Raw genomic sequence first — 243,793 nt, 5'->3', positions numbered from 1 at the left:
ATAAGTATGCGAGTTTAACTAGCTTGGATGCTGTTGTGGGTTTTTGTTTTTAAGAAACAGGCTACTTAATTGAAATGATTTATTAATACACGGCCATCAGTATTTTTCCTTTGCTGTAGTACATTAGCACTGTATGATCTGTTCTAACATTGAAGGGTTCAACACAGTATATAAGAACATTCCATAAGAACTACAGCCTGAACTGAAAATGATTCTGTGTTAATCAAATCTAATATTAATGTGAGTGAGTCCCGATAGAGGAATCTTTACTTAAATTTGCTTCCCAGAGAAGTATGACTTCAGTACAGAGCTCACAAAAGTAAATAGATTTGAAGGCAAAATGTATATTGTTAATATACATTTATAATATATAATATAGTCTTTATGCAATTATGGTTCTCAATGTACCTCAGATTTTATGGGGAAATACCAGATTTAACACCTGAAGTGCATTAGGAATAATAAAGTTAGCAGTTAACTCATCCATCTCCATGATGAGACAATGAAATGGGCAGCTTTTTTTCTTGTTTCCTATTTTGTGGGATTATCAATAGAAAACCGCATCTAATTAATGGCAACACAGATGTTTCCTATCCACTCTGTGATGCATTCCTGCTGTGTTAAAATCAGGCTGAATTTTCTCACAAAAGTTCAAAAAGAAATTGCACTGAAACAAGGGAAGTTTGGATGTAGCTGTTAAAATACATAATTACTAGAAATTGATAAGCTATTATATACCTGGCTGGAAGCGTGGCTGTGCTAACTTAGCTCACTAGGCCCTAGAGAGATGTTGATAAAAAATGAGCATCCTTAACATTGCTTGGCTGGAAGATACGTAGGGCCTAAAGCATGTGCATAATAAACCAGAACAAAACATGTGGTCCTCAGGACTCTGATGAGGAAGAGCTCCCAGAATGGTGGGGGGAAAAAAAACCCGCTTATACTTTCTTGAAAACAATATTAGAATAAAAGACAAATAAACACCGGTAATAGCATTTATCTGCTTACAATTCCAGTTGAATGTACCTTCCTTCACAGTGCTAATCTTGTTTCTTAAGATAATCACCTTTTTATAACAAAGGACTGAAGTCTTTAATTTTTCTTTGTGGTAGTGGAAGCACTAATTTTACCAAAAAGCAGCCAAAAAAATAAAGTATTTTAAGGGCTCTTCAATATACAATTTTTGGAGGCCTCTGCTAGAAATGGTTGTTTTCCTTCTCAACACCCCGTCTCAAAGGCCTCATATCAAGCCAATTCTTTCTCCAATAAGAAGGACTGGACACTGCTACCTCTAGAATTCATCAGCACTATTCCTTCGAATGACCAAAATGTGCAGCTAGAGATGCAACACATTGGCTTACCGAGTTGCTTCTACAGAACTCCCCCCAGCCTGAGATCTCACAATTGCCAATAGTTTGCTGGGCAGGGCCACAAATGTACAACTTTAAGTGACCCACGCATGCCATTAAAGTTTGGGTAAATTATTTCGTTATCTGTTCACCCGTCACCCAGCAGCGAGATACTTGATACAGTCCTAACAGTGTACTTCTACAATTTTAAGAATATCAAAAGGATTATTGATAAGTATAGTTCAATCACTAAATTTTATCCAGGTGCATCAGAGATCCTGTTTATCTCCACCTATCACAGTGGAGTCAGAGGTAACGGGAACCTTATTCATTTCAACAAAAACAGACTCAAATGCATCTTCTTGCTCCTCTAAAGTATCCGCATCAGTGGCTCCTCTAACAGGTGTTGTGTTGGTAAAAGCCGGCTGCTGCTCTGTAATAATTTCCAGCTCCACTGTTTTCCGACCTCTTCGTTTACCCAATATTTTGATGTAATTAGCTGGCACAAGTCCTGTTGTTTGACCATCACGACTAGCCAAAAGCCAGCCACGTACTTTGGGTTGTTGTTCTGATAAGAAAACTAAGCTATAGTTACACAGCAATTCAAAATGCATAACAGTTATACCTTAAAACACTTTCATAGAGTTTGAGATCTCACCAGACATTATACAGCAATCTAATTCAAAGCTCAGCAGAAGCATGGGAGAACACTTGCTATTAAGTCAACAACTAGTCAGTCACATGACAAGCCAGATAACTGTTCATGTGGTGTTTATAGTGCTAATATTTATAGAAAATCAAATATAGACGTTTATATATTAAAATTAGGGCCCTACCAAATTCACAGTCCATTTTGGTCAATTTCACGGTCATATGATTTTAAAAATTGTAAATTTCATGATTTCAGCTATTTGAATCTGAAATTTCAGTGTTATAATTGTAGGGGTCCTGACCCAAAAAGAAGTTGCGTGTGTGCGTGTGTGTGGGGGATCGCAAGGTTATTGGAGGCGGGAGTTGCGATTCTGCTACCCTTACTTCTGCAATGCTGCTGGAGGGGTGCTGCCTTCAGAACTGGGCGTCCAGCCAACAGCCACCTCTCTCTGGCTGCCCAGCTCTGAAGGCAGCACAGAAGTAAGGGTGGAAATACTGCAACTGCCTCTAAAATAACCTTGCAGCAACACCCTGCAACTCCCTTTTGGGTCAGGACCCTCAATTTGACAAATACTGATCTCCCTCATGAAATCTGTATAGTATAGGGTAAAAGTACACAAAAGACCTGATTTCACGGTCCATGATGCATTTTTCATGGCCGTGAATTTGGTAGGGCCCTAATTAAAATATATTAAAAAAAAAAGTAGGGCTGTCAATCGCAGATAACTCAAGCAATTAACTAAAAGCAAATTAACTTGATTAAAAAATAAATCATGATTAACTGCAGTTTTAATTGCACTGTTAAACAATAATAGAATGCCAACTGAATATTTATCAAATATTTTTGGATGTTTTTCTACATTTTCAAATATATTGATTTTAATTACAACAGAATACAAATTGCATTAGTTAGTGCTCACTTTATATTATTTTTTATTACAAATATTTGCACTGTAAAAAAGAAAAAAAATAATACTTTTCAATTTACCTCATACAAGTACTGTAGTGCACTCTCTTTATTATGAAAGTGCAATTTACAAATGTAGTTTTTTGTTGTTGCTACATAACTGCACTCAAAAACAAAACAATGTAAATCTTTAGAGCCTACAAGTCCACTCAGTCCTACTTCTTGTTTAGTCAATTGCTAAGACAAACAAGATTGTTTACATTTATGGGAGATAATGTTGCCTGCTTATTTACTATGTCACCTTAAAATGAGAACAGGCATTCGCATGGCACTATAATAGCTGGCATTGCAAGGTATTTATGTGCCAGATATGCCCCTTCGTACTTCGGCCACCATTCCAGAGGACTCGCTTCCATGCTGACAATGCTTGTTAAAATAATAATGCGTTAATTAAAGTTATGTCTGAACTCCTTGGGGGAGAATTGTATGTCTCCTGCTCTGTGGTTTTATCTGCATTCTGCCATATATTTAATGCGATAGCAGTCTTGGATGATGACCCAGTACATTTTGTTCGATTTAAGAACACTTTCACTGCAGGTTTCACAAAACGCAAAGAAGATACCAATGTGAGATTTCTAAAGGTAGCTACAGCACACGAACCAAGGTTTAAGAACCTGAAGTGCCTTCCAAAATCAGAGAGGGAGGTGGTGTGTAACATGCTGTCAAAAGTCTTAAATGAGCAAAACTCCAATGCAGAAACTACAGAACCTGAACCACCAAAAAAGAAAATGAACCTTCTGTTGGTGGTATCTGACTCAGATGATGAAAATGAATGTCTGTCAGTCCGCACTGCTTTGGATCATTATCGAGCAAAACCAGTCATCAGCATGGAAGCATGTCCTCTGGAATGGTAGTCGAACCATGAAGGCGCATACAAATGTTTAGCTTATCTGGCACATAAATACCTTGCAACACTGGCTACCAATACTGCCATGCAAACGCCTGTTCCCACTTTCAGGTGACCCTGTAAATAAGAAGCCGGCAGCATTATCTCCTGTAAATGTAAATAAATTTGTTTGTCTTAGTGACTGGCTGTATAAATAGGACTGAGTGGACTTGTAGGTGCTAAAGTTTTATATTGTTTTATTTTTGAGTGGAGTTATGTAAAAAAAATTGTAGATTTGTAAGTTGCACTTTCGCAATGAAGAGATTGCATTACAGTTCTTATATGAGGTGACCTGAAAAATACTATTTCTTATATTTATCTTTTTCACAGTGCAAATATTTATGATAAAAAATACCGTATATACTCGATTACAAGCCGGTTTGTTTGTAAGACGACCCCCCCAAGATGGATAAGTAAAAATGGAAATTTTTTATGACCCATTCAAAAGCTGACCCTATAATTCAGGGGTCGGCAAAATTTGGCTCCCGGGCCATCAGGATAAGCTGGTGGCAGGCCAAGATGGTTTGTTTACCTCGAGAGTCTGCAGGCACGGAGGTAAACCTAAGTAAACAAAATGTCTCAGGCCATCAGCGGCTTACCCTGATGGGCTGGGGGACAGCAACTTTTTCTGGGAGGCGAGGGGGAGAAGCTGGGGTTCAGGGGAGTAATGCCTGTGACCATCCCCCACATGACCCCACCCCTAGCCTGGAGCCCCACACTCTTTCCATCCCATCGCTTCCCATCTTAGCTGGGGTGGGCCAGGTGAGGATCTCTCTGGCCTGGCAGGAGCTGCTTCGGCAGGTTGGGGAGAGAGCAGCGTAGTCAGAAGCGAAGAGACTCTGGCCCCGCCTCTTCCCTTCTGGCTCTGCTGGCTGTGCTGCCTCTCCTTGTCCCCTTTGTTGGGGGGGGGGAGGGGCTGTGTCCCACCTCTCCCTCTCTATACCCGTTCATAAGCTGACCTCCTTCTCTGGTGCTTCCCTTTTTTACTAAAAAAATGCGGCTTATGAACAAGTATATACGGTAATATAAAGTGAGCACTGTTCATTTGGATTCTGTTGTAACTGAAATCTATATATTTGAAAATGTAGAAAACATTCAAAAATATTTTAATAAATGGCATTCTATTATTAACAGTGCAATTAAATCTCGTGATTAATCATGATTATTTTTTAAAATGGCATGATTAATCACAATTAAAAAAAATCACGCGATTAATCACAATTTTTAAAAATCATTTGACAGCCATTAAAAAAAAAGATACAACAGGATTTGTCAATTCCTGTTATAGCAGTCCAGTTAGAGGCTAAAAAAGGGTACACCCCTTTTCCAAAGGATACAAGATATTTTCTGCAGAGGAAAAAGGACTTCGAAAGTCTTTTTGAAGATCAAACCCTTCACTGTAATTAACTACATGCAATTGATTACACAAAGAATAAATACAAAATGTTCTAAGAAATTACTGTTAGTATATTTCCAGGTATATCTTTTTTTGGCCTACACATACTCAAAAGATTGGAATATTTGCATTTATCTACAGGATTCAGTGTGCTGTATGTATGTGAGAACTACCCTCTTCTGAATAACACAGTTTCCTCAGCGATTATTACAATGACCACATTCTGCCCTCAGACGCACGTGTGTAGATTTCACTGAAGTCTGGTGGGAGTCGGGTAGAATGCATACCAGCTCAGAAAAACTGACTTTGTAATAAGACAGAAATGCAAACAATATACCTGTCTCCAAAGGATGCCATGAGGATTAATGTTTGAAGTGTTCTGAAAATGAAAGTGCTGCACAGATCTAACTTTTGTTACAGCACTGTTGCATGGCCCATAAGGAAATATGAGGAGTACAGTGGTTGGTGAAGATGCACTGTGTTAGTGATCTTTGGGCATGTCTCAAAATGGGTTACTGTACTGGCCAACATTTTAGGGAAATTAAGGAAAACCCACTCAAAAAGATTGGACATGTTGCTTCTCTAGAGCGTCCACACAATCACTGGCCTGTTGAGTTGGGCCAACTAAAATACATCTCTTTTGATCTCAAAGGGCTGTCAATATGACTCCATTCACAAGCATTAAAAAGTCATTGGAATTTAGAAAATAAATCCACAATAAATCATAATCTTACCTTTGGGTGCTAATTTTAGCATGTCACCAGCACGAAAAGAAATTTCTTCTTCTGAAACAGCAGTGAAGTCATATTCTGCTCTTCCAATTACATGATCATCATCTCCGTTTGCCCAGTTACTAGACACTATTTCACAGAAGAGTTAAAAAGCAGCATAATCATCTGGATCTTTAAAGTACTTTATAACAGAAACTGAATTTTTCCACAAGTATGCATATACTAAATATAATGGTTCACAGAAACATTTATGTAACACTTTAAATCTTAAAAGCATTATACAAACATTTATTACAGGGCCATACACATATGGCACTATACAATTACCAACATTTTCAGGTGCTTCAAGTTAGACTCCTGAATCCACATTTAGGTCTCTGCATATAAGTGTCCTGGTCTGCCCAATTTTCTATTCCAAGTCACCAGATTGATGGATTGACTGAATAAAGCAAGCGCCCAAGTTTTCCCCCCAAGTTCAGTAAAGAACATGTTATTAGTAAAGTGCTATATTGTAATACCTAGTTGAATCTTGCTGCCAAAGAAGAGTTTCTTTCACATAAGAAATCTGATTCTGCAGTTGTATACCTATGAAGCATCTGCAGAACTCAGCCCTAAAGTTTTACCTTCCCTAGAAGTAGAACCTCTTTGATAGAGAACTGAATGGATCAATTAACATGGCATCAAAGAATAGGCTATTCTAATACCTTAATCTTCAACTCCCTGTTGAATTCAGCATTTTTAGGGTATGATTTACTAATTTCTTTGTGGCAAGAACATGAATAGTTTATTTTTTAACCTACACTCGCCTCAATTTGCTGATTTCCTTTACCTGTTTCTTCATCACTGTACGTGGAGAGCAGCTTCCAGATGAGGTAGGGACCCCCAAGAATAACAGCAAAGAACAAGAAAATCGGCCAGGATTTTGCTGAGTTAGCTGCCCGGTCCTCTGGGCCAATGCGAGCCACAGTTCCTTCACTTTCAGCCCACAAATCCTCATTCTCAGAGCTCTTCCGCAGACCCAGCAGTCGCTGCATCCGTTTGTAGAAGTATTTGATAGTTCTGACTAATGCAAAAGCTGAAAACACCTTTGTGAAGTGTATTTTGAGTCGGGAGAAGTGATTGGCTACATCCAATACAGCCCTGAAACTGTTATAAACAGCTGAAAAGGTAGCATCCATCATCATACTGACTGAGGCAAATGCATGCACAATACTTTCAATGGACTGAAATGCACCTCTGCTGCTCTCTTCAGCCTGCTGAACAAATCTGCTGGGAGGTAGATCGTCTGTACGAAACCGGTTATAGCCCATACCACCATATCCATAACTGTAAGGGCTGTAGTTTCCATAAAAGGAGTTTCCATATGTGCCATAGCCTGGAGAAAAGGAACTGCTGTATGCAGGTCTGAAATTGCTCAGGCTACTGTTCCCTGCCTGCTGTGATGGTCGTGGCAAAATAGGCGGAGGTACTCGTGTGAGTGTGGGTTGTCCAGGCCTGGTCAGCAGGCTGGCACCCAAATCAGCAGACCTAAATAAATTCAGAGGTTCAAGATCAGTATCCATAATCATTTTATATTAACATTATCCCAAAAACTTCACAAACTGGGGAGAGGGGGGCAGGCAGGGAAGCAAAGTCCATGTCGCTCTCTTCCCACGGGTGGGGGAAGGGGCCTGTGGCAGGAAGTCTCATAATCCCCCGTGGAAGGAGGAACGGGGCAGGGTCCCTGGGGTGGGGTGGGGAGGTCTGTCCCCTCCCCGTGGAAGGAGGAACGGGGCAGGGTCCCTGGGGTGGGGTGGGGAGGTCTGTCCCCTCCCCGTGGAAGGAGGAACGGGGCAGGGTCCCTGGGGTGGGGTGGGGAGGTCTGTCCCCTCCCCGTGGAAGGAGGAACGGGGCAGGGTCCCTGGGGTGGGGTGGGGAGGTCTGTCCCCTCCCCGTGGAAGGAGGAACGGGGCAGGGTCCCTGGGGTGGGGTGGGGAAGTCTGTCCCCCCCCCGTGGAAGGAGGAACGGGGCAGGGTCCCTGGGGTGGGGTGGGGAAGTCTGTCCCCCCCCCGTGGAAGGAGGAACGGGGCAGGGTCCCTGGGGTGGGGTGGTCTGTCCCCCACGGTGGAAGGAGGGACGAGGCAGGGTCCCTGGGGTGGGGAGGTCTGTCCCCCCCCCCCGTGGAAGGAGGAACGGGGCAGGGTCCCTGGGGTGGGGAGGTCTGTCCCCCCCCGTGGAAGGAAGAACGGGACAGGGTCCCTGGGGTGGGGAGGTCTGTCCCCCACGGTGGAAGGAGGAACGGGGCAGGGTCCCTGGGGTGGGGAGGTCTGTCCCCCCCCGTGGAAGGAGGAACGGGGCAGGGTCCCTGGGGTGGGGAGGTCTGTCCCCCCCCATGGAAGGAGGAACGGGGCAGGGTCCCTGGGGTGGGGAGGTCTGTCCCCCCCCCATGGAAGGAGGAACGGGGCAGGGTCCCTGGGGTGGGGAGGTCTGTCCCCTCCCCGTGGAAGGAGGAACGGGGCAGGGTCCCTGGGGTGGGGAGGTCTGTCCCCTCCCCGTGGAAGGAGGAACGGGGCAGGGTCCCTGGGGTGGGGAGGTCTGTCCCCTCCCCGTGGAAGGAGGAACGGGGCAGGGTCCCTGGGGTGGGGAGGTCTGTCCCCTCCCCGTGGAAGGAGGAACGGGGCAGGGTCCCTGGGGTGGGGAGGTCTGTCCCCTCCCCGTGGAAGGAGGAACGGGGCAGGGTCCCTGGGGTGGGGAGGTCTGTCCCCTCCCCGTGGAAGGAGGAACGGGGCAGGGTCCCTGGGGTGGGGTGGTCTGTCCCCCACGGTGGAAGGAGGGACGAGACAGGGTCCCTGGGGTGGGGAGGGGAGGTCTGTCCCCCCCCGTGGAAGGAGGGGCAGGGTCCCTGGGAGGGAGCCTCTCTCCCCCTGCATAGGGAGCGTGGCAGGGAAGTTTTGAGGCTGTATCCCGGGAAAGGAGCCTGTGCACTCACTGGAAGGCCGGGGCCGCGGTTCCCGCGAGGCGCCGGTTCTCCCAGGGCTTGGGAGGTGGCGGCTGAGACGCCATCTCCTCCGTTCCGGCTCCGCTGCGCCCTCCCGGCCGAGCCGCCCCAGCCCAGCCTCCGCACCTGATCGCAGCCTTGCCAGGCCTGACAGGGGGAGCGCCGAGCCGTTCATCCGCCGGAGGGTGCGCCGACTCTGGGCCAGGCCGCGCTTGAGGATCGATGTCTCTGGCTGCCGCTGCTCAGGCCTTCCCCAGCTCGGCGGGTGTGCTGTCTCCGCGGTCCGGAGACCTTCCCTCCCCCGGACTAGGACTGAGGGTCACCGGGAGCTGTTTGTGTGGTTACACCGGCAGGATTGTCAGCGGCGGGCGGGCGGAAACGGGCACGCGATGCGGAAGAAGCGACCGCCGCCTCCTCGGAGCCCGGGCTGAGCAATGGCAGCGGCGGGCCCGGAACCTTCCTGCTGGAACGCCTGTTTCCGGGGGGACGGGAACGCGCGCCACGCTGCGCTCTAGGGGCAGAGAGTTAATGCTTCCCCCGGCCTCAAGGAAGGTTCCCGTTGCTTGCGCCGGGCGGAGGAGGTAGGAGGCGCTCCTGGGCCCGGCGTAGGGTCCCCCCGCCATGGGGAGAGGGAGGGTCTGCACCGCGGGTGTGTAGCTCCCTCAGCCCGTGGCAGAGGCTCCCCCGCATGCGTGGTGCTGAACGGGGACATGCGGGGCCCCGGGGTGTGCTCCTACTAGCGGGGGCGCTGCGGGGTGCCTCTTGTGTGCCGCAAACAGCACTTCCGTGCGGGGGTCTGCAGCCCTGCCCGTAGGCATGCCCTTCAGCGCCCCCGGGATGTGCACGCTTTCCACTGCCTTCTCGTTGTGCGTACTCGTCTTGTACAGGGCGGGGTAGGGTCATTTCCCTATAGATACACTTATACGTGTGTTCCCCCCCCCAATATACCTACATACACATTGAATGGTTAATTGTGTTAGGGTTTCCCTTTCATGTATGATCTTCGCATGAAAGAACTTATTTTCCTTAAACATGCATTCAGATGTCCCCCTATGCAGTTGAATGGGGTGGATGCTGTCAGAAGGGATACTCCTGGGGGAATTCGGCACCGCTGTACATGTATAGAATTCATGTCCCCTCTCCCTGCCCATACAGAATAATACTTTCTGGTAGGGGAGGAAAGGGAAGCCGCCAGAGGGCGCCACTCCCTGGCAGCAGACCTCAGCAGGCATGTTGGTTTGGCCAGGATCATCTATTGACCTCCTGCACATTGTAGGCTACAGAACTTCACCAACTCACTCCTGTAATAGATCCTAACCTCTGTCTGAGTTACTGATGTCCTCAAATCATGATTTAAAGACTTCAAGTTACAGACCATTTATTCTAGTTTAAATCTGTAAGTGACCCAGGCCCCATGCTGCAGAGAAAGGCGAACCTCCTCTCCTCCCCTCAGGGTCTCTGCTAGCCTGAGCTGAGGGAAAATTCCTTCCTGACTCTAAACATGGTGATTAGTTAGACCGGGGCGGGCAAACTTTTTGGCTTGAGGGTCATGTCAGGTTTCCGAAATTGTATGGAGGGCCAGTTAGGGGAGGCTGTGCCTCCCCAAACAGCCAGGCATGGCCCGGCCCTCGCTCCCTATCCGACCCCACCTGCTTTGTGCCCCTTGACGCCCCCCCCCCCCGGGACTCCTACCCCATCCAACCCCCCTGTCCCCTGATGGCCCCCCCAAAACCCCCTGCCCCATCCACCCCTCCCTGACCACTCCCAGATGCCCCGCCCCGACTGCCCCCCGCCGCCCCCATCCAACCCCTCCTTTCATTCCTGACTGCCCGCTGGGACCCCTGCCCCATCCAACCACCCCTTCTCCCTGACTGCCACTGGAACCCCTGCCCCTGACTGCCCCCCGCTGCCCCAGCCAACCCCGTCTCCTTCCTGACTGCTCCCCCGGGATCCTTGCCCCAATTCAACCTCCCTGTTCCCCACCCACTGACTGCCCCGACCCCTATCCACACCCCTACCCCCTGACCACCATCCCGAACTCCCCTACCCTCTATCCAACCCCCCCCGCTCCCTGCCCCCTTACCACGCTGCCTGGAGCACCAGTGGCTGGCGGCGCTACGGCTGCGCCACCCAGAGCACCAGGACAGGCAGCCGTGCTACCCAGCTGGAGCCAACCATACCACTGTGCAGCACAGAGCACCGGGTCAGGCCGCAAGAGCTGCCTGGGCCAGGAGCTCAGGGGCGGGGCAGGAGGGTCCCGTGGGCCGCCGTAGTTTGCCCACCTCTGAGTTAGACCCTGAGCATGTCAGCAAGACTTATCAGTCAGACACCTGGGAAAGAATTCTCTGTAGTAACTTAGGGCTTGTCTTCACTACTACACGAAATGGGTGTTGCTGCAGTGCATCTGGTGAAGACGCATTATGTCGATGGGAGAGCGCTCTTCCATTGACCTAATTACTCCACCTTAACAAGGGGCGGAAGCTGTGTTAGAGGGAGAGCGTTTCTTGCTGATATAGCATGGTGTAGACCAGTGCTAGGCAACCTATGGCACGCGTGCCGAAGGCGGCACACGAGCTGATTTCCAGTGGCACTCACGCTGCCCAGGTCCTGGCCACCAGTCCGGGGGGCTCTGCATTTTAGTTTAATTTTAAATGAAGCTTCTTAAACATTTAAAAAATCTTATTTACTTTACATACAACGATAGTTTAGTTATAGATTATAGACTTATAGAAAGAGACCTTCTAAAAACGTTAAAATGTATTACTGGCACGCAGAACCTTAAATTAGAGTGAATAAATGAAGACTCGGCACACCACTTCTGAAAGGTTGCTGACACCTGGTGTAGACACTGCTTTAAGTCCATGTAAGTTATGTGGTTCAGGGTGTGGTTTTTTCACACCCCTTAGGGACATCGCTTACATCGACTTAAGCAGTAGTATAGACAAGCCCTTAGAGGCCTCTCTATCTAGTGTCCCATCTCTAGCCATTGGGGATATTTGCTAATAGCAGTCACAGATGGGCCACCTGCCAGTCTAGGCAGTCTCATCATACCGTCCTCTCCATAAATTTACCAATCTCAGTCCCGATTTTTGGGTCTTTTTCTTATATAGGTTCCTATTGCCCCCCACCCCCGTCCCAATTTATCATACTTGCTGTCTGGTCACCCTAGGGCTCTGGGAGGGAGTTTGGGTGTAGGAGGGGGGGCAGCTCCTGAAAGCGACTGGCACATCTCTCTGGCAGTGGCTCCTAGGCAAGGGGCCAGGGGCTCTTCACGCACACTGCCCCTGCCCACAGGCACTGCCCCTGCAGCTCCCATTGGCTGCAGTTCCCAGCCAATGAGAGCTGCGGAGTCTGCACTAGGGGCGGGGGCAGAGCGCGGAGACCCTCTCCTGCAGGGGCTGCAGGGATGTGCTGGCAGCTTCCAGGAGCAGTGTGGAGCCAGGGCTGGCAGGGAGCTTGCCTTAGCCCCACTGCACCGCCGATTAAAATGTCCTGGTTTGGCTTCAGGAGCCTCTGAAGGATAGAGGGAGGGAGAGGAGTTGAGGAAGGGAGGGAGAGGGAGGAGTTGATCAGTGGGGTCCGTAGACCCCTGGAGTTCCCTTGGGGACCCCCAGGGGTCCGCAGACCCCAGTTTGAAAAACGTTGAACTAGATGATCACGATGGACCCTTCTGCCCTTAGTGTCTATGAGTCTATGTATTTTCTCCCAAACAGCTATGACTACTAGCCTTCAGCAGCAGAGCTATTTTCTCTTGGGTCAATAATCCTGTGACTACAAATAATGAACAAGTGTAATGTGCAAAGTGGTCACTAGGAATAGATTAACCTCACCAAACAAATGATGCTTCTGACGTAAGACAAAACTTCATTCAAGCCTTATGAGAATTATAAACTGGTGCAATGATCCCCAGTACTGTTCTGGTGTGTGAATCCTTGTACTCTTTGTACCAAATGATGTTTATTCTAGGGAGGGTTGTTTGGGTGATGATGCGGATACCTCTAACTTTGTTTTCTTCTATGCAGATTATGTTTAGAAGTGAAACATGAAAATCACTTACTAACCCTGTTTTATTTTATTTTTAATTAGGATTATCCAGAATGTTTGCATTGACAGAAAAGAACAGATCCATTGCTCAGCTATTACTGAATACTGGCACTTGCCCGCGATGTGTTTTCAGATTCTGCTGTGTGGGGTTACAGGCATCTTACAGGCATCCATACAAGGTTTCCTGTTTTATTTTTAATTAAAACATATGAACATGAAGGTGTATTTAAAAAAAACAACAACAAAAAGTTTTCTTTAGGATAGTTCCAACTTATTGATTCAAAATGCAGATCCTTTCACAAGATACATGCCTGTGAGGAAGAATTATGAAAAATTAATACTACTAATCTTCTGATACTATGTAGCTTTATTGATAGACTATTCATCAGAATACTGTTGATATATTGTATAGCCAATTGCTTGACCACACTTCGGTATATTATGAAATATACAGAAGAGACCAAATAACCAATATGAGTCAAGTTTATTGCTAAAAGTGAATAATAGTATAGTACAGGAAAATAGGTTCAATACGATACCAGTTTCCAGGAAGTCATCTCATGCAGCCTTGTTAAATTCACCTTACATAAGTATTTCTCCATTACTAATCATGAAAAGCTATTAAATAATATATTCGTAATTTAAAGCATTATTTTTTACATTTAAATTGGGTCCAGAACATTTAGTTGTAAATCATTCTCTCTATGCATATATTTAAATTCAAGCTTACTGTCAGTAGATGGAAAAGTTCTTAAATGGAAATAGCCTTAATGATATAGTGGTGTCCCTCAGGGGTCTGTTCTGGACCAGTCCTATTCAACATATTCATAAATGATCTGGAAAAAGGGGTAAACAGTGAGGTGGCAAAATTTACAGATGATACAAAATTACTAAAGATAGTTAAGACCCAGACAGCCTGCGAAAAGCTACAAAAGGATCTCTCAAAACTGGGTGACTGGGCAACAAAATAGCAGATGAAATTTAATGTTGATAAATGCAAAGTATTGCACATTGGAAAGCATAATCCCAACTATACATATAAAATTATGGGGGTCTAAATTAGCTGTTACCGCTCAAGAAAGAGATCTTGGAGTCTTTGTGGATAGTTCTCTGAAAACATCCACTCAGTGTGCAGTGGCAGTCAAAAAAGCGAACAGAATGCTGGGAATAATTAAGAAGGGGATAGAAAATAGGACAGAAAATATCATGTTGCCTCTATATAAATCCCTGGTACGCCCACATCTTGAATACCGTGTGCAGATGTGGTTGCCCCATCTCAAAAAAGATATATTGGAATTGGAAAAGGTTCAGAAAAGGGCAACAAAAATGATTAGGGGTATGGAATGGCTTCTGAATGAGGAGAGATTAATAAGATTGGGACTTTTCAGCTTGGAAAAGAGACAGCTAAGGGGAGATCTGATTGAGGTCTATAAAATCATGACTGGTATAGAGAAAGTAGATAAGGAAGTGTTGTTTACTACTTCTCATAACACAAGAACTAGGGGTCACCAAATGAAATTAATAGGCAGCAGGTTTAAAACAAATAAAAGTAAGTATTTCTTCACACAATGCACAGTCAACCTGTGGAACTCCTTGCCAGAGGATGTTATGAAGGCCAAGACCATAACAGGGTTCAAAAAAGAACTAGATAAATTCATGAAGAATAGGTCCATCAATGGCTATTAGCCAGGAATGGTGTCCCTAGCCTCTGTTTGCCAGAAGCTGGGAATGAGCAACAGGGGATGGATCACTTGATGATTACCTGTTCTGTTCATTCCCTCTGGGGCACCTGGCACTGGCCATTGTCAGAAGACAGGATACTGGGCTAGATGGATCTTTGGTCTGACCCAGTAGGGCCATTCTTATGATATATTAAATAATACTGCTGTTCCCATACCCGCACCACTAAAATGCGGCCACCTCTTGGGTGTAAGGGGACCATTAACTGGCACACATCTCTTTTGTCCACACAGACTAGAAAGGATTTCTGGTTTTTAAATCTTACAAATGATCCCATATATAATAACATGTATGGAACTCAGTTATCAAATTCAGAGGGATGATGGGCATAGCTGACCTTAGAGGATTTGAACTTGTAGTCCATTGGGATTATTGGGATTTCAGTATGACGCTTCAAACTTTAAACCAATGGTTTCCATCTTTTTAGCTTAAGGGCCAAATATTTTATTTCAAAAAGGTCAGTGGGCCATAATCAGTACTTTGGCACAAATAGAGTAGAACAGGCCAGAGGATCTGCCCCACTTAGGTAGCCCAGAAAGAGCTCAGGTCTCCTGATGGAGATGCCACTAAGTAATGCTCTAACTAGTGCAGGGGCAGAGAATCAAGGAGCTGTAACTAATTGTTAGTTCTCAGCTTCTCATTTCCATCCCCCTTGTGGGCTGCACTGGGTGGCTGCATGTGGGCAGGGTACTTACCCTTTGTGACACACTCTCCTAGGCTCATGCAGAACCAGTCAAACTCCTATGTTGCTCTCGCTGGGGCTCCTGTAGGAAAGCAGGCAATGGAGTAGCTAGAAGTGCTCTCTCCTATTTTCCTGGCAATGCCGTAGGTGGCCAGTTTGGGTGCTGCTGAGTAGCTGCAGCAGGGAAGGGACAGCAATTCTCAGCGTACCAATGGCTCATATCAGAGCTGCTGCAGGGGAAGAAATAGGAGGCAGCACCCCTTACGCCCTCCTTGTAATGGTGGGGTTGATTGAGGAACTTTAGTTTAAATATCACAGGGCCTGGTTTGGGGACATACTTTCAGTTTGTCATCAAACACACATTCTTCGAACGTCTGCCTGCCAGGCCCACAATTTAGAGTCTCTGTGGCCACAAGCTGGACACCACTGCTCTAAACTACCCTCTTTGATGGGATCTGTTCTCTTCTGTTTTTCCTCAGTTCTTACTGGCTATTCCATCAGCCTTTTCTCTTATGTCTCTTCATCCGCATCTCTGTTCCTGTTTGTTGGCATCCCTCTGGTTCTGTGTTTGGCCCTGTTCTCTTTTTCTCTATACGGTTTGTCTCAGAGAGGTCATCCCCTTCCCTGGTAGCTTCCATATGCGGGTGATTTCCAAATCTACCTCTCCACCCTCACACACTCCTCCTTTTCCCAGATTTCTCTGTTCCTCTAGGACAGTGGTTCTCAACCAGGTACATGTACCCCTGGGCATATGTAGAGGTCTTCCAGGGGGGTACATCAACTCATCTAAACATTTGCCTAGATTTGCAACAGGGTATGTAAAAAGCACTAGCGAAGTCAGTACAAACTAAAATTTCATACCGATTACATTGCTACAGTATACATTGCTCTATATACTATACACTGAAATGTAAGTACAATATTTATTTTATAATTATATGGTAAAAATGAGAAAGTAAACAATTTTTCAGAAATAGTGTTCTGTAACACTTTTGTATTTTATGTCTCATTTTGTAAGCAAGTAGTTTTTAAGTGAGATGTAACTTGGGGGTACACAAGAAAAATCAGATTCCAGAAAAGGGGTACAGTAATCTGGAAAGGTTGAGGGCCACTGCTCTAGGATGTCTGACCACTCAGACTCTCCAAAATTGATCTTGCTTATCTTTACTTCAGCTCCAACTCCACCATCTTTTTTTTCTCCTGCTGATAATAGCCCATCTTAATTGATTACTCTCATTATAGTTAGTATGGCAACACCCATTTTTTCATGTCCTCTGTGTATATATATCTTCCTACTGTATTTTCCACTGCATGCATCCGATGAAGTGGGTTTTAGCCCACGAAAGCTTATGCTCAAATAAATTTGTTAGTCTCTAAGGTGCCACAAGTACTCCTCATTCTTTCTTCTCATCTCCCTTCTGTTTCCATTGACAACTCCAGGATCCTTTACTTCAGAAACTCACAATGTTGGTGTCATCTTTGAGTTTTCTCTCTCCTCTTCTCCCCATATCCAGTCTCTCACTGAGTTCCAACACTTCTTCCCTGTCTCTGCTCCTGCAATATTTGTCCATGCATTAGTCAACTTGATAACTAATCTTTCTCTGTACTCCCCACCACTCTCCCCTCATCTCAGTCCAAAATCTAAAGTCATCTTCCACTTCTATTGCTCTGACCTTGTCATCATCACACACTTGAATCTCTAATTTGGCCGCCTTTCTCTTATCATATCAAACTCCTCCTCCCAAGATGGTTTGATTTAAATCAAAGCAATTTAAATCACTGATTTGACTCATGATTTAAATCAGCAAACAGGAAAACTTCACTTAAATCATAAATTTTAATCATTTTGCATTTGTACTTTAGTTATTTTCCAAAAGAAAGGTTTGATTCTCATTGGTATTCATTAAAATGTGGATTTGCAACTAAATATAGCCTTTACACTAAATTTGGTGCGTCTCTTTGCTAACTTGGAAGAAACACTATATCGGTACATATTTACTTAAGCAATTATATAGATATTCAGATTCTTAATTTTTACATTTTTATTATTTTAGAAAATGGTGAATGATGCATTTCTTATTTACTAAAGGATAAATCATAAATAAAAAATTGATGTCAAGCTGTATTTGGATAGAAATTAAGATGAAATTAAAATGCCCCAAACCAACATTTTAATTTTGTAATTAAATAAAACTACCTTAAATGTGCTGTATGTATAAGAAAAGTTTTATCATAAAATTATCATAATATGTTTTGTGTTTAAAACTAATTTATTTAACAAAGAAAATATTATCTGTAGTTAGTGAATTGAACTGATTATTTCTGATCACCATGTCCTTCAAGATTTTAGAACTACTAGATCTCATCCTCTCACACCTAATTTTTATTCATAGTTTGGAAGAGGAAAACAAGCTTTCCAGCTTTTTCATCTTCTAATTGGCTTCTTAACTTTGAACGAATTAGTCATTGAATTGAACTGGTTGAGTAAACTGAAATAAAAAAGAAAAATACTCCCTGCACCTGCACAAGAAGTTATGGCTGTCAAAATCTAGTTTAGTGCTTCAGCAAACTCTGGTTCTAGGTGCTCAGCCAGGGGCTTCCATCAGTTCAATGGTTAGACTTTCTTTAAAATTTGACAGCAAACATACTGCTTAATATTGTTTTTGTATTTACTTTAAGTGACTTTAACAGATTATAAAAAGTTTAGGCCTTAACTCAGGTTGTCAATTTCAAATTTAATTGTAACTAGATTTACTTCTATTAAAAATAAACTTTTATTTCATTTAAATTTCATTTAATTTTAAAAAAAGATGTAAATAAAATAGGATATTTTTTATTTTAAAAAATCATTGATTTTTATCCACCCTGCCTCCTCCTTGTCTACAAAGTCTTCTCATTTGCCCTCCGCCTACATCTGTGTTCATTTCCATCTCCTCTAATTGTTCTACCCAGCTTTTCTCATAATCATCTCTCATTACTACTCCCTTGTATTCTCCCACTCCAAGATTAATTCATGCTGCCCCTCTGCTTGAAATAGTTTTCCACTTCTTGTCTGTTAGTTTTCTCATCTCTCTCTTTACTTTTCCAAATTCCTCCTTAAAACCCAATTTGTCAAGGAATCCTCTACTTCCCAGTGCTGTCCACTCCCTCCTTTATCTATGCTATTGTCATGTGTCATATCTGTCTTAAACTCTATTGTGGTTCTCAATACTTAGGGCAGGTCTTCACTATGGGGGGGGTCGATTTAAGATACACAAATTCAGCTATGCGAATAGCGTAGCTGAATTCGACGTATCGGAGCCGACTTACCCCGCTGTGAGGACGGCGGCAAAATCGGCCTGCGCGGCTCCCCGTCGACGGCGCTTACTCCCACCTCCGCTGGTGGAGTAAGAGCGTCGATTCGGGGATCGATTGTCGTGTCCCGACGAGACGCGATAATTCGATCCCCGAGAGATCGATTTCTACCCGCCGATTCAGGCGGGTAGTGTAGACCTAGCCTTAGTTCCTAACAACAGTAGATCTCAAAGTGCTTTACAAAGGAATTCAGTGTCATTATCCCCATTTTACACATAGGGAAACTGAGGCACAGAACAGTGAAGTGATTTGCTCACAGTCATCCAGTAGGCTAGTTGTAGAGGCAGGAGTTAGAACCCAGGTCTCACAAATTCTATACAGTGCCCAGTCCTCTGGGCCACATTGACTAGGTGGACTACTGTGCCTGCACACTATCAGTTGCAGGATCAGGTCCTTAGAAAATTAAACTGTTTGGGACAAGGAACATGCCTCACTCTTTGAAGTGCCATGTAAGTTTATTTCACTATATAAGTGATTAATGATAATAGTTTTAGTTAACGACGTTTCCGAGAGAATGACCCTAAATCTTTAAATTGAAAATGTTATTGTTCCAAGAGAAAGTTGTTTTTAGAATTTAAAGCCACCAGTTTGTCTCTCTTAAGGTAGCATTGTGGAGGCAGGACTCTCCGCCCCTTGACAAAAGTCTGAGCACTAGGGAATATAAGATGAGTCTGGGTCAGATGTGTGTATTTATAAAATGTAGCCTATAGGGCTGGCCTGCTTGCTTGCCTATATATATTTTCTTATGGATTTCTTATTTTCTTATGGGTTTGAGTATTTTGTTTAATATAAACCTATAAATCTATTATAATAAAAGTATTTTGGCTGTAACGCAAGGGACCTACAGGCTACATCCTGTATGTTGAGCTAAAGCAAAATTAGCATACATATGTCTGCGACCTTTCACCTATATAGGTGGTGATGAGAGAAAGCATAAGGTCCATATATGTCTGCGACCTTTAACATAGATAGATAAAGGATACGTAGAGGTAGGTTGGCATGGTGGGCTTCCTAAGTGCATACCCTCTGTAAATTTAACAGGAACACCACAAGAAAAGAACCAAAATAACCGGGTAGGACAGAAATAACAAATGTGAGAATGATCTAATGTCATTAATATGTATGTACACCTCTACCTCGATATAACGCGACCCGATATAACACGAATTCAGATATAATGGGGTAAAGCAATGCTCCAGAGAGGCGGGGCTGTGCACTCCGGTGGATCAAAGCAAGTTCAATATAACGTGGTTTCATCTATAACGCGGTAAGATTTTTTGGCTCCTGAGGTCAGCGTTATATCGAGGTAGAGGTGTATGTCATCAGTACGTACAAACATACCAGCGTATGGTACCCTAACATTTTGTGGGTGAGGAAACTAAGTTTGGACATAGAAGGAGGGCCTGAGTACTCAAGCTCTGTAAGAGCAGTGACTCACCATGCCAAGGAAGCTTCTAAGGTTCTAAGCTTGAGGGTTTATGAGCTTCAAGTTTCAAGCCTTCTTTGTTTATTAGTCCATTAGTCTGTTAGTTCTTAACTGTAAGTTTTAAGTCAGTTAGTTAAGTAAATAAGTTAGCTCGATAGCTTTTAGCTCTTTAGCTTCTCCTAAGCGCTGCACCTCCCACGCAAGAATTGAGGAAGCTGGACCAGAACTCTCTTGGCATGCCAGAGGCAAGGCTGGTCCTTTGTCTCTTATGTCTTTGTCTCCAGTGGTGCAGTCAGTTAGCATGTGGTACTTATGGGGGGGGGGGGGGGGGGGGGGGGGGGGGGGGGATAGCTCAGTGTTTTGAGCATTGGCCTACTAAACCCAGGGTTGTGAGTTCAATCCTTGAGGGGGCCATTTAGGGATCTGGGGCAAAAATCTGTCTTGGGATTGATCTTGCTTTGAGCAGGGGGTTAGACTAGATGACCTCCTGAGGTCCCTTCAAACCCTGATATTCTATGACCAGGTTATCAAGGAAGGGTGTGAGTATATTAATCAAAAGCTTTATAGTATATAATAGCACATATATCTCTAGAATAATATTATTGCCTTTGTAACTCTGATTATTTTACTATTTGATTATTATTCCATTTATCTCAATAAAAGTCTTTAAGTCTACATTTGTCTCAGAGTGTGTGACCTCTCATACATCCCAATGGTCCTTGCAAACTCTGTGTAGCCTGATTCTGGGACAAGAACCTTGTTATATTTTGATCAGATTAATTGGCGAGCCTGTAACCCATATTATCCAAATTAATAATATTAACTTCCTAAAATCAGGCAACAAAAAACACACACAGGAAGTATGGTAGCTATGTCAGAAAATGTATATCAATCAAGATTTCCAAGTGCTTAAAATAATTAAGCCTCACAACTCCACTGAGTTAGGACTCTCTATTTGCTAGTATTTATAACACATTGCAGATGGAGACGTTGTGACACAGGGGAAGTTAAGTGACTTGGTCAAGGTCACACAGCAAGTCAGTGGTTGAACCAGGAATAGAATGCGGAAGTTCTGACTCCAAATCCCATGATCTAGCTACTGGACAAAATTGCATTTCTTCCTCATGAAAGATATGGCAAAACCTTGCTAATTCACTGCCCATGTAAATGTTGGGAATTAGTGAGTAAGCCAAACTAATGTGATTTAAAAAAAATAAATTAATGATACTGCATCTCAAAATACAATTTTATTGCAAGGGTTGTTTAGTTGCAACTATGTATGTAGTAGATTAGTTATTGCACATAAATACAATTTTAAATTTTTTGAAGTCTGAGCGAGATGAGACCTCATTGCAGCACATATTATTTCACCTTTATTGAGACTTGCATGAGTCTGCTAATTTTTTCAGAGGGAATTATTAGGTCTGTAGATTAACAAACTGAGAATTAATGAGCTTCTACTGTAATTATTGGACAATGAAATGGAGATGTTAAATGACAACATAATCTAAGTTACACAGGGCTTAGTTTTCAGAAGTGGTGAGCACCTGCAGCTTCCGCTGAGTTCAGCTGGAGTTATGGATACACAGGACTTCTGAAAATCAGGCCCATAGTAAAGTGCTTCTACTGTTATTTACATACTATAAAGAAATCTGTTGTCTGTTCAGCAAAATTTAATTTCTCTGTGTACCATTTACAGTTGTAATATTTCAACTTGAATTTTTTGAATTCTGCAAATAAATCTTTCAACACAGATTATGAAAAGCTAGTAATTATAAGCACTATTTAAAGCTAAACTAGAACAGTTAATATCACTTTTTGGAACTGGAGTTATTGGTGCTTGTCGTAGGACCGCCTGCATATATGAGTCTTACACATAGGAGGGAGAAGCTGTGTGTTAGCTGTGAAGCAAACGCACACATTTTACTGTTCATTTCTTTATTGTTTAGGATTTGCTTAGAGAGCTGCATGAATTCCTGGAGTACAATAAAGAAAAAGAGGACAAATTTTGTTGTGAAATAGCTGACCCCCCGTGTAAGAGAATCAGACTTGAGAACATGGGAGAAGGGGCTGAGGATTTGAATCAAAATGGGGCCCTCCAGCAGACCCCTGTGGCAGATGATGTAAATGTTACTATGGAGAACTCTACTCCGAAGGTTTGCAACGTGTGCTTGGGAATTCTTCAGGAGTTCTGCGAGATAGATTTTGTTCAGAAGGTAAGTGATCTTTTCCTGCTCTGTAGACACATTTTTCTATGAGCTGTTAAATGTGTGTTTGGTAGAATCCTACAGTGCAAACCCTGTGATCTAGTTGTTGTTTTTTTAAATCATTAATCAGTTTCAGTCCCATATGTAGCTGAGTGGCTTCATCTAGATTTAAAATACTCCGTGTAACTTAAATCAAGAGCAGATGGGGAAATGCTTAGGTTTGTTTCCTCATCTGCAATTACTGATTTAACGACTTAAATAACACCTATTGGCGTGGTGTCTGGGTATCTCATGTACAGTCAACAAAGGGGAATTACCCGTGGGTTGCTCCAGATCTTATTTTACCCTGGCCTTGCTATAATGTAACTAAAAAAGCCTGAGAAAACAGGTGAACCTTCAACTGTCTCCTGAAGTTAATCTAACTAGACCTCAGACAGACCTCCGTGATCATGTTTCAAAAGCAAAGGGCTGACAGCAGTTCCATGGTACATGCATACAGTACTACTACAATGTGGTTGTAGATGGTGAGCCCGTCTTTATTTATGCTTTGTGACTGGAGAATAAATAAGGGATGAAATGCAGTTGATGGTGCTGTGCAGTTCAGGATTTCTCTTAGGTGCTTATTTGAAAGCAGCATGAATCGCCCTTATAATGTATTCTTATCTTTAGGAAGCCACAGACTAAGGAAAAATGTTAAGTAATTTGGTGGTACAAAAGACTATAAGCATACAAGTTATCAGAGAAAATATGACTGTGAATTAGGGGAAAAGATAGTGTGAAGAGCATTATAAACACCATATATGAAGGATAAAATTGCTAGGGTAACAGAGTGAAATGTGAAGGGGGGCTTTCAAAACTGAGTGGAAGCTTTGATGTTAGTGTTGATAAATAAGACTAGTTGATTTAGTAGAATGAACATTGGATTCAGCATAGCCAATAAACTGGGACCAGATAGAATTGTGCAGTTTCTATTGTTACAGTGCATGAGTTTGTTCCTTTTTCATAGGCAAAATATATTCTTCATTATGGACCAGATTTTTAGTGTTGACTTTTTAAAGTTATGCCATTGAGTGGCAATAGAAAACCTGACAGCAATTGGTTAAAAAACAGCCAAGACTGATTCTTTCCTAAGAGAAACTCCTTATCCTAACAGTGCAATTGACATACAGTATTGATTTTAATTGGAATGCTAACACTTGTTTTTAGAGAGACATGGTGAGTGAGGTAATATCTTTTATTGGACCAGCTTTTGCTGGTGAAAGAGACAAGCTTTCAATCTACACAGAGAAGCTCTTCAGAGCCCTTCAGCAGAAATTGATCCAGTAAAAGTTATTACCTCCCCTGCTTTGTTTCTCTAATATCCTGGAACCAACATGGCTACAACAACACTGCAAGCAAATATGTGTTTTTAACAGTTACCAAAATATGTGGATTTGGGGACAGTGCCCCCAAATATGTTTGTGAACTCCAGCAGAGGTGTGTAGCTAACAGCTCTGTATTACACAAGCCAGTGCTTAATAGGAGTTAGTTAAATATCTGATGCTGTGTATTTAAGTAGCAGATACAGACTGAAGTTCTCAAGAGTCTGAATTAGGGGTTAGCTTAGATTCTGGAAAGACTTTGAGTATCAAAATAACTCATTTTGATTGCTCAGTATGTCTCCCTGTCTACCTCTTTACTCATTCATTCCTTCTCCTTCCTCCCGCTCCTTGGACTTACCTTCCCTCCTCATTCATTCTGTGCTCCATGTTCATTATTGCCTCCTTTTCACCACCTATCTGCTCCCTTTCACACTTCATTTCTCCAGAGGGAGGGACAGGTAGGGACAGCTCAGAGAAGAGCAGCTCCCTTCTGCAACAGGCACATGGTTGTGTACAATGCCTGCCAGCAGGTTGCATGGCCATATAACCGTGCAGCTTAGAGGGACCCTTGGTCCTCATTCTCCCTTCCCCTCATCCCATCTCTATTCCCCAGTACCTGTTCCCCATCCCCAAACTGTTACTGCTTCTCTCCCAATAATCAGATACTCCCCTCTCTGCAACCAAAGTTAGTTATAGCCCTGCTCCCAAAAATCAGTTGCTGGCATCCTTCTTCCTTCCCTACGTCAACTAGTGCTTGTCACACACCTCTGCATGGTGTTCTGTTGTAGTGCTCTCCTGTTCCTGCTGCTTTCCTAGACATCAGGAGATCTTTGCACAGATGGGTGGATAGGGTGGCGGAGAGGCAGCGGCAACCCTGAGGGCTCCAGCAGCAGAAGGATAAGAGAAAGAACTGAAAATGTATTATTTTTAAGACTTTCTCATGATTTTTTGGGAGCAGACTCATGGTTTTCTAATACTTAGGGTTGGCAGCACTTGAGGGGAGAGAGGAAGGGTGGTAGGGGCCGTGACCGTTACGTGTGGGGGATGGGTAGGAGACGTGCAGGGTGAGAGGAGAGGCAGCAGCAGCATTTGCTTTTGATTGCTGTTGGGATTTTCACTCCCTTCTTCAGGCCTGGGCGTTGGGGAGCAACGCTGGGATATTCTTTTCCCAATTTGCGGGTGGGATACCACTGGGATTTTCACTCTTCCCACGAGGAGAAGCAACAATGGTAGTTGAGAGGAGAGGGAGCCCACCGGAGGCGAATAGATGCCTCCTAAGGAAGGAGCTCACCTGTGCAACAGGCTTCGCTCAATGCGTGGGGCCTGCCAAAGGAGGTAATGGCCATATATTCTGTACCTATGGACATACTGTATCTGGGTAAAAAAGGGAAAGATAGGAAAGACAAAGTCTGCCTGCTAGTTTTTTTGGGCTCTGATGCTGCCTCTTATATTTGTAAAAATTACACACTAATCTTGAGATAATGTAGGCATTTGCTTTTAAAATAAAAGAGAGAGTATTTTATCTCAGGTAATTCATAATCTTCAAAGTAATAAAGTAATATGTTTGTGACTGTACTATCCTAAGGACTTCTGCATTTGCGTTATTGTAGAATTGCAACAGCGAGAGATGGAATTAGACTATATTTGTTTCATTCCTCTACCACTGTGGGGTTGCTCCCTTCAATAAGTGTTATTTAGGCTTGCAAGGATTAGATTTTTTTTTGTAAATGTCAATTTCACTGTATACACATAAACCAATGAAAAAATATATTCATTAATAATAATCTAAATTTACAGATAGGCAAAGTAAGAAAAATGCTGCTTGAGAACTTATTAGAGTTTAATTTAAGGATATTAACTCTGTATATTTGTGATGTGATGTTGACAATTTGTGTTTTAATAGTTACAAAGTTTTAACTTTTTGAATTGCAGTGTCTACTGCCATTAAATAATTACCAAGTGTTGCTCTGAAATGTTCCTCTAAATGAATATTCTTTCTTAATTAATAGTAATATAAAAATAATGTACTGTAAGCAGTCACAGTAGCAAATTAGGCCATACTTTAGGCAAACCTAATTTAATGCATCAGAATTTTTTTAAATTAATCATAGCTTGTACCTTAAAGTAGACCTAGTTAAAGTTTTAGAAGATTACCATGTTTTTGCTCTTCCTTTCCAAAACTGGGTGTTTAAACAAGGTTTAAAAAAGGTGGCCATTAGTGAAAAGTGAATGGAGTTCAAATAATTTAAAAGTCTATTTTACTAGGGTGCCTTGTGTGGGGCAAAATAGATTCAAAGCATGGAAGCTCCTTCACTGGAGGTTTTCAAAAGGAAGCGGCTGGATAGCCATCTGTTTTGGATGGTTTAGACACAACAAATCCCGCACCTTGGCAGGGGGTTAGACTAGATGACCCTTGCGGTCTCTTCTAACCCTGTGATTCTATGATTATCTGACTCCCCCTTCCCCCCCCCAGTTTTACACAGCTTTGAAAAATTTAGATCACTAAAAATTGAAAAAAAAATATTTAAACATAAACATCTATATTATCCCTTGAAATTATTTTAAAAAATCTAATTCTGCCAAGCCTAGTCTTATTTTTATGATTCGCTTCAACATAAAATATTGAGTTGGGTTTCTTTTATAGTAGCATAACAATGAGGGTTTACTGTGACAATAATATAAAATCTGCCTGCAAGTTACAGTCCTTAAAGAAACCTAAAAAACCCTAAAAAAAGAACAGGAGTACTTGTGGCACCTTAGAGACTAACAAATTCTTCAGATCCGAAGAAGTGGGCTGTAGTCCATGAAAGCTTATGCTCAAATAAATTCGTTAGTCTCTAAGGTGCCACAAGTACTCCTGTTCTTTTTGCGGATACAGACTAACACGGCTGCTACTCTGAAACCTAAAAAACCCTGTCTCTAACTGGTAGGATTTAGTGAGCTTATGGTCATTTTATATGTGAATGTATACCAAAAAGTGATGTTATAGAACGTTTGCACTAGAATAAAGAATATCATAAAAGATTATCAGTTTAACTCCCTTACTGAGGATTCATATCCTTCTCTTTTAGGTGTGCCAAAAGGTTAATTCTGCTGAGTACCAGTTCACTAGCTTTGTATTTTCTGTGTCGCTCCCACCACAGTTGTCTGTTAGAGAGGTAAGTGTTTACAGATACTTCTATTGACCATTGTAACTTAAATGTGTAAGAACAAAGAATGTGCCCTGGGAACATAAGAAGTGGAGAAGGCTTATATTTAATTGATTTTGCTTCAAAATAAAATAGTACCTTTAAATATGCACTAAAAATAAAGAATAAGTTAAGCAATGCTATTTTTAATCATGAAGTCTTTTTCAGAAATGATTAGAGAAAGACTGTAGTCTTTTTTAAAGTCTATCCTCCCATTCCTCCTGCCAAGTATTATTTTAATTAAAAAGATATCTAAATGACTCCAGTATTCAGTGGATGAGTTTCTTTAAATCTGAAAACTAAAAGGAGTTTCTTCAAAACCTTGGTGTATAGTTCCCTTTGGTGAAGACTCGAGCACTACAGTGTGGATTGTCTCGGGGAAGGAACAGCACAGCTGGTACCTTTCCTGAAATAGATGGTAATTGGTAGTGCAGAATACAATGAAAGAATTTGAAGATGAACTCTAGCTGTGTAACATTGTAAAAGAGGTAAAAGTACATATTTTATTTTAGTAGACTTCCTGGCTACTTGACTCATGCTTTGTTGGAAATCTAGATGAATGCAGTTGTGAAGTACTAAAATTTGTGGACAGTCTAGTCAAATTTGAACTGTTTACATTCCTATCCTCGTGTTTAGAAAATAGCAGAATATGGACAGATGTGACACTGCAATAATTTTGGGCAAATCAACAGATTACAATATATAGTGGTAATGAAAACTATTGCTGTATTAAGTATATTAGTTACAACATGTTTTATAGTGTGCATCTGCCTTCTGTTCTAAACTGGCATTGAGATTAACTGTTGTGAATGGCAACCTATAAATACTTAAGATAAATCTCTTCTTATCTAAGGTGGAGTACAATTTTTCAGTAAACATAGTGGGATGAAGGTCCTGGACGTTAGTGATCATTAGAGAGCCTGTGGCATTTTTACTAAGATTAAGGGTGTTATTTCTTGTATCTTGGGCAAATTCCAGTGTAGGTAATTACATAGGTCCAGAGCCACAAAGGTACTTAGGTGCCTAAACCCCAGATTTAGGCACTTAAGTATTGAGTTTAGGCAGCTAAATCCCAGTTTTGGCTCCACTGCCTTCCACAAAACTCCTGCCAAACCCAGTAGGCATCTAAACTCATTCAGCACCTAAGTTTTCAGGGTAAAAGTTCCCTAGTTTCTTCTTTGAGTAGATGCAGCAGTGTGTTCCGCTCAGGTGTTTGCGCGCCCAGCTCACGAGAGCCAGAAAATTTTGCCTAGCAGTACACATAGGAGACGGTGTTTGTGCCTCATGCTCATAACCCCTCCCCTGGCTATCTGAGATGGTGCCACCTTTGCCCCCCGCAGTTCCTTTTTACCACCCGTGACTGGAGTCCAAGCTCTGTGTGGTTCTTAACATCACAATCTCTCACTATCTTAGGCCTAGTCTTCACTTACCGGCTGGTCTGGCGGCACGCCATCGATGTTCTGGGATCGATCCCGGAAGTGCTCACAGTCGGCGCCGGTACTCCAGCTCGCCGAGAGGAGTACGCGGCGTCGACGGGGGGAGACTTCCGGCCGCGTCTGGACCGCGGTAAGTTCGGACTAAGGTACTTCGAATTCAGCTACGTTATTAACGTAGCTGAATTTGCGTACCTTAGTCCGAAGTCCGGACTAAGTGGGGACCAGGCCTTAGTGTTTTTTTCCTAGTTGTGTATAGTTAGCTAGCACCATTAGTGTTAGATTTAGTGTTAGAGTTAGTTAAGTTTTTGCCTGGTGACTCACTCACCAGGGTTTAGACATGATCCATCCTGTGGAGAGGCGATCCCCACACTTGGTGCTTGCTGTGCTTGGGCGTTCCTGGTAGCGATAACATCTGTAAAGAGAATCTGAGTTGCAGGCTCTGATGGCAGAGCCTCCTTATACACAATTCTCCAAAGACAATGTAAATTTATGGCCACACCCAAACTTTTGTCTAAGGTGGTTTCTCAGTTTCATTTGAACCAGGTGATATATTTACCTGTGCTCTTTCCTAAGCCGCATTCATCTCTGGAGGAGTGGCATCTCCAAGTGTTAGATGTCAGATGATGTCTGACTTTCTACTTGGATATGACTAATCCGTTTCATGCTTCGCTTAGCCTGTTTGTGTCATATGTGAATCATATGAAGGGGCAATACTTCTCTTCACAAATGATCTCTACATGGATAACATCCAGTATCAAGACTGCATATAAAATAGCTTTGGCTATACCTCCTCAGCGAGTGTAAGCTCATTCTACGAGAGTGGAATCTACGTCAATAGCGTTCCTCCATGACATCTCCATATTGGACATTTGCAGGGCTGCCACGTGGTTATCCATACATATGTTTATGAACCATTATGCCATTACTGCATCATCTAGGCGAATGCTAGCTTGGGTAGAGCGGTCCTGCAATCCTTGCTTAGATAGACTCCGAGCCCCACCTTCTAGGATGGTAGTGCTTGTGAGTCACCTAAGTGGAATACATGTCTGCATTTACTCAAAGAAGAAAAAATGGTTACTTATCTGTATTGTTACTGTTGTTCTTCAAGATGTGATGCAGAGGCATATTCCACGGCCCACTCTCCATCCCCTCTGCATCGGAGTCCAGTCTCTGGGCATTCAGTGAGGGGTAGTTGAGGCTGTGCTGCTTCATATAGCCTGGGGAGGAGCTATGAGCACAAGGCGTGAGCACCACCTTCCATGGGTACCGGTAGGCAAAATTCTCTGGTTCTGGTGTGCTGGGCATGCACACACCTAAGCGGAATACAAGTCTGCATCACATCTCTAAGAACAACAGTTACAATATAGGTAAATAATCTTTTTTTCCTGTGTTTCTGCTTCTGAGCGTGTGCTCTCTCTGAACTGCCTCCCTCTAGGCATCCGGACACACTTAAGCCCACAAGCAATTCATGAGCTAGGGAAGATAGTTATTCGACCGCATGCAGGACCGATCCGATACGTGTGGTCAGAGGCTGCTTACTGGATTGGGTCTCATTCAAAATCTGGTCAGACGAGATAGAGGTGGTGCTGGTGCCCACTTCATAACTTTTATCTCATTGTTAGAGCACTCTTCTTGCAGTGAGGAGAGAACTGAATCTGGGTCACATCCTAGGTCAATGCTCTAACTACTGGGCTGAATGTTAAGGTGGGCAGCACCTAAGTTCCCTCTAAGCTGCGTGGCCACGCAGCTGCCTATTAAGACCTGCACAGGGGCTCAGGGCTGTGGCAGGGACAGGTGCCCCTCCCAGCCGGCCCCAGCACAGACCTGCTGTGGCCGGGGGAGAGGCGCCCCTCCCCGCTGGCCCCAGCGCGGACCTGCTGCGGCCGGGGGAGAGGCGCCCCTTCCCAGTGGCCCCAGTGCGGATTTACCACAGCCAGTGGAGAGGTGTCCCTCCCCCAGCCCCAAGATGGACCTGTCCCGGACTTGCCATGGCCAGGGGAGAGGTGCCCCTGCCTGCCGGCCCCAGTGCGGATTTGCCATGGCAGGGGAAGAGGTGCCCCTCCCCCAGCCCCAACATGGACCTGCTCCGGACTTGCTGCGGTCAGGGGAGAGGAGCCCCTCCTTTGGCCCGGCCCAGGCCTGCCAGAGCTGCCATAGCTGGGGAAAGGTGCCTCTCCTCTTGCCCCGAGCTGCTGCAGGGTGGAGTCCTCTCTCCCCACTGCAGTCCCAGGGCAGCCTGCACCCCCAAACTCCTCATCCCTGGCCCCACCCCAGAGCCCGCATCCCAACCCTCTGCCCCAGCCCTGAGCCCCTTCCCGCACCCCAAACCCCTCATCTCCGGCCCCACGCCAGAGCCTTCACTCCCTGCACCCAACCTTCTGCCCCAGCCCTTAGCCCCCTCCTGCACCCTGAACCCGTCATCCCTGGCCCCACCCCAGATTCTACACTCCTACCCTCGGCCCCAGCCCTGAGTCCCCTCCCACACTCCGAACCCCTCGGCCCCACCCCCGCCACATGAATTTTATTATGTGCACCAATATGAAGGTGATATGTCACATAACAAAATTCAGTCCGCACATGGACGTAAAAAGTTAGAGGGAACACTGGGCAACACCATCTTCATCTCCTCCTCCAGTTGTTTTGTGTGGAGCAAGGTAGGCGCCTCATTCCCATGGGAAACACCTTAGGCATTTAAGCCATCTGACTTGAGATGGTAGGTTCTCGTTTGTGGATTGCTAAATTAATATAGACTCCTCCCTGCAGCTAAGACATTGGTACCTATCGCTGAGAGAAAAGTGAGGCTTAGCAAACCCCCATCCGGGTGGCATCTCCCATTGGCTAGCTTAGGCGGCTCTGCACCTAGCGTGCTGGCTTTTGTGGATCCCATTCTAAGACTCCTATCTCTCCCCATGCATTGCTTAGGTGCCTAACTCAGGCTTTGTGGATTGGAGCGTTGTTCCTGTGATTTTCTTGGCACCAAAAAATTAGGTGCTGTGACACTTAGTGTTGCAACACTTAAGTCCTTTTGTGGATCCCACCCATTCTGCCTACCTAAAATCCCTCTGAAATTCCAGTTGGCTGTAGGATTCTTTTTCACTTCCCATTCTAAATGGCCGAGTTAAGGTCAGTGTGTACTGTCCAACAGCTGCCGTACCTGGTAGACTAACACAAAAACAAGTTGTCTTGTAATCTTGTTGGCCTGATTTCTTCCTCTGACCTTTGCATGGTCCTGTTATTATACTGAAAGGAGATTACTCAACAAGCATTCTACAAGATGGTTGAAAATGGGAGCACGGATTTATCCAAGCAGGTTCTTTGGATATCTGTAAAATGTCAGGCACCTTGGCTAAGATTTCTGAAAAATGGATGCCTGTAGGTTGGCTCCTAAGTCCATATTTAGGCACTTAAATAAGGGGCCTGATTTTCAAAAGTGTGGTGTACCCAGTAATTCCCATTAACTCAGCCCTTTCCCTCTCCCTCATCTGCCTTCCATGCCCCATTGCTCCTCACTCCAGTAACTGTCTTATCCCTCATTGGGACAAAAATAAAGTGATGGGCTGAACTGGGGGTTAAAATCGCAACTCTTGCTGTTATGTCATCAGGTCCCTGCATCATCCACTAAAATATATTATTCAAAGAGCTACACACAGCTTGGCAGCTCTAGTTGAGTTTAGTTTGTCTTGTCACTCAAAATCTTATTTAATGGCTCAACTATATAGAAGAGCAAGGAAATGATGCTGCTGTTTTTTTCTTATGGGTCCTTGCAATAATGCCTCAGTAGAGGGCATCATTGCATTGCAATTCTGTCTCAGTGATGCTTTGACATTAGTTTAAGCAAGTAGAGTAATTGTTGCAAAGCAGATGGAAACAAGCTTGGCTGCAAATGGGAAAAAAATAGTTTGTACTCACATGGGTTCCCTTTGTTGACTTGAACTGCTGCATGCTGTCTAGTCCCCAGTACACCAAGCTTACAGTCGGATGCGAGCTGGGGAGATTGAGTTGGCAAATCAAGAATTCAGACCAACAAATGTGTATCTTTCCTTTTATGATGTTATAGTATTTTGTAAGTCATATTTCCATTAAAGATGAGGTATTTTAGGATTATTTTATTTATATTGCATTAGCATGTATTATTCTGGAAAGCAGCAAATACCATAACATTGTCCATACCAGAATATTTTGTGCTGTAAAGATGCAATTCCTCTCTCAATTCTTCTTTCATACTTTACTACACAAGAACATAAATTGTTTTAGGATAGAAAGACACCTACAGACATCCTTCCTTTTGTTAACCATTTGTGTGGCACAGAATGTTTTCAGCATGTAAAGTTCTTTTCAGACAACTGCTAAAGAAGTTTTCAGGTGCTGCCTTTTGATAATATACTAACTGTAATTAACCACCATAGTTCTCATCCTGCCAAGGATAAAACATAGGACAAAGGCCCAAAATGAAGGACACAAAGCAGTGCCACAAATTTGAAATTACATAGGATTAGTATCTTTAATACACCTCTACCCCGATATAACGCGACCCGATATAACACGAATTCGGATATAACACGGTAAAGCAGTGCTCCGGGGGGGCGGGGCTGCGCACTCCAGTGGAACAAAGCAAGTTCGATATAACGCGGTTTCACCTATAACGCGGTAAGCTTTTTTGGCTCCCGAGGACAGCTTTATATCGAGGTAGAGGTGTATTAAAAAGTCTTCGCTACCCTCAGTTTCATGAATCAGCATTCCTGTTGCAAATAAATCAGGAGTAAGAACGCCAGGTTTGTGGGGAACAAATATGTTTGAATAGGAAATGAATCATGCCTTTTCATAAGGGAGAAAGTTAAAATGTTAATTGCTCCTTGTGTAAAAAATTCTAGAGAAATTATCATCTGGCCCTCCTCTAGCTTAAGTTGTGATCCACCATCCTGGCACATGACATTCATGCAAATAGGCTTGTCATATCTGTAGTCATTACTCCCTACAGAACTGTGTATACCTCTTGGAATTTCCCTGCTTCATCTTTTTTCTAATAAGGTGGCTGGGACTGGGCACAGTATATCATATCTGGCTCCCATAGTCCCTGAGACAGTATTAGAATAAAAATATTCATGTTGTAATCAACACAATAAACTTTTGGCTGCCAGGCATGTGCTCAGACCAGACACCCTTGTCTCTCCATCTACCTGAATCTCTTGACTAGTGGTCCTCTTAATTGGAACAGGCCAGCAGCAGAGAAGTTGGTAACTCCTAATTCTGGTGCAATTTATTTAAGGCTTTCACTTTTGAAGTCAGGAGAGAAGATATGAAATTTGACTCATGATAGCACTTAACATAGTTAACTCCCTTGGGAAACTTTCTTAGAAACCACTAGCTTGTAATTTTTTACATTTTCTCCCCTATTTTGGAGGTGCAACTACAATTATGTGAATGAATAAAACCCCAGAAATACTATCTAAAATGAGGATGTGTAAATCTGTATCTAACAAGTGCTGCAGTACAGTATTCTGCAGTCAACATATTCTCTCATTCAAATGTATATTCTTCATTACTATTGTAGACTGTTTTAATTTATAATTTAACATGAGTCATTATGCAAACAATATTAAGATGTACTTCATGTATCTTGTGAGGCACTCTTAATCATATACTATATATATACACAGTATAATGAATCAGACGGTGTGTGTTCAGGTAAACAATATTCTATCAGTACAACTACATTTTTCTTCAGTAATGATTTAGTGGGTGCATCGGTTAGTACAGGGGTCGGCAATGTTCGGCACGTGGCTCGCCAGGGTAAGCACCCTAGCGGGCCGGGCCAGTTTATTTACCTGCTGACGCGGCAGGTTTGGCCGATCGCGGCCCCCACTCGCCGCCGTTCGCCGTCCCGGGTCAATGGGGGCGTCGGGAAGCGGCGCGGGCTGAGGGATGTGCTGGCCGCGGCTTCCCGCCACCCCCATTGGCCCGGGACGGCGAACTGCGGTGAGTGGGGGCCACGATCAGCCGAACCTGCCGCGTCAGCAGGTAAATAAACTGGCCCGGCCCGCTAGGGTGCTTACCCTGGTGAGCCGCGTGCCGAACGTTGCCGACCCCTGGGTTAGTATATTGTGTGTCTAACAAAATCTTAAGCATTCTTATTCCCTACTCCAATATTTCTTGCATTGGTTTAAAGATCCCTATTTCATGACAGGCCAAACTCTATGCTTGTTCTTTCAGAAAAGCTGAGGGTAGGCCTAACTAAAGGATGTAAAGGGCATTTATATTATTCAGTCCATCCACCACTGTGTGGGTGAAAGTGACCTATGAAATCATTCTTTCCATCACTGAGGGAGTGATACATCCTCTGGCAAATATTATACTGACCTGACGCTTGGTCTTAGCCAAAAGGCCTACCAGTCCTGACCGTGTCCCTTTAAGTTTGATATACTTTCTCAAATCCCTTTATTAGATTTTTTTTGTAGGGAGTTTTTTCCAATAGGGACTGGTTACTTTATTTTACAAAGATTTTTTTAAAACACCATATCCAGATATTAAGTCAAGAGAGCCCAGGAGAGTGACGAGAATGAGACAACTACAGAACTGACTTTAGATTTTCCCCTTCCCAGCAGAATTTGTCAACAAAACTCTTACTGAGTTTGGTTGGAGCTATGCCCATGAAAGGACTACAAGATTGGGCCTCTAGAATTTGTATTGATACAGTGGGTGCTTTTAGGTTGAACAGCTGTTTGCTTAAATCCACTTTCTTCTCTTCCCCACTAACAAAAAAAAGTATGGCTTATTAAAATTGACCATCATAAGAACATAAGAACGGCCGTACCGGGTCAGACCAAAGGTCCATCTAGCCCAGTATCCTGTCTATCGACAGTGGCCAATGCCAGGTGCCCCAGAGGGAGTGGACCTAACAGGCAATGATCAAGTGATCTCTCTCCTGCCATCTATCTCCATCCTCTGACAAACAGAGGCTAGGGACACCATTCCTTACCAATCCTGGCTAATAGCCGTTAATGGACTTAACCACCATGTCGTTTATCCAGTTCTCTTTTAAACGCTGTTATAGTCCTAGCCTTCACAACCTCCTCTGGTAAGAAGTTCCACAAGTTGACTGTGCGCTGCGTGAAGAAGAATTTCCTTGTATTTGTTTTAAACCTGCTGCCTCTTAATTTCATTTGGTGACCCCTAGTTCTTGTATTATGGGAATAAGTAAATAACTTTTCCTTATCCACTTTCTCCACATCACTCATGATTTTATATACCTCTATCATATCCCCCCTTAGTCTCCTCTTTTCCAAGCTGAAGAGTCCTAGCCTCCTTAATCTCTCCTCATATGGGACCCGTTCCAAACCCCTAATCATTTTAGTTGCCCTTTTCTGAACCTTTTCTAGTGCCGGTATATCTTTTTTGAGATGAGGAGACCACATCTGTACGCAGTATTTGAGATGTGGGCGTACCATCGATTTATCTAAGGGCAATAATATATTCTCAGTCTTATTCTCTATCCCCTTTTTAATGATCCCTAACATCCTGTTTGCTTTTTTGACCGCCTCTGCACACTGTGTGAACATCTTCAGAGAACTATCCACGATGACTCCAAGATCTTTTTCCTGACTTGTTGTAGCTAAATTAGCCCCCATCATATTGTATGTATAGTTGGGGTTATTTTTTCCAATGTGCATTACTTTACATTTATCCACATTAAATTTCATTTGCTATTTTGTTGCCCAATCACTTAGTTTTGTGAGATCTTTTTGAAGTTCGTCACAGTCTGCTTTGGTCTTAACTATCTTGAGCAGTTTAGTATCATTTGCAAACTTTGCCACCTCACTTTTTACCCCGTTCTCCAGATCATTTATGAATAAGTTGAATAGGATTGGTCCGAGGACTGACCCTTGTGGAACACCACTAGTTACCCCTCTTCATTCTGAGAATTTACCATTAACTCCCACCCTTTGTTCCCGGTCTTTTAACCAGTTATCAATCCATGAAAGGACCTTCCCTTTTATCCCATGACAGTTTAATTTACGTAAGAGCCTTTGGTGAGGGACCTTGTCAAAGGCTTTCTGGAAATCTAAGTATACTATGTCCACTGGATCCCCCTTGTCCACATGTTTGTTGACCCCTTCAGAGAACTCTAATAGATTAGTAAGACACGATTTCCCTTTACAGAAACCATGTTGACTATTGCTCAACTGTTTGTTTTTCTATGTGTCTGATGATTTTATTCTTAACTATTGTTTTGACTAATTTGCCCGGTACCGACGTTAGACTTACCGGTCTGTAATTGCCGGGATCACCTCTAGAGCCCTTTTTAAATATTGGCGTTAGATATGGTAGTAAGTCATTGATAGCTTTTCTTTTCCAAAGATGGACTGACTTCCTGCTAGAAGCCTAGTCAGTAGAACTCAGTCTTTACAAGACTGTTTTTGGAGAGTCTTGTATCTTCTTGTGACTGTAGGCCTAATCCAAAAGAGCCCAGTGGAAAGATTCCAGTCGATTTCACTGGGTTTTTGGATCAAGTCGTTAGTGATGTAGTCGTTTACCTGTGGTGTAGAAAATGGGATTCACGGTGAATGGGAGCATAGGCAAGATTGAAGGTATAATGTGTTAAACAATTATTGCAATCTGTTTATCCAGTAGAAAGACATGTCACACCAGTAAAGGAAATGGAGTCCTAGGGGAATGCACCTCGAAAAGTGATCAGCTTATTTTACTGATGTTTAGGAAAGGGATGCTTTTGGAAGTTTGAGAAGATTGTGGCATAAGCAACTTTGTTCTGCTTTGAAGTCCTTCAGTTGATGTATTGCTTTCAATCAGATTGTAGGCACATGTATTTTATAGATGCTCCACTGATTTCATTAGTGGTTGATCTTCTCTTAATGATGGAGAGTGGTCAAGTGCCCAGGCTGATTCTTTTATCTCTTTTGTTGACTTTTGATACCATTGACCATGAGGTCATGCTGACTCTACCTTGGACTGTGACTTCTTAGCTGGAAAACACAAGGTGGTGGTTTTGGATATTCTGCCCTGAGAAGTGACTCTCTGATCCAGGGAACGGCTAAATTATCCTAGTCAGTGTATGTGAGACTGATGGGGAGGGGGCCTGGGGTTGTTGTTATCAGCAGCATACAGATGCCGTGCAGCTCTCTCTCATTTTGGGGAGAGGTTACTTAGTGCAACTTCTCAGTAAGTGGGTACGTGTAGAGCAGCAGAACCTAGGATCCACAGATCTGTATGGAGCAACTGAAAAGATTATGGTGAGCAGATAAAGGAGAGGTCTTACTCAAATCTCCCCATCTGCATACCTCAACACTCAAGGTGCAGATCTGAGGGGAATAAGTGAAACATTTATGTGAACCCTGAAATATTCTGTATTGCAAAAGCACCTGTGGCTTCTAACCAGCATCACTTGCTCCACTCCCCAGCCTTCTTCTATCTTCACCCCATCCCCGTCCCACAAACCAGCAGTCTCAGCAGAAAATATGTGTGGTTTGACAAAAGGAGGCATGGCTTGGTGGGAGGATTAGGGTTTGGTGTCTGGCTAGGTATGCGGTTTACATCACATTTGTACACCTAGACGGGGATGATTTGATTTATTTTAAACAATGTAATGTATATATAGAATTAGGTTTAATATTCCATCAATAAAATTTTAGATATATTTGATGATTTTTGGATGTTAAGTTTCTTGTGATTTGCATTTGATTTGGATAGTCTAGGTACACTTCTAATTATAATAGCAGTAACAAGATTTAAAGTGTGTGCAGTCAATAGATGTAGCCTAAATTTCGAAAGTAACAAGACCTCAGCTAGGTATCCAACTTTATACTTAAAGGGATATGAGTTTCAGAGAACTAAATGCTGTTCCATATTATGCATCCGAAGAAGTGGGCTGTAGCCCACGAAAGCTTATGCTCTAATAAATTTGTTAGTCTCTAAGGTGCCACAAGTACTCCTGTTCTTTTTGCGGATACAGACTAACACGGCTGCTACTCTGAAACCTATTCCATATTGGTTGCTTTTGAGTCCCCCCTAGTCTACTACTACATAGATTTGGAATGCTACATAATACTAGCTTATTTTTAGTTTATTTTTAGTCCCCTTCCACCTATTCACTGACATCTACAGAATTTTTGTTCTATCTCTCTGGAAATGTTTGAAATGGGGAACTTCATTTTAACTCTTTATCCTAGAGCCAGTGTTGTCAGATGAGAAACCCGATTTGCTTTTCTCAAACTGAGAGGAATGAGATAGTCATTCAGAAGCTTGTATGTGTTCAGGACATCAGAATTTTCAAATGAGATGAGCAAAAATTCATTACAGTCAGAACTCCTGTTTTGTTTTTGGCCCCTCTTTCCCAGTTATTACTTCTGAAATGTCTTTGGAGACAGCATTTACAACAAAGTCATTTTTACTGGTCTTTCTTTTCAGATCAAATAAATCCAAGTTTCCCTTTATGGGCTAGTGTACCATGGCATTTAGCCATAAGCAAATCCTACACACACAAACCTACTTTATTCAATCAAGTTAAAGGCATTTCCTTCTTAGGCAGAGTTACAGCATCCTCATCAATTACTAATTTCATAAGTTAGGGTTTAACAGTTGAGGGCTTTATGCCCTTTTTGTTGCCCAGCTAATCTTGGGCTAGAAGATGATGGCACAGTATTAGGGGGTGAAAATTGAGGCTGCCAGAAACTCTCACCACAGAAAGTCTGCATAATCCTTCAGATTTTACTGCTCTTTGTGATAAATGCAGATTTTTAATTTCGACAGAAGTGTCTGAAATCAGAGAGGGCCAGCCTCTTGCCCTGAATTATACAGCACGCCAAAATGTGCTAGGTCCTTTAGAAAAGACACAGTGAAATTTCAGATGCAACACAATATGTGAGGGGGACAAAATAGAGGCGTTTGGGATATCAGGAATAGGGTTAAGATAAAGTAGGGTTAAGATTGATGACAGATTATTTTGATAATCTAAAATGTTAGAGATAAGGATAAAAATTTTATTGACTTAATTATTGTAGATATTGGGTAAGAAGTCAGTTTTCAGGCAAGATTTAAGTGAGGGTGGAAGGAGTGGCCTTGCAGACTAGCTCAGGAAGAGTCATATTGGTTATTTAAAATAGCAGGGCCAAAGAGCAAATGGAGGGGAATATCAAGGTATTAGGGAAACAATAGAAGGTTACAGGTTTCAGTGGTAACATAGGAAAGCAAATGTTCATTTTCTAGTGTTTCTTCTTTTCAGATCAAGCCGTTGTGATCCACCTGGATTTTGGTTTTCATCCATTAGTTTTCCCACTGCCAGATTGTCCTGGAACATTATGTGCTCTGCATACTATTTAGTTGTTTAAAAATGCTTGCTTGACTGCCATAAAATCACTTGTTTCATTGTTATGAGAAAAAAAAAAAACATGTGCTCTCTTTCTTTAAGAAATATGTTTTGAGTGAAAGATTTGAGAAGTGTGTACAGTTTTCACACATACTTTATTTAAAAAATTGAGATAAAAGCTCAGAGCAGCATTTGTTAAAATTCCCCCCATAGATTTCCAATAGCCATAGTGAAAATTGATCCAACTAAAAAAAAAATTACCTTTGCTTCTGAGTGCCTGCCCCAGGGGAGATAAGAGCTCTTTATTGGATATGTTTTTGGGACAGTAAGCAGGGGAGAGCTCATACTTAGATAACAGGGGACGACTCCTGCAAAGAGGGAATACTTAAAAAAAATTGATAATCTTCTCTTTAAAAAAAATCAGATGGTAAACCTGTGGGATTGAGGGTTTACTCCTGTCTTATTCTTTCAGTTCCAAAGCAAAATGAAAGTGTAGTTTAAACTCTAATAAGTATCTGGAAATTCTTGGCTTTACAAACATTAGTTTCCCTTTTAGAACAAAGTGATTTGTATTAACAGCACTGTCAGATAGTTTGATGATTGAATGTTGTTGGGGCTTGATTTCACTTGTATTTTTTTTTCTCTTCTTCTTCTGTGTGGCTGATGGCTCATAGCATGCTGCCTGGCTGCTGGTAAAAGAGGAAATGGGGTGAGTAAGTTTTATAGCATTTATACTAGAGAGTACTGGATTTAGTGAATTAAGAGATACTTCTATAACTTTTTTCAGAGTAGGAGCAATGAGGAACTTCTTTCTCTGGAATATTGGGCCACTGATAGAGATATTTATGACTAAATGATTAATACTGTATTTTCCATGTGTAGGAAAACAAAGTGATTCACTTGATAGGTGCTTTAAAAGTGAGAAAGTATCCCTGCTAGCAAACAGCAGCAATCTCTCTGGAGCTATACTCCAAGATTCTTCCTCCCCTCTTTCCCCCCTTACTTACAGTGAACTCAAAATAAACACGAAGCCAGGGAGTAAATGCTTCATTTGCTTTCATCCCTTTGCTGGCAAGCACCTTTAAGCATCCAGGTACTTGAGCAATAGAGCAAGCAAGAAGTTGTTTTATAAGTTTGATATGAAGGCTACTACTTCACTGAATGCTGAGCAGCTGCAAAAGATTATAGTTTCAGCTTTGGCATATGCACATCCTACATTTGCTCCTAAATTGGATGTTTCTTGTTCAGTATGTTCGTTGTGACTGCAGCATCTCTAGGACAATGCTTCTGAGTTTGGGGTGTGGGCTATCCATTCAATGTAGTGTTTTGAAATTAATTTAGTGCTCATGAAAGTTGCCAAAATGACATCACTGGAATCAGAAGTTCTCAGTCTGTCAAATAGATACTGTGAGGGTACATATATAATAGGATAACAGAGCCTTTCACTTTGTCACCACTTCAGAGCCAGCCCAGATCAGTAATGTCCAAAACTGTTACTGTTAGCTTATGGTAAAGAGTCAATCATTTGTTTGGTTCCCAGTAGACAGAAGCCACCATCACAGTTGACTAAGAAGCTGAGGATTGAATGATCAGAGACTGAACTATCCTATCACTCAGAACTGTTCTTTCTAGAGAAGAGCAGAACAGATTGGTGGGGCTGTGAAAGGAAGCATACATAGTCTGTACTATACCTGTTTGGTGACTAAACAGAAGTAATTTCATCTCCAAGCCGTCATGCCAGTACTTTTCATGAACATTACATTCACTTTAAAAGAAGGAGCACAGCACAAGCGGTTTAAGCTTTCCTTCACAGCCTCACTACTATGACTTATTGTCTACATGGGGAGTTATTCCAGAATAGTTGTTCTTGATTAACTCCGTATGTGGATAGTCTTATTCTGGAATAAGAGTGCCTTCCATGTCCAAAATGGACTAAACTAATTTGGAATATGCACTCTAATTCCAGAATAAGAGCAACCACACGAGGAGTTAATCAAGACTAGCTATTCTGGAGCAACTCCCCACATAGACAGGCCCTTAGACTGCCAACAAAAGTACTAATAAATATAATGGTATTCTGTTTTAATAACACTAGGTCACTACAGACTGGACTAAGTCCATCAATTCATTTAATATCAGCCAATGAATTACTATCAGAAGGTAATGTCTTTGTTACTACTGACCTGGGTAGGGATAGGGTATAAAATGGTCATCTAGGTTAATGGTCATCTAGGTTTCTGTATGTCTTAAGGAATCCAGGAGTCCTGTATTTCTCAGCAATCTCAATTTTTGAAGTTAGAGTTGAATTTAGTGCACACTTAGTTTGAAGGTACACAATTTCATCTGTGTTTTAATGATTTTTCCATTTCACTTTTATTATTAGGGTAGCTACTAATGAGGTTATTAACATGTGGCTTTTCATATGCTTTGTGTCAATATATAATATTTTAATTGTATGGTTCTCAAGAATATAGGGTTTAAGTTGATGAATTTACCTTTGACTAGCTGATTCACAGGCTGTTTTCCACTTATGGTGAAAAAAGTATGATTAATATGTATAGTTTGATGACACTGATTATTTGCATTCGGATATGACTGATATATAAATCTACACCTTTTGTGAGACATCAGTTTTAAATATTCTAAAATTCTCCCAATAATGTAACTACATGGGGACATGAATAATTTGTACTAATGGCTAGAGTACCTTCAGTAAGTAATTAATACCTTACAATTTTGGGTAAAGTCTTTGAATCTTATAAGGATCACATTAATTGTGAATAAACTTATGGTGAAAAAAGTATGATTAATATGTATAGTTTGATGACACTATTATTATTTGCATTCAGATATGACTGATATATAAATCTACACCTTTTGTGAGACATCAGTTTTAAATATTCTAAAATTCTCCCAATAATGTAACTACATGGGGACATGAACAATTTGTACTAATGGCTAAAGTACCTTCAGTAAGTAATTAATATCTTACAATTTGGGGTAAAGTCTTTGAATCTTATAAGGATCACATTAATTGTGAATAAACTTATAAGATACTGAGCAGTCTCCAGCAAAAGTATTATTAAGTGAACAGGGTACAAAGACTGTGGATACTGGCTGTAATAGGTATTAAAATATATAGCCAGAAATATTAATGCAGTGATTAGATTAGTATTGAGACCTTTTGTTTATACATCAGTGATTTGAAGGAGTATCTATCCAGTAGGTAAGGAGAGAGTGTGTGCAACCTCTGTGATGTATCTTCTTATCCCAGACCACTCAGAGGGTACCCCACAATATGTGGGAGAGACAGGGACATAATGTCCTCTGCTCACAAACCAATGGGCGAATTCACCAAGAAGGGTATACAGTCTCAGGCTGGGAGAAGAAGAAATTTTTGGAGGATTGGGAGGCAGTGTTGGAGCGGAGGCATAAGACTTCTGCATAGACGACTCTGGTATCTAGCAAGTTTCCTATGATCTGGGAGTTCTGAGGGACAAACTCCATGCCCATTCCCAGACCTTTCCCCATTAAAACTATCTGTTAGAAGCATCATGAGAGGAACACTTTGGAGATTCTTGTTCCCTATGTGGGTTTATCAGTGTAGGGGAACAATTTGGCTCAAAGTTCATTGTTATTGAGCTATCTTCTGATGGAGGCCATCATGCTGGGAAGTGCTATTTGAGATATTGGCAGTATAGGAACTCAGACTTAGAGGTGGGAAAGCAATTTCTATCCTACTTTAATGCTAGTTTAAACAGTAAATTATTAATCTCTAAAAGCATCTTTTTATTGTTTAATCAGCATTAGAGAAGCTTTCACAGTGAGCTCTTATAAAGAAGGTGTGAGTTCTTAGTAAATTGGCCTGTCATTGGCGCTTGGGTCAAGGGTGGTAATGCTATATTTTTTTTAATGAAATGTGCTATTTGTGTGGCAAAGGGTTCTCACTATGTAAGCTTCCAGATTGCTGGGCTGAAAAAAGTGTGTACTGCTTTCTCTTAATATTTTTGACATCTTTGGCTAGTTACACTTTCCACTGCCCTTAATTATTTGGTGTACTGCCTACATACTCTTGTAACTTGAACAAGTATATGCCCTGTCTCACAATGAGAGGGCTAGCTGCCCTTCCGAGTTCACCTCCACAGATCACAGACCTCATGCTTTCACCTCCCCTGGGGTGGGTGATTCTCCTGCTCCTAGGCCTGGTCTACACTACGAGTTTAGGTCGACTTTAGCAGCGTTACATCGAATTAAGCCTGGACACGTTCACATGACGAAGTCCTTTCTTTCGACTTAAGGGGCCCTTTAAACTGGTTTCTTTACTCCACCTCCGACGAGGGGATTAGCGATAAAATCGGCCTTAGCAGGTCGGAATTGGGGTAGTGTGGACGGAATTCGATGTTATTGGCCTCCGGGAGCTATCCCACAGTGCTTCATTGTGACCGCTCTGGACAGCACTCTCAACTCAGATGCACTGACCAGGTAGACAGGAAAAGCCCCGCGAACGTTTGAATTTAATTTCCTGTTTGCCCAGCGTGGAGGGCACAGGTGACCACGCAGAACTCATCAGCACAGGTAACCGTGATGGAGTCCCAGGATCGCAAAAGGTCTCCAGCATGGACCGAACGGGAGGTACGGGATCTGCTCGCCATATGGGGAGATGAATCAGTGCTAGCTGAACTCCGTAGCAGTAAAAGAATGGCAAAATATTAGAAAAGGTCTCCAAGGCCATGAAGGACAGAGGCCATAACAGGGACGCACAGCAGTGTCGCGTGAAAATTAAGGAGCTAAGGCAAGCCTACCACAAAGCCAGAGAGGCAAACGGAAGGTCTGGGGCACAGCCGCAAACATGCCACTTCTACATGGAGCTGCATGCCATGCTAGGGGGTGCAGCCACCACTACCCCAACCGTGTGCTATGACTCCTTCACTGGAGAAACACACAGGGAAGAGGGTTCGGGGTACGAGGAAGAGGAGAATGAAGATAATGTGGATAGCTCACAGCAGCAAGGAAGCGGAGAAACCAGTTTCCCCAACAGCCAGGATATGTTTATCACCCTGGACCTGGAGCCAGTAACCCCCGAACTCACCCAAGGCGTGCTCCCAGACCCTGAGGGCACACCGGGGACCTCTGGTGAGTGTACCTTTGTAAATATTACACATGGTTTAAAAGCAAGCGTGTTTAATAATTAATTTGCTCTGGCAATTGCGGCCAGTACAGCTACTGGAAAAGTCTGTTAACGTGTATGGGGATGGAGCAGAAATCCTCCAGGGACATCTCCAGAAAGCTCTCCTTCATGTACTCCCAAAGCCTTTGCAAAAGGTTTCTGGGGAGGGCTGCCTTATCCCGTCCGCCATGGTAGGACACTTTACCACGCCAGGCCAGTAGCACGTAGTCTGGAATCATTGCATAACAAAGCATGGCAGCGTATGGTCCCGGTGTTTGCTGGCATGCAGACAACATCCATTCCTTATCTCTCTTTGTTATCCTCAGGAGAGTGATATCATTCACGGTCACCTGGTTGAAATGGGGTGATTTTATTAAGGAGACATTCAGAGGTGCCCGTTCCTGCTCGGCTGAACAGAAATGTTCCCCGCTGTTAGCCACACGGTGGGGGGGAGGGGTGAAGTGATCATCCCAGAGAATTGGGTGTTGGGGGGGGGGACAGGGGGGTTAGTTGGGTTTGTGCTGCATGTTAACCTGGGAACCGCAGCCCCTCCTTTTACATTGCAAACCCATTTTAAATGGCCAACCCAATGGGTGCTTGGTATGGGAAATGAGGGCGCTACAGTTTGAAACCATTCCCACATGTTAAGAAGGTTAAAAAAGCCAAAAGACTGTGGCTTACCATGGCTGCCTGCAAGCCGAAATCTGTTGCCTGGCACTGTGTGAGTGATCTCTCACACCAAACAGGCAGGCCCTCAATATAAGAGGAAAAATGCGACCTTGTAACGAAAGCACATGTGCTGTGTAATGTGAACAGCAAAATTTAAAGTGAAAGACTGTACCCATTGTTCTCTAAAATGTGTCTTTTTTAACCACCTCTCCCTTCTCCTCCACCAGCTGCAAATGTTTCTCCTTCACAGAGGCTAGTGAAGATTAGAAGGAGAAAACGGCAGACTCGGGATGACATGTTCACAGAGCTCCAGATGTCCTCCCACGCTGAAAGAGCACAGCAGAATGCGTGGAGGCAGTCAATGTCAGACTACAGAAAAGCACAGTATGAGCGAGAGGAGAGGTGGCGGGCTGAATCGTGGGATGAACAGAGCAAGTGGCGGGCTGAAGATGATAGGTGGCGTCAGCTTGCAGACAGAAGGCAAGAGTCGATGCTCCAGCTGCTGGAGCATCAAACTGATATGCTCCAGCGTATGGTTGAGCTGCAGGAAAGGCAGCAGGAGCAGAGACCGCCACTACAGCCCCTGTGTAACCAACAGCCCTCCTCCCCAAGTTCAATAGCCTCCTCACCCAGACGCCCAAGAACACGGTGGGGGGGCCTCCGGCCACCCAGTCACTCCACCCCAGATGATTGCCCGAGCATCAGAAGGCTGGCCTTCAATAAGAGTTAAAGTTTTAAACTGCAGTGTGTCCTTTTCCTTCCCTCCTCCCCCACTCATCCCGGGCTACCTTGGCAATTATCCCCCTAGTTGTGTGATGAATTAATAAAGAATGCATGAATGTGAAGTAACAATGACTTTATTGCCTCTGCAAGCGGTGCTCGAAGGGGGAGGGGAGGGTGGGGTTTTTGGTTTACAGGGAAGTAGAGTGAACCGAGGGGGAGGGGGGGCGGAGGCGGAGGGTTCATCAAGGAGAAACAAACAGAAGTCTCACACTGTAGCCTGGCCAGTCACAAAACTCGTTTTCAAAGCTTCTCTGATGCGCACCGCGCCCTGCTGTGCTCTTCTAACCGCCCTGGTGTCTGGCTGTGTGTAATCAGCGGCCAGGCGATGTGCCTCAACCTTCCACCCCGCCATAAATGTCTCCCCCTTACTCTCACAGATATTGTGGAGCGCACAGCAAGCAGCAATAACAATGGGGATATTCTTTTCGCTGAGGTCTGAGCGAGTCAGTAAGCTGCGCCAGCGCGCTTTTAAACGTCCAAATGCACATTCCACCACCATTCGGCACTTGCTCAGCCTATAGTTGAACAGGTCCTGACTACTGTCCAGGCTGCCTGTGTACGGCTTCATGAGCCATGGCATTAAGGGGTAGGCTGGGTCCCCAAGGATCACGATAGGCATTTCAACATCCCCAACGGTTATTTTCTGGTCCGGGAAGAAAGTCCCTTCCTCCAGCTTTTGAAACAGACCAGAGTTCCTGAAGACGCGAGCATCATGTACCTTTCCCGGCCATCCCACGTTGATGTTGGTGAAACGTCCCTTGTGATCCACCAGGGCTTGCAGCAGCATTGAAAAGTACCCCTTGCGGTTTATGTACTCGGTGGCTTGGTGCTCCGGTGACAAGATAGGGATATGGGTTCCGTCTATCGTCCCACCACAGTTTGGGAATCCCATTTCAGCAAAACCATCCACTATGGCCTGCACGTTTCCCAGAGTCACTACCCTTGATATCAGCAGGTCTTTGATTGTGTTGGCTACTTGGATCACAGCAGCCCCCACAGTAGATTTGCCCACTCCAAATTGATTCCCGACTGACCGGTAGCTGTCTGGCGTTGCAAGCTTCCACAGGGTATTGCCACTCGCTTCTCAACTGTGAGGGCTGCTCTCATCCTGGTATTCTGTCGCTTCAGGGCAGGGGAAAGCAAGTCACAAAGTTCCATGAAAGTGCCCTTACGCATGCGAAAGTTTCGCAGCCACTGGGAATCGTCCCACACCTGCAGCACGATGCGGTCCCACCAGTCTGTGCTTGTTTCCCGGGCCCAGAATCGGCGTTCCACGGCATGAATCTGCCCCAGTAACACCACGATTTGCACATTGCTGGGGCCTGTACTTTGTGAGAGGTCTATGTACATATCAATTTCCTCATCACTCTCGTCGCTGCGCAGCAATCGCCTCCTCGGCTGGTCCTGGTTTTGCTTTGGCATGTCCTGGCTCTGCATATACTCCAGGACAATGCGCGTGGTGTTCATAGTGCTCATAATTGCCGCGGTGATCTGAGCGGGCTCCATGATCCCAGTGCTATGGCGTCTGGTCTGAAAAAAGGCGCGAAACTAGTATCTGACGGAGGGAGGGAGGAAGGGGCGAGTGACGACATAGCGTACAGGTACAGGGAATTAAAATCAACAAAGGTGGCTGTGCATCAGGGAGAAACACAAACAACTGTCACACAGAATGGCCCCCCCGAAAGATTAAACTCAAAACCCTGGGTTTAGCAGGCCATTGATTTCACGGAGGGAGGGGGAAGCAAATGAATACAGAACAAATCTATTTTTTACATCTTAAGCTGGCAGACGACGGTGCAGCATGACTGATAGCCCTCGGCATCTTCTGGGTGCTTGGCAGAAAATACTGGGCGCTTGGCAGAAAATAGCATACTACGACTGATAGCCATCATCGTCGAGACTGCCCAGGTGCCCATGATTGACAGCCACTGCAGTATGATGACGACGGATACCAGTCGTAATATACCATCTTCTACCAAAAGGCAAGGGGCTGCTGTTGTGTGCAATGCAGCCCCACGTCTGCCAGCACCCAGATCGCCAATGAAGGCTACCAGTCATACTGCACCGTCTACTGCCAAAAGGCAATTAGCTGCTGCTGTGTAGCAATGCAGTACCACGTCTGCCGGCACCCAGAGGATATATGGTGACGGTGAGCTGAGCGGGCTCCATGCTTGGCGTGGTATGTTGTCTGCACAGGTAACCCAGGTAAAATGGCGCGAATCGATTGTCTGCTGTTGCTCTGACGGAGGGGGAGGTGCCTGACGACATGTACCCAGAGCCCCCCGCGACACTGTTTTGCATCATTCAGGCATTGGGATCTCAACACAGAATTCCAATGGGCGGCGGAGACTGCGGGAACTGTGGGATAGCTACCCATAGTGCAACGCTCTGGAAGTCGACACTAGCCTCGGTACTGTGGACGCGGTCCGCCGACTTCATGCACTTAGAGCATTTTATGTGGGGACACACACAATCGGCTGTATACAACCGATTTCTATAAAACCGGCTTCTATAAATTCGACCTAATTTCGTAGTGTAGACATACTCTTAGACTCATCCTGAGGCTATGTTACCTCACGGATTCAGTGCTCACGCCAGCAGGTTTGACTAAGCTTGGCACCTTCAGTTCTCCCCTTCAGGAGTTTGTGGCCAGCGGACCAGACGGCCTTCTTAAACCAAAGTATTATTTAATTTTAAGAGCAGGAATAAAGCATAATATAAGAGAAAAATAATGTTAAACAATGAAAGGTACCATCTATACTCATGTATTTTACCTCAGTCCTCACCCCACCCTCTGTAAGGGGAGTCTAGGAAGGCCTAATTTCTTCATACCCATCAGCCAGGGTCCATGTGAGAGAGTCTGTTCCCACAAACAGCTCCTCAACACACTCTGACCTTTGGACAGAGAGAGTCCTCATACCTGTTTTGTAGTCCTTTTGATATATTGATAACACAAGCATTGGCAGTTGGAACCCAGGCTAAACAAGCTATGTAATTTGGCTGGAGCTGATATAGTAGGATCTTCACAATTAATAGCTCAGGCAATATCTCAAACACACTGAAGTGTTTCCCTGGCGGGTTTTCTCCAGTCATTCTTTTGCCTTCCTTTTTATTTCCTCACAGCCTTGTTGATTTAACCCAATATAGACATAGTAAGCATCCCATATGACAATCAGACAAGTTTATAGTATTCAGAAATTATTACAGAGCAGCACCCTGTCCTTCACACCATGTTCTGTACACTGTATAGTTTTGGCCTGTTTATACCCAAATTTTATGTTAGTGACTGGTCAATTATTTTTAGCATGAAATGTCAGAGGTATGATTGTTTGACTGACTCATATACAAGTTTTCATTGTTTATTTTTTATGATTCAGAAAACAGGGCCTATCACTGGCAAAAGAGGACGTTGTTCAGCTGAAAGAAACATACAAATGGATTATTCATCCCCTGTTCTCGGAGGAGCTGGGTGTTCCTGCTGATGGAAAGGTGTTGTATGAATAATAAAGTTGTTGTTTTCCTGAATTCGTATAAATTACTCATAACATTGATGGGTTCTAATTAGATAGACAAGTCTGTCACTGGTCTTATCTGGTAAACAAAAAAAGTGCTCTTTTACCTCAAGTTAGCTATTGCAAGTAAATCCTAGTGGAGACAAGGCAAGCAGTAGTTTTTATACAAATTAGCTGGTAGAGTTAAAGACTAAGGAGTCTTTTCTTAGTCATGACATATATAGAAACAAATGTCTTTAAACGTTAAAGATAGCAAGAGACCTTCTAGAACACACAAACACTGAGTCCCTCTAGTTATAAGTTTACCATAAAAATAAGTGATCTAAGGCCTTGTCTACACTACACAGTTCTGTCAACAAAACAGTGAAAGTGTACACACGTCAATGCTCTTCACGCCGATGTACTCCCCTGCTAAGCCGACAAAATAAAATCACCTTGATGAGAGGTGTAAAGCTTTTTGCGGCAAAGTTAGATCAACGCAGTGTCAGTGTAGACACTACGCTTGCTTATTTTGCCATAAAGGCCTCCAGGAGGTGCCACACAATGCCTATCCTGACTGCTCTGATCAGCAGTTTGAGCTCCACTGCCCTGCAGCCAGGTATACAGGCATCTGTCCCTCCCCCATTTAAAGGGCCGGGAATTTTTGAAATTCCACTTCTTGTTTGCTCAGCGTGGAGAGCTCACATTGCATCTTTCCAGCTGACCATGGCAGCTCCACACACTAAATGATCTCCCGCATGGAGTACACCGGAGTTGATGGATTTGCTGGCTCTGTGGGGAGAGGAGGCTGTGCAGTCCCAGTGCAAGTAAACAAAGCCTGGGTGAATGCATTACATAAAGACATGTTACTGGGGCTCATTGTCGAAATGCTGCTTCAAAGCCTCCCTGATTCAAATAGCCCCCTGTTGTGCCCCTCTAATAGCCCTAGTATCTGGCTGCTCAAAATCAGCCACCAGGTGATCTGCCTTCATGCTGCATCCCTGGGGAAACTTCTCCTCCTTAGCTTCACAAATATTATGCAGTGTACAATGGGCTGCTATGACCATGGGAATATTTTCCTCATTGAGGTCTAACCTGCCATAAAGGTAGCACCAGTGATAAAGGCACATTCAACGATCATTCTGCATCTGCTCACCCTATTATTGAAGCACTCCTTGCTGCTGTCCAGGTTTCCTGTGTAAGGCTTCATGAGTCATGGGAGTAAGGGGTATACTGGGTCTCCCTGATCACTATGGTTATTTCAACATCCCCCATTGGAATCTTCTGGTCTGGAAAGAAAGTCTCTGCTTGCAGCTTTCTGTACAGGCCAGTGTTCCTGAAGATGTGTGCATCATGCACCTTCCTTGCCCATCCCAGTGAAATGACCCCGGTGATCCACAAGCACCTGCAATACCATAGAGAAGTACCCCTTTCTATTGATGTACTCCGTTGCAAGATGGTTTGGGGCCAAAATAGGGATATGCATCCCATCTATCACCTCGCTGCAGTTAGGGAATCCCATTGCTGCAACACCATCCACTGTTTCACACACATTTCCAAGAGTCACAGTTCTTCTTAGCAGGATGTGATTAATGGCCCTGAAAACTTGCATGAACATAAACTCCATGTTGGACTTTCCAACTCCAAACTGATTCGCGACCGACTGGTGGTAGTCTGGAGTTGCCAGCTTCCACACAGCGATCACCACGTACTTCTCTCCCGAGAGAGCAACTCTCATTTTAGTGTCCTTGCGCTGCGGGGCAGGGGCGAGCTTTGCACACAATTCCAGGAAGCTAGCTTTGCGCATCCAGAAGTTTTGCTGCCACTGTTCGTCATTCCATACCTGCATGACGATGCGATCGCACCACTTGATGCTTGTTTCCCGAGCCCAGTAGTGATGGTCCACCCTGTGCAACTGAATCATGAATGCCAAAAGTAATCTGGAATTGTTTCTTTCCATGGCATGCAGCTCGGCAGGCATCACGGATTCCTGTTCAGATTCACAACTCATAAATACTGCATGATCAGTCGCGTTGTGTTCACAACACTTATTACAAGACTAGAGAGCAGTGCTGAATCCCTGATTTCAGGCAAAGATGGTGGGCGTACTGTTTCCAGGGGCTATTGAAAAATGGCGCGAAATGTGATTAGAAGCCCATGGAATAATGGGACAGAAAAAACTGCATCATGGGATGGTGAACCCATGATGCACTGTGATCCATTCCTCATTCTTACAACTAATAGAGGCAGACGGTGGCGAGTTGCACGGTGGGATACCCATGGTGCACTGCTCTCTCTGTCGATGTTAGAGAACCAGCTGTGGACGCATGCCGCTGACATAGGGAGCATTGTGTGAACATGCACAAGCGATGTTACTATAGTGGTTTATGATCGTCGGCGTAAATTGCGTTAACTTAACTCTGTAGTGTAGACATAGCCTAATGCTTTATAACTTAAAATCATTTAAACATTAGCTAAGCCTCTCAACAGCCTTGTGAGGTAGGTTGGTATCTGAATAAGTGTGGTAATGAGAGAATGATTTGCCGAAGGCAAGAGAACTGTGGGCAGCATTGAGATTACTCTAGAGTTCCTGGTTCTGTCGTCAATCCACTAAATCACATTGCTTTTCTTTTATGGCTTAAAGGCATCCAGTCATTGCAGACTAAGTCCTGGAATGAACTGCTTACAAGGGTGACTGGTTTGGTTTTGTCCCATGATTTGCTAGGCTTAGTGACCATAATAGGTAGGCTTGGCGGAATTTGATTTTTTAAATATAATTTTGACAGATAATATCAATGTTTATTTTAAGCATTTTTTTTCAATTTAAATGTTCACGCAGTCATAGGAAATTATGGGGGAGGTCAGACAGCAAGGGGATCAGATAATCATTTAATGACAGACTCAAAAAAGTTTAATCTTTGTAACTGTTAAACACCAATTGTCAATATCACATGTCAAAATATGCAAAGTTAATATCCTTAAATCCAGCTCAAATATGTTCTCAAGCAGCATTTTTCTTACTTTGCCTATCTGTAAATTTCTATTACCGATTGAAATAGTTTTACCATTGGTTTTTGTGTGTACGGTGAAATCAATGTTTACTGACATTTACCAATAAAGATCTAATCCTTCCAAGCCTAATAGGCTTTGGGCTGTTATTCTCTCTGTGTGCTAGTTCCCCCATGTACAAAATGCTTGTAAAGTGCATTGAGATGGTTGAGTGCTATAGAAGTCTTATGATATATTTCTGAAATGGCTTCTCAGTGACACATTTAAAAGTTTCCCATTTATGCTGCAATTCTATCTTCCTCTTCTCCTCCTCCTTTACTGTTTTTCTGTATTATATCAATAAGGATCCTTGAACCATTTGTTATATATTTGGTTAATAAATTGCTAGCACTTAGTAAAAGGAAATTGTTACCGTTCTTTTTTGTCTTAGAGCTTGTTCGAAGTGAGTGTGGTGTTTGCTCACCCGGAAACTGATGAGGATTGCCATTTCCTGTAAGTTGCAATACAAACAACAAGATCTTTATCTTAATATTGTGCAAATTGTTAGAGTTTGTCTGTAGCAAATGCAATGTCTCCAGTATTTGTGATCTAGAGTTGGACCTGACTCCAAACCCCAAATCCAGGTTCCTCTTTTGCAGCTTAAATCTATGGTATCTCTGAAGGGCCAAATCTGCACACCAAATCCAAACAGCCTAAAGTTTGGAAATGTTTGGATCTGGATTGTCAACCTTAATGTCGGAGTGTGTGGGTCTAGAATTTTGATTTGGTCCATTACAGAGAAATGAAGTCGGGTCAGGCATTTGATTTAGGCCTGTTGTACTGTTCATATTATAATAAACGATGACTTTACATGGTGTGTGAAGTACTTTTGATAACCTGTGAGCATATGTTTATATAATACTGAGGTTTTCCGTTTATTTTGGGAATTTGGGTATGGAGGGAGGGATCAGAAGTGAGTTAGTTCTACTTAAAGACAAGACTTTAAACCCCCCCCCCCCCCCCAAAGTGTTACATAATCACTTGGTCTTGCTCTGCAGAGTGGCTGCCATAGAAATCCTTTTCTCACTGGCAAAGAAATCCAGGATTTCTGGAAATCTGGCTACCATTTAGTCACATCCCTTAACAGCTAGAGGGAGCATGTTGTGAGAAAATGGTCTTCCTGCTTGCTGTTTTTCCCCCCAAAAGCTAGAGCTTTAGGCAGTTTCACTGCACATGTTCCTGGTAGGTGTTAAATCAGAGCATGGAAGGTGCCTTCCCATACAACTTCTCTGACCAGGATACTGTCAGTTGGCAGCTGCTATCTATCCTCAAGATCAGAAACTAGAGCATGTCTCTGGCCTTTCTGACTTCCTTTCATCTGTTGCTGCCCTTACTGCCTTACTTACTCCTCTTTTGAGTGCCTAATTTGTCACTTTATTGCCGCCCACCAGCCACATCCCTCCCAAATCTCTTATTTTAAAGGAGCTTCTTAGCTGACTGAGAGGACTTCACATTAGGAGGTGACCCAGGGGGGAACAGGGAAGAATCAAAGTTCCCTTATTTCGCTCTCCTATCAGCTTTCTGTGGCTTGGAGGGGAAGCCCACAATTCTGACTGCTGGCAGCTGGAGTCCTGCTGGCAAAATAATGCTGTGGTACTGTCCAGGCCTTGCATCTCTGTCCTTATTCCACCCTCCTCGCTGTCCTACCTTTTCCTCCCGAGTCTTTCTTGTTCCCTTCCCTTGTTCTCTGCTCTCTTTTCTTACTTCCTCCCTTTCTGTTGGACACCTTTTGAAAATGTTTATACAGGACAAGTTAGCAGCTAGCAGTATAATGTTGCTGTGGAGGGAGTTGGTGGCAGGGGGAGGAGAAAGCAGTAAAGCAGGGATCTCAAACTCAAATCACCACGAGGGCCACATGAGGACTAGTACATTGGCCCGAGGGCCACATCACTGAAACCTTTTAATACAATGATACAAAAGTATAGTAAAAAATGAAGAGTAATATAGCATGCTATTAAAAGTCAATGTGTTAACTTTTTAAAAACTGTAATGCGAAGAAGGGTTTTAATAAAATATAAACACCTGTAACTATTCCTTATGCAGTCAGTAACACTGATGATGGTCTACACTAACATTCTATCAACATATCTGTAATGGCAGGAACTTTTTGAAGTAACTATTCATACAAAATACATTGCCACTTTTAACAAACATTCTTACCAACTACTCACAGCAAAGAATCATACATGCTGAACTTCATACCTCAGACTGCTCGTCTAGTCCATGAGGCCCTGCCTCTTCCCATCCCTTCCCTGCCCCCATTCCAACCCCTTCCCCAAATCCCTGCCGCGTCCCCGCTCCTCCACCCTCCCTCCTGGAAAGTCCTAAGTGTCGCCAAACAGCTGTTTTGGCGGTGGGAAGTGCTGGGAGGTAGGTGGAGGAGCAGGGACATAGCGCGCTTGGAAAGGGAAGGAGGAAGGGGCGGGGAGTGAGGGGAGCTTGGCTGCTGGTGGAGTCGACGTCTATGGCGGGCTGCAGGAAATAACGCCGCGGGCCGTGTGTTTGAGACCCCTGCAGTAAAGCAACCCTGGGATCTGGATGAAATGCCCACATTTCATCCAGCAGCATGAGGGGCTTGAATTCAGGAAGGAGATCCCTCCACTTGCTTTCTCAGTGCAGCCAGATTGGAAAGCTATGGTGAGACTTTTAGGTAATATAATATATTATGCACTGTGGCCAATAACTCAGAGAACTTTCTCAAGTGATAATTCTCCAGATGTGCAAGTCTTCTCAGACAGAGGGCTGTGTCTAGGGAGGTCTGTGTACACATTTTAGTGCATTTTAGATTACTTCTAATATGACTATGGTAAAATTTGATACCTTAATTATCAGGACTTGAAAACTGATAGTGGATTTTTTGCTGTGGTAAGAAAGTAGGTTCTTGTTTGAGCCTGGAGAGGCCCTTCCATACCCAGTGGTCTTTGGCTACACGACAGCTGATTCCCCTGAACAGGCTCTTTGTGCCAGTTTCAATAATAGAGAACATGGTAAAAAATTGGGGTTTTTTGAGCAGTCTGATTGGGAACACCCTTTTGAGAAGTGTTTCAGGAGCAGCCACCACTGTCTCTTCTGTCCCCTCTCAAACTGCTCCTGTGCTAACACCTGCAGAAGGTGTGTAAGAAAGTGATCTGTTTTGTGTGTAGTACTCTGTGGTTTGAAGTGGAACATTTAACTTGTTTTGTTAACTTATACTTGGAAACTAGATTAAAATAAGAATGATTTAAATTCTGGAAAAAGGAAGTCAATGTACTCTATATTATCTCCCACAAATGACACGTGTAGAAAGTCACAAGGGGTCTGCTGTTACAATCAGTTTCGTTTTACCCTGAAGTAGCCTTTGAGGTGCTGCTGTCATAACCTGAAGAGCAGCAGCAGGAGAGAATAAAAAATACGTGACATGGACAAAAGAAATTATGTTGTCTTACTGCATACATAGCAATCCACTAATTTGTAAACTTCCTTGACAAACATCCAGTACTCAGAAAAGCTTCTAGTGCTAAATGTTTTACTGATTAGAATTTTCACTTTTGTGAATCAGAAAATAAATAGTTTCCTTTTAGGAGTGTTAGAAAGAATCTCAAAGATCTGGATGACCTGATGTTACCTTTTTGACATTAGACTGATTTTTCCTGTTCAGTAATAACATTCAGAGGTGTATTGGGACACCACTAGTCAGGGTGTTGCATTTTAAGCTATGATGCATGGGTTAGGAACAGGAAAAGAACCAATAGAGAGCTAGGGAAGTCAGTCCATCTTGCAAAGGTGCACGGTATTGTCAGTCATCTTTGTTGGCAGTATGAAACGTCATAGGAGACTGATCTCCCCACATACCTCCTCATTCCAGCTCAAAACTGAGGGACATGGGTAGGAGTCAAAATGGGAAAGGTTTGCACAGCCACTACCCAGACTGTACATATTCTGTGGATAATCAGAGGATTTTAGTTTATGTAGGTCAAATAGACTGGCACCTTCTGGCATCAATTTAAGATTGAAAAATCTTAACTCCATCCCCGACTGGAGAGTGATAGAGACACAAAGTGTAGGGCATTGCTGCTCAAAAATTAGATCTGGTACCTGGGTATTTTCATTTTGATAAGTGTCTTTTATTTAAGTGATCATATCAATTAATTTTTTATTTCTATTTAGAGCCACAGTATGTCCAGACTGTTTCAAGCCAGCAAAGAATAAACAGGTAAGAATCCCATATTTGTCATCAGCATCATTCTTCTGGGATCAGAATTCTCATGTCAATGATTAAAATAAAGGAAGGTTTCTTGAAATTCAGTCATTACTTTAATGCCTATTTTTCTTTGCCTCCTCTCTAAAAGGTTCTCCAGTTGTTTCATATGCCTCCTTTTATTCACTCAACTCTCAACTTTTCTTCTGTTTATGATGCCTCTGGACTCCATTCCCAGACCTACAGCAAGAGAGCTATCATTTCAAAAACATTCCCAATACGTACAGGAATTTGGTTTGGATACTCTAAAAATATCAGTATAGCAGGACTACTACCTACTGTCCATGGAGGATATGGCTGAAATAAGGCTTAAAAAAAAGAGAGAGAGAGAATCTAGTCTTAGCAACAGGGGAAAAAATAAAATTGTCCTAGAGCATTTTCCCCTGGCCACCATTCCAAATTAAACAAAACATGTGCAGAATGGTATGCTGCTTTCTGTTTACTACGGGACTACATGGCTGCAGTAGTACCCACAACTGTTGTACACCACCCAACAGAGGGTGTCACCACTGAATCCACCTTTCCTCAGCCCAAACTTAAACTCATCCCTGTAGTGGCATGATAAGAGCACCCGTGAAGCACAGGGAAGGCAGACCCTGTGTGGGTTTTCCATATCCTCGTCCTCTCCTCCCCTTGCCATGCAATGAAGTGCCTGCAGGGAGCAGGACTTGCCTTTTAGTGCCAAAGATGTAACACATGATTTAGGAGATGCAGGAATGGGTCTCAGTCTGTGTAACACAGTGTTCCATCTGAAAGTGTAAACATTACTCTGTACAAGTCACTTTCGTGTGTGGAGCTGAGTTAGGGCCAGTGACTGAAAGTAATTTTTAGAGCTGGAAAAAAATTTCTGTCCAGACTTTTTCTGATGTAAAAAGGCTTTTCAATTAAATGGAAATGTTTGTGGGCAATTTCCATTTTTGCCAAAAACTTAAATTTTTCAGCAACCAAAAACTAAAATAAATTCATTTTTTGATTAGACTTGAAAAATGTTGAAGGAAAATTTTGACAAAAACAGAAGAATAATTGGTTTGAGTCAAAAAATTTCAGAAGAAAAAAGTATTTTCCTGACCAGCTCTGGTAATTATAGTGCTACTTGTGTAACACAATGGAAGAAATATAGTGCAGTGAGACTGTTTGAACTGAAAATAATATTTTTTTAAATACCATCAAGAAGGCTTTTGCTAAGAGACATTATATCTTTGAGATAGGAAATAACAAAGAAACTCTTTATCCAATGATGATAATAACTTACCTGAACTCATATAGGCCAGCTGCGTATTTTACCCTACTGGTCTTCCTGGGTAGCTGTGATATCCCAGAATGCTACATTCTGGTTGTCGCAGTGTAGTTGACAGCATGACTTTGGAGGAGCTAGAAACAGTGGGAAAGTTTCATGTTTAGATAGGTGTTTATGTGCTGACTGAGCCTAGATACCATGGAGATGAGCACATTGAAAGTACATAGACTGCATACCATGGTGTGTAAAGTACATACACTGCATACCCCACTGCACAGGTATAAATAGCAGTGCAGACAGAGAGGCATGGCTTAGGTGAGTAAAGACACACCAGAACCTTAGGCTGTGTACCCTACATGGTTCTCCACAGTGGCCCATGCAGTGCCTCCCACATCTCCGCTGCTATTTTTAGCAGTGTGGTGTCCCACTGCCTTCCTGTTCCCGGAGCCTTTCCCACCGCAGTGAAAGATTCCAGGAGTGGGGAAAGGCCCTGTCAGAGAGAAGGCAGTGTGGAAAGGTTTCAGCGGCTTCCTGATTCTGGAGCTTTCCTCCACTGCCTCCCCCCGCCAGAGCCTTTCACTGCCACATGTAGCCACATACCACAGTGTGAACACAGCCTTTTCACTGCAGCAGGTACATAAGAATGGCCGTACTGGGTCAGACCAAAGGTCCATCTAGCCCAGTATCCTGTCTACCGACAGTGGCCAATGCCAGGTGCCCCAGAGGGAGTGAGCCAAACAGGTAATGATCAAGTGATCTCTCTCCTGCCATCCATCTCCACCCTCTGACAAACAGAGTCTAGGAACACCATTCCTTACCCATTGTGGCTAATAGCCATTAATGGACTTAACCTCCATGAATTTATCCAGTTCTCTTCTAAACGCTGTTATAGTCCTAGCCTTCACAACCTCCTCAGGTAAGGAGTTCCACAAGTTGACGGTGCGCTGTGTGAAGAAGAACTTCCTTGTATTTGTTTTAAACCTGCCTATTAATTTCATATGGTGACCCCTAGTTCTTGTATTATGGGAATAAGTAAATAACTTTTCCTTATGTACTTTCTCCACATCACTCATAATTTTATATACCTCTATCATATCCCCCCTTAGTCTCCTCTTTTCCAAGCTGAAAAGTCCTAGCCTCTTTAATCTCTCCTCATATGGGACCCTCTCCAAACCCCTAATCATTTTAGTTGTCCTTTTCTGAACCTTTTCTAGTGCCAATATATCTTTTTTGAGATGAGGAGATCACATCTGTACGCAGTATTCAAGATGTGGGCGTACCATTGATTTATATAATGGCAATAATATATTCTCCATCTTATTCTCTATCCCCTTTTTAATGATTCCTAACATCTTGTTTGCTTTTTTGACCGCCTCTGCACACTGCGTGAACATCTTCAGAGAACTATCCACGATGACTCCAAGATCTTTTTCCTGATTTGTTGTAGCTAAATTAGCCCCCATCATATTGTATGTATAGTTGGGGTTATTTTTTCCAATGTGCATTACTTTACATTTATCCACATTAAATTTCATTTGCCTTTTTGTTGCCCAATCACTTAGTTTTGTGAGATCTTTTTGAAGTTCTTCACAGTCTGCTTTGGTCTTAAATATCTTGAGCAGTTTAGTATCATTACAAACTTTGCCACCTCACTTTTTACCCCTTTCTCCAGATCATTTATGAATAAGTTGAATAGGATTGGTCCTAGGACTGACCCTTGGGGAACACCACTAGTTACCCCTCTCCATTCTGAGAATTTACCATTAATTCCTACCCTTTGTTCCCTGTCTTTTAACCAGTTCTCAGTCCATGGAAGGACCTTCCCTTTTATCCCATGACAACTTAATTTACGTAAGAGCCGTTGGTGAGGGACCTTGTCAAAGTTTTTCTGGAAATCTAAGTACACTATGTCCACTGGATCCCCCTTGTCCACATGTTTGTCGACCCCTTCAAAGAACTCTAATAGATTAGTAAGACACGATTTCCCTTTAGAGAAACCATGTTGACTTTTGCCCAACAATTTATGTTCTTCTATGTGTCTGACAATTTTATTCTTTACTATTGTTTCAACTAATTTGCCTGGTACCAACATTAGACTTACCGGTCTGTAATTGCCGGGATCACTTCTAGAGCCCTTTTAAAATATTGGTGTTACTTTAGCTATCTTCCAGTCATTGGGTACAGAAGCCGATTTAAAGGACAGGTTACAAACCCTAGTTAATAGTTCCGCAATTTCACATTTGAGTTCTTTCAGAACTCTTGGGTGAATGCCATCTGGTCCCGGTGCCTTGTTAATGTTAAGTTTATCAATTAATTCCAAAACCTCCTCTCATGACACTTCAATCTGTGACAGTTCCTCAGATTTGTCACCTACAGGTGATTCCTCAGGTTTGGGAATCACCCTAACATCCTCAGCCGTGAAGACTGAAGCAAAGAATTCATTTAGTTTCTCCACAATGACTACCTATGGTAGCTACCCATATCTTAAATGCCACCACCAGCGTAGACATGGCCATAGAGAGACTAAGTGACTTATCCAAGATCACACAGGAAGCCTTTGGCAGAGCAGGGAATTGAACCCAGGCTAGCACTATACCTGCTGGATATCTTTCCTCACTACCAGATGTGTGTGCACAAATCCCCAGTAGGCACATGTTCATGGCTCATGAGTCACCTACCTTGTCTTGTGCTGTGCACATCTGACGGTGTTCAGAGCAGGCACCCAGGAATATCACTTTGTTGGTGGTAAATCCAAGTGGAGTTCTGTTTTCAAAGAAATTAAACTGAGGAATGTGTCCTGGGCATGTACTTAAATGGCAAGTTGTATATATTTTTCCTTAGCAGTAGACTGTAATTGTTTCATAAGGGTTTGTTTTCTCTCTTAAAAGTCCTTTCCATCATGGAAAATCTGAGACATATGTTAGCCCAATCATATTTAGTCTTCCATACATAACATCACTTTCTACTATCCATTGTCAACAGTACATATTGATCTATAACATTTGCTACTGTTATTAAGTGTACACTGGGGCCAAGATTTTCAAAAGTTGGAGCCTAAAAATAGACTCGAAAGCCCATATATAGGTGCCTAAATTTGTAGCCTTATTTACAGAAGTGTTGAGCACTCAGCAGCTCCCAGTGAGATAAATAGGGACGGGTGGATGTTCAGCCCTTTTAAAAACGACTTCATTAATTTAGGTGCCTAAATATGGCCTTACAAGTCTAATTTTAGGCTCTTACTTTTGAAAATTTTGGCCTGAACCCTCCAGTCCCCCTGACCTTTTTTTTTTTGCTTTTACATATTCTTTCATATAATCTAAAATGTAGAAAGTTGTTAGAGATGTATCTGGCAGCTCCTTCAGCTTATGGAGGGACTGAACTAGCTATATGTATCCCTGAACCTTTGAAGGATCTGGGATGGGATTTTTCAAAACCATCTAAATGACTTAAGACCACAAGTCCTATTGAAAGTCATGAGACTTGTGCTCCTAGTCACTTAGGCACTTTTGAAAATCCTATCCCAGATTTATAAAAACAAACAGACATTAAATATTTTTGGGGAAAAGTTATGTTTTGTTGTGAAATGATTTGTGGAAGGGAACATATTTTGTAGATATTTTCCACGCTACCTGTCCCAAACGCCAGTATTTCAATTTATAGGAAGTTGAATATAAACCATAGAATGAGATAGAACAAGTAATTATATTTTTTTAATATCTTCTAGAATCAAAGAGATGGGGTAAAAGAAAAGAGCCTAAGTCCCATTGATTTTAATACAAGTTTTCAATGCTTACACATACACTTTAAAAATGTTTAGGTCTCAATCCTGCAGATGCCAATGTTGAATAGCTTTACATACACAAGTCAAGTTACTCATGTGCGTAAGTATTGGCAAGATCAGAGACATACTGACCAGCGTGTATTGTTAAAGAACAACAATCATGATTAGTAGGGTGTCAGCACATGCTGATATTGGAAACATTGTCAGGCATAGGAATATAGGATAATTAAACTTTAGGTATAAAAAAACAATCTATATTGGTAAGAGTATTTTGAGTTCTTTTTTTTCTCAAAATGATGTAATTACCCTACCCACATCCTTTCTTCAGCCTCTCATATTTCCTTGACTCAGATATTTTATTTTTCATTTCACTCTACAGTCTGTTTTCACAAGAATGGCAATTATAAAGGCTTTGGACAAGATAAAAGAAGAGGATTTCCGTAAGTAAGTATACATTGAAATTGTGTGTTTCTTAGTATTGGGCTGCTTCTGTACAGAATCAAGATGGGGAGGAAAATGTTAGAGGGAAATACACAAGTATCGTTAATTGTTAAAAATCTACTGATATATGTAATCATATGTATGTATTGGTCAGGAAATGTTGCATTTGCATGTCTTTTGATGACATTAGAATGTGTCATCGTTATCTTTTAAGAAATAATCTCACAATGCTTCAATGAGATCACAAAGAATTGAAAAGTGAACATGCTGAAAACAGTTCCCCCCTCCCCCAGATTATTTTATGATTGGCAAATTTAGGACTAGATTGTACCACAAGGGCACAACCTTAGATTATTACTGCATAGTCAAACTGCCACAATTCCATCGCTGCTCCCCTGTTGTACCAGCAGTAAATTACTATGTGCTCTGTGCTTTGAATGCTTAAAACTGAAAATATAGTATAGTAGCAATATTGCCAACCTGGGCTATATGAAAATCATGAGTCAGGTCCCAAAAAATCAAGAGATTAAAAAAAATATATTTTAAGTTTTTTATTTGACTTCTGGCTTTTGAGCCTGAGAGTTTGTACTTTCAAGCTTTTCTCTGAAACAGTGAAGATTACTTATTTTAAAAATGATGTTAAGATTCTCACATAATTCCATGACTCTGGGAGCTGGGACTTTAAGAAGAATACCAAATATTTTGAGACTCACAATAAAATTATGAGGTGGCAACATGGTAGCAGAAACTTTCTAATATGCACTTTGCTGAACTGCACATAAATCATTGGTCTTTTCCCCACCTCCTAGCAAAGATTTAATAGTAGATGATGTAGCTAGGTTCTGTACAGGATTAAGAATTTCATTATTTCTGTAAAACGTACTACAATACATTTTGCTAGTAGACTTTGAAGTATACATACAGTTATAACATCAGTTGACAAAATAAATTAACAAAGTACATTTTGCAATGTATTATGCTCAATGTGTTTCATGTTTCTTCCCTTAATGATTCGCAATCAATCTTGCAGTTTTTAATATGAATAGGGAGGCTATATTGTAGTCATACTTTGTTTACATGGAAACAACTGCATGGATTAATTTTTGCTACAATGATTCAGCATCATGTTTTGAAATTGCTTGTCTTTTAATCTCTCTTTTTTTTATTCAGGCATTTTCCATGTTCCCCAAGTTCACCAAAGAATATCTGTGCGGCTCTGGAAATTCAGTGCACTAATGGTGCAATTTTTGTGGCTGGTAAAATATTTCTCTTGCTATTATTTTCTTTAAAATATGCCGTACAGTCCCTACTATGTAACCAAATGGACTCCTGTTATTTATTATTACTCTTGTTATTAAGCATAGGGAAAAAGAAAACAGATATGCAAGAGTAAAGTTCTAATGAACTTCTCTAGAGAGGAAAAGAGATTACTTTTAACTTGCCTTTCATAGTTTCATAGCGTTTAAGGCCAGAAGAGACCATTAGATCATCTAGTCCAGTGGTTTTCAAACTTTTTTTCTGGCGACCCAGTTGAAGAAAATTGTTGATGCCTGTGACCCAACGGAGCTGGGGATAAAGGGTATGGGGTTGGGAGGGGCTCGGGGGTGAGGGCTGCAGGGTGGGGCTAGGAATGAGGGGTTCAGGGTGTGGGAGGGGGCTCTGGATTGGGACAGGGGGCTGGGGTGTTGGAGGGGGTCAGGGCTCTGGACTAGGGGTGCAGGCTATGGGGTGGGGCCAGGGATGAGGGGTTTGGGGTGCAGGAGGGGGCTCAGGGTTTGGAGGGGGCTCAGGCCTGGGGCAGGGGGTTGGGATGCGGGAGGGGGTCAGGGCTCTGGACTGAGAATGCAGGCTCTGGGCGGGGGTGGGGATAAGGGGCTTGGGGTGCAGGGCTGGGGCAGGGTATTGGGACACAGGGTTGGGGCACGGGGTTATCTCAGGTGGCTCCTGGTCAGCGGCACAGCGGGGGTGCTAAGGCAGGCTTCCTGCTTGTCCTGGCACTGTGGACCGTGCTGCACCACGGAAACGGCCAGCAGCAGGTCCGGCTCCTAAGCTCTCACCTGCAGGCACCGCCCCTCCCAGCTCCCATTGGCAATCCGGAGCTGGTGCTCAGGGCAGGGGCAGCGCGCAGAACCCTGTGGTTCCCCCCACCTAGGACCTGGATCTGCTGTTGGCCTCTTAGAATCATAGAATCATAGAATCATAGAATATCAGAGTTGGAAGGGACCTCAAGAGGTCATCTAGTCCAACCCCCTGCTCAAAGCAGGACCAATTCCCAGCTAAATCATCCCAGCCAGGGCTTTGTCAAGCCGGGCCTTAAAAACCTCCAAGGAAGGAGACTCCACCACCTCCCTAGGTAACGCATTCCAGTGTTTCACCACCCTCCTAGTGAAATAGTTTTTCCTGATATCCAACCTGGACCTCCCCCACCGCAACTTGAGACCATTGCTCCTTGTTCTGTCATCTGCCACCACTGAGAACAGCCGAGCTCCATCCTCTTTGGAACCCCCCTTCAGGTAGTTGAAGGCTGCTATCAAATCCCCCCTCATTCTTCTCTTCTGGAGACTAAACAATCCTAGTTCTCTCAGCCTCTCCTCGTAAGTCATGTGCTCCAGACCCCTAATCATTTTTGTTGCCCTCCGCTGGACTCTTTCCAATTTTTCCACATCCTTCTTGTAGTGTGGGGCCCAAAACTGGACACAGTATTCCAGATGAGGCCTCACCAATGTCGAATAAAGGGGAACGATCACGTTCCTCGATCTGCTGGCAATGCCCCTACTTATACAGCCCAAAATGCCGTTAGCCTTCTTGGCAACAAGAGCACACTGTTGACTCATATCCAGCTTCTCATCCACTGTGACCCCTAGGTCCTTTTCAGCAGAACTGCTACCTAGCCATTCGGTCCCTAGTCTGTAGCAGTGCATGGGATTCTTCCGTCCTAAGTGCAGGACTCTGCACTTGTCCTTGTTGAACCTCATCAGGTTTTTTTCTGCCCAATCCTCTAATTTGTCTAGGTCCCTCTGTATCCGATCCCTACCCTCTAGTGTATCTACCACGCCTCCTAGTTTAGTGTCATCTGCAAACTTGCTGAGAGTGCAGTCCACACCATCCTCCAGATCATTAATAAGGATATTAAACAAAACCGGCCCCAGGACCGACCCTTGGGGCACTCCACTTGAAACCGGCTGCCAACTAGACATGGAGCCATTGATCACTACCCGTTGAGCCCGACGATCTAGCCAGCTTTCTATCCACCTTACAGTCCATTCATCCAGCCCATACTTCTTTAACTTGGTGGCAAGAATACTGTGGGAGACAGTATCAAAAGCTTTGCTAAAGTCAAGAAATAACACATCCACTGCTTTCCCCTCATCCACAGAGCCAGTTATCTCATCATAGAAGGCAATTAGGTTAGTCAGGCACGACTTCCCCTTCGTGAATCCATGCTGACTGTTCCTGATCACTTTCCTTTCCTCTAAATGTTTCATAATTGATTCCTTGAGGACCTGCTCCATAATTTTTCCAGGGACTGAGGTGAGGCTGACTGGCCTGTAGTTCCCCGGATCCTCCTTCTTCCCTTTTTTAAAGATGGGCACTACATTAGCCTTTTTCCAGTCATCTGGGACCTCCCCCGATCGCCATGAGTTTTCAAAAATAATGGCTAATGGCTCTGCAATCTCACCCGCCAACTCCTTTAGCACCCTCGGATGCAGCGCATCCGGCCCCATGGACTTGTGCACGTCCAGTTTTTCTAAATAGTCCCGAACCACTTCTTTCTCCACAGAGGGCTGGTCACCTTCTCCCCATGCTGTACTGCCCAGTGCAGCAATCTGGGAGCTGACCTTGTGCGTGAAGACAGAGGCAAAAAAATCATTGAGTACATTAGCTTTTTCCACATCCTCGGTCACTAGGTTGCCTCCCTCATTCAGTAAGGGGCCCACACTTTCCTTGATTTTCTTCTTGTTGCTAACATACCTGAAGAAACCCTTCTTGTTACTCTTAACATCTCTTGCTAACTGCAACTCCAAGTGTGATTTGGCCTTCCTGATTTCACTCCTGCACGCCTGAGCAATATTTTTATACTCCTCCCTGGTCATTTGTCCAATCTTCCACTTCTTATAAGCCTCTTTTTTGCGTTTAAGATCAGCAAGGATTTCACTGTTTAGCCAAGCTGGTCGCCTGCCATATTTACTATTCTTTCTACACATCGGGATGGTTTGTTCCTGCAACCTCAATAAGGATTCTTTAAAATACAGCCAGCTCTCCTGGACCCCTTTGCCCTTCATGTTATTCTCCCAGGGGATCCTGCCCATCTGTTCCCTGAGGGAGTCAAAGTCTGCTTTTCTGAAGTTCAGGGTCCATATTCTGCTGCTCTCCTTTCTTCCTTGTGTCAGGATCCTGAACTCAACCATCTCATGGTCACTGCCTCCCAGGTTCCCATCCACTTTTGCTTCCCCTACTAGTTCTTCCCTGTTTGTGAGCAGCAGGTCAAGAAAAGCTTTGCCCCTAGTTGGTTCCTCCAGCACTTGCACCAGGAAATTGTCCCCTACGCTTTCCAAAAATTTCCTGGATTGCCTGTGCACCGCTGTATTGCTCTCCCAGCAGATATCAGGGTGATTAAAGTCTCCCATGAGAACCAGGGCCTGCGATCTAGCAACTTCTGCTAGTTGCCAGAAGAAAGCCTCGTCCACCTCATCCCCCTGGTCTGGTGGTCTATAGCAGACTCCAACCACGACATCTCCCTTGTTGCTCCCACTTCTCAACTTTATCCAGAGACTCTCAGGTTTTTCTGCAGTATCATACCGGAGCTCTGAGCAGTCATACTCCTCTCTTACATACAACGCAACTCCCCCACCTTTTCTGCCCTGCCTGTCCTTCCTGAACAGTTTATATCCATCCATGACAGTACTCCAGTCATGTGAGTTATCCCACCAAGTCTCTGTTATTCCAATCACATCATAGTTCCCTGACTGTGCCAGGACTTCCAGTTCTCCCTGCTTGTTTCCCAGGCTTCTTGCATTTGTGTATAGGCACTTAAGATAACTCAATGATCGTCCCTCTTTCTCAGCATGAGACAGGAGTCCTCCCCTCTTGCGCTCTCCTGCTTGTGCTTCCTCCCAGGATCCCATTTCCCCACTTACCTCAGGGCTTTGGTCTCCTTCCCCCGGTGAACCTAGTTTAAAGCCCTCCTCACTAGGTTAGCCAGCCTGCTGGCGAAGATGCTCTTCCCTCTCTTCGTTAGGTGGAGCCCGTCTCTGCCTAGCACTCCTTCTTCTTGGAACACCATCCCATGGTCGAAGAATCCAAAGCCTTCTCTCCGACACCACCTGCGTAGCCATTCGTTGACTTCCACGATTCGACGGTCTCTACCCCGGCCTTTTCCTTGCACAGGGAGGATGGACGAGAACACCACTTGCGCCTCAAACTCCTTTATCCTTCTTCCCAGAGCCACGTAGTCTGCAGTGATCCGCTCAAGGTCATTCTTGGCAGTATCATTGGTGCCCACGTGGAGAAGCAGGAAGGGGTAGCGATCCGAGGGCTTGATGAGTCTCGGCAGTCTCTCCGTCACATCGTGTATCCTAGCTCCTGGCAAGCAGCAGACCTCTCGGTTTTCCCGGTCAGGGCGGCAGATAGATGACTCAGTCCCCCTGAGGAGGGAGTCCCCGACCACCACCACCCTCCTCCTCCTCTTGGGAGTGGTGGTCGTGGAACCCCCATCCCTAGGACAGTGCATCTTTTGCCTTCCAATCGGTGGAGTCTCCTTCTGCTCCCTTCCCTCAGATGGGCCATCTAGTCCACTCTCCGCATTAGCACCTGTAGAGAGAACATGGAAACGATTGCTCACCTGTATCTCCATTGCTGGTGCATGGACGCTCCTCTTTCTCCTTCTGGAGGTCACATGCTGCCAAACCTCCTCACAATCCTTCTGTCCCTGCTGCGCCTGCTCTGAATCTTCAGAACATTGTGGCCGTAGAAGCATCTCCTGACGTCTGTCCAGGAAATCTTCATTTTCCCTTATGCAACGCAGAGTCGATACTTGTTTCTCCAGCCCTCGAACCTTCTCCTCCAATATGGAGACCAGCTTGCACTTTGTACAGACAAAGTCACTTCTGTCCTGCGGAAGAAAGACAAACATGGCACAACCTGTGCAGGTTACAACAGCTGATCGCTCACCTTCCATATCACCGTCCTCTTAGGAGCTTCCTCAACTGTTGCAGGAAGTACTCGGAGAAACCTGCAGATGAAAGCCTCAGTGCGCTCTCCCCACGCGAACTCCCAGGCAAACTCCTGCTGTTAGCCTCTGCTGTTCGCCGCTCAGCTGGTTCGCTGCTGACTGCCCTTATATACCAGTCAGGCCCACTCAAGGCCCACCTGGAACAAAGCACTCCCAATTCACACTTTTCAAACAAACAAGCAAGCAATCAAGCACACGGTCAAACTGACCAACTGTCCCAGCAGCAGGCACTCAGATACTCACCAACACAGCCCCCCTAATGCAGCACTTAGCGTACCTCCTCTTGGACAGCTCCCAGGCAAACTCCTGCTGTTAGCCTCTGCTGTTCTTCCGGGGCATAGTGCGGTGTCAGAACAGGTAGGAACTAGCCTGCCTTAGCCGGGCAGCACTGCTCACAGGACTTTTAATGACCTAGTCGGTGGTGCTGACCAGAACCGCCGCGACCCAGTGCCTTACATTCAGCGACCTAGTTGCTGGGTCGCAACTCGCAGTTTGGAAACCACTGATCTAGTCTGACCTTCTTCATATCATAGGCTAGTAAACATCACCCAGATACCCCTATGTTGAGCCCAATGACGTTAGTTAAATGAAAGCATTTTAGTCCTCAGGAGACTAAAGACCGAGAACTGGAGAGATTGAGGTGCTGCCAAAACCTGAGGCCCCTGCAATAGCAGGGAATCAATTAGGTGAGATAGATCCAGATGATCCTAGCAGGTGATCCATATACTCCCTTCCTTCCTGAGCCCCATAGGTGACTGGTTGAAGCCTTGAAGCATGAGATTGCATTATAAGCATTATCAGAATATAGAACTAAAAGTATTATAGGTTAACATTTAAAGGGGGGGAAAAAGGATATAAAATAAAATATTAAAATGGAAAAGTTAACATTCTCTCGGCCAGCTAGCACTTCCATACTGCATATATGTAATATTTTAATTTACTAATTGGGCTGCGAAATATTTATTTTAATGGGATCAAAATAGCCCAAGTCTGTTGGCTTTCAAATATGTATTTGCTGCAAAACACATACATCTATTTTCACTGGCTGCTGCAAAGGTGGGCCTTTGAGAAAATCCATGTGTGTGAGTGTGACAGACTGTCAGTTTCCTGCAATATCCTGAATAAACTTTATTGAATGAAGTTAAACCTTATTGAATTAGGTTTAATACCTTTGGGGGGTCATTGTATTAAAAATGCAAATGTGTATGTGTTGTGGAATTACATATACCTTGTTTACTAGAAGGGGAATGCTAATGTAGTTCCTCCATTATCAGCCCTTTGAAGCCACCCCCCTGGAGAGGTATGCATATGCTAGTTCAAACTGGATTCTCCAGGGACTAAGAGACAAACAAATGATTTTTGGATAAATAGCCTGGTTTTAAACTGGCTCAAGGCCGTCTTCTTGATTCAGCAAATGGACAGGAGACCTTGGTACATGAAGGGCCCCAATCCTTAGTTTAGGCTTGGAAAGACTGGGTCTACTGGGGCCCCATAGCACTGGGTGCTTAGTCTGAGCTGAAGCTATGATGAACTTATAACCACGAGGACTCCCCTTGGATGGAGATTTGAAGGATTGCTCCTGGCAGAATCCATGTTAGGATTGGGGTGTTCCTTGTAAGCTTATTAGTATGCATGTAGGTTCTTTTATTGTTTTTAATATGTTTTCTGTGTAGTGCTTTTACCTTAAGAATAATACAGTCTTGCATAGAAACCTGTGTGATACCTTATAACTGCAGCAGTTATACTTGTTAACCATCTCTGAAGAGAAAACAGTCAGGTTCTGCTTGGGCTGCCTGTCTCTGTTGGGGATAACACAGTGAAGGCAGGGAACTGTGCAGCCTGGAAATACCCCAGTCAGAAGGGACTGAGATGCGGCTCTCCACCCAAGAAAGGCTACGGCTGGACAGCTGGAAGCCCGAGAGTGGGTGGCTTTGCTGCACCAGTGAGGGGAAATATAGGTGCAGTTGCCCTGAACTATGACATGGAGGAAAGAGGGGCTTGGTGTTCTGCAGGTGATCTCATATTGTTTTAATAACTTATGGCAGGGGCATCTACAGCCTTGGATACGCAGCCCTGTTTATTTGTTATATAAATCCAGTAATATACAACGGGCAGGATTCTGTTCTCAGTTTAGGCTAGTGTAAATCCAGAATAGAGCAAAGTCTATAGTGGTGTTACTCTTGTTTTACAGCAGTGTAAATGACAATCAGAATCTGACCCAGTGAGTGGAGTGCATGAGAGTTGATGATGTTTTCAGGACCTTCACTTTTGCATTTCCTGACTCTTAGTAAAAATTTGCAATATTAAGAGGAAACTGTCAAATTGAAAATCGTGTCTATCTGGCTTGGCTTTAGCCTACTATTGTTACAAGTAACACCTAAGTTTATTAAAATTGAGAGAGATGTAGTATTTCTCTCTCTTAACATTTTGATTACTTTGTGCATTTGACAATGCTTTGTGCATATTCATTTCACAGTTTCCCAAAAGAAGCAGTATTAGTCAGTTTCCTCATTTGTTTGTGTGGGGTTTTTCACAGAGCAAGGGGGGGAGGGAGGAACATTTTTAAAAACAGGAAAATGTGATAGTAAAATCATAAAAGCTGACCAGGGGATGAGAGGAAGGTGGTGTACCTGTAACTGCTTTGAACTCTTATGTTTTTAATAAACTAGATTTCAGTTTGAAGAAGTCTCTCTAACTTTATATTAAAATAGGGTTTTTGCACCCTGCAATTCTTCATAGAATCATAGAATATCAGGGTTGGAAGGGACCTCAGGAGGTCATCTAATCCAATCCCCTGCTCAAAGCAGGACCAGTTCCCAACTAAATCATCTCAGCCAGGGCTTTGTCAAGCCAGGCCTTAAAAACCTCCAAGGAAAGAGACTCCGCCACTTCCCTAGATAACGCATTCCAGTGCTTCACCACCCTTCATAAATCAGTTCTTGCCATGACACACACTCTTATTTCTCATAGAAGTGAGAGATGGAAAAGTCCTTTTAGATAACCCAGTTCCATCTCCCAGCCAGTTCAGGATTGTTCCTTGATTGAAGCATTCCTTATGTTCTGTGGGAGGTGTTGTATTAACATGCGATAACATGAGGCTGTGACTAGAGCAGATCAGAGGAAGACAATTCTGTTTTATGGCAGCTTTTGAGATTTCTAAATTCAGCCTTGTTCCACATCGAAACAAAACTAAAACCTTCCGAATGTTTTCATGAAAATGGAATTGTTTTGAAATGCATGTTTTCTGATTGAAACCTGAGCTTTGTGATTTGGGAAATGACATATGGGTAGGTGTTTAGAGTACTGGGACGTGAGAGACTCAGGTTCAAGTCCCTGCTCTTCCTGATTCAGGGGAATGTTTTTCATCCCAAATCACTCTGAATGAGGCCTAGGGATTGAACGTGGGGGCTTGTCTCACTTAAAACGGTACAAACTGCGCCACTGTAGTGCTTAGTCTGCAGAAGAGAAGAATGAGGGGGGATTTGATAGCTGCTTTCAACTACCTGAAAGGGGGTTCCAAAGAGGAAGGATCTAGACCAGGGGTAGGCAGCCTATGGCATGCGTGCCACCGGCACACGAGCTGATTTTCAGTGGCACTCTCACTGCCCGGATCCTGGCCACAGGTCCGGGGGCTCTGCATTTTAATTTAATTTGAAATGAAGTTTCTTAAACATTTTAAAAACCTTATTTACTTTACATACAACAACAGTTTAGTTATATATTATAGACTTAGAGAAAGAGACCTTCTAAAAACGTTAAAATGTATTACCGGCACGCGAAACCTTAAATTAGAGTGAATAAATGAAGACTCGGCACACCACTTCTGAAAGGTTGCCGACCCCTGATCTAGACTGTTCTCAGTGATACCTGATGACAGAACAAGGAGTAATAGTCTCAAGTTGCAGTGGGGGAGGTTTAGGTTGGATATTAGGAAAAACTTTTTCACTAGGAGGGTGGTGAAGCACTGGAATGGGTTACCTAGGGAGGTGGTGGAATCTCCTTCCTTAGAGGTTTTTAAGGTCAGGCTTGACAAAGCCCTGGCTGGGATGATTTAGTTGGGAATTGGTCCTGCTTTGAATAGGGGGTTGGACTAGATGACCTCCTGAGGTCCCTTCCAACCCCGATATTCTATGATTCAGTGTGGACACTACCTGTCGTGCCAGGAGGGATTCTCCCATTGATGTAGTTAATCCATCTCCCCAAGAGGTGGTACATCGGTCAACGGAAGAATTCCTCTGTCAACCTAGCACTGTCTACTTGGGGCTTAGGTCAGCATAACTGCTGCTCAGGAGGGTGGATTTTTCACATTTCTGACCGTAAAAATGACCTAATTTTCTAGTGTAGACCAGGCTTGAGTTTCCTGTTGACCTAATCATCAGGCTCTACACCTTTCTCTCTCCTTCCCCCGACCCTCCTGGATATGTCTCTGTGACGTTGCACTCCATATGTTTATGGAAATATGCTTATGAGTGTGAATATGATGTAACTGGAATATGCTTTATGCAAAAGGTCTCTTATAAGGTATCATTACAAAGCTTATAATCTACTGAGTTTGTTCATCCTATTTGTCTGAATGTATCATTCTTGTATCTGAAGCTAGAAATATGAAGTATTACTCTGAAGTCCTATCGTAATTACGCAAAGTGTGGGCCATTAATGATGGCTTGGAATCTTGATGGCTCCCATTGACCAGGACAATTGGTTGTAAATGGCTCTGTTTATTTGTAAGCCTTCCTGTGTTCGCGAGTCAGGCTGGGAAGAATGGAGGCTTGGGGTCTCACAGGACATGTGACCATGTCACCTGGTACTGGAATCCATCTTAAACCTGGTGCTTTTCCATTTAGAAGAAGGGGTGGGGACCCAGAGAGACAAAGGATTCCCGCCTTGTGCCAAAGCTATAAAAGGGGGTGGAGCAGGACAAAGAGGTTGCCAGTCCTGAGAAATCCCCTAGTTACCACCTGAGCTGGAACTAACAAGAACTGTACCAGGGGAAAGGATTGGGCCCAGACTAAGAAGGCGTCTAGTCTGTGAAAGAAGCTTATTGGAACATCTCTGACAGTGAGATTTACATATATTCAGTTTCTTAAAGGTATTAGGCTTAGACTTGCGTGTTTTGTTTTATTTTGCTTGGTAACTTACTTTGTTCTGTCTGTTATTACTTGAAACCACATAAATCCTACTTTTTATACTTAATAAAATTACTTTTGTTTATTAGTAAACCCAGAGTAAATGATTAATACCCGGGGAAACAAACAGCTGTGCATATCTCTCTGTCAGTGTTATAGAGGGCAGACAATTTATGAGTTTACCCTGTATAAGCTTTATACTGAGTAAAACGGATTTATTTGGGGTTTGGATCCCAATGGGAGCTGGGCATCTGGGTGCTGGAGATAGGTGACTTGCTGAGCAGTTTTTGGTTAAAGTCCGCAGCTTTGGGGGCGTGGACCAGACCTGGGGTTGTGTTGCAGCAGACTAGCATGTCTGGCTCAACAAGGCAGGGTTCTGGAGTCCCAAGCTGGCAGTGGAAAATGGGCTCAGAGGTAATTCCAGCATGTCAGGTGATAGTCCCAAGGGGATCTCTGTGACCGAACCCGTCCCTGAAACATTTTGGCTTTAATGAAATGATGTTCTAACCAGCTCTAACTGTGACCTCTCTGGCACATATCCGCTATCAGAATGGAGAGAACAGCTCTGATCTAGTGTTTTCCTATCTCTGTTTTATTTATGCACAGAAATCAGAAATTCAAAATTGTAATCTCCATAGCAACTGTAATTCGAGAACCCTTGTGCCTGTGTAGTATTTAGTACATGGTGTTAATTTTAATGATTTAATATAGGTGTGCAATATTGCTGAGTTACAGTTGCTGGAGAATCCCTACATTTGAATTCCCTATCCGTAAGATGCAAAGTATCAGCTGTAACAATGTATTAGCATTGTTTTTTGCATTTAATTTCATTTAAAAAAAAGAAAAAGGAAGAGAAATGTGATATGATGCAGGAATACTACACTACTTACATCCAACAAACTATGTTAAAAAGAACAATAAGATGACAAAGTCAAGTACTCAAAAATTCCAGAATTAAGATTGCTGTGGAGCCTTAATTTGGCTCCCTGGAGCAGGTGTATTATCATACAACCTTTAATTACATAATCATATACTATTGTTAACACACGGCCCCTGCCTCATTCAGTGAATGAGAAGTTATTTGATATTTCCTTTTACCCCCCCCTTTTTTCAGTTGTGGACCCCACTTTATTTAACATATATCATCCAAACCCTGCACTGAATAGAACATTCTTAATTTCCTCCTGAGCCTTCCTGTTGTGCTCTCCCCATAGTATGTAAATTATTAATAACAAACATGAGAATTTATCTTTCCCCATAAGACTAGGGAATTTATCTTTCTCCATAAGACTAGGTAAAATGTGCTATGAAACACTAGAACTCAAAGCGCCAGTCCATTATGTGAGCTCAGTGGTTCTCACCCTATTTACCATTGTGGGCCGCATATACAGCACTCTGTGTGTTATGTTGGCCACATCCACACAATATATATACTACCTGTATGGCACTGAGGATGTCACATGGGCCACAGCTGTGTGCTGATTGGGCGGCAAGTGGCCCACCGGCCGCGGGGGTTGAGAACCACTGTGTTGGATGCATTAATGGTAACATACTTGTTCTTTTGACAGGAAGGTACAACAAATATTCAAGGAATTTACCACAAACTCCCTGGATTATAGATGGAGAGCGAAAGCTGGAGTCTTCAGTGGAAGAGCTGATTTCAGAGCACCTAATGACAGCGTTTAAAGCAGATAGTGAGTGTCCAGTATTGTATATCTAATTCATAGTACTTGGGTTAATTTTTCTTACACATCCTGAAAACAACTCCCACAACTGGCCCATTGGGTTACCAGCCTCAATAGACAGGCAAATTGAATGCACGTGGAGAGAGAACTACTCTCTCATCCTTCTCAGCTGTCCTTGCAAGCCAAGGCTGGTCCTTCCATAGCCTATGTTATGCCTGATCATTAAATAATTCAATGCTTGCTTTATTTTGTCTAGTATTACCCTTTTAAAATAGTTCTGCAGCTGAGCCTGATGATGCCAGTGGGTTCAGCATGTATGGTAGTCTGTTTTAACTCCTACACCTCTTTCTTAACAATTTATAAATGAATGCTCATTACAGAAGACACTATTTAACAATTAAGAAATGCTAAAAAGATTAATAACATATTGGTTTATTATCTTATCCTCTGACTATTGCAGTGTGAAAGTGAAGTAAGTGTGAATGTATTCATCCAGTGGTGAGTGGGGCTTAACTCCCAGGCATGGTTGGGGCATGAGCGGTCAAGCCTAGTGTGTGGAGTCAGATCTTGCGGGTTGAGCTGGAGCAAAGGGTCGGAGCCAGAGTCAGAAGCCAGGAATCAGAGGAAGATGAAGGAACAGGGTCTGTCATAGCAGGTGGCTGGGGATCCACCTAGTTGCACAGACAGATTCTTGGTATCTCCTCCAGCTTAACTATTGCACCTGGACCCATCAGGGACCCTGGAAGCAGTGCCAATCAGGCCCCCTGTGGGCAGCACGTCCTGTGGTGCTTGGGCCTGCAAGGCTCATAGCCTGTTGACTGATGCTCTGCCAGAGCTGTTGGGAGGTAGTGTGCATGCAGCAGGTTCTAGAGCTGCGGATCCTCATACTCCCAGCTGGAAAGCCTTGTTTATTAATTGCTTCTATCTCAAGTGTTCCAGAATACCTACCTTGACCCTTTTCTCTTGGTCTTGTTACACTGCCTTTCTGCTGTGCATAGAGATCAACTGTCTAAATTCTAATCAATTAAATAGGAGTTTATCTGTAGGGGAAGGGTGCTTATTGTCCATTTCTTGGCCCCCAGACTCAGGGATAGTGACCATTAGATACAAGGACAAATTTAATTCGAAATTAGCAAAATTCCTTTTCCCCCCGCAGTTGTATATGTCAGACTGGACACTGGGAAAATCCCAAAGTAGTAATCACAGCATACTATTAGGGAAGGTACTGAGAGGCACCTGATTTTAGCATGCAGAACTCCCACAGCTGCTATCCACACTGGTTTGTACATTAATGGTGAGAAAAGGTATGAAGGTCTGCTCCAACCGGTAGCTTGCAGAACCCAAGCAAGGGATCACCTTCCCATTTCTGTTGCTGATGTGGTTAGTGACCTGATAGAACTAGTAAGTACCCCAATGGTTGATGGAGATGGCTGGGTAGACCTCACTGCTTCTGTCCCTCACTCACCTGGCAGTGGAAGCTGAGGAAACCCCATACACAATGAAGAGAGATGTCCAGTTTGTGTGGCCTTCAGGGTTCTCTTAAGACAGCTCCACAAAGCTACTGTCATATCCAGAGTGTGAATTTTTTCCATGTTCTTCCTTGGAGGGATGGAGGTGTGACTGCTCCTGGGGCAGGTTAACTGGGGAAGGAGTCAGAGGTAGGACGTTAAGTACCAATCTAATCCTTACCATATCTTGAGAGAGAAAAAATAAGTCTATTCTTGTAGGTGACACCTGAAGTTCCCTTCCCTTTCTGGCCAAGTGTATGATTAACAGACAAATAGCTTCAGAAGTGAGGAATCTCGCTGAAATCTTGGGAACTCATGAGTGTGTTCAGGATAAGAGTCACGGCGTGAGGAGACAACAAAAGGCTGGAGTCTCAGATTGAGTTCAATCACAACCTTTAGGTATTTAACTCCATCTGGGTAAGAAAAGGAGTAGGGATTAGCAGCGAGTGGGATTCCTTTTAGGATTAAACTGCTCTTTCAAACTTTCTCAAGGTTGTGATGTCCCTCACTCAGGCAGAGGAACTAGGAAGTCTCTATTTGAGGGATGAGACAGTGACTGTCTCCAGTTTTGTTAAAATAGACTGAAGACTACATTTTAAAATAGATTTAAACAGTTTTTCTTCTTTTTCTACAAACAAGCTGAGAAAGCTTTAGATTGATTAAAAAATTTAAAGGTAAAATCTCTCATTCTCTGTTCATATTTGTTTTTAAAGGTTTTAATTTTTCATCCTCGGGAAGAGAAGATGTGGATGTGAGAACGCTAGGCAGAGGTAAGGTTGGAATGTCCCTTCATTAAAGGCATAAACCGAACAAAATGATGTCTTGGAGCTACTCAGACAGATTTTGTTGTTTGTAAATGGAAAACTAGCTTGTGACACAAATGCTACTTTGAAACATTCTCTCAATAATTTTACTGACGTATTTATTTAGAGGCACAGACAGACATTATTTCATAAAAAGAACACTGTGTGAGAGAATAGACCTCACCATAATCTTCTTGGCTGCCCAAATACAAACATTTAGAAATCCATAGCTTGTTATAAATATTCTGTCTTGCATTTCCTAATTTTAATCCATTTATGTCACATTAATAAATATATTGTTTTCTGTTACGTAATTCTGTTTTGCATCTTTTAGTTAGAAAAATGCCTGTTGCTCTTTCAAGATATTCATTTCACTTTCTGGATGTAGCTCCTTTAATCAGCTATGCTAATACTTCCAATAGCTTTCAGCTACACTGAAACAACTGTAGCAAAAAGAGTAAAAATCAATAATGAGGTGTACCAGACGCTGGCTAATTTGTGGTATAATTCCAGGCATTGCATATCCTGGGATCAGCGCTGGCCCAGAGCACAGAAAGTGCAGCCATTTCAACAGATGTTTAGTTGAGGGAGCTGAGTTTAACATCATCTTGCACCTGGGCATTGCTGTAGGTGACAGAAAATAAGCTAATTAACTTTTTTCTTATTTTATTTTTTAATTAGCACAGACTTGTACAAGATGTCTTCTGGGAAGCAGTAATTTGCACTTACTGATAATACTTAGGTTTAGTAGCCAAAAAACGTCCCTTGTTTCTTTCCTTCCATTTGATGGCGATGTCTCTGATAACCTGAAACCCCATATGTGTGTGCATAAGAGTAGACAAATTTTTCACACCTTCCGACCTTAATGCATAAATCCAAACATTAATTTAGAACAACATGTTTTTATGTTTTATGACTCTATGCATGTTGCCAGGAAGGCCCTTTGCAATTGAGCTTGTGAATCCTCATAGAATACATTTTACTGCCATGGAAATGAAGGAACTTCAGCAGGTAAATCATTTGCACTTCATGAAAATCATAAAGCACATGTACTTTTGTAACAGGGCAGCTTTGCTAACCAATTCCTTTTCTGACATCACAGAAAATTAATAACTCTTCAGACAAAATAAAAGTTCGAGATTTACAGCTTGTCACCAGGTCAGTATTTACTGTCTCTGGCAAGGGATTTCAGAACGATGCTTTGGGAATTCTGCAAACATCCTCATTTATACAGCTGTGTAGTTATGCTTATGTGTGATTCATTTCTTTTGTTTAGAGAGGCAATTGGACATATGAAAGAAGGTGAGGAGGAAAAGACAAAGACCTACAGTGCCTTAATATGGACAGACAAAGCAATACAGAAAGAAGATATTGCACTTCTAGATGATATGAAGGTATCTGTATTTTTCTTGCTTTTATAGGTACCTACCTCTTGGTAGGTAGTGCATGTGTCTCTCTTTTTCTCTCTCACTGTGTTTCATTGATCATGGGTTCCTCGTGCCTTTTATTCTAGGGCTTATTGTATCCACTCTCCCATTTGCCATTCCTCTTATGCTGTTAAGTCTAATCTTTCCTACCACACAGTCACTGATGCTGTGCTCCTTCACACAGGATGACCAGTTATTAGCCTATCGGAGGCAGATGTTGTGCCTGTTATCAGACAGCACAAAGTGTTTTTGGAGGTGGAAATCTCTCTCCCCAAGGGCCCTTCATGTAGGGTGACCAGCTGTCCCGATTTTATAGGGACAGTCCCGATTTTTGAGTCTTTTTCTTATATAAGTTCCTATTACTCTCCACCCCCATCCCGATTTTTCACATATGCTGTCTGGTCACCTACCTTCATGCCATCTCAACATTGCTAAGGGTAGACGAGCAAAACAGAGGAGGTTAAAGCAGAACTAGTAGCTATAGCTGCTTGTTCTGTCCAGGCCCAGTCAAAGTCACTTTGGGGACAGTCACAGCAAATAAATCCACATTCAGATGGCTGTGCAAAATCATGCAAACCAAAGGTCTGACACAAGTATCTGAAGTGAAGAGAATGCAGTGGTGGAATATGGACTGTCCCAAGTGTCAGTCGGTGAGACACATTGTGTTGAGATATGCTGGCTGGTAGAATGCCCATTTCTATGTTCAGGTTTTCTAGTGTTGGAACATTGGCCTTAAGAGTCTGGTAGCAAGAGCATTGTCAAGTAGAGACTACTGTTACTTAGTCTTTACTCCAAAAGTTGTGTGTGTTTTGGCTTGAAGTATTAAAATGCATGAGGACAATTGGTGCTCAACAGTTTTTTTATCATACTAGAAAAAGATGCTTCCCAAATCAATGCCTCTTTTTGTAGAGGAAAGCTCTTTAAAGATATGTGATGAAATCTTTGGTCGTCTCAGCTCTGCTTTCTAATTCTTATTTGTGGAGGGTTGGATGCAGTTTAGACAAAAGCCTTTAATTTTTTTGAGAGTGCCCTGAGGCTCTCATTGAGTTTGTAAATCCTGGAGTTATTCCAGCAAGAGACTATGGAGATTTCAAGGTTATTATGCCTCTGCATTTGTGGTTCCACTAGCTTGTATCCGCATGAGGCCTTCCCAATAAGACTCTAATAGATAGTTGCCCCCTTTTTTCTTTGATATACTTGGAGGAAGACTTAAAGAAGAAACACTTCTCAGAAGATCCTTCAACTACCAGAATATATTATTAAAAAGTAGTCTTATATGAAAAGAAAAAGCTATATAGGTGTTAATTTGTGTGTGCTCTGTGTTGGACAGTTCTTTATTTGTTTTAAATTCTCCAACAGGAATTAAAGATTGATCAAAAAACACCTCTGCGGGTTCTTCACAGAAGGCCCTTAGCTGTAAGATCTCGCGTCATTCACACTATGAAATCTGAGTACATAGATGACCATCACTTTCGCCTGCATCTGAAAACTCAGGCAGGGACGTATCCTTTAGACCTACTGCATGATAAATTTTAGAAATAGTATGTTGTTACCGTGGTCATACAGGTGGTGTTTTCTTTTGCAAGTGCTAGTGTAGTCTGTTTGCATTATAAACCCCTGATTTTTCAACAGTTCATACATTGGGTTTTAAGGGTTTTTTTAAAGTTTGCTTTGAGCTGAAACATGTACAAGTTACAAGCTCAGAAATGCAATTGGTATACATTGTTTTGCTTAGTAACAAAAAAAAGCCCCTAATTATTTTCAAGGTACAGGAGAGCAACAAATGTATAGATATACACAGATTTCAGGCCCTTTATTTGTCTGTAATTTAAAAATGGAGTGTTGCAAGCCTTTGGCATAGTCTAGATTGGGATAAAGATCTGTGCATATTATATGCCAATTGCTGAGGTTTTTTTGCCTGTATTTTCACTGAAGTCTTCAGTGGTGTTTGGGGGGCAGCATTTGGCTCTACATCTGTAGTATACCCTAAGCACTCAGCTGTTTTTGTTTTTTTAAGTAAAACCTCTCAGTATTGACGTTAAGTATCAGACATAGCCAATAGTACTTTTCAGATTGATTTGCGTAGTAGCATTATAAACTCGCTGTGTATTCTGAGTGGATGTGTTAAGAAATTCTCAGTTTTGCCTGAAAAACACTTTTTAATCCACCCTCTTGGTTCTAGTTCTTATATGGGCCTCCAAAACTGCGTGAATAAACATACCAAGAGTCCTATTCCAGTTTCCATTGAATCAGGAGAAATGTGTTTCATTCCCTAGATGCAATGGAGGGCGTGGGGGAGGTTCAAGATATGTAATTAATTTGTATTTGCAAGTTTGTTAGATCCTGGGTTAAAAGTATTTGTTTTTATGTTTTAATATTTGCCTAACACTTAGGTACTAAGAGTCTGTTTAAGGAAAGTTAGCAGTATGACTCACTCATTTATTATCTGAGAAATAGTTATATAACATTTTTAAAATGAAACCATTCTAATGACTGAATATTGGTATGTAGTATCGGTTGTTGCTGTTTACTGTAACAGGTTTAGAATTTAGTAAAATGTCACTACCCAGTTTAAAACAAACACAAGCATGGATTGTGATCAGGAACAGAAATAGATTTTGTATTTCTGCTTTGTGTTTTTCGCCATATCCTTTTCACCTTTCTTCATTAATCAGCTCCGGTCACGAAAGGCCCACACTCACTTTTCCTTAAGCAAGATCTAGTTACATTAAAGAGTTTGTACATGGAGATTTTGGAAGAACAAAACCCAATATTGGCTTCCTACTTAAAAGAACTGCTGACATTCTGGAGCTGGATGTAGAGGTAAACTGTTCATAATATATCGGGGTGGCCACACTGTGGCTCTTTTACAGTTGAAGTGTGGCTTGTGGGGCTCCCCCCCCCCCATGCATCCCCATTCTCCACCTACCAGACTAGTGCGGGGGAGAGCTTAGGACTACTGCCCTGGTGGGGCTAGGGGCTTCTGCCAAAGATGACTGGTGCCTGCTGAGAGTGTGAGGGCACAATATAAAGGTTGGCCCCCCCAACAGCTTGAATCATGCCCCCGCTTACCCTCAGTGGCCCCTCCCTGCAGCTCCCAAGTGTTAGCTCTGCCTGGAGAGACAGTGGCAAACAGCTGGGAGCTGCAGGGAGAGGCTGCTGCCTCTCCCCACAGCCGGCCGGCCGCAGCTCCCAGCTTGCTGGCTCTAGCAGCTGCTATGCAAGGAGGGGCGTGGCAGCACCATGTGACCAAGTGGGGCCAGCAACACTTGGCAAAAATCAGGGCTGGGGGGGACATGACCCCAAATCCTGTCCCCCCCACATTGCTTCTGGCTTCTTCCCAGCAAAGAGGGAGGTCTTGGGGATTCAGCCTGGCAGGGCTCGGATTTCAGCAGGAGTGGGGCTTCAGCCCCGAGCCCTCCCAGGATGCTGAAGCCCCGAGATAGTCCTGCAGGGAGTGGGGAAGCCCAGAGCTCCAGCAGATGCACCCTGACTCTCGAACTTCTGAAGATTGTTATATGCGGCTCGGAGAGTCAGTAAGTTTGGCCATCCCTGTAATGTATCCCATCTTGAGGTCTGCAAAGCAGTTGCATTTTTAAGGGTTTGTCTACACCTGAAAAATAATCCAGAATAAGGTACAGTATGAATTTAAAGCAGATTAACTATTGCAAAATGGATTAAGCTCCTTTGGAATAAGGCAGTTTTATTCCAAAATAAGAGCATCCACATATGGAGTTGATCAGGATAGCTATTCTGGAATTACGCCTTGTGTAGACGAGCCCATAAGCTATATGTATAAACTTTCTTGCTTTGGCTTAATTAACAATCCTTACTGCTATTAATGCAAAATATGATGTTAATACAAAATAATTGTTAACATTTTAAACACATCATTGAGTAGGGTTACCATCCGTCCGGGTTTCCCCGGACATGTCCGGCTTTTTCAGCTTTAAATGGCTGTCTGGGGGGGATTTCTAATAAAGTAGAAATGTCTGGGATTTCCCCCTTCCCCTCATGCAGAGTGCGGTGCGGCTGATTGGACGGCTGGGCCTGATTGAAAGCCGCTCGCAGCCACTGGGGCCTCTAGCCCCTCCTCCTCTCCCACAGAGCAGTGCCACAGTGTTTGGCTGCACGTGGAGCTCGCAGCTCTCCCTCGACCTGGGGGGGGGGGCAGGCAAGGGGCAGGGAATGGGGGGGGGTTAGATTGGTTGAGGGTTCTGTGGGGGGTGGCTGTCGGGAGAAGGGGGTGTAGAGAGTGGTTGGGGCAGTCAGGGGACAGGGAGCAGGGAGACTTAGATAGGGGTGGGGTCCTGGGGGCAGTTAGGGTGGGGGGGGGTCTCAGGAGAGGGCAGTCAGGGGACAGGTAGGGGGTAGGGAGATTCTGAGGGGGGCGGGAAGTGGGAGGGGGCGGGGCTAGGGCGGCACCCCGTGTCCTCTTTTTTGATTGTTGAAATATGGTAACCCTGTCATTGAGCCATAGAATCAAATGATGTCATAGATGTCCTTCACTGACGTCTTCGGGGCTTGCTACGGGAGCAGGAATCTGCTTACCTGGGGAAGGGTCTCCTGGATATATTGTGCTTATTTAAACTCTGGCTTTATAATGTTCATCAGTGCATAGTGGAGTGTCGTTTAGCAATAGGGAGTTTTGCTTTGCATATTATGCATGCCATACCCTCTCCCTTTAACAGAACTTCAGAGAAGTGGGGCTGGATCAGAAATAAGAGAAATGTAACTGTTCGTATCAATGCCACTGATTCAAATGCAACACTGGATAACATCTGACTACTTGCTGGTAGCCTCAGCTTGGTTTCTAATTGACACCTATCCATATTACAGTCTCGTTACCCTTGATGGCAAATGAGCATGAAGACTAAATTTTTCTTGTACCAAAAGATGGTCCCTGCAAATCAGGAGTTAGACATATTGGTAGGGCAGAGTATGGGAGGAAGCCTGGGCTGTACCTAGGGTGACCAGATGTCCCGATTTTATAGGGACAGTCCCAATATTTGGGGCTTTTTCTTATATAGGCTCCTATTACCCCTCACCCCTGTCCCAATTTTTCACACTTGCTGTCTGGTCGCCCTAGCTGTACCAGATCTTAGGATGAAGGGAAGATTTTGCAAGTATAAAAACCAGGCATGATCACTAATTTCACATTAAAAAAGAAAAGAAGGAAATAGAAAATGACTTAAGTTATCTGATCCTAAATTCTTAAGCCTCTGTCACAGAATAAACCCACAGAGTCGGCTGTTTGGAATCCCGATTACAAATCTTTTAAATTATAAATGAATTCCTGGCGTCATTGAAATCGGTAGGAGTTTGGCCTGCAGTGCAGCCAGGATTTCACCCATATACGTTTGAGGAACTGCACACGTAGTACAAATGTTTAATTCTACTATCATAATCAGTATTGTCATCTGACTACATAGGTTTTAAAATATAGTGATTGCCTTAAGAAAACGATGGACTAAAATAAGTTATTTAGTTTCTGGAATTTCAAATGGAATTGCTGAAATATAATTATAAAAATTATTGATACTGTGGGGATTCTGCTTTCCTAACATTTTTTAACTGCAGAGAACAGCATAGGCTTGGGTTTAATATTTAAACAAATGGCTGCAGTTTAATACTTGTTTTTTTTTAATGTGAAACAGCCAGCATCAGGATTTTATCTTTGCTAACTGTATCCCTGTAAAGGGGAATGGGTGAGGAGCAGGAGCCTACAAAGACAACTGCTGAACATGAGGAACTAATGCTAGACTGCAGTTGATAAGCGTTGCTCTCATGCTGAATGGTGTCAGTGCAATTATTGCACACAACTATGAACGATGTCTGGGGACTTGAAAATAATTAGTCATTTTACTAATAATGGATTTTAGCCTAGCCCAAGAACCTAATCTTTTTATGAAGATGGAGATTAGGTAAGGAGTAGGTATGATTAATTTAGGCAATCTTGAAGCCAGGGTGTTTAATGTGCCATCTTTGTGACCCCTACTTGACAAATGCCTGATGCTTCATTAGTGACGGATGTGCTGCCTTGGGAGCAGAGCTGGCAACAAGTTTACACCCAAAGGGAATTGGCCATGGGGCCTCTGTGAGGCCGGGGAAAAAATAATCCAGATTCCATTAATTGTTAGACTTGCTGCTAATAAAGTATGTGTCAAATATGATTTGTGCATTTTGACCAGAAGTAATGATGACTTAATCATCTCACCTACATAAAATCAGCCATCTTAATTTTTGAATGAACTATCCATGTTGAGGAGTCATATTTGGGAAGTGATTGGACTTTACTCAAACTCTGCCCACAGTTCCAAACTCCGTCCTCAATCGCAGAATACCTGGATGTTTCTGCTGTATTGATCAGCAATAACAATAGTTATTAATCACATTTAACTCACCCTAATCAACCTGAAATACAGTTTAGAGCTGGCTGGCTGCAGCCTCAGACCAACATCACTGCATTAGGTCACATTTGGAAAAGCCCAGTGTAACCTGTAAAGGTTAAAAGCTTTTTGGCTTTTTCAAAATGCAGTCTTACACTGTGCAGAAATGTATGGGCCACCAGAGAAATGAAGATACCCCATGCCACTGTGTACCAGCTCACTCCATCTCTCTTGTGCTATGCTGTTTTGTCATGTCTTTTTAAGAATTTGTTCCCCTTTTGTATGAAAGTTATTCTTTTGTTAATATGCAGAAAGCGCTAGTGGCAAGTCTCTTCTAAAACACCAGCTCTCCTGATCTAGTGATTTTTTGCTTTCCACTCCCCTTTCTCTTTTAGTCTGTTGATGTTGATTGGCCTCCAACCCTGAATGATTAGAGTCTTTCAAGCTCGGAAGAGGAAGAGTGACTTGACTCTCTTATCAGGAGCTGACAACAAATTGAACTGTGCACTGTATGATAACTTGTTTATCCCTTATATTTCTGTTGAACATTTGGATCATGTTGATCTGTTAGTTTTTTTTAATTGGCTTAAAAACTCAGGATCAGTTGATGCTTGTTCAATTAATTTGCAGCCTTATTGTAAATAAATTACTGTCCCATGTAAAGGGGTCTCTGACAGGCAGATGTATTAATAGCAGTAAATGATTTCTTTTAAAAAAAAATTGAGAGCTGTCCAAACCCGGATCTTTGCGAGATATAGCAAATATGCTTTCCTGAATACTGTTTGAAACCCTTTGATTGAAAAGAGAAGTTCCCCTCCCTCAAACCACACATACCATATATCATCTAATTTTGTTCCCAACCATAAAAAAAAATGTAGACACATGTTTGTATAGATACCATAAGCATAATCTTCTTATCTAGATGTTTGTACCACTTCCCAGATCAGCAGTCTCAAAGCCTGATCCTTAATACGCCAAAGACTATTCATGTAAATGAGAATTGTCAGGATCAGACCATAAGAAATCAATTATATATTGTTACTATGGAATTCTGAAATCAATGAGACGACTCCTGGAGTGAGGTACTGCTCAACATGAGTAGGGGCAGCAGAATCTGGCCTACAATATTTTCCCCATATATGTACTAGTGCTGGTTAGATTTTGACTATTGCAGGGGGCGGCTGAAAACTTTATACTCAAAAATTCAGTTCAGAAATTCAGGGGGTACCTCATACTCCTATTATCTTCTGTAGGCCAGGGTCCCTGACCAGCCTACGTGTTCCATGTCTCCCCTCTTGCTGAGCCCCCGGGTGCAGCATGAGAGATGTAGTCTGGCTTGGGAAGCCACAACATGAAGGAGAGTGGGGACATGAGGTGCCTGAACTACAACTCTTTGATGTACCATAGTGGAATTAGTGAACAGAAGTATTTGGGGGTTTGGCTGACACTCAAACATGTTGGGGGTTTTGTTGAAAATTCCAACAGAAAGTAGCCAATTTTTTGGAAAAATGTCATATAGTTGAAAACTCAATTTTCCATCAGAAAAACAGTTGTAATGAATTTTTTTTTAATCATCCCTAGGCTATACTTACTATGTTCATTGATTTGATTTTATTGTGCTGCTACTTTGGCGTAATACTGGCAGGTCCAAGTTCCTCTGTGAAAGAGCCATAAAAGTGGCGATATGTTCGTGTTATGTTTTGCGCGGCAGGATAAAGAGTTGCAGTTTACACCACATCCCACTTCCTGTACAAAAAGTGCAAGATGGATAAAAAGTTCTAAGTCATGATAGAATTTTAGCATGAAGTAGACAAAGGGTGTAATCTACAGAAAGACAGCTAATTCACTACCCATATGGGTCTACCAGCAGTAGGAATGGTGAGGCTGTAGTGTAGATGGTTTTGTCATTTTTAGGTCAGCAAAAACATTTGAGACTGGTCTGCACTACCAGTGGTGAATCACAAGGCCCAGATTTGCCACTGTAGCTGAAGTTAAAGTATATAGAAGCATATGAAAACTTGTGTATAAATTAATGAACCCCCCACTTTAATATGTGAGTGTGAAATGGCCTCACAGGTTGTAACCCAAATCAGAAATTAAGAGGACTTCCTTAAAACACATCTTACTATATTTGATAAAATCAAGACTGAGTGAGTGTATCATAGAGCTTTTCTGCACCTATGAAGCACAAAAAAAAGAGATGAATAATACAGGAAAAATTGAGAGGATTTGGAATTATTAAAGAGGCTTTTTCTTAAAGTGTTTCAGGAATATGTCAGGTATTCTGCAAGACATACTGCTATTTATGTGGTGGTTGGGGGAGGAACTGTTGGGTGGACTGTACCCACTGCTAGTATCAGGAAAGTTACCCTTACAGATTTCAGCATGGCACACCTGTGTTACAATGTCAGCTTCCAGTGTAGGGCCAGGCCTCAGAGTCTGTAAGTTGGCGTAGTTCTGCTATTGTCAAGAGAGGTCTGAGGAGCCAAACGCTTCCAGCAATAGTTGGTTTTGTAACTGTTCACACAGATGATTATCTAACACTAAGAAAGGAGGCAACGTGAATGATGGAAAACATAAGAAATTGAATTCACGAAAGAGAAACCCAGTGTAATTGTCTTGATTTCTTGAAAGAACCTATTGAAGTGAACTAGATGATAATGATTTCTAAATTCCAAAATCTATAGGGAAAAATCAGCAGAAATAGACATAGCAGATATCACACAACAGCCCCTTCTGTATGTTACAAAGCTAATAAGGCAAAACAGAAAAAAGAGAGAGCGAGCTGCTACTGCTGTCTTAGTACAGAAAAACACTGTGGTCACCATTATTTCCAATATTCCCCTAATATAGCTTGTGCTATGGGAGCAATGAAGACACAGTTGAGAGCTAGAGTATAGATGGATGATGAAATTGTAAGGGCTATTTTAAAATACAGGGTCTAATCTCCCTTCAGTGCATCTACAGAGCTCCCAAAAATCCGGAATCAAGACTGGCTTTCCCTAATACATCTGCATTGCGCTATAATCAGGGGTGAAAGTAATTTAACGGACTTACCGGTAAGCAGGGCAGCCAGGGTCCTGGGCAAGGTGGGGGAGGGGGACTCTGGGCCCCTCGAAGGGCTGGGGCTGAGGTCAGGGCCAGACTTCCCCAGTCAGCCTTTCACCGCTGCCCAGCCCACACTGACCATGGCTCCAGCAGCAATTTAAAGGGCCCGCCCTCCCAGTTGCTGCTATCACGCCAGTGGCGTCCAGCAGCCCTTTAAATTGCCGCTGGACTCCCAGAGCTCCCATGCCAGCGGCTGGAGCCCTGGGCCCTTTTAAAATCGTCAGGCCCGGGGCAGCTGCCTCTTCCCATACAGTCGGCTGTGTACCGGCGGCCACCTTCTTACTGGTATGCCGCATCAGCTTACTTTCACCTCTGGGTATAATGCACATGAAACTAAGCTGGTAGCTAAGGTGCCTATATATGTAACCATCCGATTATGTTCATTGGCTATGTAGTGAAAGTCATTACATAAAATATAAAGAAAATTCTGAAAAGCTAATGTAATTTGTTTTGCAACTTTGTTTAACAAGAAAATAAACCCTTCTTTCCTTCAGCCTGTGTTTGTTTGTAATTTACATTGCAGAACTGGAACTAAAATAAATTATATTTTTAATTTAAAAATAACATCAGGGCAAAACTTACTCACCTTTACTCTTTCAAGTAGCATCACTGAATTAAGGTGATAGCTTGTGTGAACAAAGGGAGCAGGATTTAGTCTATTATAGAAACTTGTCAGATCAGAAATGTAACCTACTGAAAGGAACTATGCAAACAATGAAAAAAAAAAAAGTTGTTTCATACATTGCAACATTTCAGCCCAAAGAGACAGCTTAGTGTATATAAAAAGTTATTAACATTGACTCAGAAGGAACTCTAGGCATCACTAAAACTACTCATTCCCCCATCTGTCCTAAACTACAAAACACATAGCTTTTTAGAATTGGGTCAGTGCTATGTGGAAAATAGATTTCCTATTCAGTTCAGAATTTAATGGGACTGTTGTCCCTCAAAGGTCATAGGAACTAGGGTAGCCAATAAGAAAACTGACATTAAACCCAGTATTGAACATCCTTAAACTTGAGTGATGATTCATTTAACCCAACAGGACTTGGTGTGAGAATAAGGATTTTCAGGATCAACTCCCATAATGCAGAAGAAAAACGTATGTTAAAATAACTAGAGTGGGTGATATGTGGTAAATCTAGAGAACATCATCCCTACTGTTCACTACTCTAAGGAAAAGGTCCCCTGGACCTTACATTTCAAACAATAGCTGTGCAACTGCCCTCTGAAACTCAGGCTTCTTGAAGGTGTCAAAGACACCCAAAAACTGAGCCCCTGCCAAAATATCACTAGTCATTTTTCAGAAAGTAGGCCTTAGGCCTACACAGAGTTTTTGCACGGATCTAACTAAACTGGTAGGTTTAGTAAAGGTATTCATATTTGTAGCTACACCAATAAACACATCTTTATACCAGTGTAACTGCCTGTACACTAGGGAGGTGTGCTGATTTAACTAAATTTGTTTTTCTATCAATTTAGGCAATCAATGCAAAAACTATGTAGAGATGCTCTTAAGTCACAACAATACCCAGTAGTTGTGGAAAATGCCTTAAAAACAAATTTCCTAATATGAACAAAACAAAAGCAGTGTCTCTCAAGCTGATTTAAGCTTTTGGGGCCTCACATGAGTAGCCTCATTTAAGTCAAGGGGTATTGGAGGGGCTGAATAACGTTAGGATCAGATTTTTTTCCCTCTAATGTTCTTGAATTGTCTACAGGGATGAAGTATAAACACAAAGCCAGCTTATCTTGGAGCCAAAAAGGAAAACACAGAGATGAATGAAAATATTTAATTATACACAATAAAACAAACTGTACCCAAGCATTTTTGAAATAAAAAATTACTAAAATGTTAATTGAGAACTTTAAAGAAACTGATTGAACAGATATTTCAAGCTTTATTTTGATCTCTCTGTTTCCTCAGTCATGCTCTGTTTGGTTATTACACCTACAAAGCACATGAAAAAATGCTGCTTGGTCCCTTTCATTTATTTTAAAGCTATTACAAAAATGCTGAAGACTCGCACGTTGCAGCTCCTCTCTCATTAGATTTATAGGAAGCACCTGTCCAAGCTCCAGCTGCATAAATATAGTTTAAAAATATCTGCAGAAATTTATACACAGACCTGCCCTGTATTGAGCATTATGACTAGAGTTGCATAATCACCTACACCAGTGGCTTTCAACTTTTTTTCATTTGTGGGACCCCTCAAAAATTTCAAATAGAGGTGCAGACCCCTTTGGAAATCTTAGGGCTTGTCTTCACTACCAGGGTAAGTTGACCTAAGTTACACTACTCCAGTTACGTGAATAACAAAGCTGGAGTCGACGTAGCTTTGGTCGACTTGCCCCAGTGTCTTCACTGAGCTGCGTTGATGGGAGACATTCTCCGGTTGACTTCCCTTACTCTTCTCAGAGAGGTGGCATGCCGGGGTTGACTGGAGAGTGCTCGGTCATTGATTTAGTGGGTCTTTACTAGACCCACTAAATCGACCCCTGTTGCATTGATTGCAGCAATGTTGATCTCCCTGTAGTGAAGACCAGCCCTTAGACATAGTCTGCAGGTCCGCCTACCACAGGTTGAAAACCACTCACCTACGCCCTTCAGATTATTGCTCTGAATCAGATTTATTTATTTTTGCATCTGTCAGTTAGACTGCCAGACAGCAATTAGACTTATACGAGTTTTAAAAAGTTTAGTGATGCCTTTGTCAGTGGATAAGACTGTTTAAATAGCTTAAAAAAGTGAATGAATCTGATTAGAGAACTTGTTGCTATAAAAACAAGATAACCACAAAACCCCACACAACACAGAAATATCATTTATGGACATTATGGGCTAGATCCTCACATGTGCTTGAGTTATGCTTGACAACCTATGGAGCTAAGGGGGTAGGGCATAGCCCCTGATTCAGGGTGCAGATGGGAATGACTCTGGATGCCCAGAGCACAGCATATTTTGGCCATATATCCTTCCCCCTTTGATGCCAAGAGCCAGAAGTAGGTGGTACAGAGGTTTATGTCACCCAGGATTCTCCTATGCAAGGGGACTCTCAGCTGTTTTAGGTTGGCCCAAAGTCACCAGAAAGGAGGTGTATGTAAGAGGATCTGACCCAATATATTTTATGTAATTCAAAATAAAAACATGCAACCCAAAAAAGTATATTCCTTACAGTACCAATCCCATGCTACCATTCATAAAGCATCCAGTACATTACGGTAAAAAAAAAAATACCGAGAGAACAGTGCAAAATGGTTTTGCTTCTTTGTTCAATAATTCATGTCACACCATAGCTGCACTATTTAAGAACTCCAGGGAACATTCTAATATTTTTAAATAGACCTAACAATGACATAGTCATTACCATTTTTAAGACAAAATTTGCTGTCTAAGCAAATTGAGTGAACATATAAATGTGAAAAAAAATATATCAGTGCATAAGCTAAGTTTAGCAATAAAAATGTATATCTAAAAAATGTTGAGATAGCGCTATCAGGTAAGAAGAAAATATTAAGAGGACTAAATGGTCCTGCTGGTGTAAGGCAGTGGCCAATTCCTGGATTGTCTGGTTTGTTATTTAGCAAATTTATATTAATTTTGTAAGGAGCAACAACTGTTTTCGTTTCCAACTACTTCTTTCCCTTAAATTATATAAATGTAGCCCCATGAAGATACTTGTTTCCATCGGTGAGCTTCTGCTGAGTGCAGGAGGTCTTTAGCACTTAGCAGCCCCCTTCACTACCCCTTTCCAACACTGTAAAAAAATTATATGGGGTTATTTTGATGTACAAATTCCCAAACCCTATTCCCTAATGTCACCTTTAATGTGGCATCAACCTTTGATCAGCCACCCTAATTACAGTCTGAAATGTGCATAATAAGTTGCACTGACAAACATTCTGAGAGGAAAAGTTAGGCTCCCACAGCAGTAACTATGAATATGAATATTCAATTACATATAAATTGTCTGTTGTCTGTCTCTGGCCATTAGAGAAATTTTGGATACTAGTTTTCAGACTGACAGCAAAACAGAGACTCAGTGGTTGAAGCTCTGCAATAGCGTCTCTAAAGTGAGTCCAAAGGTGCTCAAAAGCTCTTCTTCACCTTGGGTCCCATCTGTATAGTACTGGCTATTGGAAGCACTATTTTGATTATTCTGAATAAGATTGCTGGGTGACCTTGATTCGTTCATAACTTGAGGGTCTAGGAAACTGTAAGTAGTTGAATGAAATGCGTTGGACTGTGAATTAAAGGATGAGCTACAAGAAGCTGCAAGAGATGTACTGGTAGAAGGCACCTGATGGATTTGCCTCCTGTGATCACTTGGATTTAAAACTTGATTAAACGATGTCTTTTCTACGTTCATGCTCATGCATCCCATTTCATCAGTCTCCATGTTAACAATGCTGGGTGCTGTGACGTTTATGGTGTGAGCCTGATGCATGATGCTGCTATCAGAGACATTCTGCATGTCTTGCTGTGACATTGCTGATGCTCCTATACCATTTGTGCTGGTGAAATCTCTATAGTAGTTTATATCCTTCTGATCAGTCCAGTTCAGAACATTTTCATGAATAGCTGAGAGAGAACTGCTACTCTGTGGGTTAGAGTGAAGTGCATCCATCACAAAACTGTTCTGTGCGTGTGTATTAACTGTGTTGCCTGATGAAGAAGAGGAGCATGGGGAATGCCAACATGAAGAAAGAGCTTCATCATGCTTAACCGGTCCCATGGCCTGCACATTTGTAGGCTGATGTGGGATTGGATTTGAATTGCATGTGGGTGGGGAATAGTAAGACGGAATTTGACTGGTGCTTACAGGAGTTCTCTGCAGCGGCATAATCGGAGTTTGAGAAAACATATTTGGTTCTGTGAAAAGGAAACACAGTTGTTAATTAATGCATGGAAATTATAAGAATGAAAAACATGGCAGGCAGTTCAAATAGTCAAGCCTGCCAAAGTCGTATATCAAAAGCACTAAGCACAGGCTTAACTTTAAGCACATGTGCAATCCTATTGACATCAGTGAGATGATTCATGGGCTTGCAGTTAAGCACCTACTTAAGTGCTTTGCTGGACCAGGCCACAGTGCTTAGCACCTTGCAGGACAAACCCTAAATGTCCAACCTGCAGTTAGACTGGCTGTACACGTCACCCTTCTCTTTACTTGAAATGTGGAAGCTAGAGAAGCTTACAATAAAAATATGGATGGCTTTGAGGCTGTATAGTAAGTACTCTCAATATCTTAGGGCATGTCTGTTCTGCATCTGGGAGCAAGCCTCCAGTCCCAATCCACAGACTTGTACTAGCGAATATTTAAGCAAACGATGCGGAAAGCCCAGAAATTTAAAGTTAAACTTCACTGAAAAGAACCAAACATCTGAAAGCTCAGAGATATGCAGAGATAACAGATATGATTTTCAAAAGGGCCTAAATAAGTTGGGAACCTAAGTCCCAATGACTTTGAGACTTAGGCTCCCAAGGCCGAAATCCTCAAAGGTATTAAGGTGCCTAACACTTTGACAATGGGACTCCTAAGACATTTAGGCGCTTTGGAAAACTTTACTCAATGTTTAGTATTTGTCCAAACAACTTTACCTCCGACCCAATCTCCTGCTGCTCTCCCTGGCACCAGCCCCCTACCCCTCTCTCTCATTGAAAAGGAGCAGTACATGCTTGCTCGCTTGCTCCCTGCTGGCTGTCAGGGGCTCCTGCCCCACGTCAGTGCTGGACTTTGGGGATGGGGCCTATTGTAGACCTCTGGTGTTTGTTCCCCTCTTACCCCTGCTATTGAAGAGCTTCTCGTTCCTGCAGTGAGCTGCCCCCTTATTGCTGCTGCTGTCATGAGGGAGCATTAGGGGCCGGCCTCTCATACTATCAGCAGGGGGCAGACTCCAGAGACTCCTCATTGCCAGGGGACAGTGCTCTTGCTGAGAGGGAAAAAGACCCCTCAAATCTTCCCCAACCATTTTTTAGACAGATTCACGTTGGATATTTTCTTCCACCTGAGGGGCAGGCCTATAGCAGCACTTTCAGGATGGAGAAAGTGCAGCATACACCTTATGAGGGTGATAGTTACAATTTACTGCGGCCCTTCGGGAGACCATGAATGAACTGGGGGAGACAGGGGCAGGTGCAAATAATAGGTGTCTTCAGGTAATACTACTGCCTTTGAAGTTTAAGTGCTAGAGTCCCGGTGGATAGAGGGAGGGCCAGGTGTGTTCTCAGTTGTGTGCCTGCATTTACATGTCAAGTTATTGCAACTCAGCATGCATGAACCAGAAAGCGAAAGGTCTTTTTGATTTCTCTGTATATGCATTGTGGCAATTGTACACGCAAACATCACCCCACCAGTGTCTCTGGCCACTGAAAACTAGCCCCCAGTGTTTGGAAAAGCTAAGGGCCCTCATTATACTGTCTGCTATGGAAAATGGACACTGCAAATCAGAGAGGAGTCATTTGTTTCAAACTGATGCTGGATTGACATGTGCAGACAGATCTACCTTTCTTAATTATCCTCCCTTCGCCAGGGATAGACCGGAATGGAGCTGCTTTGGGCCTCTCGGACACATTGGGACCTGCGATGGAAAAGGACATTAATCCTGTTATTTAAGAATAGGATCTCTCTTTTTAAAAAAATAAAAATCTTTGCCCAAATTAAAAAAAAAAAAAAAAAAGAACATGGAGGCAAACTACCAAATGTTTTCCTTACCATATTCCTGCATGAGCTTTTGCAAAGCCAATGTTGATATTTGCCTTTGCCTTTTCACTTTATTACCATAAGGATCTATATGGAGGAGGAGAAAAAAGTATTGGTAATTAGGATGCTCTCCACAGTGTATTTGTAAAGAACATTTCCAGAACTGATGTATGCCTTCTGTTTATAATGGAAAGGGTCTTCCCAAATGTAGTTCTCATAGATATGTGATCTAAACAGCTGATACAAAAAAATCACAACCCACCATCCTTAATATTATTCTAAAGAAGGACAATGCTGGAGTGCCGTTAGCAAAAACACACTTTTACTGATTCATGGTTGCTCTCTCATGTAAAAATACAGTGCTGGCATACTCTTAAGAATTCTACTAGTAGGAACTGTACCTTTTTCATCTGGTAGATATCTGAAATCCATCGACTCACTGACTTCCTGGTCAGAGGGTCTTCGCAGCTGCATCTTTACCATAACTGGTTCAGTGATGTCTTTGTAAAATGGTGGGGTTTTGAATACAATAGCGACTTGGCGATGTACATCAGCTTGTGAGAAACTACCTTTGGCTTCCCATTCATTCAAGACAAATCTGACTTCTATATCATCTAGTCCATCAGAAACAGAAGGTACTAGTTAGTACAGAGAAAAAAAACTAAAACCTATGGCCAACATTTTCAAACTTGCAGGCCTAAAGTTAGGCATTTAAGTCCTTATGTAGGCTCCTAAGTAGCCTGATTTTCAGAGGTGCTGATGACCTATTGAGTTCAATGGGAGTCGAGGGTGATCAGCAACTCTGAAATCAGGCCACTTATTTAGGAGCTTAAGTGAAGGTTGAGGGGCCTAACTTTAGGCCTCCAAGTTCGAAAATGTTGGCCTTCGCAGCTGAATACATTTGAAATGTATTCTGGAAAGAGGGAGGGAAACTAATCACAGTTACCTTTTTGAACCTTGTCACACAGTAGAAATATTTCATCTCCTCCTTTTACACTTCCACAGTTCTTGTTCACACGACAGATTCTCAACTCTGCTGTGTTAGGAGCTCCTAGAGATAAACAGGAAATAGCGATAGGACATAAGGACACAAGAATGGCCACACTGGGTCAGACCAATGGTCCATCTAGCCCAGTATCTGGTCTTCCAACAGTGGCCAATGCCAATTATGTCAGAGAGAATGAACAAGGCAGGCAATTTATTGAGTGATCCATCCCATGTCGTCCAGTTCCAGCTTTTGGCAGTTGAGGTTTAGGAACACCCAGAGCTTGGGTTTGACCATCTTGGCTAATAAATAGAAAGGGCTTTATGAAAGTGCCCTGGGATGACTGATGGGCAGGTATAACAGCAGTGTTATCAACATGAAGGGATGTGAATGACAGGGGGTGAGTTTGAATGCATGTCTGTACTGGACCTGGTATTGAAGTCTGGAGGGGGTGCTCCATCTAGCCCTCTCCACTACGTAAGGCTTTGTAAAGCATTAGTGGTTGCCATAGAATGAAAGTGCAGAGGAGAAATTCTGATACATATAAACTGAAATGAAGATCTCCATCCTGCTTGGCCTAACAAGGCAATAACTGGGGCAGGGACAGTGCACACCTGGCATTCAAAGGTAATTTGGAAGCATGTTCCTAGACCAAGATGAAATCAGTAAGCCGGTGATGAAGGCAAGAAAGATGAAGGCTCTGGTCATGTAGCCTTTTCCTGTCTTGGGCACCAAACACCAATGCTGCTACTCTTAACCACTTATCTTCCATATTTATTCCAAAGCCAGCTCACATTACTGTTGCAAATATTTCACCACTTAGCCAGTTGTTGTTACTCAACATTACAGAAACTCTGACCCATAGAACCCGCACGCAAGGGTTTAGTCAATGACCCTTACACATCACTCTGGAGTTGCTGGAAAGGGTTGGGTCAGCAATTCGTTAAAGTGATATCCTCCCCACCTCAGCACAGCAGATTATAATTTTTACTTATTGACATATTTGGTCGAAAAAAAGGCTAAGTTTGGCCTAAAAGAGATGGACAAATGAGGATGGGGCGAGAGTCAATGGGTCTTCCTATACACTCACATAGCATCTACTCAATGTGGTCCCAGTCAGGATTGGGATTGCTGGGCACTACCACTATATAAATATTTAATAATAAATAGCTAACAGGGTTTTAACATTTGGAGGCAATGGCTAAGATTTTCAAAAACACGATACTAAAGTTAAAACTCCAAAATTTGGATTTAGGCATCTAAACATGTGGCCAGATTTCAAAAAGTACCCAACAGCCCCAAATAGGGTCTACAGGAATTTCTGGGTGTTCAGGACTTCTGAAATCTGGCCACCAAGGCCCCAGTCCAGCAAAATACTTTTAAGCATGTGCTTAACTAAGCATGCGAGCAATCCCAATAAATCAACATATGTACATATGCCTAAATTTATGCATGGGTTAGGTGCTTTGCTGGATCAGGGCCTCATTTAGGTGCTTAAGTATAGAAAATTCTCAAAATCTTGGTAATATTGCATATTATCATCTGTAATTCTATACAAGGGGCCAGACTGGGCTCAAAGACAACCACCACACTACTTCTACTGACTTCACCATTTGGCTAAAGATATGCAGACACAGAAGGCCTCTGGCATTCTTTCAGTGCTCACAGAGGTACTGGATCAAGAACTGCACTATGCAAGATTACATCTGGTAGTCTCATTGTTTGTCATTACAAAATAAATCAATACAATTAGGATAGCATAACTGCTTAGCCCTGAACAGCATGGTCATGCTGGAGACCTGCAAAGCTTTGGAGTCTTCAGTGCCCAAAGTAATTATTTAATCTACCACAAGTCAGAGTTTAATATATTAACAGTAGCTTTTCATGAACAAATGTGGGATAAAGATTAGGATACTGTTTCAAATTGATATACTTCATAAATAATATAATTCATATATATCCAAGAAGTATGCTGGGCAAAAGGAGGTCCAATAAAATTTATAGATTACATCCCAAAAACCTAAATTAAAAGAACATTAGGGTTGCAAAGTCAAGCAGTTGAAAGTTAGGAAATCTCCTAGTTAAGGCTGCATGTGCAACTATAATTCAGTCCCTTTTTGCATATTCATTATGATACAATCTTTACATACATGATCACATGCTGGTTTTCTCCGACTCATTCAGTGCACAGGACAGACTGTGCTCACTGAATGAGCAACTCTTCAATATTTTGTTTCATCCTCATCATTCAATGTGTGACCACATGCCTCACTGCACACTATTCAAAACCTCTGCATAATAGTACAGAATTATTAATTTCCTCATGATGCTCTCAGCGTAATATCTTAGTGCTTTACTAACATTAATGCAATTGTCTTCACAACAGGTGGGTGAGGCATAATTATTAGCCCCATATTACAGATGCCCAGTAATTCCGGGTGCCCAGTTTGAGAGGCCTAGTGCCTGATTTTTCAGAGAATTTGGTATTATGTAGCATTTTATATGTACGTAGCACAGCTCCCATTGACCTCAGTTGCAGCTGAGAGTGATCAGCACTTCTGCAAATCAGACCCCAGGTGTCTCAAGTTGGGTATTCAGAAAATGAGGAACACACAGTGACCACCATGTGAAAATTCTGGTTTACATAACTTGCACTGCATCACACAGGAACTCTACAGCTGTCCCTGCAGTTCCCAGTCTCATTCACTTCACACTTTCCCCAAACAAGGCAGGTATCCTACAAAGGGTCTCCTTCACTACACAAGCCTGATTCATTCACTGAGCCAAGACACGTTGCTTTTAGCTCTATCACTCAATGAATCGGGGGTCCTGTGGAAAAATTAGTATGTGATCAAGTAATTAAGGACTGTATCATAATGCATACACACAAGGGGGATGAATTCAGGTTGCATGGGTAACCTTAATTCTGGCATTGCCTAACTTTTGAGTGCATGACTTTGCACCCTTGATGTCCTTTCAACATAGTTTTCTGGGATGTAATTTCCTAATTTTTTTTAAAATGCAAATCGAAAAAACAGAAATTCCACCATGTGGAACCATACTGACCACCAACACTGGACATCAGTGTTCAGATCTACAGTACAGACCACTGCCACTTGAGCGAAGAGTAACTGTTGTTTTCTATTTGTTCCAGTCACTAGAGGGAGACGAGACTCACTTTGCCAGTCTGTTTCACAACTATTTGATGACAGCAAAGGAATGTTAAGACTCAGGAATCCTGGGTTCAGTTCCAGGCTCGGCAGAGGAGTATTCTCCAGTGGTTACAGACATTCTATCCCTATTTTTGCTCTCCTGCCCCTGCCCCCTCCTTGGCTCTCAATGAAATGGCTGTAAGAATGTTTTTTTTTAAACATACATCAAAAAACCATATTTCTCCCTGATCTCATTCTCAGAAATGGCTGAACCGTTTTAGCAGAAACTTCCCAAAAATGTCAGCCTGAGGTAGACACCCAACATGGGAAATTTCAGCCTAAACAATTAAAGTTTGGCAAAGTTACAAGCAACTGAAAACAGGAGCCATCTTAGCTATAGACCGTGTCACCTGCACTATCTGTTTTATAAACTGGCACTGTCTTCTGCTCCATCAATACCCATTTAATTGTTTCCACATTAAATTCATACATTTCAAAAATGAATAAGTTGATAGAGACTAGAAATGACAAAAAGTGAAGACAAATTATTACACTGAATGCATGTGGGCAGAACAAAATATATGACAATGCAGAAAGAGCTGTAAATATTTTTATTGCTACTTGTTTGAGCAGAACTGCAAAAGCTCTGGGTGAGTAATGTAGATATCCTAAAGTCATTAGCAATACAAACTGTATTCAGATCTTCTCTGTCTATAAAACATGAGAATATACTGAGAGTCACTGTTCAGTAGGAGGAAAATTTGTGTTATCTGAACAAAGTGGCTGTTTATTGCATGTATTCAACTGCATAATTTTGGTCACTTTATAATATTCTATGAGAGAGAGTGCGTACACATTACACATATTTTTAACCAAGGTCAAAACCTGACCTTTCTTCATTCTATATGTCAGAACTAGTTTGAAAAGGTCAACAATTTCACTTTTTTTGAGGAACGCAGATCTGAAGCTACCATTCCCAAAACGAGATGTCACAGCAATTCTACCGACTTGTGGTTGACGTTATGCATCATGTTTTATTTACACTACCACTAAGCTACAATGGAGGACTCCAAACACCCATAGTACAAAACAAAATCACCCACACGCACACCGTGCTAAAACCAAAGCTTAGCAGGGACTGACGTCAACTGAAAGGCACTTGTACTTATGTTTTAGCATATTTCTAAATGGTAGCTGAAACACGTTGCTTTTAGCTGTTAATGTTATCTCAACCTCACCTATTATGGCAAAGCACCAGCTCTGCTATAAAGTCCCTGAATAAAACATTGTATAGCATTTCTTTTGGCAGAAGTAAGATTTATAGCATGTTTTAAAAGTAGGTAAAAATAACAAAAACCCTGGTTAGAACTGAATACTTCCATAATGGTTATGTCAATTCATAGCACAACTCTCCTCATCAACTGCATAAATGCACTTTTCTTTAAATCAGTGACTTCTGCTAAAATAATCAGTCTCATGACCTACAAAACTTGGCACAGAAATGTCTTATCAGAAAGATGACAAAAATAATTGCCAAATTCTTCAACAATTATTAAAGGCTATTCTGCAAAGGCAGAATATAAATATTTACATCTCATATTTCACACTCCTTTTTCAGACGATCTAGTTACAGTGTAGTGAAGTCATTCAAAAAATCCTCTGAAAAAGTTAATCCTTTGCAAAACAGATATTTATTTGTGGTAAAATTCCATCCTGGACAGTGAGTCAGCACAAGACCTATGCACCACTTAAGGGGTCAGACCCTGAGCTGCTCTAAACTGGCATCACTCCATTGAAGGCAGTGAAGCTACACTAACTTATACCTGCTCAGGTTCTGGCCCAGGCCCTCAAAATAAGGGTTGATGGGACATAAGTGGTTTAGAGCTTTGTGCTAACTCTCTACATGGGTGAATTTCACACACTGGGCCTGATCCAAAGCCCCAAACAAGTCAACAGAAAGATTCCCCAGTTATTTCAATAGGCTTTGGATCAGGTCCTTGGAGCACAGATCGAGTTTTATGGCAGCTAAGTCCAAGGTGGGATCATTCTCAGCAATCTTGATCACTACAAAATATTGTAAACGCCTTGCCTATTGGAAACTGGGTTTCCCGTGGCTACTGCTGCAGTACATAACCAAGGGCCATGAAAGGATCTAACGAGTAGTATGACTGAGATAGATACTGCACGTCCTACTACCCAATGTCAACACACCACTCCTACCTTTGTTCGACCCATTTGATATCCAACAGGCACATACACAATCTACAGTCCATATTCTGGCCTGGGCTCGAAGCACTTGGATCCAAAGCCAGTGCTAGGATCCTTGGCCCTGTGTTTGCATTGGACAGCGTAACAGAGCCGGAGAGCTGAGAGGCAAACGGCTGGGAAGGTGGCCTGACCCCTGTCACTTCAAATACAAGGGAAAATTTATCACTTAAAAGTGCACCTGTCCAGGTGGGATACTTACGGTTATCATAAATAGGGTTGGAGATGACGGGAGGAAGTGGTATCACGCAATTGCCATGTTCATCAGGGAGGAATACCTGAAAGCAGAGTCTCACGACATTGAGGTCATACTCATCAACATTGAGCAGCTGTTCTTCGGGCACTGGAAGATGAAGAGAGATGGCAGAGTAAGTTATCACACAGAAGCAGCAATCACACTTAAAGAAATTGGGGTGAATCTCTGCTGGTAGAAGCAATAATGCCACCAATGCATGGAGGATTCACCTGTGACACTCACTAACTCCCGCAGGAGCTGTACGTATCAATCCCTTGCATGTGGAACAGTAGCCTTTAACCCTTACTCCTTCAGTTACAAAGCCCAAGGCTGCTGCAATGAAAGTGTGTTATTCACCCAAGCTGCCTCTTGGATTAAATGTGATGGGCCAAACTGTGGCTGCCTCTCGGCAGCTGCCCTTGAGGAGAGCAAGCAAGCACTAGGGACGGCGCCTGTCTCCCCCCACCACAGTGCACTCTGAACAGGAGGCAGCCAATGTTTAGACCCAGTTGTTTAGCCAGCAAATGCTCAAGGCAATGCAACACATACCAAAATAATGGTTCCCAACCTTTTGGGGGCTCCCCTGTTTGTGAGGGATCTGCACCTGGGTCTGCAGTGGGGACAAGTGCCATTGTCTCACCTGCAGTTGTTCATTCCCTCCCCGCGACCTCTTCCAGTTCTCCCCTTCAAAGTCTTTATTCATTCTCTCCAAGCTCTTCCTCAAGTCCTTCTCTGCTTTAGGGTTTCCCCATCTTGTTTCTCCCTCTTTTTTCCAGATCCCTCCCTATTCTCTCTCTCTCATTGCCTCCATTTTCTCTCTCCCACCCACCCTCTTCTCCCCCACCACCCCTCATGCGTAGTCAAGATGAGAACATTGACAATTTTGCCTTAGCACAATTCTTCTAATGCGTAGGAGGCCTTGGGTCCCAACGGCCTGCCAATAGACAATGCTGGGGGATTCTGCACAATGTTAGGTTATTTTCTTCTTAGGATGTGAGAAGAAAATAAACATCCGGGGGGGGGGGGGGGAGGGGGAATCACCAAAACAGCAGTCTCTGTGCCTACAATGCCTCAGGGCACCACCTCTGTTCTTGCCCCATTCCCGGTGTTCCTCTAGCTACAAAAACCAAGATTTGGCTCTAAAAATGCCTGTTAATACCTCTCGTTATTAAAAAAACAAAACAAAACCTCCTTGCCCCCACTGACAGGTACAATTATTGGGAACCATATTTTAACTGAAAAAAGAAGATGCATTTCTGCTGATTTGAGTCTGTTCTGTATCTTTGGGAATAGCAACTACGTATCACATAGTGGTACATTTAGATGACACAAGAAGTAAATCCCTGTAGGGAATTTTGTTCATACACTTTTCCCCAGTGTAAACTGAGACATCATATAACCCATGCCTAGCATTTTAGTTTTGTCCAGCCTTCTACGTCATTTTAATTTTCAAAAATCTCACACTGGGACATATCGTACTTCAGATATTTATGACCTCATCTATTGTTAGCTTACTGTAAAAAAAAAAAATTGATGCTAGAAAAAACAGTTATCTGAATTTGATGATATTCTCTTTTAAAGTCTAGAATTAAGTTATCTACTAGGGTTTTTTTTAAATGACACCACAGAAAAGAAAGATAATCTGATTTCATTTATTAGAATGGGAGGTCCCATCAAAGAGCTATTTAAAGAAGCTTTTCTCTCTTCCAAACCTATTGTTAGCCTGAGAACAGTTTTATGGTCTCATTTAGCCATTCAAAGAATCACAAACCAAATGCCTGCAGTATCAGCAGACCATAATAATTCTTCCAGTTCACCCATCCTCCAAAAACCTCCTACAAATTTCATTACCACCTTAGTACTGGAGATGTCAAGAGTGAAGCTTGAAACAATGCTTGGACCAACCCCCCCCTCCCCCCCCCCCCCCCAAAAAAAAAAAAAACACCCAGTGACCACACTGTACTGATAAACGTCAAACACTTGCATCACCATTTTGGTGTCCGCCCCCACGAAGAGTAGGAGGTGACACCCACCCACTCTGGTGAGATTTTTTTTTCATTTTGGTATTATTGAAATAGTACATGCAGCAAATTCAAAAGGGGTTCCTCTGCATTTTTCATTTGCAATTGTTATTTGAATATCTCAGTCCCTCCAGATCTCAGTTTTAAAAATAAATTTGATCTTTCATTTTAAACATGGGATATTTATCTATAAATGCACCGGGAGTTGAAAGTTAAAAAATAGCCCCTTTACAGCTTTAAAAATGTTGGATCCAAACCTGGTGTCCTTACCTGGGCAGATCCTCTCCTGACAGAGTTTTGTCAGTGTAAAGAGTGCAGGATCAGGCCCAGCTAATTTATCAGACAGTCTAAGGTAAAGTTTCAAAAGCACAATATACATTAGTAGCAGACTTTTTAATTTAACAAAACAGGGTCTTTGTGAAGCAGGTTTTGTCACTGGTACCATTTCACCCTGTAAACTGCATTTTCTGTGCTCAGACTATCTCAGATAACCTGCACCTGAACACACAGTGTTAGTACTTCCCGCCCAACTCCCCTTACCTAGATCTAGGGGCTGGATGCTGGGCCAGGAACAGATAGGAGGCAGCTTACATCTCCCTATTCAGAGGCTGCAGGGATCGGTGCTGCCCCAGTCGAGGCGAGGATCTGGTATGGATGCCTGACCTGTTAGTAGCAGTACTGCAACCTACCCTGTAGAAGGTATACATGACAAGGGCAGTCCTCAGGGCTGAGCTCAATTGCTAAATGCTTCAACAGCTCAAGGGGCTTTGCACAAGCACAATCTCTGCAATGCATGTCCACCGCAGCCATGTCACTCCCTAATCATCCTCCTCCAACGCCACATCAACTTGCCATCACTCTGCCCCAGAATGCACCTGCAGCTGGGGCTGCTGTGAAGGTGACACAGCTGGCAGAGCTGGGCCTGGGCATAGGGGACCCCTACAATACAATTATGTCTAGTTGGCTAACACAGACTCAATGCTGATTTGGTCTCTCCAAGGTCAAACCAACAGGAGTAGGCAAGAGGACTCAGGAGGCTGAAGGAACTGGGATTGTTTAATCTACAGAAGAGAAGAATGAGGGGGGATTTGATAGCTGCTTTCAACTACCTGAAAGGGGGTTCCAAAGAGGATGGATCTAGACTGTTCTCAGTGGTAGCAGATGACAGAACAAGGAGTCATGATCTCAAGTTGCAGTGGGGGAGGTTTACATTGGATATTAGGAAAAACTTTTTCACTAGGAGGGTGGTGAAGCACTGGAATGGGTTACCTAGGGAGGTGGTGGAATCTCCTTCCTTAGAGGTTTTTAAGGTAGGCTTGACAAAACCCTGGTGGGATGATTTAGTTGGGAATTGGTCCTGCTTTGAGCAGGGGGTTGGATTAGATGACCTACTGAGGTCCCTTCCAAACCTGATATTCTATGATTCTATGACTTGGAGGTGCACCTTGTAGAGTTTCTGCCAAATGCTACCTTCATGGGAAGATATTTGTGGGCTTTGGATGGGGCAGAAAGCATAGCCCCCCTACCCTGCAGAGCTCAGATCTACAGAGCTCAGATCTACAGGGAAAGGCAATGCCAAACTTGTGCACTCCAGAGAATCTGCAGTGGGGAAGATCCTCCTTGCAACAATGCTCGTGGTCTCTCCTCTAGACTGGTATGGCTCTTGGAGAGCAGTGGGTGGTGCCTATAGGTTTATCCAGACTTTTTTACACGGATTTGCTCTCCTCTGCAACAAGCTCTGGTAGAAATACAATGGAAACAAAGATATTTGGGAATGACTATTGGTTTGTTTCTGCTGCTAGAATTAGGCCTGAAGACAGTTTCCTGCTAGGATGATTCAGTATGTTGCAAAGATGGGATCTCTGAGCCCAAACCCCTTTCTCTAATTGGACAGGTGGCTGCTCAACCTAGCTCAGGCCTAACAGATGAAGTCCACTCATCCTTTTGACGTTACCTGGCTGATATAAATGTTTAATTTTTTCCCTCTTGACTGAGTCTTAGGGAATGGCATATTAGCTGTCCCAATGTCTCTGGTATCTCGTCCGCTCCCCAACAATTTAAGCAATGACATCTCAGTAGCATTCAGGTTCAGGGACTGAAGTTGGCGTTTCAGCACTAGCCTTTGGTGATAACCCAGACCCTGATGATGAGGGTTTCCCAGGCTCATTCCAGAGCTCCTGGATCATAAATTACTAAACTAAAGGTGGGATCAAACTTTATCCAGATTACAAACCTTTCTCAGTGGATTTGACAGTGTTGGGATCTGCTGTGGTTTAGCTCATTGCAGATATATGGAGCCAGACATGACAATCTGGATCTGGTTTCTGATACCGTACCATCTCAAAGCTGGATCCACAGCTGTGGATCAGAGGCCTCTACTACAAACTAAGGCCGCGATCATGCATTTTGGTTTGCACAGGTGCAGCAGTCTGCCCATGCACAAGAAGTTGCAAGATTAGCGCCTAAAGCAACTCCAGAGTTCCAAAAATGTATTAGATTATGTGGGAATTTATATGCTAATAGTAGGGTTCAAATAATGTATTTTCCCAAGATATAAATGAGCTTTCAAACTTTCACTGCTTCCTAATCAATCCGCTTGACCAAGTTGTTCATTACCTTGAAATACAGAAAGGGTACAATGGGCTAATAATTCCAAAATATGAAATCCATTTGAAGAACAGTTTTTACTGGAGACATCAGTGTTGTGTTTCCCATATTCTTAAAAGTAATTTAACATTTAAAAAAAAAATTGGCCATTTGAAAGAGGAAGTGTTCAGTTAAGACTGATTCCTCTTATCTATTTTTAAATTTCATTTCTTACTAGATGAACAGAATATTATGTAGCAATCATGTTCTCTTTTTTTGCTTTAACTCCATCTTGTGATAAAATATTAAAAAAAAAAAACCCAACCCAAATATATGGGCCAAATTCCACCTTTGCATAAAAACACACCGCTTTCGTTAATGTCAACAGGAATAGCATTCACCTGTGGAGGACAGATTACAACCCCAAAGAAAACAAATCCTTATTTTTGACCTGAGTGAGAATTAAGAGTCTGATCCTGCTCCCACTGAAGCTAATCTGAGTTTTGTCGTTGACGTCAATAGAGGCAGGGTCAAGCTCTAAGTAAAGACTATTTAAAAATAAACCAAAATGACAGTAACTCATTCTACATGAAAAGCCAGATCCTCAGCTGGTGTAGTTTGCTGTAGCTACAGTGACTTCAGTGTTGAAGGAACCCAGCTGAGGATCCATCCCAAATAGCTGAACACTCTAACATGTGGCAGAGAGGATAAAAAAAATCTGATCCCTTTGTGTGAGCCTCACACAAGTAGTCCCATTGAAGTAGTCAATGGGAGTACTCACATGAAGTGCTCAGAAAGCAGGGGACTGATTGCATGTTGGGGTTTGATGAGCACAGATATGGTAAGAAATGCTTGTGCACAACTTTATATTTATAAAAGAAAGAGCCTAATTTCTTGGCTTTAGTTCAACTTCTTCTTACTTTTAAACTCACTGTTTGTAAATGGCACCACACCTTATTCTCATCACAGGAACCAACCAAAGGAGTTTTACAACTAGGCCTGGCCCAACTTCATAACAAATTTCCTATGACTGTCCATTCTAATTAAAACCTGGTCTCACTGCAGCTGAGTTCACACCTCATAGGAGTTCACTTTCTGTAACTATTCTAGCACACAGATGTACATGAAGGAATGATTGTGAAAACAGTGATTTTAAGTAACTAAGAATATTGATGGAAAGCACATTTTGAATTCATAAAATGCAGTTATTTGCATCAGAAACTTGATTGTCAGAGTATCAGAGGGGTAGCCGTGTTAGTCTGAACTTGCATCTGAAGAAGTGAGGTTCTTACCCACGAAAGCTTATGCTCCCAATACTTTTGTTAGTCTTAAAAGTGCCACAGGACCCTCTGTTGCTTTTTGATTGTCAGAGTTACTCATGTAATCATAGAACAAAAAAGTCATGTGACCTATATACCCACATACAATCAAAACCGGTCAATGCTATTCAAATTCTCACCAAGAACAGCTCACAATCTACAAGAAAACAAAAAACTATTCAACTTTTAATTTTAAATGAATAAATTTGAAAAAAAAATGCTGCATTACTAACCCCAAGTATTCAATAAATCTTGGGATTGTCTTAAATATCATGAGATTTCAAAAACAGTAAATTTGAAGGTTTTGTTTATCTACTTTCCGGATTTAGGGTCAAACTTTTGTCTACAATCATGAGAGCTAGAAATGTAGCTTACATTTTTAAATAAGAGAGAGATTCTCACCTATCACTTTACTCCTGGCACTGGGGATTAAAAAAGTTACATCAACTATCCTGAGACTTGCAATAAAATTGTGGGAGTCAGCAGCACTGAAAATGGTTAGCTGCTTAAGATCAATCTGCTACAAGAAAGAGTCTACACTCATTAATAAATGATTTTTCTATTAATTTGTCACTTCCGTGATACTTACCCGTTTCAAGAGATATTCGATACAACTGCTGTAAAGAGATTCTTATTTATCTGTGACAAAAATAATAAAACCTGTAATAGCTCTCCACTTCTGCATCCATGCAGCTAGGGTGGAGACTAACAAGGAACTATAACTCCTGAAAGTTCCAAAGCCATTGACTTCAGCAGGGAGCTCTAAATTCCATCTCTGTAGTGAAGCTTCAGACACAACTAGTTCCTCCAAATGTCTGTCCCTTTTTAAAAGAAAGGTGGAAAATTATGCTACCTGGAAACAGTAAATAGTATTATGGAACGCTCAATTTGAAGCGGTAGTAGGTGGACTATTAAAAAGTAACAGATCTTAAGAGAACATTTACAAATCACTATTTCAAATCTATATGCTGCAATTTGAGGGCACCATTTCCAAAAGCATTCGACAGTGGACTAACTCTGCTCCTACTGAAGTCAAACATTAGACCAATGCAGTTAGACCAATGCTGAGCGCTCTTTAAAATCCAATTCGAAACACCAGTGATTTTTGGGGGTGGGGAAAACCAAATACAACAATGTGATCAGATTAAAGCCAGGTCTACGCTCAAAAGTTAAGTCTACCCAGCTACGTTGCTCATGGGTGTGAAAAATCCACACTCCTGAGCAATTTAGTTAAGTTGAACTAACTGCTGGTATAGACAGCACTAGAATTCTTCCATTGACCCAGCTACTGTCTCTTGGGGAGGTGGATTAGCTACACTGATGTGAGAACCCCACCCGTTGCTATACTATGTGTTGCTATGCCACTGTAGTGTTTTAAGTGTAGACTAGCCCTTAGGATAAACTTAAAATGTTTGTGACTTGAAAGAAATGTCTGGGGGCCTTTACAAATATGTTAACTACCTCAAATTATTTGGCAATCAATTACTTCAAATTAAGTGCCCATCAAACTTGATATAAAAGAAGTCTAGTGGCCCTAAGTGGGCAGCTGCACTCTGTATAAACTCGTTTCTGGGTGGTATTCAGATGTAGCCCCAGGGTAGAGCACACTGCAGTACCCCAGTCTGGAGGTGATCCACAGGCATGGATCCCTGTGGCAATGTCTGCTTCTGAGGGGAATGGTTGCAATTTCTTTGCCAAGCGTAGATGAAAAATAGCACTCCTGGCTACTGCCTTCTGCTTGAAAATCAGGAGCTATGGAATCTGGAATAATTCTCTACAGAAAAGTAGTTGGGTGATCAAGGGAAAGCTCTAAAAAGATGAGAACAGCACAGTTATCCTCAAGGAGCTCCTCTGCCATCAAAGGCAAGGAAGGCTGGAGGAAAATGGTCTGATTATTTTCAGCATGCTGGCTCAGAGTACAGTCACAGTGGCAGGAAGGACAAGCCACCTTGAGTACATGCCTATGGTCTCGGATAGGTACATAATCAGGGCAACTAGCCCATCCTGCAGCTAGAGCTGCTCTATTTTTAGTGAGCTAGTTCAATCAGAACTAGTGGGAGTGTCTCCTGAACCCAAAGTTACATTTCCAGCTTAAAGTGTGGGCATACCCTAAGGCCTTGTCTACACTACAAATGCTCTGGTGGTACAGCTAAACTGGCAGAGTACCCAGTGGAGAGCATAAGTTGACAGAACGAGTTTTTCTGTCAGCACTGTAACACAATCCATCCACGAACATTAGCTACACTGACAGAACATCTTGTCAGCACAGTGCACCAACACTGAGGCTTTTGCTGACAGAACTATGTAGACTGGGGGTATGTTTTTAATACCCCTGACTGACAAAGCTATGCTGACAAAACTTTGTAGTGAAGACCAGGCCTGGCCTGGGAGGACTTAGGGGACCTGGGTTCAGTTTCTGGTCTGCTGCAAGGCTCCCTGGATGACCTTTGGTAAATCTGTTTAATTACACTGTGATGTTCTTTTGAAAATCCCACCCCTAATCCTTCTATAACTCAGTCCCCATCCTTAAATGGAGAATAATGCTTTGCTACCTTGCAAGGGTGTTGCTAGGATAAATCCACTAACTTAGGTGAGATGCCCAGATACTACGGTGATGGGGGCAAGATAAGCAGACAGAAAGGAATGTTCTGTGCCATTCTCTCACTAGAAATGTAGCCCCAAGAGTAGGGTTCTATGGAATTATGCATCTCTGGAGAGCTCATTTTTCATGCTTCTGTAAAATTAAACTGCAAAAATTCTGGGCCTGATTCATCACTGCGTAATTCCAGGTTCCTGGCACAAAAGTGAACCAACTCACTGGTAAAATCAAGACCTTTCTTTTTTACTGATACACTTAGGCCATGTCTGCACTAGTGAGTTTACAGCTGTACAGTTTTACTGATGCAGCTGCAGTGCTGTAAGATCGCACATGTAGCTCCTCTATGCTGATGAGCGAGAGCTCTCCCATCGACGTAATAAAATCACCTCAACGAGTGGCGGTAGCTATGTTGTCAGGGGAAGCACTCCCGCTGACATAGCGCTGGCCACACCAGCACTTATGCCGGTGAAACTTATGTTGCTCAGGTGTGTGGCTTTTTCACACCAATGAGCGACATAAGTTTTGTGAACATAAGTAGTAGTGTAGACATGGCCTAAAGCTGCCAGAAGGACCAATACACTATCAGGTGAAATTATTTTGGGATTAAAGACTGAAGTTCTCTCGTGATGAGACTGCATAGGGAAAGTGAAAGGTTATTTGGCATATTGAAAAGAAGTATAGATGAGGCAGGTACAGCTTGTTAGATGTCACCATACCTGATTAATAGCAGACTCCTCCCTCCCACCCGAAGCAATAACATCAAGTTGATTTGTGGAAGCCACCCACTCTAGAACTGACGGGCAGGCAGCTCAGCATCTAACCTTAACGTGCATGGAAACTTCTGAGGCAGAAGGTGCCAAGCTGCCAAAAGGCCTTGTGCTGATTTTATGAAATGCAAAGTGTGTAGAAAGGGCTATGTTAAGAATACCAGCTTAAATTTACCAAGGGACATGTTGTACCCTTGGTAACTCACACAGAAGTTGTGTGCACATATTGCTGAACAGAATTAAACCTTTACCTCTCTAACAAATACAACTATAACTATTGCCCTAATGATCAAAAACTGTACTTCACTCACTAGGCCACATACATTCCCACTAATAACTATGGGTGCATTCTGACCGCTCATGTATGCGGCCAGCTCATACAGATTTAGGGCTAGACTCAGTGTTTACTCTCAGCCCTGCGTAAGGGATGGCATGTAGATGCACTGCCTTGGGAACAGCTCCCAAAAGACTGTGACTGAAAGAAACTTCTCTGAGACACAGTTCCTCCAAAATCCCTTTAGAGCAGGGGTTGAGAGTTACATTGCATCTGCCCACTACCAGATTCCACTTACTCCACCCCTCGCCTCCAGACTTGTGCAAAGTGGGGGAAATAGATGGCTCCAGCTACTCCCTGCGCCTCACTTGCAAGAGCAAAATACCTGGCATGCAGTCCCTGCTCTCCCCACATGCCTATGTAGGTCCTGCACTGTGTGCAGGGGGTGAAGTGAGGATTTTACATCCCTACAGGGCTACATGAAGTTAAGTCACAACTGACCCCTTTGAAGAGAGATACCTCGCCTTTCTGAAGGCAGAATTTGGCCCTATACACTATCAATGGGATTTCACTACAGCAACTACACTCTCTCATGATTTTATGTAGTGCCAATCACCATAAAAGCATCTAAGAAGCCAACTAGCCAGTAAAAACTAAAATTAATAGCAATTACTAAGTCTCTCTCTCCTCCACTCATATTAAAGCACTTCAAAGGGTAGGGAAGCATTTTACAGATGAGGAAACTGAGGCCCAGAAAAGCTATGAGGTCACACACAAGACAGTGACAGAATTAGAATGGAAATGAGAACACCTGAGTCGCAGTCTCCTACTCTATGTAGACAATTTGGTCTTTAGACAAGCTTCTCTTCCTGTTTTCAATCTAACCTAAAAACTGGAACTGAAGAACCATCTCCAAGGGAATTTATCCAGCAGCTGTCAAACGAAGCTCAGTTAGATCTCTTTCTAAGCTTCAATTTAGCCACATAGTGTCTCCTTTAGCAACAAAAATTTTATGCTTCCAATTTTTTATACTAACACCCCCTCCCCCCCACTTCAAATAATTTGCAAAGCTTTCACTTTAAGCAAAAGTCCAAATTTCAGCATAAGATTAAACAGGAAGGAGTGTATGCATGAGAGTGGTGGTGGTGAAGGAATTCCTCAAGCAAATGTAATTGGGTGACCAGTGTGTCTCGCTTCTCTTAGTGGGTTTACCCAGTGTTAAACAAACTGGGAGGTTTTCATTCAGTGAATTCTCCAGTTTGAGAATTCAGGCTGATTGCTTCTTGTTGTTTTTTAAGGACTTCATTCCTTTAAATATCTGAGATATCCATTGCAGAGACTTCTGCTGTTTTGCACTTCACAAAATGTTCTGAAAGTTCCCTCTTAAAGATTCTCTCCTGTGCTAAAGAGAGGTCTTGTGTTTATTCAGTGACTGTAGTAGTAAGCCTTAGTGTAAACCAGTCCTAGCAGCAGAGGAGTGCGGCAGTGAGGGGGCAGTGCAGGGGAGGTGGTCTCTTGAGTGTGTGGCTCGGGTAGGAAAGTAAGGGGAGTTGGAGAGCGTGGTGGAGGGGAAGGGAGTCTTGCAGAGTGTGGCTGGCAGAGGGGCTGATGAGGGAAGTTGTGGAGAGAGTGACTGGGGTGTGTGGGAGGGGAGCATGACAGTCATGTGTGGGTGAGTCTGAGAATGTGACACGTGTAGGTGTGAGTGGGAGTTGTGGAGAGTGTGACTACTGTGAAGTGAGTGAGGGATCATCTGTGAAAGAAGAAATGAAGGACTGGTAAGAGGGGGCAGCAAGGAGAGGCAGAACAAAGGAGAAACTGGGGAGGACACGGAAGTTTAATTTAGTAACTGGGGAAGGAAGTGGGTTCTCAAGCGTAATCAACCACTTACTAGGCAAAACCATTACAAGTGAATGGGGGCCCTCAGCAGCATCCATTTGCCAAATTCTAGGGGGAAGCCTGCCATCGCCCAGCAGCCAGGAGGGTGGAGCATTCTTGGTTTCTCACACTGGACCCCTCTGGCTAACAGTGCTAATCCTCTGAGAAACTGTGCTGAAAAAGATTTTTTCCCAAATTCTTCACAATACAGACAGTCTTCATTGCAAAGTTAACTTGAGTTATAACTTCGGTTCATAAAAATTCATAAAATGTCACAATAACTTATAAATATCAATGAGGATGGGCAAAGGTGCAAGAGGGAAACAGAAAAACTGAATTAATCTAAACAAAAAGACCTGCTAATAGAACTCAAAGACAGTGTTAAGATGATGCTTGCTAAACAAAAGCAGCGTAGACCAGAAATCAATGGACTAAAATTGATGAGTCAGAAATCAGACCTAACTGGTAAAAAAAAAAAAAAAAAGAGGGAGTTAGGCTATTCCACCCATCATTTTATTTGTATTAAAAACTTCCCTCTTAGTGGCACAAAGTCTTTGTCACTTCAAAACAAAATTGCTTTAATGTTAATGTATTGAAAGTCTAAATTTTTATTAACAACATTGTGAACTTTTTTATGCATAGATGGAATTTTTTTAAAAAGCTTAAAAGTTAGGCATTTAAATCCTTCTTTAGGCACCAAGGTTGGTATTTTCAAGAGCATTTCAGCTTTTTTGACTTGTGGAAAGTTCAGTGGATCAGAAGGTGGTGTTAGCTGTGAATATAGAACAGGCTACTTGTTTATCGATTTTATGTTTCTGTTTGTGCTGTTTTCACAGTGAGGATATTAAAGAGGCCACAGTTGTGTCTTTTATAGCATAAGACGGGCATTTTAAATGTGAAACTTCTTCATAGAAAAATCTCTATGTACAAATCTGAATTCTTCTAACAGTTAGAGGAAACTAATCAAAGCAACAAGTGCAAGATGTCCACTCCAGCAATTTAAAACTATAAAATGGGAAGAAAATAAAGAAATAATAACATATAAATATGAACATCTGATTTCTGTAGAGTTTTTTTTAAATAATGGATTTTTATTCACCCTGTTTCAAACTGTCTGGGTCTGATGAATGCACACTCAAAAGTAAGTATTGTTCATGTGAATAAGGTTTTCAGGATTAGTCCCTTTAGAAATCCTTCTTCATCACCCATTTGAACCAGTCAGATTTGTGACATCACAAAATGCCTTGGCAATGGATTCTGATGTCAAATACATCATTATGCTTTTACTATGGGATCAAGCAGCAGCTGTAGTTGCAAGCAAGTAACTTGTTAAACCCAAATACCTTGAGAAACAAAAATATGATTAGGAAACTTGGCTGTTATATTAACACTCTCTTTTTTTCAAGTTTGCCACACTGAAAGAGTTGTTTTTCAATGAGTCCTGGAATAATTGACTTACACATTTTCCTTGCCATATTAACCCTTCACACTTCAACTATAAAACCTCTCATTAAAGTGGTGTGTCAGCAAGAAACTGCTAATAGTCTAACTCAATGCATGCCTCCCAAGGCTGGCAGAGTTTGAGAGCCTCACTCATGGGACACTTGGAGGATCTCCTGGGGAAGTTTCCTCCTGCAGCCCAATGTCCTCAAACCAGTACCTTTGCCCTTGCTATCTGGCAAAGGAGACCATGAAGTTTCTGCTAGAAGTCATAACCTACTGAATAGGATAATCACAGGATGAGAGTGAGGAAGGAGGAGGGAAATAAAGAAGCTAAAGGGAAGAGATTTGGCAGCATCTAAAAAGCCTATATTTTAAAATACATCTCCATCAAAAGAGCAAGGGCATTATAATAGAAAGTGCTTGCAAATTAAATTGCTTTGGTGTCCAAGTTATTTAACATGCATTTCAAACTGTTCATTAACAGCTACTCACCACTGAATGGATTGATCTTTCTTGCGATTCGTGAACAGATTGATTCTTTCAGGTCTCTCTTTTTAACACACTGAATGCCCAAATTCTGAAAACTAGAGCACATGTAACAAAGTAATTAAAAAACAACAAAAACTATTTCACTTAATCACTGGCACAGATATCCAAAAGCTGAATTCTAATCCTCCTGGTAAAGAATCAAATTGTACATCTTTTGTCAAAAATATATCTTAATAACAAATTGTGTAGGAAATACAGATGACAAAAGAGCTTTGGAAAAGATGGTTTTATTTTTCCAAAATAAGGTTAACGATAAAAAGAAAAGAATTCTTACATAAAATAAAATAAAAACAGGGGAATATTTTTTCACATTAAAAAGAGTTATCACTGGAGTTTTAATATAGTAAACTAGCAATGCTAAAAATATATAGAGGACCAGTGTCTCAACTGGTGTAAACTGGCATAGCTACTTTGACGTCAGTGGAGCTACTTCAATTTACATCGGCTGAGGAGCTGACCCAGTGTCTCACACCAGGAAATGCAAATCTGCAACAGTATTTTGAAGCTAATTTTTATAAAGTTTGAAATCTCATCTAGTTATGGAAAAGTTCTAAAGAGCTATAGTTCCTCCTCATTTGCATATGACTACATCAAGTCAGCAAAGGAGGTGGGGGGAGTCCCCACAATTTGATTCTTTCCCACATGGAAAAACCATGACATCATCAAAGCAGGGTGGGGAAGTAGGAAGTAAGAATCTGAACACACTATAATATCACTAGAACGCAGGAGGTCAGTTATGCCACCAGGTTCCACTGCGCCTCCAGAAGAACTGGCAATTCCCTTCCCTTGAAACCACACAAAGACTCTTTACTTGAGACATGCCTGGAGACTTCCTGAGACACTCCCTGATCACGTAGCATCTGTCTCCCTCAACGATGGGCCAATATTGCCCTGCAAGTTCCTCAGTCCCATCCTGCTATCAGTGAATCCATCCCTTTCTACAGAAATCCAGTCATTTTCCTTCCCCTTCTCTTCCCCTACCCCCACCACACTCTAAGGCCATACTGCAGTTAGAGAACTAACTCACTGAAGGACTAATATAGGCCTCATTTAATAGAATCACAGGACTGGAAGGGACCTTGAGAGGTCATCAAGTCCAAGTCCTGCCATGAGTGCAGGGGACAAGTATTATCTAGACCATCATGGACAGGTGTTTGTCTAACTGAACTGAATTCTGATTTTTAAAAAAATGCAGTGTTGTCTCATGATTTAATTAGATGACTTTGGTTCCATTTCTGGTTTCCAGTATTTAGGGTTTGCAGAGAATATTACAATGCACTGCTATTGCTGTATCATTTTGTTGTCTAGGGACAACTTTTTTTAGGTCTCGTCTACACTACAAATGCAATTGTTTTGAGGGAAACACGGATAGAATATAGTTGTTCCCCCAAACACAGTTAAAGCATGTTTCAGTGGTATGGATGGGATCTGGAACATGTCCCCAAATTATGATTTGACAGCCCAGCACTTTCGAACAGTGTGGAGAGAGGGTTAAGGTACCCCCCATACTACAAAATAGGGGGACAACTATACTGGGGGACAACTGTGTTGTAACCGGTTGTGTTTGTAATGCATACAGGGAGTTGGAGAAAGTTTGACGCCAACTCAGAAAGCAATCTAAGCACACAGCACTCTGCCTGTTGTACTATCAGAGCACTGTAAATTATAGTTGTCAATTAAATACATATGAAAAATCAGCCTCTAACAAAAACATTATCTGCTACATAAAAACTGACTGCAATTATTCTACTGCTGTAGATTATTCATAACTATCAAGTACCAGTCATCTTGTGGGCCAAACTGGACTTTTAAACTAAAAGCTCCTTAACCAATGGGTTCTCAAAACTTACAAAGTCTGACCCTTTTCTAAAATATGCTTGGGTATCACTGTGAAAGTGACTGGCCAGTGACCATATCACTGACCCTGAGCAGAGGGCTGGAGCAGGAAAGAAAAACTGATTAGAATGCATAGCAAAATTAGGCAGCACCACTTCAGCACCAGCTGAGTGGCAAGGAGCAGGGAAAACAGAAGGGGGGGGGGGAAGGAGCAAGAGGAAAATAAAGGGAGAGACATATTAAAACCAGTATATCATCAAAGCAGGGTAGTAAAAATCTTAACACAGCGATAGTCACATGTGCACCAGTATAGTCACTCTTGGACAAATCCTGTCCCTGCCTGGATAGCTGCAGAAGGCCCTGTATATCCTAACATAGTGGATATACAGCGTAACAGATCACAGTCTGGATCCTGGTGTATTAGTTTTATTTTCTCACCAGTCTCCCCACTCTGCACAGTCTAGTTTGTAAACATTTTGTTTTCTCAAGAGCAATAATCAATTTCCAATGTTTAAAGACCATAAGGAGTGAACAGACACAGTTGTGAATTCTTCTATAGAGAAATGACCAAAGTCCATACCTCCTACAGTATGTCATGCTTTTACCTTTATCTTACATGGCATAGATCTGTTTGTTAGCAACTCTGTTGCATGCAGCAGTTAACGGAGATGTTCATAACACCCTAATGAGTAGCTATACCAGAATTAAATTGGAGCTGTGCCTACTTACACCAGGGCTGAATATGGTTCAAGTGGTGACTCCTTTGCTGCTGAGACTTCTCTACAGAGTCTCACAAGATATAGTTTTTAGCCCACTGCTCTTTTCCAACTACTGTCTCCCTTTCAATCATCTTATTTCTATCTTTAGCCATAGCTAGCCCATTTATGATGGTACATATCTTTCAACAAATTTAGGCCAAGATTTTCACAAGTGACTGGTGATTTGGGGGTGCCTAACAGGAGACACTTTGAAGTGGCCTGATTTTCAGAGGGTAGGTGGCTCAGTACTTTCTGAAAGAGGCCTGATTTTCAGAAGTCTCAGGGCCTTGATGTCCATGCTGAACAGACAGGGCCTCAGTATTTCGTCTTCTCTCCAAAATCATACACACACACAATAACATATTTTAGAATGATCAAGGGCTGAGATAACCTTGCTGGGATCCTCTAATCCAGTGCCCCCAAACACCTGGCCTGCTTGATTTATCTATGGGCCTGCATGACATTTAGTGTTATAAGTGTTAATTTAAAAAATAAGGTGGTTGCAAAGATAACGTTCCAAATGTGAATGCAGTGTTAATCAATGCAGAGTTGTCTTCCCGAGCCTACAGAAAGCCTGAAACAATTATTTTGAAATTATTATTACTCTCCTAAACTCCATTAATTTCCTTGGAGTGTTGATTCTAATGATGACAAATTAAATGTCATCATTACCTATTTCACAGCTGATCATTTTAGTACATAGAGTGGGAAAGGGCTGGAAGTCAAGCCCACAAGAGGTGGGCTTTAGGAGCTGCCTAATAGGAAATGCAGAGGAAAGAAAAGAGAAAAGAGAGAGAAATAGAGGCAGGAGGATGGGAAAGGAAGAGACTAAATAAGGTACTGAACAAATAGCACATTCCGAAGGCAAAAAAACAGTTCTGTTCAGAAATATGTTATAGGGTGCCAGGGATGATGTGTGTCTGTCAGGGATGGGTTAGAAGAATACACAGGGGGGAGAGAACTCCAGCTCTGGCAAGGAAATCATTCTAACTGTCCTTTCAGTCTGGTGGTGGGATTTTAACAAAGGTTTCCTGGTTGTCCCCAAGAGCCTCTCCAGCACATCACTAACATTTTTAGTCTAAAACTCAACACAAAACTGCTACTTACGATAGGACTCTGCGATCTCGTCCAAATTCTGCTTCATAGTAGCCATCCCTACAGTCTTTTCCAACCAGGTCATGAGGGTGCGGCTTGTAGGGCTCATTCTTTGTCACTAATGTAATCCTTACTTTCACTTTATCATCAAAGTTCAGAATCTGCAAAAATATAAAGAGAAATGCACTTAAATTCTAAATCACAGCTGTCTAAAAGATTGCATAATTTGGATGGTGGACAGGTGACACTGACAAGATCCTATGGATAAGTGGTAATAACAGTTTGTCTTAATTGTTGCACTAGAAATGAAAACCCAACCCTTGTCTCCTGAAAATTCAGAGGCTGTGTTTCATCAAATTACCATTCATTTTACACTGAAAGCCAGAGATGGAACAATTACAAATAAAAATATACTGTATTTCAACCATTTGTCTGACAAAATATAGATATCTGAAACGTCCAGAAAGAATTAGGCTTTTATTTGAAAAAATAAATCACATCATTAGCCAGCCTGGCTAAGTTACAAGAGGTTTGTAGTCAAGAAATTCACTGGTCATTGTCAAACTATTGATTTCTTTTACATTTTAATTCTTTCTACTCCATGCAGTTGTGAAAACAATGTCTCTCTAATCTCGACACAGAGAACTCTCCATAGGCCTGACTTAATGTCCCACTAAGTCAGCAGGTGTATTTACGTTGGATCAACGGACTTTCAATCAGGCTCTAGAAGCTAAATTTGCCCCTGTGCAGAGGGCCTAAAGTGCTGTGTAAGCTTCATGCAGACACTTTACGTTGGGTGCATTTTGCCCTGATGTTACAAGGTATATTTTATTACCATGCCTGTAGCGAGGCGATGTGGTTCCCCGCTGCCCCAGGGAGGGACAAGCCTCTCCAGACACCAAAGTGGGCGGAGCTAGTGAACCCAGCGCCTGCCCCCAGAGGTCAAGGCGCAGGACAGGAAGTATAAAAGCCCAACCCCAGAGCTCACTAGAGCCCCAGCCGCCGGAGAAGCCAGATACCTGTGGCCTAGCTCTCGGTTGGGAGACTCCTGCAATTGGTGACCAACCCGAGGACTGGCCAGACCAGCTGAGGCCTGATGCTGACCAGACCCCGGAGAAGCTGTTAAGCTTGCCTGTGGCAAGTTACCCAGAGGAGCTGCCAGGCCTACCGCTCACCGGATACCCTGAGCAGCCTATGGTGCTTGATTCCTTGGAGGACACTGTCCAGATGCAGGTACCTCAAGAGGGGGAGGTAGGAAGTAGCCTGGGGGCAGCCGACCCTAGTCTGGCTGCAGCACACCCGGAGCCCATGTCAGTGTGTTGCGGTCAGGATCCCCGCTGACACAGCAACGGGTCTTCTGCCGCTGCTAAGGCCCCGGGCTGGGACGCAGTGGAGTGGATGGGCCTGCGTCCCCCCGCCATCCTACGTGCGGGTGGCAATCTCCCCCTCTCCCAGGCCCTTTGGAGCCAGGGCCTGGGCCTTCTGAACTTACTTGTTTGCTCAGCCCATCTGAGGGCCTGAGCCATAGACTCCATACTGCCCACCCTGACCCAGGGCCTGGGCCTGCTGTTCTAAAACTGTTTGCTCAACCCCTGCCTAAGGGCCTGAGCCTCCCTCATTCCCTCCTCATTCATGCTCACACACACTCTCTCTCTCTCATCTGGTTCATTTCTTTCAGCCTTCAGATATGTCACTGTCTCCTCTTACCCTAAGAATAATCCCTGACTCTCTAAGCCCCTGCCTGAGGGCCTGAGCCACTGACTCTCCACTGCTCCTGCCCTGAACCAGGGCCTGGGCCTGGGCCTGCGGAATATAACTGTTTGTTTGCCTCTATCATTGCTGCGGCGTGAAACCCCGCAGCCCGACTAGTCCCCCGACCCAACTGAACAGACGTAGCGAGGCGATGTGGTTCCCCGCCGCCCCGGGGAGGGACGAGCCCTGGCTGAACCCTTCTACAATGCCTAATTTTCATTACAAATACATCCAATTCCACATTCAGGACCACACAGGGACTCCCACTGAAGGGGAAGATTCCGCTCTCACTGAAATCAATGGGAGTTTTTCCATTACTTCAATCGGAGTTGGATTAGGCCTATTAGTTGATCCAAAAATGGTAGGATCCCTTACACAGACGAGATTCCCATCTGTTGAAGCAACAGGAGATTTTTTCCCAAATAGCATATGCTGTACAGGACCTATAATGTTAACATCATTACAGCTTTGAGCCATATGTCCATTTTAAGAGAAAAGACCCTCTTGAGCTTTTGGCGAAATGTTCACACACTGTGCATGGAGCTGCAGAAAACCTCCCTCTCCCACTAGGTTTTTTAGGACAGTTGTGAACCTAACTCCCAGTGCGCTTCAGATACGTTCGCCAAATTCTGCCTTCAGGCAGATAGCTCCCAGTGAAGTCAGTGAGGGTTATGTGGGTGAATCTAAGGGCAGAGTTTGGCCTAAACTGATTGAAGTGTAACAGCTTGAAAACATATCTGTCAGATATGTCAAGGGGAGTATGTTAACTGTGATACTAGCTCTCCTCCTCCACTTCCCCTGCCTCACAACAGTTCCATTCCTCTCTCAACCTTTTCTTCTTATACCCCTCCTCCAAACCCCCGGCCATGTCTGAGGATGAAGCATTCATTGTATTCTTTTTCTCAAACCTTTGGTCTGATCCTGGTCTCCATAATACTCTCGAACCTCCCTCATTCCCTCCTCATTCATGCTCGCTCTCTCTCATCTGGTTCTTTCTCTCAGCCTTCAGATATGTCACTGTCTCCTCTTACCCTAAGAATAATCCCTGACTCTCTAAATACTTACCCCTTTCCCCCACCTCCTCTTCACACCTAAGCCCTTCAGCATCCAGCCAACTCTTGCTGCTTTGACTTCCTTCCCTGCTAACTCTCTCCTTTAATCTTGCAATCAGATTTTCACCTCTTCCATCCCACTGCTCTCACTAAACCCACGGGGTTCCTCTCTACTCTCACCCTCCTTGACCTTTCCACCTGTGGTGGCGGCTGGTTCTCTTTGCTGGTAGTCAGTTCCAAACTCCCACCCCTGGCGTTGGAGTGGAAATCCCACCTACAGCCTTTGGGGATGCAGGAAATCACCCAGAAATCACTCCGACACTGCTATTGGTAACACACACAGCTTTGTCAGCAGCAGTCATCTTGAGCAGCCTACCATCCTCACCCCCCACCCCCTCCCCTGTGCTATCAGACACAATCAGGGCCTCTTTCCTTTCAGGCTCTGGCTGATCCTCAAGTGCAGCACTGTGCAGGGTCACAGGGGCCACATGCTCAGGCCACTCCCTGGACTCAGCCTGTGTCTCCCTGCAGCAGCACATGCCCTCTCTAGCAGCCCACACAGTCCCTTTCTCTTCTCCAATTGCAGGAGAGCCAGCAACTCACAGACAGGGTGGGATTTCCTGCCAGCTCTTTAATCAGTCAAAGAGTGGGGGAGGCTGGCACCTCCTGTTTGTTCATTCCCTTGCCAATCAGAGCTCCAGGGACAGGGTTCCATTTCATTGCACTGCTTCTGATCTGTGATGTGGAGCGGCATACTGCTGCTTTCAGCCCCATTGTCCACACATCATCCTTCTTAACTCTCGCTCATCTCCAGGGGCTTTTATGCAGCTGGCACACCACCTCTCTCTGACAGCTCCTTCAATGTCTGCTTTAAAGGCTCCATCATCTCCCCTTTTTTCCTCTTCACTAGAATGCCACAAGATTCTGTCCTTGGGGTGTGTGTGTGTCTGTCTGTCTCTCTCTCATATATTTGTGTATATATATATATATATATACGGTGTGTGTGTGTGTGTGTATATATATGTATATACTGTATATATAACCCCTACGGGATCTTAACCCCTCTCATGGTTTCAACTATTGATGACTCCCACATCTACCTCTCCCCTCCCCATGCCCTGATACAGTTCTTCCTGGATGTCCCACCATCAATTTAAACACAACACAATAAAACTGGAATTCATCTACCTCCCCAAGTCCTCCCCTCCCTTCTCCATCACAGCAGATATTTCCATGTCCCTTCCCATATCCCAGGCTCACAAACTCACGTTCCTTCATCCCACACATTCAGGCTGTTGCTAAATCCTACCGCTGTTTCCTTTACAACAGATCCAAAATCCATCCATTCCTTTTCATCTCTACTGCCCAAATCCTTGATCAAGGCCTGGACATGTCCTGTCTAGACTACTGTGAATCTCTTCTCTCCGAACTTCTTGACATCTACCTTATTCCCATTCAATTTATCTATAATGCAGCTACCAAATAATCTTCTGCTGCTCTGACCACATCACTCCCCTTTCTCAACTACTTTACTGACTGCATCCCTTTCCACCTCAACTTCAGATTCCTCATTGGGGTTTTCCAGGCTCTGTACAGCTCTACCTCCGAATCACTGGTTATATGTATCTATTTATTTGATCCCCACATTCCCCCAAATTCACCTCACCCCAGGCTCCCTTTGTTCCCATCTGCAACAAGCACTTCCGTGCCTTCTCCCATGCTACACCCTGCAGCTGGGATACCCTTCCCAAATCCTGTATCCCAGACAACCTCCTTCAAAGCCCTCCTCAGAACCTGCCATCAGTCCTCTAGTTAACTCCCCCTCAATTGTTAAAAAACATAGTTATGCAAGTACCCAGAACAAACAAAAAGCTAAGAACAAACCTGATCCATCCTGAACAACCCAAGCCACCAAGTAAGCATACTCTGTGTCCCTTCCTTCCATCACCCTGGTTTGTTACCTTCCTCTGCAGCTTGTCTGACTGCTGTCAATTTAGACTGTAAGCTTTGCAGAGTAGGAACCAAGAGCCTTATTCTCCACTCTGTTATGTTAGTTGTTGTAACTTCATCAGCTTCAGTGAAGTTTTGATCGAGAGAGAAAACAAACAAAAAAGCAGGATTACAGAATGGAGAATCAGGGCCCTTATTTACCGTGTAAAGTCCCAGGCACACTTGCAACATGGTGCAATGTAAAAAATAATTATGGATAACAACAGTATTACCTCTACAGAGGGATATGTCTTATTGCTGTCGGTACTACGTTCTCCTGGAATGCTGCCTGCTGATCGTCCTTCACATTTGTACCTGAAACGCATGCCTCTCTGCCTGGGTTGCTCGAATATTTCGACACAGGGTTCAGACCCACCTTTAGGAAAATGAAAATGTTTAAGGTTACAACACAATACAGCTTAAAAAGCAAAAGGAAGGATGGCTTTATGGTTAAAGCACTGGACCGGGATCTAGGTTCTACTCCTGGATCTTCTACAGATTTCTTGTGTGTCCTTGGGTAAATCATTTAGTTTATCTGTGCCTCAGTTCCCACTCTGTGAAATGGGGGTGATAAATCCTTTCTCCCACTCATCTGTCTTATATATTTAGACTGGCAGTTCCTCATGGCAGGGTCTGTCTCTTACTGAGGGCTTGTCTACATTACCGGCAGGATCGACAGGCAGCAACTGATCCAGTGGGCGGGGGGGGGGTCGATTTATCGTGTCTAGTCTAGACGCAATAAATTGACTGCTGAGCACTCTCCCGTCGACTCCGGTACTCCACCAGAGTGAGAGGCGCAGGCAGAGTTGACGGGGGAGCGTCAGCCGTCAACTTACCACAGTGAAGACACTACGGTAAGTAGATCGACTTTAGCTATGCTGAAGTTGCGTAACATAGATCAATCCCCCCCTCTAGTGTAGACCAGGCCTGTGTGTATGAACACAATGGGAGCCCCAGAGGAGGAGACTTCTAGGCACTGCTGTAATATAAATAATCATTAGTTGGGTTCCCTCCCTATGGAACTCAGTTTCTCTTAGATAGTGGTGAGGGCTTGTCTGCTGATAAATTATTTCATAATGTCAAAATGAATAGATCATTAGTCCAAGGGAATGGCTGAAATGTTTAATTATAGTACATTTTTCTGAATGCAAGTCCCCGCAAAATGAAGGTGTTTCCTCTGAATCGATTGATTTAGTTCCTACTGCAGTGAAGCAATAAATTCTATGCAAATTAGGCAAAATCCCCTAATGCTTTCAGTTTCTTTACTGTGGTCCCAGATATTGCATTACTATACTTTGAGCTGTCCACTTCCCACAGGAGCCAGCATGAGCAGCAAGGGCTCTCACAAGATTTTAGTAAAGGCTATTGGTAAACTGTCAAAGGGCCCAATGTGTGAGAAGGCAACTTTCAGGGAATGGGTGTCAGGAGATGGTGGGGCTGACATTAATTAAGGCTTTGGAAAGATCCTGACTTAGCAGGAGTCTACATACTTTTTTCAGGGTGACATTCACCCTCTGCTGAGGGCCAGGACAAGGCCTGGGCCCCACTTAAGTCTAAATACAGTGAATTCCACCCTGACTCACAGCACCGAAAATGCTAACCAGTCAAGCAGTGACATAACAGTCTAGTGGTATGTGAGCAGCAAATACTGGAGAAGCAAAAATGAATAAATAAAAGGTTTAGTTTAGAAACTGAATTATTTTAGTTGGTACACACACATGGTCAAATTCTGCACTGACTTATACCTCATGCTCATATAACAACATCCTACACAGACAAGCAGGATGTGCATTACAAAGAAGCAGGAATGGTAATAAGGCACAGTTAAATACATTTGGGAGCAAAGATCCTATGGCATGTCAGCAAAACAATGTTGGAACTTCAATTGTTGTTCCCAAAATAGATATTAAAGAGACAGAAGATCCTCTCATTCCTTCCCACATATATTTTGGACAGTTCTATAGGAGTTTTTGGGGACAGATACACTTCAGTATTAAAACCTTTTGTTGCTGCCAAAATGGCTTGTATTGGGACTCACCAACCCAAAGCTTGCTTGTACTAGTTCACAAGAATGTCATTTCCTACTAGATTTGTTGGGCCCAAAAAGTTTTTTATTGCAGTACTATAAATCACTTAGCTTACTCCACTTTCCTGTTCTAGGAGTTAAGTGACACAACAGCTCTTGAAAGAATGTGTAAGAGAAAAGAAGAACTCCATCTGTGTGACAGCATATTGACCTTTACTTTTATATTGATAGATAGCTATGGAATGGTGATGTGCATAGAAGTTCTGTTGCTGGCTGAGGGGGAAACAGTCTTTAAATCAAGCTGGATGTCTTTCTAAAAGATATGCTATAGCTCAACCAGCAGCTATGGGCTTGATGCAGGAACCACTGCTGAGGTGCTTTGGCCTGTATTATGCAAAATGTCAACTAGACGATTATAATGGTCCCTTCTGGCCTTAAAATTTATTAATCTATGAACAAAGCTGGAGACAATTTGGATGTTTCTAAATTGGGGAAAGGTACCAAAAAGTTTCACAGTAATCTGAACATTGTCATATCTGTGTAACCCCATCAGCTCAACCAAAGAGAATTTTCTCTCATGTCTCTAGTTTCCAAGATTCCACTATTTCATATTTTGTTGCTGAATCCTTTTGGAATGACAGAATGAGCCTTAACACTGTTTTTAGCCAACTGCTCATAAAATGGAAGTAACCAAATATGCCACTTTCCAGCCAGTGAATGTCCAGGTCAACATCTGACAACTTTAGAAATGACATCAGAAAATGACCTGACATATTCAATACATGCTGGCCATCACCCTGGCTCCTGTTCTTTTAAAAGGACTGTCCCTTTCCTAAGCTCTGCCCCTTCTTGAGGTATGCTTTTGCACATGCTGTCTTCTGGACAGAATAAGCATGACTAGCCAGAGAAGAATAAATCATAGAAACAGAGAGGGTAAAACAAAACAAAAACCCACAAAAACAAACCAGGAGTGACTTCAATGAGAGATCAGGTTTCTTAGCATCTCACAGAATTGGGCCCATAAATTGTGTGCAAATGTCTCTCACACACTCAAAACTACTTATACTTGTCTCATAAGCATAGTCCAGTGGTTGGGGCACCATAAAGGGAGTCAGGAGGCTCTACCAATGATCAGCTCTATCACCTTGGGCATTATCACTTAATCTCTCCTGTGCTTTGGTTTCCTCATCTATAAACAGAGATACAGATACACACTTTTGTGGAGCACTTTAGGATCTATAGATAGAAGTTGCTATATATGTGCTAAGCATTATTATTAAAATAAAGAAATGAGTATCTATCTAGGGAATTATAAAGTGCCTAATCATCATGTTACTTAGAAGATATAGATATACACGTATGTGCGTGCAAATATACGTAGATGTGCCCACAACCCCACCCACCCATGTCACCTGTCAAAGCCATATAGAGTCTTGTCAGTTATGACTGTTTTATAGCAATTGCTTCAAGGACTTTAATATCTCTACTGTAACCTATAATTTTACCTTCAATATACACGTCTAAAGGGTTAGTGTCTCACCCACTGATGATATCAACTGCATTTTAAAAGTCAGGCCTCGATTGTCTTTATGCAGGTTTAATTTGTGGTTGAAATAAAGGTTACTTAAGTCACCCCCACTGCTTAACAGTAGGTGTGTGCTTGTGGGAAAGCAAAACCCAATGACGCAGTAACCTCCAGAGATTAGAAATTAAACAATTTTAATTTGATTTTCTTTCTTGAAGAACCAAATTATCATCTACAGCTTTACTAAACCAGGCACCAGTAGACAAGAAACACAAAAGGGTTTGTGTGAACCAAGGCTCATGGAGACGTAGAATCATCACTCTTTGTAGTAATACTAGACATCCATTTCTTGTTCCCATTTTCTGTAAATTAATGTGCTCTTGCCAAAGCAACACAGCTAAGACTATTTCACAATCCCCACTCACACAGACAAAGGGCCTCCACACAGGAACATGTACTTTTTAGAGTAGAAGAAATATAAACTACATCAAAAGCGGACATTCTTGCAATGACAACAAGGACTAATTCTGGAAGAGTAATATGCTGCTTAATTACCTTTAGTTAACTACTGAGACATGAAACTGAAATGGAAGTATCTTACAAATCCATATTAAAGGAAGTACTAATGGTTTTATTTGTACTTATGTTTATTGGCTGTAGAATTATTGTGCTCTGTATCCCAGCATGCCTATTTCTCTTTTTGTTATGATACTGCATTTGTATTTGCATGATTGCACTGAAAACTGCAATACATAATTCAAAAGAAAATGAGAGGTAAATTCTCAATGACATGAGTGGTAGAAACTAGTGAAACCATCAATGACAACGTGAGTACAGCAAGGAATGAAAATTACACTGATTCAAGATCTGGGACTTGATTCTGTATCAGTGACAAAAAAAGCATATCTAAACCGAGAAAGCACAGACAGTTTAAAGTTAGATACACCACCAGCCATCGGAATTAAAACTAAAACATGGAAGTAAATACTGATTTCCCTGTCTACCATTAGGAAGCAGGTTCTTTACCATGACTGCCAAAGAGCTGATGCAAAACTGCAGCTGTGACTGCAAAGGGCTTTCAAGGATAGGATGCTCTGCCTTTGACTAGAATACCTAATGCCCAAGAACATGCAATGGAAACACGGAAGGAGAAATATGTGCAAAGCATTTGTCTTGAAGTGAGGATTTGTATTTGCAAGTGGAATTCCTGAGTTATCTGGAGAAGTCTGCTTGGCCCTCAGTGATGAGTTCAGGGAAAGGTGAAGAACGAACATACCATGCATCTTTCAATGCACTGCAGGAAAAACAACTGGATCATGGACTCAAATGTTGCCTCCAACTAACAGAGCCACAGATTCCTCTGCACAGAGGGCACAGGCTGTGTGAAGAGTCAATGCCATGAGACTGCAATTCTGGCATTCAACTGGGGAGTGTTCTATGGACACACACTCTGATGCAGTATCTGGAGTGTGTGAATGAGGTGGAGGCAGGGCACAGAGTGGTGGGAGTTTGACTATCAACAATGCAAAGTCACTACACAAAATCCCAAGGCAGTGGGGTACATTAGGTATGGACATTATGGTGGCACCGTTGGGAAAATTCTGCCCCTCCAACTATGTGTAGATACCCTGTTCGGAATCTGTGGACCAGGTGCCCCAACCTGCATACCCAAAAATCAGTGGGCACTTCTGAAAAATTAGGCCTTAAATATTAAGCATTTGCCGCCCCCTATAGCAGGCCAGGGAGGAGTACTGGTCACAGATCTACTGTAAAATATTCTGATTCAACCTAAAACAAGTGCAAATACATTCTTAATTAAGAACAAGCAACCCTCTACCCAAGCATTCATGAACTGTGCACCTTCTAAACAGAGGTAGTTTAGAGGCACAACTGCTTCATGTACTACTTCTTTCTTGTCACGTGACATTACAGAATAGTAACTAGAAGAGAAGCTTATAAATACTAGGAAGTTAAGAACTTCCCCTGCTGAAAAATTCCTTCACCAATTACTAATAAGTTGAAAATATATTAGTCGCAGATAACAGAGATAGATATCTACTGTTTCAGCTTATCTGCTCTAAAATACAATATAATTTTTTTAAATTATGTGTGAATTCAATAATTTGATTTATCTGATTAAGAGCCAGTATTTAGATGAGCAGATCAAACACGTACACTGGCAATGGTTGGCTGAGCAGACATTCACATATCATATATAAGTTTGGGAACACTTTTCTTCCCAGAAACCACTCTAATTAATGCAACCAGTGCTAAAATTAAAAAATTTAAATCCCCATGAAAGATTCCGGAGAACAAACTTTTGAAAGGATGTGGAATGCAAGTGCTTCATTGAGACCAAGAGAAACTAAATTACAACTTTGGATTCCTTTGGCTACCAAATCTGTGATCACTTTCTGTGGTATTGTCTCTCATTTTCATACTAATTTATTTTGGCCATGATCTGTTCTGATGTGAACTGGAGTAAGTTGAGCATTAAGCTGACATTAGCCAACTGGTGTCTTCCCCAGATCTGAGACTTATACTGTAAATTTAGCCTCTATATTTGAACAATGATTCATTTTTCTTTTAGATTTCAATGAGCCATTTTGAAAGTTATCAGAATCTTTTAAACATTTTGTTAAACTAATTCAAATGTTATGTTTGTTCACTAACTTGTTCCTTATGGCCACCTAAGGCGTACTTGGACAAGGATTTAATATTGGTTCTAAAAATCACAAATGTCACCTTTTTAGCAATACAGTCTTAAGTGGCAGAATAAGAAAAATAGGCCAAGATTTTCAGATGTGACTAGTGATTTGGGGAGGGAGGCACTCAGTTTTTAGGTGCTCCACTTGAAACAATTTATAGGAACTGTACACCTAACCTCCACTGAAACTCAGGTTCCTTTAAGGTGGACACAAACATTTAAGCAGCCAAAAATCACTAGTAAATTTTGACCACCTATTCATGTGCAATATATATTGGTCCTCATAAATCACTGCACACATGCATTAGCCAGGACACACTGCTTAAACAACTGGGGCTTTTCATGTCACATTAACCTTTGCAATTGGGAGATTTTCTATTATGAGAGGCAAGTTCTGGGTAATTGCTTTAAAGTGCAGCTTTCTACCCTTGACCCTCAGATTGCCACAAGCCATGAGGATCAGAGGAAGCAACTGTCCCATATGGCAGCCATTTTTAAAATGTAAATGCTTTTCAAGGGGTAAAATAACACGTTAGGATCCCTTGGGGGTACCCATCCTCACAGCAGGAATAAATCCCATTCCCAGCGTTGACAGCTGAGGAGGAGCCTGGGCTCCTAGCAGCTTGCAAAGCAGGCAGTCTCTTGGCTGCCCTAATGAGAAAGGGGAGACTCTCCCCCAAAGCTCCCTGCAGCTGGCAGGCATTTACTCTCCTCCTTTCCCCCTGTCCTCCTCAAAAAAATCTGCTTTATTAATGGGAAGGTAAGGCAGGGTAGGAACCAGTGCCTTCCTCACAGATGTTAAGCATCAAAGGAGGGAAGAAACAGTGGCTCCCAGGAGGGGCTTCATACAAACAAAACAGCCAAATGTTTGTGAAAAGGGGGCTAGTGCCCAGCATCCCTACCCCAGATGTGAGCAGATGTCAGAGCTCCGGATGGAGCTCATTTCTGCATAAGGGGCACATTCCCCCAATATGCCCAAAACCGGGCCCATGCCCCTATGCCACTACATTTGTTTTTTTGTTAAAGGATGCCCATGTTGGTCAAATAACCAGCCTTGCCTCTCCCACCTTCTACCAAGTGAGGGTCGAGGGGAAAGCGAATGCAACTGTCCTTTAAACAATATGGCTATTATATTTCCCTATATAAGTCACCTGCAAACAAAATGGAACATTGGGGCCACATTTTCAAATGTGAGTGTTCACAATTAGACACCTAAACACCTATTTTAGGCATCTTAACAGGGATTTTGGGGCCAACTCAGATATTTAATTGCTTGAATCCAGATTTAGGTGCCTAACTTTAGGTACCCAAGTCTGAAAATGTGGTCTCATCTGTGTCAAGGAAATTACCTCTCTCTCTCTCTATATATATATATATAAAAACATATACAATTTATTGTTTAAATAAACTGCTTATTTAATTTTGTTCCTCTACCACAGAAAATCTCACATGGTGTAAAGTTTGTGACAAGCTCTCAACTAAAAGCTTCATTTAAGTTAGTTATGAGGAAGCTCCTCCCCATTACTTTAGGCAGTGTACAGTCTCTCTACCTTAATATATTATGACCATTTGTTAATAACCACTGCCTCAGGAAAAGTAGTCACTTCCTGCTGCAAAAACACACTGACAGACAGGCACATTTCTATGCATATTTTACACTTGTTCAATATTATTCTTTGATTTCCTAATGATTTATCCTGAAGGAGGAATTTAAAATGTTGGGGACACAACTATAAAGTCAACAGAATTGCTGCCATTTATACCCACGATGAATTTGGTCTGTTAAATTCTATCAACACTCTCACAAAAAGCCACACGCTCGAAATTTGCAGGTCATGTGAATAGACTTCCTCATCGACTAACTCTCACACTGCTACTTCCCTTCATCAACAACAACAAAAATTAATTCTTTCCTTCCCCACCTCACCTCACCTCTTCCTGTGTGTCACACTAAAGTCAGATTCTCACAAGAGCTTTGGTGGAGCTATCTTTAGTTAGCTTGCACACACAGTAGTCTCTGAGTGAACAGCCATGTCAGACTCAGAAATCTGCCATTGGGCGAGGTCAAATAATGTCAGTCAAGCCTCTGGCGGCAGCTGGTGTCTTCTCAACGGCATGAATGGAAGGCAAGTGCCTTCTGCCAAGCCCAGAGCCTTGCCCCGGCTGGGTGAGGAGGACACGCCAGCCCAACTCACTCCCAGTTTCATAGAAGTTAGACATGTAGTCACATGCTGAAAGTGTTCTTTAGTTGCAGGCAGCCCCAGACAACCTAGTGTCTCTCCCCCCTTCCCTTCCTATCCCATTCCTCCCCTCCAGGGTTTCAGAGGTTTTTAAACGCGTAAAGCAGAGAGAGGGGTCGCAGACAGCACTGCAAGCCCGACCTCTGTATCACGACAGCTCCCCACACTGCAAGGGGCAGGGCAGCCCATCTCGGGCTCAGGGCAGCGGGCCCCAGGCAGCGAGCGCAAGGCGCCCAGGGCAGGGCTCCGCGCGATGGAGACCGCCCGGCGGCGAGGCGGCGCACCGGGGACACTTACCAGCCATGGTGCCCGCTACACACACGCGCGCTCTCAGTCCGGGACTCTCGGCGGCGGCAGCAGCTGCTCCGCGCCGTCCTGCTGCTCCGGCTCAGCTGTTCTCGGCCCTACCTCGGCCGCTCCTCCCCGCGGCTGGGAATTTCCCGCTGGGGTGACGTCGTAGCGCCAACTGGCCGGTTCCCCCACACGCCTGCTGCGGCCGCAGTGCTGTTAGCCGGGGAGGGAGGGGTCTGATCTCGACGGGGATACTCCTACAATAGAAGCAATCTCTCCCTTCCCCCTGCGTGCTACAGAGCACACACACCCCCGCACAGCAACAGGCTGCCTGCTCTCCGCGCCCGCACCCACTTCCTCCAGCTGCACCCCTAGCGTGCCCGGCTGACCCTCGCTTGGTTGCTAGAGTGTAACACAGGCCTCCCCTCCCAGCGCTCGCTGAGGCACTGTCCTCCGCGACCATTGGCAATACCTACTGTTCCTCCTTCACTATCAGCTTGTGATGCTGTGTGAGAGTGCCCTCTCTGCTGGGCAGGCACAGATTTTCCTTCTCTCTCTCTCTCACACACACACACACAAACCAACCCGTGCTTACACCACACAGGCACCCCAGATATAGTTACACACACCCGGGATACTCACATTTTGATACCAAGATAAGTGCTTTAGAAATATCAAAAGAGCGAAGCTCAGAAGGAACAGTGATGTATTGGCATGGCAAAATTCACAAATGTTGCCTATGTGTAAAACAGACACAGGACCCCCAGGCAATGGCCACACGTGCGTGCAATCCAACACATTCTCTCAAACACACCAGGGCCGGCTCCAGGCACCAGCCGACCAAGCACGTGCTTGGGGCGGCCCCTGGTAAGGGGCGGCCAATCTTGGGATGGCGGGGGGCGCTCAGGGTTTTTTGTTTTTTTTTGGGGGGGGGTCGGCCGGGCGGCGCTGGGGGGGGTTGTTTTTGTTTTGGCGGCTGGGGGGGATTTGGCAGCGCAGCTCGGCAGTGGGGGTGTTTAGCGGCGCTCGGCGGGAGGTGTGTGTGGCGGCGGGAGGGTTCAGCGGCGCGGCGCTCCGCGGTGGGGGGTGGGTGTTCAACGGTGCTCCGTGGGGGGCTGGGGAGTTTGGCAGGGGGGTTCGGCGGCACTCCGCGGGAGGTGTGTGTGGCGGCGGGAGGGTTCGGTGGCGCGGAGCTCCGCGGGGGGTGTGTGTTCGGCAGCGCTCCTCCGGGGGGTTCAGCAGGGGGGTTCGGCAGTGCTCCGCGGGGGTCTGGGGGGGTTTGGCGGCGTGGCGCTCCGCAGGGGGCTGGGGGGGTTTGGCGGCGCTCCGCGGTGGGGGGGTGTTCGGCGGGGGGGGTTCGGCGGTGCTCTGCGGGGGGCTGGCATGTTCGGCAGCACGGCGCTCCGCAGGGGGTTGGGGGGCTTTGGCGGCACGCTGCTGAGGGGGTGTGTTATGGCGGCGCTATGGAGGGCGGCACTCTTTTTTTTTTGCTTGGGGCGGCAAAAAAGTTAGAGCCGGCCCTGAAACACACAGCTGCAGTTTAATATAAGCAGCCATAGCAGTTGCTCCATAATCATGGTTGCAACTGAATGTCCATTATGAGCCCAAGGTTGTGCTCCTTCCCAGACCATAATAGCCAAAATTGGTAGGTTAAATATGATATTTTTAGTAAATTGGACAATTGGTTCCTGAATTATGACACACTAAAAACAAAAGGCATGCTGGTAATTCAGAGAGTTTAACATTTTTTATGCCACTTTGTCCCAATATAAAAAAAGAAAGTAGGAGAGAAAAACAATTTCACTTACTAGACTCCTCTCATAGAGATCTAGTGCCCAGGCCAAACTTTTAGTTGACTGAAGTCTAATTTCAAAAGTTAACAACTTTTGATTTTGGAACATTAATAAGGAATGTCAGCTCCAACATTTAGTACAGGATGTTGAAGGATATTTCATTTAATTAAAAAAAGTATAAGGCTCTCACCCTTTTCCCTGCAAAGATAAATCACTCAGTAACCTGATTGACCAGGAGGCTTGTCAACATCAAAAGAGAAGCATTCCTTCTTTCCCAGAGTAAGGCACCTGCTTCCTCAATGTTTTCTTGCCCCTAATAGTCCCATGCGCCTCCCCACCCCCCAGGCCCACCACATGGGCCCTCCTTCCTTACACCTTCCAGAGATCCAGGCATAGGTAGGGTTACCATATGTCCAGTTTTTCCCGGACATGTCCGGCTTTTCGGCAATCAAACCCCCGTCCGGGGGGAATTGCCAAAAAGCCGAACATGTCCGGGAAAATGCCGGCCGGGCACTTCCCCTCCCGCGGCTGTTCTGCTCCTCCCCTGACTCTTCGGCTCTGTTTAAGAGCTGAGCTGCCCGAGCGCTATGGGCTTCAGGCAGCCCCCTTGCCTCCGGATCCCAGCCGCCGGCCGGGCACTTCCCCTCCTGGGCTCCGGTGGCGCAGGGTCCGGAGGCATGGGGGCTGCCCAAAGCCGGTAGCGCTCAGGCAGCCTGGCTCTTAAACAGGGCCGAAGAGTCAGGGGAGGAGCAGAGCCACCAGCCGCGGCGGCTCTGCTCCTCCCCTGACTCTTCGGCTCTGTTTAAGAGCCGAGCGCTACCGGCTTCGGGCAGCCCCCATGCCTCTGGACCCTGTGCCGCTGGAGCCCGGGAGGGGAAGTGCCCGGCCGGGGGCACAGGGTCCGGAGGCATAGGGGCTGCCCGAAGCCCAAGCGCTACCAGCTTCACGGTTTGCCGGGCAGCCTCCAGACCCTGCGCCCCCCGGCTGGGCGCTTCCCCTCCCGGGCTCCAGCTGTGCTGGGGAAGCGCCGGCCGGGGGCGCAGGGTCTGGGGGCTGCCCGGCAAACCGTGAAGCCGGTAGCGCTCCAGCAGCCCTTTTTGCGTGGCTGGGAGTGGGAGGGAGGAGGGGTGGAGTTAGGGCGGGGAAGGGGCGGAGTTGGGGCGGGGAAGGGGGTGGGAAATGGGCGGGGTCCAGGGCCCCGTGGAGGGTCCTCTTTTTTTATTTGTTAAATATGGTAACCCTAGGCATAGGTCCCCAGCTCTTCCTAACAGAGATACATTGTTAAGGGATGATGCTCAGGATCACTCACAGTCTCATCAGTAAGTGCCACATACCCTTGACATCATTGTTTTCACAGTAACTAAAGTCGGCCAAAATAGAGATGAGCAAATTGCAACAGTGACTTTAAATCTCCCCAAACTTCAGGGAATTTGGGATCCAGACCTAGACCTGGATCTGAACTTCTCTATTCGGACCTATCACTAGAATGAGTTGAATTAGAACCCATCTTAAGGACACCCCTTGAACTTTGGGGAAATCCAGATTCAGATCCCACACTGGCTCCAATCTCCATGACTTGCTTGGAACGGGAACACAAGCTTTACTGGTTTCTTCCTCCCTCTCCCTCCCCCCGCCATCAAAACCTCAGATGGATTGTACAGCACCTTTCGAGCATATTGCATCCTAAAGCTCTACAGAGATAGGAGTGGATTTTGTAAGATGCTGATTGAGTTAGGCATCTAAATGCCTTTGAAATCTGGGCCTTGGATACTACCAGGTGCTATATAAATAGCTAAGAAAGGCAGATTTGCATTGGAGCCACTCCATAGTTTAGATTTTCTAATATAAGTCTGATTTTATACACACACACAGAATTTTGAGAGTGATGATAGAAAGTAGAATTTTGTGGTATGAAGGTAGAATTTTTCTATCAAATTTGAAATGATTTGTAAAAGAGGTTCCAGAACTTCGGCAGCTTGGAAAGAGAGGATTGCAGAATTCAAAAATTCTTCTAGTTTTTGTTGCCACTTTGTAGTAAACAAAAAACAAACAAAATACTCAGAAAACAAGAGAGAAGTAAAATAAAATCTTGTCTTTCCCTTGCGGAGATCCTGTGTCCAACATCAAAATTTGGTGATTAAATTCTAATGTCAAAAGTTAGTTTACTTTTGAATTGGTAAAACTGCTATGGAATGTCTGCTCTGGACTGGTGAGCTTAATTCAGAATGTGAGACAAGCTGAAAAGATGTTCTGGCATGCAAAGGGTTACCAGGTTCCTGCCTATGGTATGGCTGATCTGGACAGAGTAATAAAAAGGAAAGGGGAAGGCTGCATCCTCACTCCTCCCAGTTGTTGATGATGGAAAGACCCTGTGTGGAGTTATTTTATGCTGGGTGGGAGTTTTGGTTTTGGAAGTAAAGCAAGCTCTGAGGAAAGAGATATGAAGTAAATTGTAACTTCCCCAGCTGCTGAGCATGCAATCCAGTTTATAATGTCACAGAATTAAGAGAGACTTATAATTTCAGTACAAATGAAAAGAGGAGGAAGCTTCTCTCCCTTTCCCTGCACAGACAGATTTCAAAGGGGAACCTGACCACTAGAGAGGCTCCTCAATGGAAAGGGAACACAAAAGGAATTTTTCCAACCAAGGTTCACAGAATGGGGATTGCTGGCAAGCTTGTCACAGCTAGTGAGAGTCTGGGGATCCTGAATCATGTGTAAGATGAACTGGTAATGTAGCAATGTATAAGGTATCTAAATGTCATGACCCAGCGATTGAAAGTCTAATTTCATCATATTATTATTGATCAGTAACTACTCACTCAAAAGATTCCTTTGATGAGTTGTTTGTCTCTCTCTCTGGATCTGGGTCCCTTCCCTTGGTTTTCACTCTGCTTTTGGTTGTAGAGCTGTTTCCCATATTGATGGTGAATAAGAAAATATCCAAACATAGCTGAAAGGTTAAAGACTTCAGTTGTTTCTGCTGCTCTATGTTCTCTACTTCCAGGCTGAAAACATATCAGTCACCCTTGAAACAACCAGCTTGGTATGTGGAGTGTTTTCTTTAAAGATGTAGAGAGCAACAGATCATATGACAAATCACTTTTTCTGCTCTGATGCACTGTCTTGAGGAAGGTGCTTATAGAGATTATTTAATCACCCTTTTCTCTTGCGACTAGTGTTCTCAGAAAATTTTACTTTTATACTGCTAGCTAAATTCTTATCTCGTCTTCAAGGCTGCAGATTTGTTCCCCCCTGAATGACACCTTTAAATCATTTTTCTATCTCTCCACAGTTGATCCTGATAGAAAAAATGAATTACACACCGAAGTGTTACCTTTTTCCTTCTCTGCTTGATTTTTTTTTTATTTGTAGCATTTTCTATAATGTTTTAATAACTTATGTGCATACAGCCTTTCCTGGGGGACAGACTGGGAAGGCTTCAATGTTCCAGTGACCCTGATGGCTAGGCCAGCAGGAGGTCTAAGCCCTGGTAAAGCCACCAAAGGCAGACAGGTCAGAAGATAGGGACCAGATGCAAAGCAGCTTGCTGGTCCTGCAGGTTAGGGGTTGAGTGATGGGCCAACAGCCTATTCTTGTTTAAAAAAAAAAAAGTGTTATAGAAACATAATGAAGTACTTTGCAAAGAGATTCATAGTCAGGAGGTGAAGCCTTGTTTGTGCCCTAAGCTAGGTCTAACAGTATGGGAAGGATTGAGAATCAAATGTGCAAAGTAACCAAGGGCCTACATCTTGAAAATAAACAGTTCTTCCATCACTTATATGTGGAAATCAAATGTGGGTCCTCCAGGTTCTGCATTTTACAGTTGCTGCAGCTGATAATATCAATAACATTGCAAACACCTGGAGTAGTGTAAGGAATGCAGCTCCCTGTCGAGATGCAAGTTCTCAACTTTTGTAGGGAAAACAAAACAAAACAGAAATCTGAGGGCCTAAGCTCAGGTCTTGACATGCAAAGACTTTTTGGTTGATCCTGATGCCACAAAACACAACAGGGTGTGTATGCAAAGCTGCAATATTTGCCACACCTTAGGCTGATCTTGAATGGTTCTGAGCACCTGCAACTCCCTTTACAGTTAACAAATGGTTAGAGCCCTGTGCGGATACAAAATTTGTATCCGCACAGGGCTCAGATCCGCAATCTGCAAATATGGTCTGCGCATATCCGTGGATATAAAGAGGATATCCGCAGATTTGCAGGACTCTACATATGGTCATTGAAGTCTGTGGAAAGTCGGTGTGATACACAGGGCCAGCTCCAGGGTTTTGGCCACCCCAAGCAGCCAAAAAAAAAAAAAAAAAGCCGCAATCGCGATCATGATCTGCGGCGGCAATTCGGCGGAAGGTCCTTCACTCCGAGCGGGAGTGAGGGACCGTCCGCCAAATTGCCGCCGAATAGCTGGACCTGCCGCCCCTCTCCAGAGTGGCCGCCCCAAACACCTGCTTGCCAAGCTGGTGCCTAGAGCCGGGCCTGGTGATACAGACGTGATAGTAAGAGACTGGTCTTTATTTTCTGGCCCTAGTCATAGGACATGTCATGTGGCAGCTTTAGTATCCACTAACTCTGCACCTTACATAATAAGTAAGGTGTGCTTTTTCAAAAAAAAGACAGTTCCATAAGGAAAACTGTAATTAAATTAGAAATGCTGTTGTCCTATGCATCCTGCCTTGCAGTCTCCGCCAATTAGTTGTCATATTCTATACAGTGCTTAAACATTTATATAAAAAGAGTCTATAACTTAAAATGATGTTACAAAGGCCTCTTAGAAAGACCTGTCAAGGTTTTGTTGTCTCCTGAACAGCCCCTCAGTGGAAGAATCACATTTTGCAGCCATTTCACACACAAAATTCCCAGTGAAGCCACTGCTTCCAGAATATATGAGGATTGATAATGAACCCAACAACCTTCCAGACATCTACAAGAACCATCTCAACATGGTCTTCCCATAACATACATACACTATAAATACATTGAACACAAGACAAAACATGGTACTTTACCTCTTCTCAGGATGGGAGAGAGAGAGAAGAACAAGAAGAGAGAAATGAAGTCTTAATCCGTAGAAAAATGACGTTGTGGTTAAGGCACTAGATAGGCAGTTACTTAATCTCTCTGGGCTGCACTTTCTCAGCCATAAAATGGGAATAATATTTCCTTTCTCCTAGTCTTGTCTGTATTATTTATTTAAGATGTAAGTATTTCAGGGCAGGAACTGCCTCTGACTATATAACTATGTACTGTGCGTAGTACAATGGGGCTACAATCTTAATCGATTCCTCTAGGCATTACCGTAATATAAAGAACAATCCTACCTACTTGTTGTCAGGGAAGAGAAGTAAAATATTGGGGCTCACACACCATTATTCTGTGTGTTGTATAAACCTAGAGAGAAGTCTCATATGAAGCAGCAGCAGAAATGTGCCCTTAACGCTACTTACCAGTGTGAGTGCCAGACACCCCTGCTTGAGCCCTTGCCACCTGCAGGTCCCTCCTTAAAATGCACTTCTCCCTACAGGCTTATGTACTTCAGCGAGAAATATAAAACTGTTGTTTAAAGACAAAAAACAAAAACACAGAAAACCCATGGCAGTAACAAGACTAGCTAAACTTCCGTCAGGTCAATTGTGTGACTTTTCATTGCAGCCCATTCCCCAGCCTCTGTCTGTACATCAGCTATTTAACATCTGTGTGGAAGACCCCCTCTGCCAGGCACCTCTCTTAGCTGATTCTCTGTCTTCAAGAATCACCAAGGGCCTACTTCTGTGCTGAGCTTCTCAGGAAGTGCCTGCCTGCTCCTGTTCCCAGTCTACTCCTACATTAGGGGGTGAAGCATTCAGCATAGGGTCTCATATTGGCACTACACTATTCCTGCTCTGGAGCTATTTCCATCCTCCCCCCCTCACCCCACTCTCACCCCTACACATACAGATAAGATATTGTAGCCCCTTCACATTACCAGAGCTGCATAAAAGGGCCAGAATCTGGCCCTGAGTCTTTATTGTAGGCTTTGTGCCTTTATTCAGAAGTGATTTACCTTGTATAACATCTCCTCAAGCCTTATCCTAAAGTCCATGTATTCAGTACCTTATGGGCCCAGGCTCTAACCTTTATATATTCTGAAATTAAAGCCTGTTTAGAGTGAAGCTGTAACTGAGCCCAGCTGTCCTACCTCCTCCCTCTCCTTGGATCAGTATTAACCCTTTCTCTACTCTCATATTGCATAGGGTCTATATAACCCACTACTGCTTGAGCATGCAAAGACTTACTACTGTGGATAGTCCCATTGAAGTCACAGTGGTAAGAGGATTGGGTCCTTAAATGATGAACTCTGAGGCAGGGACCTTGTCTCTTAATTATGTAAAGTACTAATAGACTACTGGTATTACAATGAAATATAATAGTAATTCCTATTAACAGGGAACTTTCAAAGTTGTAGTAAAGGTAAGGCTTGGGTTTTTGTTGTTTGGTCATTGTTAATTTGAACTTTCCTTATAACAGCTTTGAAAGCCCCTGCTTTGTCATGCATATGAAATATAGAAGAGTTCTGCTATTTCTCAGCCTTGCTCTGCATCAGGTGACTGTCAAGATGGCAGTTTCCTGAATGGCTGTTAACTTTTTAAAATTATATTTAACACGTAGGGAAAAAATTAAGTGTTCATGTGTCATTGTAATCTGATGTAGTGGCTGGCCTCTCTTTTATATAAAACATGAACAATTTGATAAATAGCCATTTAGCTGCACATTATTTCTACGTATAGATCCTTCTGCTCAGTAATAATGCTGAAAGAAAGTAAACAATGTCCTCAGAGTTTTTAGCTTTACATATTGCTCTAAGTCACTACCTTAGGCCTAGTAAAAGGTATGACGTGCCAGGAGTCTTACAGGACAACACTCTCAGATGCCTGGGAAGAATAAAGAGTTAAATTTTTCTATACAAGAAGATCAACTATACACTTTCAATCTGCGCAACTTTAATTTTAGACTAAAGAAAACAAACTAAGGGCATGGATACACTTGCAGATGTAGAGCGCTTTGAGTTAAACCAGCCTTTGTAGCGCACAGTAGGAAAAGCGCAGTCTGTCCACACTGACAGCTGACAGCGCACTGGCCACAGAGAGCAGCGCATTGTGGTAGCTATCCCAGCATGCAAGTGGCTGCAACGTGCTTTTCAAATGGGGGGGGGGGGGGGGAGTGTGACAGTGAGTGTGTTGTGTGTATGTGGGGGGAGAGAGAGTGGGTTTTTGTGGGGCTGAGAGCATATCAGCATGCAATCTTATAAGTTCAGACAGCAGCAAACTTCCCCCTCCCCTCCCCTCCCCTCCCATCTCTCTCACACACAGCATTCCACAGTAATGGTTGCTTTGTCTCGGAGCAGATAAGCAGCCGGCTGTCAAACAGAGCTTTCAAAGGGCATATCCAAAACAATGACAAGAGTGGCCACTTGATTTAAGGGGATTATGGGACGTTTCCGGAGGCTGATCAGAGCATATAATGCAACCCCTTGTTCACACTGACGCTGGGGCGCTCCAGCAGGGGCGCATCAAACATTATTCTACTCGCTGAGATGGAGTACCAGGAGTGCTCTAGCCGTGGAGCCAGAGCGCTCTACGTGCCTTGCCAGTGTGGACAGGTAGTGAGCTAGTGCGCCTGGGGCTCCTTTAATGCGTTGTAACTCACAAGTGTAGCCATGCCCTAAGAAAGAATCAAAGTAAAATCTCCAGAACACACACTCTCTCTCTCTCTAATCTATAATACAGTATGTACCATCTCTGCCTAACAAAATAACCACTGTCTTGTAGATTTCCTAGAGATGAAAAGGTGGGGAACACAGAAAACAAAGTCATAATAGTTACATAGCCACATCAACCAAAAACCTTACCCGGATTAAGACACTAGTCAGAGTAGTTGATAACAGGCTGGAGCAAGTGAATACTCACACAAATGATACTGGGTTTAAAGCAGAAATCTTGGAACAAAGATACAATGTAACAAGTGCAGTATAAGATGGGTAGCTGTGTTAGTCTGTATCCACAAAAACAACAAGGTGTCCGGTGGCACCTTAAAGACTAACAGATTAATTTGGGCATAAACTTTCGTGGGTAAAAAACCCCACTTCTTCAGATGCATGGAGTGAAAATAGTGCAGTAAAAAATAAAGTGCAGTATAAAAACTTAGAGAAAGAGCTGACATGGCTAAGGGACAGGGAGAGGCAGAAAGCAGAATGGAACATACCTATAACTGGGGCCTGGTCTACAATCGAAAATTAGGTCAATTTAACTATGTTGGTTGGGGTGTGAAAAATCCATACCCCTGAACAGCATTGTTAAACCCATTTTAAGTTCCCGTGCAGACAGCGCTAGGGCCACAGAATAATTCTTCTGTCAATTCTACCACCCCTCGGGGAGGTGGATTACCTATGTCGATGGGAAAATCCCTCCCATTGTAGGTAGTGTCCCTGCTGAAGCGCTACAGTGGTGCAGCTGTGCTGGTGCAGCATTTTAAGTGTAGCCCACACCTTACTTGGACACCTCATAAAGGTCGATAAAACAACTGTAATGTCAAAATGTGAGAGAATTAGAATGATATTTACAATCTGAAAATGATTATATTGTCTGATATTGGGTTTGTTCAAAGCAAAATTCAGGGGGGTTCAAATCATTGCATGTCAAAACCCAGGAAATTGTCAAAGTTTTACACAAATCTAACCCTTACCTCATAACAGTCTTCAAGACATGGATTTCTCAGCTGCTTAAACTAGACATAGGGGAAGATGCTCAGAGATGAAAGACCAAACCAAATGTGTCTGTGAAAATCATCGATTAAAAACTCCTGCCACACAGTGCTGAGACTCTAAATTTAAAATTATCTGTCTTAGGTAACATACCATGTTATAGTCTTCCTTAATTTGAGTGTGACTCCCTAGGTGAAAAGAAGAGCTTTTGACCCTTAAAAAAAAACCCCTCCTTCTTAAAGAAGAATGTGTTCCAGCCAAACCGTCAATATCTATTCACTGGGAGAAGAGCTCCCGCACATTGGGAACTAAGCACACAAGGGTACTGAAGGAGATAGGGTACCCGTAGCTTAATTTTGGTTACTGGAGGCTTCTCAGCAGTTAATTGGGGAAGTGGTCACACCTTTCTCTCACTCAGTGTATTGTTCTTATTTAGTTAGGTAGAGTTGGCATTAAACAATTGTATTATTTTTATTTGAATATTACAAAACACAGCCATGAGAGTCTGTCATAAGCTGGAGCCTGCTACAATCTATTTTATCCCCTGCGATTCTGAACCCCACTTTCCAAGATGGAGGCTGACACCCTCCTCCTTATATAACAATAGCAGCTGTTCCATGTGCCTGGGAGCTGACTCACTGAGGATAATAAGCAGCAAGTTGCGAGCAGGGGAAGTGAACTGTATCTTTTTTCTGTGAGGGATTTAGCCAGGCAAAAACGTAGATCTGCATAGTTAGCCTATGATAGTGGAGACAGAGGAAGGACAAATTACCATTGCTAGCTTGTTTAAGTAAGCTGAGTACAGGAAGTAAAGGAAAGGGGAATACCTACCACCATGAGAGAGAGAAAAAACAGGCCAACAGAGAAAAGGAGTAATTAGACAAGACCCAGATGGATGGTGATGGTGGTGCCTGGAAAGCTGGAGTCAAAGCAGATAGCTGCCTACTGTGAGGGCAGGAATGCCCCCCCCCCCCCAAAAAAAAACCACCAAACCAAACAAACAAAAAACAAAAACAACCCAGCCAAATCAGCAGAACAAATAAAACTTTTTTTTTTTTTTTAAATGTGACACAACAGTATGAGTGCCTCCTGGAAGTCAGTGCCCACAGCCCAGGGTGACTGTCCTGCTCCCCTGGCCCTAGAACTGATCCTGTGTAAGGGGCCCTTGGAGTGCACGTATAGTGAAAATTAACTACACCTAGTGAAATGATTGATGCCTAAGCAGCATATCCAATTAGTGTCAAATGAGACCCTGGGCTGCAAGCAAGGCCAGGATTGCTGGAGACTGACTTGTTGAACTAGTTAGTAAATGGAGATGAGACCAGGCACCTGCTAGCCAGAATTTTCCATTACAGCAGTTTCAGCTTGTAGTGTCAGACGATAAGCATTAAAGTTTCCAGTACTAGAGGCAAAGGGAGCAGTAACTCAAGTGAGGAGCTTATGGTATAAATGCCTGCTTGTCTCTGAGCTTGTCCTTGCCATCATAAGAGCTCTCTTTCTTTATGGCTACTTGATGCAACTCCACCGAGTGCTTGTGATTTCATACTAGTGTTGTGTTCCTGACTTCTTGATACAATGTCTCCTAATGGTCACTATCTAAAAATATTTTTTCAAAGCATATGAAAATCTAATGTTTTCCACCGGGGTCCCATAAAATCTGTTCACTGCATCTGCTTCTGACAGCTGGTCATTCTTGGGTGGTTTCTTGCCTCTCCAAAAGATAGGGAAAGGAATTTGTTGGGTAAAGCAGAGATGGGTCTGTCCAGGGGTCTTCTCCCCATGAAGAGTGCCCAGGGATGGCTGATGGTGCCCTCTCCAGGGAACTCCACTAAGGAAGCCTCTGGTACAATAACAGTGACCAGAAAAATTAGCTGGAGACCAGGAAGTCACTGAAAGGCTGCTGAACAAATGGGCTTTGGATCAGGCCCAAAGTGGCTACAAAGTAGGGTGACCAGATGTCCCGATTTTATAGGGACAGTCCTGATTTTTGGGTCTTTTTCTTATATAGGCTCCAATTACCCCCCACTCCCGTCCCTATTTTTCAGATTTGCTGTCTGGTCACCCTACTACAAAGATGATGAAAAGGCTTGTAACACAGAAGATGATAAAGACTTCATCTAAAATTGCTAGCCCAGTTCATAGCTGGATAGCTCTTGCCTTGTGCTTATGGTAAGAGCTAAACATTTTTTAAAAAGACAAATTAACAGCTTCCCATAGCAGTAAATCAACTGTGGTGACTGTGATTCTAAAGTCCAGCGTTTATTTATAAAAAACACTTAATCAGAAGTGCTTGACATCTTATGATTCACTATTGTTAGAAGTGTGAGACATGGGGAAGTGACAACAGCAGTTTCAGTTAAGTTACCACTGATAATTATGTTTTATAGCAGCCTGTTATACTTGATCAATGAGAATTTTGCCTGAGAGGACTTCAGGACTTTTCTCCTACTAACCTGGGAGGACACAGAAAGAGAGGAAATGAGAAGTAGAAGGAATAACAGACAGTGGGCTTGTCTATATGCGGTCACACCACTTTAACTAAAAATGTAATTTAAAATCAATGTAGTTAAACTGCAAAAAAGTGAGTGGTGGCTTATACTCAATTAGCTTGAGTCAATTAGGAATGGGTTTAAACTAAACACAGAATACATCACTCAAACTGAAATAAGAGTGACCAGGTGGATGAGGTAATCTCTTTTATTGGACCAACTTCTGCTGGTGAAAGAGACAAGCTTTCAAGCTCCACAGAGCTCTTTTTCAGGTCTGAAAAAGGTACTCAGAGTGTCACAGCTAAATACAAGATGGAACAAATTCTTAAGCATAAGGAATTAACATGTTGCGAGAGATCATTTAAAATGAAGTGGACAGTTAACACCTCTGCAGTCATAGGATAAAGGAGGGTTACTGGGTTATAGATTGTTGTAATGAACCATGAATCCAGTGTATTTAGTGAGTCCATGATTTCTAGTGTCTAGCTAAGTTATGAATTTAAGCTCTCAGACTTGTCTTTTGAAAGTGTTGTGCAGGTTTCTTTTGAGGACAGGAGTGAGAGGTCAAATATAGAGTGATTGCTTTGTGAAAAGTGTTTGTGTCTTTTATCATTTTTCCGAGAGAGTTAATTTGGAAGCATAATGATGAAGCCACACACCTGATCATTATTAAGGTTAAGATTCTGTCACGAGTTTTTTAAGTAAAAGTCAGGGACAGGTCGTGAGCAATAAACAAAACTTCACAGAAGCCCATGACCTATCCCTGACTTTTACTAAAAATACCCGAGGGGAGGACAAACAGAGCACTGCTGGGGTTTGCAGCTGTTCCAGCCCTGCCCTGCTCCTGGGGCAGGGGCTGACTGTTGCTGCTCCTGCCCCAGAGGGGCTGACTCAACCCTGGCCACTGCACTGGCAGGCCAGGGACCACTGCTCCGGCGCACCCGGGCCTGGCCCGTGGTCAGCTGTTTGGCAGCCCCAGGGCTAACCACCAGCCAGCTGTTCTGGGGCCGCTACTCCGGTGGCCCAGGGGCTGAATGCAGCCAGCTGTTTTGGCTGCTAGCTATTGTGGCAGCCCCAGGCCTGGTCACTGTCCAGCTGTTTTGGCAGGCCCTGCCCCAAAAGAAATCATGGAGGTCCCAGAAAGTCACAGAATCCATGACCTGCATGACAGAATCATATCCTAGTCATTACATTGATTGCTTCAGGGGGAAAAATTGACTGTGAAATCCTTAACAAACATCACATCGACCACTATCTCTCCACCACTGAGAGATTTCAGTCCCTGAAATCCAACCACCAGATAGTGATCAAACCAAAATACATAGGGGGGTGCCATCATAGTCCTCAACCATGAGGCCAACCATCAACTCTCCAACACCAACTACCATAAAAAACTCCAAGAAGACTCCACACCCACAATTCACCTAGGAATTTAAGGGTATCATGAAGTCCTTCCCCAACAACTACAAGAGAAACTCCACAAGCTCATCCCCCACAAACCCACCCCTGAGAACTTCTACATGCTTCCCAAGATACACAAACAAGGGAACCCAGGCAGATCCATCATATCTGACCACAGCACTCTTACTGAAGAACTATCAGGACTCAAAAACCATCTTCAAACCATTCACAACACAAATGGCCAGTTTCCTCCATGACACAACAAATATCCTCCAGAAACTTCACAACACTAACAACCTCCCTTGGAACACCATCCTTGCCACCATGGATGTCACCTCCCTATACACCAACATCACTCACCATGAGGGCATCACTGCCTGCCTCAAATATTTACAAGACAATTGCCAATACTCCAGTAATCCACCCCAAACACACAAACTCATCCATTTCATCTTCACCCATAACAATTTTCTATTCAGTAACAAACGCTTTGTCCAAATCATGGAAATAGCCATGGGTCCTAGGATGGCTCCCCAATATGCCAACATCTTCATGGGCCACAACTGAGGAAGAATTTCTGGACAAATGTACCAAAAAACCAATGATATACCTGCGTTACATCAATGGATAGAAGATCTTAATTTCCTCACAGATTTCCACCACAACTTCTACAACCACCACCCAGTTCTCAAATTCTCCCTAGAACACTTCCACATCAGCATCAACTTCCTGGACACCACAGTTAGATTTAGCAATGGAACCCTACAGACAACTATATATAAGAAACCCACGGATCAGTACACTTACCTTCACAGATCCAAGAAAGCACCCGAAATACACCAAAAAAAAAATCCATTTTCTACAGTCAGACACTCAAATACCACATAATATACTTTGATGAGAAAGTTTGGGATACACACCTTAACACACTTAAAACCACCTTTAGAAAACAAGGACACACCACCAGTGAAGAAGATCGCACCACGGAATGGGCCACCCAAATACCCCAAGAGTACATACTTTAATACGGGGGGGGGGGGGGGGGAATCCAATGACTGCATGGCCATAGTTGTCACCTATCACTCCACGCTGGAGCCCATATAGGGTATAATTTAACAGTACCAATCCACGATGGGGACCAAATCCTGAAAGAAATATTTCCCAACCCCCCTCTTCTGGCCTTCAAACAATTCCGCCAAGCTCAACATCAGAAGCAAGCTCCACACAGACCAGGACACACCAACTCAAAGCAGCACCAGACCCTCCCATAACAACAGATGCCAAACCTGCAACATATCTCCACTGCTCAGTACCCATCCTCCCCACCACACCTTTCAAGATCCAAGGGTCCTACACATGCCTATCACAACGTGTTGTTCCTTATCCAGTGCACTAAGTGCTCCAATAACAACTTTGTGGGTGAAACCAGACACTATGCTCTCGAATGCAGAAAAATGATAAAAAAACAAAAACACCATATCATCCGTGGGTGAACACTATGACAAAATGATCTCTCCATACCTGACCTATAACTTAGCTAGACACTAGAAATCATGGACTCAATAAATACACTGGATTTATGGTTCATTACAACAATCTTTAACCCACTAACCCTCCTTTATCCTATGATTACAGAGGAGTTAACTGCCCACTTTACCTTGAATGGCCTCTTGCGATATGTGTTAACTTATTATGCTTAACAATCTGTTCCATCTTGTAGTTAGCTGTGACACTGCGTACCTTTCTCAGCCTGGGTCTACACTACAGAGTTAAGTTGACTTAAGTTTTGTTGACAATCATAAGTTGCTTTAATAACATCATGGAGCATGTCCACACAACGCTCCTTGTATCAGATGTATGTGTCTTGCAGGCTCTGGTGGATGACTGGGGCAGTTTCACTGACATCAATGCAGGGTGGTCAGGGAAGGTGCAAGATGCACTCATCTTTCAGAGCACTGAATTGCACAGAAAGCTGCATGCTGGGACTTTCTTTCCAGATCAGAAGATTCCACTGGGGAATGTGCAAATGCCCATAGTAATCCTGGGAGACCCCATATACCCCTTACTCCCGGGGCTCATAAATCCTTACACTGGAAACCCAGACAGCAGTAAGGGGTGCTTCAACAATATGCTCAGCAGGTGCCAAATGACCACTGAATGTGCCTTTGGCTCACTGAAAGGTCGCTGGCACTGTCTTTTTGGCCAGTTAGACCTCAATGAGGAAAATATTCTGATGGTCATTGTGGCCTGCTGTACTCTACATATTTGCGAATTGAAGGGGAAAAACTTTTCTCAGGGGTGGGCTGCTGAGGCTGATCGGCTGGCTGCTGATTTTGAGCAGCCAGATACAAGGGAAATTAGAGGGGCACAGTGGGAGGCTATTTGAATCACAGATGCTTTGAAGGACCATTTTGACAATTATTCCCAGTAATATGTCTGTATGTGATGCATTCTGCCAGACAATGTTTACTTGCCACCATGAATTACTCCTGTGGTACTTGCTTCTTGGGCATTAATTGCAAGGAGCAAATAGTCCTCACTATAGGCAATGTGTTTCAATGTTAGCACTGAGCGATGTATGTATTTCACAAATAAAGACTCATTTAATTTCAAAGACTCAAGTTTAATAACAGGATCAAACACAAACTTTTGGTCAAACAGGTGACATGAGAAAGAAGAAGAGTCTCGCGGTTAGGGATCTCACAGCTGGGTGTAACTCCAGCTTTCATTAGGAAACCTTTCCCTAGGTGTGGAGTGCATGGGTACTGTGAGGAACTGGGAACATGCGAGGAATGCGGTGGGGGAGTTTGGGGAGGACAGGGACCAGAGTTCTGTAGTGGCTGGAGGGGGAGTTGGGCACAGATTTGCTGCAATTGCAGGTTAATGACGGACTTCAACATCTCTGTCTGGTCTTCAAGGAGCTTTATCATCAGCTCCTGCCCCTGTGTCCTTTCCTGGCTATCCAGCCTCAGTCTTTCATTAATTATCTCCTTCCATGCTCTTGTTTCACTCTGTGCTGCATCTGTTGACTGCAACATCTTGTGAAACATATCCTCCTTACTCCTCCTGGGTCACTGCCTTACCTGATGGACGCACTCCACCGGTGTGAAGGAATGTGTTCTCAAGGGCACGTCTGCAGAAGGCAAAGAAACAATGAACAGACAGTGTTGTGATTGTGCTCACAGCTGTGAATCACAAAAGTTACACATACCTCTTTCTCACTGTCCCTTGGCTAGCACACAGGTTGCCACAAGTCCCAATTATGATGAGTTTGTGGGGAGGGAAGAGGTGGGTAAGGGGAGGAAGGGACAAAGGGTGGTTTGCGAATGAAATTACTATAAGTGGCTAGGGAGCCTATTCTGAATATTGGTACCCTTTTCCACAGGCTAGGGTAATCGAACTCGATATCTCACTCCTAAGGGTAACCCAGGATGCAAGGGAGCATCTCCTGCATGTGTGTAGTTTCAGATCGGTTCCGTATGCCGCTCGCCTGTGTGTTACTATGGTCCCTGCAGAAATAATTGTCTACAGTGGGGGGACAATCAAGGCAGATCTCCCAAGGAACCTTTGGTAGAGGATTGCAGAATACCTACAGGAAAGTTTCCTAGAGATCACTATGGAGGATTATAGAGACATACCCATGAACATTAACAAACTTTTCCGCCATGGCCCCACTGAGTAGATGGACAGGCTCTGTTGTTAATTTCTGTCCCTTATCCCTCCTCTACCATATAACAAAGTAAATGACAACTCAATCTCCTCTCACCATGCAGTATCAAAGCAAAATGAGCACTTACTGGAGCTCCCCTCTCCTGCACCCTGTGCACCAAAGCTGGAGCGCTGGGACTGGCTAGACCCTTGCAGAGTGGAAAAAGGTCCTGACTCGCCGCACCACTGGATGACCTTGCCATGTACTCCATATTGTCCTCCAGCTCCACCTCCTCATCCATCACTTCATTGTGATTGAGTCCACTGGCTGCTGCCTCCAGTCCCCCTAAAATATCCACAAGGCTCTTGGTGATGGAGGTAGGGTTGCCGCTGAGGATGATATGCAGTTCCTTATAGAAGCAGCATGTCTTCGGCACTGCACCAGAGCGACGATTGGCCTCCCTTGCCTTCTGGTATGCCTGCATCTGCTCCCTGATTTTAGCATGACATTGCAGCATGTCCCTTTTATGCCCCTTCTCCTGCATGCAACTAGCAATCAGCCCGTAGGTACTGAAATTCCTATGGCTGGTGCAAAGCTGCGACTGGCAAGCCTCTTCTCCCTATATACTCAGCAGATCCAACAGCTGCAGAGTCAACAAAAATCTGTAGTGTAGACAAGCCCTTACATCAACCTAATTTTGTAGTATAGACTTGCTCTCAGACATGAAAAAGAACTCTGTGGAGTTCGAAAGCTTGTCTTTTTCATCAACAGCAGTTCCTCCAATAAAAAAATATTATCTCACCCCCCTACCCCTTGTCTCTCTAGTATACTAGGACCAAAATGGCTACAATTACACTGAAATAAGGTTGTCTACACTACAACCTATGTCTGCAAAATGTATGTTGTTCAGGGGTGTGAATATTCCACCCCCGAGTGACATAAGTTACACCAACATAAGTGTTCGTATGCACAGCTTCTCCCGCAGACATAGCTTATACCGCTCGCGGAGGTGTTTTTTAATGCCGACGGGAGAATTCTCTCCTGTCAGCATAGTGCATCTTCACCAGATGCACTGCAGCAGCTCAGCTATATCAGTACCAGCTGAGGATCTGAGTATATTTTTGCTCCACCTTTGTTAGAAGGCCTTATCCATTAAGCAACTAATTATTGTCAGTCCCTAGGGCCTTGTTTACACTACCAAGTTTTGTTGAAAAAAACTTCCTTTAGTTGACAAAACAGTGAATGCGTACACATTGCGATGCGACTTTTGATGGGAAAATGCCTGGTTTTGGTAACAAAATACAACCACCCCGATGAGAAACATACGTCTTTTTCCTCTAAATTTTTCTCAGCAAAGTGCCAGTGTAGACGCCACACTTGATTTCATCGCTTTAATTGGCCTCCAGGAGATGTCCCACAATGCCCATCGTGACTGCTCTGGTCAGCAGTTGGAACTCCACTACCCTGCAGCCAGGAAAACAATCATCCGCCCTTTCCCCCTGAGAAGCCCCAGGAATTTTTGAAATTCCATTTCCTGCTGGCTCGGGGTGGAGAGATCTCATCATATCTTCCCAGGTGACCATGGCGGGTTATCGCACCAAACACTCTCCTGCTTGGACCACTGCGGAGCTGTTGGATCTGATCGGTATATGGGGAGAGGAGGCTGTGCAGTCACAGCTGTGCTTGAGCCATAGGAATTGGGATACCTATGGGCACATTTCTCAAGGCTTGTGCAAAAAGAGCTATGAACAGGGCTGCCCCATGCCATTTTGGTGCCCTACGCAGCCCCCCAGGCCTCCTGGTAAGTGGTTGTGGTTTGTGTAGTGCGGAGGTGGGTTCAGGGTATAGAAATGTGGAAGGCTAGCTGTGTTTCTGTGAGCTGGACATTTCCTGTGTATCTAATCAGTATGATGGAACAGGGTGTTGATGCACACTGAGATCTCACAGGCAAAGAATCAGGGCAACCACTCTGGGCTTTGCGCTTTGGGGGCCCCCACGGGCCAGTGCGATTCACCAGCGCCCGAGACCCTGGGCACGCAGGGCGGCAGCCAGAGGAGGCAGTAGCAGAGCCCTGGGCGCGTGGGGCTGGCAGCCAGGACCCAGGGTGCCGGGTGGTAGCAGAGCTCCGAGCCTGTGGGGCCAGCAGTCGGGACCCCAGGTATGGGGCTGGCAGCTGGGAGCCTAGGGGTGCTGCAGCACCCCTGGCACCCCTAGTTCTCATGCCTATGGCGGGGGCTGATTTGTCCCAGGCCCCACACCCCCCTAGGGACGGCTCTGCTCACAGGAATCCTCCAGAGAGATCTCCAGGAAAGTTTCCTGGAGGTACTTGGTAATCCTCTGCTGAAGGTTCCCTGGCAGAGTAGCTTCGTTCCTTCCCCCATTGTAGGAAACTTTCCCACGCCATTCAGCAATCACTTGTGCAGGGACCAAAGCTGCACATAAGCGAGCAGCATAAGGAGCAGGGTGGAAGCCACACGCATGGTGTAGATGCACCCTCGTTTCCATGCTTTACCCTTAGTAGTGAGATATCTGCTGGAATGACCCCCGCCTGTGGAAAAATGTGGGAGAATTTTAAATTTTTCCCCCTAGTTGGCTGGCTGCACCACAACCCTTGCAGAGTGTGTGCTCATTTCCCCATGTGGAGTGCCCCGCCCCCGCCAACATTCACCATGCTTTGTGTATGCCTGCCAAGGGTGAGTGAGAGAGTTATTGTTATGTTGCAAAAGGTTTATTTAACTGAATTTTTTCAATGCTGCATGTGAATTTAACAATCCCACTTTTGTGCATTGTCCCTTGTGCTTTAGCAGATGTGGCCTTCAGGAACACCCTACACACCCCAGCCAAGTGTCTCCGCCAGATAGAAAGCACCCAAGATGTAGTGAAGAAGACATGTTCCAGGAGGTACTGCACAGCTTCAATGCAGAGAAAAGGGAACACAAGGAGTGCTGGGAAGCCGAATGGCAGGACAGAAAAGAGAATCAAGGGTTTGTTAAGGACTCAACTGAGCGGATGATTAAAGTAATGGAGGAGCAAACACAGATGCTGAAGTCCTTAATTATGCTGCAGACTGAACAGACCTGTGCCCGCATCTGAAAGTTCTGTAGCCTCTGCTCATCATCCCACACCTGCATGATGATACAGTGCTTGTTTCCCAAGCCCAAAAGTGACGGTCTACCCTATCCAGCTGTTCTGTGAACGCCAAAAGCAATCTAAAGTTGCTCCTATCCATATCACACAGCATGTCAGGCACCTGGGAGTCTTCTTCAGTTAGGAACTTCATGATTAACTACACTGCCATCCGTGATGTCTTCATGACAGTTACAGTGCATAGGAGAGCAGTGTGGGATCCATCCCTTCTCACAAAGATGCCGAGGTGCACAGCAAAGAAGGGCTGTTGCAAAAATGCCACGAAAGAAAACCCATGGAGTGCTGGGACAGAAAGCAATGCATCACGGGATATTGAGCCCAGTCCCAAGATGCACAACGATCCACTCCACCTTCCCACAGCACCTAGTAACAGAAGGTGTTGAGCTGGACTGTGGGATAGATACCCACAGTGCATTGCTCACACTGTCGATGATAGTGCCCCAACTGTGGACACGCTCTGCTGGCAGAGGGAGCGAGTGTGAACATGACATTCCGATTTTCAATATGCCGATTTTTGAGGGTCAACATCACCTTTGTCGATAAAACTGGGTAGTGTAGACAAGGCCTAAGATAGACTTTACTAGACTATATATAATTTAGTAACAGGAAGGCATGTGTATATCTTTGAAGCCATGCAATACATTTAAGTTAAAAATTAAGGGCCTAATATTGCACTCCTTTTGCAGGCAAAACATCCACTCAAGTTAATGGGAGTTTTGGGTGAGGATGAACACAAAACTTTTTTGAATGAGGCCCTGATAATGAAAATACTCTACTCACCTAAATGTAGTAAAAGAGATGGATACCAATGACTCGATCTAATCTCCATCAGACAGTTACAAAAATGTAATACATTTTTACTTTAGATATGCATATGACTCAGTACCTATTTCCTCTTTCCTAAATAAATGCAGCTTGTTTCCACTAAAGTCAAGGGGAGTTTTTACACACACACACACACACACACACACACACACACACACACACACACACACACTCTGAAACCTTTACTAAGGACACAACCTCCAATAACAAACCTCCCATTTTAAAAGGCTATTTTAAATATCCCCTGAAGTACCTAGTACCATTTTGTTCAACCTTTATTTAAATGGACACCTTACAATCAATTTCTGCAATGGCCTGGGGTGATTTCTTAGGAAAAGTTTCACTATTAATAAAATTGCACCACTTTATTTTTGAGAATTACTTCCTTTTCCAACTCCCCTTTCACTCCCCCGCCCCAATACACCAAAACTAAACTGTGAGAGCTCACATGCTGGTCTAGATTGAGTAATTAACTAAGAAATGCTATTTCCAAGATGGTGCCCATTCTTGCTGCTATTATTAATTACACTGTTGCAGAGAGACAGCAATAAACAAGGAGCTACACTGTGATCTTTTCTGCTCTGTTAAAAATCCACACTGCTGATGTGGACATGATGACATTAAAGAGGAAGGATCATATTTAGATTAAAGCGCAAAATAGTCAGGAAATCTGGCCTCTATTCCTGATGCTGTCACAGTTTTCTGTGTGACCTTGAATAAGTCATTTAACTTCTTTGTGTCTCAGTTTTCTGTCTCTCAGGGGTGTTGTAAGAATTAATTAATATTTGTAAAGCACTTTAAGATCCTGAGATGGAAGGCATAAAAAAAGTACACACTATTATCATGTGCTTTTAGAGAAAAATGCAACTATTAGCAATGTTTGTTTGATATCTTGGGCTTACATTCCAGCTGAAGATTTCAGAACTGTGCAGTCAGCAGTTATGTTCACTTTTATTAATTCTCATTGGCAGAGGATTTTCACAGTTTTCCCACAGAAAAAGAACAGGGATGAAGAAAAGAACTAAATTCACTCATACACACAAAAGAGAAAGAACATAAGCAATCCAATCCTTAGTTAATTATTGGAAAATGTTGGCACTTATTAAGAGTTTGTGGCCAATTGCTAAACTTAAGACCTCAACTTACAGCTTTGCTCTTCTATTTGGTGATTTAGTCCTTAATATAGTCAAAGCTAAATAAAGGTCCTTCTGTATTGCAATCACCAAAATTAATGATGACTTGAATTTGAACACCTGTGAATTTTGGGGACATTTGAATCCAGACCTGAGCTTCCTGGTGCAGGCCCATCTAACAGAAATTCAGCCCTTGTTTGTTACTGGAAAGTGATATGAGAACAGCTTTAACTCAGCATACTATGCCTGGAGAGGGTGTGGACACTTCTTTTTCTGAGTTTCTCACATCTGAATTAACAATGGGTAAAAGAGGGAAATAGGATTAAAAAACTAGTGATAAGACATTCCCATATAAAAGGAATATCATTTGATGAATAGGTTTCATAACTTTGCAGATATATGTTAAGTACCCACCCTGAATTACAAAAGTTTTTGTATTTACACTACCTACCATTCTCTGTTACATGATATTTTTAGTTGGGAAACAGAGGCAGGGAATTCCCCCTCCCTGTCATCTGCTACTTACTTTTCTCCTCTATATATTAACTTAAGAACATAATGTCACGGAGTATTGGGGGACTCAGGGCCCTGCACCCCCGGCCTCCTGCGATTCACCATGACTCTCAGCCAGCCAGTAAAGCAGAAGGTTTATTTGGATGACAGGAATACAGTCCAGGACAGGTCTTGCAGGCACAGACAACAGGGACCCCCTCAGTTAGGTCCATCTTGGGGTCCCAGGGCATCCCAGCCCCCCTTGGGAGGTCAGAGCAATCTCTGCCTCCCCACCATCTCACCACCCAGCTTCCCAGACTCTGCCTTCAGCGACCCCTCCCACAGCCTTTGTTCAGTTTCCCGGGCCAAGGTGTCACCTGGCCTTCAACCCCTTCCTGGGTTCTCATGTTACACGCTCAGGTATGCGCCTTCGGGCAGACTCTCATCCCGCAATGCAGACTATCCCAGCCACACTCCCCTGTCAGCATTCACAGACCACAGTAAGAACAGTCCCAGTTCGTCACACATAAGAACGGCTGTACCGGGTCAGACCAAAGGTCCATCTAGCCCAGTATCCTGTCTACCGACAGTGGCCAATGCCAGGTGCCCCAGAGGGAGTGAACCTAACAGGCAATGATCAAGTGATCTCTCTCCTGCCATCCATCTCCACCCTCTGACAGACAGAGGCTAGGGACACCATTCCTTACCCGTCTTGGCTAATAGCCATTAATGGACTTAACCACCATGAATTTATCCAGTTCTCTTTTAAACTCGGTCTTTAAACTTTAAACTTAGCTAAATACGTCACATTGCATTAATTTACCTCAGTCTGTGGCTTCCACACCTATGTGTTGCTCTTCCCCCTAATAGGAACTGCACAAATAAATCACTGTGAGCAACTATTATATTGAAATTATGACTGCATAGCTGTCAGATTCTATTACAAATCATGAATAACATGAAAGTAGATCTTGCATGTAAATGCTCTGAATGAAGCGTAAATAGTTATACAAACTTTAATCAAGTCCCCTTTATAGTAAAAAAAAAAAAAGTTACAGTGAGGGAAACATCTGCAAAAATGTATTACAAAAATGAGTTGTATGAGGGTATGTCTACACTAGAACCAGTACAGCAGCATAGCTAGAGCGCTGTATTGAAGACACTTACTACGTCGATGGAAGGGGCTCTTTTGTCACAGTGGTAAATCCACCTCTCTGGAAGTGGCAGCTAGGTAGACGGAAGAATTCTTCCATCTACCCAGCAACGTCTACACTGGAGCTTAAGTTGGCTTACACAGGACATTAAATATTTCGCAGCCAGAGCAATGTAGTTAAGACAACATACCTTTGTAGTCTAGAACAGTGATTTTCAACCAAGGGTCCGTGAATTGGTTTCAGGGGGTCCGCAAAGCAGGGCCAGCTTTAAACTCGCTGGTGCCCATGGCAGAAAGTCAAAGCCCTGCCACACGAGGCTGAAGCCGAAGCCTGAGCAATGTAGCTCAGGGTCCCTGTGGTATGGGGCCCCAGGCAATTCCCCTGCTTGCTATCCCCTAATGCTGGCTCTGGCTTTTATATGCAGAAAACCAGTTATTGTAACACGTGTGGGCAGTGGAGTTTTTATAGCATGCTGCGGAGGCCTCAGAAAGAAAAAGGTTGAGAATCCCTGGTGTAGACCAGCCCCCAGTCACATATACCAGGATATCCAGATATGAGCAAAAAATGCTTGCAGTGACCAGTAGCAAAAAACAACCACTGATCCAATTAAAAGTCTTCAGTTTCTTTGCAGGAGAAGATTCAGAACCAGAACCAGTTTTTAGACTCCCCATGGCCATGGACAACCCTAATCTGGAGAACCAGATCTGCTGTCAGCTAATATAGTTACTCCTTTAGCTTAAGTAACAGACATCTGTATTGCTGCAATGCTGAAGCTCCTGGGTTCAAACTGTACTGATCACTAATGGAGAAGGTTCTTGCATATGATAAAGCACAAATCTGTTCTTTTAAAAAACTTGCAAACTATATACATAAAACCATATTAAAAGGACAATATGATATTGCAAAATCAAACACTCAAACATTAATAACCATGCTACCCTCATTTGCCTCCTTGTGTATATGCATTCTGATAAGTAATCACATGATCACATACTATTTCTTCCACATGACCATGCCTCATTCAGTGAATGAGGGAGCAGAATTAAAGTTGCACAGACAACATTAATTCTGGCATTTCCTAACTTTTTGAGTCCTTGGCTTTTGTGACTTTACTAATGTTCTTTTAACAAAGATTTTTGCTATGTTATTAAAGACAGAGCTGGTAATGCTGCCTATCGTTTAAGCTGCCCAACACTTCCCATTATACCACTATTTTCAGTTGCTCATAACTTTGACAAACTTTAATGTATGGGCTGAAATTTCCCATGCTAGGTGTCTGGTTCAGTCTTAATTTTTCTGTAAAGTTAGTCATTTCTGAGAACGACATTAAGGGAAAATATATTGTTTTGCCTATATTAAAAATATTCTTATAACTTTTGTTAAGTTCTAGCACCTCCATGTTATGCAGTGGGAATTTGATATTTGACAGGGAGATCGCCCTAGCATCAGGGATGTGCCTTTTGCTATTCCAATGAAAAACCACCCACAACTGGCCAGTGTTTAAGCCTTTCAAAAATCTCAGTTTGTACGTGCTCAGTAGACACTTGAGCTTAGTAGTTAAATTCTCTGACGTTTGTATCTCCACTGAGTATGCTCCAGCCCAGGAACGCAAGGACTGAACAGGACATTCCCTGCAATTGTTTCTTTTGGTTGCTATGGGCCATGATAGCATTAGAACTAAGACTGTTTCTCCTGTGGTCTTGTTGCTTTCCCTGATGGCATGCAGGCAGCCTGATGGAGAAAGCCACCTGATTCAAATACAGAGGGGACAAGAGACAGATATGTGTCGTAGACAAGACTGGGACTGATTGGTCAAGGAGATTGGGAATGTGAGTCAAGATGAAGGGAAAGAGGGTAATTGGTAAGGGGTTGAGACTGTGATTAAACAAGCATCTGGGAGTGGGAACAGGCGACTGGAACCCAAAGGTGCTGGGGGAGGCAAATCAAATGAGGAGCTTGGATAGGAGAAGGAGGGATGAAGAGCCAAGGGATGGAGAGACACTGGGATCAGGAGCCTGAGTGGGGTGAGAGACAGGACTGGGACAGGGCAGAAGGGGTCAGGCTTGGGGAATGGAGGTGGAGAACAAAGGCAGAAGGGTCTGTGACCACTCAGTCATATTCCCCTGAAGAACCTGGAACAGAATCTGAGTCCCACCATCCTTCTGCTGTCAGAAAATATATATGAAACCTATTGACAAACTGCGCATCTCAATCCCCGCTAGTGCCAGTCTACATTGAGGCTAACAACTTATTACTGTTATTAGTTACTCCTTTATCTAATGTGCAGAGGTCTGTGCTGTGGATCTAAAGTCTTGCTAATGGCCCATGTGGGTGTCAGTCTGAGACATCTTTTTTTCCAGTTTCCTTTTTTAGAAACCCAGTACACCACACACAAAGTTATATTAATTTAAGGTTGCCAAGTCAAGCACTCAAAGTTAGGAATTGCCAGAATTAAGGTTGCCTGTGCCTCGTTTTCCCATCTGTATAATGGGGATAATGCCCCTTCAACTTATAGAAGAGTTATGAAAAAAAATTAGTATTTGTGAAGCACACACAGTGATGAAAACCACAGTAAAGCTCATGAGGAAATTAGCAATTCTGTATTCAGATTTTGAATAGTGTGCAGTATATAAGGCAAGGGCCATAAATTGAACAGAACAAAATATTGTTTAACTACCCATTCAGAGAGCACCATCCTGTGCTCTAAAAGGTCCTATGGAAAAAACAGTATGTGATCACATAATTAAAAACTGCATCATAATACATATGCACAAGGAGGTAGAACTAAGGTTGCCCAAACAATCTCAATTCTGCTATCTGAATTTCTGAGAGCGTGACTTTGCAGCCTTAATAATGCTCTTTTAATGTAGTTTTGTGTGTGTGATGGCAATAGGTAAAACACCATACAGAGAAGTGCCTGCAGGAGAAGGCCTAGTAAAACTCCACCAGTCAGGACTGAGTTTTCCTATAAACCATTCTGTCCTGGCTGGACCAGTTATTCCACCCTGCCAGACTTCAGTAGGCACCACAGCCCCTGGAAACATCCGGGAAATATTAATATAGCCTCAGGCCCAACTGATTTGCCACCAACTTACTCGCTGGTGTCAGGGCAACAGGCATCCTGTAGCTGGATCTCTGTTCCACCTCTCTGAGCAGAGGACTCCTGAACCTGCATTTCAGAGTAGCAGCCGTGTTGGTCTGTATCAGCAAAAAGAATGAGGAGTCCTTGTGGCACCTTAGAGACTAACAAATTTATTTGGGCATAAGTTTCCGTGGGCTAAAACCCACTTCATCGGCTGCAGGCCCTAGAAAATACAGTAGGAAGATATATATACACAGAGAACATGAAAAAAATGGGTGTTGCCATACCAACAAGTGTCACTGGTCACTTTGACACTTATTTTCTGGTCTGGGGAGGAAAATGAAAAAGTCACTCAATCTAGTGACAAAGTTGCCAAGTTCCTTTGGGCAGCTGCTCCAGCGGGAGCCCTTCGCCCGCTGGCTCCCTGAGCACCCCTCAGCGCGACTCCCGGCTGCAGGCGGGAAGCGAGTGGGCGGAGGCTGGCGTGCGCAGCCGGCTCTCTTCCCTGTGGCTTCCCCAGCTTTCCCCACGCCACTGCCAGGGCATTTCCCGGGCTGGGAAACACCCCGCCGCATCACCGCTCTCGCCCTGAATTCAAGGAAACCCAGGCAGCCGTGGGACGGCCCGGGAAGCCACGGGCGAGAGCGATGGGTCCCGCGCCCGGCCCTGAGAGCAGCGCGGCCGCGCTCCCGCGCTGAGGGGAACGAAACCGCGGGGCGAGCCCGAGTGGGAGGCGAACGACGTCGGCGCGGTCTGGCGCTGCTGCGAGGGGGAGCCTCGGTGCTTCCCACGCGCCTCTCCTGCGAGAGGGAAACTGCGGCAGCCGCCCCCACTCGGCCGGGCCAGGAGCCGTCATGTGCGCCTGACTCGCCCGCTGACACGTGGCGGCTCTCGCTCTCCCTGCCCCCGGCTCGCCCCGAGAGCCGCGCAGCTCGCCACCGGGCGCTGGGCTTCTGTGTCGCTTTCCCCAAACAGGCGGCATGGCTGGGCCCCGCTGCCGCCGCCGCCAGAGCCCGCAAGCACGTCTCTGCCCGCGGAGCCGCACGGCTCAGCGTGCAGCTAGGGTGAAAGCACACCGCCCCCCAGCTGCTGCGCAAGGTGCAGGACAGCTCAAGGGGGTGTGTGGTAGGAGGCAGGAGAAATGAATGCCAATAGGGTTGTCTTCTGCTCTCGCCGCAAATCTTCTATGTATCAGCATCCCGAGAAGGGAGCACCCCACCCCTGTTACAGAGCCCCCCGCAGTTACAGGTCGAGACACCGATGTTGCCTCTGAAGCAAGTGGAAGGAGGAAATTGACTACATAGTAATTGACACAGGTGCAAGGGTCCTCCTAGTTTATTACCTAGACAGCTCAAAGCATTGAATTAAGAATGTGTGTTCAAGGCTATATTAGAATAAAAAAAATGAGGAACTGAGGGATCCTTTATTTACTCCTTTTAAGTTTTCACTTATTGAGTACATGCAATGTTCATTTTTACTTGGCCACTTTTAGCTGTGTCCCTGTGGCAGCAGAAACATTTCAATAGTAGTAAGATGTAGATGATTTTCATTAGCTGGTCTCTGCACCCTGCATTACCCAAAAACTACAATAGAGAATTGCAAAACATGGAGACTGGCTCACTGGTGGATAAATCATTCTTATTAAAAAAAAAATACTCCTGAACTATCTTAATGGCTGTAAGAAGCCCTTTTTAAAAAATGGTCAGAGACAAGGCACAGATTAAGTTTAAAGCTCTACATAGCCTTTTTCTTTTGACAGGTTACCTTATATACTCATTCATTAGCCCATTCGTTTATAAGCTGACCCCCTAGGATAGTTAGGTAAAAATAGCAAAAACTGGATGAACCTTTCATAAACGACCCTATATTTCAAGAGTTGGCAAACTTTGGCTCCTGGCCCGTTAGGGTAAGCCTCTAGCGCCACTTCATGCAGCTCCCATTGGCTGGAAATGGCAAACCGTGGCCACGGGAAGCGGAGGGGCTCCATGCCTGTGAACGCTCCAGGTTCGATCTTACCCTTCAGAAGGAATGGGTGATAGCTAAGAGGCCAAAGTTCAGAGTAACTGATGAAACCACCAGATTACTGGATAACAGTGGGGTAATAATGCTTTTATATAACATCTACTAGAAACTCCAAAACAGTAAAAAATACACTTGGTCCAGCATATGAAGGTGGTATTTAATTCGGGGTATAAATAAGAGACAGGGAGAAAATAGGTTTCAGAGTAGCAGCTGTGTTAGTCTGTGTTCGCAAAAAGAAGAACAGGAGTACTTGTGGCACCTTTGTTAGTCTCTAAGGTGCCACAAGTACTCCTGTTCTTTTTAGGGAGAAAATACATGATACTGTTTAGGCAGAAGCAAGTCCCAGTGAGTATTTAATTAGAATAATATCTCCATATAAGGCACAGTCTGTTTAAAACATTTGAAAAGCAGGAGAAAAAAATTGAACAAATGTGTTTAAAAGGTGAACTAGAAAGCAGTATTGAAAAATGAGTAAGTAGATGCCTGGATAGTAGGTGGGGTATTTGAGCCCAACATTTTTTTTCAATACTCATTCCATTACACTCAGGGCCGGCTTTAGCAAGAGCAGGGCCCGATTCCTGGGGGCAGGGCTTGCCGCAAGCCCCGCCCCCAGGAATCAAGCTGCGCTGCGGCTGGGTTCGCCGGACTTGGGTCCGGCCCAGAGCCGCTCGGTGGCCGGAGCCGACCAGAGCCATGGGGGCCGGGCCGGGCCGGGGAGCCGGAGCTGCGCCGCAGGGGCCGGGCCGGCACGCTCGGCCAGAACCGGGGCCGGACTAGGCCACACCTCCCCGGAGCCCTTCTCGTGCCCCCCGCCACCCCAGCTTACCTGGTGCTGCCTGCCCGCCCGCCCCTGCTTCTTTTCAGATTTCCCGCGAACCTCTGATTCGCGGGAAGCAGGGGAGGGGGAGAAGCAGGGGGCGGAGCGTTCAGGGGAGGGGAGGAGGGGGAAGTGAGCTGGGGGTGGGGTGGAAAGCTGCAGCACAGGGCCCTCTTAGCGCGGGGCCCAATTCAGCCGAATCGGCTGAATTGGCCTAAAGCCGGCCGATTACACAGTAATTGTCTTGTTACTTCATACTGCAGACGGACGGCTCCAGGCACCAGCACAGCAAGCACGTGCCTGGGGTGGCAAGCCGCAGGGGGCGGCCTGCTGGTCGCCATGAGGGCGGGAGTCAGGCAGCCTTCGGCGGCATGCCTGCGGGACGTCCGCCGGTCCCACGGCTTCGGCGGCAATTCGGCGGTGGGTACGCCAAAGGCGCGTGACTGGCAGGTCACCCGCAGAAATGCCGCTGAATCTGCGTGACCAGTGGACCGCCCGCAGGCATGCCACTGAAGGCTGCCTGACTGCCGTGCTTGGGGCAGCAAAAAGCATAGAGCCACCCCTCACTGCAGAGGTATTTTTCTGAGCTAGATGGACAACTCTTATAATTTGCAATCCTTTTACTGTGACATCACATACTGGGATCACAGAATCATAGAAATGTAGGGTTAGAAGAGACTTCAAGAATTCATCAAGTCCACTTCCCTGCGCTGAGGCAAGACCTAGTAAACCTAGACCATTCCTAAAAGGTGTTTGTCCAACCTGTTCTTAAAAACCTCCAGTGATGGAGAACTCCACAACCTCCCTTGGAAGTCTATTCAGAACTTAACTACCCTTTCAGTTAGAATTTTTTTTCAAATATCTAACTTTGCTCCAGATTAAGCCCAATACTTCTTCTCCTACCTTCAGTGGACATAAGAACAGCCATACAGGGTCAAACCAAAGATCCATCTAGCCCAGTATCCTGTCTTTCAACAGTGGTCAATGCTAGGTGCCCCAGAGGAAATGAGCAGTACAGGTAATCATCAAGCGATCCATCCCATCGTCCAGTCCTAGCTTCTGGCAAACAGAGTCTAGGGACACCATCCCTGCCCATCCTGGCTAATAGCCCTTGATAGACCTATCCTCCATGAATGTATATAGGTCTTTTTGAACCCTGTTATAGTCTTGGCTTTCCCCACATCCTCTGGCAAAGAGTTCCACGGGTTGACTGTGCATTATGTGAAGAAATACTTCCTTTTGTTTGTTTTAAACCTGCCTATTAATTTCATTTGGTGACCCCTAGTTCTTGTGTTAGGAGAAGGAGTAAATAACACTTCCTTATTTACTTTCTCCACACTAGTCATGATTTTATAGATTTCTATCATATTCCCATGTAGTTATCTCTTTTCCAAACTGAAAACTCCCAATTTTATTAATCTCTCCTCATATGGAAGCCGTTCCAGACCCCGAATAATTTTTGTTGCCCTTTTCTGAACCTTTTCCAATTCCAATATATCTTTTTTGAGATGGGGCAACCATATTTGCATGCAGTATTCCAGATATGGGCATATCATGGATTTATATAGAGGCAATATATTTTTTGTCTTATCTATCCCTTTCTTAATAATTCCCAACATTGTTAGCTTTTTTGACTGTTGCTGCATATTGAGTGGATGTTTTCAGAGAACTATCCACAATGACTCCAAGATCTCTTTCTTGAGTGGTAACAGCTAATTTAGACCCCATCATTTCATAAGTATGGGTGGGATTATGTTTTCCAATGTGCATAACTTTGCATCTATCAACATTGAATTTCATCTGCCATTCTGTTGCCCAGTCACCCAGTTTTGTGAGATCACCTTATAGCTCTTTGCAGTCTGCTTTGGACTTCACTATCTTGAGTAGTTTTGAATCATCTGCAAATTTTGCCACTTCACTGTTTACCTCTTTTTCCAGATCATTTATAGAACTGGGCCCAGTATAGACCCCTGGGGGACACCACTATTTACCTCTCTGCATTCTGAAGGCTGACCATTTATTCCTACGCTTTGTTTCCTATCTTTTCACCAGTTTCTGATCCATGAGAAGACCTTATTTTGCATAAGAGTCTTTGGTGAGGGACCTTGTCAAAGGCTTTTTGAAAATCTAAGTACACTATATCCACTGGAACCCTCTTGTCCACATGCTTATTAACCCCCTCAAAGAATTCTAGTAAATTGGTGAGGCATTATTTCCTTTTACAAAAACCCTGTTGACTCTTCCCCCATCAAATTATGTTCGTCTATGTGTCTGACGATTCTGTTCTTTACTATAGTTTCAACCAGTTTGCCTGATCCTGAAGTCAGGCTTACTGGCCATTTTTAAAAATTGGCATCACATTAGCTATCATCCAGTCATTTGTTACATTGATTTAAATGACAGGTTACTAACCGGTTAATAGTTCTGCAATTTCACATTTGAGTTCCTTCAGGACTCTTGGGTGAATATGATCTCTGGTCCTGGTGACTTAGTACTGTTTAATTTATCAATTTGTTCCAAAACCTCCTCTAATGACACCTCAATCTGGGACAGTTCCTCAGCTTTGTCACCTAAAAAGAATTGCTCGGGTTTGGGAATCTCCCTCACATCCTCAGCTGGGAAGACCGATGCAAACAATTCATTTAGTTTCTCCGCAATGGCCTTATCGTCCTTAAGTGCTCCTTTAGCATCTTGATTGTCCAGTTGCCCCACTGGTCGTTTAATAGGCTTCCTGCTTTTGATGTACTTAAAAAAAATGGCTATTACTTTTTGAGCTGTTCTTCAAATTCTTTTTTAGCCTTCCTCATTATATTTTTACACTTCACTTGCCAGAGTTTATGCTATATTCTAGTGAGGAAAATAGAAAGTAACTTCCACTTTTTAAAGGATGCCTTTTTGCCTTTCACTGCTTCTTTTACTTTGTTGTGTAGTCATAATAGCACTTTTTGGGTTCTCTTATGTTTTTTAACTTGGGGTATACATTTAAGTTGAGCCTCTAATATGGTGTCTTTAAAAAGTTTCATGGCCGCTTGCAGGGATTCCACTTTTGATGCTGTACCTTTTAATTTCTGTTTAACTAACTTCCTCATTTTAGTGTAGTCCCCCTTTCTGAAATTAAATGCTACTGTGTTAGGCTCCTATGGTGTTTTCCCCACCGGAGGGATGTTAAATTTAATTATATTATGGTCACTATTACCAAGCGGTCCAACTACATTCACATCTTGGCCCAGATCCTATGCTGCACTTAAGACTAAATCAAGAATTGCCTCTCCTCTTGTAGGTTCCAGGACTAGCTACTCCAAGAAGCAGTCATTTAAGGTGTCAAGAAAGTTTATCTCTGCATCCTATCCCGAGGTGACATGTACCCAGTCAATATGGGGATAGTTGAAATCCTCCTTTATGATTGAGTTTTTTATTTTTATTGCCTTTCTAATCTCGGAGGATTTCACAGTCACTATCATCATCCTGGTCAGGTGGTTGGTAGTATATCCCTACTACTATATTTTTCTTATTCGAGCATGGAATCACTATCCATAGAGATTCTGTGGTACAGTTTGGTTCATTTAAGATTTTTACTTCATTTGGTTCTATGCTGTCTTTTACATATAGTACCACACCCCCACCAGCACAACCTGTTCTGTCCTTTCGATACATTTTGTATCCTGGTATTACTGTGTCCCGTTGATTATCCTCATTCCACCAAGTTTCTGTGTTGTTTGTTATACCAATATTCCCATTTAAATATAAGGCACTCTAGTTTATCCATCTTATTATTTAGACTTTAGCATTTGTACATAAGCACTTAAAAAACTTGTCACTTTTTAGCGGTCTGCCATTACATGATGTAATTGAATGGGACTCTTTCATTTGACTGTTTCTCATAAGATCCTACCTGTATTTGATCATCTCCCATCCTCTCCTTCTTACTAGGACAGAGAACCTCCATTAATAGATCCTTCCCCTAAGGGATGTCTCTGTCTGAACCATATGCTCCTCCGCACCTGTCGGCTTTCTCCAGCCCTTAGTTAAAAAACTGCTCTATGATCTTTTTAATATTAAGTGCCAGCAATCTGGTTCCATTGTGGTTTAGGTAGAGCCGATCCTTCCTCTACAGGTTCCCTCTTTCCCAAAAGTTTCCTGAGTTCCTAATAAAGCTAAACTCCTGCTCCCTACACCATCGTCTTATTCACACATTGAGACCCTACAGTTCTGCCTGTCTAACTTGCCCTGCGCATGGATCTGGAAGCATTTCAAAGAATGCTATCACAGAGGTCCTGGACTTCAATCTCTTACCTAGCAGGCTAAATTTGGCCTCCAGGACCTCTCTCCTGTCCTTCCCTGTGTCATTGGTACCTACATATACCACTGGCTCCTCCCCTGCACTACACACAAGTCTATCTAGATGTCTTGAAAGATCTGCAGCCTTCACATCAGGCAGGCAAGTCACCATGCGGTGCTCCTGGTCATTGTAAACCCAGCTATCTATCAGAGGGGTAGCCGTGTTAGTCTGAATCTGTAAAAAGCAACAGAGGGTCCTGTGTTACCTTTAAGACTAACAGAAGTATTGGGAGCTATCTATGTTTCTAATGATCAAATCCCCCCTATTACTTGTCTCTTCCTAATAACTGGAGTTCCCTCCCCTGGAGAAGTATCCTCAGTGCGAGAGGATACCACATCATCTAGGAGGGTCCCAACTATGGATCGTTTTCCTCTGCTCCAGTTGGATGTTCTCCTTCCCTGAGACTTTCATCCTCCTGAACAGCCCAGTGGCTGTCAGAGTGGGGGTGGGACTGTTCTACTGCATCCCAGAAAGTCTCATCTATGCACCTGTCTCCCTTAGCTCCTCCAGATCAGCCACTCTGGTCTCCAAAACCCGTACACAGGCTCTGAAGGCCAGGAGCTCCTGCCACCGAATGTGCCCATAAGGCAGATAATCATACATGCTGCATTGGGTGCAATAAACTAGATATCCCCCACTCTGCTGCTGGACATCTGCCTGCATTCTCTTTTTACTTCTGCAGCTCATTCCTTTGTTGATATTTTGTTTTTATCAGGGAGTGTTTTTGGCCTTAAGTTTAAAGAATGTTTGAGTATCTAGTCCCCCCACTCTCCTGCTCTAAACTCCCTCACAAAACTCCCATTAACTGCTCCTGTTCTCTAGCTCCTCATGAAGAACTGATCTCCATCCTCTTTATAGCAGCCCTTCACATAGTTGAAGACTTATAAGGTCCTCCCCTCAATCTTCTTTTCAAGACTAAACATGTTCATTTTTAAACCTTTCCTCACAGGTTTTCTAAGTCTTTTATAATTTTTGAAGCTCTCCTCCAGACTCTCTCCAATTTACCCCCATTTCCTAAAGAATAGCTCCTTTGGACGCAGTAGTCCAGGTGAGGCTTCACTAGTGCCAAGCAGAGTGGGACAATTATTTCCCATGTCTTTACATATGACACTCCCATTAATATGCCCCAGAATGATGACATTAGCCCTTTTCACAACTGCATCATATTGTTGATTCATTCAATTTGTGCCCCACTATAATCCTCACATTCTTTTCAGCAGTATGACCACCTAGCCAGCTATTCCCCATTCATAGAATCAGAAGATTAGGGTTGGAAGAGACCTCAGAAAGTCATCTAGTCCAACCCCCTCCTCAAAGCAGGACCAACACCAACTAAATCATCCCAGCCAGGGCTTTGTCAAGCCAGGCCTTAAAAACCTAAGGATGGAGATTCTACCACCTCCCTAGGTAACCCATTCCAGTGCTTCACCACCCTCCTAGTGAAATAGTGTTTCCTAATATCCAGCCTAGACCTCCCCCACTGCAACTTGAGACCATTACTCCTTGTTCGGTCATCTGCCACCACTGAGAACAGCTGAGCTCCATCCTCTTAGCAACTACCTGAAGGGGGGTTGCAATCAAATCCCCCCTCATTCTTCTGCAGACTAAACAAGCCCAGTTCCCTCAGCATCTCCTAAGTCATGTGCCCCAGCCCCCTGATCATTTTCATTGCCCTCCACTTGACTCTCTCCAATTTGTCTACATCCTTTCTGTAGTGGGGGCCCAAAACTGGACACAATACTCCAGATGTAACCTCACCAGTGCGGAGTAGAGGGGAATAATCACTTCCATCGATCTGCTGGCAGTGCTCCTGCTAATCCAGCCCAATATGCCGTTCGCCTTCTTGGCAACAAGGGCACACTGCTGACTCTCATCCAGCTTCTCATCCACTGTAATTCCCAGTTCCTTTGTTGCAGAACTGCTGCTTAGCTATTCTGTAGTTGTGCATTTGATTTTTTCTTTCCTATGTGTAGTTCTTTGCAGTTGTTTTTAATGAATTTAATCTTGATGGTTTCAGATCAATTCTCTAATTAGTTGAGGTCATTTTGAATTCTAATCCTGACCTCTAAAGTGCATGCAACTCCTCCCAGTTTGATATCATCCGCAAATTTTATGAGCATACTCTCCCCTCCATTATCCAAGTCCAGTACTGGACCCAGTACTAACCCCCTGCATGACACCATTAGAGATAGCTCCTGCCTCATTCAAGCTATCAAGACTTCATAGGAAAATTCTCCTTTTACATTGACATATTTGTTATTCTACATGCTGGTGTGCTAGAATACACCCCTGTATTCACACCCTACACACTATTACAAAGTGCCTTGTAAGGTACCATTTGCAAACTCATAATTTGCTGGTCAGTATTGTTCTGGTAAAATGTGTGACAACACTGTACATGAAGTTAAAAGATTCCCCTATATTATGTTACCAACACATATGCCAACCGCCCCCCTCCAGCACAGTCTAGGCAGAAGTCAGATCTACCCTAAACAAAAGAAGGAATGTGTGTTTTTCTTAATTTTGCATTTAACCAGTAAACAGTCATCAGCCAGGAAGGGAAAACAAAGGAAATTCAAACAGGGGAAAAAAGCCAGCAGGGAATATCCTTCCACAAAAGACACTGTCTGCTGGTTCTCAGCTGGAAATGTTTTTCAAAAGGGAGAGAAGCTATAAAAGAGAGGGACCAACATGCCAAGGCATCTCTTTCTCTCTCTGCCCAACTCATTCTCCACCCGAGAAGACAAAAGGAAACAGCCATTGGACTTTGGGGGAGGACTCCTGATCCGAAGAGTTTGGTCAGTACGCTTACTAGAAACATAGTGACAAAGTCTGCTTTACAACTAAGATAGTTTCTTAAGGAGGTACTAGTAAGCCTTTTGTTCTTATTTTTCTTGTAACCAGTTCTGACTTTTCTGCCTCATTATTTATACTCCGTTAAAATCGCTTTTTGTACTTAATAAGCTTGTTTTACTGTATTATCTCAGCCAATGTGTTTAAATGGAACTGTCTGGGTAACTTTTTATGGTAATAAACTGGCATATTAGTCCCTCAAAAGAATAACTGACAATATATTTGTACTGTTCAGGAGACAGCTGGGAAGTATAGGACATAACATTTCTGGAGAGATGATCTGGGACTGGTGGTATGTTGGGGTCACCATGCAGTATAATGTAGGCTGGTGAGAACCAGGGTGGAGCTGGCAGGCTGCAGTTACACACAGCCACTCAAGGTGTGGCTTGCATGCTGCAAGGCTGTTTGTGAGCAGCTGAGGTAGGAGCTACTACAGCAAGGCATTGTAAGGCACCCAAGGTTGCAAGGCATAGGTGACAGTCCACCACTAGTCTGGATTGTGTTCTGGTATGTCACAGCTGGTTGGTAGATATTAAAAACACAACTAGTTTTAAATATTTGTTTTGCAGTTTGTCACTTTGATGACCTTTAAATCAGTTCTCTAATATCTTTAAATTCACGAATCTTCAGATACAATATACAGATGTTTAGGTTTGATTGTAATTTATATACATGCTATAGTTTTCATACAAAGATCTGACAATTTAAATCAGGCTATTTAAATTATAGCATTACAAAAATGAGTGGTAGCCACATTTATAAATTTTAAAGTGTAGTTTTATTCTGAGAAGCCACTAAAATGGCATGAGTCTGTGTTTCTCTTTCCACATTAAATTCCCATTTCAACTTTTCTTAAACAGAGCCCTGCAAACCTGCCATGACGTGTGAATGTCACATTGCATCGATGAGTGGGCCGGAGGGTGGGGGGGGAGGGGGAGGGAGGAGACAACCCACCCCCAAACAAACAACTTAGATTCAGATACCAGGGAGAGCCTTCAGTTGAAAAGGACAACTGATTAAGTAGCCTTTGAGACAAATATGGAATCCCAATGTTATTTTTACAGTAATTTCTCAGATCAGACCTGCACAATGAGGCACCCTTGAGAACCAAATCTATAGGTGAGAGCTTTAAGTAAATCATGCCAAAAAAAGACATCATGAAACTTTTCTATGCTGACCATTAGTTACCTTATCTCCACACAGATATGGAAAGAGGAAGAAGGCCTGGCAAGACATGTATTTCTCTCCCTTGCTCCCATCCCTTATGTCTTAGTTATTTTAAAATGAGATGAATTGAAGTTTAGAGCTGTGATCTATTTCAAGCAACTCTTATTCTTGGAAAAAAAAAATCCAGGTACACTATTATCAGGATGCTGAACTGGTACCTCAGCCATCAACTCAGTTGTCAGATGCGAAATGTGGGGAGTGTAGTTCAAGAAAAGCTGTATTATCTGGCACTTTATAAACTGGCATTTCTGATCTTCATTGAAAGTCCGGTTTATAGTCTGGTTAGCATGGGGCCAACAGGCTCTCTATCTGGCTCCCTGCTGCTGCTAGGTGGAGGAATGACCACAAGGGGTTTGGAGTGCAGAAGGGGGTGCAGGTCACAGACTCTAGGAGGGAGTTTGGGTGTGGGAGGAGTCTCAGGGTAGGAAGTTGTGGCACAGGAGAGGTTTTGCGATGCGGGATACAGGCGGCGCTAACCTCTGGCGACTCCTTGCAAGCAGCAACATGTCCCTGCTGCTCCTAGGCAGAGGTGCCGCTAGGCAGCTCTGTGTGCTGCCCCTGCCTGCCCTGAGCACTGGCTCCCCAGCTCCCATTGGCCAGGAACCGTGGTCAATGGTAGCAATGGGGGCGGCGCCTGCAGGCAGAGGCAGTGCGCAGAGCCGCCTAGCCATGCCTCTGCCTAGGAGCAGCAGGGATATATTTCCGCTTTCGGGGAGTTGCCAAGAGGTGAGCACCACCTGGATCTGGCACCCCGCACCACCTCACATGCCCCAAGCCCCTGCCCGAACCCAAGCTCCCTCCCAGAGCCCCCTCCCACACCCAAACTCCTTCCCTCCCTCTAAGTTAACCGGAATGTTTGACTTACCGGCATCCCCCATTTCCCCCAACATGCCAGATAACAAAGCTTTTACTGTATATGCTTTCGCAAGGTGCACCAGATGTTACTACTTTCTAATGAAGGCACACACTGCATGGTAAGATTTTATTTAGTATTTGTCTCAAAACTATTGGCGTTCCTGGTTGCCTCATACAGCTGAGGCATGAAAGCTGTGGTACTGAGGGAAAACTACCATTAAGGAGTATCTGCAAATTAGAATTCTATTCAAAGCAGAGGTATTGTATATATTCCTATGTTCTTCAAAATGCTTTTATGTTAAGGGCTTTTAGAAGATTTGACCTATGTAAAAAAGTAAACTGAAGAAGAAACTGTAAAGTTTTTAAACTTTTCTTTTTGAAAAGATGTTATCTTACAGTACATACAAAAATACTCTGAAAATACATACGACTTCATTTACAAAACATTGAATTAAACAAATTACAAGAGAAATTACGTAGTCTAGGATTTGCTTTGTAGAAGATGCATTTTTCCCCTGAAACTTCACTCTATTTAACTGGGTAAGCTGTATTATGATTATGCTGGTTTACATGAAGACTGCAGTGATCCCAAGCCAGAGTTCCGTAACCACTGTTATTCAAAAGGAAATGTTTTCAGGCATTTTATTGAAACCAATATTTGTTTCTGCATGCCTAATCAGTGAAGAATTGTTCTGCATAAATGCAAAATGAGTAGATCGTAATATCAGAACAGGTTTTTCCTAGTCTCAATATTTAGCTAAGTCTTAAGTATTTTGGGTAAGAAATGTGTTGCTGTGGGGAAATTTGTTTAATTAACCAGTGAAAACTGGAAGAGGTCCTAAGCCTGTTTCAGAACAAGATTTACAAGAATCAGATTCCATAGCATAAGACATTCCTACCATTTCAGTATCTTGGCAGATATCCTTAATGGTTGAATTTTTATTTTTAAATTAAGGATTGATTTCTTGGGCCTCCATGGGAGGCAGTCTGTAAAACTTGGGTAGTGCCTGGCTACGTGCTAAATACTGTAAAGCTATTGCTTATAGATGTTGAGCACCAGCATGACAGATGTAGAAAAGAATGTGTGCTAAACCAGAAAAAATAATTGAAATTCACAAAATAATGTATATCTACACCATTAGGAAAGCAGAAACAATACTAGGACTTTCATACACACACTTCTAACCAGAATGTGGCTCCAGTGACTGAAGTAAACATGTTTACATACATTCAGAAAAATGTTATCACAGGACATTTTTTTTGTATTTTCAGAACAATTTTTTTCAGCTCAAGACAATGATAACAAAGTATTTAAAAAAAAACAAGGACTGCTGTTGGAAGGGGGTTCAAAATGAGAAGTAGATCAGTCAGAAGTAGCAAATATTTAAACTAAAGGCAATTAAAAAAAGACAAAAGCCATGATTGTCTCGACAGTGGCTTGTCAGCAGGCGATCTTGGAAAAGCTATACAGTAATGGAAGTATCCTACAGCATCTGCAGGTCAAAATGCAGACAAAAATTAATAACTGGAAAAATATCTCCAATTCGGTGATAGTAACTCCATATTTTATGTGGGACAGCAACTGCGGTATAAAAGTTAATTGCTCGTGTAAATGACTAAACAAGTGCATATTATCTTTACCTGAAAAGGCACTGTAGTTACCGGTTAAGGGTCAATCTGATGGAATGTTTAATGACACGAATGTTATTTGTTGGAACAGGAGAAGATGAATCTGGTAGTTCTTTACTGGCAAGTCTCTACAATAGAAAAATGGAAATCAAGAGGGGAAGGGGAAAATATTTTTAAATATGCATAATGTGAACAGAAGTTGGGTAGAAAGTGAAACTGTTTCAGCTATAAACAAGACCTACAGATTAACTTCATGACCTACCATACCAAACCAAGAGGTCTAGAATATGCTATTCCCCCCACCATAGTGATTATCTGCCAATTCTCTACTAGAAGTTAGACACTTGCAGGCGAAGTGTCTGCTTCTCACTGTGATGGCATTTATTCACTACAATAGTGTAGGGGAAGGGACATTCCCCTGTCCTGCATAGTCTTTCCTCAAGAGTTCAGCTGAATTAGGCAAACCAGCATCAAGCGGCATGTTGCTAGGATTGCCAGGTGTCCAGTCAAAAAGGGACCCTGGCTGCACTGGGGCCGGCAGGCTCCCTACCTGGCTCTGCATGGCTTCCCAGAAGTGGTGACGTGTCCCTCGGCTCCTAAGTGGAGGAACGGCCGGGGGGCTCCATGTGTTGCCCCTGCCCCAAGTGCCGGCTCCGCAGCTTCTATTGGCTGGGAACTGTGGCCAATGGGAGCTGCAGGGGCAGTGCCTATGGGCGAAGGCAGCACGGCTTCCTGAGGTAAGTGCCACCCTGAGCTCACACCACTCATCCCCTCCCACACCCCAGCCCCTGCCCCAGCCTTGAGACCCCTCCTGCACCTATACTCTCTCCCAGAGCTCACATCTCACACCTCAATCCCTTGCCCCAGCACTGAGCCTCTTCCCGCACCCATACTCCCTCCTGGAGCCTGCACCTCCTCCTGTTCCCCAACCGCCTCGGCTCCAAATCAGAACCCCTTGGCCCCAGCCTGGAACCCCCTTCTGCACTCTGAACCCCTCATTTCTGGCCCCACCCCAGAGCCAGACCCCCACCTCAACCCAGTGAAAACAAGCGAGTGAGGGAGGGGGGATGGAGTGAGTGGGGGCAGGGCTTTGGAGATAGGGCAGGGTCCTCAGGGGAGGGACGCGACAAGGGTGTTCAGTTTTGAGCGATTAGAAAGTTGGCAATCCTACAGGGAGTCCAAACTCTGCTGGTTGAGTTGGTTTTTTTTGTGGTTTTTTTTTTTTTTTTTTTTTTTTTTTTAAGAGTGGGGTAAGAGTCTTAATATTAAATTTCAGACTATATATCTTGATTGGCCTAGCTTTAGATCAAGAGAGCATGAAAAAATTAGGTTTCAAAATCTGAAGTGTAATTGCTATAATTTGCTGATGTTTTTGAGCATATCCAGTTTTTGGCATTGAAGCCCTGCATGTGATATGGAGGTTGATTAACAGCTCAGAGCACTCAGTGAAGAATGTGATTGAGGCAGAGGATAGATTCTAGTGACACTAAGGGTATGTCTACACTACCCGCCGGATCGGCAGGCAGCGATCAATTCAGTGGAGGTCGATTTATCGCATCTAGTCTAGACGTGATAAATCGACCCCCAAGCGCTCTCCCATCGACTCCTGTACTCCACCACCACGAGAGGTGCAGGCAGAGTCAACGGGGGAGTAGCAGCAGTCGATTCACCGCACTGTCTTGGTATAAGTACGTCAACTTCAGCTACATTAGTCACGTAACTGAAGTTGCGCAACTTAGATCGATTCCACCCCAAGTGTAGACCAGGCCTAAGAAGGCAGTTTGGAAAGAAAGGGGCTTTGTCTAGTTTTTTGAAGGGGTTGTGAAGTTTGAATGCCTGAGATGGTAGGAGACAGATGCATGTGTGTGCAAATGAAGTGTTTTTCAATCTTTGGCTGGATGCCTAAACCTTTAAGTAAGCATGGCAGTTTGGGGCTTCTGTCTGTTTGAGAGTTGCTAAAGCAGCTCTCCAAAATACCACTGCACAGTGTGTAAGTGAGAATCACAGTTATCATATGTTGCCACAAGAGTTAAAGAATTATAGTAAATCAACAGAAAAGTACTTTACACACACTAGCTATTTGACAGTGTCAACAAATATTACCTTAATGTATGCAGGAAATATTCACTAGTTTAGGTTCACTGATAAAGCAAAAGACTCAGTAGACAATACCTGTGATCTTGATGTGTCAATAGTTGGAATAGGCATGGATTCCCCTCCTCCAAGGCTATCCTAAAAACCCAAAAGTATATAAGAATAGTGTACTGAATGCATTGCAATTAAGTTCCTTTATATGAAAAGCACAAATATCAGCTAACAAACAAATGCTTATTAAATGCCTGCTGTATCTATATTTCTGGTTCCAACTAACAAGAAAGCATTTATGAAACTTTAAAAGTCTCGTGACATCTATTCTTTATGTGGAAGGTATTTTGGGTCATTTTATTCTTCTGTAAAGGAGGGCCTATGTATGTACCCAAAGAGATGAATCACAGGGTGTGCCCGCTCAAGATAATACTTTTTAGCTAGATTTTTGTTACATATTCAGACCTTTTTCACAGGAAAGGGGAAGTGAGAGTCTTTTAAAAATTGCTCAAAATTTGAATTTACATAAAACAGACTGTTCATTTGACATGGCTATTTTACATATAAATCCAGGCTCTGTGAACTTACGTAAGCAGTGCCCAACTTCTGCCTATAGGTTGGCTGCCTTTTCTTTAAAGAAGTTGATAGAAAATTTTTATGTTTGAAGGAGGCAAGATTTAAATTTTGTTTGTTATAGAAGAGTTAGAAGAGCTGAGCAAGTAACTGCTTTTTTGGTTTACTGGCAGTTCTGAAAAAAAAAATTGATTTGGGTCGATCCAAATTCAAAAAAGTTTTTGCCAAACTGAAAAAGTCAATAAAAACTTTAGGTCAAACAAAATGTTTAATTTGATACAAAACAAATTTTTTTAATTTCATGGCACTTTTAAAATAAAGCAGCAAAGGAAAGGATTCTCAAGATGGCCAGAGGCAACTGTTGTACCTCCCTTATACCTTTTATCCCACTGGTCAGGGCACTCAGCTGGGATGTGGGAGACTGGGGTTCGATTTCTCCCACTCCTGACTTGAGTTTCCCACATTGTAGGAAAGTGCCCAAATGACCAGACCATAGCATGATCTGGGCTGGGTGTCTCAATTGCTCCTATTGAAGCTGTTCCTCTTGGTATACAAAAATATTTGAATAGTCATTGGGAGAGACAGACTATAGCCAGGTGATTAGGGTACTCATCTGGAAGGGGAAGACGCAAGTTCAAGTCCCTGCTCCAATGACTAAGAAATTGAGAGACCTGTCCCATAATATTCCATAGCCCAGTGGTATAATGCAACATGGTCATATAAAAAGAAGGCACCACCTCCTCCCACCATTTTATGAATGGTGCCTAAGCTAAAAAAATTTTGGCTGAAATCATTGGGCAAATTAGTGTCAAAATTCAAATAGTTTAGAGTTGACCAAAACTGAATTTTTCATCCAATAAGCTATTTGTCCAAAACATTTCACCCAGTTCTAGTTTTGGGTCTACAAATAATTCAAATGCTTTGAGAGAACTAAACCAGGTTACATTTTGGCTTCCCAGCAAATAATTTCTGGGTGTGATGTGTGGAGAAACAGGAAAATGGATAAAACTTGATAAGAGCTGTAAGTAATACAAAAAAGTTTTTCTGTCTGATTTTAACTGAAATTTATTCTTAGTCATATCATTAAGTGGAATAGCTAAAGAATTTCACTTAATTAGTTAGAGTTAAAGTAGTTTATTCAGGATTTTAAAAAGTTAAGATGAATGCCTCAAATTATATTTTTTTCCCTGTAGATTTTCTCTTTATATCATCTTGGATGCTACAATCTTTGAATGCTGAATCCAGTCCAATTTACTAGAACAGGATACATAGTATCAAAGCCATTTATATGGTTAGAGCTCATGGACCAAACTACCAGGGGCGGCTCTATGTATTTTACCGCCCCAAGCACGGCAGTCAGGCAGCCTTCAGCAGCATGCCTGCGGGAGGTCCAGCTGGTAACGCGGATTCGGCGGCATGTCTGTGGGAGGTCCGCCGGTCCCGCGCCTTCGGCGTACCCGCCGCCGAATTGCTGCCAAAACCGCGGGACCGGCGGACCTTCCGCAGGCACGCCATCGAAGGCAGACTGACTGCTGCCCTCACGGTGACTGGCAGGCCGCCCCCCCCATGGCTTGCCGCCCCAGGCACGCGTTTGGTGCACTGGTGCCTGGAGCCGCCCCTGCAAACTACCCTCAGATACAAGTACAACTTTCATTCAAATCAGCAGGAGTCGAGAGAGCATATTGAGGCTGAACTTGACCTAGCATGAACAGTCCTTGTTGAAGAAAGCATTGCTGTTTGACTACAAAACACAAGCAAGAACCAAAGGAGTTGGCCTGTTCTGAGGCCCAGTAGGAACTTTCAATTAGTTGAGAATTAAAGTTTAAATTTTTGGAAATGTATAAACAAATTCCAAAAATTTTGTGTTTTCCAGCTCTTTCTTGCCTTTCCACAAAAATGGAGGTAAAATTAGCAAAAGCTATGTTTTTTCCAGGGAAATGGAATTGATCAAAACAACTTAGTGCTCTGTCAATGTCAGCTACTGATAACCTGTCCAGCAGGTTAAGTGTCTTCTCCTAAAGGTCACCTGCACCTGAGATACTATACAAAAAAATACTACAGGGAAGATTAATCATAGTAGGAAGACATCCTACAGCCATTTTCTCCAGTGTATTACCCCTTTTATAAGTATATCAGAAGGCACATACTGCGTCTGTCAACTGTGTAACATTGGACAAATGAACTCAGTTTTCTACCATTTTAACCCATCTTTGTGGTTTAATCATTAACATTTTGTAGGGAAGATTCTGTAGTTTTCTTGGTCTGCTACTTGTCAGTGCAAATTTCACAGATTAACCAGGCCTCACACTCCACAGAATTTTAGCTAATCCAAGCAGCTGATGAACCTTCTTAACAATCAGTTTCATCTATATTTTGCTATAGTACTACCAACATCTATACTTACACCTATACCTACTAGAAGTGGTGGGGAAGGGATTATTTACTTCAGCCAAGATACATAATTAATGCTTCCATAATTAATTCTACAATCCATATTTAAGATACTTGATAGCAATTATGGAGTAGACAAGTGTGGGTTTATGCAACTAGACTGCAGAAATTGAATACTTCTTTACCTAACTGCTGCTTAGACCAATGAGGTTTTAATTTTTGAAAGATGACGAGCAAAACATTTGGCTTGGCTTTTTCTATGTCAAATTATCAAAAAATACCTTTCAGGCTTTATTTTTTTGTCATGAAAATTAATGTTTTGCTTGGAAACTTGACTTAGGAACTAGTTAAATGACAGCATCTCAAAGGTTGGTGAAAGCTGAGCAATTGAAAGTGGAGGTTACTTACCCGTAACTGGAAGTTCTTGAGATATGTAGTCATTATCTGGGTGGTGCCTGCGCACCATACGTCCAGAGCCAGAGAAAAATAGTGTCCGTTGGTGCACATATGCAGCCTGGCTCACCTCATTGCCTCCATCTGAAGGGATACAGGGTTGGGTGGACCAATTGCCTCTTCAGTTCCTTCTCTACTGCGAATCAGATAAGATCCAAAGCAGAGGGGAAGGAGGACAGGTAGTGGAATATAGATAGTGACCACACATCTAAAAGAACCTCTAATTACAGGTCAATAACCTCCTTTTCTTCTTTGAGTGATGGTCCCTATTGTATTCCACTGGGGTTGATCGACAAACAGTACTTAAGTAGGAAAAGGGTGCAAGTATGTAGACGGTGGGCTGAGAGGAGTACTGTGGTCCTAAAGGAGGCATAAGCAGAAGAGTCCTGCACCAGAGCGAAATGTCTTGCAACCATCTCAATGGAGGCCCATGTGCCTGCTTTACAGGTGTCCAGGAGGGGTACCTTCTGAAGAGATGCCATAGTTGTTGCTTGTGCTCTGGTAGAATGAACTCTTATCCCATCATTGGGGAAAAGGTTTGATAGCAACAGAATTGAATGCAGCCAGAGATCCATTTAGAAATTCTCTGGGTGGAGATTTCTGACTTTCTGCTGTAGTGATGAATAGTCTCGGGGATTTCTTGATTAGTGTTGTTCTGTGCAAGTAAAAGGGAGTGGAGTTTTCATTCCTCTGCGGAAGTGTGTGTGGTTTTGGGAAGAACACAGGTAAGTGAATCAATGTGGCTAATGTGAAATTCCAAAACTACTCTAGGGGTGAATTTGGGGTGTAGACACAAATAAACCTTATCCTTATGGAATGTAGTGTACGGAGAATCTGCCATCATTGCTCCAAGTTTGCCAACTTTTCTAGCGGAGGTGATAGCTATAAGGAAAATGACCTTCATGGAAAGGAGAGACATGGTGCAAGAAGCTAAAGGTTCAAAAGGGGGGGGGGCCGCGCCTCTGAGTACCGAGAGAACAAGTTTTAGATACCACTGGGGAGTAGGCTTCTGAATAGCTGGAAAGGTTCTTATTAGGCCTTTCCAGAACCTATTGGTCAGAGGATGTGCGGAGACCGGGTAGCCCTAAGAAGGTGGATGGTATGCCCTGATTATCACCAGGTGGACTCTCAAGGAGCTGATGGACAAACCTGATGTCTTCAAAAGACAGGATATAGTCCAAGATCAGAGGAATATCTAGTTTCTGGGAGAATGCTTCTTTGATGTGCCCAAGAAAAGCGCTTCCATTTAGCTAGGTAACATTTTCTAGTAGAGTCCTTTCTATTATTAGAGAGGAGGTCTCTTACACCTATAGAGCATGAATGTTATAATGATGATGCCCATCCAAATACCAAATCCTGATGTGGAGTGGACGTGAATCAGGATGCCTGATCTTGCCATTCCACTGGGTCAGGAGCTCAGGAAATGTTGGAAGGATGATTGGTGGTCAAGATAACATGTGTAGGAGTTTGGGAAACCAGAACTGTGTGGAACAGAAGAGGGCAATCAGGATAACCCTCTGACACCCTGACACCCCAATATTAGGGTGACCAGACAGCAAATGTGAAAAATCAGGATGGGGGTGGGGGGGTAATAAGCGCCTATAGAAGAAAATGCCCCAAATATCGGGACTGTCCCTATGGTCACCCTACCCAATATTCATCACTGTCATGTAATTAGGATATACTTTGTACAAAATATGTCTTGTGAGGTAGTCTAAAAGTCTTGATATGCTAGACATTAATATCTTGTTGGATTGTGTGTGCTATTGTCATGTGTGAAGTTAGGCTATGTATGTGTTACTAAAACATGTTGTAAGATTAAAAACACCCACAAGCAGCTTTTCAGGTACAGCAGTAAAAAGGCCAAACAATGTTAATGGCTTATTGAGGAAATGCACACAAGCACAAGGATTACCCCAGGAACTGTGTACAATAGAAACCTCTCAGAGATAGCACTATACAATGGGAACTGTTTGACCCATGTCACAGCAAAAGAGCTTTCCAGCAAGTGGGAAGATATAAAAGGAGGACAATGACATCATGAGGGTGCTAGACTCTCGAGATATCCAGGTACTGTGAGCTGTGTGGTTGTTCATGTGGGCTCCCCAACCCAACAGGGATGCATCTGTAGTAATGGTCCTGTCTGGGGAGGAAGGGAGAAAAAAAGGAACCCATGCATATCCGACACGGATTTGGATTTGTCCACCATAGCAGGGAAGACACTGGCCAGAACGGTCATCATGAGGGTTACTGACTGACATTTTGGGGAGTACACCGACTGCCGCATTTGAAGGCAACGAAAGTGGAGTCTTGCAAGTGGAGTGCTGTAGTTGCATGAGACCCCCATATGACCTAGTAGAGAGACACATGACTTGACCAGTACTCGAGGCTTGTTTGTGACGTAGACTAGGATATCGTTCATGGTCTGGAATCAGTCCTGCAGGTACTTTCTTTCTGTAATACAATTCAAGGTTGCCTGGATGAAATCCAGAGATTGTGTGGGGGTGAGAACAGCTTTTTCAGTGTTTACACTGACTCCCAGTGAGGAGAGCAGGTGTAGCATCATGGAAGTTGACACACAAGTTTCCCTGCAGGACTTGATAACAATGAGCCAGTCATCAAGGTAGCGGAAGACAATGAGACCAATGTCTGACATGGGCTGCTAGACTCTGGGGGCAGTCACTATTCCAAAGGGGAGTACTCGGTACTGAAAATGGGTAGAGTCCACCAGGAATCTGAGGAAGCATTTGTGAGTGGAATGAATGTCTACATGGAAGGAAGGAAGGGTCTTTCATATCAAGTGCCATAAACCACATGCCCTTTTCTAAAGATGGAATTATATCTGCCAACATGACCATGCAAAATCCTAGTTTTCAAATGAAGTGGTTGAGACGGGGAAGGTACAGGAGTGGTCTCCAACCAAGCTTCTTTTTGAGTACCAGGAAGTCAAGTGAAACCTTCTCCCTTGGTATTGAGGAGGGATAAGTTCTATTGCTCCTTGCTGCAGCAAGGAGTTCACCTCGTTTGAGAATACTCTCAGAGTGGCTTCTAAAGGGGGCGGGCAGGGGTTATGAAGGTAGTAGGGATGCATACTATCATAGCCAGAGTGGATAACATTCAGCACCCACTTGTCTGTTATTATTGCAGCAGTCCAAGTGCTGAAGTAGCATAGAAAGGCCGCCAAATGGTGTATGGGGTCAGGAGGTGTCGGGCTTAGCGTTTCATGGCTCTCAAGCACCGGTCAAAAATAACATTGAGCCAGGAGCGGATATCGAGATGCTGAGCCTGTTGAAGAGGATATATGGAAGCAGGGCTTTTGAACCCTCTCTCTCTTACATGGCTCATAGGGCCTTTGTTGGAAAAAACAGCTGAGCCATGTGCCTAGGTGTGACCAACGTGCGGTGAAACTTCCTCTTAGAAGCAGGTGTGTATATTCCCAGGAAACGAAGGGTAGCCCTCGAGTCCTTCAGGGTATGGAGGGACTTGTCTGTTTTCTGGTTGAAGAGGTGTGATTCATTGAAGTCCTCAATGTTAATTTGGACTTCTGCATGGCCCTTTCAGAATGGGATGGACCACCACAGAATTGGGAGTGGGGTGAGAAAATAGATTCTGTTCCTTTGGCTGCTATGTAATAACATTTTTCTGCCCTTTTCAGGTTAGGAGCACAGGTGGCAGAGGAGCACCAAACTGTTCTAAATGGCTCCAGTATGGCTTCATTAGTGGGGGAACCTAATATGTTGGGGTCTGGATGCACGGAGGATGTTTAAGAGTTTGTGCTGAGAGTCCTGGATCTCCTGGAGAGGAATCAAATTCTCCAGCAACTCTGTGGAGATGATCTTGGAACTTCCTGAAGTCATTGTGGGAGAGAGGTGGAAGGAGAGGTATGAGTCACTGCTTTGTCCAGGGATGAAGATGGCAGTCTTACTGGTTCCAGTGGAACCACCTGATCTGTAGCATAATGGCCCTCCTCCTCATATGCCAGATCTGGGGGAAGATCGGAGTGTCCCCTTAGAGGGGAGGCAAAGGGTGACTCCCTGGCACATTGGATAGACTCTGCATGGGACTACTGGTTCCAAGGCCCCCCAGTAGGAAGGGTCAGTAGGTGGTCATGAGGGCCCCCATGGCATGGGGTACCAGCGGCTCCAAGTTACATGGGGGAGAGGTTGGTCCCAAACTGGTGCAGGTCTCTTGGGTGGTGGTGAACACATGGGTAGGGGAAGAAAAGTTCATGGGATGATTCAGAATCCCCTGAAGAAGAGAAGTCTGATTCCGGTTCCAGTGGCGGTACTGTCGGTGCCGTTGGAGGGGAGATGTGTTCTGTGTATGGGATGAGTGATAAACTCCTTCCCATGGTCAATTCCCTCAGAGGTGGATCTGACTGGAGCCTCATGGCCTACTCCATGAGGTATTTGTGGAGATGAAGCTCCTGTCTCTCGGGTATGGCTGGGATACAATTGGCAGATACTGGCCCACATCATGATGTGGGCTTTCTCAAGGCAGTATAGACTGAGGTGTTCATCGCTGACCGAGAAGGATCACGGGAAGGCAGCATGGCGTTTGATGCCTGGAGTCCTGGGCATAGTCCTGTACCTAAACAGGGTGGTTTTCCCCAAGAAACTGATCTATAAAACACTAAACTGTTAAAGCTGTTTACAAACTAGGTAATTCTTATTTTGTAGGATGTAGCCAAAGCTGCAGACACTGAAGAGTCCAACCTGGACCATGCAGCGGTGAGAAGAAATTGGAGAGGTGATCAATCTGCCCTGCTCTCTATCTATTTTCAAATTCTCCAGCTCCAGATGCATGGTGCACATGCATAACCCACAGTGGAATACAATAGGGATCATCACTCAAAGAAGAAGTAGAAATTTAGACTCTTTAGTCAAACTTCAATGACTAATGAACATTATTGAGATAGGCTTTGGTCAAGATTTCAATACCACCCCTATAATGAAAGGCACTAACAATATGCATCTAGGTCATTCAGCAAAAAGAAGATATCAGCATTGTTAATTCTGGACTATTTCTATGGTTAAAATAAGCATAACAATAGGAACTTTTGGGCCTACTTTATAAATCACTAAGCAACAAATAAAGGGCACAAGCCTAGTTTAAAAAAATAAAAATAAATCTTTTCCAGGTTATTTTAAAATGTTTCATAGAGCTTCAGATTAGACGTTGTTCCTATGAGACCAGTTTTTCTTTCTTCCTAGAGCATCTAGTGGTAGGTGTGGTATAGCAATTGTTTCAACTTTCTGAGAGCCTATAATCAAAGTTTAGGATTTAGTCACTGGATTGCTGGAATGAAATGGTTACGTCAGATCTGAAAAATGCATTCTACATACACGAACTTTGAACATTAAACACTACTCTAATTCTAGCAGCCAGTATTTTCTTTTTAAAGGACAGTATTAGAAATTGAATTTATAAGATTACCTGCAAAGTCTTTTGAAGTTTATCTATACACATCTCTCCAACTCTTTCTCCCTTTGATTCCATATTGAAGTGTGTTTTTACCTTTTCTATATCTTTAAGTCTTTTGGTGCATTCTTCTGAGGAAGGTGAATGAGGTCTTTTAGGTGCAGCATTTGTAGAGTTTATAGTTGAAATTCCATTTAGGAGCGGTTGTCCCTGTGCAGAAGGAGGTGTAATAAGTCGAGGAATCACATTTCGTCCTACTACTGTAGGTATGGTGCATCCAGTTGGAGGTAGCACTGCTTTTGTTGTACCTGCAATCTCTGTCTCTGCACAAAGAAAACAGCCTTTAAAATGTAGTTACATAAAGTTAAAGGTTACATTTTCCTCACTATGTTTAGATACATACTTGAACCAATAACTGGAATGGACAGTCCTTTAACAGGCACTGATGGCATAGTGACATTCAATGGCTTCTCTCTACTGGTAGCAGCACTGGTTCTCTGAAGTAGAGTGTTCCTGTTAAATAAGCATTGTATATGCTCTTACACATATTTTAGGTTACAAAGCTCGTCTATCAATTGGTAACAAGTGTACAATCTCCTTGAATTATCCAAGTTTACAAACTACTAACCTTTCTGTTTCTATCAGAGAGTTGTCCAATTTAGAGATCCTGTTTAACAAAGAAGGGGAGCTATATCGTGTTCCTGTGTCTGTGGTCGTGGAACCATCCAAAGAGCTTACATCCACTGAAGCCCTTTTGGATGGAAGTCCACTAATGTTTCGACCAATGTCTGGTATGCTTTGCTGAAAACAAAGGTTACAAGATATAATATATATATATATATATATATATATATATATATATATATATATATATATATATATATATATATATATATATATATACACACACATACACACACACACACACACACACACACACACATGCACACATGCAAATATTATGTGAAGGATCAAAACTTCATCGTACCTTCTTTCTTTTCTGTAAGATTTCAGCAGGCAAATAATAATGCAGTTGCTTTTTCTTCACATGAGTTGCTTCAATCTTCATGCCTTCTTTTAGCATATTGATGTTATTTGCCTGCCTATGAACTGTAATATGCAATTACCCAATTTAAAGCCACAATACATGTAGATTCCAATTCCCTCAACTTAGATTATATTTTTGTAAAATTATGTTTCTGAATGAAGAAGCCAACAGCAGGCCTTCATTAAGTGTTTTACACTGAACATATCATATTGGAATATTGTCAATATGTTGAAGCTCATTTAAACTAAAGCTACAATAACAGAAGGTTACCAGGAGAGTTTCCAAATTCATGCCAGTTGATAAAAATGGGGGAACTGTATGCTGGGAAGCTCATTTTACTTTACATTTCATAACCAACCTGGTCCATTTGATATTTGTAGTTCGTCACCATCCTGTAGTAATTTTAAATTTGTTTAAAAGATACCTCTTTAAAACAACTAATTACAGGTGTCTGTGCTGCTTAAAAAGGTTGCAAACAATAGTGGAAAGTAGGAGGAATGTATTTTTTTTTAAATAATCTTAAATTTAATTCCCTCTGATTCACTGGACTAAAAGTTCAGTTAACTTTAGCCTCTGCAAACAGTGTTGGATAATTGATGGATTCAAATATGCATAATTTGCAGATCAAATAACTCAGCTGTTTAAATACTTAAATCTAAAAATGCAGACAAAAAAGCTTGAGGCAGTTTATTTTGTTTTACTAGCATGACTGCCCACAAATTGAGCAGACAGGTAAAGCAGAGGTCGAGACAAAATAGAACTGATAATGTAAGTTAAAATTAGGCACATTTTTGATGGTATCCCTTTAGGACAGCATCTTCAGTTTCCATCCCCTATAAACCAAGTACAGTGATACCATCCTTACTCTTACTGATTCAAAGTTTAATACTGGCCATCACTTTTGTGGATGTTCAGTCTTAAGGGTTTACTTATTGGACTTTATATTCTGCATTTGTTTAACTGATGTGTAGCAATTTAAGTTTAAGTTAATTGTTCAGTAGGCTGCCAAGAGCATGTGGGATACTAGAATTAATTAAAAGATCCTGGGCTTCAATTGATCTTTCACCCTGCTCCACTCAACCCCCCCCATTTAAATCTAAATCAGTGGGTTTATGTACTATTAGTATAAAAGTGTTAAAATTGGTAAGTTTACATATAGCTTATTTACCAACGTAAGCCTCTTTTCATGGGTATAACTGCATACACACTAGTGGGCTGCACCAATTCAGCTATATTGATTTCAAATCAATAGAAAAAGACTAAGGGCTTACCTAAACACAGGATTTCTGTATCTCCCCTCCCCCTGCCAATCTGATTAGGAAAGCCGGTATGAAACTGCAGAAAAACCTGAGAGTCTCTGGATTAAGTTTAGAAGTGTGAGCAACAAGGGTGATGTCGTGGTGGGAGTCTGCTATAAACCATCAGACCAGGGGGATGAGGTGGACAAAGCTTTCTTCCAGCAACTAGCAGAAGTTACTAGATCGCAGTCCCTGGTTCTCATGGGAGACTTTAATCACCCTGATATCTGCTTGAAGAGCAATACAGTGGTGCACAGACAATCCAGGAAGTTTTTGGAAAGTGTAGGGGAAAATTTCCTGGTGCAAGTGCTGGAGGAACCAACTAGGGGCAGAGCTCTTCTAGACCTACTGCTCACAAACTGGGAAGAATTAGTAGGGGAAGCAAAAGTGATTTCATAGAATTTCAGGGTTGGAAGGGACCTCAGGAGATCTAATCCAACCCCCTGCTCAAAGCAGGACCAATCCCCAATTAAATCATCCAACAGATTTTTGTCCCTAAATGGCCCCCTCAAGGATTGAACTCTCAACCCTGGGTTTAGTAGGCCAATGCTCAAACCACTAAACTATCCCCTGTGGAAAAGTTGGAAAGAGTCCAGCGGAGGGCAACAAAAATGATTAGGGGGCTGGAACACATGACTTATGAGGAGAGGCTGAGGGAACTGGGATTGTTTAGTCTGCAGAAGAGAAGAATGAGGGGGGATTTGATAGCTGCTTTCAACTACCTGAAAGGGGGTTCCAAAGAGGATGGATCTAGACTGTTCTCAGTGGTACCTGATGCAGAACAAGGAGTAATGGTCTCAAGTTGCAGTGGGGGAGGTTTAGGTTGGATATTAGGAAAAACTTTTTCACTAGGAGGGTGGTGAAGCACTGGAATGGATTACCTAGGGAGGTGGTGGAATCTCCTTCCTTAGAGGTTTTTAAGGTCAGGCTTGACAAAGCCCTGGCTGGGATGACTTAGTTGGGAATGACTTTGAGCAGGGGGTTGGACCAGATTACCTCCTGAGGTCCCTTCCAACCCTGATATTCTATGATTCTATGCCAGAGAAGAGGTTCACACATCTACTGTGCTACTTGAGTTTTAGCTCTTCCCTCATTACCACTGTGCTACATGGACAGAATGTGTATTTTAATTAGTTTTACAGGTAGCTCTGATGTTACTGATTTTTCTGCCACTTTCAAAAAAAAAAATAAAAATGAAATAGGATCAGGGCCGGCTCCAGGCACCAGCTTACCAAGCAGGTGCTTGGGGCGGCCCCTCCGGAGAGGGGCGGCACGTGCGGCAATTCGGCGGACGGTCCTCACTCCTGCTCCGAGCGAAGGACCTTCCACCGAATTGCCGCCGCAAATCGCGATCGCGGCTTTTTTGTTTGTTTGGCTGCCTGGGGCGGCCAAAACCCTGGAGCTGGCCCTGAATATGATGGATATAAATAGTGTCATGTTTAGAAGTCTAGCAGAACTCTTTAGAGTAAGAGACTATTGTATAGAGTGCTTCAATTCAATCTTCACCATGTTCCTAATATGGTTTGTGTATGTGACAAGTAATGCTCCTTCTCACTCATTGTATGGCTATAGCAGGTACACGTCCAAGATATCTGTTTTGTGGTCAAAATAGGAAGTTTACTATTTTAAAATTAAACCTCCACATGCTCTGTGCTTAGAGCTTCACCATAACTACCCTGGAGGAGGCAGAGTTTGGAAAGAGTTTATTGATTATGTAAGCAGAGTCAGGATGAGCTCTACCCTGACATCTGGTGGTGAATTATGGCAAGTGTGGAAAAGAACTCCAGGGGCTGATCTGGTTTGCATAGGCACACCCACTCACCTGGCATGAAACAACAGCAACTGAAAGTGGTTACTTTGGCTGGTGTGGGATCCCCAGTTTCTCTATTATTGGGGCAGGAGAATAAAGTTTTGTTACCCTGATTCTGTGAATCAAGGCCAGTGGAACTGTTGTATGACAGAAGGACTGAGTGAGTCCTTCACCATTACCTAAGTAGCACTTGCTTGACAAGGGGCATGGGTTACAAAACTCAGTGAATTGAGAGAGGATGTGGACAGGTATTTATACCTGATGGTATGGGCCCTCTTTGAGGGTTTGAAACACCAATTGCACTACCTCCTCTCTCCACTGTTGAATGTCAGAGTTAACTTTGATTCCATTAGGAGTCTAGTTACAGGCTGCTGAGCTGAATTCACTTTGGGCTAATGGTGCACTAGCACTGGGGCTCCCCTACTATGAGCTGAAATTGCTAAGAGCTGAAATCACAAAAGAGCTAAAGTTATTAAGAGCTGAGATCACTGAGACTGTGTTAACTAGTGGGGGAGCCTGAAGCTATATTGCTAAGCGGCTGGCGGAGCAGCTAGCAGAGTGGAGCCTCACGGGGACGGTTGGAGCGGAGCTGAGCGACTCACAGGTCGGTGAGCAGGGCGGAGCGGCTGGAGAAGCAGCGAGCAGAGCAGAGCGGAGCCTTGTGGGAGCGGCCCAAGGAACGGCTGAAGTGGAGCAGAGCTGAGCGGCTCACAGGTCGGTGAGCAGAGCGGAGCAGCTGCCAGAGCCGTTCGTGGACGGTGGGAGCGGCTCGTGGAGAAGGCTGTGGCGGAACCCCACGGAGAGGCAGCCGGTTGGCCTCGGATCACGTAAGGTGCCCCTTAACACCCTGCGTGCCTTCCCCCACCCCCGCTTGAACTCTGGGGCTGCACTGACCAGGGACAGAGACTTTGGGGGGTTGTTGGACTTTTGGGACTTTGGTGATTCTTGGGTTGCTGGTTTCAAGAACCAAAGGGAAAGGACACAGCCCAATTTGCTGGGGTGGGTTTTTTTGCTCATGAAGCCTGTTTGTGGTGTTTTTCCAATTTAATGCTGATGTCGTTTACCTCATGTTATTAAACATTTTCTGTGACACTCAGACTCCGTGCTTGCGAGAGGGGAAGTATTGCCTCTTAGAGGTGCCCAGGGGGTGGTATGTAATTGTCCCAGGTCACTGGGTGGGGGCTCGAGCCGGTTTTGCATTGCGTTATTGAAACGGAACCCCTAGATACAGAACCCAGCCCTTGTTGCTGCCAACTTAGATGGGCAGAAGGGTTACAATTATACTAGCTATTTAGACAATCTTGTAAGAGTCAAATTAAAAACCATACCAAGACTAAAATGAAATATAAGCTTACCTGTATCTGTGAATGATTGTATATCATATGTTAAGTCAATGTTAACACTTTCTGCATTTTCCATTTTCCTAAAAATTATTCCAAGGAACCACATTGATACATAGTTGCTCCTTAAAAAAAAAAAAGTCACAGATGTGTCTTATTTGTGTGTCAATGTCAGTTCTATTTGGATGTTTCCAACTGACCTTCAGGAAGTGGATTAAATAAAATAATCTACATCATTTAGCTGTTCATTAATATTAGCGTTTCAGATTTAAGCTGTACTTTAGTACTTATGTGTTTTGGTATACTAGTCAGAGGCACAATATTTCACTCATTCTTAAATGAGATGACATGTTTAGATTGCCTTTTCTTGAAGATATACAGCTGTGGAGCAATGTTTGACTAGCTTGAAATAACTCAACATCAGGGCTGGCTCTAGGAACCAGCAAACCAAGCACGTGCTTGGGGTGGAACAATTTCAGGGCCGTCATTCCGGCCACTTTTTTTGGGGGGGGGCGGGCGCGCTTCAGCAGTTGCGCTCCGGGAGGGTTTTTTTTGGGGGGTGGGGGTGGGTAGCGCTGGGGGCGGCCAAAAAATCTAGAGCCGGCCCTGCTCAACATGCATTCTTGCAAGATATCTAGAATGGCTGAAGACTAGTAGATTTCAATTTTATTTTAACAATGACCAAACTACCACATTCTTAAACTTAAAAAAAAAAATTAAACTTAACTTACTCTTTGCAGTGTTCCTTGTTGACAGGGAAAGACTGAGGATTAACGTGTGCAAGGTTTATAAATTCATTCCTTTCCAAGTTCCCAACAAGTACCCGAATTTTAGATTCGACTAGACCAACCCTAATAAAAACATCAAGTGTTAGGTTAGTTTGGTTTTACTGAATCAGGCACAATACAATAGTTTGAGCTACTAGTTAGAGTTTAAAAAGTGTAAGACACCAGTCCAATCAGCCCAATATGACAGGTAGCTCAGTGGGATTTACAGGGCCGTCCAGAGGATTCAGGGGGCCTGGGGCAAAGCAATTTCAGGAGCCCCTTCCATACAAAAAAGTTGCAATACTATAGAATACTATATTCTCATGGGGGCCCCTGCGGGGCCCAGGGCAAATTGCCCCACTTGCCCCTCCCCCGGGTGGCCCTGGGGATTTAAATACAACCACCCAAGGCTGGATCTCAAAATTTATGTTCACTTTAATTAGGACTAGAGGAAGTTCCCTTTAGACAATAAATATTGCTTTATAAGACTGAAAAACTAGTGACAAGTTCATGATAACCATCATCCTCTAAAGGAGTTAAAATACAGCCCTTACCATTCTAGCCTATGACATCAAGGGGTTGTAGGATCAAGATACTAGGTTGCAAGTTCTAACATTGGTTGGATTGTAGGTAGGCAGGAAAGTCAGTTTGAAGCAAACTATGCTTGGAAAGGTACTTTAGTTTGTAGTTTGAGATGTCATGGGTGGATTGTGTTTTGAAAACTGCATTTCAGAGCTTTTTAGCTGGAAGAGCAGAGTTCTTGCTAGAGCTAAGTAGAGAAAGACAGTTCTGTTTCTGAAGTATTTAGACATTTTGAAATTTGATCTTGTTCTGATTTGGAAGGCAAGCCAAAAATGCAGAATTCCCCGTAAAAGGGAAAGGAGTGGTATACTTAGGTTCTGTCGGAGCTTCTCCTGGGTCCCATCAGAATCTTGCCTAAATCTAACCAAAATGTTTAGATTTTGCCAACAAAACAGTTTGTTGACATTTTCCCAATTAGCTTTAGCTGTCCATCCTTGTGAAAGTGTAGGGAGAATGACTTTCTCTCCAAACCAAGAGGAAAGTCTGTAAGGAGGATAAGGGCAGAATAATCCAAGTTATTCTGGAACACAATTAACATTATGTTGAAGACCTGAACAGTAATGTGTTTTCCTCAGTTACTTAAGGGAATGCTAACCTGAAGTCAGTTTAAAAAAAATTGAAATTTCTAGTCAATTCCATAAATTTCAAAGAATTCAGGTACTGTATTGACCCCTGAATCCACCTGAAAATTGTTTGACTAGGAAAATATAATTTAAAAACTCTTATGGCAGTGTGGAAGACAAAAGGAAGAAAGACTTGACATGTCTTTCTGTACACAATGACAAACTATTTCCCCCCTTTTCTTTATGCAATAGTTATGCTAAAGTACTAAACCAGTAAGTTTAAAAAGTCAAACAATTAAATTCATGGTATCATATAAAGAAATGTTAAGGACAGGAAAAAGACCAAACTTGTCCTTATGTTGCTTTATTACATAGAGTGATTTAAAATTTTATATATATATATATATATATATATATATTTCCTTGTTCCTTAGAATGTTATTGTACATAAATTGTTTCATCATACATTAGAACTGTAACATAATTAGTTATCAATCATGCTACAATTAAAAAGATACATGGATCATGTCAAAAGAAACTCCCTAAGTGTATGGTAACAGTTGTTAGCCAATACATACATGTTAGCCATAGTATACACTACATTAATTGGTATTACGTGCACAGCGTTAATATGTGTAGGTATTGGAAAGTTGTGTTACTTGGATGTATTATACTCTTCCCACAATTCTGTTCACCCATGTCAAGTATCCTGCAAGACTGCAAAGCTGAAGTCAGCTTTGGCATTAGAAAATAAGAAGCCTGTCAAAGCCAAATTACACAAATGGTGTGTCCTACAGGTAAATCCCAACCTGTTTAAGTCCAACTGGTTTGGAATGTGGTTTCCAAAACAGAGGTAATGAAAGGTACAGAACAACATGTTAAGGAACTGGTGGGCTGGATTGTAGGTGATGTATAAAGTGCTTTTAAAACTTGTAAACAGTCATGATATAAATGGAGGTAATTTTGGAGGTGCCTCTTCAATGCACACTTACTGTGTAAGGTGAACATGCTGGAAGGTAAGAATTGCTTCCTGAAAGGTGGGTATGTATGTCTCCTTTTTGTATTGCATTGTGTGTCTATAGGCCATAAATTTTGGTTACATTTGATTTGGGCTTGAACATTTTTCATAATGAACCAAAAGTATAGTGAAACAATCAGTTATACTGTTAATCAACATAGCATAAGTTATATCCTCAGAACAGCCATGTTTTACAGATGGATTTTGCTCTTGAGTAGCCACCTGTGACAACTATTAGTTCAGTTAAAACAATATTTTATTGAAACTGCGACAAGCATATGTTAACTGCATTTATATAGCGCGTTGTAAGTTACTCCTGCCTGTATTAATACACACACAAAATGTGCAACAGTTAGGGTTGCTACACTCGTACTTGACTCAAATCCACAAAAACAGAAATGGATATGCCAACTCAACAGTACATGTCCTCTTTTATACCCAGACACCTTATCATTACCACAATTATTTACACTACAAACTTAACTCTGTCCCCTACATATGCCAGCCTTTCATCACCTCTGAGTTATCCCCTTCCAGTGCATCACAACTAACACCACTAGGACAGGGTCATTTGGTAGAGGAGTGTGTGAAGGGAAGCAGCATCTGAGTGAATGAACGAATGGTGGTACATACTGTACTGTTTTGCCGCGTGTGCGTGCGAACATACATACATTTTATAAAGAGAAAGATGCCAGTGGATGGTCAGACTGCCAAGGAAAACGAGAGCCAAATTTCAAATCCTTCCTATTAAAATGAGAAAAAGCTAAGGCTGCACAGAAAAATCAAAGGGCCTAAAAAATCAGTTTTGCATCAAAAAGCCACTTATTTTTAGAGCAGTAAGATTTATGCTGCTTTTTGAAACAGAACCCTAAGTATGGAGTTTCTAGCAGTGTGCCCCCATTAACTCTAACATGCAGCCTTAACACAGTTAAGCACTTCATTTTAGAAACAAAACTAATGCTTAACATAGGCTATTATGAAATAATACATAGTTTTGGCTTAAAAATTATTGGTATTAAATATGGCATTGTTTGAAATGAGCACATTTGGATTGTTAGTTACAGAACAAATAGGAGGATATTTTGAAATATGTACCTATTACCTGGTGTTGCTACAGAAGGTAAATAAACTATTATAACCACTGTGATGGGGCAAGGCCAGATGGCTACAGTAAAGTAGTGAGGAACAGGTATGTTAGCTCCAGGCTAAACAAATCCCTGGTACCATGGTAACCAAATGGCAGTTGCTCCAGGGTAATCAAGACACCTGGAGCCAATTAACATCCTTCTAGAAGGCAGGAGAGACAGCTAGATTGATTGGGACACCTGAAGCCAATCAAGGACTGGCTGGAACTAGTTAAAAGCCTCTCAGTCAGTGCGGTGTGGGTGTCAGGAGCTATAGGAGGAACGCAGTAGTACGAATCCATATCAGGTGCAAGGAAGGAGGCCCTGAGGTAATTGTGAAGAAGATATTGAGTGGGGGCTGCTGTGGGGAAGTAGCCCAGGGAATTGTACATGCCCTATTTCCAAAACGTCAGCTTTCATAGCTGCTAAGTTTAGGATCCCTGGGCTGGGGAGCCCGGAGTAGAGGGCGGGCCCGGGCTCCCCCCTCCCCTCCCTGATTAATCACTGATACTGGGAGACAACAGAGACTGTGTGAGCGAGGGTTGTTTCTCCTCACCTCCCTTGCTGGCTTATGATGAAAATGGCTCAGTAGACTGTGAGCCCTTCTCTCTAGAGGCAAGGGTATGTGGAGGGTCACAGTGAGTCTCTGAGGCTAGCAAAAATCTGTCAGGAAACGCAGGATCCACGGAGTCAAGGACAGAACTTTGTCACAACTGGTGTCAGGGGTGGGATCATCATTCACAGCGTGGCAGAAGAAAGAGGTTAAAAAAAACGTGCACTGGGGTTTTGGATTTATTTTTGGTTTTGGTTTTTTTTTTGGTTTGCTTTGTATCACAATGGAGGAGGTGGTAAGAGCTCTGGTACAAGCCACTGCAGCCCAGCAGGAGGCCACCCGGGTTCAGGCAAAGGCGCAAGAGTCCATGCGGCTACAGCAAGAAACCAATCAATTATTAATGGGCCAGGCAACCCAAAATCATGCCCTCTTGCAAGAGGTAGTGGACCAGCTAAAGATCCTCACCACCCAGGCCCGGGGGTCAGATGGGACGCGAACCCTGAGGGCCACTGGTTGTCTGCCAAAGATGACATCAGAAGATGACGTAGAGGCATATCTCCTCTCAATCGAAAGGACTGCTCAGCGTGAGATGTGGCTCCAGGAGCAGTGGGCCAGCATTCTCATCCCTTTTTTGTGCGGAGAGGCCCAGAAGGCCTACTTTGACTTGCCTGCCACAGATGCCACTGACTATACCCGACTGAAGGCAGAGATCCTAGCACAATCAGGGGTGACAGCAGCAGTTCATGGAGTGGAAGTACCAGGAGAACAAACCCCTGAGGTCCCAGCTATTCGACCTCATACACCTTGCACGGAAGTGGTTACAGCCCGAGGCGTGCAGCCCAGAGGAGATTTTGGAAACCCTGGTCATGGACCATTACATGCGAGGACTGCCACCAGATCTCCGCAAATGGGTAGGCCAGAACGATCCATCCACCTATGATGAGATGATCACGCTGGTAGAAAGACGCATGACAGCCAGGGAATTGACCCGACTATCCAAGGAAGGCCCCTTTTGAAGCAAGCACCCGACCCCAACCCTGGAAGGTGGGACAGCCAAACCTCTGGGGAGTCCTAGGTGGAGAAGGGGGGGGGGGGGGCTGAAAACCAGAGGGGACCTCAGAAGAAAGGGATTGCCCTGAGTGGGGGGAACCCTGGGACTAAACCCCCTAACCTCCATGATAGGGGAGTGATTAGAAACAATTATAAATGTTATGCATGTGGGGAGTGGGGACACATAGCAGCACAGAGTCCCAGCACTGAGGAGCCTATTCAATGCAACTTGGGGGATTGGGAGATCCCGTGCTCCCTTATCCACCTTGCAGGCGTCGCATTAGCCTCGCATAACTACACTAGGCCGGTGAAGATAAATGGAGCAGAGACTACAGCGCTTGTGGACTCGGAGTGCCATCACCCTTATATCAGGTAAGCTGGTAAAAAGTAGCCAGCTGCTACAAGCCAAACGTGTAGCAGTGACGTGCGTGCATAGGGCTGTGAGCCATTACCCCACCATCCCAGTGGAGATAGAGGTTCAGGGGAACCCCATTGAGGTGACAGTGGGCATGGTTCCTAAACTCCCATATCCTGTAGTCACTGGGAGGGACTATCCAGAGTTTGATAATTTACTCCCCCCGGAGAGGCTGGAGGGAAGTGGGGACCCTGACGGCAGCGACTCATCATTGGGGGAATGTCAACCCCCAATGTTCACTGAGATTTCTCAGGATCTATTCTCAGCCCCCCAAAAGGCCCGGAAGACCAAAAAAAAGAGGAAGGCTGTGAAGGCCTTGGGAACCCGGATCCTGACCCAGGGCCAGAGGACCGCCCTAATAGGCAGATGGACACAAGCAGCCATCAGAGAAACTACCACCATGGAAGGTGAGCCAGAGGCTGGCCCCAGCCATGATAGCGGTGAGCCATTGGAAGAAGCAGAAGCTGGCCCCTGGGAGCTTAGACAGGTTAGTCCCGGGCGAGAGACTTTTGAGCGGGACCTGGCAGAGGACCCTAGATATAACATCAGGAAAGAGGTGGCTGAGATAGATGGGATACCAGTGGAGGGGAAGGTCCGGGGTCCAGGACCTTACTTTATAGTGAAGAAAGATCTCCTGTACCGCGTGGTGCAAATGCAGGAGTAGGAGATGCATCAACTTCTGGTGCCATGAAAACATCAAAAAGCCATATTGAGCCTCGCCCACAGTCACCTGTTTGGAGGACACCTAGGGGTAGAGAAAACCCAGGCACGGAGCCTGCGGAGGTTCTTCTGGCCAGGAGTACATGAAGATGTCCGGCGATACTGCGCCTCTTGTCCAGAGTGTCAGCTACATAGCCCTCACCCGCACTTGCGGGCCCTTTGATACCTCTTCCAATAATAGAGGTACCATTTGAACGCATAGCCATGGATATGATTGGACCCCTAGAGAAGACAGCTAGGGGCCACCAACATATGCTGCTTGTACTAGACTATGCAACCCAATACCCGGAAGCCGTCCCCCTATGCAACACGGCTTCCTAGACAATAGCTAAGGAGCTAGTACAGATCTTTTCCCGGGTTGGGCTACCCAAGGAGATACTAACTGATCAAGGGACACCTTGATCCAAGTTGATGAAAGATCTCTGTTCATTGCTCCATGTACAAGCCCTACGGACCTCTGTATACCACCCTCAAACAGATGGCCTTGTGGAAAGGTTCAATAGGACCCTCAAGGCCATGATCAGGAAAGTGGTGAGCCGGGATGGGAAAGATTGGGATACCCTATTGCCTTACCGCATGTTCGCCATCTGGGAAGTCCCACAAGCCTCCACAGGTTTCTCTCCGTTCGAACTACTATACAGGCGCCACCCCCAGGGCATATTGGATATAGCTAGAGAAGCCTGGGAAGAGGAGCCAAATCCCGGAAGGAACATAGTCAAGCATGTACTGCAGATGAGGGATCGGATAGCCCGAGTTACACACATTGTACGTGAACACTTGGAGAAAGCACAGGAAACCCAACAAACCCATTATAACCACCAAGCAAAGCTTTGACGGTTCCAACCAGGGGATCAAGTGATGGTCCTGGTGCCCACAGCAGAAAGTAAGCTGTTGGCCCAGTGGCAGGGACCCTATGAAGTGATCGATGCCGTGGGAGAGGTAAACTATAAGGTGCGGCAGCCAGGCCGCAGGAAACCGGAGCAAGTTTACCACATCAATCTTCTAAAACCTTGGCATGATCAAGAGGCATGCTTAGTCACCCAGGAGACCCTTCCCCAGAAGGATAACTTACATGAGCAAGTGAGGATATCACCCGACTTGACGCCGATCCAAAAAGATCGAGGCAGCCGACATGATTAATCGCAACCGAGATGTGTTCTCTACAAAACCGGGGCGGACGACTGAGACCTATCACCATATCCGCACGATCCCCGGAGCCAAGGTAACATTGAGACCCTACTGAATCCCAGCAGCTAAAAAGAGAAGAAATCAAGGCTGAAGTAAAGAAAATGTTAGAATTAGGGGTTATTGAAGAATCTTAAAGTCAGTGGTGCAGTCCAATTGTTCTAGTGCCTAAACCTGACGGTACCATGAGATTCTGTAATGACTTTTGCCGACTGAATGAAGTATCCCAATTCGACGCATATCCCATACCAGGCATCGACAAACTGGTTGACTGACTGGGTAGTGCCCGATTCTTGACTACACTGGATCTGACAAAAGGGTATTGGCAGATGCACCTGACCAAAGAAGCTAAAGAAAAGGCAGCGTTCTCCACCCCGGATGGGCTATTCCAGTACACCGTCCTCCCTTTTGGGCTACATGGGGCCCCGGACACATTCCAGCACCTCATGGATAAGCTGCTGCACCCCCATACTAGTTATGCAGCTGCATACTTAGATGATGTCGTCATCCATACGCCAGACTGGGGATCCCACTTGGAGAAAGTTGAGGCAGTACTGTGCACCTTAAGGTGGGCTGGCCTCACTGCTAATCCTGCTAAATGCGCCATAGGGCTAGCAGAGGCTAGGTACCTGGGATATATTGTAGGGAGGGGCATAGTGAAGCCCCAAACGAATAAGCTAGAGGCGACTGAAAACTGGCCCCGGCTGACCCGAAAGAAGCAGGTCCACGCGTTCCTAGGCGTGGTAGGCTACTACCGACATTTTATTCCCCATTTCGCCGCTAGGGCAAGTCCCCTAACAGACCTGGTGAAGGCCTGAGGTCCAGACGTGGTGAAGTGGACCGATGCAGCAGAGGGGGCATTCATAGACCTTTGGACGGCCCTCTAATGACCCTGTACTCATAGCCCTGGACTTTAACTAGGAATTTATCTTACAAACAGATGCTTCTGAGGTGGGGTTGGGGTCAGTTCTGTTGCAAATGGTAGGAGAAGAAGAACACTTGATCCTCTACCTAAGCAGAAAGCTTCTCCCAAGAGAACAGAAATATGCAGTAGTTGAGAGAGAATGCCTTGCTGTCAAAATGGGCCGTGGAGACACTGCTATTACCTCTTAGGCCGGCGATTTACTCTTGTGACGGACCATGCACCCCTCCAGTCGATGCAGTGGAATAAGGAAAAGAACGCAAGTGGTTCTTATCTCTCCAACCGTTCTAGTTCTGCATACGGCACAGGGCTGGATGCCACCATGGCAACGCTGATGGTCTGTCACGAGCACACTGCCTGGCATCCCAAGTTGCCCAACTCTATGGTGTTGAGCAGAGGGGGTGGGAATATGTGATGGGGCAAGGCCAAACGGCTACAGTGAGGAACAGGTATGTTAGCCCCAGGCTAAACAATCCCTGGTACCATGGTAACCAAATGGCAGTTGCTTCAGGGTAATCGAGACACCTGGGGCCAGTTAAGATCCTTCTAGAAAGCAGGAGAGACAGCTAGATTGATTGGGACACCTGAAGCCAATTAAGGACTGGTTGGAACTAGTTAAAAGCCTCTCAGTTAGTCAGTACGGTGTGGGTGTCAGGAGCTATAGGAGGGAGCTGTGCTGTTGGAGGAACGAAGTAGTACAAATCCATATCAGGTGCAAGGAAGGAGGCCCTGAGGTAATTGTGAAGATGATATTGAGTGGGGGCTGCTGTGGGAAAGTAGCCCAGGGAATTGTACACACCCTATTTCCAAAAAGTCAGCTTTCATAGCTGCTAAGTTTAGGGTCCCTGGGCTGGAGCCCGGAGTAGAGGGTGGGCCCGGGCACCCCCCTCCTCTCCCTGATTAATCACTGGTACTGGGAAACAACAGAGACTGTGTGAGGGAGGGTTGTTTCTTCTCACCTCCCTTGCTGGCTTATGATGAAAATGGCTCAGTAGACTGTGACCCTTGCCTCTAGAGAGAGAAGGGCTATGTGGAGGGTCACAGTGAGCCTCTGAGGCTAGCAAAAATCCGTCATGAAACGCAGGACCCACGGAGTCAAGGACAGAACTTTGTCACACCACACTTCATTAGAACAAATAGAAATAGGTTAGAATATAGCAATTGGTGCCAACCAATTTTTTCTTGAATTGCTATTCTGATATAGCGTTCTCACAATGAGTCCTGTAGATTAGTTTAAAGCTGCTAGTGTTCTGCAGCCTATTAAAAGCTTATAGCTACACAACTGTTTTTGAATCCTGACTGCTTTTAGCTCTGAATAGAAACGAGCTTGATTTGAAGGCAATGCTGTTGGCTAATCTAGGAAAAAGTCTATCACCATGTCAGTGTTTAAATTCTCAGCCTCAGAAGTGTGATCCTATATCTAGATCTCAGAGAAATGGTTGATTACTGAAACACAAGTCCCTATAAGAACAAATCATGTGCTATGGTGATACTATAACTACTGAAAAATTATTTTTGAAACCAAAGCTTACTTGTAAACTCCAGCATACACTTGTAATTCAGAAGAAAGTATTAAGAGAAATCGTGCATTTGGAAAGATATTAATTGAAGAGCCAATTTCAGAGCAGTGACCATACAGCTGCATAACATAAGAGCACCAAACACTCCCCACTTGCTTCAGAGTCACCATACCAATGGAGCTTTTTAGACAGGAGCAAGGTTTACCCAGGGCCAAAAACAAAAACAGAAAAACACTCAAACTCCTTGTATGCTTTCACATATCATCTATGTCCCAATCCTTTATCATCTTTCAAATTCCTCATTAATCAAACTTCTGCCCAGGCCACTAATACTGAGCAGCCAAAATTTATCACTAACATTAAAAATGGTTAGTTTTATTATTAAATTGGTCACTTGATGCATTATTGCTCTCCACTGTGTGTTTTAATTGCAAGTTATCTGCCAAACAGTCAGGCAGCACTTAAACCGCAGATATTGTTTCATCTTACTAGCACCCATCATTGCTTGTGGTGTTTTGAGAAACTACCCCAGAAGGTTGGAGGTTTAACACTTATCTACCTTTTCCAAGAAAATTATAGAAAGCTTTTCCACATTTAGCATCCATACCTGTGTGTTCAAATACACTACCATAGTTAATTCCAAGTTGTATAGTTTTAGGCAAAGGAGAGTTTAGTGCTCCGCCATTTCCCCCATTACATGAAGAAAATCCAATTCTAAACCACATTTCAAATTAAAGAATAAACCCATATTTAAGAATGACTTACCATTCTAAATGATGCTCTTCAGTAGAGGCACTAGCAGTCAACACAATATAATGCCTGAAAAACATTAAAATGTTTAGCCCGTCTCTGGGATCAGAGAGCTTTGTCGTCAAACTTAGAATAGAAAACTCACTGCAACAATTCCAAGACTTCTTGACATGAAAGAAGTCCTGGATCATACTTTCCCAGAACTATGAAAAATAAATCTACACTGGGTAGTTGTGTAACTGAAAACAGATTGAAAGATCACATTCCACTGAACCCAAAACATACACATGCAATTTACTCTTGTATTAGTTCATTAATGTATTATTATACCTTACTGCTTAACCACCCATCATCTAGCATTATACTATATTTTAACAAAGGAACAATCCTAAAACATTAATGCAGTTTGAAAGTTTAATCTCTCCAAACCAATGGAATATTTTAACTGTTCTAGGATGGCTCTTAAAAGAACTCTAGTTATGTACAACCAATGCGTTCTCTTTGGAATAGGTACTTATGTGTCTGGGGGTACATCTACACACTTATGGTGGTATGTAGAGACATATGTACATACCTGTACATATGTAAAGACACTGCATGCCCTGCTAGCATGGGTATGGCTTAGTAGAGTAAATGTTCTACACACCTGAAGCCCTATGGTAGGCTCTCACACCCACACAGTATTTCCCACATCTACATTATTTTTAGTTGCTTAGTGTCCCCCCTGCCAGAGCCCTTCCCCGCTGCCGGAGCCTTTCACTGCCACATGTAGCTACATGTGTAGTGCCTGTACTCTACATGACACCATAAGCTAGGAGTTATGCTCTTTAGGGTGAATTAAGTAATGCTTCTTCATAGATTCAGGATAAATGTAGGGAATGGTTCAGTTATTTCAGCCTAAATGGAAATAAGCCTCTTCCAATCCCCTTTTCTTCAAACTATTTTCAAGCCACATTTAGAGGTACTGAAAACATTTCTGCATAGTATACAAGTTACAGGTTCTTTCACTGAAGAGTAGTTTGCATTTTACTTTTACTGCATTCTAATTCATTGGGCAGAATAGGGATGGGAGAAAATGAAGTCCCTACAGGCAAACAGCAAATTATGGTAGTTGTACTAACCTGGAAAATTTTTCCTTATTTATTAAATCAGAGCAAAAAATTTATTCCAATTACATTGTAGTTCAAAATATTTCAAACAGACAATGGATTCATACATACTTGTACTTTTGAAAAAAGTTTGGTGGTTCAAGGAGTTTTGGCCAGTCTGATTTTCCTTGGAGAATTTCATCTGTGACAGCAAGACCTATGTTTAAAAAAAGCTTGCTATGTTTTATTTTTGTAGACAGTTAACCTGACCAGGTAAGCACATTAAATTTCTACCCAGATCTTGGATACCAAGTCCTCTGAGATCTATCAATGAAAAAAAAAGCTATATGAAAGCTAGTAATTATCATCCTGCACTGTTCACTAAAGGATAGAACAAATGTGAATTCCTGCCACTGCACAGAACTGGGTCACCTACTACCGTAATCTCAATACATTTTGGAAAGTTGACCCTCTGCATCACCATGCTAGTCCAAACTGATTCCTAGAAGTGAGAAACAGAAGAGACTTAGCTCATCTCTTCCATCCTCCCGCCAGTGTCCTTCTTGGTTCTTCTCACAGCATATAATTGTTTAACATGTAAATGTGTTTTCTTCTAAAGGAAGAGACTGAACAAATTTTTACTTGGCATCTATTTATTATGACTCTCTTTTATATCATGTAAGAAGTACGAAGAGGTTTGAAATGCCTTACCTTGCTTGAACTCCTCTACCATTACTGCTCGTGTTGAAGTAGACACATTATACGTAGAGTTCTGCTGTGGATAGGCTGGCGTGATTATGGGCATTAGATGATATCTGTCAGATGGGTTTACCTATGGCATTAGAATGGTTCAATTAGTGTGTTTAAAGTGATTATAAATTACCAGTAAGTAAGAAAATACATTATCTACATACCCTAGGGTCCCAGACTGGCAAATTTAGATTGCTATCTTCAGGTTGTTTGAGCAACACAGGATTTGGCCATTCCCTGTACAAGAGACCAAAGAATGACTATTATGTATAGTTTTGTCCATTTAAAGTAATTTTTTTTAAAATTACACAAAATGAAGACAATTTAGCTTAAGTCTAATTAAGTGTAGAACTAGTTTGACAAGACAATGCTTAGCTAAATTTTTTTGTTTTGCTATGAGAAGTGTTTAAACTTACCATTTTGAAAAAATTAGGAAGAATTTGTGAATTAGAGTAGATGCCAATGCATGTGGATAGAGCTGACATGTTCTTGCTACCAGCATCGCCCAGGAAACACCACCAAGAAATCCCAGCACATTGGAATAAATACCACGTCCTAGAATAGATACATTTTAAAGTTAGCCTTTATTTTTAAAGTGTGCAAGTATGTTTCCTTCCAAACTTAGAGCTCTAGAAAAGATTTCCAAAACTGGTTACAACTCAAACTTTACAGATTATACTTATATTATGTCTACTTATTCATATTTATAAGCCAAAAAGATATTGGATTCCAGTTGCCCTTCTCTCACAGTAAGATATACTGAAGGCCCCATTCATACTGCCAATTTGCAGAACCAGTGCGCTCTTTGGCTGTACTCATTTTGCACTGTTCTGGCAGCTGGAGAGGGGAGCCTTTAAAATTTGCCTTCTTTTTCAAGACTTGTGGTTCAGGCCCATCAGCCCCTATCACATGAAGAACAGAGACAAGTGTTGACAGTGTATTTGTAGCTGCTTTAGTCAATGAGTATTTTTGTCAGTGTTTTCCAGGCAGCCTTCCTCAGACCCCAGTCATGCCAGGGAAGGAAAGCATTTGTAGCCAGATTCAGCAACTCATCTCCCTGACTTCACAAGATTTCAGGTCCTGCTCAGAGACTAGAGCTGGTCAACATTTTGACAGAGGCCTAGTAAGAATTTTCTCATGAAATTTTGTGAAAGCTTTGCCAGTTTTGGATCAGCACTATCTGAGATCCCTCTATCAAGGCAGATTGCAGTTCTTTCCCATCTCAAAGATCATAGAATGTTTCCCAAGTTAACATATATAGTCTGGTGCACATGATTACCCATGGACTTTTCCATCCTAATATTGTAATATTTCATGCTGACCAAGATCATAGGCTAGAGATTGTAATTTTCATTCAAAGACCATTCAGAACACTTCACATTGTTCATAGGCAAGACAAAATAATTAAGAGTAGCCATTGCTATCACAAAGCAGCAACAAGTCTAGAACAGCAACAGTTCTCAGTTATCCATTTAAACATTAGCCAGACTCAGACTGGTTTACTTTTAGAAGTCAGACAAGATTAAGTCTGTTCAGGTCAATAGAGTCATCTATCAAACATCCAGTTTACTGCTCCAATTTATTTCAATTCCCATAACATTTATCCTGAAGGCATTAATTTTGTGTCTTTTTTGTTGTTATACATGAAGGTTACTCACTTGTAACCCAATTTCTCTGAAACTGACTCTGCATATTCACTTTTGTGATGTGCCATCATACAATACCAGGGTTGGAAGGGACCTCAGGAGGTCATCTAGTCCAACCTGCTGCTCAAAGCAGGACCAATCCCCAGACAGATTTTTGCCCCAGATCCTTAAATGGCCCCCTTAAGGACTGAACTCACAACCCTAGGTTTAGCAGGCCAATGCTCAAACCACTGAGCTATCCCTCCCCGCTGTGATGGAACTTTCTGGTAGTATGGCTGGTGAGTGCCCACATGCCTCTCATACTAGTCCCCTCAGTGTTCAAGCATGTTGTAAGGGTGTGGCTATAAAAAGGAGCCTGGTGTTGAGCACTTGCTCAGTTCCCCCCACAACTAGTGCAGAGTACATAAGTATTACTTAGTTAGGACTCTGCAGAAGAGGGGAAGGTCGGTGGAGAGCATGAATATGCAGAGTCCATCTGGAAGAACTCCGGTTACTTTCATTCCTTCTTTGAATGTCCTCTGCATATTCCCACTCTTGGGGTTGACAAGCAATATTCAACAAAAGATGGAGGGACACAAGGTCCTAATTAAATAGAGATTGAAACATTGCCCTGCCAAACTGAGCATCAGATCTATCAGATAAATATAAAAGCATAAAATTTAGTGAAAGCGTGAATTGAACACCAAAGTGGCAGCTTTATATATCTCAATAAGGGGGATCATATCTAACACACTACGGAGGTAGAGATAGTTCTGAGACCCAATGCTGGAGAGAGAAGATTCCTTATAAGTTTATATTCTGTCTAACCAATCTAGACAATGTCTGCACAGAAAAAGTGAGGCGTTTGCAATTTTCAGCACAGTAAGTGAACAGTTTTGGGGAAAACCCTAAACTCCTAAGTCCTGTCTAGACAGTAAAATAAGGAGATTTTAAAATCTAAATAATGCAATCCAGATTCACGTAACAACATGAGGTTAGGGGAGGAGGAGAGAAACGGATTTTCATGTTAACCAATCTATTAGTTTAGGGAGAAATATGGGGTGAAGCTTAAGTGCCTCCTTGTCTTTACAGAAAATTGTAAGAGGAGCGTCAGCCATCAAGGCCTACAATTAGCTAATTATTCTAGCTGAAGAGATTGCTATTATAAAGGCTGTTTTTAATGGAGAGATGAAACAATGAACAATTTGAGAGATGTCTAAATGTATAGTCATAAAATGTATTAATGCCAAATTTAGATAACCATGGAGGAACTGGATTTCTTAATGATGGACAGAAGATCAAAAACCCTTTAAAAGGTTTTTAAAACAGAGTCAAGTGAAAAATATAGATTTACCATCAGTAGGATTATGAAAGGCGGCTATTTCCACAAGATGGACCTTAAGCAAAGAACTAGACAAACCCACACATTTTAGGTGTACTAGATATTCTAAAATACATTGAATTGGAGCAAATACTGGATCAATAGCCTTATCAGACATATTTTCCATTTAAAATCATAACATTTTCTAATTGACTGTTTCCTAGAATTAGGACATGCTGCACTTCTACAGAGCAAGTTCTTTCTAGATCTGTTAGAGTCCTATTGCCCAAAGCAGTTAGATGTAACAATTGGAGAGCTAGATAAAGAACTCTCCCTCTCTGCTGGGACAATAGGGCTGGTGTTACTGGTAGAAGTTTGCATTTCCCCTTGGAAAGAAGAATTACGTGGGTCTACCATTGCGGTCTCAGCCATGCCAGAGCAACTTGCATAATTTTGGTCAAGTTTGATAGATCTTTTTCACTACCTTTAACATTAGTGGGAAAGGAGGAAAGGTATACAGTAAACTGGTCCCCCAGCAGAGAAGAAAGGCATCTGTCACTTGAACAAAAACAAACAAAGGAATTTTGTATTGAACCTGGTGCAAAAAATATCCATGTCCACAAAGTCGCAAAGGCTGAAAATGTCCTGAACTACTGAGTCCTTTACTAAGCACTCAAGCATCTTAGTCTAATCTCTGTTCAGCTTGCTCGTGAACTGCTTGAGAGCTCCCACTACATTCAGGGCGATCAGAGACTGTGTAGAATACACCAATTCCATAGCTTTCTTGCCTCCTTGCAAAGCTGAGACGAACGTGTGCTTCCCTATTGATTCACATACTACATTGCTGATATATTTCTGTGGTGACCTGTCCTGTACTTGTAGGAGGAATGACTTGACAGCCAGAAAGATGGCCTTCAGTTTTAACATTCATGTGCAAGTGTGACTCTTGAGAACTCCAGAGACCTTGAATAGATTGAGATACCCCCTCCCCCATCCCTTCTTGGATACATTTGATGTAGCTATTGCAGGAGAGTGGGGGAGGTGGAATGATACTCCTCTGAGAGCATTCTCTAGGCTCAACCACTATATTAGAGAGACTAGTGGCTTTTTGGGGGGAATGGTGATGACTTTGAACATACTGTCCAGCTCTAGGATTGGTCTTTTTCTTTGGAATCAGAAATAATTGTAATAAACCCCTTGGTTCCAGAGCTTTTCTAGGCTCTCCTCTATTGCTCCTGCCTGTAACAGTTTGTATTTGTGTTCTTAGTACCCTCTTGTGAGATGGACCCCCTAGAAAGGGAGGAGTGAGGGGGGGTTGTAAGGAGGAAGGTGTTCAAATTGGATGGTATACGCCTTCCTTTATTATGTCCAACATCCACCTGTTTGAAGTGATTTTTACGACTCATGGAATTCTGAGAGACTTCTCCTAAAACAAGGATAGATTGATCCAGGATTGGTTCATAGCGCTCAAATCTTATGTCAAACCTGCAGCCTAACATAAGGCAACAAAGACATAGCCGAAGAATTCTTCATCCTCCTCTGATGCTTGAAGGCTCTCTTCCTCTGCTAAGACACAGGAGGACTATTGTTGATGCTGATACTGTTTGAGTGTAGTAGGATGAAGGAGGGTAGTATTGCTTATGATATCTAAACATGGGACCAGGTGACCATCTAAAGGATTGAAACACTCCCAGTGATCTTGCAGAAGACTGTTTCTTTTGTCTTTTCTATAACTTAATCAGTTTTGACACTACATAAACAAACAGTCACCCTTAAGGAAGATCCTCTGTTCTAGGCTGTCTCCAGAAGCAGAGAAGATGATCTTAGCCACATATCTGCAGAGATCAGTGAATGAAGGAATCGATCTGGACGCAGTGTCAGATACCTCAGATGATGCTTTAAGTGCATGTTTTGTGATGTTCTGACTTTTTAGGAGGGCATTAGCTAGTTTTGTTGATCTCTGGAAGATTTTTAGTGAAAAGGGAGATAGTTTCCCCAAAATGGAATTGGTACCTTGACATGACTGCTTAGTAATTGGCCACTTATGTTCAATTTTCTTCCTAGAAAATTAACTCTTTCCCTTCTCTTTGACAAGGAGTAAATGACCAGTTTTGGATCATTTGACCATAGCTGATACAACGAGTCAGTCAGTTAAGAGGAAGGTGTACAGGAAAACAGGAATCTGATATGACTTGTCAGCTTTCTTTGAAACTGGCTGATAGGAATAAGGGTTGGATCATATTGATTTATCTGGTTCCCGAAGTCCATCTAGTATTGGTAAAGGTACTTGATTTCTTGAAGTGGTATCTAAAATGTCAAAAACTGGGTTGGTGACCTCTTCGAAAGCCGCTGAAGGTAAAATGGTTATCTACCTGTAATGTATTTGTTGGTCTTCAAGATGAGAGTGCAGATATGTATTCCATTCAGGTGTGTGCGTGCCCAGCACGCTGATACTGGTGACCTTTGCTTAGCACTACCTGTCAGGGTGGCACTCTGGCCTCTCGTAGCCCTCCATTGGCTATTAAAGTGCAGCACCACCCTGACCTCCCTTAATTCCTTCACACTGAACATCAAACTGAGACAGAGTGGGTCGTGGAATAGACATCTACACCCACATATCAGTTACAGTACAAGTAGGTGTTTTCATCTTTGAGTGGTTGCAGATCTGTATTCTACTCAGTTGACTCACAAGCAATAACAGAAAGACTTGGGGCTCAGAGTCTACTTAAAGAACGACTGCAGAACTTTCCCAAACTTCCCAAAGTTTCATCTAACCTAGATGCAGTTGTAACAGCATAGTATTTGGTAAAAATATGCATGAAGGTCTTGCAAATGTCCAATATCAAAACATCGCCTAGGAATCATAGAAGATTAGGGTTGGAAGAGACCTCAGGAGGTCATCTAGTCCAATCTCCTGTTCAAACTTGGGACCATTGCTCCTTGTTCTGTCATCTGCCACCATTGAGAACAGCTGAGCGCCATCCTCTTTAGAACCCCCCTTCAGGTACTTGAATACTGTTATCAAATCCCCCCTCACTCTTCTCTTCTGCAGACTATGTGATTGTTGTAGTGTGAATAACTCCATATGCCATGGTAAAGCAGGAAGTTATCCACCTGGAAACTGTCTGAAGAAATTGCCTGACATTTCATCCATCCTGCATAGGAGACAAAGAATCAAGGCAATGAACGAGATGGTCTAGCCTTTTCCACATAGAAATAAGGTTAGCATAAAATTCCTCTGGGGCAGCTGTACTGAATTGCTTTACCTGTAAGAGGTTAAGAAACTCAAATAACCTAGTTGGCACCTGACCAGAAGGACCAATGAGAAAAAAAACCCCCCACACTTTCAAAATAAGAGGAGGATTTGTTTGTGGCTTTCTGTTCCCTCTCTCGATGGAGAGAGAAGCCAAGCAGGAACAACATCTCCTGAAAATATACCTGGAATGATCCATCTAAAACTCACAAAAATTCTAAGTAGGCAAGGAAATGTGTTAGGTTATCTTTTGTTTTGGCTTGTGAATTTTCCTATGCTACAGAAGTAGTTTTATTCCTGTTTTTTTAACTGTGAAGCTGAGCCAGAGGGGAATCCTCTGTGTTTTAAATCTTATTACCCTGTAAAGTTACCTTCCATTCTGATTCTGCAGATGTGATTCTTTTACTTTTTCTTTATAAAGAAAACTCTTCTTTTAAGAACCTGATTGATTTTCAGTGTCCTAAGACAAAGGTTTGGTCTGTGCTCACATTGCTAACCAATTGGTTGGTATATTATTCTCAAGCCTCCCCAGTAAAGGGGGTGAAGGGGCTTGGGGGAATATTTTGGGGGAATAGGGACTCCAAGTGACCCTTTCCTAAATTTGTGTGTAAATCACTTGGTGGTGATAGCAATACTGTCCAAGGACAAGGAAAAGCATTTGTGCCTTGGAGAAATTTTTAACCTAAACTGGTAGAATATAAGATTAGGAGGTCTTTCATGCGGGTCCCCACATCTGTACCCCAGAGTTCAGAGTGGGGAGGGAACCCTGACAAATGCCAAGCATTGTCTCACATCCAACATATGAAGCCGGTGTTCATATAGACTTGAGCGTAGCTTAGGAAAGAATACCGGTAAGCAAATTGCTCTTAATAGCCAACTGTGAAACCACTTCAGAATTTTTTTTTGAATGTGGCCTTAGGGTCACTATCTTTGAAATGCTTGGAGGTCCTTCCAGTTTGCTTACTCTCCTTCCAGATGTTATGGCAGTAAGAAAAGCTGTTTTTTAATAAAGGAGGAATAGAGAACAAATTGCTAGGGGTTCAAACAGAGGTTCCAGGAGGGTAGCCAGTACACTGCTAAGGTCCCATAATGTTTTCTTCTGAGGTGGAAAGAGATAGACAGCACCTTTTAGAAATATGACTACCGTGGAGTTAGAAAAAATTGACTTCCACTGAATCAGAGAATGGAATGCAGAGATTGCTTGTAAATATACAGTCAGCAAACAGAGATAAATCTGAGGATTGAAGGTGTAATCAGGTAATCCAAAGTGTCCTGAATGTGGGCTAGACTCACCTGAATTCTCTGAGCTAGTGACCAAACTGGAAAAATGTTTCCACTTGGCCAAATCAATAACCATAGTGGAATGTTTTCTACTATTAAGTAAAAGTCACTGGACTGCTTCTGAACAATGTCCTTCCTCTTCATCTACCCATGCAGCATCCACACGGAGGTGCAGCTTGCCTAGTGTTGGATGCCAAATTTGACCATGGTGTTGAATCAGTAGGTTGGGATACAGCAGAAGATATTTGGGAGGTCAGATAGATTGAGGTAGTCAGAGAACCAACACTGCCTTTGCCACAGTGGTGCAACGAGTATCAGTTTGGCAAAATCTAACTTCAGTTTGAGAATAATTTGAGGAATGAGTGGGATTGGCTGGGGGGGATGGGAGAGGCATACATCATTGCTAATCCCCAGTTCAGATGGAAGGCATCCGTTAGAGAGCCTGGACTGAGATCTGCTCAAGAACAAAACTGGCAGCACTGTTTGCTGTCTTTTGTTCTAAGCAGGTAAATTGTCAGAATACTCCATTCTTTGAAGATGGACCTCAGAACCCTGGTGATGGACTGATTGTGATTCTGGGAGAAATGCCTGCTAAGGTGATCAGCCAGTGATTCTGAGCACCCAGTTAGAGTGCCGCTGTGGGAATGATGGCACTTTTTTGCAGCAAGGAAGCCAAAACTTCACTGCTCCAGGACAGAGCTGGTTGAGGCAGGCTCCTCTGCGTCTTTCATAACACATTGTGGTGGTATTGTTGGTGAGTATATGAACCACTGTGCCCTTGATCTGAGCCTGAAAGGGCCAGCATGTGTTGTAAATGGCTCAAAGTTCCAGGACATGGACATGGAGAACCTCTCTCTTCTGTCCACAAACTTTGAACTTTCCATTTCCCTAAATGTACTCTCCAATCTGTTGGAGGTTTCTATAATTATGGTCCTGGTTGGTGGAGGTTGGTGCATTCACTGATCTGATGTAGAGTGATCGGATGTAGAGTATCCGTCACTCTACAAACTCTAGGAGGGCTGGGTAGCACTTGTACTAGGCTGTCCTGTGATTGACAATTCAGGAGATCAGTCAACTTCAACCAGCCTTGAAGAGGATGAAGACAATCTTGCATGCTGGACTATGTACATGCAAGTGGCCATATGATCAAGCAACTTCAACTATAGTCTGTGTATGCCTGAAGGATGTGATCAGAGGGACAGACACAGGCAACGAATTGCTTGAAATCTCTCATTGAGCAGAAAATCCCCTTAACTCAGAGTCCAGTAGGACCCCAATGAACTCAATATTTTGTGTTTAATGCTGCCTTTGTTCAAATCAGACCCAGAAGATTGAAGAAACAGCATGAAATGGACATGATGTAGGACTTGGTTTCTGGACTTTCCCTTCATTAACCAATCATCCAGGTAAGGAAAAACATTAATACCTCTTTCTGAGATATGCTGCTACTACAATCATGCATTTAGTAAATACATGTGGAGCTGAGAATAGGCCAAAGAGGAGCATTATGTACTGATGTTGACCTACCACTATAAATCCCAATTTTCTGTGGCTTGGGAGAATTGCCACATGGAGGTAGGCTTCCTGAAGATCAGCACACTAGTCATATTGATCCAACTTGGTGAGAATCATCACTAGGGTAACCATGCTGCTTCTTATGTGTTTGTTGTACTTGTTCATACATAGCTCTCAACTCTCCCTTAGACTTGGGGGGAAATCAGGAAATACCATGAGTAAAATCCCCTTCTCCCAATGATGAAGAGGAAGCTCTTCTACAGCTCCCGAAACACAGAGTCTGAACCTGCTGTTGGAGCAGTGACTTGTGAGAGGGGTCCCTGAAAAGGGATGGGGTAGGGAGTAGGAAGGGGGAAATGGACAGGATGGCATAACCTTATCCCACAGTACTTAGGATCATTTGTTCATAGGGAGGGATAGCTCAGTGGTTTGAGCATTGGCCTGCTAAACCCAGGGTTGAGAGTTCAATCCTTGAGGGGAGCCATTTAGGGATCTGGGGCAAAAATCTGTCTGGGGATTGGTCCTGCTTTGAGCAAGGGGTTGGACTAGATGATCCTTCCAACCCTGATATTCTATGATAGTTACTGTTTCCCCAAGCCCTGTAAAAGTGAAATAGCTTGCCCCCAAATGGAGATTATATGGTCGGGAAGTTGATAACTGGAGTGTTGCTCTTGATAGGTGAGGGGCTGGCTGGTTACTATTGGGACCAGGAAACAACCTCTGCTGGGACTTATGTCCCTTCCTAGAGAAGCCTTGCTGCTTAGTGGGGTAAGCTGACTGCCAGAAGTAACTGTGAATGGTATTGCTGCTTCTGCTGCCTTCCATGTTTTTTTCTGGAAACAAAAACCAACCATCAAAAGGTAAATCCTCTATGCTTTGTTGGACCTCAGAAGCTATGCCAGAATTCTGTAACCATGAGGCTCTTCTCATTGTTACAGCCAAGATAATAATTCAGAGGGTGGGGGGAGAGGGAGAGAAGAGTGTCCTCCGTGTATTGCAGTGACGTCTTGGCCACCAGACAACCTTCCACAATGAATGTCTTAAACTCTTCCCTGGAGGATTCTAGCAATTTATATGTAAATTTGGACATAGGATTTTGTAAATTAGGAGGCTAACAGCACCTGCTGATTAGCAATGTGAATTTCTAAAGAAGAGGTTGAGTAAGTTTTTCCTTCCCATTAAATCTAACCTTTTAGACTCTGTCTTTAGGTGCTGACTTATATCTCCCTTGACACAACCTCTCACTTGCTGCCGTTATGACAAGTGAGTTAGAGGCTGGATGAGAGTAGAAGCACTGAAAACCCTGCATAAGGGCACAATACCTCTTTTCAGTATGCTTCACTGAGAGTGGAAAGGAACGTAAGGTACATTTTTGCAGGCTCCAAAAAGTGCTTCATTTATAGGGAGAGCTACTCTCGCTGGAGAGAACTCGAGAAAATATACCAACTTATTAGTACTGTCCTGAACAAACTCTGTCTGAATGCCCAAGCTTGTAGCCATTCACCTCAGGAGATCTTGATATGACTTAAAATCCTCAGGTACAGGACAAGAGGAAGCTGGCACCATAGAATCATCCAGCGAGGAGAAAGAAAAATGAAGTGGAACCAATGAAATCTCCTGTGGAAACACCTGCCCCTGTAACAATGGTTGAGGCTAAACTAGCTCAGAATGGAGATGAACAAAGATCAGTGACCTTGCCCTGGACTAACCTAAGCATTGGGACCTTGCAGATTGAGGAACATCCCAAGGAGGCCATTGAGGATTGGTGGCCAGTAGGAACTGGACCAAGACCCTTATCTCTACTGTGGGAGCAGTGCTAATATCTGTACCTCTAGTGATTCCCCAGGAGGTCTCAGACTTTTGAGAATGGTATTTTGAAGGTGACGGAGAGGCAGAAGATGTTCCCAAATTCTCTCTTGAAGAACCTTCCAAGCAGTCCTGTGGCAATGGAGGAACCACTCAGGTAGAGCAGGCAAACATCCAGACTCATCTGAAGCCCAACGTACAGGCTGCATCAATGCTGTCGATGGCAAAGCAGCTGGTGCCTGGAGTAGCGGTAGGGGTATTGCACTCACACGACACTGAAATGGACATCAGTCATGAAGTCGAGCCCAGTACCAGTCCTGCAGATGTGGTCTGCTCCTAAACTGTCCATTACTGAAGATTGTAGCTGCACTGATGACCCCTCAGTACCGATAAAGGGGCCAAACTCAGCTCTGTATCCTGATTTTTAAGCGGTGCAGAAGACAGTGCTGGCAACAGTGAATAATCTAACCCAGTCTATGAGGTATTGATAACACAGAAGAGGCCACCACAGTTGAGTGGTGCTGAATTAATAGAATGTCTGGAGCAGAAAGGCAAAGCAAGTCAGATTTGCCTGATATGTCAGAGCAGAAACAAATCGGTGTCAACACCAATGTCATTGGTACCGGACTTGACAGTATGCTGTCCAATTGTTCTCATCTCAGTACAAGAGAGTAAGACAGCCCACCACTATCCTGTGTACTAGAGGAATCTCTGTGTCAGTCTGCACTCCTCTTAGGAGGAGGAGGAATCTCTCCTAGCTTTGCAATGGCTCTCATCCATTTTGTGACTCCTTTTCCTCAGAGAATGATCTCTCTTCCAATTAAGATAGAAATCAGAATCTGGCTGTGGAACAGCCCCTACCGGCTCTGAAGTGCTCTGAGAGATTGGACAATTGGCAGAGTTCTCCAGTACCAAAGCAAGCTCATGGCCTGCTCCATAAGGTGCTGCTTCAAGCAGAAATCTCTAATCACCAGTGCTCTCTTTGAATGACATACAGATAGAGCACTTTCCTTTAAATGTGCCCTTCTCCAAGGCAGAGTAAATGCAGTGTGTGTGTGTGGGGCGGTCCCTATTAGGGATAGCTACCCCACACAACAGGCAGTGTTTAAAACCTGGTGAGGGCATCACATCAGGCTAAATCCTAACTAAATAAATACTAAGGGTACTTCTAAAACTATATACACAAGCAGACCCAATAATGAAACCTATTGGTGAAATGACTGAAATTGGAATTTGTAGAAGGGATAATGGTGAGAATTTTTTTGATGAGTCACCAGAGAGAGGAAGTCAGACATGTTTTGATTTAGCCTTCCTTTTCCTTGGTACTGAAGTTCTTTGTTCTGGTATGTTATCTAGCTGTTTGGGTCCCTTATCTGGAACCGCCTCCCTACAAACCATTGTAATAATCTTTGTACAAAATATGCCTTGTGAGGTATAATTTGAAAATTAATAACTTGCTGCTGAATAATATCATGGTGAAATGCATATAGCAACATTATATGTTAAGTTATAAACATAAGCTGAAATTAGGCCTGAACTGTGTTTACCAGATAAGTCTGGGTAAACCAGTTTCTTAAAGACAAAGGACAAGCTGATGCCTCTAGCCAGATGTCAAAATTGATGGGCAATCACCTGTCAAATGATGATTCTGTGGCAAAGAAGCAGGGCAGGAACAGATCAATCTACATTTTAGCAAACAGTATGGAACCTCTTTCACCACCAGACTCCTTGTCTCCATCCTCACAGTGGGAATGAATTTTATCTGAGGGTAACCCTCAGAAAAATGTGTTTCAGAGTGTGACTGAACTGTAAAAGTGAGGGGCAAAGACCCCAAGTTATCTTTCCCTAACCATCTCTCAGTCTTTCCCTTAAGAAGAGGAAAGAAACAGCCTTTGGACTTTGGGAGCAGGTTCTGGCCTGAGAATTCAGTCAGCAATGTTACTGGGAACACATGGTAAGGGACTTCACCTTGAACAAAGTCTAGTTTATTAAGTTTTAGTACTAGGAAGCATTTTATCTTTGTTTCTCTTGTATCCATTTCTCTGACTTTACGGCTTTATACTTGTACTTGCTTAAAACCTACCTCCTTGTAGTTAAATAAGTTTGTTTCGTTCTTTAATCAAAACTAATCCAGTGTTTTAAACTGTGCGGGTAACTCCATTTAGGGTAGAAATATTGGATCCATTGCCCCTCTAAGTTACCTGGACTGTCCAGGACAGGGCTGGACAGTACAGAACACATTTTGGGGGAAAACTTCGGGACTGGGAATATGTTGGGGTCACCTTGCAAGTGATAACCAAACCTGGTGGAAGCCAAAGTGTGACTGATGTGTGGATAACAGGCTTCAGTATACACAGATACTCAGGATCTTACCTGCGTGCTGGAAGTCTGAGTGGCCCAGGTGAGAGCTACAGCAGCAAAGCATTGTGAGGCACCTAAGTTTGCAGGATAGTGCTGACAACCCCCCACTGGTCTAGATTGCCCCCCAGAATGTCAGAGGGGCTCGAGAGTTTTGGAACCAGATTGGATGTCTTAGGTACCGATAGCTCCATTGATTTGCAACCGGAGCTTGGTGCTGAGGCAAACACCTTTACCACGGTATTCTGCTTGGATGCAGAAATACTCTGAGCCTATTCAGGCCTCCTATCCTTTCCTTCAGATCTCTTCATCACCTACAATCCCAGAGGTCTGGCAGTCAAACCTTCCTGCAATAAGAAGGCTTGGAGTCTTTCTGGCCTGGGGAACGAATGTACTATAAATAGTGCAAGGCAAAGGGGAATGCCTTTCCCAAGGCATTTAAGACATCTGGTAAGGATGTCTGACTGCATGGCATGATATCTTTTAAAGCCATGTTTCTTCATCTTCAGATCTGCCATGGACACCTGTAAAAAGTCCTGCTGAATATCTGAACTATCCTAAAACCTAACCTAACACTAGTAATTGATTAATCTTTAAAAAAAACATTAAACAAAAACAAAAAAACACCTCCTTCCCACCCACCACCAAGGCACTTAAACTATGGATCTAAGATCTAGAGAAGTCCACATCCATCTGTCCATTGCAGTTGGAAGAGACTGAGGCAGATTTGGTGCCAAAGCCTCAGAATGTACTCAAACACTGGGGTGAGGGGCAGGAAGGGTGTGGGAGCGCTCTAATGAGCACTCTTACCAGAAAATTCCATTGTCCAAATTGCACTGGTCAGCACATCCCAAGACTGAAAATATGCAGAGGACACTCAAAGAAGAATGTTAGTTTAGTTTATATAGTCCATTGTGCAAATAGGCACATGAAAAGTAGAGGGTTATGGTGTAAAAAGGTTGTGTTCAGCAGTTCTCATGACAAATATATGAACATGCTTTAAGCTACTTTGACCCCCATGGAGACATTTGCCTCACCTTCTATGTATGACTATTTACCTAGCATCATGACTACTCAATACCCTATTTATGAGTGTTTACTACTTTAGCATGTCGGAATAAAATTTAGTTTTGAAATAAAGATCACAGTTCTTATTCACAATCACATACATGGCAAGTTTGGCATTTTAAAAGATTCCTGAGTTACCCCATGAAATATTCCTCAAGTGGTTGGACATGTTACTCTCAGCCTTTAGTTATCTAGATTTTCACGAACTTTTCAAGAACAATTAAGTTTCTGGGTAGAGATCAAGAATGACTGTTTTACTCACGTTTTGCCCACAGTTTAATTGCTCTAAGTGTTAGTCTGAAGTTCTCCTTGTGTGGCACTAAATGCAGAATTTCATCAGTAACTCTGCAACCTGCAAGAGAGATTTAAATTGCAAATTTAATAATCTCAGGTTTTTACTAATTTACCACTTTTTTGTCTTGGTGAAAGGGTTTCTAAAGTAAGCATTGGATAAAAATTGCTTTTAGATCCATAGTTTACTACTGTAAATATGGTTAGCAGACATGTTAGTATCCTCCAGTATGCATCCACATACCTTGTGAATATCAGAGGTTTTTAGAGTTTAGGCTGCAGCTATAATCAACCAATTTTTAACAAGTGAAAGGCCATGAGATCATTTGGAGGTGGGAGTGGATCCGAGAGCCAAGTCGGTCAGTTTTAAGCGCCATACACAATTAGACAAAACTCAGGATTGCTGAGTAGTGAGGTTAAGCTCGAAGTATCAGAAGACTTCCTTTACTTTAAGTAATTCATAGCAATAGTTTACTTTTATAGTTATCACCTCATGTCAAATGCTTTAGCTCAGGGGTAGGTAACCTATGGCACGCGTGCCGAAGGCGGCACATGAGCTGATTTTCAGTGCCACTCACACTGCCCGGGTCCTGGCCACCAGTCCGGGGGGCTCTGCATTTTAATTTTAAATGAAGCTTCTTAAACATTTTAAAAACCTTATTTACTTTACATACAATAATAGTTTAGCTTATATATTATAGCCTTATAGAAAGAGACCTTCTAAAAATGTTAAAATGTATTACTGGCACGCGAAACCTTAAATTAGAGTGAATAAATGAAGACTCGGCACACCACTTCTGAAAGGTTGCCCACCCCAGCTTTAGCTATTTACATACAGTGGCACTGGAATACAGCTCCCCCTGTAGTGGAAGAGGAAACCAACTGGCATAAGCACAGTGAACAAAGAAGCAGGAAAATGTTGGGTATGGTCAGACATTTGCCCGACCCATTAAAGTGTCTAATATCCAGAACTGACAGGACCTTGATCTATCCAGATTTTTTTTAACCTACCCATCACGGTGGTATCTGAATATCTCAGATCTCATCCAATAAAGCATACAGGAGAATATTAGGAATCTACGCAACAGGAGTAATGTCTTTTTTGTACAAACTTGGAAAAGGTAGTAATTTGTAAACAAAATACATGTCCATTTCTAATTCAACTTAACATTTTACAAAATATGTTCTTATCCCACATGAATAAGAGTTATCAGGTTTAAGATTAAAACAGAAGTTACCATTTAAGCTTCGTATACATCTTATATCCAGGCTCCTTAGACGTGAATCATCTCGAAGATCCAAGTTATCAGAAATAGTCTGTACAGCCAGCCTTGCAAACACAAGATCAATCTTAGGGAGAAAAATTTAAAGTGCATTATACTTTGCATCTATAGAGAAGTATAAGCTAAGTAACAATTTTAAATTCTCCTCAATGAATGCTACAACTGCGCAAATCTGGAGAGTTCATTACCAGATTATTAGGATTTAATGCATTAGATATATCAAGAAAACAGGACATATACTGGAAGTGTCAAGAAGTACGTTTCATGGGAAACTTTTTTTTTTGCTTTGTTTGAAATTTCACATTTTCTCTTTTGACAGGAAAGGCCACTCCCCCCCTCCCCCACGGCCTATTAAAAGGGAAGAAGCCATTTTGTCTATAATTTAAGTTTCAAAACAAAATTTTCAAGAAGTGGAGGTTTTCTAAACAAATAAGCATTACGCTTACCCTTAACCGACCTTAACTTTTACCCCTGCCCCCGCCGTGCCAGGCCGGCCGCAGTGACCTTGGTTAACCGGTTAAATGATATAATCTAACCAGTTAACTTTTAAAACCAATATTTACATCCCTAGTTTTCAGTACTGTTTCTTAATCTCCTATCCTCTGAATTTTTAGATTTTGATTTAGTCAAATCAGCAACACTATACTGCTCTGCCAACAGTTTCATTTTTCTAGGAGGTATCCGCCCATCAGAGCAGATGTACTGTTCTGAGTAGTCTGACTTGTCTTGTCAACATATTAAGGCAATATAGTAATACAGTTCATTTTGGGAGGGGGGGGGGGGGGAAGAGGATAAATAGCAATCTGGCCTACTTATATGAAAGCAGTGCTTAATCTCAAGGAAATAAGGACCCAAAATACAATATCTTGTTTAGATAGTGATCCAAAACAGGAAAGACTAAAAAAACCCAGTCGTTACCTAAGTTCTCTGAAACTCCCTCTCATTTTGCAGCTCCTGTTCCTTGATGTATATTTAGTATTTAGACAGTTTAAGTGGGATTGTAAACAATAAGCTACTTTTGTAAAAGAGTTAAAGTCTACACCAATATACAGTGCCAAGACTTTCTGGTAACGTACTGTTTAGGTATTAACCATAGAACAAGTATGGAGGGAGGAATAGCTCAGTGGTTTGAGCATTGGCCTGCTAAACCCAGGATTGAGTGTTCAATTCTTGAGGGGGCCACTTGGGGCAAAAATCAATACTTGGTCCTGCTATTGAAGGCAGGGGGCTGGACTTGACCTTTCGAGGTCCCTTCCAGTTCTATGAGAGAGGTATAGCTCCATATTATATTATTATGTTAGCACATAGAAATGTCAACATAGAACAAGTAAATAGCACCCTGATCCTCAAACACACTACTTACTTCTGACAGCATTCCCCGCAACTGGCAGACACTGTGAACCAGGACTTAAATGAGGAACTTTTAGAAGCCTTTGTTTGCCATCACTGCCTCAACTTTTGCTCCTCAAACTTTCACGTTTGTCCCATGTGGCTATCTCGCTGTTTGATCAACTGGTTTCTGCAACTACCTGTTTATTATTTTGCCCAGCTAATGTATTCAACCAGCTCATATGGCTCCTCCTGCACAGCCCCAAGAGTTGCTGGAATGTGCTTGCACCTTTCCCCAGCTTAGTCTTAAGGAACCATTTGCCAGATGACTCAAGGAACCTGGGGCTGAGATTCAGAGAGAACTGGTTGCTAGTTCCCAGCTTTGTCTTTCCCAGGGTAACCATGTGGGGGAAGAGAACCAGCTTTTGCACTTAGAAACCCCTTCCCTTGCTCAGGAACAGTTTCTGGAGACAAAATCCTGCTCTGGGTCTCTGGCAGACTGGAGCAAATGAGTTACTTACCTCCCTCTGCTGGAATATGGTAGCCAGCCAGCAGGAAGCTAAGTGGCTACAGCAGAGAAGGGACGGTAGTTGCTCAGCGCACATCTGGCTCACACCAGAACTACTCCACAGAACTGCCTTCCTCTGCAACACTCTCCACTCACTGCAGTGAGAGCTAATTCAAAGACTTCATTTTAAGAGTCTGTGGCTCAGGGAACATATTTTTAATTCATAAGAAAATGTGTATTTAAGTAAGTTTCCTTGAAGGGTCACAAGAGGCCTCAGGGACAAACTGGAAAATCCTGTTCTAAAAGGTGGCAAGTCTGTTTTGCTTTGTTAATGCGATAGGTTCTTCCTTGAAAGTCTCACTACATTTACTCAAGTCAATTCATGCTATACATTGTAGCGGCAATAGGGAGAAGAAAAGGGGTCACTGAGTAGGAACATGTGTATCCCAAAACCCTAGCTCTTATTTTCATCCTGCAGATATTTTTTCTACTAAGGCCTAGTCTACACTACACAGTTAGGTCTACATAAGGCAGCTTATGTCGACCTAATTATGTCAGTGTCTATGCTACAGCCTTGCTCCCAATGAGGTAAGTGCCCTACTACATTGACATCACAACTCCACCTTCATGAGAAGCATAGGGCTTATGTCCATATAGTTAGGGCAATGCAGTGTGTGTGTTACTTACATCAGCTGTTGGCTTTCTGTCAATTTCTTGGCAGGAACCCCAGGTGGCTAGACCCTGCTCCTGTCTGGGAGCTGGGGCAAAAATCCCTGGGCTACTGGACCCTGCTCCCGCTCCCCACTGGGAAATTGACCAGGCTGCCCAGCTCCCAGTGGGGAGCCAAAAAGCCATGAGCAGCTTCTCCCCCCTCCCGCTCCTGGTAGGAAACAGGGATGGGGGCAGCCCGCTGGGAGCCTGTGGGGCAAGCTGCAAGCAGAGCTGAGAGACAGGCCTCTGAATTCCCCACACTGCCTCTCTTAGACCAGTGGAAGCACACCTGGGGAGGCCATGCAGCACCGACTCAAGGAGGTTAGTGTGGACAGGCACCACAGCAATAATTACTGAGGTGGTGGTCAATCAACCTAATATAGCTCAATTTACGTTTCTAGTGTAGACATACCCTAAAATAGAAGTTTAGTATATGCAATCTGGGGAAAGGCATGGCCCACATGAGAGCCTGACTAACTTTGTAGTAATTTAAGGACGTGAACATTTAGTTTGTGGCAAGCTGGGGAGTGAATCTAGCCCACAATAAGACTACTTGTTCAAGTATTTTGCTGACATACATTAACAGTCTGTTAACACGCTTTGGTCTAGTCCTCTTTGAAACAAGACTTAATTCATGTCAGCAGGGGGCACACAAACAAGGAGACTGCAGCAACCTAGTGCAGGCTGGATTCACATCCCAGCTTAATGTTTGTGGAGACAAGCTCTTAGGGTATGTCTACACAGCAATTAGACACCCGTGGCTGGCCTGTGCTAGCTGACTTGGGCTTAGGCTGTGGAGCTGTTTCATTGTTGTGTAAACTTCTGAGCTTGGGCTAGAGCCTGGGCTCTAGGACCCTGCAGGGTGGGAGAGTCCTAGTGTTCGGGCCCAGGCCCGGAAGTCTACACAGCAATGTAACAGCCTCGCAGCCTGAGTCTGCTGACTTAGGCCAGCTGGGGGGTTTTCTTTGCTGTGTAGACATCCCTTAAGGCTTGTCTGAAATGCAGCATGCACCAAAGTGCTGCGCTGCAACTCCCCCATGTGGACACTGCTGGCATGAACTAAAAGGCACCTAGCTCATGTTAACATGGTCCTAACCCAAGCTAGGTGTCTTTTAGTTCATGCCAGCAGCGTCCACATGTGGCAGTTACAGTGTAGCACTTTGGTGCATGCTGCAATTCACACCCCCATAATCTGAACTGCAGAGCTGCGTACACAAGCCCTTAGACTTTGGAGTACTAATGAATAACCTTGCAAAATAGCTTGTTGTGCCAGTGAGACCGGAACCAGTGTTATATCATCGAAATTCCAAAGCAAAAAAACAATAATCTGCATTTTAACTAGACACTAAGGTTTAATTCTTACCTCAATACCATCAAATTCAAACTTGATAACTGGTACATACGCATCTTCTATTGCCTGTAAAGCAGGAAGGGAAAAAGTCTAATAGTTTTTGCATTTTTAAAAGCAAGTCTTGTGTTTCACCTTCTGACCTTTTGTTACCTCCTGGGTGTAAGGCCAGAAAAAGTATTTTACCGGTATTTAAAAATACTAACAAATCAATTTGCTAGACTACTTTGCATATATGCAATACAATACTTAGTTAAGTCTTCCCATTTCTCTTGGGAAGGTGGAAAGTCCACTATTTCTTTTAAAAAAAAGGTGTTTACATTTGTCTACTGTAATCAGTAAGATTGCAACTGACAACAGTTAACACTCAGCTATCTTCAAAGTTGAGAAAAGCTTTGTTTGAAATGTGACTCCTAGCTGCTCTAAAATTTACATGATTACTTGGATTGCCTTGCCTTGAAATTTGGAGTACGAGAGAACATAAGAATGGCCATACTAGGTCAATCATCCATCTAGCCCAGTATCCAGTCTTCTAACAGTGCCAAATGACCAAAAGGGAATGAAGAGAACTGGGCAATTTCAAGTGAACTATCCCTTGTCATCCAGTCCCAGCTTCTGGCAGTTGAAGGTTTAGGGATACCCAGAGCATGCATGGAGTTACATCTCTGACCATCTTGTGTAATAGCCATTGATATCCTTCATGAACTTATCTAATTTTTTTTAAACACAGTTATGCTTTTGGCCTTCATGACATCCTATGGCAATGTGTTCCACAGGTTAATTGTCAGTTGTATGAAAAAGCACTTCCTTTTGTTTGTTTTAAACCTGCTGTCTCTTAATATCATCGGGTGGCCCCTGTGTTATGTGAAGGGGTAAATAACACTTCCTTATTCACTTTCTTCACACCATTCATGATTGTATAGACTTCGATCATATCCCCTCAGTCATCTCTTTTCTAAGCTGAACAGTCCCAGTCTTTTTAATCTCTCCTCATATAGAAACTATTCCATACCCTTAACAAAGAAGGGCAACACAAATTATACCTTTTCCAATTCTAATACATCTTTTGGGAGATGGGGCAACAAGAACTGCATGCAGCATTCAAGGTGTGGGCATACCATGGATTTATATAGTGGCATTATGATATTTTCTGTTTTATCATCTCTTTCCTAATGGTTCCTGACTATTTTTTGATGGCCATCACACATTGAATGGCTGTTTTCAGAGAGCTATCTACAATGACTCCAAGATCTCTTTCTACAGCTAATTTAGACACCACCTTTATATAGGTGTAGTTTTTTTTTTAAATGTGCAGTTTTTTGCACTTAACATTGCATTTATTCTGCCATTTTGTTACCCAGTCAAGTGAGATCCCTTTAACTCTTCTTGCTCAGCTTTGGACTTAACTATTTTGAATAATTTTGTATCATCTGCAAATTTTGCCACCTCACAAGTCCCAGTACAGGTCTTTGGGGGAAACCCCACTACTTGCCTATCTCCATTACTGAAACTATTTATTCCTACTCTTTGTTTCTTATCTTTTAACTAGTTACTGATCCAGGATGGCTTATCCCATGATGGCTTAATTTGCTTAAGAGCCTTTGGTGAGGGACCTTGTCAAAGGCTTTCTGAAAGTCCAACTACACTATCATCCACTGGTTTCAGAGTAGCAGCCGTGTTAGTCTGTATCCTCAAAAAGAACAGGAGTACTTGTGGCACCTTAGAGACTAACAAATTTATTCGAGCATAAGCTTTCGTGGACTACAGCCCACTTCTTCAGATGCATATAGAGTGGAATAAATATTGAGGAGATATATATAGACACACATACAGAGAGCATAAACAGGTGGGAGTTCTCTTACCAACTCTGCGAGGCCAATTAAGTAAGAGGAAAAAAAAACTTTTGAAGGGATAATTAAGATAGCCCAGTACAGACAGTTTGATAAGAAGTGTGAGAATACTTACAAGGGGAGATAGATTCAATGTTTGTAATGGCTCAGCCATTCCCAGTCCTTATTCAATCCTGAGTTGATTGTGTCTAGTTTGCATATCAATTCCAGCTCAGCAGTCTCTCATTGGAGTCTGTTTTTGAAGTTTTTCTGTTGTAAGATAGCCACCCGCAGGTCTGACATTGAATGACCAGACAGGTTAAAGTGTTCTCCCACTGGTTTTTGAGTATTATGATTCCTGATGTCAGATTTGTGTCCATTAATTCTTTTGCGTAGAGACTGTCCGGTTTGGCCAATGTACATAGCAGAGGGGCATTGGTGGCACATGATGGCATATATCACATTGGTAGATGTGCAGGTGAACGAGCCCCTGATGGTATGGCTGATGTGATTAGGTCCTATGATGATGTCACTTGAATAGATGTAGACAGAGTTGGCATCGGGCTTTGTTACAAGGATAGGTTCCTGGGTCAGTGGTTTTGTTCAGTGATGTGTGGTTGCTGGTGAGTATTTGCTTTAGGTTGGGGGGTTGTCTGTAAGCGAGGACAGGTCTGTCTCCCAAGATCTGTGAGAGTAAAGGATCATCTTTCAGGATAGGTTGTAGATCTCTGATGATGCGCTGGAGAGGTTTTAGTTGGGGGCTGAAGGTGACAGCTAGTGGTGTTCTCTTATTTTCTTTGTTGGGCCTGTCTTGTAGGAGGTGACTTCTGGGTACTCGTCTGGCTCTGTCAATCTGTTTTTTCACTTCAGCAGGTGGGTATTGTAGTTTTAAGAATGCTTGATAGAGATCTTGTAGGTGCTTGTCTCTATCTGAGGGATTGGAGCAAATGCGGTTATATCTTAGAGCTTGGCTGTAGACAATGGATCGTGTGGTGTGTCCTGGATGGAAGCTGGAGGCATGTAGGTAAGTGTAGCGGTCAGTAGGTTTCCGGTATAGGGTGGTATTTAGGTGACCATTGCTTATTAGCACAGTAGTGTCCAGGAAATGGACTGCTTGTGTGGATTGATCTAGGCTGAGGTTGATGGTGGGATGGAAATTATTGAAATCATGGTGAAATTCCTCAAGGGCTTCTTTTCCATGGGTCCAGATGATGAAGATGTCATCAATGTAGCGCAAGTAGAGTAGGGGCATTAGAACAACGCTTCCTTAGCTCTCGTCCCCTAAGTCAGCCATAAAAATGTTGGCATATTGTGGGGCCATGCGGGTACCCATAGCAGTGCCGCTGACTTGAAGGTATATATTGTCCCCAAATGTGAAATAGTTGTGGGTGAGGACAAAGTCCAGCCACCAGGTTAGCTGTGACATTATCAGGGATACTGTTCCTGATAGCTTGTAATCCATCTGTGTGCGGAATATTGGTGTAGAGGGCTTCTACGTCCATAGTGGCCAGGATGGTGTTTTCTGGAAGATCACCGATGGATTGTAGTTTCCTCAGGAAGTCAGTGGTGTCTCGAAGATAGCTGGGAGTGCTGGTAGCGTAGGGTCTGAGGAGAGAGTCCACATAACCAGACAAGCCTGAAGTTAGGGTGCCAATGCCTGAGATGATGGGGCGTCCTGGATTTCCAGGTTTATGGATCTTGGGTAGCAAATAGAATACCCCTGGTCGGGGTTCTAGGCATGTGTCTGTACAGATTTGTTCCTGTGCTTTATCAGGGAGTTTTTTTAGCAGATGGTGTAGTTTCTTTAGGTAATCCTCAGTGGGATCATAGGATAATGGCCTGTAGAATATGGTGTTAGAGAGCTGTCTAGCAGCCTCTTGGTCATATTCCAATTTATTCATGACGATGACAGCACCTCCTTTGTCAGCCTTTTTGATTATGATGTCAGGGTTGTTTCTGAGGCTGTAGATGGCGTTGTGTTCAGCATGGCTGAGGTTATGGGGCAAGTGATGTTGCTTTTCCACAATTTCAGCCTTTGCACGTTGACGGAAGCAATCTATGTAGAAATCCAGTCTGTTGTTTCGACCATCCGGAGGAGTCCACGCAGAATCTTACAACAGAAAAACAGACTCCAACGAGAGACTGCTGAGCTGGAATTGATATACAAACTAGACACAATCAACTCAGGATTGAATAAGGACTGGGAATGGCTGAGCCATTACAAACATTGAATCTATCTCCCCTTGTAAGTATTCTCACACTTACTATCAAACTGTCTGTACTGGGCTATCTTAATTATCACTTCAAAAGTTTTTTTTCCCCTCTTACTTAATTGGCCTCTCAGAGTTGGTAAGACAACTCCCACCTGTTTATGCTCTCTGTATGTGTGTCTCTCTATATATATATCCTCAATATTTATTCCACTCTATATGCATCTGAAGAAGTGGGCTGTAGTCCATGAAAGCTTATGCTCTAATAAATTTGTTAGTCTCTAAGGTGCCACAAGTACTCCTGTTCTTTTATCATCCACTGGTTCACCCTCATACACATGCTTGTTGACACCCTCAAAGAATTCTAATAGATTGGCAAGACATGACTTCCCTTTACAAAAGCCATGTTGAGTCTGTAAGGATATGTTTGTAGAAGAGTATAATTTAGAGATGCTCCCTCATAAGGGGTATTATGAGCATAGGAATTTGGAGATGTACCCTGGAGGCAGGCATTGGGAACATCAAATTGGCTGTGTGCAGCAGCGCACTACAGAAGCTCTCCAGTTTGTTTTATTAAAGTTTTATTCCTTTCTTGTTGATTGGTTTGTTATTTAATGAACCCCAAGATCATTACAAAGTCTTCCCCAATATATCGCGTTTATCTATGTGTCTGATAATTCTGTTCTCTCTTATGGTTTCCACCAATTGCTAGATACTGAAACTAGGATTAACTCAGGGGGGGCACTGGGCAGAGTTACTGAACCAAGTTTAGGGTCATTTTCTTAAGAGACAGCTTTCATCCTACCCCCACCTCCCAAAAAAAGCTTGTTTTAAGGTTGCCAGTCAGTCAACTTCTTTGCACAGACTTGGGAATCAAGCCATGGCTCTGATCATGTGCAAAATGCTCTCAGTTGCTTGACATTTACTCCAGCTAGTGCAAGGCACCCACTAAACCTTTGGGGGAGCGAAACTGAATAGTATTTCCCAGGAAGCTTAGCTCTCTAGAGATGTACATGCCTAATGCTCACGTGTCAACTGTTTACAGTGTGTGTGTGTGTGTGTGTGTGTGTGTGTGTGTGTGTGTGTGTGTGCGCGCGCGCGCAGAAAGAGAGCCCAAAAGGCTTGCTAGCCAGCCATGAAGTACAGGACCTGAGCAGCTCAAAGGTACATATTACTACCACTGAACCTGAACAACACCGAGCACAGTAACTTCTAATCTGGCCATTGGACAAAAATATAAATAAATCAGGACAAAAATGTAAGCAGGTTTCTAAAAATCTGCCTCTGTCAAAGGATTTTTTTTTTAAATTTTGGGAACATGTATTCTGAGTGCACTCAAACTATCTTTGAAAAGAAAATAATATTACACAAGGAAATGCTTCTTGGGAGGGGAGGAAGATACATGGGGAGGGATGGCAGGGGAGAAGGGTTGTGGGACTCAGGATGAGGAGCAGGTGTAAGGGGAGTTGCAAGGTGAGGGATGACATGGAGGTGGGTGGTGAGACTACAGGAAGGAATTAGGAGCGGGGTGCTTGTCAGTCCCATATTCTCCTTTCCCATATATGTGCCAGGATGTAGGAGACACCTGCCCCATGTGGGTGTCTAAATCCCTTTTCCTGCCCGTGTCCAACTCCCGTTTCAGATCTGGGAAAAGGGGGGTTACCAGATTTCCCCTTCTCTCGCCTCCTCCCCCAAGCTGTCATATGAGGAAGCCATGTCCCTCTGGGTGGAGAACGGAGAATAAGCATAGTGAGAGCTTGCACCAAGAACACTGCTGAGACTGGGATGATCCGAGAACCAGCCAGCTTCATGCCTATCACAGGCTTGGGGAGAGGGGTGAACACCTACTGAGATGAATGGAGTAGTTCACACATCTGAGCTGTTGATTCAGGGTATATTATATGTTGTTGGGGATAGTGGGAAGAGGAGAAAGACACACCAGCCTTTTTTCACATGCTTCAGTTTAGTTTTATTCCATAATGGTTACAGTATCAGTTACCCGGTTAGTTCAAGTGGGCAAAATCTGTGTGGCAGGTTTAAATGTTCCAGCCCTGCTGATGACCCCTGTAGGTATCAGTATAATGCAACATGAGGGAGTTTGTTTTTTCAGTTTGCCTTTTATTATTATTATTATGGGAAGTTACAAAAAACGACTTTGCAACCTTAATGCTCTTAAAATCAAGCATTCAGAATTTAGGAAATGCCAAAATTAAGGTTGACTGTTCAACCTTCATTTGACCCCCTTGTGTGCCTGCATGATGATACAGTTTTAATTAGTTTTTTCTGCAGGACCCTTGCCTCATTCAATGCACAGGATGGATATGCGCTGAGGATGAATTGGGGATGTATATTAAAGGAGGCTGTTCCTATAGGACTCCTGTCGCGTGTTGCAGAAGCTGCAAGGCATGTAGCGAATGAGGCAGGGGACTGTAGGAAGAGAAAGGATGGTTTCCTGGTTAGATCAGCTGAATGCTGCCCAGGATAACTGAATTTTATCCCTGCCTCTGCTGCACAGTTCCTATGTAATCTAGGCAAGTCACTTAAAACCAAAAATTTCACTAAATGTGTGCATTTCTCATTGTCTGGATGCCCAACTTTAGACCTTTGTGCTTGATTTTGCAGAAATGCTGAGCATTCAACTGCAAGTGAAATCAATGGGCGCTGTGATTTAAACATGTTAAGTGCAGTATAATACTAACCACTTGGGACATGCTTTTTCTCAGGGTCTCTCAAATTGGGCACACAAAATTAGTGTGTAATTTGTAGAAAGAATATTAACCACTATCATAATGCATATATACAAAGGGGTTGATTGAAGTTGCACAGGCAACTTTGATTCTGATATTTCCTACCTAGAGTGCTTGACTTTGCAACCTTAGTGTTTTAACAGAGTTGGGTGTACAATACTATTTGAAGACTGCTGTCAGCAACAGTAATTTTGCAAAATTGGTCAGTTTAAGAGTTTAGTTGACAGTGTCCCTTTAACATGGACAAGTTTATTACTCTGAATACAAGTAGAAAACTTACTCTTAAATTCCTGATTCCATCTTGAACCTTTAGCTTTTCAAAGAATGACTGAAAGAAATCTGATCTTTCCACATGTCTAGGAGCAACACAAAGAGCATCTATGTCAGCACCTGCAAAAATATCCCATACATCTTCAGTTAATCAAGCAGTTAGTCTGAAACACTATATGACTAGACACTATTAAAAAGGACATACCTTTGGTGTGTACTCCAAGCCTATAGGACCCAAATGTGAATATTTTCCCACCAACATTTGCTACAACTGAAGGTGGGAGGTTCTATAAATAGAGCAGAAATACAAGTTTAAAATACAGCTCTTGGTTCCCAAGGTCTAGAGCCCTACAAGCTATATTAGCACTATGAAAGAGCTTAAGTTGGCTTGTTTTGGCAGTTAGTAAGATTTCAACAGATAAAGTGCAGTTACTACGGGTGAAATAATTGAGAAGAAGATCTCAGCAATTTCTAAACAAAAATAAAAATTGCTGTATGTGGGGACATTAGCTTAGGCTGCCTTGATGAACAGCAACACACTGATTGCTCAGGTACAAAAGGTTGTCACTGGAGTAAGAACTTTTGTTACCCATTTCTTAACAATCTTCTCTAGCCAACTGAAGTAACAGCAATATGAAATCATGGTGGCAATCATTTCCTGGTGGATTTACAAAAATACAATGGAAGCATTTATTACTATAAAAGTAACATCTGCAGTGTAGGTAAAAGATACTTCCATTTATGTGAATTTGAAGAGCCATGTAATAAATTAAATACAGCCAGTATAGGATATAAACTGGATCATAACTGATGAGCTATAAATAGCTATTTCACTGCCAGACTGAAATACTTTTAAAACTTTGATCAAGGCTCGACTGTCACTCTCTGCTTTATTGAGAGGCTCTGCAGGATTACATTTTAATTAATAACTGTCAACAAATGTCAATTTCGATTGATGCTGAAATTGACGAAAAACTATCAGTCCTAACAGTGGGCATGCCTGCTGGGATCAGGTGTCACTGGTCTTGCAGCCATGCAGGGAGCCCTCTGCAGCCTTGCTGTTACTGGAGCAAGTGGGTCTGTGACAGCAGTGCTGCAGAGGGCTCCCTGCACTGCCTCAGGACTAGCGGCACCTGATCCTTGCAGGCACTAGGGTGGGGTGGGGGGGACGGAGGCAGGCTGGCTGTGGTTTTGGCAGGGCAGAGCAGAACCCCCTGTTCAGGTCTGCAAGGAGGAAGCGGTGGTAGCGGCCACCTTGCTGCTTAATACTTCCTGCCCAGAGACAACTTCCTCACTGCTGGCAGGGACTGAGTGGGGCCAGTGACACTGAATCTCCGCAGGAACAAGGTGAAGAAAGGCTGCGGTCCTGGCCTGGCTGAGTAGAGCCCCCAACCAGGGCGAGGAGGAGGAGCCATCCCTGGGAAGGAGCCATTTAGCAGCAGGTGGCCTCCTCCTTGGCTAGGGATGATGACTCCTCTCAGCCCTGGCCAGGGTTTCTCTGCTCTGACCCACCCGGATCCCAGCCTACCAGGGATCCAGCGTCATCAGCTCTGTGGCCATCCCGGGAGCCCTATGCAGCTCTGCTGTCACTGCCCTGCTCGCCTACTCACCAGCCAGGAGCGTAGGAGCTATCCCCAGGCAGGAACTGTTGAGCAGCAGGGTGGCCTCACCCACAACTGAGGATCTTCCTCTTCTTTACAGTCCTGGAAGGAGGGGGCCTCTGCTCTTCCGAGCCAAGATGACTGCACCCACCCCCAAATCTTGTGCCCCGGTGGCTATGGACCTTTGGCCACACCAGGAGCCCCCTGCAGCCCTGCTGTCAGAACTACCCTCACCCTACCCCCTGTAACCGTAAAAATAAAAATAGTTACTAGAAAAAAAAAATCTCTAGCACATTGATAAGATCATGGAAGTTAAAAAAAAATAATCTCATTTTGCCAGGCCCTACACTCATTAGATAAAAGTTATCTGGTTCTAATTTGTATTGCTAAACACTGATTTATTTACGGCCAATTCACTTAATTGCTACAACAAGGTTTAAGGATCTAGGTAGTTAAAATCTTCCAAACCTTAACTTGAGTGACAGTTGCTACAAGTCTATTGCCCAATATGTAGATGGAAAATTTATTATTCCTTTGCAGAAAGTCAGAGGACAGAATCCAAAATACAAGATTGAGAATTACTTGAATTGGAATTTTAAAAATGGTTTACCTTACTCTCACTGAGTTCTGAAATCCATTCTTTGACTAATTTATTCAATTTACCAAGAACAATCAGCCTGTAATGAGAATTATCATTAGACTTAGTTTTAAAATATATTCAAGCAATGTGTTTCAATTATATTAAAAGTTATACCTGTGATTTAGTTCTTCCTCATCTTCAAATACTCCAAATGGCTTCATGGCTTCAATTAATTTCTGAGTGTAAATATAATCTATTTCCTTAGGAGGAGTCAAGCTAATTGGAGATGTTATTCCATAGTGCTTCTGAGGCTGATTCTCCAGCATAGAATTTCTGTTGAAGGAAACAGTAATGTTAAATATAACCAATGCCAGAAATGGTACTCTTACTGTAGTCAATGGTTACACCACTTTAGCCTACACCTTCAAAACCAACCTCTGCTCTTTCACCCACAGTGACAAGCAGGTGCAAAATCAGAAGCCAGACTTAATCCTGACTGAGGAGAAAGTACTGATTATCCATGAGCTTATCCAAATGCAAGAGGTCAAATTAATGGCACTGCAATGATAATGAAAGCATTATGTTTTATTAACCAATATAGATTTAGAAGGAAAAGAAATTTACTGCTGCCATACTCAAGACCCTAATTCAAGCCATTTACATATAGAGTCAGGTGGACAAAGATGGTCACTGGGCTAGTAAAGATAACAGTGGCTACTTTCAAGTTTTACTTTTGTTCTGTTTCCCCACCTTTTTTCAAATTATAGTTAATTTTCAATTTATTTCCTGCTAACTCCAAACCCAGCAAGATGAAGACATATGCAGTGAACACCTCACTACTGGTTTACTTTTAGTTACGTATTACAGTAAACCAGTGTCATTTAAAGTTCAACAAAATTAGCCTTATAAACCATTTTCCGAGAAAAGTGGTGGTAATCTGAGGGCATGACTGAAGTACCTATGGTGGTAGGAATGAAGTGTCTTCCTGGGAAGACACCACTGCCCCTCCACTACCAGCTCCAAAGTAGGGCTAGAGAGGATCTAAGGAAGAAGGAAAATGGTATGAAATGGGCTGTGAGGAGCATGTTTACCAGCAGTAAATGGGAGAGGGGGAGCTCCAGACTTCCTGCTTCACTTCAGGGGTAGTGTAGGAGAAGGGGCTCTGCATAATTTTCTGCAGCATATGAGGACTGAGATGGAGGAGTCATTTTGCACCTCTGCAATGAGCGTTCTTCCCTTACCCCCATAAAAGGTATCCTAGCCCAGCCACTGTTGTAGCATACCAATTTTAAAAACCAATCTCCTTATGCAGATGGGCTTTAAATCAAGTATTAAAATGAGCTCTTTGTTAGGGGGGGTGTATCTGTACCTGGGGCCAGATGATCCCAAATTTTCACCAAAATATATCCCTGCCCCTGTTCCAGGATAACATTCAAGACAATTTAGGTATCCATGTGGATTTTAGCACATTTTTAAAATTAAAAAGTAGTTATGGGGATGCATTTTGGGAACTTCATCAAGTAACACTGAATTTGAAGCACAAACTCCACCCCAATTTTTAAAGCTATTTCCTTTTGCACGTCAATTTTAAAGCACTATGAAATTTATAAGCAGGTCATTTTGGAGGTGCTGTATCTCAGGAACTCCCTTCACCAAATGACCATGAATCTGCATACAACCACTACCCATGTCCCAGTGGCACATCTGGGCATACTTCATCACCACTTAGCTACCAAATCCCATTTCTTCCAGATTTCTCCATGCCCCTGGTAAACTTTGAGGGGTTACGTAAGAAGGGAAGGTGGTGGGGGCAGTAAAAAGTATATGTACCAGCTGGAGCCAGGAAGGGAAAGGAGCATGGAGATACAGACTCCCCACTCCAAATCTGGGCCTACCATATGGGGAACAGGCTCTGCACACCCAACTGTAGCATAGGAGGATAGCAGAGGTATAAAGTGACTTGTTCTTCACAGGTTCAACAAGGCTCTCCTGGCAGAAGTTTATTAATTCAAGTTAGCTAACAAGTTAAGAACACTTTTTCCCTAGGGAAGACAAGACTCTAGAGAGAAAGTTGATAGTGAAAGTAGGTGTCTGCAAGAGAAGTAAAGCTGAACCAATTTGTGTTAGTCCTAAAGTTTTTCTTCTCATGTTTACAGAATTCTCTGTGGCTCCATCACAGGATATCAGCTGAAGAGAACAGCTGATCAACAGTGGCAGAGAGTCAGGTATTAATGGAGCTGTGAAAGAGGGGAGGAGAGGGGGAAGAGAAAGGAAACCTAGTTTCAACCTAGTTCATGACAGAGAATGAGCATAGAGATAATGATTTACAATCTTTAACACCAGAAGGGGAGGATAGGGAAGCAGCCTCTGGGAGAGGGGTATAGAAAGCAATGACTAAAGTCACATCTTCCTGAGTTGGTTTATTTTTAGAAGTGAACAATTCACGAAATGGACAACACCCTGCATTTTTTGTGGATTGGGTTAAGGTTTATCAATGATAAAGTCAAGTTAATAGAACATGCAGCAGCATTGTGAGACATAATTAGGGATTTCAAAGCTAATCTCCCTCAGTAAGAGCATTTATTTGGAATGTATATCTATAGGTGCCTCAGATCTGGTCTATCAAGTATTTATGTGAATTTGTTTCCCTTCGTGTTACCCTCCTTTTAAAGTCTCATTGAAAGTGAAATCATGTTGATTTTATGAAGGCATCATATTTCTAATAAATTAAATTTCCTTCTAATTTAATATATATAATTAATATACAATATTAGTGTTATTCCCCAATGTGTACGCAGCATTGTAAAGTGTGTACAAAGTCAATATTTATGACAGGCCAAATGTGTCTTTGCCTTCGCATGAGGAGTGTCAATAGGTCAGTGTCCACATTCAAAGTCAATAACTGGACAGTTATGCCCCTCTGAAAGTAGATATGGGCCAACAATGGTGAATCACAGCAGCATTTTGGCATAACTCATTTTAGTTGTGGCATAAAAGCTTCTGTTTCCTTTTAACACTTGTTAAAATACACTTTTAAACAAAGAATTTAAGACCAGAAGACATCATTTGATCATCCAGTCTGGCCTCCTGTATATCACAGGAGGTTAAATTTCACTCCCTTACCCCCTGTATTGAGCCCAATATTTTGTGTATGGCTACAGCATAACATCCAGAAAGGCATCCTGTCTTGATTTGAAGACATCGAGATATGGAGAATCCACCACTTCCCTTGGCATTTTGTTTCCATGGTTAAACACCATCCCTTACAAATCTGTTATTTGTATTATTATTGTTATTTCTAATTTGAGTTTCTCTGGTTTTGGCTTCCAGCTGTTGGTTTTTATTATGCCTTTCTCCACTAGATTAAAGAGCTCTTTATCACCTGGTATTTTCTCCCAGCACAAGAACTGCTACAGAATAATCAAGTCACCTCAATCTTTTGTATTAACTATTTAACTCAGATTGCCTTGCAGTGAGAACTTACATAAATCAGTTTCTCCAGCCCTCAGACCATTTTTGTGGCTTTTCTACACTCCAATTGCTCAATCCTTTATAAAATATTGACACCAGAACTATATTCAAGTATTCCAGTACCAGTCGTATCAGTGCTGTATACAGAGGTAAAAATCCCTTCCCTATTTCTACTTACTAACTCCCGTTTATATATCCAAGCATTGGATTAGCCCTTTTTTGCCAGAGCATTGCACTGGGAGCTCGTATCAAGTTGCTTGCCCACCATAACCGCTAAATCCTTTTCAGAGTCACCCACCGTCCAGGATATTGGCCCCCATTCATTCTGTAAGCATGGCCTGCATTCCTTGTTCCTAAATTTCTAATTTGGCATTTGGCTGTATTAAAATGCATTTTCTTGAATGTGCCATTTACCAAATGATGCAGATCATGTTGTGAGGTTGCCCTGTCCTGATTTACAACTTGCCAATCTTTATGTCATCTGCAGATTTTATCAGCAGTGATTTCATATTATCATGTATACTAAATCTATGCAATTACCTTTATCTTGTCATCTCAAATAGAATCAGGTTTGTATAACAGGACATATTTTCCATAAAGCCACATTGATTGGCATTAATTATATTTCTCTCCTTTTAATTCTCTCAGTTAAATCCCATATTTTGCTAGGACTGATGTCAGGCTAACTGACATATCGTTACCTGGGTCATTGAGCTCACCCTTTTTGACCATAGGTACAACATTAACCCTCTTCTGGAATATCCCTGGTATTCCAAGGTTTAGTAAAAGACAGTATCAGCAGGCCAGAGATCTCCTCAACCAACTCTTAGTCATGGCGTAGCTAACATACTGAAAGAGTCTAATGTTGACAACAGGACACATTGCATTTAACATCTGCTAAACTTGCTGAGTTTTCAGTGGCTTTAAGAGTAGGGAGCCTTGTCTATGTTATATTTGCCAGTGATATCACACCTTTATATCCTAGTCTAGACAAAGCCTACATGATATTTAAAATAGAGTTTGTCATCTATTTTTTAAAATGATCTTTTTCCTAACCTAGACAAGGCTGAACTCACCAGAAGATGAATAAAAAAAATTAATGGAAGGGACCCCATAGCCATCACTGAGAACAGACATTGTTGAGTGTGACACAGGCCCAATGGGGATCCCCACACTCCCTTAGCAGTAATGTATGGACTGGGCAGCATTCCCTTTAATTTTTTATGTCCATGAGCGGAATTAATTTTATTATGTGAACTAATATGGAGGTGATCTGTGGTGGGACTGAGGGTTGGGATGCGGGGGGGGGGGGGAGGGTAAGAGCTTTGTCTGGGGGTGTAGGCTCTGGGGTGGGGCTGGGGATGAGGGGATTGTGGTGTGGGAGGCTGCTCAGGACTAGGGCAGAGAATTGGGGTGGGGAGTGCGGGCCAGGGATGAGGGGTTTAGGGGTTCAGGCTGCGCTGGGGGTGGGGCTAGGGCCAGGGGGTTTGGAGGGGAGAAACAGCCCCCGAAAGAGTGTCTGGGGTCCAATGACACTCCAGAGAGCCAGGAGAAAGGGTCCAGGAGCCACTCCCAACCCTACAATAAAGTAGCCCCCAACCCTAGAGGTTGCCCAGTAGATCCTCATCCCCGCATCTACTTCATGACCTTCACTACAATCTTTGTGTGTGAGAAACTGACCAATGCTCCTCTCCAAAAAAAAAAAAACCTGCTCCCACAGCCAGCCTATATATAGCATGGCCAGCAACCTCAGCAACATGGCCACAGCTCACAGCCTTCCCAACAACCTCTGTAGGGACACCGGCCCCACTTCAACCTTAGGGTTGCCAGGTGTCTGTTTTTTGACCGGAACACCCGGTCGCCCAGACTCTGCGCATCCCATTGGTTGGGAACTGCGACCAATGGGAGCTGGGGGCCGGTGTCTGCAGGCACGAAGGTAGCATGCAGAGCCTCCCTGGCCTCCCATACGCCTAACGGTCAAAAGGACCAGGAGGCCGCTTCCTGGGAGCTATGGTAAGCGCTGCTGGGACCCCGTGCCTGGAATCCCCTCTTGCACCCCAAACCCCTGCCCCAGCCTGGAGTCCCTCCTGCACCCAAACTTCCTCCCATAGCCCACAACCTGGACCTCCCCAACCCTCTGCCCCAGCCCTGAGCCTCCTCCTGTACTCCAAACCCCTCATCCCCAGCCCCACCCTGGAGCCCACACCCCCTCCTGCACTCCAAACCCCTCAGCCCCAGCCCCACCCCAGAGCCCACATCCCTACACGGGGTCCTCACTCCCGGAGACCCCAACTCCCTGCCCCAGCCTGGAGCCCTCTCCCACACCTTGAACCCCTCATTTCTGGCCCCACCTAGAGCCCAATCCCCTGCCCTAGCCTGATGAAAGTGAGTGAGTGTGGGGGAGAGCGAGCGGGGGTCAGGGCCTCAGGGAAGGGGCAGGGGTGTTTGTTTTGTGTGACTAGAAAGTTGGCACCCCTACTCAACTTGTGAGGAACAGGAAGTGCACAGCCAGGGGGAACTTAGTTGTCCAGGACTCCCCGCACAGATCCTGTCCCTATCTCCCTTCAGTCTTTGGGAGGTGATTCCCTCACAGGCTCTAGCCTGGCCTGACCCCCTCTCCCCCAGTCCTTGGGGGATAATCCCTAACCCAGTTCCCCTCATTCACTGGTGGGGAGACTCCCTCACACAGACCCTGGCCCCAGCCATCTGCCCCCACTCGCTGGGAATTAATTTCAAACTGGTGACTCTGTCTTGTATCTGGAGGATTTTGCTTTAGAGAGAACAGGAACTAGGTCTACTTGGCAGCAATACATACCAGCATGTCAGGTGTGGGATTCCCCGGTTTGGGGAAAGGGTCCTAGCCATATGCCTCTGCACAAACACCAACCCTCCTCCTAGGGGTCAGAGTTAACCCCTGTAAAAGGTACCACACAATAACAGAACACTTTTATCTAACCCAGGCAAAGTCAGGAGTAAATCCAGGGTAGAATTTCTAGCAGACATTACAGCTCCAGCACAACATACACCCCACAGCCCTGACCTCTAACCTAGCAAGAAACACACAGACTTTCTGCCCACATCAATACAACCCCCCACCCCACCCTGGGGTCAGTCCAACCTGGCCACAGTGTCAGACATTAAGGTGCGCTGAGAGCTCAAAAGGGTGGGTCTGGCTCTGCAAAAAGGGGACCCATGTGGGCACAATCACCAGTACAGCAGCTGGCTCTCCTTCAAGCAGCTCTTAGTTCTGACTTCGCACAACCCTGGGCTTCAGCATCTTTCTGTGCTGCTGAAGTCCATCTGGGGCAGCTCCAGGTTCTTTTGTTCCCCCTCCAAATTCTGCTCATTGACTCAAACCCTCTCAGGTGGCCTGTTAACCACTTGTGTCCTTGTTTTGAAGTGCACTGCCCCCACTCAGTCATGTTTTGTTGTCTTGTGTTGGGGGCGGGGCGGAAGGTGGCAAAGAACAATGGTATGGCGTTCTACTGCCCTCACAGGGCACAGGCATCCCTCCTGAGAGCTGAATCACCTAAGTGTAAAGCCATCACTGTGGAGAGCTGGCACCATAGCTCTGACAGGTGTGAGCTGCCCCACTTATCTTAGTGCTAAAACAGATGCCACTGATACTTTGAATATTAACTATTTCACTGCCCAACAAAGCATGAAAGCAAGAAATGGATCATATTGAAGCTCTAAGCAATCACTGAAACTTTTTTCAGTGCTGTCAGCTTGGAAGAGAATATTTCTCCATTGCAGAGTTAACTTGGGCATTTACTCAGGTGTTGCTCCTACCTGTTCACACACAAATCCCTGTCACTCTAGATTAGGGGTGCTTTAAACACAGGCTAACAGACAGTAGAAGATGAGTAATAAAAATGGGCTGAAGGGACCCCATAGCCATCACGGGGGAAAGACATGGTTGAGTGCAAGACAATAAGGATTCCCCACATGCTTATCAGGGATGTGTGGACTGGGCTCAGTCAGTAGGAAGGTGAGGGACACTGGCCTCAAGCAGACACCCTCCCCCAATCTCCCCAAAATGGGGAGGAAGGGATGTGAAGCAGCATGATTGGATGGAGGGGAGGGAAACAAGCAGGCATTAAAGAAGGGCCATATATGTTTTTCCACAGCAGAGCTCCTCTGGGATCTCACTTCACCCTGTCCAAGGCTTAGTAAATGTGACCATGACCCTAGACTGGAGGTCCCAGAAAGAGTGACTGGGTCCAGGAATAACCCTGCCAGACAGCCTGGGGAAAAAGCAAAGGCTTGGGAAAAGCAGCCGAGTCCAAAGACCTCCCTCAAACAGCCAGGAGAGGAGGGCCCTAGAGGCCACCTCCAAAGCTACCCTGCAGCTACAATAAAGCAGCCCCCATCCCTGCCCTAGAGCTGCTTAGCAGATCCTCACCCTCACATCTCCATCATGTCTTCTGCTGCAAGCTCCATGAGTGCAAAACAGACCAACACTCCACTCCAAGAACAACCCAGCCCCGCTGCCCTACCTTTATATGGTGCAGTGCAGCACCATCTGCAACATAATGAAACCTCCACTGGTTACAGCCATCCCAGCAGCCCCTGCAGGAAGAGGCCACCCCCCTCAAGCCTCTGAGGAGCGTAAACAGTCCCTGGTAGGAAGTGCAGATGCAGGGAGATTGAGTGGTTATCGAGAACAGCCGACACGGATTGTGGCCTGGATCCCCACTTCACTCATGACTCCTCACAAAGACCCTAACTTGCTCCCCCCCCCCATTTTGGGGGGGAAGGCAGGGAGACTCCCTCACACAGACCCTGAACTGGGCACCCCCTCATACAGACCCTGCCCTCAGCCCTCCTCACTCATTAGCAGAGGGAAGCAAAAACTCTCTCACACAGATGCTGCCCTGGGATCCCCTCACTCATTATGGCTGGAGGGGGAGGAAGGACTCCCTCACACAGCCCTTCCCCCAGTCCCTCTTGCTCTTTGAGAGGGAGGCTCCCTCACACAGACTCTGCCCCAGGTCCCCATCCCCACTCACTGGAGGTTAATTTCAAATTGACAACTGTCCTTTGTATCTGGAGGATGTCGCTTTATGGAGGAGGGCATGAGCTGGGGCTCTCCTTGGCAGGAACACATACCAGGACTCCCAAGAGTTGAGCCAAGAGTAAAGCCATGTCTGTGGAGAGTTTGTAGCCATAACTTTGATAGGTCTGAGCTGCCCCAATCATCTCAGTGAGTGCTGACTCAGATGCCAGTGCTGGGGCTTTAAGTATTAACTATTTCACTGCTCATCAAACCACATAAGAAAGAAGATCAGGCCTAGACTAGACCTAAAACTTAGGTTGACCTAGTTGAATCACTCAGGGCTGTGAAAAAAATCTCACAGGGAAACTGGCCTCAACTGGTCCCCTCTCCTAAGACAGTGGGGGGAGAAAAGGGGCATAAAGCAGCATGATTGGATGGGGTATAGGGAGAAATGGAGATAACTAAACATTAGGGAAGAACCTGGCCATACAGTTTGCCACAGCAGAGCTCTTCTAGCAGCTTATTTCACCCCTCCTAAAGTCCACCCCAAAACCTCAGACAGCAGGGCCCAGGGAGAACAAACAGCTCTAGTGAAACCTCCATCCACCCCCAACAGTCATGGTAAAAAGAAGGACCCCAGGGAAAGTAGCCAAGTCCAAGGACACCAATATATAGCCAGAGAAGGGGGGCAGGGACCAGCCCCAAAACTTCACTGCAGCTACAATAAAGTAGCTCCCCAGGGCTGTTCAGCCAATCCTCACCCACACATCTCCTTCATAGCCTCCACTGCAAGCACTGCACATGTGAAACCAACCAACCAACACTCCAACTGCTCCAAAAGCAAGCTGCCGCCGGCCCCTGCCTGCCTCTATATAGTGCCACGCCTCTTCAAGTCACAGCTTTCCCAGTAGCCCCAGACGCCAAAGACTACCCCGCCCTTCCCTCAGCCTGCAGCCTATTGGGGAGTGTAAACAGTCTCTGATGGGAAATGCACATGGAGGGAGACTGACTCTTCACACAGACCCTGTCCTGTTTCCCCCTTCACTCCTCAGGGGGACATTCCCTCACAGAGACCCTGTCTTGGGCTTCCTCACTCTTTAGGGGGACCCTTCCTCATACAGACCCAGTCCTGAGCCCCTCTTGCTCATGGGAAGGAGACTCTGTCCCACAGATGCTGCTCCAGGCGCCCCTCACTCACTGGAATTTAACTTCAAATTGGTGACTCTCCTTTGTAGTTGGAGGATGTTGCTTTATGAAGGAAAGCATGAGCTGGGGCTCTCCTTGGCAGTAGTGTATACCAGCATCTCTCCCAAGAAACAAGGGTAAAGGCATGTCTGTGCAGAGTTTGCAGCCATGGCACTGACAAGTGTGATCTGCCCCATTCATCTCTGTGAGTGCTGACTCAGATGCCAATGATGGTGCTTTAAGTGTTGACTATTTCACTGCCCATCAAAGCATGTAATAAAGAAGTAGATCATATTATGAAACTCTAAGCAATCTACCTGAGTGACAACTCTTTTTGGTGCCATCAACTTGGGAGAGAATGTCTTGGGGAGGGTATTACTCCATTGCAGAGTTAATTTGGGCTCTTACTCAGGAGTTGCTCCTAACCCCCTTGTGTCGACACACAAATCCCTCTCTCCAAAGTTGAGAGATGCTTTCAACTGAGGGTAACCGGCTTATCTGGAGCTAGAACAAGAACCAGAGTCAGGCTTTTGCTGAGGCCTTGTCTTTAATGCTAAAAAGGTGTGTTTTTTAATCTCCAGGTAACAGGCTTGTGAGCTATTCCAAAGTAAAATCACAGTGAAACAAGGCACTTTAGTTTTACCACAAAGTAAACCAGGTGAGGTCTGCACAATACCCTTGCCTGGGGTTGACCTCACCTAGTTTACCTCATGTTAAAACTAAAGTGCCTTGTCTTCATAGTGGTTTTACCTCAGGATAGCTCATGCATGTTAGTTCCCTCAGTATAAAAACATACCTCTATTAGCAGTGAAGTAAAGGCCTTGAGCTGGTTACCAACCCCCTTTGCAGTAATAGTCCCACAATTCTGCCCAGGAAAGGACAGACAAGTTCTCCCACAATTTACCAGGGAAGAATCATAGAGCTGAAGCACAAAGAAGCACAGGATGTGTCCCCAGAAGTTATAGTGACACACAAGGGGGAGCACAGCACCAGTGAGGACACAGTAACTCAGGCAGGGCTTTGCAATGTGGCTGCTTACACCTGGATGCTGGTCACTTGGGCTAAGTTGGCAGTGAAGACAAATCCTAGGTGGTGGGATTGAAGAGGGTTGGGGTGTCTGACTCTCAGCCATGTTTCCTGTTTCTCCAGTAGCTACTGAGGTGGAAGAAAATTTGGGTGTCTGTTTCTGCTGTGTTCTCCCCTTCCCCAGTAGATGCTGGGGCAGG

At 43.5% G+C, this 243,793-nt stretch overlaps 4 protein-coding genes across 19 annotated transcripts; 1 reads left to right on the top strand and 3 right to left on the bottom strand.

Moving 5' to 3' along the window:
• Nucleotides 1–1,096: 1,096 nt before the first annotated feature.
• On the bottom strand, nt 1,097–9,196 carry PEX13 (peroxisomal biogenesis factor 13). The gene is made up of 4 exons (XM_005305648.5): nt 8,950–9,196; nt 6,810–7,507; nt 5,984–6,109; nt 1,097–1,917 (listed from the first exon to the last, which is right to left on the bottom strand). The coding sequence occupies exons 1-4, from the start codon at nt 9,021–9,023 to the stop codon at nt 1,619–1,621; spliced, it is 1,197 nt and encodes a 398-aa protein (XP_005305705.1). The 5' UTR covers nt 9,024–9,196; the 3' UTR covers nt 1,097–1,618.
• Nucleotides 9,197–9,399: 203 nt separating this feature from the next.
• On the top strand, nt 9,400–89,338 carry PUS10 (pseudouridine synthase 10). Of its 2 annotated transcripts, none has more exons than XM_005305647.5 (18): nt 9,400–9,539; nt 13,045–13,181; nt 22,154–22,420; nt 26,844–26,930; nt 40,388–40,422; nt 49,710–49,821; nt 53,263–53,324; nt 57,018–57,063; nt 62,506–62,570; nt 63,738–63,823; nt 75,494–75,619; nt 77,832–77,888; nt 78,856–78,932; nt 79,024–79,079; nt 79,198–79,315; nt 80,708–80,850; nt 82,072–82,171; nt 86,133–89,338. In XM_005305647.5, the coding sequence occupies exons 2-18, from the start codon at nt 13,056–13,058 to the stop codon at nt 86,169–86,171; spliced, it is 1,602 nt and encodes a 533-aa protein (XP_005305704.2). In that variant the 5' UTR covers nt 9,400–9,539; nt 13,045–13,055; the 3' UTR covers nt 86,172–89,338. The 2 variants fall into 2 exon arrangements, with proteins under 2 accessions (XP_005305704.2, XP_065445712.1); XM_065589640.1 differs by lacking the exon at nt 9,400–9,539 and adding an exon at nt 9,633–9,772.
• Nucleotides 89,339–90,624: 1,286 nt separating this feature from the next.
• On the bottom strand, nt 90,625–140,231 carry REL (REL proto-oncogene, NF-kB subunit). Of its 3 annotated transcripts, none has more exons than XM_065589638.1 (10): nt 140,146–140,231; nt 124,338–124,480; nt 119,324–119,472; nt 115,566–115,657; nt 102,154–102,294; nt 96,496–96,600; nt 95,951–96,163; nt 95,562–95,636; nt 95,353–95,427; nt 90,625–93,718 (listed from the first exon to the last, which is right to left on the bottom strand). In XM_065589638.1, exons 2-10 carry the CDS (start codon nt 124,428–124,430, stop codon nt 92,886–92,888), a joined length of 1,776 nt encoding a protein of 591 aa, XP_065445710.1. In that variant the 5' UTR covers nt 124,431–124,480; nt 140,146–140,231; the 3' UTR covers nt 90,625–92,885. The 3 variants fall into 3 exon arrangements, with proteins under 3 accessions (XP_065445710.1, XP_065445711.1, XP_005305707.2); XM_065589639.1 differs by lacking the exon at nt 140,146–140,231 and adding an exon at nt 137,509–137,635; XM_005305650.5 differs by lacking the exon at nt 140,146–140,231 and adding an exon at nt 132,900–133,432.
• Nucleotides 140,232–173,271: 33,040 nt separating this feature from the next.
• On the bottom strand, nt 173,272–242,280 carry PAPOLG (poly(A) polymerase gamma). Of its 13 annotated transcripts, none has more exons than XM_065589630.1 (22): nt 242,144–242,280; nt 233,087–233,245; nt 232,943–233,009; nt 230,937–231,018; nt 230,742–230,851; nt 223,691–223,744; nt 219,735–219,846; nt 218,468–218,557; nt 204,395–204,533; nt 204,143–204,215; nt 203,940–204,060; nt 203,361–203,445; nt 202,156–202,209; nt 191,703–191,822; nt 190,987–191,096; nt 186,464–186,585; nt 186,104–186,276; nt 185,879–185,988; nt 185,491–185,798; nt 176,725–176,784; nt 174,565–174,680; nt 173,272–173,533 (listed from the first exon to the last, which is right to left on the bottom strand). In XM_065589630.1, the coding sequence occupies exons 1-21, from the start codon at nt 242,158–242,160 to the stop codon at nt 174,582–174,584; spliced, it is 2,265 nt and encodes a 754-aa protein (XP_065445702.1). In that variant the 5' UTR covers nt 242,161–242,280; the 3' UTR covers nt 173,272–173,533; nt 174,565–174,581. The 13 variants fall into 13 exon arrangements, with proteins under 13 accessions (XP_065445702.1, XP_065445698.1, XP_065445704.1 ...); XM_065589626.1 differs by lacking the exon at nt 242,144–242,280 and adding an exon at nt 241,396–241,478; XM_065589632.1 differs by lacking the exon at nt 242,144–242,280 and adding an exon at nt 241,396–241,478 and having other exon boundaries at nt 185,572–185,798.
• Between the last annotated feature and the right edge of the window lie 1,513 nt (nt 242,281–243,793).

Source organism: Chrysemys picta, chromosome 3, assembly GCF_011386835.1.
Source record: "Chrysemys picta bellii isolate R12L10 chromosome 3, ASM1138683v2, whole genome shotgun sequence".
Classification (NCBI taxonomy): domain Eukaryota; kingdom Metazoa; phylum Chordata; order Testudines; family Emydidae; genus Chrysemys; species Chrysemys picta.
This window is presented reverse-complemented; position numbering and strand designations above follow the sequence as displayed.

Bases quoted from the DNA above. Each gene is read 5' to 3' on its own strand.
- PEX13 (XM_005305648.5), bottom strand. From the start codon at position 9,023: ATGGCGTCTCAGCCGCCACCTCCCAAGCCCTGGGAGAACCGGCGCCTC. The intron at 7,508-8,949 runs GTGAGTGCACAG...GAATTTATTTAG, and splicing joins ACCGCGGCCCCGGCCTTCCA to GTCTGCTGATTTGGGTGCCA. The intron at 6,110-6,809 runs GTAAAGGAAATC...TCTGTGAAATAG, and splicing joins GTACAGTGATGAAGAAACAG to TGTCTAGTAACTGGGCAAAC.
- PUS10 (XM_005305647.5), top strand. From the start codon at position 13,056: ATGTTTGCATTGACAGAAAAGAACAGATCCATTGCTCAGCTATTACTG. The intron at 77,889-78,855 runs GTAAGGTTGGAA...GCATGTTGCCAG, and splicing joins TGTGAGAACGCTAGGCAGAG to GAAGGCCCTTTGCAATTGAG. The intron at 79,316-80,707 runs GTATCTGTATTT...ATTCTCCAACAG, and splicing joins CACTTCTAGATGATATGAAG to GAATTAAAGATTGATCAAAA.
- REL (XM_005305650.5), bottom strand. The intron at 102,295-115,565 runs GTGAGTAGCTGT...TTCATCTTCCAG, and splicing joins AAAGATCAATCCATTCAGTG to TGCCCGAAGAACAGCTGCTC. The intron at 95,428-95,561 runs GTAAGGAAAACA...TTTCCATCGCAG, and splicing joins AAAGCTCATGCAGGAATATG to GTCCCAATGTGTCCGAGAGG.
- PAPOLG (XM_065589626.1), bottom strand. From the start codon at position 241,463: ATGCCCTCCTCCATAAAGCGACATCCTCCAGATACAAAGGACAGTTGT. The intron at 233,246-241,395 runs GTGAGTGGGGAT...TTCCTTCAACAG, and splicing joins CAATTTGAAATTAACCTCCA to AAATTCTATGCTGGAGAATC. The intron at 233,010-233,086 runs GTATAACTTTTA...TTCTCATTACAG, and splicing joins GAGGAAGAACTAAATCACAG to GCTGATTGTTCTTGGTAAAT.